The following is a 204,970-nucleotide window of genomic DNA, read 5'->3' as shown; positions in this document are numbered from 1 at the left end:
GCAGCAAGAAGAAGAATATAAACGGAAAGCATTTATCGAGGGCGCAGTGAAGATGCAGAAAACGAAGTTTACTCTCTCTTTCCTTTTTTCTTAAATGAGGTTCGTGAAGAAAATGCGCTTTACCTTGGCCACTGGTTTGTGCGAATGATGTAGATGAATGAGCTGACATTCAGAACTCAGCGGCCAATAACTCCAGGCAGCCCCCCTCCTCCACCGTTCCCACAAACAAGAGAGTCTCTAACCTGAAAATACTCCTGAAAATATACAACACAACAGCTACCGTTCATCACTACACTCTGATGTATTAACGTTTACTGTCAGGAAGTGCTGTACAATAGCTATCACTGATGTTTGTTTGTTTAAAAAACAAACAGAAAACAATCCCACAACACTCAGCTCTGTAAGAATGTTTTAAGATTATTCCAGTGTTCATGAACTTGTTCGATAGAACTTTTTAGAAATGAGTGACAGTATCAAACCTGCCTCTGAACTAGAATATATATTGAAAAACTACACTTCACTTTCAAAAAAAAATATTCTCGCTGGAACCAAGTAAGAAGTTTTACAGCAGACACTTGAGATTTTCTACATATCATACCCGATTTTAATCCAAGTCAATCCTAGCACTTATTCCATAATAGCCATTAAATGTAGTTACTTGTCACTCGTCTTATTTTTAGTAGCAAAAGCAGTTTATAATAGGACATTTTTTTATCACTCACTCTCATCTTCAGCTCAGTGTCTCATAAAGCTCCTCAAAATGCATTTTATTTAATTGTATTATGGTATTATTTGTTTGTTTTCCATGACAGGAACTTGGCGACTGCTTTAGGGCTGCCTGAACCCTTATGTGTGTTGTAACCACAAGACCCAGGGGAAGGAAACTCTGGTTCTTGTGACTGGTCCTCAAACACTTCAGTATGTGTCCCAACACGGGTTGGCCAAACTTAGATAGGACAAGATCGTTTTTCTGTCATCTTGGTGTCCTCATCCAGTAACAGCTGTCTCTCTAATCACCACCTTCAAAACATTTTCAGCATTACCAACCAATCACCAAATTCAGAACCAAAATCTGAAGAATTGACACAAGCCAATATTTTCCTTAGTTTTCAGAGAATCAAATTATGTATGTGAAAGACTTAGTGAAAGCGGGGCTGTAATGACCTTATACCTCAAAAGAAAACTGGGCCCACTACACATGACCAAAGGTCTAAATTTGTCAAATCTAAATTTGACAGATTCTGCTTGCTTTCATGAGGAAAAAACAAGGTTCAGAATCGGAAAAGTTGGTTGAGAATCTAAAAATAGGACCTGATGCACAAGGCATGGTGATCTCATTAGAGGGAAAATAATGGCAAAGGTCAGTGGGTTAAAGTAAAGAAAGAAAGAATGCAGTTTCTCTGGTTAAATAGTTCTGCTGCAAATTGGTGGAAATATGAGCTGGTTCGCAATATAGCACCGGGCTTTATCTGCTCTTGAGTGGAGTTTTTTTTTTTTAGAACCAGGGCAAAACAGGGCCTCAGAACTTACTTAAAAAGCATTTTCAATCTTAAAAATAGATTCAACAATTGCAATCAATGTTCTTTGTCAAATTTAGTGATTATTCCCTCATGGCCTGTTAGATGTCAATTCTGTTTCATCATTGATAAAAAAAAAAAAATCAGTGTTTGTTTGTAACAGTGAATCTGTAAATCTTAACCAAACAGAGTGACTTTATCCGATTCACACAACATTCCTGTCATGCATAACACTTGATGATAGAGGGCAGTGGAAGCACAGTAAGTTTAGGACTGGTTAAATATTTATATATTCTAACTGGATTATTATCAGCCATCTTTCCCCAGAAACATTTCCCCCACTCCATCTTTAACGTCCTCATTTCAGTTTATCCTCACGATCTAGTGGTTCATTTTACTGAACTGATGTGTAATCAAAGTACTGCATATGAATTGCTACACAGGTAACATGGGGTTATTAAGGATTCTAAGGGTTTAGTTTGTCCCAGAAGTTTTGGCTGGTTAGCAATTTAGTTTTGGAAAAACGGCAAAGGAAATGTCATCTTTTTATTCATTGATGTGATAATTTTGTCACTTATACAAAGTGCTTGTAGTGTCCTGGAGTAAAGTTGCATATTTCCATTTGTATGCAATAAGAACCAAAAAGTACTGTGTTTGTGTGTTGAAGTCCATGTGTCCATGTCTGCTCTCCAGACAAGGTGACTGAGGCCTGCTCAGACGCTGAGTGTGTGTTTCTAGGTTGGGGATTGATAGATAGGATCCTTTTTGTAGGTGAACAGACGGGGTGGGGAGGTGAGCAGAAAAGAAAAGACAGGAGGGCCACGCTTTAATAAATTGTCAGCAGTCTCATTGCTACACTATTGCAGTGGTCTGGCATTGTCACCATAACTCACCCAGTAGGGCTGATGGGATCCTGCTCTGAACGGCCCAGATAGCCTTCACAGGCCCTGCACGGCATGCTGTGGTAAAGCAGTCAGAGATAAATCACCAGGGCCATCTGACTTCCATTGTGTCTGTAATGAGGCACAATCTGGTCTACGGTAAAGTAAAGGGAGCATAATTCATGATTATATGCATTTGATTTATCAGAACTCTCCAATAGCACTGTTCTGCCTGGAGATTAGGTGATTCACCATATCAGTTGTTTTGTATATTTTGGTCTATTTGTTATGAATCATGAACCAATTCGCTGCTAGTTACTTTCAAAGTAAAGCATGGTTTAGTTGTTTTCCCACTTATCAGTTCCTCTCTATCAGTTAATCATGTTTTTACCTTGATATGTAATGACAGAAATTTAGCAATATCTAGGGTTGAAATAACATTAAGAAGTTTTATATTTGTGAGGCTATTTTGATTCCCTTCTTCAGTCATCCAGCTTGACATCATATTCATGCTAACAAATCTCTGCATGACAAGGATTCATTATTTGTTATTGTTTTCTCCAAACAAAACAGTAACAGGAAATGCATACATTAGCCGATGGTCATTGGATCTAATTTTCATACCATTTTGTACATCAAGGAATTGTTCATTTAAGAGACACATTTATTTATGCTTGCCACAACTTTTTAAAATTGCTTTTTTTTTTTTGGTATTTTCAATAAATATATCTTGGTAGGAGAATGGCATCCCATCTTCATCCAAGTAAACTCATGACTTATTTCTCCAAGCAAGCAAAATATCTGCCAGTGAACAAAACATCAGGCTCATTTTAAGCACTTAACAAATTGGTGATATGGACATGGTTCAAATGTCTGGTTCAATGTTAACGTTTTTGTTACCCTGGCCCCCGTGTGCTATTTTGTTTATTTAAACATTTATCTATTTAAACAGAGCATTTAAAACCACAGAATATGTGTAAAATCTTAATATCTGCATGAAAAATTTGAAAATGTTTCATAGTGGTTTGTAAGCAATAGGAAAGGCAGACTAGACAGCAGTTGGCACTTAAATATCTCTACTCCAAACAAAAACTCTAATAACACAATATAATGGCACAATAACACAAAAGTTCAGTGTTTCCTGGCTTTAAATGTACTCTGAACGAGAGGATTGATCTTCTGTTTGCTCACACATTACTTTAAGTTAACTACGCAGTCTTTAAAAGTGTATAAACCGGTACTATCACCAGATTAGAACACAGATACAGTATGATTATGTAAATTCCAAGACAGCCATGTTAGAACCACATTAGAACCATTGTTGTAAGTTTAAACTGTGGTATGGTGAAGTTTAGGGACACATTATGAAAATGGTGTTGGATTATTGTTACATGTGCAGCTTATGACGTTCACCATATGTGATTTTGTGCTTTCATACCCTACCAGTTCTGGCAACCACTGACAGGTTTCTTATTTACCTATTTTCAAATTCAGACTTTTTCAAAGTGAGTAAATGAAAGTCATTAGTGACTGACAGGACAGTCGTCATCTGGATTTAACTAAGTAAATAGGCAAGAGCCTTACATTGAATAATTACTGCAGTGATGAATATTCTTCAGCTAGCAACAATTTATTTAACCCTAGCTGATGCATTGAGTAGCTTCTAATTTCCTAAACAACTATGTTGGAAGACATATCCAGTGGCTGTAGAAAGGATGCTACTCTGTTTCAGAAGGGTGAAATTATTGGCCTGCTTCAAGCAAAAAAAAAAAAACAGCAAAGGAGAATGCTGAAACTACTGAAATCGGGTTAAGAACCATCCAACGCATTATTAAAACTTTAAGAATAGTGGTGAACCATCATCTTTGGTTGGTCATGTGGTCTGATGAGTCCAGATTTACCCTGTTCCAAAGTGATGGACGCATCACAGTAAGAAGAGAGGTGGATGAAGTGATGCTCTCATCATGTCTGGTGCCTATTGTCCAAGCCTGTGGGAGTTGGGGTTATGATCTTGGGTTGCTGCAGTGGGTCAGGTCCAGGTTCAGCAACATTATATGCCCAAAGAAAGAAGTCAGCTGATTACCCAAATATACTAAAAAATACCACGTCTTTTCATCAAGGGAATTTTTCTTCTGTGATGGCACAAGGATATTCCACAATGACAACACCAGGATTCATGGGGCTCACATTGAGAATGAGTGGTTCAGGGAGCATGAGATATCATTTTCACACATGGATTGACCTCCACAGAGTCCAGACTCAGCCCCACTGAGAATCTTTGGGATGTGCTGGAGAAGACTTTGAGCAGCAGTCCGACTCTCCCATCATCAATACAAGATCTTGGTAGAAAATGAATGCATATCTAGATAGGAATAAATGCTGTGACATTGCAGAAGCATATTGAAACAATGCCACAGTGAATGTGTTCCATACTCAAAGCTAAAGGCAATCAAATAAAATATTAGAGTGTACAACTTCTTTTTTTGAACAGGCAGTGTAGAAGACACATAGTATTTCATTTTAATAATTTGGACTTCCTATGAGTTAGACACATAGAACATTTAAGGTTGTGGTTAATTGTTTTAGTTTTTTGTGTGTTTATATATAAATTGGGACATACAGATTGGAATAATTTCTAAACTGGCACTGAATATCAATTGTGGCTGAAATTCAATAGGTACGTAATTACTCAATATCAGTATAATCAAATGAGTAACTAGTAAATTGTCTTACATCTCATGTCCACGTTTTGAGGTTAACAGAAGCCTGGCAAGGACTTGGAATGGTGTAAATATGCAAATTTATAATAGAAGTTGCGTTTCAGGATTGTGAAAATCTAATACTGGCTTGTGTAGACACAGAGCAAAAAGACACAACGTTCTGGTCCATAATGAAAAAGGGCTAATTAAAGTGAAGCACTGTGTTTTGACTAATTCTTTAGAAGGTGTTCCCAGACAGTAACATATACAGTCAGTGGGGACGTATGAGTTGCATTGCATTTCAAGAGCACAATAGAATAGAATAGAATAGAATAGAATAGAATAGCCACTTTGTCAACCAGAACGTACACTAGCTGTGCACATTATAACTGAAATTCTGATGCAACAAGCTTGCCATCAGACTGAAAAATACAAAAACAAAAAAAAATTCTAAATAAAAACTATTCCAATATATACATGTAAAATACACACACACACACGCACACACACACACACACACACACACACACACACACACACACACACACACACACACACACACACACACACACACCGGGGGATCAGGGGATGAAGTTGCTAATTTTCTAAGCGTACCTTTTGGTGTCGATTCAGTTCTGGGGAAAAATTACAGGGTAGCCTCTTCCTAATAGCTTATCACTGGGCTGCAAAGAGGAGGGGCAAGAGATAAAGACAAGAGAGGGGAAGAGGATGATTGCCCAGCTGAGTGACGCTGGCGTCCGGTGGCATGAATATGTTTGGCTGGCTTAGCTCCATCGCCAATTGTGAGGGCAGATGTTGCTGCGGGCCCTCAGGCGTGGCTGTGACGTGGTGGCAGCAGGTTTGCCGTGGCTGCTGCCCAACCAGCTGCCATTTAAAGTGCCACTCCACATCCGGAGCGATGGATAGGAGTCAAACTGGGCTTGACCAGAAAGACTAGGGGTGCACGTCACACCATGTGTGGTGACAAAAGGCCTGGTGGTTTTGCAGTCACGTTGAAGCTGCCAGCGCATTTCAAGATGATGAGGAGGGTGGGTGGTCTGAGGGGGAGCTGACAGAGACAAATAGCTGAGCAGAGCTTTGGTCACAGGATGCAGCTGCTGCACATCAATCGCTTCCTCATCGCAATTAGAATGACTGCTGGCTTCAGCTTTAAGAAGCAGGGAAGGAAACTCAAGTTTCAATTAGATTTCTTGAAGGGTTTGAATACAAATTTTCAAGTGGAAGACAGCCAAAGATTTGGAATTTATTTTTGACAAAAACATTCAGAACTTAACTTGAGTAGAGTGAAATGTCTCCTTTCTTAATGATGCTATAAATCATTAAAGAATCTACAATTGGGTCCTGAAAGTATTATTGAACACAGGGAGACAAAGCAGCTCTGCCTTCTTGAAATATGTTCTTATACAACTAAACTGCTTTTTCAATTACATTTTGAATGAATGATACACTGAACAAAAATAGAAACGCAAGATTTTTGTTTTTGCTCCCATTCTTCATGAGCTGAACTCAAAGATCTAAGACTTTTTCTTACAAAAGGTATTAGTGAGCATTTCTTCTTTACCAAGATAATTCATTTACCTTACAGGTGTGGCATATCGAGATGCTGATTAGACAGCATGATTATTGCACAGGTGTGCCTTAGGCTGGCCACAATAAAAGGCCCCTCTATAAAATGACCATTCCATTTGCTGCCTTCTCACAAACCCTTGTTACAGACAGAACACCACTTTCCTTTGATGTGGTGCTTTATTTTTATCAGAAGGCTAATAACAGTTAAAGGAGCCATCTTTTATTTTCAAGTACAATCAAAGAGAACTTCGAAAAAAGAGATGATCTTTTGTATTTGACCTAGTATACTTAATGACTTGTTTTTGTGCCACATTTTGATGTCTCTGAGGTTGCAGCAAAGTCACTCATTTGAAGTGGGTTTTACAACATGGTTTAATTGATTTAGGCAGCCTACAGGACTTCCTTTTCTTGGCTGAGGGAATTTAATTGGAAGACATAGACATGATTACGTGAAGTGCTGATTAAATGAGAGAACAAAAACCATGTAGCCTGTCTCTGTTTTACTTCCCAACATCTGATTATAATCTGGTGTTCTGGCAATTGCATTACTTCAACAAGCAAAGGGCAACATTTTAACCAATGAAGGAATAGAATAAGCAGGCATAATTGTCCGTCTACCTTACCGCACTCGAACAGAACCAGTGCTTTCGGGATCCATGTGTAGTCATAAACCCTGTGCAGAATAAGGCAGAATGTGAGTCCTCAACCTTCTAAGCCACTATAGAATGCTTGACCTCAGTGTGTGTCTCCAGTTTTTGTGTTTTCAGCAATGTTTCTCCATGACAGAGGTTAATTTGCTCTGACCCATTTGTCTACAGCTAAAGACTCTTCTTTTGTCTTTTATAGTAGCGAAAGTTTTACACAAGCTATGAGCTCAGTGAAATGGAGACTGAACAATGTTCCAAGGCTATAAAGGCCATCACTCATCTCAAACTAGTGATAAAAATGAGACACAATTGACTGAATGTTATTTTTGAAGTTTTATGCTGCTGCATATCTGAAGACAAGAATTAATAGTGGATGTGACAAAGACCTAAATCCTAGTTGAACTGAGAAGTCTGTGCACTTTAACTGTCATTTGCTGGCATCTAGTGGTGGAATATATTACAACTGCATGTTTGGACTAATATGGCCTTATTTTTAACACAATAATATAACATGTGATAATACTGTGAAATCTTTGTGAGCCTGTTACATTTCTCTAAGTTAAATCATTATGCTGGACTAGCCAACTGGTTAAATGAAGAAGGGAATCAGTCGCAAATAACAACTAAACTCTCTATGCCTATGTGTGAGTTAATATTGGTATTGCTGTAAGATATATTAAAATGTGAACATATCCTTCATTCACAAACGATGGATGGATGGATGGATGGATGGATGGATGGATGGATGGATGGATGGATGGATGGATGGATGGATAGATAGATAGATAGAGAGAGAGAGAGAGAGAGAGAGAGAGAGAGAGAGAGAGAGAGATTCGGTCTTGATACCGCAGTGGGGACATTTTAAGTGTTACAGCAGTAGATAGGAAAAAATACAGTACAAAGAAAAAGAGCACCACACAATGCACAACAGTAGATAGGACAGATACAAGTGGTTGAACTGAATTATTTGACTGCAGCAGGAAGGAAGGACCTGTCGGGTCTCTCCTTTGGACGCTGCAGATGAAGCAGTCTGTCACTGAAGGAGTTGCCCAGTGATTTTACTGTTTCCTGCAGGGGGTGGGAGGTATCCTCCACAATTGACAAAAGCTTTGTCATCATCCCTCTGTCTCCCACCACCCCCAAAGGATCAAGGGGGTAGCCCAGTACAGAGCTGGCTTTCTTAACCAATTTGTTCAATCTCTTCATGTCTGCAGCCATGATGCTGCTGCTCCAGCAGACCATTCCATACAGGATGGCTGATGCTACCACAAAATGGTTGAAGGTCCTTAGAAGTGATACGCACAAAATAAAAATAATGAAACTCATCAAAGGAAATTTGGAGGGACCCTCTTCAAAATGATGAGAAAATCCATTAATGATATTAAAAAACCATTTAAAAAATCAGATTCTGCACCAGAGCTTGAGCCAGCAAGTATACATACTATCTTGTGATGGATTCGGTGTTGCTCAGGAAAGGTCTGAGTCATCCTTGACGCATGGCTGTTTCAAGGCTAAGGTTTGGCAGGGGTGTGATCCGGGTCAGACCTATACTTTACCTGAAGCACAGTCTCATCACTTGTGACTGTGTTGTGCAGGCATATTTGGATTTGTTTCTTCTTTGGTTGGTAGTATTGCAATAGTGGGAACACTCTGTCAGAAGTGTCATTAGTCAGATTGCTATTCTGAGCAAAGAGGAGTTTTCTCAGCATTATGTGTAGTCTCAATGTTTGTAATGTGGAAGTGCATGGTATTTTGTGAGAACTGGAATAGCTGTGTTCAAAGCAGGATCAAGAAGACCAAAAGTGAGCACATCAGAAGATCAATATCTCAAATTTTTATGTTTTCGTGAAAAAGAATCACAGTGTCTCAGAGGATAAGTAGCATCTCTTTTAACTAAATTCCACCGCCCCTTACTCTCAGTTTTCTGAACTTTTTGTATTATGTGGCTAATGCCAAACTAAAAACATAACAAGAGCCACCATCAATACCACAATTATTATTTCACCATAATCATCTTCATTTTATCGGTTAATCCGATTCCACACATTCACAACACACATTATATTTTTCGCTGTCTATAGCTCAACTGTATTGTCTTACTAGAGTAGTTTATAAATGTTTTTTACATCGACCAGTTTGCAGCCTCATGCTTTCTTTGTGTGGGAATTGAGGTCAATTAAATCAGAATTTTAGACTTTCAAACAACAGACTGATCAAATTCATTTTAGTCAAAGTCTCTTTGAGACTTATTAATTTGTGAATTTCCTCAGGTAAACTGAGGATGGTGCCCCTAAATTAACCAGTGCAATATAGCTATATTAGTAGATACTCGACAATTGTATTAGAGATTTCTGGCAGTAATAAAAGGATGTATGTAAAGAGAGAGAATGGTGGTTAGGATATTCATGTAAGGGTTTGCTACTCTAGAGTTCAATATCTACGCAGACTCAATTCTATTTTATTTATATAGTGGCAATTACAATTCAGATTGTCTCAAGATGCTTTACAAAACCCATACGCCTGAACCCCCAGCACATGCCCTAAGGCAACAGTGGCAAGAAAAAATTCCCTTTTAACGGGAAGAAACTTTGAGCAGAATTCAGCTCATATGAGGTGACCCATCTGCCGCTGGCTGCCTGGGATCAACTCTACTAAGATGAAGAAGCACTCAAAGCACACAAGACACACTCCACCCTCTGGTTTGGTTTCATAGGATTCATATTGCAGCAGGATATTGCTGACTGTCACAAACTTTCATCCACAGTCACTCGACTTAATTCCCAATAAACATTTATTGAAAAACCAAACATTCCTGACCTGACAAAAAGCTCTCTGGACATTGTTACATCATGCTGAGATAATATGATCTATTGGCAGGGACAGCTGGTATAAATGGGCTAACAGGGCTAAGCCCTCCCAAGCAAATGTGGTGCACTCAAAATGTAAGATCACATTTGTGTTTATACATATTATTAAGCACTGTATTTTTTTGTTAATTTTGAGGGAGCAAACATTCCAGTAGTGAGATAGAACACTCACAATAATTAATTTCACAATAATTGGGGTCAAAACCCACGGTTCACTAGGAAGAGGGAGAGCGGAACCAATGTGCTCAGGTGTTGTTGCACCCAGGTTCTTTTGGGTGTGGGTTTCCGCCCATCTCCTCAGAGGAATTTTGGGAAGAGAAACAATCGGTTCTGTCTTCATGCCTGTGAACCTTTTGCCTGTGTTTTCCAGGTCAGTACACTTTGAAAATCACACAAAATGACAAGGGAAAGTGAGGTGTCTGGTCGTGCGAGTGAAACATGCTTCATGATTGTGTTTTGGCGTACTTTAATGAGTTAATGAGTGGAGTTTACACGTGGCAGCGCGAGTAAACGCGCGCACTGCGCCATTTTATAATACGGCAGATGCCGCGCTCTGAGTTTATGTGGCTGTTCCTGTGGCTTTGTGCACATGTTAATGACATGGTCTGTGACATTGTTCAACAGTATTTGAGATGTTGGGACTCTGAACACTTGACAAGTATTTAGAAAGATATGTTATTGTTGTGCTATTTTGATAACAGGTTACTGCTTCAGTTTATTGCAGGAATGCAGAGTAAAATTAAGGGGAATGAATGTTATGTTAATGTAGATTTGTATTTAAGCAATGTGTTGAGTTTGTTACTGTTTCCTATGCAGTGTGTGGATGTTTGAGACTAAAAGCAGATTTAAGACCACTAAACCACAGTATGTAAATGGATTAATTGTCAGGATTGCACTATATGTTACACTATGTAATAGTAGCCATGAAATCAGTACAGACACTGAAAAACACTTGAACAAATGCAATTGTTTAACTGATTTAACGTTTGGGATAGAAACTGATGAGTGAATGTGAAAAGAGCCATGCTGCTGTATTTTATGTGGATTAAATGCTGTGGACTAGACAAAAGGACACTGAAACAGGGGCATGAGTTAAGAGTTGAGACTGTTTATGATTTGATAATTGTGTTTAATAAAGTCAGAGGAATTTTGGGAAGAGAAACAATCGGTTCTGTCTTCATGCCTGTGAACCTTTTGCCTGTGTTTTCCAGGGAGACGTCAGACCAAAATCTTTTTGTTGCTGTGGTCGCAAGCTTTGAGGCCCGTAACACAAACACAAAAAAGATCAGAAAATTATTTTTTAAATAACTTACAACAGATTGCTTTAAGTTTAGGTGAAACCAAAGGTAGCAACAGCACCAATCAGTCAAAAGAAAAACATAAAATATCTCTAAATGAGCTTATTTTTTAACAGCCCCAGCAGATACCATCCGCTTTCATTCATTTCGTTTTTGTAAGTGATTGACAGGTATCATGTCACGCCTCCGTGATTTACTGATCATTTGGGCTAACTTCAGTCAGCCCACAGGCCACTGATTTTTGACCAATAACAGCGAGTTAACACAGTGGTGCTGCTATTTGTGCCAGAGTTGGGAAGGAGGGAGAAAAAGTTAAGCTATGACGGGTGTTAGCATGAACGAGGTGCATTATTTGATTTCTTGTCCATTTTCCTCAATGTCTTTGGAGGAAAAGCTGGAAGTTAAGAAACTGGGATCACATCAGCCAAACGATGTTCAAATAACTCAACGGGACAAATGACAAAATTGTAAGTTTTGCATTTCTTGGTTTGACAGAAAGGACTGGCTAACGGCAAGTGTAGCTAAGAATTCACTTTTCTGTTTCCCATGCTTACTTTTTGGAGGAGATACTGCATGGACTCAACAAGGAATTGTGGATTTGAAAAATTAGACAAAATTAGAAAACATGAATGCAGCACAAGTCACATCGGAACCAGCGTCAAGCTGCCCATGTTAGGAAAAGTTATCATCGCCTGTCAGCTGGATGAGGGCCACCGCATCGCTGTACAGAGGCACAACGAGCTGGTGAAAAAAATAGGCATTCACTATCAAGGATTGTGGACCGTATTCAATTTGTGGAGCACATGAGCTAGCTTTACGGGGGTCTGACGAATCCCCCACTTCAACCCAATGCGGTGTATTTCTGGACCTGGTTGATCAATTTTCTTTTTTAGACAGCCAGTTAGCAGATCACCTGTCAAACACACAAGTTGCAAAGTACATGTCCAAGACTAGCCAAAACAAGTTGCTTGATTGTATGTTAGCAGTTTATGAACAAAAATTGACTGATGAAATATCACAGACGGCATTTGTGGCTGTGCAAGCTGATGAGACAACCGATGTGGCATGTGTATCTGTATGTGTGTGTGTGAGAAAGAGAGAGAGAGAGCTAAAGTATAGTGTACCTGTAATTGATGTAACTGTGTGTATCATAGGTGATGTTAACTATTTAATCAGAATTATGCATTTGTTAGCCCACCTAACAAATTTTACCACCAGCTTACCACTGCTTATTAGTCAGAATAAACTGCTGGCTGAAAGCAGCTCAAGAGCTGCTGTCATTAAAGCAAAAACTGTTAAGATATTATCATTTGTAATTCAACACGTTGTATCGAATTTGACAGAAACTTAGGATAAAAGAATCTTCGCTCATGGTCTCAGACTTTTGGACCCAACTATATTTTAATCAAACATCACATCACCTTTTTTTCTTTGCGATTGGGTGACATTAACAAAAACTTTTTTAAGCATTAAGTATTTTGCAAGAGAAACTAAAAATGATGTTTTGCTTCAGTTTCCCAGTGGAGTTCACAGTTATTTTCAATCGTAAATAAACATTAGAAATATACCCTGAGCAAAAGAGCAAAATATATTCCTATCGTCAACTGCTGCAATATAATGTTTTCATACACAGTTATGTCACAAAGGACGCTGACTCAGGAGAGCCAATGGCAGTCATCTAGCAATCCCCACTGCACTGTAGTCCCCCTTTTGGAGGGGGAAGGCGTCAGGAGTAAACCTGGAGAAAAATGTGGAATCGGAGTCCCTAAGGCAATTTGACATTGCACTCAACCTTGTTCTGGCAACTCCTGCGACGTCACTGGTGCCAAACTGTAATGGGACTGCTATTCCTTTGGACCCATCACTGACGTGGAGAGGAGGGCCGTGCTGCATGGGCAACAGTTTTTCCTCCATTTAACACTGCCTAGGCTTACATCCAACACCAACACTAACGCTGATACCTGGATTGGACACTCCAGCATCGCTGGACAAAACATGGGAAGCAACAGTTACCGGTTTTAATCCACCGCTCGATTGGCGTGGAGCGCAGCGCCAGGGATTGCTCCCAACGGTGGGAGAGACGTTCGGATCTCACTGGATAGCTATCGCCTGCCTCAAGCTTGGCAGCCCCCAGCCAGTAGGGTGCCGTCCCACCACGGTCTGTCATCTCCATTGGGTGCATGGGATTAGGAAACCATCTGAAAAGCAGACTGCAACCTTTGCACCAAGCAAATACAAAAGAAGTCAGCTGGGATGTTGGAACGTTCGAACAATGATGACCGGCCTTTCTGTAAACCTGCAAGATATCAACGACTCCAGGAAGACAACCGTCATTAACAATGAGCTGAGAAGACTCAAAGTGGACATCGCTACCCTCCAGGAAACATGACTTGCAGTCCCGGGCACCCTGAAGGAGATGGACTACACATTCTTCTGGCAGGGGAAGGGCTCTGATGAGCCCAGAGAGTACGGTGTGGGCTTTGCAATGAGGAACAGCTTGCTGAGACTGGTTGAACCAGGCAGGTCCGAGCGCCTCCTGACTCTCCACCTTAACACCATCGCAGGCCCAGTCACTCTAGTCAGCGTGTACACCCCGACACTATCTGCCACACCAGCTGCAAAGGACGTGTTCTGCGAGAACCTTGCATCTGTTATTAGGAACATCCCAAGCAAGGAAGAAGTTGTTCTCCTATGCAACTTTAATGCCAAAGTGGGTGGAGATCATGACTCATGGCCCTCTTGCCTTGGTCAATTCAGAGTGGGCAGAATAAATGAGAACGGACAGCCACTATTGGAGCTGTGCACCTTTAACAACCTGTGTATCACCAACTCCTTCCTCCACACCAAGCCTCAACACAAAGTTTCTTGGAGACAAAGCAATGGCACCAACTGGATCTGATTCTGCTACCATCAAGAACATTCTCCACACACGTTCTTATCATAGCACGGACTGTGATACAGACCTTTCTTTGGTCTGCTGCAAGATCAGGCTGCAACCGAAGAAGTTCCATCGCACAAAGACAAAAGGAAACCCTCGAGTCTATGTCAGCAAGATGTCTCAACCGGACCTTACAGAGCAGTTTGCTCAAACTTTTGAGAAGGAATTTGGCACCTCGCAACCTGGTGACTCAGCCACAGAAAAGTGGGAAGCTCTGCATGACACCATGCACTGCACTGCCTTGACTATCTTTGGGAAGAAGACCTCAAAAATCACATGACTGGTTTGAAGCCAAGTCGAATGAGATGACCCCGTCATTGAAGCCAAGTGTGCTGCCCCCGCAGAGTACAATCAGCCACCTAGCGAGAGGAACCTACAGATTCTCAGGATTGCCAGGATTGCTCAGCAAACTGTTGAGCACTACACAAATGAGTACTGGACAGAGCTCAGTGAGAGCATCCAGACTGCCGCCATAGCCGGAAACATCAGGGGAATGTATAACCGCATCAAGAAGACACTAGAACCTACCTCGTGCAAGACAGCCAACCTCAAATCCACCACCAGTGAAGTAATCACAGATAAAGGCCAGCAGATGGAGAGATGGGTGGAATACTACTCTGACCTCTGCTCCAGAGAGAACATCATGTCTCCCTCAGCTCTTGATGCTGTTGAGTGCCTGTCGACCATGGAAGAGCTAGATGCAGAGCCAACTTTGGAGGAGCTCAGCAAGGCTATCAACAGCCTGGTCCCCGGCCAGGCCCCTGGTACTGATGGGATCCACCAGACCTTTTTCGATCTCAGCCACCTCAGAGCCAAGACAAAGGTTAGTAAAGTCATCATCAGAGACATGCTGTTCGCTGGCGATGCAGCATTGGCCTACCCACACCCAGCAGGAGCTACAGGCACTAATGGACCATTTCTCCAAGGCTTGCAAGGACTTCAGACTAACCATCAGTCTAAAGAAGGCCAATGTCCTGGGGCAGAAAACAGTGGATCCGCCAACCATCACAATCAACGACTTTGAGCTCGATGTAGTTCACCAGTTCACGTACCTTGGCTCCACCATTACTGACAACATCTCCTTGGATTGAGATCCACAAGAGGATCGGGAAAGCAACTACAACATTTGCCCACCTCACTTCACGAGTGTGGACCAACCCCAAGCTGACAGTAAAGACCAAGATGGCAGTGTACAATGCCTGTATGGCAGCGGTTCATCCCACAGCGCCAGTTCTGCTTACCAAAAGTGGCCCACTTGGCGGCTCGCATTCCACGCGACCACATATGCCAGACAGGAGAGAAGACTCAACACCTTCCATCTGAGAAGCATCCGCTGTATCTTGGGCATATCCTGGCAAAGCAGAGTGTCTAACTCTGAGGTCTTATCCCGAGCCAACCTTTTAACTTTGTTCACCCTGCTCAGACAGCATAGGCTGCGTTGAATAGGCCATGTCCACCACATGGAGGATGGTCGCATTCCAAAACACATCCTGTGTGGAGAGTTGATACCTGGGTGGAGAACCAAAGATTGCCTTCAGCTACGTTACAAGGATGTCTGCAAGAGAGACATGAAGACCCTCGACATCAACACCGAGTCCTGGGAGGACCTCGCAGTCAACTGTATGAGGTGGAGAAGCACTTTGAATCAACACCTCAACTCAGGGGAAGTGAAGCCGACTAACGCAGAAGCAGAAAAGAGGGCCCATAGAAAGCAGTGCAATAACCCTAACAGACCACATACAAATGCAAATTTTGTAACAGAGATTGTCATTCCCGCATTGGTCTCCTTAGCCACAAGCAACGCTGCAACAGCCAGACGGGACAACCAGGATGGACACCCATGATCAACTCTGATTGACGGAGGCATATTATGTCACAATAGGCCCTTAAGAAAGACACATAATATTTCAATTGTTTATTATCAGCAATTAGTCAAATACATGTAAACAAATGGTAAGAAAAGGACAGAGTTCATCATCAACTTTGTTTTTCACAAGTTTATCAGTATCGCTTTTAGCACATCCACATTCACACCTCCAGTTTTTTTTGTTTGTTTTTTGAGTAACGTGCCATAAAAAAGGAAACATAATATGACAAATGACATGTACACAGATATTAAATAATAAAAAAGAAATAGTTTGCACTTTATTTACAACTCATATTCCAAGAAATATAAATTAAACATTCCATTAACTTACGAGCCACAAATTCGACAGAATATTAAACTGCCATTCTCTGGCAATCATATGATGTGTCAGTACTAATAAATACACTATCCACTCTGGGTGACTGGACTTTTAGCTTACATTAGGCAGTTATTTCAGGCAGCATTGTATGGTCTCAGTTTTCATTTCACAATATTCTTACACAGTGGTAGTTCCTGAACTGTTTCTTCTTTTCCATTATGGCAGCTTTCCACTGCAGGTACTTGGGACAGGCACGAGGTAGCACAAATGTTTACCAGAATGGCCTCGTTATCAGCGCTTTCAGCCTCTCTGTTGCCATTATGAAGTAAGATCCAATAATTTTGAACACAATTATCAAGAGGGCAGAAAAAAAAATAGTGGTTTTTGTCCTCTCCAAACTGATCTAATTAGCATCGAGAACTGCACAACATTTCACAGCCACTCAGAAGTACCTTCTCTATAGTAGGCACTTTTTCTTCCCACAAAACGACCCTTAAAAAGGTTCTACAAGGGACATTCCATGCAGTTTCACCACACTCAAAGGTTCAGGTGATCCTAAAATGGCAGTGGAGACTGGTCTGATAGAAAAGCTTCTGAAAAGTATTATATGCCATTCGACAACACCAGCAGTGTGTAAGGGTTGAAAGAAAGCAACCAAAGTTCAGTGACAGGGATACTCTGAAATATATGACAAAAGTTATTTAGATGAAAACTTAATTATTAATGAATGCATGGATAAAACGTGAGAATAATTTCTTTCTTTCTTTTTCTTGACTGAGAAGAACTTACATCAGGAATATGTACCGGTGCATTACAGCATCCAACATTGGACTGCAATTAAGGACTAAGTCAGTTGATAGAGACAGAACATCTCAAATATTTGAAGATGTGTAAAGTCAAAATGAGTCAAGAATCAAACTTATCTAAAATTAGAAAAAAAAATGGACCACTTTCTAATAAGGTTTTTGTTGTTGTGTTGTTGTTAAAACAATGTCTTCATTAATGAAAGAAATAATTTCCTTACACTTTATATCATTTATAGGGCATTAACATGAACAGCTCCTAGGCTGACAGTGTAGGTAACTTAGGTTTTTAGCCCCCTAAAAACTGTCAACCTCCACTTGTAACTACTCATAGATAAACCATTTATTGGTTATTGATAAAGCCATTATTTAAAAGTTACATACCTTTGTTAAATTGTGCTTTAGTAGAAAGTCAAATATTCTGTGTTAAAAGCACCATGTAAGTTCTGGGACTTCTGTTGGCCGAATCTACAAAAATAAGTCTGTGTAACCTCACCTGGCATTGTAAATCTAAGTTTGGAGGAAATGAGAAGTACAAGAGGTGAAAATTGATGGTTCTTTTGAACATTCATCAGAAAGATAAGATAGAATAAAACTTCTTGATCCTTCGGGGAAATTTACAGAAATTTGTAGTGTTGCAAAGCTGCAAAATTGAGTTTAGTAGGTAGAAGCTGCGTTCATGACCAACGGTGTAAATAACCATAACAGTCTAAAAATGATGCACTAATATGGGAAATACATACATATATTGAACTGTATCACTTTCCTGTGGTGAACAGCATACCCATGTGGCTAAGATCAATAGTCTCATTCAGGCCTTCATGCTTACTAAATTTGCATGTCTAAGTTCTGCTACACAGGAACTAGTTCTTTCACTATGTTGTCTCAGTATCAGAAATAAGTGAATGTAGTTGTTCTGAAGTGGCCATACTTAAAGGCAGAGTGAAAAGTTGTCTTTGTGTAGAGGGAGAGCCTCCTGGAAGACAAATTGTTTAACACCTGAAAGATGACAATAATTTTGAGATTTAAGCCATAATATGACATTTTTGATATTAGATGTTTGAATGTCCAACAAGATTAAATTCAAATCTCAGATATCACAGGCCCTCATCATCTTTGTGTACTGAACCACCAGGAGTAAAGATGCACAATTAATTAACTAATCATCAGTGGTGAGATTTACATAGTCTCTTCTTTCTTTCCATGTCCCAGGCTAAGGCTTTTATAGAACACATAATTTCTACAGACTAAGCAAATGGATGTGATGTATATTTAGAATTTATGAAGTTAAAAATCATGATATTAAGTCACAGTCAAAAAATCATTACGATTAAATAAACTCTGGCAGAGTTTGGGACTTGTAGCTGTACAGACAAGAAAGGTTAAGTTGAGACTACACAAAAAAATCCTATTTACAATGAGTCTCATTGTTTCACATACAAGAGGTAAAAGAAGAAAAATATTAACATTGGTGAGTTCTGTTTGCAAAAAAAGTCTTTTTTTTTTTTTTTTACATTTCTAGCACAAGACTGTACATCATCTTGTATTGAAAGAGGCAGTTTTCTATGGCAAAGCTAGACATAAGTACATAACATGCTGCACTAATATAGTGCAAAATTATGCCTGAAAAAACAGAGACAGGACAGGCAGGCAGAAGTAATGTTACTCTGGGATTCATTAAACTTACTTTCGTTTTCTGGTTGTATTTTTTTCTTGTGAGGTACATCCAGGCCATAATTATACAGATGATTTGAATGTTTTTGTTGTTATGGGACAAAGACTGACAAGTGAAACAAACAATGCCACTCACCCGTGACAAAATTAACAAATCCCCAACAGAAATTTGTGCTTGCACAGCAAAATCTTTGTTTTGGAGCAAACCTCTTCAATGGTTTGAATATTACTGATTGTAGTAGATGGCAGAGAAGCAAAGGCAGACTTCCAGAAGAAGATAATTCATGAAGGCTCCTGTGAAAGAAACTACTAGAATGAAAATAAAAAAGAGGAGGGGATGTCAAGGCTGTCCATGAATGTGGATTCTGTGCCTTGATCTTTGAGGTTTCATTTTCTGTCAGAATCTTCATCTGCATGTTGGTTGATCAGCAGTGCCCCTGACTTGAAGGGATGCAACCCAGTGTGCCCTGAAGGAGGACAAATGTCTGAAAGTCAGTGTGGTAAGTAGGAAGGCTCCTACATATCAGCGTCTCCATCATAGGCCAAAGTCAGTGGCTTCAGTCTGTTGTTCATCTGCCGTCGCTGTGGTTTCTTTGGCTTTTTGCTGTAGAATAAGCAAACAGCAAGCAAAGACGTTTTAGACAATCTTGTAACAACTGATGAATGGTATTGTTGCTGTAATTTTTCTCAAAAAGACTCAGCAGGATTGGTCCATAATGGGAGAAACATAATGGTGTTGAAGCTTTTGTATTTGTTCATATTTCCACATCCCAGACTTGACTCTGCATTAGGTTGGCCCATATGTGTTAGAGCCTTGTGATGTGAATGGGAATGGATTATCTCATTCACTTCAGCATCAATCATTCAATCTATAGATGCTTTCGTCTTTGTCTCACACTTGCCAAATATTAGTCACACATTTTGCAGGGTTGGTAAACTCACTTCTCACCACATGGATACACTATTACTACCTGCTTTCAATGTCAAGTACTGCAATATGGGGAAACTGCCCACCTAATTTTCAATCTATACTTTTTATTATTTGTCAGCATGTATTGTAAATACCCATAGATATCAAATCTACTGTTCCATGTGTCAGCATCAAAAATTATAGCACGTCTCCTAAAGATGTTTAAGACTTTGGTACAATGTGTCAAGGAGGAGTCGCATGTAGCCACAGTGGTCATAATGTAGCTACTGTGGCTTTATGTAGCTGTAGAGGGGGATAGTGGAAAGGTAGCATGACCTGTAGAGCCATAAAAGCCAGATTATTGGCAAATGTGCCACTTTAAAATACACTAGAATTATCCTAGTACAGGGGAAAAAAAAACTATGTGGATGGGTTTGAGTTTGGGGTCAGCTGTTGTCATAGTAAAGGAAAGACAATATTAGTTTTCCAGGTTTTAGCCATTAGCTTTATTGACCCAGGGCTACAAGGTGACGCATTGTCTCACAGCTAGGAGATCCCCGTTTCTCGTCCCGGTTAGGGCGTCTGGGATCTTTCTGTGTGGAATTTGCATGTGGTTTCTCTCCGGGTTCTCCGGCTGCCTCCCACAGTCCAAAAACATGCTGAGGTTAATTGGTGATTCTAAATTGTCTGTATGTGTGAATGTGAGTGTGCCTGGTTGTTTGTCTCCAAGTGTAACCCTGTGATAGACTGGCGACTTGTCCAGGGTGTCCCCTGTCTTTGCCCTAAGTCAGATGCAACAGGGTCCAGCGTTGTTTGTGAGGATTAAGCGGTGTATACATAATGGATAGATGGATGCTTTGCTTACCCATCCAACCCTTTGTAATGACTACATCTTTGCTCTGTTTCCTAAAAAAAATAGTAAAACTTTGACCCCTAGAGGATCTAAAGATAAATGTAAAAATAAGTGGTTAAATCGGGATATGACAATGACAATGCATGCTGCATGTTTTGAGCTGTCGAGGGAATCTACAGTAACGGGGAGAAAATGCAATTTTGGATTCAAACCCATGATGTTTTTGCTGAGATATGACAGTACAAACTACTTTATCACTGTGTCACATCCACAAGGGAATTTCTTTTCTCTGCAGCTCCACACAACAACTTAGGATTTTAGAAGCAGAGTGGTCTAACCCACAAAAAATCGAAACTGAATTTTTTATCATTTTCATGGGACAGTGAACAACAGCAGGCCACTACGTGATCACTTGACAGCGCTTTCACCTTGACAGTCCTGCAGATGAGTCGGACAAACACAGCAGCCTTCCCTTTTATTTCGAAAACACTTCAGTGAAAAGTATTTCTGAAAGCATTTGAGGCAAGAAATAACCTGTGCAGTAGCTGAATCTGTCCTCGTTTTAGGTCACCGACGGCTAGTTTAGAAGGTTGAGGACAGTTTCACAATGCGTGTGATCTCCGCACGCCGCATCGAATTTGCATAAAGTAGTCCAGTCTACTTTATGCAAATGAGCTGTGCCCGCTCCAGGTAAACACACTAGATCAAAGCTGGAAACACATCGCAACTAAACCAGCATGCCACATGCGATGCGTGTCCAGCTGCGATCCGGTGTGTTTACCTGAAGCAGGCCACAGCTCATTTGCATAAAGCAGACTGACTTCTACTGTTCAAACATGAAAATGTTACCTTTCTACAGGTATTTGTTTCAAAAGCTTTATGTTGTAAAACACTGAGATTTGGACATTTGTGTTTCTTGTGTCTTAACTTGTCATTTTGTAAAGATGTTTTTTATGTTTGCTATTTTTATTTGATTATTTGGAAATACCATAATTTGCACATTATTTTATATTTTTGTCTGTATGATCACATTTCTAAAAAAATACATCGGACATTACAATCAAATTCAATAATCTTTTCACCAAATACTTTTTAACTCCTTGAGTGATTTTTTGGATGACTATTTTTTACTTCTACTTCAGTGATATTACTTTGAAGTAACGTTACTCTTACTTGGCCCACTGTTGCTTGTGCGCTGTCATGTGACAATGTTGTGGGCCGCTAGTGACAGCACACTGTCTGTGCGATTTTCAGATGCGGTGCGTTGCTTTGCGGGAAAATCGCATCTAGTAGACACGCACCTTTAGGATGTTGAGTGATGGATGGATTAACTGACCTACATAAGTTTCAGTTCTGTAAATGTTAATGAAATGTTCAGTCTCACAGGAAAGATTCCACACAGCTAGAGAATATAAAGAAATCACTGTGGCATTCTGTGTAAAATTGTTAGCATTAAGTTAAAGTAAATACGCAATTTAGGGTAAATGCAAAAACAGTGTTATGGTTCTCAGGACAAATCACAATATTTGCAGTCACTGTAGACAGGCAAAATCATTATCTTTAAATTAGATCAAAAGATATGAACAATATTCAGTGGCATGATGACAATATGAAGAGAATGAGTATGTGTTGAAATGACATGTAAATGGGCAACCACAATATGGCAGAAGTGAAACAAACAAAAAAAGTGGAAAGAGAGAGATGTATGCCAATTTTAAAGATGTGATTTTACAGACGCATGCTACGTATATCTTACATGGACAGAATTACCAATGAAGACATTTTAAAAACACTAAACACAAATTATACACTACTGAACAAAATTAGGGAACAGCAAGCAATATTTTTTGGACACATCTTAAGGAAGGAGACCCTGGAATACGTCATCACAACGAGAAAAACTGAGGGGAAGAGAGGACGAGGCAGACCGAGAATGAAAATGATAGATGGACAACAGTCACAATTCAGAAAGCAAAAGATTGGAGGAGCTGGAAAGAAATGATCGCCTATGCTGAATGGCATGGCACTTGATTGATTGATTGCATGCCACTTTGACCACTGGCCATTCACCTCTTGCATTCATGATCTGTGTATTGCTAAAATTTAAGCTGTCGGTCTTCAACAACATTTTAAAAAATGAGATCATTACGACTATAAAAACATTCCATTTTTCTCTTTTTCAGGGCTCACTGCTAGAAAGTGATAGCAGTAATAGGAGGTGTAGTACAGTGGTACTGTAAAACCAGTAACAATTGGTTTCAGTCAAAATCTAACAAAATCCAGGTAATGAGCAAGCTGTTGTAGATGTAGATGTTGTAGTTTTTATATTCAAACAAAGACTACAATTTTTGGGTAAACACTGATTATGTTATTTTTCTCATTCTTAATTGTTCAAGTGAATTTAATCATGTTTTTCTTCTTCAAATGAAGAAAAACATATCTTTTGTTAGTGATACTAAAAGAGCCAGGAATTATTTGCTTCAATGAAATAAATTCTTTGTTTTTTTTCCTAGATTTAACATACCTACAAAATATAAAACGTACAAAAATATGGAGAATGACTTTGCAGTGAAACCCTTCAGTCAGGTGGGGTGTGTAATTGATGCTAGACCGCTCACCTCCAGGAGGTGATCCACAGAAAACAGTGATCAGGCACTTTGGACGTTTGAGCATGTTACGATGTCAGGTGAATTGAGAATCGGAGGGTAGGTGACTAAGTGATGAGAGTTTCAAAGTGAGGTGGTGGTGGTGGCAGAGACTGCTGCAGCTGTGGTGGTTGTATCTGTGATGGTGGAGGCTGTTGGAGCCGTGCATCATATTGCTGTTGTTGGTTTTGGCTGTGTCGTTGTAACTCATCTTGCTCTAGTTTCTGGCAGGCAGGACAGGTGTAAGGCACTGTGTAGCTGTTTGGGTCCATCCAGTAATCCCCATCTGAGGGGGACTTGTAACTTGACTTGCAGCAAAGGCAACAATCACAAAAACTGAGCAGAGTGAGAGTCGAGGTGGAGAAAGAAAAACAAGAAATGAAAGGACAAATAAGAGAACTTAAAAAAAGATGAAAAATGAAATAAATGCAAAAACATGAGCAGTGATGCAATGGAGAATAAATCCCATTTTTCTACATTATAGAGTTGACCTGCAGAATTTCACCAAGTCAGACTGACACTGCACTCAAGACAAAAGTTAAGCCTCATCAGAGATGCGAAACAACACAGATAGAACTCACAGCAGTAATGACAAAATAAAACTAAGTAATTGAGAAATATTTGATGATTTGTATATTCATACACACGTGGACAAAATTGTTGGTACCCCTCAGTTAAAGAAGGAAAAACCCACAATCCTCACTGAAATCACTTGAAACTCACAAAAGTAACAATAAATAAAAATTTATTGAAAATTAAATAATCAAAATCAGCCATCACTTTTGAATTGTTGATTAACATAATTATTTAAAAAAACAAACTAATGAAATAGGGCTGGACAAAAATGATGGTACCCATAACTTAATATTTTGTTGCACAACCTTTTGAGGCAATCACTGCAATTAAATGATTTCTGTATTTGTCAATGAGCGTTCTGCAGCTGTCTACAGGTATTTTGGCCCACTCCTCATGAGCAAACAGCTCCAGTTGTCTCAGGTTTGATGGGTGTCTTCTCCAAATGGCATGTTTCAGCTCCTTCCACATATGTTCAATGGGATTCAGATCTGGGCTCATAGAAGACCACTTCAGAATAGTCCAACGCTTTTCTCTCAGCCATTCTTGGGTGTTTTTGGCTGTGTGTTTTGGATCGTTGTCCTGTTGGAAGACCCATGACCTGCGACTGAGACCAAGCTTTCTGACACTAGGCAGCACATTTCTCTCCAGAATGCCTTGATAGTCTTCAGATTTCATCGTACCTTGCACACTTTCAAGACACCCTGTGCCAGATGCAGCAAAGCAGCCCCAAAACATTACTGAGCCTCCTCCATGTTTCACCGTAGGGACAGTGTTCTTTTCTTCGTATGCTTGGTTTTTGAGTCTATGAACATAGAGTTGATGTGCCTTACCAAAAAGCTCCAGTTTGGTCTCATCTGTCCAAAGGACATTCTCCCAGAAGCTTTGTGGCTTGTCAACATGCATTTTTGCAAATTCCAGTCTGGCTTTATTATGAGTTTTTTTCAGCAGTGGTGTCCTCCTTGGTCGTCTCCCATGAAGTCCACTTTGGCTCAAACAACGACGAATGGTGCGATCTGACACTGATGTACCTTGGCCTTGGAGTTCACCTTTAATTTCTTTGGAGGTTGCTCTGGGCTCTTTGGATACAATTCCAACGATCCGTCTCTTCAATTTGTCATCAATTTTCCTCTTGCGGCCACGTCCAGGGAGGTTGGCTACTGTCCCGTGGGTCTTGAACTTCTGAATAATATGAGCCACTGTTGTCACAGGAACTTCAAGCTGTTTAGAGATGGTCTTATAGCCTTCACCTTTAAGATGTTTGTCTATAATTTTTTTTCGGATGTCCTGGGACAATTCTCTCCTTCGCTTTCTGTTGTCCATGTTCAGTGTGGTACACACCTTTTCACCAAACAGCAGGGTGACTACTTGTCTCCCTTTAAATAGGCAGACTGACTGATTATGAGTTTGGAAACACCTGTGATGTCAATTAAATGACACACCTGAGTTAATCATGTCACTCTGGTCAAATAGTTTCCAATCTTTTATAGAGGTACCATCATTTTTGTCCAGGCCTGTTTCATTAGTTTGTTTTTTTAAATAATTATGTTAATCAACAATTCAAAAGTGATGGCTGTTTTTGATTATTTAATTTTCAATAAATTTTTATTTATTGTTACTTTTGTGAGTTTCAAGTGATTTCAGTGAGAATTGTGGGTTTTTCCTTCTTTAACTGAGGGGTACCAACAATTTTGTCCACGTGTGTATATACATACATACATACATACATATATATGTATATATATATATATATATGTATATACAAATCATCAAATATTTCTCAATTACTTAGTTTTATTTTGTATTTCATATATATGTATATGTATATATATGTATATATATATATATATATATATATATATATATATGATGAAACTCTGAATATACGTAATGAACCGGAATGAAATATGGAATGAGATGGCAACCAAATAACCCATAATGCATTTTGTGTTGACCAGCGGCAAAGGCCAAGGAGAAAACTTTCAGAGGTAAAACAAATATTTTTGGGAATACTACTATTATTGTGACACAAAATGTAGTTTTGAGATTGTTTCAAGTGCAAAAGTAGTTGTATAAACATCAAATCTGTGGTAAATTTATCAAGATAAAGCCTGATTAAAAATATATACCTCACATTAAAGTGTAGTGATGTTTGTGCTTCCTCCAGACCATAAACCTCTGGATGTTGGAGGACAAACAGCATCTCTGTATGTAGAATGCAGATTAATGCATTATAGTAATGTTAATAATGAAACTGTCAACCCATCCATCCAGTTAATGAGGTGTATTCAGATAAAACACACGTGGTCCTATAAAAACAGTCCTGCATTAGGTGGTGTCCTCGTGAATGTTTACTATCTTTTCAGGCATCAGGTTCTGAAGTTTTTGTGGATGCACTGACAAAACTGAAAATGAGACGGTTCAGTCCAACTGCATCACAAACTACAGCTGTCAGTAAATCAACGCCTCAATAAAAACAATAAATAAACATTTCTAACAATCTTACAAGCCTGAATACATGTAACTGTTTTTATATTAAAACGTGAACATGCAGGGCTGTGTTGTTATATCTGATTCCATTTCATTGTTTTTCACGGCAAAGATTATCTGAGCAAATGAGCCAAGACGTCATCAAGTACGCTGGTGTTCCAATTGCACATGAACCGAGATGAGCTCTCCCATTCTCGGGAGTCTGTACTTTGGAGTCGTGCATGCAAGTACGACTTGCGTACTTGGAATTGAGAAACAGCATCAGAGTTTCATTCCATTCATCCATCCATTCTCTATACACCGCTTTATCCTCACTAAGGTCAAGGGAGGTACAGGGAGAACATGCAAACTCCATGCAGAAAGATCCCAGGGCCAGGCCGGGATTTAAACTGGGGATCTTCTAGCTGCAAGGCAAAAGTGCTAACCACTACGTCACTGTGCAGCCCCAGTTTCATTCCATGTATTCAGAATTCTAGATTCTCTCTCTCTAGCACCTATATAGCACCTTTTTAATCTAATCTAGATTCTACAAAGCACCTTACAATGTGTTTCTCATCCACACACTCACACACACTCACACACCATACCATCATTAGATGGTTGGCGCAAAGTTAGCCAACCTCTTTGTAATTATAGGGTTTCTGCCTATGACAGTATGGAGCTATGTATGGTGTTTTTTAAAGACAACTTGCCTTGGAGTTCAGGGGATTAAATTAAATACAAATCTAGGTAGATTTATTATGTTAGATTTACTTTCATCAATTGTTCCATGAAAAATCTTCTCACAACATTACAGGATAAAGATAAGGCTTAATATTATTATGGAGTCCATATCAGAGGCATAGATACTCTCCAGTCATTCTTGTTTGCAAATGCAGCTCGTTCTTTCAGGGTGATCCCCATCACATCACTGAAAGTAGATGAATCACACCATGAGTGATAACTGAATTGATGATGGTGAAATTAAAACACATTTAAGTCTTGGTACATTACCATGCTAAGTATGTCATGGAGATTATAAAGATGAGCAGCACGAACGCTCCTGCTGCTACTCCATATACCCAGGTCTTCAGCTTCCCATCTGCACAGAGAATCACAGAGACATACAATGTCTATTAGTACACTGTATAGCAGGTGTCAGCAAATTAGATTTAACCATAGACCAGTTTTTTTCAGCACTGTTCAATAGGTGACCAACATAACTGGATCAACAGACATGGTTATCTACTGTATGTTAGAAGTTTTTATCTGTTTGAGTATTTTCATTTCTCGTATTTTATTTCATTTAAGTTAGCTTGTATACTGCACTGAAAGAGCTGTAGTTAGTGTTGCTGTTGCAACAGTTTAAGTAGCGTGCTTTCTGTGTTAGACTGCCACCTATTTGTATTTGAAATGCAAAATATTGACTACTGACTATATTACTAGATCTTCCTCTGTGGAGTTTTGATGTTCTAATTGTACCTGTGTGGTTTCTCATCGGGTTCTCTGGCTTCTTCCCACTACAAAAGCATGCTGAGGTTAATAAGTGATTCTAAATTGTCCATATGTGTGAATGTGAGTGTGCTTGTTTGTTTCTCTCTCTGTGTGGCCCTGTGATAGACTGGTGACATGTCCAGGTGTCTTTTGCTTTCACCCCAAGTCAGCTGGGATAGACTCCAGCCCACCACAACCCTACAGAGGATTAAGCAGTGTATATATAGTGGAATGGATGAACTATATTATTGACTATCATTAGATGTCAGAATGTCATATATCTCAGGATTTACTCAGCCTTGCATTTGATTGTTATCTACATTACATTTCTTGCCAACCACAGCTGTTGGGATATGTTACACATTCATGTGTCAGATGCATGTCATTGCAGTTGCTGCATCAGTGTCTATTTTAAAAGACAGCTTTCTACATGGCTGTATTTTGGATGATATTTTGTGTTTGTCTGAGCTGATGGGGGCAGCAGAGTCCCACACATTGCAGTCTGTGGAATTTGTCCATATTTCATTGTTGTACTTCAGAGTAAAGAAACTGTTGGTCACTGAATCAGCAATGTAACACAAAGGTGCACAAGTCACCAACACAAAATCTTTATCACCATGTGGGGGAGAGAAGACTATAAATTTGTTATACACCAACACTTCCATCTCCAAATGAACTGTGATAATGACAACAAATATGCATATATGCAACGCACTGTCATGTCTAGGTTTATTCCAATATAAGTCGTCTTCTGCTCTCATTATCAGAATGCACCATTTCTCATCATGATTCTACAGTCTATGTTACAAATTAACAGTCATTTTGTTATTCAACATGACCAAAACAACAGATGTCACAGTACCTGGACCAAAGGGCTGCAGGAACCAAGTGCGTCCCACCCTGCCTGGTGTGCTGGCTGCAGGCTGGGTGGGATTAAAGGCTCGGATGGTCTTGACATCAGCCTTGTTGTCTCCTGCAGTGGGGATCTCTAGTACAGGGATGACAGTACACTGGTCCAGCACACCATCAGATGTCATCACCTCTGTGTAGCCTTCCTCGCAGCCACAAACACCGACCTGTCAGAAGAAGTAGCAGGTTTTAACACTGACATGGACAAACAAACCATTTACTACTTAAACTGTTCGATGTCATTAGAATGCCAAAACAAACGCGAGTAGATTCACCGTCAGATCTTGAAAGAGTGTTTCCTGTGGTCTGAAGAAGTAATCGTATATTATATTACACAGATAGATAGATGGATAGATCCTCCTAAAATGAACCTCCTAAAATGAAAATGATTTGAAAAATTGGTAGTTTTTTGTTCTTATTTCCTTTTGTTAACATTTTACAGCTCTTGTGATTTGCCCTGCGACCCCTCCAGGACGCCAACCTCCAGGATGGAAACTATCATGGAGATGTTGAGAGCACACAGGTCAAACTGGATAAATGAACACAATGGGGTATGTTAAAGAATAAAGGTGAAATGATTTTGAAGAAATTCTTAAATTACTTTCCTCAGCTGATTAATGTCTGCCAATTGCACTCACTTGAATACCATGCTACTGTAGTTTTATAGAGCATTGCTAGTAAACATGACATGAATGATAACCTTGTCTTTTCTTTCCTTTAGTGTTTCTTTGAATAACTTCCTTTATATTGTGTTTTGTTTTAACGATTTCTGATTGCTGACAGAACTCACAACAGAGTGACCCAGTGTGACCAGAGACTATAAGTATATAATGAATGTTGTTTAATATATGTTTAAACTGTATTTTGATAAATACAACTATTTAAGCTTAGGAAATTAAGCAGGATCTTTTAAATGTAGCCCCTGAATCTTTTGAGAAATCTTAAACTTCTCACACTCCTGTACACTTTTGCTTGCAACCTATGGAACTACAACCCCTCTCCTATAAGGTGAGTTGATTACATGATCATTTTACAGATGGAAATGTCTGTGACAGAATGAAACGGATGTAGTAACATAAATAGGAAAGAACTTCCTGGTTATGGGTCATCTTCCTCAAATCCCCTCTGAATCTTGCTTTTGAAATTGTTTAAACAACAACCATCTTCTAAAAGTGTCCATTACAAGGCCATGTCAATCTGGCCACTTATCTTTGCAGCAGAGGTTGTCGACAGTCCTCTTGACACCAAAACCGAGATCCAGACTTTGCTGGGTCCATATTATTTCCTGTGTAATTAGGTTAGATAGTTCCCTTTTGCAGGTCTTGGTTCTGTGAGTGAAAATGTCCGGTAGTTTGTCTAATATGTCTAACCAAATGGGTCATACAAGTGGCTCAGTGTGTCATACACTGAGTGTGTGAACTATGAAATGCCAGAAAAATAACATGTATTGCTGCTGTATCCATCAGTGGCTGCTTGTTAGTTAGTGGAGCATCACACCAGTGTTGGTGTTTATTCTTTAATTGGATCTTTTTCAAACAAGCCTGATTTTCCTTCTTTGGAAAATAAGGATGGATTTGGACTTCCACCAATTTGGTTTTCTACTGGTGGACTTCAAATCAGGGCAAAAAAAATGTGCATGTGTGGGGAAAGCTTTGTAAAAGGCTTGTACTCTGCATTAGCTAAGGGTGTTTAGAAACATGCTTAGAAGGCATTTATCCTAAAGGAGTGATTGGAAAAGAGTACCTGATCCCCTATACATCCATCCATCCATTCTCTATACACCGCTTAATCCTCATTAGGGTCGCGCGGGGTGCTGGAGCCTATCCCAGCTGACTCGGGCGAAGGCATTTCTGTCGCAGGGCTACATATACAGACAAACAATCACAGTCACACCCACGGGCAATTTAGAGTCATCAATTAACCTCAGCATATTTTTGGACTGTGGGAGGAAGCCGGAGTGTCTGGAGAAAACTCACGCATGCACAGGGAGAACATGCAAACTCCATGCAGAAAGATCCCATACCGGGACGCGAACCAGGGATTTTCTTGCTGCAAGGCGAAAGTGCTAACCACTACACACTGTGCAGCCCTCCCCTATACAGACAAATGTAAAATGTAATATAAATGCTTGCTTTAAAATTAGAATGAAATACATACAGAATTTTAAAAAAAATCATAGATCACCTTTGCTAAAATTTTAATTTAGCTGTTCAAACCCATGCTATATGCCAGGCAGTGCATTGGATTGTTTGGTGAATGCAAATGTGTGTGTGCACAGAAAAGCCACCCCTCCTCCACATCCCTATATCTCATCCCCGATTCTATTCATCACACTGCAGGGGTTCCCCAGCTCCCTGACAATCTCTGGAGGCTAATCAGCCTCAGAAATTCCCGTTGTGCAAATCGAAGCTGCATATATGTCCAACAGCAGACAGACGAAGAAATGAGGAATCATTTACATCTCCTTAGTTGCAAACAAAGGGAGAGAAGTGCAGTTTAGTACTGTGTTATCATTATGTACTAGTATATCTGGGTGTTCACTCTGGTAGGTGCTGCTACAACGTTCATACATATAGCAAATTGACATAGCCCTCATCCTCAACTCACATCTCAGAATTATACAACCACATTTTAAACAACCGAACTCATCTTCTGTTCTATGATGTACAATACAATAATTTTGCTCTTTGGAAATAAGTTAGTGATTGCTAACTTCTTCATTTTAAATGATTTGTATCACTGTTTTTCTGAATGCATTTTGCAATTAAAAAAATACTTTAACAGCTGAGCCTCGAAAGCTATATAAATATAACAATAATTCCTTGCATTTTATGCCTATTTGATAACAGAATTTGAATTGAAACTTGTATTACCAGTTGTGTGACAATGGCATTAAGAAATGAGACTGAAAACATCATCTTGGAAAAGTACATTTTTAGTTTAAAATGGTTGCTTTTATTAAATGTGATATGATTTATCTGATTTTAGAAATAAAATGGTTTGAGTTAAATCTCTTGCTTTGGTCAAATTATATTTATTTTCTAAAACTAAAAGCATGTCAATTAACTGTTTCAAGCTTTGTTTTTGCAGTACATTTAATTACTCATGCACTCTCAAGTCGCATCTATGCAAAAGGAAAGTTTTATTCTTACGAGGAAATGATTTCTTCTACCAGATGTCCATGACATTTGGCTTGAAGCTTTTTTCTTCATCCTTATGTCAAGTTGTTTGTATTGAGGCGATTATGTTGTGTAGGAATACCAGAGGAGAATTTAAAGTGGTATTCAGGAAGCATAGGAAAGTAATCAATAATATTTTGCTCAAATAGCTGTCACACTAACATATTCAGTTGACTAAGTCCTGCCAGTTACAGTATAAGACACAAGCTTTTCTTTGCAACCTGTAAACGGTATTCCATGTATGACTGTCAAAGCAGGGGTGTGTGAAACAGTCTAAGTCACTTCTCTCACCAGCCTTTCTATACTCATGATGGCTTGTATGCCACATTGCCTTTTGTTTTTTCTAAGCTTTTGCAGAACTTCCTTTATGGCTTTTCTTAGTTTCACTCCCTCCATGTATTCTCATTTTGAAGGGTTTCTCTGGTATTGTACTTCCTTAAAGTTGGGAACTCACAAGAGAGTAAATTTTTTAAAAATCACATTGAAGCTCTAGAGGCTATAATGTCTGTGTTTCAGTCCTTAGTAAGTGTGAAATGTCAAAACACTGGATTCTACTTTCCAATCTTATGACATCTTAGTGTTCAGATCTTATCTGTATTTGCCCACATGAAAATTTTTATACAAACAACAAGTTTGTATACAACAACATACTATTGCTCTAACACCATTGTCAGGGTTGTTTTTCAGATACAGACACAAAACATTGCACAGCTTTTTGCTCAGACACAACATCAAACCCACTGTCTGCAGAACTGACAGCACAACCAAATGTATGATCTGACAGCTGATTACTACTTAGAATTGCAATGACACTGTGATATTTTGGATGAGTTTTGTATGTTAGAATTTTTAAGAATCACTTTTTAAATTAATGTTATTTACTGCTGTGTGTTTCTCCTGTGATGCTCCAGTTCAGATGCGTTAAGAAAAGATAATGGGAAAAACTTACAGGTGGCAAAAAGAATCTATCAAGTTTTTGTGTTTTTTACTTTCTTATATTTTCTCCCGTTAACACAATTCATTATTTTTCCTTAAATGATGAGCAGCTTTCATCTCAACAGGGAGTCTCAAGCTCATTCAGGTCTTCAGCACACCATCTCACAGCCATATTATAGGGTCTCAAGACACAGCTTCGAAGCATTGAACTATGAATTAATTTTATGGAAATAAGACATTTGTGTGTTGTGTTTTGACTGAGAAATGTTTTAATGTACCAGTCACCATAATAGCTGCAATTACATATTGCTAGCCGTGGCTTATAGCTATATGCTTTGATTGTTTTGTCACCCTGAAGGCTCTCAGCTAGCAACCAAAGCAAAACCTGTTTTTTTTTTGTTCATAACATCTAAGCAGGCACTAACGGGTTTTAGTTTAGATACCTGTACAAAAAATAAACACTTTATGGTGTCTCGTTAACATTACTTGATGTTAATTAGATGACAGGAAACAGCAACAGATACAGAGACACTCAGCGACAAAAAGGTGTGAAAAGAAAACACCAGAGCATCCTGAAAGATACAGTGAGAAGTAAAAACATATGCAAAAAGACTGTTAAAAACACTAAAAGATGCAAGGAGGTAGCACCAAGAAAATAAAGGTCAAATTATAACAAAATGCAACTTGCGATCTGGGACTTTCCATCTTATTATTCAAGTTCACAATTGGCTCTAAGTTTGAGCATGACTGAATTACTCCTGTATTACAACTTGTTTGAGAAGAACTGTAGGTGAGCTGCTCGAATTGTAGCAAGAGGCTTAGTGGTGGGTAGAAAGACTAGATAAATCTGCACCTTTTAAAAAAGTTAGTGGTTACATCTAAGCCATTTTAAGGCATAAAAATATGATGATGAAAAATAACATTTCTAAATATGTTGCTTAAATAGAGAGATGAGTTTTTAAGAGTTTAATGGTCAGCATGGTGCTTGAAAAGATATTAGAAGATTAAAATAAAGAAGCCAAAAGATTCCACATGATATCTAAGTACACAAAGATAAAACAAAAAATGAAGATACAGAGAGCTGCCAAAGACACCAAGAGATAACAAAAAACACCAAATGTTGCTGAAAGATACCAAGAGATTATAAAGTATGTCAAAAAAAAACTTGGAGAGATGTGGATGGAAAGATGACAATAGAGAAATAATGAATGTGTTGAGTGGTGCTACATGACAGTTTTTCTCAGTCACTTTGGTACAGTTCCCAGATCAGAATTGAAATTCTCAAAACTACTTGTTCAGTCTTCACATCATTGTGCCACTTGTGCACATCAAAAAAGCAGTTTCTCATTTCTTTGAACAAGTTGCAAATGCTTTGGTATGTCCATGCAAAAGAATATGCACAATTCTCTGCTGTTTCCTACATTATCATTTGCTTTTGTCATGTTGATCAAAATGTATTGTAGTGGGTCTCTGTTGAATAGTCTCACTGCCAACAACATTTAGGCATTAGTTCATCGCACAAGTCTTTACAAGCAAAAGGTTGAATAAGTTGTCATAATATGTCAAGGATATTTCTATACATTTCCATTAGATGTTTTTTTCTAAAGGTGTCCTTAATTGATAAATTGGTTCCTGGTGAATCTTGAATTTTTCTACAAAGGGAAATGTGTGAAGAGTTAAGGTTTTCTGAAATCGCTCAAAAGCGCAAGAGAAGATATCTGTGATGTGGATGAGAATTTGTGGCCCAACAGACAGGAACGGCAGGAGGTGCAAGAAGACTGCACTGTAATTCCTACAGCACTGCATGTACAGTTTCCCCTAAGGAGATTGTCCTATGTTCAAATTTCCACTTTCCTTTTTTCTTTGTGCTATGAAGTGCTGTTTTCCTTTCTGTATTGAAATGACGTGGTCTGTCAACAAATTACACACAGTAAAAGCATAAATGTGAATCTTGTCCAGTCTCTTGCAATCATACACTAAGGTGTAACTTACAGTTTACAGTAATTGTCATCAAAACTTTAGCCATAGTTTACATCAGAACATCCCTCCAGAGTACACTGTTATAATGACAGCATGACGAAGCAATTTGACTGTCTTATCCATACACAATGACACAAGGACTTGTCCTTCTGATGGCACTGACAGGTTCATTGACACAGATACTTACTTTTGAGAGATGAACTAAGGATATTGAGCAAGAGACTGGCTCTTGAAGGTAGTCCATGGTGTTTTTGCTATTTGTACGAATTGTTTTGAAAAATGCACTTACTGTTTTGCATCGGGGATGATTCGAGAAATGTACCAAACTGACTGAGAAAAACTGTAAGAATTGTTGATTGTTGTTATTAAAAAGTGTTTGTTTGGTATTTGGGATTGTAACAGGTTGATACTTTTCAATTCAACTTTGAAACAACAAAATGAAATCTGACCGATCATACTGGGTTCATATAAATGCTTCTGGTTGAAATGCCTGCTACTGCACTTCTTAAAAGTTTATATAGGTGTATGGCTCAGTCACCTACTTCCCACTTCAAGCCAAAAAAAAACAGAACAAAGTTACAAGAAACTTGTTGATGTGTTTAGGCACATTATCTGAAACTGTGTCCAATCTAAGGCCAATTATTCAAGAGTAATAAATATATAACAAATGCAAATTGTACATACAAGTAGTCCCAAATCTGGTGCTAATAGCCCTACTGCTGTGACTATGTTTCACACAAAAAAATCAGGGAAAAACTCTGAGGTGTAACAAGATGTTTAATAGGATACAACGGAAAACCCACTACCCCACCAGTCTATGAAACTTGTGACAAAGGATCTCACAAGGGACTATACACAAAGCAAAATAGTAGCATTGTGGATAAAGAAGACTGGTTTTGACATAAGTATACTTTGTTTTCCACTATGCCATCCCAAACTTACCTCTGTGCATAGGGACCGGGGCTTGGTGCATGGTGGGTTACAGGATCGGTCTGCAATTGGCTTGGCTGTGACCAGGCATCCACCTACAGAGTAAAAACCAAAAGGTCAAACTCAGGTTCAGAAGCTGGTGGGTTTTTTTTGTTTTTTTTTATCATTGTAAGAAAACCAGAAACCAATGGTTACAGCCATCCAACAACAATATCACAGTCTAAGCATCATGTGATCTAGATTTCTAACTGTCTCAAGTATGTCAAACCGGAGGCAGTAAGTATTACAGCAGATCAAGGCCTCGATACTCCTGTTTTTCTCAAAGGCTTCAGCTCATTATCATGCACTGTGATACTGAAATAATTTTATAATTAGCAGAGTTTGAAAAGCACACAAAAATGCTTAAATCCTCAGACTAACTCAGCCACTTGCTTTTAAATTTGTACTTTGGCAGACACACCAAATTTAGGATAAAAGTGTACATCCATGCAGAAGAGGTTTAATACTCAAGGCAGGATATTTCTGTTCCTCCCTTGTGATGATTTACTGCTTTGAAATAGAAATCTGTCAGCTGTAGACACACCAGTTCATACCAAGGAAAACAAATCTGTTTTTAATTATATCACTTGAACTGTTGTTGAGCTTTTGACAACTGTGTCATTGCACAGCTGTGTGATTTCCTACAGGAAAATAGGAATCTTCACCCACAGCAATCAGGCCATAGTACAGTAACCGCATCAGCTGCTGTGGTAGATGACTTTGCTTACAGTTTGCATGAGAAAAGACAACCATGTGCAGCATTGAAAAAGTATAACACTGAATTACATTCTAATACATAAAGAAACAGGCCTTGTTTCACCAAACAAAGAAAACTTTACCCAACCTTCTTTAATGTCTATGCTAGCTTATGCTAATGCTGCAATTGCTACTCTAAAAGGAAAGAAAACTGTCAGTGGCATCAGAATTATTACTCAGGACAGTTCTTGCACTCACCCCTGAGTCATAATGAAATGCCTAAAGAAACTTCCACTTACCTCTAAAATGCATCAGTAGACCTGTGTACTGACGTCTTTTGACCATATTCCAAAGTGCTTTGTTTTGTTACTGTACTATTTCATGAATTTGTCAATGTGTTTTTTATGTCTGTGTATCATTGTTTTTTGGTATTGTTTCAATGAGTGTATAAGAGTTGGAGTCCCAGATGGATCCCACTCAAAACCATCAAATTCTACATATGCAACTGTAATAGGTACAATTAATTATTAGATATATGTTTGCAATGGGTATTAATTTAGAACGTCTCACATTATCAGGGGATAGGGACCAATTCATCCGCCATTTTGAAAGAGAGAGACACAGATGGATAAGACAAAAGTCCTCATGAGGACTCTAATTTCCATCAAGAGAGTGAGGGAAACACTGACTAAGCAAATGTTTGTCACTCCAGTCACATGCCAGTAGTTTCAGGCCCGAACACAGCAAGATCCCATGACTTTATTTATTTTTTTTCATTTTGTAGTCTGAGGCCCTTCTCCTGCCTAATATTGTGTAGGTCCTTCTCATGCTGCCTGTGGCTTGGTCTGGGATAATGTTTAGGTTGGTGGTGTGTGTCAAACCAACATCCACATAAATGCATGACTCAAGGTTTCCCAGCAGAACATTGCATTGTAACAAGTTGGTCAATGTTTTTCATATATTGTGGCCTATCAATGTAAATATGACACAAATGTTTACCTCCAATTACTGAAAACTAGATTATACGAAGGATGGCATAAAAGTCTTTCAGAACTGATGTAGCGTATACTTGGAGGAAATGCTTCAATTTGGCATTGCTTATATATCTAACAGTATTTTGAGAAGAACTATGATAAACTTCACATTTTACTATGGTAGTTGTTTCTTGAATTAGTTTATTTTTAGGGCTTCCAGGGACTCTAGTCAGCAGTCACTGTATGTAAATTATGTTGGTTGGCTAAGAATTAAATTGAATTTCTATCTGAGTTCGTACTGACTATTCATGACAATTAAACACAACATAGGATAGCTGGACAATACTGGTTCCCACGAAGCAGCATACTACTAGAATAAACACATGTACTTTTGGAAATTTCTCTTGTCTTGTCAATATGGAAAAAAGTGCCTGGAGGCAAAGGCATGTGTAGGAGTTTAATTTCTCACTGAGGATAAAATAAGCTGAATGATGTAGTCAGACACTACAAATAACAATGATCCAACCAGCAGGCAGTCAGAGAAAAAACATGTCTGCAAAAACATGGTAATCTGTCAGAGCTCTTGAATATTTATGAGGGTGGCACGCTTGGGAAGAGAGCTCTGTATGAATATTCATGAGGGGAATGCCACTGCCTGCAAGAAAAAATCTACATAAAGGAAAAAAGATGCAGTGTGCCGATCACAGCAACCACAGAGAGGCACACCATCTGGAGTAACGGGCGCACTGACACTTCATGTGCTCGTAAACTCAGAATTCATTATGGCCATTTTACCTAAAAATATGGCATGGCACCTTAAGCAAAGTAGAAGTTGTAAATAAAAGCTTTTGCAATTATTACAGGAGTTCACTATTTAAGATTCTTCAAAGAGTACACCAGCTGATTGATGAAGTAATGAACAATGCTGTAGTGCTGGACAATAGGATTAGACCTTGACTGTGGCACTGCTATAGATTAACACTAGAAAACTTAGGTTTTGCCATGGTTTTTTACTCCCAGAACTGTGCCAGATGGCTCCGGCTACTGTCTATTCATTTTGAAATGAGGACCATTTCTGAGGAATGTGAGCATTGCCCCTCCCAGAACTGTGCCAGATGGCTCTGGCTACTGTCTTCTTCTTCTTCTTTTCCTTTCGATGCAGTGGTGTAAAGCACATTGCCACTGGACTCTAGAGCAGTGGACACGCGTTCTCTGGAGTGACAAATCGCACTTCTCCATCTGGCAATCTGATGGACGAGTCTGGGTTTGGCGATTGGCAGGAGAACAATAATTGTGGGACTGCATTGTGCCAAGTGTAAAGTTTGGTGGAGAGGGGATTATGGTGTGGGGTTGTTTTTCGGGACCTGGGCTTGGCTCCTTTGTTCTAGTAAAAGGAACTCTGAATGCTTCAGCATACCAAGACATTTTGGACAATTCCGTGCTCCTAACTTTGTGGGAACAGTTTGGAGCTGGTCCCTTCCTCTTCCAACATGACTGTGCACCAGTGCACAAAGCAAGGTCCATAAAGACATGGATGACAGAGTCTGGTGTGGATCCACTTGACTGGCCTGCACAGAGTCCTGACCTCACCCCGAGAGAACACTTTTGGGATGAATTAGAGTGGAGACTGAGAGCCAGGCCTTCTGGTCCAACATCAGTGTGTGACCTCACAAATGCACTTCTGATAGAATGGTCAAAAATTTCCATAAACACACTCCTAAACCTTGTGGACAGCCTTCCCAGAAGAGTTGAAGCTGTTATGGGTGCAAAGGGTGGAACGACATCATATTGAACCCTATGGATTAGGAATGGGATGCCACTTAAGTTCATATGCGAGTCAAGGCAGGTGAGCGAATACTTTTGGCAATATAGTGTACATTTATGGATTTAGATATTGTCTCTTATACATAAATTGTATAAAATCTAAATTTTTGCAATCAAAAATGTCTTCTTTTACAGTTATAAAAGCATTTGATTGTGAAAATAGCAGTGCTAAGTCTCTGGACTACTAATCAGAAGGTCAGTGGTTCAAACCTCAATGTGGCCACTGTCGAGGCCTTGAGCAAGGCCCTCAACTTTTCCTGCTCCAGAGGCACTGTACTATGGCTGACTCTGTACTCTCACCCCAATTTTGATATGCGAAAAGCAACATTTAACAGTGTCATAATGTGTTTGTGACAAATAAAGGCAAATTATTATGATTAGCAGAGACATTAAACTGTGAAGAAGGAAAGTGCCAATGACACTTTGCTGACAATAAAAAGAGCCCTACAAGGTCACTTGAGTAAGCAGTGTTGTATATCTAATGTATATCTATGTTTTGTGTGTATTTTTGTGTGATGCTTTTATTAGACCAAGAAGACCTTTTATGTTAAAAAAAATTTGTTGCTTTTTCATTTGTCTCTACGTATCATCATTTACATTCATTTAGTATCCACAAGCTCAACCTAAAGACTGTCAGAAAGCACGAGTGCACAAGTCTTTATCAGTCTGTTTCGAAAATAAAAACTTAAATGTAACAAGATGAGTCAGTGTCACTGCAAGTGTCAAAAATGTAGGTATGTGAGACAACTGACTCACAGGTTCTAACGCAGCAAGCTATAGTGACCTGTAATTGATAAATAATACAGACCACCTAGTGTAGCTGGAGACCCATAGAGATGTCAGTCAGATGTACAATGCTTACCTGTAACATTGAGCCCATCTGAACGCTGACACCAGACTTGGCGAGATGAGCCTCTCCATGGTCCAGTCCTCCACTTGTATTCAAAACACTGTCCATCTGCAGAAAAGACACGGTCAGAGGGTTTTCTCTATTTTTTTTCTTTAAAAAAATATAATTATTTACATCATTTTTATTACTGGTGCATATTTACTGTTTGCATTTCAGTTATCTCATTATCAGCTGATCAGTCACTTTGAATTGCACTAACTGTACACAAAGTGCTGTAAGAAAAGGTTTGATTGATCATATACGACTAATCAAAATGCATGCAGGAAACACAAGTTTATCTCAATAGAACAAGATGAAATTGGTGAGGTAGTGTTTGCCTGCTGCAATTCACATGAAACAATTTACAATGTCAAACTGACCTGTACATGGCCGTGCCTCCAGCTCTTGTTCTGGACACTGAAGCAGATTCTCTGGATCTTGGGCCACCACAGCTCTGGATCGGACCTGGACTGAGCCAAAGCCCAGGTCATCCCCGCTCACGCAACTTAGCTGGCACGGACTCCAAACAGTCCAGTCAGTCAAATAACACTCCCCTACAGAACATACAGTGAGTTTAGCAACCAGAGTTAGCTTGGAAGATGATTGACCAACAAAATATTGGTTAGAACAACACACAGAATAATCAGAGCTGCAGTAGCTATCCAAAAAGATCACCATGGGTAGTGCAAGATTTGTACAGTTTATCTCTGAAAAACAGAGGTGTCTCTGACATAGCAGAGAAGATATCAGTCTAAACAACAGTTTCTGTGATAGCTCAGTGTGAAGGACATTGAAGAACACCAAAATCTAAGGATGCCATTAATGAAAAAAAGCTGTGCTACTCTTTGGAACAAAACTGCATCAATAAATGCAACAATAAAGATTGCTAAAGAACATGCAAATATTGTTGGGAACACATTTTTTGGTCAGATGGTCAGATCATCAAGACAAATTTGTTTGGCTCAAATAGTATTGCATACTGTAAATATTTTTTTAAATAATTTGAGTCAGGTGATTTATTTATTTTTTAAAACCAACCATTTGCCTGGAGTGGTTTGAGGACCTGTAATGGAGAGGAAGAATAGCACTTACTGATATCAGCTTAACAGCATTAAAAACAAAATCACTTAAAGTACTAGTGGTTAAACAAATTTTGGGAATCCAGCCTTTGCACTAAAAAGAGAAACGCAGAGTTATGGGCATGACATGTTTCTCTGCTGTTCTCATTGTACTAGTGATGTAGAAATGGACAGGTGAACATGGAGAATGTGTTGAATTTGCACTAGCCTTAAACAGGAAACAGCATTTTTAATGAAATATCATAGACTATACTTAAAAAAAATAGAAAACAATGAAACTCCTTGGAGTTGAGAACATTCCATATCTGAGCATTTGAAGTGGAACGCATCCAAACAGCACTTCAGTCAGCCACACAGAAAAATCTAAACAATGCTAGGTCTTTATAATTCATCCATTCTTCCTAAGCTGCTACAGTACTTGTGCAGGTATTCATACAGTCTGTCAAGACAGTAGCAGTGAGAAGAATGCAGGCACAAAACAGTGGCCATTCATTAATAATTACTTCAACAGTAATTACTCTATTTTTTGGTGTTCTCTCAGGTAGAGATACATTATGCTGATTACAAAGTAGTTGTGTCCTATAATGTAAAGTGTTACAATTTTGTGACAGTAATGTACACTGAAGTGATATCTGAGTTAAACTACTGCCTCTCGGATATTTTTCAACCAAATTCTGATGTACATTTTATTACAACTGTGTGCCCAGAAGCATGATTTTCTCAGCAAAGAAAATTCTTTATTAAATAGCTCTCACAGCAGTCTCAGTATTGGCACGGCTAATGTTGGAACACATTTCATTGATCGTGGAGTCATGAGGTAATTAAAGAGTAGAAATGCAAAATCACATCTTTCTGTCTGTCTGCCTCATATTAGAATGGCTTTTGTCAGAGTGTAAGGTTTTGTTTTCAAATGTCAGAAAGGAGATGAGCAGGAACCTGATCTGACAGATTACATTTTGCCCCTGTGGTCTTGCTAAACCAGTTAACTTGATTACAGGCTGATTACACCCACACACAGTTCAAGCTGGTGTAGTCAGCATATAGATAAGCACAGATGAGATTATGTACTCACACTGCAGCTGCTGTGGCCACAGATTTGGTCTGATTATTTCCTGCAACCTGGTAGCAACTGAAAGGCGACCGGATTGCCTAATAGTGCCTAATAGTGCTTGATTTACCTTGAAAATTCTGTGGCACATACAGCATCCATCATCCACTATCGGCTGTGTGGAAGCTTCCTGCATTGTCCTCAGCACCCTTCTGCCCACCTTTAAGCTTGAGTGTTGCATTGTGTGGCACACTCTTAGCATGTTTGATTGTAGGAGCTTCAAGAGCTTCTACAATCAAACACACTCATCATAAAGTGCTTCAACAGGCAGGCCTTTGCTATTTTAGAAGCTAAAGTAAGCGCAAATGATGGTAATAGGGGTCAACAGACTGAACAATGTCATGTTGTCATGTCATGTTGTCAGTTTAATGGTGAATGTCAAACCAGTACACAATACTGTCCAGACTGAGCCTAAATCAAACATTGTATTGGTCAACTAATTTTTGAACTGGGCAAAATTTCCACTAGATGTGTTGTTGTATGAAGCGAAGTTGGCAAGTGGTCGTGTTGGGCCGACAAGACTTAATCCCTTAATTGTCTGCAAAGCTTCTATGTGTTTAAGTGTTCATTACTCAAATGGGTTTGCAGGACATTCTTACACTACCTGCACAGATACAGATTATAATGCATTACAGATGAAAATGGCTTAAGTAGTACAAATACATATATAAGTGTAAAATGGTAAATGGTCTGGATTTATATAGCACTTTTACTATACGTGCAAGGTACCCAAAGCGCTTTACATGATACGTCACATTCACCAATTCACACACTGATTGCAGAAGCTGCCATGCAAGGCGCTAACCACAACCCATCAGGAGCAATTAGGGGTTTGGTGTCTTGCTCAGGGACACCTCGACATGAGCACAATGGGCCAAGGATCGAACCAGCAACCCTTCGGTTGTAAAACGGCCACTCTACCCACTGAGCCACGCCGCCCCTAAAGTGTGGAATATAAAGTGTAATATAAAGCAGTCCAATACTGCTGTTCTGTTGTAAAGATGTGATGAGATATCCACTGATCATAGACCTGTCACCAGCTACTGTGATGATTTTTTCACTGCAAAACAGTGATGTGGTTGTGTAACAACTGGTTGGATTTCTGGCAGGACAAAAAAAAAATATTGCTCTACTGTCAGATCTAGTGTTAGTGGAGTCACATTTTGTAACATGTGGCTTCTCTAGTCATCACTAGAAAGGGAAAATTCTTTACAGAGCAGACAGACCAGTGCCGGTGTTTCTTTTTCTTAGTAATATTTCAAAAAATAAATCTGCCTCTCTTTTTGTCAACATTACTGAGAATGCAATTTTCTTATCTGACTAAACTTTTTATTTATCTGTGCAGAAAGTTTGTTTATAACATGTAATGTGAGTGTATTGTAAGTCAGCAAAATTTACAAAACTTTTCATCAATCAACTAATTGATTGATTGATCAGTCAACAAATTTTTCCTTTTGTGGCTCACAGCTGTAAGATTCAATTTCCTCCATACTGAAACTGTGTGAGAGGTCTACCTGGGCAGGGTACAGTACAGAGCTCCTGCAAAACAATGCTTGTGTCTCCATCCACTGAAGGCTCCAGATCTCCACACAGCTCGTCATCCACCACACTGCTATCCTGCTGACTCGAGCCATCAGAGACAAAACATGACACATTTCTGAAACGTAGGCCTTCTCCACACCTTGCACCCTGACAGAAGAGAAAGTAAAAGTTTAATACAAATGCTGACATATTTCTTTGAACAGAGCCTACTGCGAATTTGTATTTTTCCCCAAATTTCAAATTCCCAAAATCCTACAGTTTTAATGATTTTAAATTTCACGTAAAAAAAAATCATTGACATACATTAAATACTTATTCTGATGAAGGGAAATATGTGTTGTAAGTATTCCAATACCATAGCAATGTTTCTCATATATTGACAAAACTTGTTGCAGATGGTCAAGAGGCAACCCAGTCTCATGGCCAAATGTGAAATACCTACGTTTGTCCACAGAACAAAACGTAACAGTCTCACAATAAAGGTCTGAAAATTGTAAAATGTTTACGTTTTTTTTCTCCCTATTATTTTCTATTGGTCTGACGACAGGTCACGTGACTGCTTGCTGCGGGCCTCTCAAAATGAAAACATGGCGGCCTTTCCTTTTATTCTTGGTGGAAAATGCATTATTTCAAGACAGTTTGGACTTAAAAAAGCATTTTGGTGACATTTCTAGCGAAAAATATACATTTTAATTTCACAATATTCGTTCAGTTCTTGTGTATGTATGTGTATGTATTTTTGGTTTGTTTGTTATTACGATGAATCTTTCACGTCTCGGAATGGAATTGTTACATTGTTACGTTTTCCACCATTGCTGTGGTGGTTGGTAAGGACGCGTCCATGGACTAAACCAAATGGCGTAGGCCTATATGTTATTGTATTTATTCGTTACATTGTGTCGTTATCTGAACTCTTAACATATTTGTGTAGTTACTGACGATATCTATTGTTAACCTTTCCTGCTGTCCGCTTCCTGACCGTGGTCGGGAAAACACAGGGGAGAACTGATAGGTTTAACTGCTTCTATTTAAATAAAATGTGCGGAGACGGTCGTTCAGACTTTCTTATTTACTGAAGAACGGTGCATTAAATTATTCCACTTATCACAGTTTCTTCTGCCGCGGTCTTTACCGGCTAACACATTCTTCTGAACGACAACATAACAACGTGCAGTGAGACTTGCACTTCCGGCACCTTTCTTCTTCGGTGGTGTCTGTGTAAAACAATGTCCAACATGCAAACAGCACACCTAGCGCCATGAAGCACAAAATGCAGGTGTAAATCAATGACATCTTACAATTACAATGTCCTATCTTTTAACTAATAAAGACACATTGCTCACATGTAAAGAACTTCACATCAGTGATGAAATAAAGATACAACAAGAACCGTCTTCTCCAGGGCCAATGAAATAATAATAATAATAATAATCTTTATTTATATAGCACTTTTCATACATCATTTGTAGCACAAAGTGCTTTACAAACAATAATTAAAATAAAATGAAAGAAATTAAGATCCAAATCCACCTCTCCCCCCCACCCCCCAGCCTCGAACCCACCCACCCCACAAGCCATACACTGTAATATTAAAAGCAACATAAATAAAAGACAAAAATAAATCAGGGACATTGTTATACCCAGTACATACTGAGGAAACACCATCTTAAAGGTTTAAAATGGGTAAACACTGGAGGTTAGTTTAAAGTGTAAAATAAATAAATAAATAAATAAAAATGAATACAATAAAATAAATCCATAAATAGATCAGTAAAAAAATAGATAAATAAGTAAATAAATTCAATTAAATATGTCATATAAAAAACAGAATAAAAGATAGATAAAATAAAATAATAATAAAGATAATAATAATAATAGTGATAATTATAAATTGGGAGTTGTAAAAAGAATAAAAACACTAAAAGGTAATTCAAGTTCAAGTAAAAGTAAAAGTAGCTTCCTTCGAGGCTAACTTCCAAGACTCGACTCCACACTTGTTGCGGCGGTGGCACAAACACCCAAAAGACAGAGGCCGTTTTGCCGAAGAGAGGGGCTCTATATTAACTAACTGCACTGTTATCAGCAACATGCCATTGCTCACGACCTGCCCCGGTCGCCGTCTCAGTCGTCTCTCCTCTACATCTCTCATACACACACCGGGCTGGCTTCTACCTGCTCGCCCCGCTCGTGCACCCGCAGCGCGGCTTGGCCACGCGCACACACTCACTCACATTCACACACTAAGCTGCCTGAGCTACACTTGACAACCAGACACATCTCACAACACTATTCAATAAATAAACAACCTCAGACGGATTTTAGTGGCCCGGGGATTACAAATATATTCGTCCTTGGAATTCGGCACCCCTGTTTTTGAGACAATCTGGATGTTATTGCTCGCTCCCGACAAAAGCATCAGTTTTTTTAATATTTTGGATTTCGATTAATTAGATAATCAACAAATTGATGTAATTTCCTGGTGGGTGTGTTTATGCAGCCTATTAAATACTTTTTTCCACATGAAATAAACTACAATCCATACATCATGGTCCGGTGTTCATTGTTTGTTTTGTCTATCTATCCATCCATCCATCCATCCATCCCACACAAAGTGCATTTTTTGAGTTCTCTATACTTCTATCCATGGTTGTGCTGTTTTCATAGAATCACACAACTTTATATTGCAGTAAAAACAATGAGCCCAGGGGGAGTTAAAATATGACTGGAGCAACTAGAAACTATTTCAGGGAGTTAATGACACACTAGCATAGCAACACAACTACAGCAACAACAAATACCACAACATCTGCAGATAAAAAATATCATTATTGCTCTCCTCATTATTATGAAATATACATACTCTTTATACATGAGGAACCATAAACACGCTAAAGACAAAATAAAGTAGGCATTTCATTTTATTCTAATTATTTGTCTGTTTGTAAAGCACTTTGTGCTACAAATGATGTATGAAAAGTGCTACATAAATAAAGATTATTATTATTATTATTATTACTTCGGCCCTGGAGAAGACGGTTCTTGTTGTATCTTTATTTCATCACTGATGTGAAGTTCTTTATATGTGGGCAATGTGTCTTTATTAGTTAAAAGATAGGACATTGTAATTGTAAGATGTCATTGATTTACACCTGCATTTTGTGCTTCATGGCGCTAGGTGTGCTGTTTGCATGTTGGACATTGTTTTACACAGACACCACCGAAGAAGAAAGGTGCCGGAAGTGCAAGTCTCACTACGCAATGTTATGTTGTTGTTCAGAAGAATGTGTTAGCCAGTAAAGACCGCGCCAGAAGAAACTGTGATAAGTGGAATAATTTAATGCACCGTTCTTCAGTAAATAAGAAAGACTGAACGATCGTCTCTGCACATTTTATTTAAATAGAAGCAGTTAAACCTTTCAGTTCGCCCCTGTGTTTTCCCGACCACGGTCAGGAAGCGGACAGCAGGAAAGGTTAACAATAGATATCGTCAGTAACTACACAAATATGTTAAGAGTTCAGATAACGACACAATGTAACGAATAAATACAATAACATATAGGCCTACGCCATTTGGTTTAGTCCGTGGACACGTCCTTAGCAACCACCACAGCAACGGTGGAAAACGTAACAGTGTAACAATTCCATTCCGAGACGTGAAAAATTCATCGTAATAACAAACAAACCAAAGATCATACACAAGAACTGAACGAATATTGTGAAATTAAAATGTATATTTTTCGCTAGAAATGTCACCAAAATGCTTTTTTAAGTCCAAACTGTCTTGAAATAATGCATTTTCCACCGAGAATAAAAGGAAAGGCCGCCATGTTTTCATTTTGAGAGGCCCGCAGCAAGTAGTCACGTGACCTGTCGTCAGGCCAATAGAAAATAATAGGGAGAAAAAAATGTAAACATTTTACAATTGTCAGACCTTTATTGTGAGACTGTTACGTTTTGTTCTGTGGACAAACGTAGGTATTTCACATTTGGCCATGGGACTGGGTTGCAAGAGGATGAAAGCTGACTGACCTCAGACTTGCATTCTGACCATGTGCTGTATCTCCAGCTGTAGCAGGGCTTCACCAGGCAGGGCTTCCACTGTTCCATCTGGGATGGACATGGCCTTCCATCACCCTGGGGAGCCTGGATCACTGTCCGTCTCCTCCACAGCTTGCCTGATGAACAGCAGATAAAAAGAAAAACAAAGGATTTTTTATTCATGAGGATGTTGACTGCAATTATGAAACCACTCTGCATATCTGAGTCTTGTTAAGATCAGGAAGTCAAAGTAACAGCTGGAAGAGTGTGGATGTTGAAAGCAACTGTCAAAGTGACTTCAGGACCTGTTGTTACTGGATGCGCAGTAGATACTTGAAATAAAGCAACTAATAAAACCACTAGGTAAGATGACATGACTCTGGATCATATGGTCAGTTTAGTCTAATGTTTTACAACAAAGTAATTTCCTATCTATTGTTAAAACAACAGCAAAATCATAATAATTATAAAGATGATCTCCCTAAATGCTATGTTGAATAATATTTCAAATCAGTTAAATTTAGCATTATTATTACAGTTCTACAATGTTTTTTGAGGCTCTGGAAAAATCACAAATTCATCCATATCAACTACTGTATGTCCTAGTGATTTCATTAAAGTTACATTGGCTTTTTTATAATTAATTTTTTATAATTTTTTTTACCAGAAAGCCTGTGTTGCAGTCTGAGGCATAAGGTTTGAAAGACATTGGCATCTGTCAAGGATGAAGGATCTGATGGAATCTGATATCAAGTCGCATTATGGGCAATCTAGGAGCATGTGTTTGGTACTTGGTCTATTGCATTAAAAGTAGTTTGTTGTTCTAATTGTGACCATTCTTGTTTGAATCTTGTCTTCAATTAGATCTCAGCTGTATGGAAGTGCGAGATTAAATCAACGTATGACCTTTTATTTCTTAAGTTTTACCCTTTGAATTGTCTAATTAGGCCCATAGAAATCTTAGAAGCCTTGCGCCACTGTCCAGCATAGGCTGGCGATGCGTCACCGCCCGCCATCTTGGAACGGGAGTGAAGTTGTAAACAAACAACGTCTGGTACATGCGAAACCATTACACAGCCACAGTTTTCCGGTCATAACTTTCCTTGTAATGCATAGATTTCGACATGGTATGGCTCATTTGAAAGCTTACGAGGTCATCTTTTGATTACACTCCCAAAGAGATGGTGTTAATCAGCACAACAAGTTTTAGGGACCTTTTTCCTGCAACTGTTTGTTGTGTTGACCTGTTGTGATGTCAGCTTTCTCTGATCACCATGATCAGCAGCTTCTAAGTTTTATTTATTTAGTCTACTGATTATTCCTTTTTTGTGCCACATTTACATATGGGATTAACATCTTTGAACAATTATCTTGAATTTACATTGAAGTTTAATATTAGGTTAATAAAAATTTTGAGGGTTTTTCTCTTTTCTCATTTTCAGTGCTTTAATACTAAAGAATTTTCAAAGCTGGCACAAAGTTGGAACCATGCCTAAATTCTTCAGTTTACTTGTGTTCCATGCGTGCATGAAAAAAAGCTAGATATAATATTGATAACTGAAAAACATGATGTTAACACACCCTATGCTGTATGAATAAAGAGAAATTGGTGTGAAATAGCAGTCATAACACCTGGCTAACTGTACATGATCATGGCATCATGGAAGTGACAGACTGACAACGTCTTGGTATCATACCATGGGTTTCTGCTACAATATCTGGTGAAATCTGTGAAAAGGTCAATGGAAAGGACATACTCACTTGTGGAATGTGATTCCTTGTGCCCTTGTGTTTGGGTTGCGTTGTATTGTACAGCCCCAGGCCGCACAAGACTGTGGCATTTTGAGATTTGTTGTCAATCGGTGTGTGATAAACACACTTATCTCTGGTTTGTTTACTCCCGCTCGCTCCCGTTCCAAGATGGCGGCGCACTGACGCATCGCTCATTGGCCGGCGAGGTATCTAGTTTCTATTTATATCTATGATTAGGCCCGAGCCCCTGGCAGCCCAGGGTGAAGGGCCTATTGTTTATGCAACACAAAAATGACAAGTCGACCACAGACATTCACACTCTCAAACACCTCACAGACGCGTCGGGCTTGTCGAGACCTTTCCGAAAATATATAATATGTTGGAGCCAAAATTTATGTAATTTGTGAAATCAGTAATCTGTGTATAATTTGATTTAGTAGTAAGTTAAGTAGAAAACTTTTATTCTGAGTTAATATCAATCGTATAGAATGCTTTTGTTTGTATCGTTATTTTGTTGTTTATGTGGCTATGTGTCCGCCCACTCATTATGTCCAGGTGACTGCAGCACCTGGATATAGGTGGGTGATTGCACGGGGTCGGGAAGCTTTTGTTCTAGGCAGCCACACAGTTTAAGACCGCTGGGGCTGATGTAGGTAAGCGTTGTTCTTTTTGCTATTTTGGCCGGTTTGGATTGCCGCTGCTGGTAAGAAGATCTATGTTTTTTGTCGTTTTGATTATGGAATAAATGGATTTATGGAAATGGAAATTCTGGACTGGAGCGTTTGGATTTGTGTGTATCATGGACAGCGCTGGGCGCGTCTGACTGAACCTTCCTGAACAAAAAGCCTGTGCATCTTTTTTATTGGAAAAAGATCGCGCTAATATAATATGTGGGCGAAATACGGGCGAAAAACAAATCGCATATTGTTTTTGCAAAAAATATTATTTATTTATTTATTTAATCTTTTTCTTCTTCTTCTTCTGCTCTTTAAACTGGAATTTGACCCCCTAAACATGCTCAAAAACTCACTAAATTTTGCACAAAATTCAGTTCCGGTGAAATTTTTTTTTTCAATATGTGTTTCAAAGTTGAAAAATTGGCTCGACATCAACTTTGTCGTACAGCCACCAAATTCGGTACACAAATGCGTCTTGTCGGGACAAACAAAAAATATTATTATGACCTGCCCTCAGACAAACAGGAAGGGAGCTATTTGGGATTGAAATTTCAAAATGCTCAATCAGCGTTTTCCAGGACGTCGTACAAAATGTTCGTTTTGATCGCACACTTCTCCAAATGAGCTGAAATTTGGTGGACACCATCTACACAAGTAGACAAAAGTTATCCAAATCCTAAAATTTCATTTCACGGTTTCCGTGTGGCAACGCCGCAAAGTTGATGTCAAATTTTGCTATTTTTTGTATGTGATAAATGGCTGCCATTCGTACATAACGACTCCAATCCCAACCAAATTTTAAACACTTATTGACCCCCCATTTTGACAGTCGGCGTTACAGCGCCCCCTACAAAATCAAAATAAAATCTGTATGGGGAGTAAAATTATTAGTTTGTCAGAAATGAATGAAATTTGGGTGACTATTCCTTCATGTGGTCCCGATCAAAAAAAGCAAACAGTAACCATGTTGTAAATTTAACGGTGTTGCTGTGGCGATGGCTGAAGTTCCCCATGTTATTCTAATGGGCCCAAGTGAAAAATCTCCCATTATATTAAATTTACCTGTTACCATGGAAATGTCCCAAATTTGACACATAAATTGTGACACCCATGCAGGTGAAAAACGTCAATGGTATCCATGCAGTATTTTGGACAGTGTTGCTGTGGCAATGGCCAACATGCCACATGTTGTCATAATGCAGCAATGAATGAGCATGGCTCCTGTTTGCTGCTGTTTGCACATTTGTAAATATTTTGATGAAATTTTGATGTACGCTCGCCAGAAAAAACGGGGCGGGTCAGGTCGGCAGCCGGCGAGGGCCTTTTGACGCCGCTTGCGATTTTAATTATTTCTTTATTTATTTCTTCTTCTTTCTTCTGCTCTTTAAACTGGAATTTGACCCCCTAAACACGCTCGAAAACTCACTAAATTTTGCACAAAATTCAGTTCCGGTGAAAATTTTTTTAAAATATGTGTTTCAAAATTGGGACTTAAAAATTGGCTCTACAGCATCACCTGCAAAAATCAAAATGCATTGCGTCAATGGGAGGGGCTCCGACATAAACTTTGTCGTACTGCCAACAAATTTGGCACACACATGCATCTTGTTGGGACAAACAAAAAATATTATTATTATGACCCCACCCTCAGACAAACAGGAAGGCAGCTATTTGGAATTGAAATTTCAAAAATGCTGAGTCACCATGTTCCAGGACGTCGTACAAAATGTTCATTTTAATCGCGCGCTTCTCCAAATGAGCTGAAATTTGGTGGACACCATCTACACAAGTAAACAAAAGTTATCCAAATCATAAAATTTCATTTCATGGTTTCCGCGTGGCAACGCCGCAAAGTTGATGTCAAATTTTGCCATTTTTTGTGCATGATAAATGGCTGCCATTCGTACATAACGACTCCAATCCCAACCAAATTTTAAACACTTATTGACCCTTCCTACTTCACTTGGTCTAATGGGCCCAAGTGAAAAATCTCCCATTATATTAAATTTACCTGTTACCATGGAAATGTCCCAAATTTGACACATAAATTGTGACACACATGCAGGTGAAAAACGTCAATGATATCCATGCAGTATTTTGGACAGTGTTGCTGTGGCGATGGCCATCATGTCACATATTGTCATAATACAGCAATGGGTGAGCACGGCTCCTGTTTGCTGCTGTTTGCACATTTGTAAATATTTTGATGAAATTTTGATGTACGCTCGCCAGAAAAAAACGGGGCAGGTCAGGTCAGCAGCCGGCGAGGGCCTTTTGACGCCGCTTGCGGCTTTAATATTAGATTTATTTTTTTCTGTTCAGTTTTTTTTAGGGAATACAGTTGTTTATTTTGTCTCAGTGCAAATGTTTTGTTGCGTTTTCATTCAGCTGATGTAGTCTATGGTGTCATTTTGATGCTTCATCACCATCTCTGTAGTAATTTTGAATAATCACAGTACCTTTGTTAAAAATTAAATTAATGACTGTCTTAAATTTGGGAGAGTGTGGAGGGAAAAGGAACGAAGTGCTTATTACCAAATTTACTGTGTATTTTACTGAGACTCAAGACGAGGATATGAAAAAAATTCTTCATTAGCTGCTGCCTCAAAGTAGAAGTACAGTGGTCCCTCGCCATATCGTGGTTCCCTTTCTGTGGTCTCACTGTATCGCGGGTTTTTTCGCTATATCGTGGGGATTTGTGATATACAGATAGTTTTATATATTTATTATTCTGGAAAGCTGTGTTGAAGTAATAGGCTGGACATTGACACACACAGAGAACAGTATTACAAACAATGTAGCAGGAAATCATCAAGCACTCTAAACTTCACACTCATGGTCCTGACAACATAATGCTTAACCAAACTAACTAGAGTGACTAAACCACAAAAACACAATTAAACACAAACACTAATTACACTGTAACACTAACATAAACCACAATAATGACCTTTAAACCCCCAACACCCCAAACTCCCATGGTGCATTGCAGTACAGCAATTCAGTCATAGCAACCGGCTCTGCGATTGCTACATTATTTTAATTATTTTTATGGTAAAATAATTTTCTAGCTTAAAAAATGAAAATATATAAAAATAATATTTAGTATGTTTTAAAAGAATAATTTAGTGAAATAAAATGCGTAGCACAAAGTTGGGCACTGATTGGCTCGGCGACCGTAGTATCAGTCTCCTCGTCTACTGTGTCTAGCAGCATTCAGCATCTTGCCTTGTCCATTTCACACAGACTTCCGATTGCTGTGCATAGTGTTGCTCTGCGATGTTGTGCGGTGTGTGGGGAGGATTTTAAAAGCCTTAAAATCTATATAAACAACAAAATAAATATGGTCACTACTTCGCGGATTTTCATCTATCGTGGGGGTCTGGAACGTAACCCCCGTGATAGACGAAGGACCACTGTACATGTGTTTTAGCCCAGTGAACCACATAAAACAAACAAAAAATTCAATAAAATGAAATTCTGCAATATTATTTAATGGAGGGGGGAAGCTCATCTGAAAAGGTACATAACGTTGTACATTCAAAAGTATCTTGTGAAGTATCTTAGGATCACTTCAGGTTAAATTGTGTCTTCTGTGTTTTGCTTCTACATGCAGATGATATATAATAGTGTTTGATTTACTTTGAAAATTTTGTTGCAGATGTCAGGACCTTGGGAACCAGAGTGAAGAGACACTAGCTTAATTTCACTGGAGGCAAGTGGGAATAGCAACATCCACCCTACAAAAACATGGAACCTCTTTTCCTTTTCTTCGTATTTTGTATTCTCTATTACTGTCTTTAAATTATCTTCTCATGTTAGTTCCAATCACCAGAGACATAAGAGGATGCAACGACTAAACATGAGCAAAGCGTTGAAGCAACAATTATTTAACAAAATGAGCACTGCACTGACCTGACCACTTTCAAATCCCTCCTCAAGACCCACCTGTTCAGAACTGCTTTTAATACATAACACTAACTCATGTTTATGATGTGTTTTATGACTTGTTTTATGATGCTCCTCTGTTTAAATGTTTGCTGATTTTATATGTAACTATGTAAAGTGTCTTTGAGTATTTTGAAAGGCACTATACAAATAAAATATATTATTATTATAATTATTATTAACAAGTCTCTACAAGTTGGCAACATAAAACCTTATGAGGTTGTTTTGCCCACATATCGATCAGATATGGACTATTATTAGTTTTTACTTTAGTATTTGCTGTTTCTACATTAAAAATGTGAGTCTGACCTTCAGACGTCCTCTAACTTTTGCTTGCCACCAATTCCAAAAAATAAATGAGGAACACCATGCCCAGTATGAAGGCCAGTTTTATCCAGTACTTATCTGGAATTATTTAGAGCTGAGTGTCATGAAGCAGCCTATTAATAAGGGATGGTGTTAGAGGATAAAAGCTCCCCTAACCAATGATAAAACAAAAACAGGGACCTTTTACTTTATTCACAAACTTTAAATGAATCTGGTCCAAAGAGTTTTAATCAAAGTTCATCAATTTGTTCATTGGTGTCTTTACAGAAGATGTTAATGCTTTTATCCCACAGAAACCAAGTGTGGTAGGATGGCCCAGTCCGTCTCCACAGGTGTGGTGTATTAGATCAGGCCTGCGCAGCTGGGAGTCATTATCCTGATGCACCTGTGGAGACGGACTGGGCCGTCCTACCACACAGGCATGACCCTCCATTTCAGTTCTCATGTTTCAGTGGTCTCCCTGTGATTGGCCATGGCAATTTGAGGTTGCACAGTGGGTGGGAGGAAGATTGCAGGGTGAAAGAAGGTGTGTGCCAGCTGTCACTATCAGTGTTTGGCTGGAGAACACACTATGCCATGATTATCTATGCACACAGGTTGGCCATGTCCAAGAAAATAACTGTGTTTTGACAATGCCTGATTGATAACAGCATCTTGCTGCTTCCAGGTATGTTCATTTGCTTGAAATAAATTCCGTTCATCACTGTTCCTGGCTCTGGAACAGAAATTAGCTCCTTCGGGGGAGTATGTCCTTACAGCCAGCCTAGAGATAAAAAGAAACACTTGAAGGAAAGCGAGGAAGCCCTCTCTTCCCGTGGCCTACCTTTTTTTAAAAAAATGTTCTGACCTGGGGACAGATTAATTTTACCACAGTAGCAAAAGCCTGTATTGGTTTCATATCTACGACTTGATCTTGTTGCTTCTTTGCTTCTAGCTGGTGCTCTTCTCAAGGACTTGTGGAGAGTAGAGTGCTCCCTGAGCCCCAAAGCACACACTCATGACCTGATCCTATGGGATCACATGCAAGGAATATATTATCCCTCTCTTAGCTGATATAGGCCTGTCACGTCACACAGCTGAGAGCACTGCTGGTCTAGCGTAGTGATGGATCATTTTCAGCTGAGAAAGTATTGTGTCATCAAAGTTGCTATATAAAGAAGCCAAAATGTTGAAAATGACTCCCTTGGTAATTCCAAGCAATTGCAGTCCAACTATCATACAGCATGGCCAAGAAAGCTTAGGCCAATTTAATAATTTAATTAAAGTTCTGCTCTTCACCTTCATGGACAGAATTTCTGTGCACACCAAGTGGCAGAGGATTAAATCAACTGTTCAAAGAACGTTTTATTTTGTTTTTGTTTTTTATTTATCATTTAAAATGATCAAATGATATTCACATCGGATTAAATATAAACAAAGACATTATGTATGTATAATATATGTAATATATGTAACATATGTGTGTATATATATATATATATATATATATATATATATATACTCAGCTCTGCACAGCAGTCTCTGCTCACGTTGTCTGCTCATCCCTGGCCTTTTTAGTGAGCTCTTCATCTTACTTAGGCCATGTTTAATTTAACGAATCCAACTTAGCATACCAAAGTAAGTATCTGTATCATTTTGTATACTTTTTAAATACGTGGGTTGATCCTAAAATGTTCCTGACTAAAGGACATTCATGCAATGCAAAGCAGAAATTGTGTATCCTACACACTTATCATATGTTTTGTTTTGAATATGTAACAAGCTTCAGTGGAGGAAAGAGAGGTAAGTGGTGAAGCTGTATATGTTCTGGTAACATTAGAAAGATTTTTTTTAATAGTTTATTGGTCTGTTGTGGTGAAGATGGAGAAAGACTGAATGGTAAAGCTGTCGATTTACTGATCAAGGAATCAAATTTTCAGTCTCAACTTTTCATCTTCTAACCGTGAGTACTGAGTGAGAACTATTTTATTATTTACACTTTTCGTCATCACAGATTGTTTTCACAGACTATACTAAGACTACAACAGGGGTACCTTCTGGTCAACAAACATAACAACATACATTTTCAAATTTCTATTTGGATGGTTGCGCTATAGGAGGGGCCCAAGTGTGGGATAGGATAATTTTTGTCTCTGAGAGTTTGTTCGTATGGTAGCATGACTAAAAGAGGCAATGATTAGTTAATCCATACTTATTGTAGAGTGTATGGGATACACAAATGTAACTGAAGACAACTGATATGACATGTAACTGTCAGGGCTCTCTCGTCACCCTCACCCAACTGGCATCCCAAAATACCCTTTTCCCATCTGTCTCCCCCCTGCGTCTCTCCCTCTTTCTCTTCTCTCCCTCACTCCTGCTCCTGTCTCTCTTCCTTCTCCTCTCTCACCTTTCCGCTCTCTCGCCCCAGCGCTGCACCGGGTGGAGCATGGCCACATGGCTGCATCCACTCAGTAATCAGCAGCCTCCCCGGGATCCGCACAGCTGTGGTTCGTTCCTGATTACTCCACACCAGCAATAAAAGACTGGTTCATCCTCTCACACCCTGCCAGATCGTAAACTCCTGCCACGCAGTTAGTTTCCCTCTCGCCGCTTCAGTTTATTCAATACCAGTTCTGTTTCTAACCCAGCCTGTCCTCCTTTCCTCACAGATCGACCCAGCTGCCCAGATCCTCTCCTGTCCTGTCCACCTTCTCGTGCTCCCCTCTGGACTCTCTCCTCGTCTTCCCCTCCTGGACCTCTGGACCCCCTCCGCAGCCTCACCATCCAGGACCTTCTGTGTCTGGCTCTCCCCTGGCTCCCCTGCTTTCCGCCTGCCTGCTGCAGTGAGCTCTTGTGCTCTCCTTGTCACCTTGCTCCGCTACGTCCAGACCGCTCACGGTCCACGGATCCCTGGCTCCCCCCCCCCCCCCCCCCCCCCCCCCATCTCACCCCGAACTCCTCTCTGACTCCACACCCCTCCACATTCTCCACATCTTCTCTCAATAAACCGGCGTTACATCCTGCCTCAGTCTCAGTGGTATGTTCTCTGCTCGGGTTCGTCAGTGAGAAACCGTGACAGTAACTTATCAACTGGATTGTTCCAAGCCCTGTTGTTCTGTATCATCAACACTACAAGGACCTCTTGCTGGAGTATAACTCAGAGGCTAACACCAAGTCCTGACCCACTTCTTAAAACAAGGTCTTACAACAAAGAAACACTTGTGTGTGGATACAATTGAGATTGTAATTGGGCTGAAAGGCCTGCTAGGACAAAGAAGAGCCCAATCCCAGCTGAAATTTTCAAATATTCATACAAACAGAGTTACTGTACAAACATACCTGCCAGCCCACAGGAACGAGTGCAGTCTGACCATGGTGACCAATCAGACAGCTGGCAGTTCACAGGACATTCTACAACACAGGAAGCATTCATCTGCCACTTCCTCTCTAGACCCAGCTGCAAAAGAACATCAGTGGTTTTTCATGACTTTGTTCAAAATAATTTCAAAAGACCTTGATAAAAGAAAACACATCTTACCTCTTTGCAAAATTTGAGGTCAACAGATTTACCATCACTACGGACACAGTCCAGCATGCGGGTTTTAATGCCATTTCCACACACTGCTCTTTCACTCAGTTGACAGGTACTCCAGTCTGTTGAAATGTCAGCAAAAGGTGAGTGAAACCCTCAGCCTAAACTTTATACCAGAACTGTATTTTGTATTAAGCTCTTTAAATGTTACCGGTGATATTGTAAGAGTAGTGAAAGCAGTTGCCGTTGAGTTTGCATGGCTCTGTTTCTTTTGCCGAAGGACACTCCATCTCCTCTCCTGGCTGGCGAAGCAGGTAAGCACTCCTCTCTCGGGTACCATTTTCACTACATGGCTAAGGAGCAGAGGAAAGAATTGTGACAGTTATATTTGTGCACACATGACAAGTAAAGAAGCTTATGAATAAATTCAGTAAGGAAGACCTGTTCCCTCATGTTCTATATTCTCGGTGAGTATAGTCTATTATTGCTGCTTTATTGACTTCATTACTTCCGTTTTCCCACATTGGTAACGTCCCCTCCTTCTTAATTTTAGCATCTGTCCTCCCGATTACCTCCACATCCAGGTTTGTCCAGAACATCTCATCTGAAATCTTCACTGGTCATGTGTTCACTCTGTTCCACTACCATTGTTTAGACTTGGGAAGGTCCTGTCTTTAACGTTTACCTTCATCTTGGACTCTACTTCAACTGACAAAATACCTTTTTTGCAGCTGTTGTTTCAGCAATATTATTTCCTCACTGCTCCATTGTTCTGCCTTTTTGTTAATGCTTTCTCCTGTGTAAAATTAAACACCTTGTCTAACATTATCCTCACCATACATGAAAGTAATAAAATATGTTTTCTGCTTTGTGCCCGCAAATACAGTTATGGGTTTGAAGCATATCATGAAATGAGCCCCAACTGCACATTTACCAAAAAACATGTCAGATAAATAAAGATGTTGTGTTAAAATGTTCAGTTTCCCCTAATAAATTACAGTTTGCTGTGCTACTAGTGATAATAATAATAATAATAATACATTTTATTTGTATAATGTTTTTCAAAACACTCAGACACTTTGCATCACAATTATCAGACAATAAAATAAAATAATAAAAACTGAGTCATAAAAACACATCATAATCATAAAACACATCATAAAAATATATTAATGTTATGTGTTAAAAGCAGTTCTGAACAGGTGGGTTTTGAGGAGTGATTTGAAAGTGGTCAGGTCTATGCAGTCACAGACATAGGTGTCAGTTTAGGGGGGACGGTGGGGACGTGTCCCCCCACTTTTTGTCAGGGATCATTTTGTCTCTAACACATTCAAATTCTTCACATGTAAGCCGTTGTAAACCCAGTTATTTTCAGTAGTATAGAAAATTCCGACGCTCCTGAACGCACCATCCGCACTCGGCCGAGAGTTGCACAGACACGCAGCACACCTTCGTGAGGTTAAAAAAAAACAAACAAAAAAACAAACGCCCAGATGCTAAATTTGCACCTGTGCCAAGTGGAAGCTCCGACCAGAGGTGTGCAGGGGCAAAATTTCGGCCCGGGAGAATTAGTACTATAGCGGCCCACAGACCCCTCTACCCGCATGTACCGATAGCTCAACAGCTTGAGTCTCTGCCTTTGGTGCGGTGGTTGTGAGTTCGAGCCCAGCTTGTGGCATTTTGCCGCCATTCGGTGCTTGGTTTTGAGCGGGGGAGAGAGAAGGTTTGCAGTAGATGATCGAAGGCTGCGGGAAGGAGTGTGACGCTGGAGCAGGTCTCTGAGGTATGGGGGGGCTTGGTTATGAAGGGCTTTGAAGGTCAGCAGGAGGACTTTGAACTGGATGTGTTATGGGACAACCCGGTCTCACAAGGATTCGTGAAACTATCACGTAAATTAATCTGTGGTTACGTGCGCACCAACACGATTTTCTCATGTTTTTCGTGTTGCTCACAACGAAATTCAAACCAATGTATTTCAAGCGGAGGACTTTTCATGCCACTCAGAACGTATTTCAAACGAATATTTTTAATGTAAACGCGTTGCGAATCAAAGCGGAGGACTTTTCATACCACTCAGAACGTATTTCAAACGAATATTTTCAATGTAAAAGCGTTGCGAATCCAACGCTATATTTTGCATTACATCGTCCCATACATATAATGTGATGCCTTTATTTTTGCTGCAGGATTTGGGTATTTGAGATTAAAAAACGTTAGTGTTTGTTTGTTTGCAAACGGGTTGGATTTTGTTTTCATATCTGAGTCTTAATCACACCTGAATAGAACGTTTAATTAATCAAATATTCCTCGTGTGTCATGTTTCTCCTCGGTCTGATTTAAGCGAGTTACGTAGGGCATTTTGAATCGGTATATTATATTTTTAATGTAAAAGCATTGCGAATCCAACGCTATATTTTGCATTCGCAGGGGCCGGCAATTAGATGTGGCTTCGGGCCAAAATTTGTGTAAACATTATTCGGCGGTTTGACCGACGGGCCGGTGCGCTGGTATTTATTAAATAATTTTGATGAGTGGGTATCCGATGCCCGTATAGCTCAGCACGTTAAGCAGGTGACTCATGTACAAGAGCTGGTCTCGGACGCGGGTTCGATTCCGGTTTGCTTTATTATAATATTTTGGAAGTTTTTCATACACAAATGCAGATTTCTAAACGGACTGCTGTAAAACTTTTTAACATGATTGAAGATATCAAACTCATGGACAACTCCTAACCCATTGGACATTCATGCGGACAGACTCCTGTTTCAATTAAAAAAACAAAAAAAAAACAAAACGTGCAGCACTTCGGCACCTTTCTTCTTCGGTGGTGTCTGTGTAAAACAATGTCCAACATGCAAACAGCACACCTAGCGCCATGAAGCACAAAATGCAGGTGTAAATCAATGGGGTGCTGAACATAGTAATATTCATAGCGGAAATAATAGATAATAATAATAATGATAGGTAATAGAATATTCTGAAATTAAGCTCGACTGTAGACAGGTATTTTGCAAACACTGTGAACACACACACACTAATATATGTTAGAGAAGCGGATAATGGCAGCAAAGTCAATTATTTTAATAATTTGAAGAGACAATATATGATTACGCTATATACACATATATAAACAAAATACTGACTAATGAACACATATTTTTATATAAAACAATAGACAGAAGTTATATATCAGAGAAAATTATTATATAAATCACATATAGACTATCAATATAATTCATACATATATATTAAAAAAGATATGTCAGAAAATGATATTTTATATATATATATATATATATATATATATAGTTTTATATAGAAATATGTGTTCATTAGTCAGTATTTTGTTTATATATGTATATATAGCGTAATCATATATTGTCTCTTCAAATTATTAAAATAATTGACTTTACTGCCATTATCTGCTTCTCTAACATATATTAGTGTGTGTGTGTGTGTTCACAGTGTTTGCAAAATACCTGTCTACAGTCGAGCTTAATTTCAGAATATTCTATTACCTATCATTATTATTATTATCTATTATTTCCGCTATGAATATTACTATGTTCAGCACCCCATTGATTTACACCTGCATTTTGTGCTTCATGGCGCTAGGTGTGCTGTTTGCATGTTGGACATTGTTTTACACAGACACCACCGAAGAAGAAAGGTGCCGAAGTGCTGCACGTTTTGTTTTGTTTTGTTTTTTTAAATTGAAACAGGAGTCTGTCCGCATGAATGTCCAATGGGTTAGGAGTTGTCCATGAGTTTGATATCTTCAATCATGTTAAAAAGTTTTACAGCAGTCCGTTTAGAAATCTGCATTTGTGTATGAAAAACTTCCAAAATATTATAATAAAGCAAACCGGAATCGAACCCGCGTCCGAGACCAGCTCTTGTACATGAGTCACCTGCTTAACGTGCTGAGCTATACGGGCATCGGATACCCACTCATCAAAATTATTTAATAAATACCAGCGCACCGGCCCGTCGGTCAAACCGCCGAATAATGTTTACACAAATTTTGGCCCGAAGCCACATCTAATTGCCGGCCCCTGCGAATGCAAAATATAGCGTTGGATTCGCAATGCTTTTACATTAAAAATATAATATACCGATTCAAAATGCCCTACGTAACTCGCTTAAATCAGACCGAGGAGAAACATGACACACGAGGAATATTTGATTAATTAAACGTTCTATTCAGGTGTGATTAAGACTCAGATATGAAAACAAAATCCAACCCGTTTGCAAACAAACAAACACTAACGTTTTTTAATCTCAAATACCCAAATCCTGCAGCAAAAATAAAGGCATCACATTATATGTATGGGACGATGTAATGCAAAATATAGCGTTGGATTCGCAACGCTTTTACATTGAAAATATTCGTTTGAAATACGTTCTGAGTGGTATGAAAAGTCCTCCGCTTTGATTCGCAACGCGTTTACATTAAAAATATTCGTTTGAAATACGTTCTGAGTGGCATGAAAAGTCCTCCGCTTGAAATACATTGGTTTGAATTTCGTTGTGAGCAACACGAAAAACATGAGAAAATCGTGTTGGTGCGCACGTAACCATAGATTAATTTACGTGATAGTTTCACGAATCCTTGTGAGACCGGGTTGTATGGGATGGGGAGCCAGTGGAGGTTTTGGAGGACAAGGGTGATGTGTTTGCAGGAGCGGGAGTGGGTGAGGAGGCGGGCAGCAGAGTTCTGGATATACTGAAGTTTATTGAGAACATTTGAGGACGAGCCATAAAGAGTGCTATTGCAGTAGTCAATTCGGGATATGATGAATGCATGGATGAGGGTTTCAGCAGCAGGAAAGGAGAGTGAGTTGCAGAGGCGTGCGATGTTTTGAGGTGGAAGGAGGCGCTCCGGGTGATCTGGTTGTTGTGTTGTTGGAAGGTGAGGTTGCTGTCAAGAAGGAGTCCCAGATTACGAATATGAGGTGATGGGGACAGAGTGCATTTGTCAATTGTCATAGTGAAGCTGACAGTGTTTTTTATGAGGGATTTGGGGCCAAAGATTATCATGTCTGATTTGTCATAGTTCAGTTGAAGAAAGTTATTTTGCATCCATATTTTAATTCCACTGAGGCAGTGTGGGGAATATTCATTTTACATATCTATTAAACTATCATGTTTTTATTGCTTTCTGCTTATTACTTATAATCATTTTAATTACTCTTTTGCTTATCAATTACAGTCATCATTTTATTACTTTTTAACTTATCACTTATAGTCATCATTTTAATTACTTTTTACTTATTGCTTATGATCATCATTTTATCACTTTTACTTACAATCATATTAATTACTTTTGCTTATTACTCATGATCATCATGTTATTACTTTTATTCATTACTTACAATCATCATTTAATTACTCTTTTACTTATTACTTATATTCATTATTAACCTTCGTTTGATCATATTATGTGTTAATCATATATTAATGTGCTTGCAACTTGTATTAACCCTATAATCAAATATATTAAAGTGCTTATGAATGCATGTTTGAGTTCTTGCTCGTAACCTGGAAAAGTGTTGATCTAAGCAGGTTGTGCAGGTTTCAACATCTGACCTAAGGAAAGTAAGTTTAAGATAAATGCTTCATGCTCTGCTTGACTAAAGGTTTGCGGTTACATCTGACCTTTCAAGAGTTGGGGGGAGAACTTTCCCCCTCGCTTCAAAACTGACAAACTGGAATAAGAATAGCATCTAGGATGGCAGTTTAGCGTGGACAGGTGACAGTTTTAAAATAAAAGTAAAGAACATCCGTTAAAACTATGCAATACCTGGAAGAAAGAGGGGGGTCTGCGGTTACAGAGATGTGCAACTTGTCATGTACTCACAGAGGACAGAGACAGGGCAAAAGGTTCAAACAACAGCTAGATGTTTAAACAAGAATAAAAGTTAAAGTGTTAAACCATAAAACAATATTGGGGAATTAAGATTAGAATATAATGTTCATAAGAAAAATACTTAAAAGAAAATGTAATCAACAATGTCTTAAATTAACAGTAAATTGGGGACAGGCATAGAAATCTTATATTAACCTATGAGGATCCTAGATTAAAATAGGGATAAAATCAGATTAATCTGCCTTATACAAATAATTAAATTATTGATATTGTTGTACTATTATTAAATATAAATTTAATAAGCTGAATTAATAAAACTCAAAGCTCAGCATAAATTGAGCAAGAAGCTCAGACCTGTTGTCTGCAGAGAGCTGAGTTGTAGTCTGTGCAAAGCTCACAGGAAGTCACACCTCAGGCAGGCACATACACACACATGCAAAGTACTCTCAATACAGGGTGAAGACGGCTGTGGTTGGACGAAGACTGAAGACATCCGGCAGTGTGAACCAATCAGAAGACAACAGCTTCTTAGTTAAAAACTCATGTAATAGTTTAGAATTCGCTCTTTGTTGTGAACAGCTGCATGCAGAGGAATATTGTCTTAGTTTTAAGTCAGATCTGATGTCAGCTAGATCAACATGGAGTCTGCATGCATGCATTTCTGTACTATCCAATGCGTTTTTACTAAATATTCTTAAATGAATATTTTGACTCTGGGTCATCCTTGTCTCCGAGTGTTTTTTCCCTCATTAACAGTACCAAAGAATCCGCTCTGACAGCAGTTGGTCAGGGTGGAGCAGGTTGTTGGGGTGATGGATTTTGTTGAGATATAGATCTGTATGTCATCAGCGTAGCAATGCAAGTGGAGACCATGTTTACAGATGATATTACCAAGTGGGACAATGTAGAGGATGAACCTGAGGGGACCAAGCACCGAACCCTGGAGAATGCCGTGCAGCAGAGAGCAACAGAGGAGGTGCAGTTATTGATGCTGATGAACTCGTGTCTGTTTGAGAAATTTGACTTGAGCCAGGGGAGGGTGGTACCGGTGATGTTGAGGGATTCCAGGCGGAAGAGGAGGATGGAGTGGTTGATGGTGTCAAAGGTTGTAGTGAGGTCAAGCATGATGAGGATGGTGAGGAGGCCAGAGTCTGTAGAGAGGAGGATGTCATTGGTGACTTTAAGAAGGGTTGTTTCAATGCTGTGTTGTGAGCGAAATCCAGATTGGAATGTTTCAAACAGGGCATTGGAGGTGAGATGGCTTTGGATTTGGGCAGCTACAACACGTTCCAGGATTTTTGATAGGAAAGGGAGGTTGGAAATGGGACAGAAGTTAGTCATGATATCAGGGCTGAGTCCGGGTTTTTTAAGGATGGAGTAACATCAGCAAGTTTGAGGGATTGTGGTACTGATCTGGAGCTGAGAGATGAATTAATTATTGTGGTAATGAGAGAGGAGATGGAAGGGAGGTAGGCCTTGGTGAGAGCGGATGGGATGGGATCAAGAGTGCAGGTGGAGCTGCTAATTCCTGTTGCAAATTTAGAGAGTTGTGTGGGAGATAGTTCAGAGAAATACGATAAGGGCTGACTGGTCAAAGCGGGGGAGGTGGGTGTGGGCATTGAGAGGGCAGCAGAGGTGGACAGGTTGCTGAAGATATTGTCAATTTTTGCTTGGAAAAATGTCAGGAATAAGTTGCACTTGTCTGGGTTTGAGAAGTTTGTCTATCGTGAAGAACAGGGTCTTTGGGTTGCTAGAGCCAGAGTGTATGAGGTGAGAGTAGACGATAGTCTGGGCTGTGTTCAGAGCATTCTTGTATTGTTGCAGGTAGTCGGAATAGGCCTGGAGGTGAACTGTTAAACTTGTTTTCTTGAAGAGTCTTTCAAGCTGACGCTTATGGGATTTCATGATGTGAAGTTGTGGAGTTTACCATGGGGCTGAGTGTGTGAAGGAGACAGATTTGGATTTAATAGGAGCCAGTTGGTCAAGACAGGCGGAGAGAGTGTGATTGTAGAAGTTGATAAGGCCAGTTGGATTATCAGTAAGTGGGGGAGGGAAGGCAGATATACGAGTGGTGAGGGAGGCTGAGAGGGGAGAGACTTGATATTTCTGAATGATATTTTGCGCTTATCTTTCCGGAGGGGGGAGGGAATGTCAATGTCCATGGTTATTGCCAGGTGGTCAGAGATATGGAGGTTGAGGCTGGAGAGTTGATGCAGAGTGAGACCAGTGGAGCAGACCAGATCCAGTGTGTGACCACGGCTATGGGTGCAGAGTTTGATGTGCTGTGTGAAGTTGAGACATTGTAAAAGTTCCAGAAATTCTGTCAGATTTACAGTTTATGTTGTCAATATGGACAGTGAAATCTCCAAGGATGAAAACGGCAGGCAATATGGCACAGAGCTGGGTTAGAAAATCAGAAAGGTCAGTGTGGAAGGATGGATGTGGCTTGGGGGGTCGGGAGATGATGGCAGTGACCAGGGGAGTAGGACCAGATAATTTATAGGAGAGATGTTCAAAGGAGCTAACTGCAGGGGTGGAGATGGTGGATAATTTATTGCCTTTCCTGTATATCCAGCCCGGTCTCACGGGAATTCGTGAAACTGTCACGTCAGTTTTTGTTTCGGTTTCGTGCGCACCAACACGACGTCGTCATGTTTTTCGTGCCGCTCACCACGAGCGAAACCCGCTGTGGTAATCACATCTGAAAGTGGTTTATACCGGCGGATTCATGACGATCTAAGCTGTCCATCGGCGTTTGCGGCAGCCGCTGCGGCCACCGCTTCGGCCGCCGGACATTCTTTAAATTCCTATGCAAATTCGGCGGATTCGTGACGATTTAAGCTGTCCATCGGCGTTTGCGGCCGCCAGACATCCAGCCACAGCCGCAGCCACGGCGGCGGCCGCAAACGCCGATGGACAGCTTAAATCGTCATGAATCCGCCGGTATAAACCACTTTCAGATGTGATTACCACAGCGGGTTTCGCTCGTGGTGAGCGGCACGAAAAACATGACGACATCGTGTTGGTGCGCACGAAACCGAAACAAAAACTGACGTGACAGTTTCACGAATCCCCGTGAGACCGTGTTGGTATATCACAGCAACACCACCACCCCGCCCCTCAGGGCGAGGCTTGTCCATGTATGTATATCCTGTAAGTGTGGTCTGGTTTAATGAGAAATAGTCCATAGGTTTCTGCCAGGCCAACACAGATTGCTTACGGACGGTGTCATTACAACCAACATGAACAATAATCCTGGTGACTGTGGAAGGCAGGGAATGCAGTTTTTTCAGGATGACGGCCACAGTAGCACCGAGAAAGCAGCGAGTGACTGTGTTGAAGTAGCGGACATTCCTGATGATGGAGTCCCCCACAATTAATGCAGTCGGAGGAAACAGGGGAGAAGGGGAGCCTGTTTTGCCTCATTTGGATCAGATGGTTACTGGATGTTCTCTGGATGTTGCGGCTTGGAAGCAGAGCATTGAAAAGAGGATCCCAGCGAGTGGCGGCGCACAGCGTCCCTCAGCAGCCTGTGCTACACCGATGAGCCAGCGGGGCGGGATGCTTTGTGCCCCGGCTCGGGGCACTCAGAGGTTGCAGAGATGGAGATGACCGCTGAAGCCGCGAGGGTGGAAACACCAGCTGGAACCGTAGTGAGAGAAGAGCCGGCCAGGGCAGGTGGGGAGGGGCCATCAGCCAGTTCCGCTGAAGAGGAAGCACCAGCCGGGAGAGCCCGCTTAGGAACAGCCACTGGGTCTGACTCTTTGGCCAGGGGCGGAAAGTCATCCAGAGTCATGGTCTTATACCGTTTGGAAAGTTGGAGGTCACAGGGGGATTGCCAGCTGGTTTTACAGGCCTTTCTGCTAGATACCAGGACTCATGCAGTGAAGTGGAGCTCAATGCTCCGTGCTTTGGGTTTGGAGTAGAAACCACTGTGGCAGGAGGCAAGAGCTTAGGCTTCGCACCAGCAACAGACAGCAGTCTTCGGCTTGGAGATGTGGCGATGGGGCCGAGGCAGCCAGCCTCGAAGCAGGAGCCCCTCTGGGACCGGGGGCAAGCGGGGAGACAGAGGCCGTGGCAGCACTTGTCGAGGGCGGCGGATCAACGTCGGTAGCTGGGATAGTGAGATCTAACTCGGCTGAGTTGGCAGGCGGACCTGCGCCCAGCTTGACTACTGAGTCCAGTAGTTTTTCCTCATTTCGGATCCAGTAGAGGTTGGAGATACGGCGTTGAAGATGAGCGATTGACCAGGATTTTTGGAGACAATCATTGCACCCATGTGGAGAGGTAAGTGGGGCCGCAGGGGAGACAGACATGGATATAGAGTATAAGAAGGTTCTTGGATTGTGATGATTGATTTGGCTACTAGTTTCAGGCTAAAATTACAGGGCTGATTAATCACAGTGGCTTGTAAAATGTGACAATAATTTAAACTCGTTCAAAATCATTTAAAACTCACTCAAAACTCTCCTGGCTGGGCTGAAACTTGCTAGCTAGGTGCTTGATGGTGACGGCAAATCACTGCACCACTTGCATGAGGAAGTCCGTCCGGTCAGATGACAGTCGTTCTATCAGAAGTCCTGTCTCTCTTACACATAAGAGATTAAGCCACTGAAGTTACTATGATCTGTGTGATCCTTCTATAGATATTAGCTGATTACAACACAAACAACAGGAGCATTTTAATTAGGCTTCCTTCAAAGAAGTAAGGAAAGGAGCAGTAGGCTACGGTGAAAGAAAGAAGACTATACCATTCTTACCAGTGAACATGGGCTCCAGACTCCCCAGTCTGATAACACACAGTCCTCTGGGCAGGGTAACCGGCTGTTACGAGCACCCAGGGGCATCTCCTCTGGGTCACACAGGTAGTCTTCTACCTGCTCAGAGGGCCCATCTACAGTGTTGAGCATACACCTGGTTCCAAATGAGTTAAAAACAGGGTTAGTCTGTTTTTTACGACACCTCAGCAAGTCTAAAACTGTTGAGCAGTAAGAATAGCTAACTAAAATCCAATTATTTAGGTGTAATTAACCTAGGTCTGAGGACATGAGTAATGCCTTACCACATCAGTATGTTGCTAATAAGCTTTAAAAACATGACTTTAAATGTTTTTAACCCTAACTTTAACTCTAAACCCATTTAACAGAAACAAAACTTCAACTCTAAAATAAAAACAAAAAATTGCAAAAGGTGTTTCTAACACTCAGAAAGCTCAGAGACATCTGAGACTTGACCAGAAGGCTGCTGAATTCACACTGAACAGTGGCCGACGAAGGGTCATCTCTGGACTTGCAACTACAAAAATATCCATATAAACATGAGCAGCAATTTGATTAGTTAATTTCTCATCTATGTGAAATATTTAAGGTTGCAAAGGAAAAATTACAACACTTGTGTCACACCCGCAGCTGCGGGTGCCAGGTAGCAACAATGCTCTCCCCCTCCCCTTTGTGTTTTGGTTTCTCTTTCTAATTAGGTATACTTGTGCACAGTGGCTGGCAGCAGGTGACTACAATCACTAATCAGCGAGAGCTGTGAACGAGCAGGTGGGATTAGTTAATCAGCCACTTCAACTCCTCCATAAAAGCTGACGCCACTCACTCCCAGACCATGAACATTCTCTAGTCAGTGCAGTGCACTGTTCAGTCTTAGTTCCTGGTTTCTTGTACTTTTTGTAATCCTGTGTTTGCTCCATTCCAGACTGGCTTCTGCCTGCTCGTGTTACCCTGGATTCCTGTTTTCTGTCTTCCTGAAAATCCCCTACAGAACCCCTGTGTGATCTACCCCTGGATATCTCTGGTTCATACACATCAGATTTGGTTCCCTCACTCCTACACCTCTGTCACCTGCTTGCCGCCTCTGTTGCCAAACTACAAACTCTGGCCACCTCCAACGCCAACCTCACAAAGCTGTCGCCTTTCAGCTGTAGGATTTCTGCCATGCCACCGCTGGTCCAGCCACAGCCACCCGCAGCCGCCACATCACCACCTCCCAGTGCACCAGTCTCCTCTGGAGACATCCAGACCAGGTAAGTTTTCCTACCCGAGCAATACCAGACTCTGATTTAATATTTTAGCTTGTGTTTTCTTTACTCTTTCTGTCTTGTATTTAGTCTGCCTCTTTGCCAGGAGGAATCTACCTGTCCTGAGATATAAAGGATATTTCCGCGTTATAGAATAGTTCTGGTTTCCAGTTGTAGTTCTTGTATCTTGTTCCTGCATTGTAAAATAAAGCTTTCTAAATTGCTCCCTGGTTTGAAGTCTCATTTCCTGAACTTAAGCCTCTGCTCACCATAACAACTTATGACTTATGTTTGTTTAGTTTTTTACTATTGCTTAAGCACAATTTTGAAAACAGGACTCAGAATTTCAAAATGTTACACAGTTAGCACAACCACACATACAATATGCAGAACACCTCAGATCCTGTGCACAATGAAACACTGTTCTAAAAACTATATTATATTACCACATGAAACAAATTTCATAATGCTTAATTCTGATTGAGCCAGTTACACACTGCCATGTCTAACTTAAAACACGTTTAGCAATTCTACCTCTCAGTGATTAGATTACTGTAAGTGAAGTACACAGAGTAGCTGCAGACTATTGAAAATATGATTTATTTCTCTTATAACCAAAATCAATCAGCATGGATAATCACAACAAAATATGTCCCAACACTGTAATCCTGGAAAATGGACAAAATACTGTACTAACAGTACAGGTTAAAAGTACTGTAAAGTAAAAGAAGAAACCGAACAGGAAATCTGAATAAAATAAATTAAATGCTACACATCTCTTCACCTAGCTAGATCTGGCCAGAGAATTTCATCAACATTGCAGGCAATATCTTCATTGGCAAGGCAACGCAGGAAGAACCGTCTTGAATGACGGATTCATCTTTGCAGCTGCGGCATCGATTTGGTCACAAGCTTCTTCCATGGCCTGAATGAGGGGCACATGAGCCTGGGGCCAGAGATCATAAACTTTCCACCGACATGCCAAGAAAAACTCTTCAATGGGGTTTAGAAATGGAGAATATGGTGGAAGGTACAGTACTATAAACTATGGATGGTGTTGAAACCAGTTCTGGACCAGAGCATTGGTTTGACACATTGTCCCAGATGACAATGTGTGGCATCTGGTGCATTTGGTTATTTACTGTGACAAGGTTGTGCAAACGGTCCAAAAATGTGAGAATGTGATCTGTGTTGTAAGGGCCCATATTGGCATGACGGTGGTTTTATACTGCTCAAACCTGATTGGTGTGTCTACAATAAAGTAATCATGTGTTTGCACACCTGATGTGTTTTTAGTCAACTGGCTGATGGGTGTAGTGATTTGTCACTCAGTGCTTTGGAACTGCAAAGAAGTGATATAATATACTTCTGTGTCTAATGTAGACAAGTGTGTTTAGTGTTTCGCAAATCACTGTGCATTGTTCTGCTAAAATTGTGAGGCTGACTTTGAGTTTATAGTAGTGAAAGTCTGGTCCAATGTTTTGCTCCTTGAGTGTAAGGTGTTGATAATTATGTCATTTTTTTGTTTTTAGTATTCATGCAGTCATAAAAAAACTGTAACTGGCTCAATGTAGATGACTTTTCAATAATCCATGAGACCACATTAATAGACAAGAATGCAGATGAAGAAAGCTAGCTTCAGTCTTTGCAACATTTGCTGGTTCCTTACCTGACTTTTCGAGTTTGGATACCTTCACCGCAGTTCTCCTTCAGGTCCACATTGCTGACTTTCCATACACTCCAAGGCTCTGCCACCCAGACATACTGTCCACAGTCACTGAGACAAGGCACCACCTCATACACCTAATTTATGCAAACACTACAGTTACCTGTCTGGTCTCCAACAGTAAATGTATAATTCAGCAATGAGAAAATAGTTGTTTGTGCATCATTTTCCTGGCATGTCTCATAGCAATTCCAGTACAAGGCAAAAACATGATTTAAGAAATAATTAAAGACAAAGGTTCAAAAATGTATAACTCAAAGATGTAAAAGATATTAAACAACCAACAAGAAGCAACAGTACACCTACCTGAGCCTGTGGATGGAATCCATTCACCAAAGGAAAAAAAAAAAAAAAAAAAACAGTAAAAAGGTTGTTCAGATTACTGTACTTACAAAGGCAAGCATTTAAGTGCAAGATTTTGCTCAAAATATAAATCCCACTATTCAAAGTCAGCCCTCCTTCACCTGGTTGATGTGGTCCAGTTTGGGACATGGTCTCCCACCATTGTAGGGCTTCTCTCTGAGCCATTTGGAGCGAACTTTGACCCCACTGCCACATGACTTGCTGCAACGCGACCAGTTAGACCATTCACTTAATTTGCAGTCAGATGGACAGGGGATGATGCAAGCTTCCTCAATATATCCTGTAACCAGTCACATAACAGAGAAGCAGAGATCACAATTACTAATAGCATGCTAATAAAGTGAGCTGCACAGTGGAGTGGTGGATAGCACTTTTGCCTTGCAGCTAGAAGATCCCTGGTTCACATCCCAGTCTTCCTGGGATCTTTTTTTTTTTTTTGCATGGAGTTTGCATGCTCTTCCTGTGCATGTGTGGATTTTCTCAGGGCACACTGGCTTTCTCCCACTGTCCAAAAATATGCTGAGGTTACCTGATTTTTCTAATTTGCTTGTAGGTGTGAGTGCTCTTCCTGACTCCTGCTTATATACACAATTGCATCAAAGTGTGCTGAACATAATGTTCACCTGAAGAAATAAAATTATTCTCAATACTATCACTTGTTAAACGTCTGCTTAAGAATAGACACTACAATTTCCAGATGTTCCCTAAACACTTGGCATACAGTAGAAACCAGCTAGGTGGCAATGCACAGAGTAGCTTCCAGTCCTTCCTTAGTTACTGCAGTGCAACAATGAAACAGGTATTTTATGGGAAGATGTACCAAAGTGGAAACCAAACTGTTTTATTGACATGGTACTGTTTCCGACAGGAAGACCATTTATCATCAAAGTTCAAAGTTCATTTATTGTCTCCCATGGAAGAAATTTGTCTTGGACAAAGGCAAAAAGCAAGCTGTACTGCAACACATATGACAGAACATATACTATTAAGAACATATAAAATAAAATTGGACATATAAATAAGATAAAATAATATTTAAAAAAAGAAAAATACACACATGCCCCAATACATACACTACCAGTCAAAAGTTTGGACACACCTTCTCATTTAATACCTGTTACCTGTTTCTTTTAGGATTGATTTTAAGGTTCTTTTATTTGTCTACAAAGCTTTTAATAATTTATCACCTGTTTATATCAGTGACTGCCTTTCTTCTTATGTCCCAACCAGCCAATTTGGCTTTTTATTCTGATTGATTTTATTGTCACGGCTATTGTTTTGTTTTTGCATTTTTTTTGTTTTATGTTTTTATTGTTGTATTCCTTGTTTTACTCTTTTTTTAACTGTTGTATTTTATATCACTTTGTTCAAGCACTTTGGCCTGCATTTTGTGCATGAAAGGTGCTCTATAAATAAAGTTTATTATTATTAATACTTTTTCTTCCATTCATGACATTGTAGATTCTCACTGAAGGCCTCAAAATTATGAATGAACACATATGGAAATATGAAGTAAACTAAAAAAATGTGAGAAAGGTCAAAACATGTTAATTTAGAAACTTCAAAATAGCCACCATTTACTTTGATTACTGCTTTGCACACTCTTGGCATTCTCTGGATGAGCTTTATGAGGTATTCACCTGAAATGGATTTCCAACAGTCTTGAAAGAGTTTCCAGAGATGCTAAGCACTTGTTGGCCTTTTGCTGTCACTCTGCAGTCCATCTCCTCTTAAACCATCTTGACTGGGTTTTGGGCAGGTGACTGTGGAGGCCAGCTCATCTGACACATCACCCCATCACCTCCTTTTTGGTCAAATAGCTGTTACACAGCCTGGAAGTGTGTTTGGCATCACTGCCCTGTTGAAAAATCAGCCTGTCCTCAAATCAAAAACAACCACATAGGTTGTCTGTACACGTCCGTATTACGACCGAGCGTTACGTTTTGACTATGCAACCTCTGGCGGTTGAGTAAATATCGACGCTCCGGTGTCGCAGGTGAAACGTCACCATGAACAAACTTTTATCTTAACACTATCCCTATCCCTTTCCCTCACCCTAACCCTAACACTAACCATAACCCTAAACCCGTGCTGTGAAAGTGAGGAAAAAGCCATTTCACGAGGGAAAAGCCGTTTCTCAAATTAAATCCCGTAATGCATTCCTTTTCCCTGTAGGGGCGCTAACATAAATACGCTCTCATGGGTCGTATTCCAGTGCACGTTACATACGACCGATGCGATCGTATGAATTTGAGGACTTGTTGTGAAAAATATATGATGGTCCAACTAAACGCAAACCAGATGGGGTGGCATGTCGCTGGAGGATGCTGTGGTCACAATGCTGGTTAAGTGCACCTTCAGTTTTGAATAAATCCCCAGCAGTGTCACCAACAAAGCACCCCCACACCATCACACCCACCATCACACCTCCTCCTCTATGCTTCATGGTGGGAACCATGCATGTAGAGACCATTCATTCACCTTTTGTGTGTCACACAAATACACGGCGAGTTGAATCAGAGATCTCAAATTTGGACTCAACTGTCCATAGCACAGAGTTTCACTGGTCCATTCCTGGTGCTTAAACAAATCTCTTCTGCGTGTTGCTTTTCAATAGTAGTGGTTTCTTAGCAGCAATTTGACCATCAAGGCCTGATTCACGCTGTCTCCTCAGAACAGCTGATGTAGAGATGTGTCTGTTACTAAAACTCTGAGTGCCATTTATCTGGGCCCTAATCTGAGGTGCTGTTAACTTGTGATTTCTGAGGCCAGTGACTCAAATGAACTTATCCTCAGCAGCAGAGATGAATCTGGGTCTTTCTTTCCTGGAGTGGTCCTCCTGTGAGCCAGTATTGTTGTAGCACTTGATGGTTTTTGAGACTGCACTTGGGGATACATTCAAAGTTTTTGCAATTTTCCAGACTGACTGACCTTCAGTTCTTATAGTTTTGATAGGCTGTCGTTTCTCTTTACTCAGCTTATTGGTTTTTGCCATAATATAGATTCTAACAGTTGTCAAATAGGGCTGTCAACTGTGCACCAATTTGACTTCTGCACAACACAACTGATGGTCACAGCCCCATTAGGAAGGCAAGAAATTCCACAAATTAACCTTGACAAGTCACGCCTGTGAAGTGAAAACCATTGCAGGTGACTACCTCATGAAGTACAATGAGAGCATGCCGAGAGTGTGCAAAGCAGTAATCAAAGCAAAGAGTAGTTATTTTTAACTAAGCTTTATTGCTTACTACATAATTCTATGTGTTCATCATATTTCTGATGCCTTCAGTGAGAATCTGCAATGTAAATAGTGATGAAAATAAAGAAAAAACAATAAATGAGGTGTGTCCAAACATACGTCCATATGTACACAACATGTAATTGCCTCCTTTTGGTAGCTACACCTAACTGGTCATTACCGAGCCATCAATACCATAACCATGTTAATTTAATTGTGATAATACAAAATTGTGATGATCTTTTCAATTTGCAACCAAATCCTTTTTTATGTGTTGTGTTAATTTGCCTTACTTCACATTGCACTTCCTGAGATGACTATTGCACATGTGCACACCACAATGAAAGTGGTGAAATGGTATGTAAATTATATATTGTGCATATCTACTCCTACCATTGAAAACAAACAAACAAAAAAGAAATGCATCACTGATTCCCAGTTATTGCCTGAGGAGCAGACATTTTCCAGGTTACGCTCACTAGACTCCCTGGCATGAGAAAGTAAATCAAACATCAAATCAAATCCAATAGAAACTAGAAAAGTACTCAGAGAGCCCATGCCATTTGTCTGTCTGTCCGTCTGTCTGTCCGTCTGTTTGTCCGTCTGTGTGTGTGTGTGTGTGTGTGTGTGTGTGTGTGTGTGTGTGTGTGTGTGTGTGTGTGTGTGTGTGTGTGTGTCTGTCTGTCTGTCTGTCTGTCTGTCTGTCTGTTTGTCTGTTAACAGCATAACTCAAAATGTCGTGGACGGATTTTCACCAAATTTTTACAGGATGTCCGGAAGAGCAAGAGTAAGAATCGATTAGATTTTGGAGGTGATCCGAATCACCGTCTGGATCCAGGAATTTTTTGAAGGTCGAAGGACAATTGAGAGATGGCCGCCAATCCTTCGACCTTCAAAAAATTCCTGGATCCAGACGGTGATTCGGATCACCTCCAAAATCTAATCGATTCTTACTCTTGCTCTTCCGGACATCCCGTAAAAATTTGGTGAAAATCCGTCCACGACTTTTTGAGTTATGCTGTTAACAGACAAACAGACAGACAGACACACACACACAGACGGACAGACAGACAAACAAACTCCGGTGATTACATAACCTCCTGGCGGAGGTAAAAACTCCGGTGATTACATAACCTCCTGGCGGAGGTAATTAAGCAGCAGCTGCAGCAGGACTCTGAGCCCAATATCTTATTACAGTTACAGATAGTTACCATCAAACAGCACCATACTGGGAGAAAAGCTTGTAGTCACAATGAGACAGGTTTCTCCATGAGCAAACAGACAAGCTCATTCCCCCAAATGCTTTAATGTGTTCTGTGTATTCCCAGAGTTAAAATGCAGAATATAGTGGCTCTGTGATTCATAATTCCCTGTTTCGCCCGTGCTGAAATATACTGTAAAATGTTAATACAGTTCATCACAAATTGGACTGATACATGTAGGCTGCTGACAGCAGACACGTTCCCAAGTTTCCATGATTGATTGTTTATACACTGGTGGCTTGACAAAAAGACATACTGGTAACTGACACTGAGCGGAGTCAAGTTGTTGCAGAATAACGGTACTCCACTTAATTCTTTTGAGTAAATCAAGGCCTTCTAGAGTCACAATTTCCAGCCAACTAACTGGTAGTTTCCTTCAGCCATGCCAACATAGTTTACGTAGTGAATCAAAAACAACTTACAATGTTGAGCAATGTTGAAAATATATACTATCTATGTAAATCATATGGGTCAAATTTTCCTCTTTGGTACCAGTGTTCTGTTGCACAGCTTGACAACATTGTCAGTACTGCCCATGTCACAGAGTGGCTAATTGTTAGTGCCCCGGCTGTGCTCACTGGACTGGTTGATTTTTAAAATGGCAACTCACTGTTCCATGTCATGCTGTCAAGCAAATTAATCTAATTATGAGAGTGGGCTCATTCAAAGGTCTGTATCCAGACAAGTGTTCCACAAAGATTGTTCACTGTTAAGGATAAAACACTTGATTTCCCTAGAAACAGAACAAAGTTTGTCTCCTTTTTATGATGTATATCGTGGTTCACTTTTCGTGGTTTCACTGCATTGTAGATTTTTAAATTGCATTTGGTATCGCGGATTTTTCACTATATCGCAGAATTTTGCAGTATAAACATTTTTCTACACTTATTGTGGCAAGTTGCATTGATAAATGATGCTGGAAAAAGAATATCTGCCTTTCATGCACTATGCAACTGCCAGATGCTTTTAATTGACACAGAGACAACAGTAGCATTAAAAATGTGGCAGGAAGTCATCAAACACTCATGGTCCTGACAACATAACACTTAACCAAACTAACTAGGCTGATTAAACCACAACACAATAAAACACAAACTTTAATAACACTGTAACACTAGCATAACAACAATAATGACCTTTAAACCCCCAACACCCCGAACTCCCATGGTGTATTGCAGCACAACAGTTCAATCATAGCAACCGGCTCTATGATTGCTCCATTATTTTAATTATTTTTGTGATAAAATAAGCATTTTCTAGCTTAAAAAATTCAACATTCTCTACACACTGCTTTATCCTCACTAGGGTTGGGAGGGGGGGGCTGCAACCTATCTCAGGTGACTCGGATGAAGGCAGTGGACACCCTGAACAGTTCGCCAGTCTGTCGCAGGGCCACATATAGACGAACAATCACATTCACATTCACACCTACGGGCAATTTAGAGTAACCAGTTAACCTCAGCATATTTTTGGACTGTGGGAGGAAGGCAGAGTGCCCGGAGAAACCCACGCATGCACAGGGAGAACATGCAAACTCCAGCCTAAAAAATTGAAGAAAACAATATATAATAGAATAATTGAAACATATTAAAATAATATTTAATCAAAATAAAATGTGTAGCGTATCGCACTGGGTGCTGATTGGCTTAGTGATCGTAATATCAGTCTTTTCTGTCTCCTATGTGTAGCAACATTCAGCATCTGTCCATTTTATATAGATGTCTGACTGCTGCACATAGTGATGCGCTGCGGTGATGTGCAGTGTGTGGGGACGGTTTATAGAAGGACTCAGAGAGTGCAGTACTCCGCCAAGACTGTTCATTCCAAGACCTTTTGCTGAACACAGGCATGTGTTATGTATGTGTATGTTATGTATGGATACCGAATTGCCTGATCGAAATATGTAGCGAGTGGCAGGAATTGATAGGACTTGGAAGCACCCCCACAATTTAATCAATTGTTCCTTGTATCATTTCTGATAAGTCCACAATGGTGGATTTGTAGTAGGATTGCAATCATGTGATCATCAGGAGGCAACTGACACAGCATTCACTTGTTGTCATGGTTACAGTGATGCCGAGCTGGCCACTACATCCTGCAATGGGAAATCCTTAACAAATCCGTGGATCCAGACAATAAGCTGCATCTCTGGCAAAATCTAATCACTTGGTCCTTGTTACATTTCGCGCTTTCCTGAAAATTTCTTCCAAATCCAGTTGTCCCTTTTTGAGTAATGTTGCACAGGACAGATTCACAGAAAAACATATGCCGATCATCACATAACTCTGCCATGTTCCTTGGCAGAGTAATAATAAATATTGTAGCATTGGATTTGTGTATGATTGTGTTCATTCGCATTTACTTTTTTTGTGTTTATTATTTGGGTATTTATTGATGTTTTGCCTTGGATCTTATTTAGTTGATTATTTGGTCAGATATTTTATTGATCTGAGTTTGCTTATTGCCCTGTTCAGTGTCCCAGTATTCTTATTGTTTTTGGTACAGCTGATTTAATTGTGGTACCGTGGGAGAGTCGGTAAGAGCATGGTCCATGTTTGTTGTGCTGAGTGGTGAATAAAACCTACAGAAAACTGTCCTGTCCTGCTGGGGATGTTTAGCATGCTAAAGATATGACAACAAAAGATATGAGGATAAAAATACAAGATAATTGTAACCTGCCTGACCTACAGCCCTGGAGATGAGTGAGTCGATCAATATTTAGGAGTTACAATATGGTCGCTACTTCCCGGATTTTTGTCTATCACATGGGGGTCTGAAACGTAACCGCTGTGATAGATAGCTGAGGGACCACAGTACGTATATTTTAATGACAGCTTTGTGACTCAATCCTCCAGAACCAAGACACTAACTTCACATAAATTCACTGGTTAACTCAGAAGTATATTGTGTCTTCAGAGAAATCTATTTTCAGTTACACAACAATATTGGAAGATGTTGGATCATTCACATCATAGAACAGAGAGCAGAGGCAACAAGGTAAGGCGTTCAAATCACAGTAGACATTGGACATATTGTATTCAATGCATCTCTTATACACAGAACTACTAACTTTGTTAATATGTTTTGTTTAAACCGTCAATACATGCAGGTAATTTCATGAAGTCACAAATGAGATAAAACCCAATTAAAGGCAATTAAAGGTTTATGTAGTCAAAATTTACAACCAGTCACATAGTGAGTGCAAGCTAATAAACATAGTTCAACCAGTGTTGGACATGTTACCTTTAAAAAGTAATTAGTTATAGCTACCAGTTACTTCTTCCAAAAAGTAACTGAGTTAGTAACTCAATTACTCCACTACAAAAGTAACAATCTTGCAAACTGGTTTGGTTGCAGTGCATTTCGAGCGGGCCACAGCTCATTTGCATAAAATAGGCTTGACTTCTACTTCATGCAAATTCAATGCGCCATGCGAAGATCTGACACATCATAAAATTTTAGTCAAACATCTAAACTAGCCGTCGGGAAACTAAACAAGGACAGATTTAGCTACTGCAGAGCTTTCTTCTTGCCTCAAGTGCTTTCAGAAATACTTTTCAATGAAGTGTTTTCGAAATAAAAGAGAAAGTTTGCGGCCAAGCCCCTTTGTTTTTCCGATGCATCTGTCAGACTGTCAAGCTGAAAGCGCTGCCATGTGACCACGTAGTGGTCCATTGAGGCTCAAGCACTGTCGCGCAGCAATGTTGTAGCCCACAGGTGACCACCCACCATGCATACAATTTTCAGATACGGCGCATTTACATGCAGGAAAAATGCATCTAGTGGGCACGTACCTTGAGAGCCAAGTCTGATAACAAGAGTTTCAATGAGTAGCTTTAGTTTATGGTAGTTGCTAGAGGTACGGACTCGTACTTTCCATTTGCCAATCAGATACGCGAGATCTGGTCATGTGACTCCCAGTAGACGCTGGAGGTACGGACCCGTAGCATCGGTACTACAGGTAGGGACCCTAAACCTGACCCTAACACTAACCCTAACCTTAACCTTTGCTTACCTTTCAACAGTTTGCAGTGGTTAGCAGCTTCTTGACTCGCGAGACTCACGTATGGGTCCATATTTGTCTGGCAAATGGAAAGTGCCGTATCCATAGCCCACAGGCTACGGGTACGGGTCCGTATCTGTAGACACTACCTTAGTTTATAACACGCAACTGCTATTTGTAGGTAATGGTAACAGCGTTGTAACGATAGAAATAGTAAATCGTTAGATTACCCTTTACTGAAAAAAATAACACCATTAGTAACTCTGTTTATTATTCTATTCCCATCACTGGGTTTAACTAATATTAATTCATTAAACTGGATTTACCTCAAAGGTGGTTTGGCAGAAACATGAGTAAAAGTACCTGGTTCTAAATGAAATCTGTATGAATTGTTTTTTGAGCTGACATTGAATTCAGTGAAGAAGGGTCAGGGTGACAGAGTTATTTGACTCACCATGACTGTTGCAGCGAGAAGTCTCAACTATGCGGTTGTCCTGATCATAGCACACCATGGCCTGGTAGCGGTATCCTTGGCCGCACTCCCTGATGTCACCTTGGACTTTCATGCCCAGGTGACCCTCCATGCGAGCGCCCTCAGGTAGGATACAGTCTGACCAGTTGCCCACAGGTTGGGCATTGTATTTGTTACAGGGGCAATACTGGGTTTCACTCAAGGGATACATCTGGCTGTTTTTACACTGATCACGTTTTTTACTCTTCCCTGTGGGAGGGAAAATGAAAAACAGTAAACATAGACAAAATGAGGATTTTGCTACATCATGATTACTCATGATGTATTGAACAGGACTTTAAAATGCCAGCTGGGATTGCCCAGTGGCTTGATGTGAGCAGTTCAGAAATTTAAATATAGAAATTAACATGAAGGTTTGGAGTCCTCTCAGTCAACCTGACACAGAAAAAGTTAAAACTGGAAAACATATTTACATCACATATGAGGGTAAATTAAAAAGTTCATGGCTTCTATAGAAAATGTCCCAGTAGAAAGATTGTTCTTGCATTATTTTTCAACAGTGGCCCCTTTAACTTTAATGCACTGATGTTCAAGCTTCACTATCCCTTTGAAGAAGCAGGTCACATCTTGAGCCTCCAGGTACCCTTCAACAGCGTGGATGACTTCATCATCACAATTAAAATTGTGATCAAGCATGTGGGATTTCCGTTTGTGAAACAGAAGTCAGATGGTGCCAGTTCAAATAAGTAAGGTTCATGGGGCCACGGTTCAAAGTCACATTTTGCTGCTTCTGCCACGTGTACAGAACGTTGTCCTGTAAAAACAGTACCCATGTTTGAAGCTTTCCTCTCCTTTTTTCTTTGATTGCTTCAAATATTAGAGCTTTTGTGGAAAATAGTGTAAGACTTTATAGTGCACAGTTATGCCCAAAAATGGGAGTTATGCCCCTTGATTCTGGGTGAGACTGAGAACTTTTTGAAGTAGCCTTGTACATCAGTTAATTTTACTCCAAAGGCAGACTCACCCACTAGCATTCTCTTTCGGGTCCTTACCCCCACACAGTCAGCTGCGCAGGAGGAGAACTTGGACCAGGTGCTGAGTTGACAGTCTTCCTGGCATGGCAGTTGGCAGGGCTGGGTGAGAGGCAGCATGGGGCTAGCAAACTTAAGACAAGCTTCAACATCTGCTTGTCCACCATCCTGTTTCCGACATGAAACAGCTAAAAAAAATATACACAAATAAAATAATGGATTTTTAAAAGGATCTCATTTTTGCAGGTAAAAGTGTCTGTATAAAAAACCAACATGAGTCATCAGTTTGTATGTTCACAGTAGATGGTGATGGATCTGATGCTCATGTGCACAACAACACAGTAAGTCAACAGCACGACCAAAACGCTGGCCTAATATAAAGATGTTGCATGTAGAAAATCAGGCCTTTAAAGGCAGCAGTTTTCTACATAAACCACTTATCAATGTAATGACTTAAAAGTGGCACCCAACTGCCACACTTCAAAGAAAACATGGATAATGATATGAAAATAGAATATAACATTGATAAGGTTTGCAATATTTTTGTTAGTATTTTTTCTGTCTTATATCCACAAGGTTTAAAGCAAACTTAGAGACCTACACATACAGACACACAGTCATGAGAAATATAAGAGCTAAAAGCTATAAAATGGGTTTGGCTTTCTGCATATTGCATTGAGTGAGTGGGATAATAAAAGGCTTGTATCAAATTGTCTCTCTTTAGCTCAGAGTATACTATAACAGATAATGGTACATAATGACAAGAGCCTCCCAAAATGAAGAAGGCGGAAGCAAATCATGTGAATCAGATAATGTGCTCTGTCTCTGAGACTGTAATAGGCATCTGAGTGTATGCACTGACAAGTCAACTGTCAGCCTGCATTCTCACTCAGATCACAGGCTGCACAAAATATCCTAAATAGTGGGACCTAAATTATTTATCACAATAAACCATTGTTAGTCTATCTGGCAGCACTGAATTAATAAGCACAAATGGTAAACTGTTACATATACTTTAAATTTCCGATGACGAATAAATGCACGTTTAAAGGTCACATATGATGATGGTCTGTGTTTTCTATGTCTTTACAACCTAGAGTTAAAAAGTGGCATGTGATACTGCTATTCTTGTGCACCCTCTCACATAGCTTCTCAATTTATTTATCAGTTTTGATGCAGAGACTGACTGTCTGCTGTAGTCTGTACAATAGGAAATCCTTTGTGTTACCTTCTAAAGAGCAGCTAATGAGGCTAATGCTACCATTAGCTCTCATTGTATTCCTGCAGATGAAGTATTAGATGCGGAGAAAATGTTAGACGCAGAGAAAGTTTTCATCCTGAAGGGGTTGTGAACAGTAGCTCAGCTCTGTTTAATAATATCAAATGTGTCAAAAAATAATCGAAGACTTGACAAGAAAAATACAGATTTGTGCTATAGAAAATTGTTCATCTTTATTTTCCCAGTTGTGATTCCTCTGATTTAACTTGTGTCCTTGTGTATGGGCTTGATCTTTTCGCTGGGAGCCATTGGACTGAACTTTCTGTGTGTAAAACGTTTAAAACTTTATAATAATACATCTACAATAGATCAGTCAAAGTATCTAATTTAGTATGTACTTTTGTTATTTTGAGTAAATTGAGCTGACATTGTTTTTGTGTTTTAACTTAGGTAGGATTTTGAATTTGGGACCTAATTTCACAGGTATTTGACTTGTAGGTGTTTCCACACAATACACAATACAATATAAATAGCAATGATGACATAGAACAGCTAAAATGAGAGGGGGAGGGTACTCAGACACTGTTTGGCATTTGGTGTTTAATGGATGTTGAAAATGTTTTTTGATGGGATAAGAACCAATGGAGAAATAGTAGTGCTTCTGATTTCAGAGCAGCATTTGATAAAGAGGCAGCATTTATTCTAAATCAAGTTTAGCTGCAGTCTGATTGGGGCAGTTTGTGGGTCTTGCTGGCTTTGTCTGTATTTTTTGAAGAATCTCAACAAATCATAAACCAGCCACTAAAATAACTGTATACCTCAGCTTGTAAACATATGAGCCAATCAATTCCATTGTTGTTGTGAATTTGAGAAGGTACCATTGGAGACAAGTATGCTTTAGCAGTAACACTCGCATTCCTCTGCTTAGTAGGATTTAATTTACAACAATAATAAACTTGTATTAAACCCCCAGGTGCTGCTTCAGTGTGAACACTCATGTCCCTGGCTTTTGCAGAGCAAAAAGTGATCCCAGATCTCCAGTAAAACCATGTCTCAGCTCAGTCTGTTGTCCCTTCTGATAAGTACTCATGATCACACTTTTCGTTTGCTCTGTGTAACTAATATGTAGATAGAGTGAGAAAAAAAGATATGAATGTTTGTGTAGTTTGTGCATGTATGGTTGTCCTCACCTCGAACTTGAAGACCTGGCCCACAGATCTCCTGAGCTCCAGGACTGTCCTGTCGAACTGACCATGGAACCAGCTGACATCTGCGCCACTTGTGGGTCTTCCATCTGTCAGAGAACACAGACAAATTACAGATATCTAGGGCACCCCAGTGGCGCAACTGGGAGTGGGCAACCCAGGAACAGGGGTTATAGTCCCCGACACAGCGGCCATGGGTTCAAATCTGGCCCATGGCCATTTGCTGCAGCTCCATCCCCCACACAATATATATTTATACATACACACACACACACACACACACACACACACACACACACACACACACACACACACATATATATACACAGTGGGTATGGAAAGTATTCAGACCCCTTGAAATTTTTCACTCTCTGTGTCATTGCAGCCATTGGCCAAAATCAAAAATGTTCATTTTATTTCTCATTAATGTACACTCAGCACCCCATCTTGACAGATCCCAGATAGCAAACTATGAGTGAATCAATGTTGAATCTATGTTGAGACCGAACATCGAAATTATACAGAAAGCGCAAGGTTGATAAAATGTTGAGTCAACGTTTGCTTACATAGATTACATGTTTGCAAACATAGATTCAACATTAATTAAACATTGACCTGTCAAACATTTTAATTAAACCAAAATACAATGTAGATTCAATGGTATCTTTTAAACACAAACTTCAATGTTGAAAAAATGTTGTTGAATCAACGTTGATCCAACCATCAGTCTTCAACCGTAACTACAATTCAACCTTCTTAACCCTAATTCAACATTGATTTAACATCTTTTGCTATCTGGGTAAAGTGTGATTTATGGTTGAAAAGCAAACGTTGACTCAACATTTTATCAACCTTGCGCTTTCTGTATAATTTCGACGTTAGGTCTCAACAGAGATTCAACATTGATTCACCCATAGTTTGCTATCTGGGATAAAAACAGAAATGTAGAAATTTTTTGCAAATTTATTAAAAAAGAAAAACTGAAATATCACATGGTCATAAGTATTCAGACCCTGTGCTCAGTATTGAGGAGAAGCACCCTTTTCAGATAGTACAGCCATGAGTCTTCTTGGGAATGATGCAACAAGTTTTTCACACCTGGATTTGGGGATCCTCTGCCATTCTTCCTTGCAGATCTTCTCCAGTTCTGTCAGGTTGGATGGTGAACAGTGGTGGACAGCCATTATGAGGTCTCTCCAGAGATGCTCAATTGGGTTTAGGTCAGGTTGTTCTGAAGTCACTCCTTTGTTATTTTAGCTGTGTCATTGTCCTGTTGAAAGGTCAACCTTCGGCCCAGTCTGAGGTCCTGAGCACTCTGGAAGAGGTTTTCCTCCAGGATATCCCTGTACTTGGCCGCATTCATCCTTCCTTCAATTGCAACCAGTCGTCCTGTCCCTGCAGCTGAAAAATACCCCCACAACATGATACTCACACCACCATGTTTCACTGTAGGGATTGTATTGGGCAGGTGATGAGCAGTGCCTGGTTTTCTCCACACATACTGCTTAGAATTAACACCAAAAAGTTCGATCTTGGTCTCATCAGACCAGAGAATCTTATTTCTCATAGTCTGGGAATCCTTCATGTGTTTTTTGGCAAACTCTATGCGGGCTTTCAAGTGTCTTGCACTGAGGAGAGGCTTCCGTCGGGCCACTCTGCCATAAAGCCCCAACTGGTGGAGGGCTGCAGTGATAGTTGACTTTGTGGAACTTTCTCCTATCTCCCGACTGCATCTCTGGAGCTCAGCCACAGTGAGCTTTGGGTTCTTCTTTACCTCTCTCACCAAGGCTCTTCTCCCACCATTGCTCAGTTTGGCTGGATGACCAGGTCTAGGAAGAGTTGTGGTCATCCCAAACTTCTTCCATTTGGGGATTATGGAGGCCACTGTGCTCTTAGGAACCTTGAGTGCTACAGAAATTCTTTTGTAACCTTGGCCAGATCTGTGCCTTGCCACAATACTGTCTCTGAGCTCCTTGGGCAGTTCCTTCAACCTCATGATTCTCTGACATGCACTGTGAGCTGTAAGGTCTTATATAGACAGGTGTGTGCTTTTCCTAATCAAGTCCAATCAGTTTAATTAAACACAGCTGGACTCCAATAAAGAAGCAGAACCATCTCGAGGAGGATCAGAAGAAATGGACAGCATGTGAGTTAAATATGAATGTTGCTGCAAAGGGTCTGAATACTTATGACCATGTGATATTTTAGCTTTTCTGTTTTAATAAATTTGCAAAAAAATTCTACTTTTTTGGTTTTTTTCTGTCAAGATGGGGTGCTGATTGTACATTAACGAGAAATAAAATTAACTTTTTTGATTTTGGCAAATTGCTGCAATGACACAAAGACTGAAAAATTTCAAGGGGTCTGAACACTTTCCGTCCCCACTGTGTATGTGTATGTATATATATATATATATATATATATATATATATATATAGAGAGAGAGAGAGAGAGAGAGAGATACACATATAAATAGATATAGATATATACAATAGAATAGAATCACTTTATTCATCCCCGAAGGGAACTTCAGTTGTCAGGGTTCTTATCTGTTTAATTTTGAATTGAATAGCCTGACTGCTGATGGCAAAAAAGATTTCCTAAATCGACGGTCATTCAGTCTTTCTTATTTACTGAAGAACAGTGCATTAAATTATTCCACTTATCACAGTTTCTTCTGGCGCGGTCTTTACCGGCTAACACATTCTTCTGAACAACAACATAACAAGGTGCAGTGAGACCTGCACTTCCGGCACCTTTCTTCTTCGGTGGTGTCTGTGTAAAACAATGTCCAACATGCAAACAGCACACCTAGCGCCATGAAGCACAAAATGCAGGTGTAAATCAATGACATCTCACAATTACAATGTCCTGTCTTTTAACTAATAAAGACACATTGCCCAGGTGTGATGTGTGATAGAAGAGTTTCAGCTAAAATGAAAGGAAAGGTTTACAAAAGGAAAGGTTCACATCAGTGATGAAAAAAGATACAACAAGAACCGTCTTCTCCAGGGCCGCCACAGCAACGGTGGAAAACGTAACAATGTAACAATTCCATTTCGAGACGTGAACGATTCATCGTAATAACAAACAAACCAAAGATCATACACAAGAACTGAACGAATACTGTGAAATTAAAATGCATATTTTTCGCTAGAAATGTCACTAAAATACTTTTTTAAGTCCAAACTGTCTTGAAATAATGCATTTTCCACCGAGAATGAAAGAAAAGGCCGCCATGTTTTCATTTTGAGAGGCCCGCAGCAAGCAGTCACGTGACCTGTTGTCAGGCCAATAGAAAATAATAGGGAGAAAAAAACATAAACATTTTACAATTTTCAGACCTTTATTGTGAGACTGTTACATTTTGTTCTGTGGACAAACATAGGTATTTCACATTTGACCATAGGACACTTGCTACCACAGGCTGATGAAACATCTGCAGCATCTTACTGCAGATGTTTAGTGATCGAAGTCTTCTGAGGCAATAAAGTCGGCTCTGGCCCTTTTTGTAGATGAAGTCTATGCTTGTAGACCAGTGCAACTTATTATCAGCATATATTCAGCATACTTTTGCAACGCAAACATGCCAAAGTACCTTCTTGCTTCTGCATTCCTGAACTAACTTATCCAGCAGATCATCACAGTTTCACATCCTGCAGCGGCCTCACTCTCACTACTATAAAAGCTATACAAGTATCTTTTCCTTCGGCTGAATGGGTGAATTTAGAAATTACAGTTGCTTTTCCAATTTTAGAGTGATTCTAAATTCATCACCTTTCTACCAACTCCTTCTTGTGACAATCATTATGAATTAGTTTGTTTTTCTGCATTTATTCATTTATTTATTCACTGTTGTTTTTAAGTCATTGTTGTTTATGGTTTGTTTGTGGTATTAGTTTATAAATGTTTGGGTATAATTATTGTTAGTTCTACTGTTTATTTCTTTGTTTTGGAACTGGAAGTCAAAGAACTCAGAGTTTAAGATTTTTGATTATGAGACTGATTAGTACAAGTACATTTGACTAATTAATGATTACTGAATCTGAAATATTCTTGAAAAAGGTCTCTGGGGTGGTCTAGTTTAAATATCTAATTGGTGCCCCCTTTGGCCTGCGAAAATTTACACAAATCCGATATGATGCCCAAAAGCTCAAAAGAAAGATGGATCCCGCCCTGGCGGCTAAAGTGAACATGCAGAGGCAGTCGGTCATCCTGGAGGAGGAGTACGAGAAGTTAAAGGAGTTGAATTTACGAGTGCAATTTTAATCATAAAGTGTAGTTTCTCCAATTATGCGGTGCACTCGCATTAGGCTACACATTTTTGCTAAATATAGTTATATTTCCATGTATGAGACTTTTTCTGTTATCTGCATACTAATATTATTACAGCTGATTCAAATCATGTTTACCATATTTAAAATAATACATTCCAGTTCATGACAACAAAGATTCTTCCACAAACACAAAAGTTAGTCATGGAGCTCTCTGATGTTCTGTGTGAATTGATGCTGCGGAACCAGTTCCCAGCTTGGCTTTGGGAACCACACTCTCAAGTACCTTGAAATGACAAATGTTTGTTGCTATATAAATACAGCTGAAATTGAATTTCATATGTGGATCTGTCCAGGTATATGTCTTCATTCAAATTTTACAGTAACCTCAGTTATATGACTAATATGTGCAAGTGTTATTGTTGCAGTTACCTGTATCCCTGACAGACAGATGGAGCGTCACACTCTCTTTCCTGGTTCAGAACCTCAGGACAGTCCTGTCCCCCATTGGCTGGTAACTGGATGATGATACGTTTCCTAGATTGCTTCTTCTTAGTGTTACCACCTAAGGGAAGCCATAAGAGAACATATTTATATGCAGACGAAGGGTTTAGTTCAGGCAACTGGACTTATTCTTGTGATCTTGAAGATGTTTCGCCTCTCATCCTAGCAGCTTCTTCAGTTCAAAAAACTAGTTTGGAGAGTCTCAGGTATTTAACCACTAGAGGTGAAGGTGGGGCTCAGGCTGATGGCATCTATTGAAAGACAAAAGAAGCATTAACACCACCTTCACCTCTAGTGGTCACCTTAAGATGACCTGGACGACTGAGAACCTTCACAGACATATTTATATGCAGTAGTTCTAGCATTTGTTTCAGAAATGTGTACCAAAATACAAAGTACAGCAGAGCAAACCTTTGAATTTAGGCAAAGAAAAGAGAGTGCCTTTAAACCTTTAAAAAGGTTCCCTGAAAGAAGAGATGTCTTTTTGTGTGCTCTGTCCTCTATTTTATTGAAATTGTCAGTGTTGAACACATGTAAAGAAGCACGGCTCATCTTCAGTTTTCTGTAATGCATCTATCTGTTCACTGTCTGCTGTAAGTGACCACTTCAGGGGATGGCTAATCCTATCACATGAAATCTAGAATGCCATTCCTGCTACCTACTCTGTGGTATAGAGTATATCTCCACATTGACTTTACAGGAAGTCTAGGTCTATAATAGGACTATCATATCAAATTGCTGTCCATTCACTGCCATGTCCAGTAAGTCATTTTAAAAGTGAACTTATTCAGGATTGAGACAATTTATAGGATGAGTGCAGCTCCAACATACTGAACAGAGCTCTCAGATGGAAAAGGGATGTAAGTGTGTGATGTAGAAAATACCACACCTTTTGCTACAGATACGTTCTGGTGTCACGTGTCACTCTTTTATTCCATTTCCCACGGTTATCTACAATTCTTTTATCTTTAGCTATTTGTTACTGTCAGTCAGACCCCCACTTACCTTTTGTTGTCACACCTTTCTATTTGCATCTGTTTCCCAGACCCCTTGATTTTGTTCTTTGTTGTATTACCCTCTGTTACTGATTAGCAGCCATATGCAAATTAATCACTATTCACCCTTGTATTTACATACGTCCTCCTTCCTACCCTATGATGCACTCGCTGACCATCCCTATAAAATATGGACTCTGGAAATGCTCTGGGTTGACTCACCTTCAAAGATTCACGCTCAGTGTTGGTAAGCCCACCGTATGCCAGAATACCAATAAACAACCCACTACTGGAAACTTGGAAGGGCTAAGAGTGAAGTTTCCTTAATGTGTGTGTGTGTGTGTGTGTGTGTGTGTGTACGTGTTTATCTATACCGGTGGGGACTTCAACCTGACTATTGCTATATAGGTGGGGACTCGTCTCACGGTGGGGACCTAAAATGAGGTCCCCACGGGGGGCAACAACATTTTCTTGGCCATGTTGTTGTTACTAAAAATGTAAAAGTGCAAAAATGTTTCTTTAGGGTTAGTCATTGTTTTGGTGAAGGATAAGGTTAGGGTAAGGGTTAGTGGTTAGATATGAATGGGAGTCAATGGTAGATCCCCACAAGGATAGGAAAACACAGTGTGTGTGTGTGTGTGTGTGTGTGTGTGTGTGTGTGTGTGTGTGTGTGTGTGTAGAGGGGGTGGGGGTGGGGGTGTCTGTGAAACTGTATCAATTGCAGGGTTCCGACGCATCCTGGAAATCCTGGAAAACTTGGAAAATGAGTGTCCAATTTTCCAGTCATGGAAAACATATGGAAAAAGAAAAAAAAGGTCAAATGTCCTGGAAATGGTTAACTTGTCCTGGAAAATATTTATCCTCCCCCTGTCAATGCAAACGGGTTACAAGTTATGCCCATGCATGTCTGTTGTCACCGTATTTTCTGGGCAACATTAAGGCATATAATATATATAAAATAGCACTTCTCTGCTTTGAGCTGGCATAGCGCCCCATGTGACACTACCAGCCAATCAAATTTGCATTCCCCTGAGTTGGCTGTAACTTGCGAGATGAAACACAACTCTGATATCGGCATAGCGACGGCTTAACAGGTATGGGCCACGTTTCACTCAGTAGTTCACAGTTGTTTTATTGTCTGATAAAAATATGGGAATGAAAACAACATTAGGAATTCTGTTGTGTGGATGGTGTGGGTGTTGCGACACCCACACTTTTACTGAAACATCATTTCATCCCCTTCGCTGCCGAGGTGTGTGGTGGCATCCGCATAAACTACAGTGGGTACGTAAAGTATTCAGACCCCTTGAAATTTTTCACTCTTTGTGTCATTGCAGCCATTTGCCAAAATCAAAAAAGTTAATTTTATTTCTCATTAATGTACACTCAGCACCCCATCTTGACAGAAAAAAAAAACAGAAATGTAGAAATTTTTGCAAATTTATTAAAAAAGAAAAACTGAAATATCACATGGTCATAAGTATTCAGACACTTTGCAGCGACATTCATATTTAACTCACATGCTGTCCATTTCTTCTGATCCTCCTCGAGATGGTTCTGCTTCTTTATTGGAGTCTAGCTGTGTTTAATTAAACTGATTGGACTTGACTGGGAAAGGCACACACCTGTCTATATAAGACCTTACAGCTCACAGTGCATGTCAGAGCAAATGAGAATCATGAGGTGGAAGGAACTGCCCAAGGAGCTCAGAGACAGAACTGTGGTAAGGCACAGATCTGGCCAAGGTTACGAAAGAATTTCTGCAGAACTCACGGTTCCTAAGAGCACAGTGGCCTCCATAATCCCCAAATGGAAGAAGTTTGGGACGACCACAACTCTTCCTAGACCTGGCCGTCCAGCCAAACTGAGCAATGGTGGGAGAAGAGCCTTGGTGAGAGAGGTAAAGAAGAACCCAAAGATTACTGTGGCTGAGCTCCAGAGATGCAGTCGGGAGATAGGAGAAAGTTCCACAAAGTCAACTGTCACTGCAGCCCTCCACCAGTCGGGGCTTTATGGCAGAGTGGCCCGACGGAAGCCTCTCCTCAGTGCAAGACACATGAAAGCCCACATAGAGTTTGCCAAAAAAACACATGAAGGATTCCCAGACGATGAGAAATAAGATTCTCTGGTCTGATGAGACCAAGATCGAACTTTTTTGGTGTTACTTCTAAGCGGTATGTGTGGAGAAAACCAGGCACTGCTCAGTTTTTCTTTTTTAATATATTTGCAAAAATTTCTACATTTCTGTTTTTATCTGGGTGCTGAGTGTACATTAATGAGAAATAAAATGAACTTTTTTGATTTTGGCAAATGGCTGCAATGACACAGAGAGTGAAAAATTTCAAGGGGTCTGAATACTTTCCATACACACTGTAAATCTTCCCACAACAGTTGAGGGTGCAGCTGAGCGTTTCATGTCTGAAATCAAACTTTCAGTCGATGACGCCGGTCAACACCATAGAATACACTCTATGGTCAACACAGATAAAGTCTCTGTCACGAAAAGTCCGCCTGCGTATGATGGTGACGTCACGGTGACATCGCTTACTTCACCTCCTACATCTCAATCAGTGGTTGAGTTACAGACACTGGAATGCGAATTTAGCATGCACACGCTAATAAGCAAGAATGTCCAATTACTACAGAGTAAACAATCAACATGTCAGTCTGCAAACGCAACACAGAATATCAGAGGGCAGAGGTTCTCAATAAACGAGGTTATAAATGATGGAACTAGGAGAGACCAGACCAGATGAGCACGAGGGTGAACTGTCCTGGCTACTGTTTACATGTCATTGTGCACATTTTTTCCTCACTGAACCAAACTTTACATTTGGGCATATTCTGGATATGGCATATTTTGGGCTGTCTTTTGGAACACTAGGTGGCATATTTTTGGGTAATTTGTTTTACAATCTGATCACATTTTTTCAGGTGTATACTGGCATACCAAGAGCACATTTTGTATTTTTCAGGTTCGTATTAAGGTCACATTTTGGCTTTGTTCTGTCATTTTCTGGGCACATTTTGTTACAGTTGAAGCACATTGTGACATTTTTGTCCACATTTTTGCATTAAATTGTCCAGTAGGCCAGCAGAGCCATATTAGGCTCCATATGGGCTTAAGAGGGTGAAGAAAAACACATTATCTTCATGAGAAATGCAGGTGCCAGATGTGCAGAAAATCTGAGTTAAGCAATAAACTGATATGAAACAAAGGAAATTGGTCAGTGATTTATTGAAAATATCCTAATATTTTAAAATCAATTGCAACAGAGAAAGTCGGAGAAGAGAAAGTAGAGTTGGGAATTACCCAGTTGAACACTGTAACTCCAGTTTGTCATGCTAGTGAACTGTTACGCTGTCATCTGTGGTTGTGTTTGTATTATTCTATGATACATCAGCCAGAATTATTTTTCATAGATAAATTATAGCCATAGATGCGCATCAAATGTCTGAGTAATAAATGTAGAAACAATCTGGGTAAATGCAAGTTACAGCTGTAGTAAAGAATGCTTCCACAGAATGAGGGGGAGGGGAACGTATTAGTGGATGATGTTACAACGTGTGTCTGTACCGACTGGAAATGTCCTGGAAAAGTCCTGGAAAATCATTTCGGGGAAAGAGTGGGAACCCTGAACTGTGATTGCTCATCAATACATGCTTATATATCTCACAAGCCTGAGGCACACTTGAAAGGAAACAGTACACACATCCAAGATAATGAACTGATTAAAAGATTTGTTCTGCTTGTAGAGTTGTGAGGATTCTTTATTATTTGCTTGGCAAATATGTCACAAATTACCAAATTAACCAACACATAATCTCCAGCAGCTGTTTAGTGCAGAAACAGTGCCTCCCAATAGCCACTATCATAATATGAACCTTTAACCTAGCCTAGCCGTGCTAGACCCAGGTCTGAAGACGCAAGGGTCTAGGAACTCTCGACAGGGAGGGAGGCGATCTAAAAGGTTGTCTTTCAAATCACTCTGCAGCAATTGGGTAGGTATACAACCAATCAGCACAACGAATAGGCTGACATAGTTCCTAGAGCGCCGGAAATCAGAGGATGCGGGAGTTCGGTGAAGCCTTATTTATACAGTCAGTGGGTGAAGCTCAAGTATATTACAGACATGTTAACAGAAAGATTATTCAGAGTCGGTGCTAATGGAGCTCAACGACTGTTGTTGTTTTTGTTGTCGACCCTTGCTGTGGGTTGTCTAGCGTGGCTAGGCTAGCTGTTTCTGTCAGAATCGTCGCGCCTCTGTCGTCACTTAGTTACGCCCGCCTTCTGACTCTACACTTCATGGTGATTCGTCAGCCAGTTTTAGGAGCATCCAACCTCGAGGCTTACCGAGGGTAACTAGACCCACCCTGACAGAGAATTAAATTCGTTGCCGTGGGTTGTCTAGGCTAGGCTACCTTTAACCATTTATTTAAAAAATTATTTAAGATCCGATCCTTAATTTAAAAAGATAGCCTGTGTGGGAACCTGCAAAGCATTACTGGGTGGACTGAAGGTACCTGATTGACATGTTGATGGACAGGGGCTCCAGTCACTGTATGGGGTAATGATACAGTCTCTCTTGCAGGGAAGTAAACACGGTCTGACGGTGTCTGGGCGAACACTCTCTGGACACCTGAAAGTACATCACTGACACACTCAGCCACACTCATAGTACCTTTGACAGTCTGATAGTGATGTGATGGATCAAAGCCAAAGTAAACATGCTGGGAGTTTTACTTGCAGGCTCCAAATGTGCCTGACTTCAGCACTGGATTGTTTTGCAACACACATACATGTGCACACGTGTAGACAGTCATAGAAAAAATTATTAGACCACCCTTGTTTTCTTCAGTTTCTTGTTCATTTTAATGCCTGGTACAACTAAAGGTGTATTTGTTTGGACAAATATAATGTTAACAACAAAAATAGGTCAGAAGAGTTTAATTTCAGATCTGATATCAAGCCATCTTCCATTGCTTTCTTAAAAATAACCAAAATCATTTAAGTTCTTATGTCAATAGATATGGCATTGTTGGATATGTTGGGGTAGGGAGTTCCAGAGTGTGGACCCAGATAGACAGCCATACCCAATAACTATTCTTCTATTCTTCATTTAAGGCATCATTCTACTGCATTAGAATTTTCTAACACCCCTTTATATTCACTGATAGAAGGCCTCTCATTTTAAACACAGTTGATGTTGATGGTGAAAGCGGGTGTCCATCTCTCCATTGATGTGGAAGTGTGTCCCAAGGCAGTGGGCTCACTGCTCAGCATGTAACAGTAGATTTAGAAGTAAGCACAGGAACAAATAGTAAGATTAATTTCCATAAACAGCATGGGAGCCGGCAGACTTTACTTGTGTAGTGCTCCTCTGCGGCCATAATAATGGTCCCATTCTGTTGAATAAATAGATAAATCATGTTCCCAGCAGATGCCTCCAGGGAGGCAAAGAGACCCAGATGCTTAAAACCGTTGGCTAGCAGCTCATCAGCCTACCAGCTAACACCTCTGCCAGACACCAGCAACAGCATGCTAACCAGGAGACTAAATGGCACAATGAGCCATGTGCAAATAATGTCTGCAAGCAAAACAAAGGCTGCCTTTCACTTATACAAATGAAAGCATTAGTATTGAAGCACTGTTAATTACGTCAGCATTTGAGGAGTTATCAGCAAGGGTGAAGAAAAACAATGCTCAGATAGCAAACTATGGGTGAATCAATGTTGAATCTATGTTGAGACCTAACGTCGAAATTATACAGAAAGCGCAAGGTTGATAAAATGTTGAGTCAACGTTTGCTTACATAGATTACATGTTTGCAAACATAGATTCAACATTAATTAAACATTGACCTGTCAAACATTTTAATTAAACCAAAATACAATGTAGATTCAATGGTATCTTTTAAACACAAACTTCAATGTTGAAAAAATGTTGTTGAATCAACGTTGATCCAACCATCAGTCTTCAACCGTAACTACAATTCAACCTTCTTAACCCTCATTCAACATTGATTTAACATCTTTTGCTATCTGGGTAAAGTGTGATTTATGGTTGAAAAGCAAACGTTGACTCAACATTTTATCAACCTTGCGCTTTCTGTATGATTTCGACGTTAGGTCTCAACATAGATTCAACATTGATTCACCCATAGTTTGCTATCTGGGTGTGCTGATGCTGTGTTTGTAATAGTTCTTACAAACTGAGTTTGTTTAGACTATAAACAAACAGTACTATTGTTTTGAAGAGAAACTGCTAAGAGCCTGCCTGAGTTTCCCTTTATCAGCCTAGTCTAATATTGCTAATAGCAACTTCAAACTGACATTTTTCATGGGTAGAATAGAACAGTTTACAGAATACTAGAAAAAGTCACTGATTTTCAACCCAATATAAATCTCTAAACAAGTTGGAGATGTTGATAATATTACTGACATTGGGAACCATGCCATGAATAAACAATAACATTTTATTAAGTGTGTGCAAAATTCATCTTTGAAAATTTGTGAATACAGTGATATTTATTTTTATTTTTTGCTTTGTTTGCAGTTCAGCAGTATTTTACTATCAGGATTCTACTTTCTCATTTAATCAACAGTTCAATTGGTCATTAAAACAGTAGTTATTGCTGAGATCTCTGAATACTGTCTGACATTGTTTTGTGCAAACAGACATGTAGCACAGTTCAGCCAGTTTGGCTTAACCACTTTGTCTGGAGGTAAAACTGGAAGCGTGTCCAATCAAAATGTAATTAGAGGGTTCACCAATGCAATGTCATCATTCCTGATAGAGCTAACATTTACAGTTATTACAATCAATGTAAGGTGTTTATGTCCACAGGAACATAAACCTTTTATGAAAGTACAACATAATCCCTATATTTCACTGTAATTTTAACAAGGAGAGTTTAATGCCTATCCAGGCTTCTTGTGTCATGTCCAGCATTTATTCACACATGATCTCCATGTGAAATAATTAGTGGGAAATCTTACTTTTTGGGAGGAACTTGGCCCACGTTGACCCGGACACAGATAACTTTGCGGGTTTGCATCCCTACTGAGCAGGAAACATCACTGCCACGTGTTCGGCGCACAGACGTGTTGGTAGATGGAATTGAGGAGTCCTCAATGCACTGCCCCCATGGACCTGTTTGCCAGTGGTACACAGTGCAGGGATGGTCATTGCAGCTCCTCACCTCCTGCAGGGCACTGATGTTGGGACATGGGATTCCCCCTGATGAACAATGAAACAGTGTAGTACTAGTGTAAATGTTGTGGCTATATAACTGATGAAAACAAATTCCCTGAGCACTTACAGGAAGTTGAAAGGTTGCAGCATTTGTATAGAATGGAAGGTAAGGAGACATCCAAGGAGAGTCAGTAAACATGCATTTTTACTGGTGTATTTTACTGGTATATTTTTATTAGGACTACTGTACTGCAGTTTCAGTGTTAGTCTTAATACAATTTTAGGATTACGTTGAGCTTGTTTTGATTTCAGTAGGGTTGGTTGGTGCTGAATCACATCTCAAAATTGCTCCAATCTAAACTTGCCATGGACTTGACTTTGATGTTTATGATTACAGCCCTGAATTTTGGTCTGAATTGTAAAGTGAAAATATAAAGTCTGTCTAAAGTCATTGATTAATCCCCCTAAAATCTCATCTCTATTATGCTGTTTGTTACATAGCAAGATTTTTTTTCCATGGAAATAATCCCTTCCTGGCCTTAAAATGATTTACATGTAACTGTACACCGTTGCTTCTTTTAGAATGTGCAGATCTATAAAGTCCATGCCTCTTTCATTTCAACCACTCTTATGACATTCACTGCAACTTGAGCTGCTTGCTCATCTTCCACTCTGCTAACACTGTAAACCTGCTCTGTGCTTAACAATTGCAATACTGAACTTATTCAGCCACATTTGTATGTCTTCTTCAGAAACAGATTCTGAAGAAGATTAATGACATGGAAAACCCCATGCTAAAAGTAGATGGGACTGATTCAACTTTGTTACTCCACAGCAGAAATATGTTATTTCATAAAAAAAGGCATCTGTTACAGGGACTTTTCTTGTTGCAAGATTTGTGACCATAGTAGACTAGAAAAAACAGAGCTTAGCAGTTACTGTTTGCTGTTGTTGTATTGTTCGAGAGGTCTTTACGTAAAAGTACTGTGATTTGGTCCCGTTAACTTTAATCACAATTTACATCCTTGGATCTCTCATGAGCTATAATCAACTATGAAGGTAGCTACAATAAAGAGGCACAAAAGTTCAGTTACCACCACAACTATCCACACTGCAGCTGAAAAAAAATGCCAGCATGTTCTGTAAATGAAAGATGAGAAAACTCATAAGTTCAATGACTTCTTCACTTTTAAAGTTTTTGGTTTAGTTATACCAATATAATATGTACAAGATATTCTTTATATTGAAGTTTATCATATCTGTATGCTGTGTCCACTTACATTTTTTTATAATCTACAAAAGTTTTTGTAGTAGTAATTTTTTATTTGTTTGTCATATGTTAAACTTTAAGGATACATTTTAATTTACGATTATTTAAGGTTCCATTGCCTAAGTACTTGGATTTATTGTTTATCTCAATAATATACTTTTCAGTTTTTAGTGTGTACTGCTTGAGTTTAATCTTGCAATGATTTTAACATAGTATATTGTTGTATTTCCAGAAATTGATCTAAAAACTGATTGCAAACCTGTGTCAAAAAAACATACAAACATCCCTTACCAACTAGAACATATTACGGTATCCCTGACAGTGTTTCTCTAATTCTTGGTTTGCACTCACTGACAGTAAAGAAAATTGCACCATTCCCAAAAATGAATTGCTGTGGATTTTCACCAAGAAATTCAAGCACTACTGTATGTACACTGGTTAATGCCAACGTGCCATTTGGTGTGCTACTTCTTGCCAAACTGTAGTGGTTTGCTTTAGCAGTGAGTCAAAGCCCTAAACAGCCTGCAATCATGTCTATGATTTTATGTTCCATATATACTCTGTGTTGGTTTTCTAGCAGAATATGTCCCTTATCATGCCATGGTGAAAATGGAGATGCAGCTATTGTACTGTTATCACTTATGTATGTGTAAGAGGAACTATTTGAAAAGCTGGATTACTGCATACAGAATACGATTTAACTCTTTGTTCCCTATGATACATTTTGCGTATTTATTAGGTTCAAATTGTCTTTCTTCTGTATACAGATGAGTACAGACAAAAATAACGTATGTACAGCCTAACTGTGTGAAGATGATTAATTTACAGCATTCCCTCCAACCCCCCATCACTTCCCTGGGAGTAGGGAAGTGATGCCATAGACTAACGTCTCTCCCAAAAGAGACTACTCGGGGTCAGAGAGGGAATGTTCAGATACAGATGTGGCTATGGAAGCCAAGGCAGAACAAAATACACAGACGGAGCAGACAGTGCTCAGGTCTCCTTATCCATGATGGGCCACCAGAATCTATGACACAGGACTTCTCATAGAGGACTCTTGGCATCCAGGAAGTTACTGGGTGGCAGGTCAGCTGCAAGAAGTAGGGCCACTGGAGAACTTGAGAATTGACAGAGTCAGGGAGAAACAAGCAGTTTGGTGGTCTGTCACCTGAATTGGGTGGATCAGTCTGGGCCCGGCAGACCTGGGATTCCACCTCACCGGTGAAGGAGGAAAAGAAGCACGACTTCTTCAGGATAGACTCTGGCTCCCCCGTCAAATCTTATTTTGAATGCTGTCTGAATATTGCATCTTGGGCGACTGTGACCGCATTGGTGAGGCCAAAGGCCATAACAAGGTATTCAAAGTAACCCAGTGGTATGTTAAAAGCAGTCTTCCACTCATCTCTGTGACAGATTCTGATGAGGTGATAAGCATTGTGGAAGTTCAGTTTTGTAAAGATGGTTGCGCCTTGCAGAGGAGTGAAGACAGAACTGATCAACAGAAGCGGATACTTGTTTTTCATGGTGATGTTGTTGAGTCCTCGGAAGTCAAAGCAGGGGCACAGCGATCTATCCTTCTTGTCCACAAAGGAGAATCCAGCACCGACAGGTGAGGAAGAGGGACAAATAATACCAGCAGCAAGGGAATCCTGAAAATAAGTCTCTATGTCCATCTGTTTGGGTTTGGAGAAGTTATATTGTTGACTGGTCACAGTACAGGAGGAGTGGTGAACTCAAAATGAGAGACACACAGAGCAAGCAGATCACAATTTAAACAGGTTTATTTACAAATAATAATTATTTTAACAATTTAACTGGGCCAGAACTCACTACAACAGGAGCTGCTGGGGGTCAGGGCAGAATGGAAACAACATGCATGACAATTGGTACTCCAGGAGATTACCTTTTCTTGGGACCGGTCAATGTGTGGGTTATGTTTCTGAAGCCATTGCTATCCAAGGACCAGGGAGTTGTTGGAGTGGTCATTGAGTTGGAAGATGATTGACTCCTGGTGGTTGCTGCTTAGGATCAGGAAAATGGGGACACCTGAGCTAGGTGTAACCCGTTTAGGGCTTCAGTAGTGAGGACAGGGGCACAGTTGGAATCTGCTAGGAGTCTGTCAATAAAGTTTTCTTTGGCTTTCTACTAGGGCGGTCAATGCAGGGTCTGGATCTTCCAGCATATAGAGGCAGTTAATTCATGGTTGTTCAACTCACAATATAATAATAATAATAATAATATAATAATGGATTAGATTTATATAGCGCTTTTCAAGGCACTCAAAGTGCTTCACAATGGATCCATTATTCATTCACTCACACATTCTCACTCTGGTGGTGGTAAGCTACATTTGTAGCCACAGCTGCCCTGGGGCAGACTGACAGAAGCGTGGCTGCCAATCCGCGCCTACGGCCCCTCCGACGACCACCTTGGCTATGGAAGCCAAGGCAGAACAAAATACACAGACGGAGCAGACAGTGCTCAGGTCTCATTATCCATGATGGGCCACCAGAATCTATGACAGAGGACTTCTCATAGAAGACTCTTAGCATCCAGGAAGTTACTGGGTGGCAGGTCCACCCGGTTAAGGGTGGGTGGTGATAAAATGGCCCAGCTATGGCTCTGCAGTGGTCCTTGGGGTCATCCAGTTTGCATGGGTTCCCGTAGATGGTTTTTCTACTGAATGGTTAGAGATGAGTTGATCCAGGCTGGAAATGTTGCCCGTAGTGACTAACTCTTTCTTCAGAATAGCTTGTAGGAACTTTGTAGAGCATGCCCTAGAGCAGGGGTGCACACACTTTTTGAGTTACTTAGAAAATGACCAAGCCAAAATGATCTACCTACTATAAAATTACGAAACATATATTTCTTCATAAATATATTGAGAACTCTTTATATGAACCATATATGTTGGTATACCTTGCATTACTATGTGAATCCATATTGCTCAATACAACTCTGTACATTTTTTTGTCATTACCTTATTCTGATGACTTGCACTGAATGGAATTAGCCAGGGAAGCATAATCCAGACAGCAGCTGCTGACAGCCAGCCTCAAGCAAACTTTCAAATGATCATCCGTTATGGTGGAACAGTACTTGGACTTAATGATCTTCATATGGGAAAAGGCTGACTCATATAAATATGTGGAGCCAAACAATGGAGCCAAGGAGGTTGCACATTTCCTCATGTTGGGGTACTTTTCTTGTGTAAGTTCCAGAGCTGTCCATGAGCTCTGGACTTCAGCTCAGTGTCGGCTTGCAGTGTCAAAATCCCATCTTCCACTCCAGAAGAGTTCAGGTGAAACAGTGTTGCAATTTTTGACACGAGTGAAACAACCTCAGCATCTTCCTGAAAAGGGTAACACATGAATATAGCGATAGGCTTGAGTAAAGCAGAGTCTTGAAATCATCAAACTCTGACAGACAATTGTCAATCTGTTTTGTGTAGTGTACAGTGTCAAGCTGCACACATGACTTCCTTTGCGTCTCCAATTCTGAAGTGAGATTGTGGAAGTTTGCCAAATCATGGTGCTGGAGCTTTGAAGAGAGATGTTGCATTTTTCGTTTGAAAGCATTAACTGAGCTTATCATATTGATCACAGTTTTGTCTTTTCCTTGCAGCTCTAGATTAAGGTCATTCAACATGTTGGTCAGATCGGTTATAAATGCCAAGTCTAGCAGCCACTGGTCGTCATTTATTTGATTATACAGTGAACCCTCATTCATCGCGGGGGTTACATTCCAAAAAGAACCCGCAATAGGTGAAATCCGTGAAGTAGTCAGCTTTATTTTTTACAGTTATTATACAATACTGCACTTAGGGGAGCGCTGCAGCTGCAGCCAGGTGGACGCCGCGGCGGTACTCTTGCCTCAGAGAGCGGGCCGGCTGAATCAATTGGAGCAGTCGGGGGTGGGGAAGGCTCGCGCACGCGCTCTTCTCCTGGGGAGCGTGGCTGCGGTGGCCAGAGACGGCGGGCGAAAAGAATAAAAGGCTGCTCCGTCGGCTCCGTCTTTCAGGGTGTCTCACTACATGGAGACCAAGGAGAGAAATGATCCAGCGCTCCACAGCAGGCAGCGCTGGCCTGTATGGCAGAGGAGACGAGGCGCGGAGACTGTTCACGTTGGTCAGTCCCTTAGCCAATCAGGATGCAGAACACAATGAACTGTTTAAAAAAAGCATTAAAAAACTGCACTAAAAAAATCCGTGAAACAGCGAAGCCGTGAAAGGTGAACCGCGTTATAGCGAGGGTTCACTGTATTGCAGCTTTCAATATTGGAGTTGCTGCTCCTCTTCTTCTCATTCTTCTGTGAAGCATGTTTAGCTTCACGGAAAAAATCTTAATATCCAGACAGAGGTCTTGAAATATTTGCAGGAAGTTCCCTTGACTAAGCCATCTGAGATCAGTGTGCAACAATAACTCAGAGTGGTCATTGTCAGCGTTATCTAGATGTGCACGGAATAGCGGTCTTTGAAGAGATCTGGCGCGAATAGAGCAGGCGATCTTCGTTGCCACATCCATTATTTCATTCTTGTTGAGCATTTTTGCGCATGCTTGTTGTTGTATTATGTAGTGGTAATTAAGGAAGTCTGGGAAAGCACTGTCCTCCCTGCACTTGGCAATAAACCCATTCGAGAGGCCAACCATCGCGGGCACTCTATCCATGGTGATGGACACCATTTTGTACACTGGGAACTGGGTTTTCTCAATAAAGTTTTTAAAGGACTGAAATATGTCTTCTCCTCGCATGTGTTCTTTCATGGGCAGGATTGTAAACAGCTCCTCTTTTGTGCTCATATCAGTAAGCACCATCCGAATAAAATGCACAACTGGGCTGTGTCACTCATGTCTGTAGACTCATCCAGTTGCAGAGAGAAACACTCGCAATCTGTGATGTCCTTCCAAGTGGCTTAGTCAAATCCTTGGCCATGGCTTCACTGTGTCGTGTAACTGTAGTTCTTGATAGCTGGAGACCTCTGATTGAAGATGGCATTTCTGCTTTGTTTTTAAAGTCTTAGAACAATGAGTCAGCTGCTTCAACAAATGCCTCTTTTACCATCTCAGGATTTTGGAAGGATTTCTTGTTCTTAATGTCAGGCATATGGGTTCTGTAAAGCGTCTTGAGACGATTTGACTGTAATTGACGCTATATAAATAAAATTGAATTGAATTGAATTGAATTAATGATTAAGTGACTCACTCAGAACAAAGCTTCGGTGGCCACCTTTGCTTTTGAAGTTAGCTGTGAGAAAAATGACTGCTGTCCGGACAACTGGGATATTAATTCCTTCACCTTTCTCCTTCTCAGCTTGCTTTTCGGAGGGAAGTCAGTGGCGTAGTTTTTATGAACAGTCCACATTTCCCTTTTTCGGTATAGCAGTGACAGACTGGCAGATGAGGCAAACAAACTTTGAAAATGATGAAGTGAAAAAAAAAGTCCACCTCCCATTCAGTATGGAAGTGGTATGCTTTTGCCCTTTTACTTGGTCCAGCTCCCCCACTCATTTTTCACCTTCCTCATCCCACTGGTGACAACCACTTAAGAGTTAAAAACCGCCAACCTACTCTCCCACACTGCAGCTCCCCACTCTCTTGCAGGACTTTTCAACAGACTAATTACACAGGCAATACGGGCATGATTGCTGGAGTAAGAGAGGGGTTGCAGATCAAAAACCAGATACACTTGTGTGAGATTTAAAGATTCAGGAAATCTTTCCTACCATCAGTAATTAGATTATTTAATTCAAAAGTAAACAGACGAGACCCCAGACAATTGAATTTCCCTTCGGGGATGAATAAAGCTATTGTATTCTAAGAAAAGGCAGCCTCTAAGCAGAGCTAGGGAAGGACAGCATAACAGGTTTTGCTTCTTAAATGCAATAAAAGCTGCAAAAAAGGCTCACCGAAATTCTCACAGAAATACAAAAATGGCATTTCTGTGAGGATGGAACTTATCTGTTGTCGAAATAATCTGTTCTGATCAGTATAAAGTCACAGTGGATGCTTTAGTGAAATGATTGCAAATATAGACTACCACTAATAATAATAATAACGATAAAAAGAAGAACAGAACTGAACAATCTGTGTCTACAAAACACCTGTACAGTATTCACTGGAACTAGTTTTTGTAGAGCGATCTGTGAGTCTATGTTATCCCCATGTTAACTTTTTATGTTTTGGAGGGCAAGTCATTTGAAAAAGACATTAAAAACTATTGCATTATTTCAAAGGCAAAGTCCAAAATCAATATTTAATCCTCGGGAGATTTTAATGAATTTAGCATCTTATGGTGTGACACCACACACACACACTTTTAGAGAGGTTTATTTGCTCATGTATGGACCTTTTAACCTTTTAAGCCGGGTCGGCCCATGGGTGGGCCGAAGAAATCCCGGAAGTAATACACGCAGTAAAAAAAGTAGTAAAACAGGACAACGGTGTTTACTTTCAATTGTTGATCAAAGTTTATATTCTAATGGTCACAAAATAAGCTCGGATGTGCATTTTAGTGCAAACGTTAGTATTTACAGATGATTTTAAATCTTGATGGAGTGAAATCCACGCCAACTATGCCAACAATCATAGTGTTATCCTCTGTCAAATAGGGGGGAAATCGGGCGAGGATAGAAATTTCACTTTTCTCCTCTGGTTTATTACAATTTACTCAGGCATAGTGACAGACACAACATTATTTACACCAGGAATACAATGTCTGAAGTCCCTAGATGTCCAAGGACACCAAGAACATGCATATGAACTTTTTTATAGTGGAGTAATTCTTCATTTACTTTGAGTATGTCTTTTTAGGCATTTTTTTCTGAAAATATGGCCAGGGCTTAAGAGGTTAAACTGGACACGAGAAAGCAAATCAAACAGAATATTTGCTTGGCCTCACAGGGGTCATTTCTTGCACTGGGTAATTTATAAAAGATATTATTGGATTCCATCAGGGTGCTCATTTATCAGGCCTGGAGCTCATTAACACACAGAAGGTCACACCGTTATTGGTACATAAGTTAATTAAATAGTTAATTGGTAAATATTTCAGGGCTACCAATTGAACTCAACATGTCCTGAAATATGCTCAGCTCAAATGGCTGAAAATGTGCTGTTACTTTTCCAGTTCTTTAGCAGTCTGCTGTATATCACCATCCTTGTTTTCACATATCATTTGTCAAGGCTTATTTACTCAACACCATCTTCTGTCAGAGACGAGCTGCACTCGTCATGGCATGGGAGATGTTTCTTGGAAACGTAGTACGTATTCATCATTTCCTTTCACAATGTCAGTGCTACAACAAGAAGATTATCGGTTGGATTTTATTGCCCACTCTACCATTATAGTACGTAAGTAATAGATTTAGTATGTTCCACTACATAAAATGTGCCTCATTTTGCAGTAGTCTCCATGCTTTTCTGGTCATTCTGACCCAGAATTCTCACCACAACAGAAGAATATCAGTATTGTCTGCACCAGTATGCCAAATACAGGGTGACCCAAAAATTTGGAAACAAATGAAAAGTCTATAATCCAAATAATATAATGTTATTTCAATAAATCAGTAAAACAGATATATTCAGAAGAGTAACAGATTAGTGTAAAACAAACATATTTCGACATGTTCATCTTTGTTTCTTATACAAAGTTGTGAACGTTTCCACCAACTGGTTACATTGGTATCTTCTGGAATGTATCTTCATTCATGCTTATGAAGGTTCCTCAAACTGGCCAGTAAATGTTGTCTCATAGTACTTTTGGATGTTTAAAAAAATTAAAACTGTCAGATACTTTACCATCAAGCGTTTTGAAATCTGACACTGATGGCCTGCATTTTGAAGTTATGCTCCAGCATACCTGTACCTTATGGTTCTATTAATTTTCTTCCGAGTTATTGCACTCGGCAAATACTATGCTTTTAAATTATTTTATTATGCTATAACAAAAATAGGTAAATTAAGGGTGAATTCATGCACCCCCAACTCAAATAGACACTGCAGTTAACCTTTGTTTCCAAACTTTTGGGTCACCCTGTATGTTTTCAGACAAAGTGAAGTTACAGAACATGCTTCACAGAAGCACCAAGTGAATGGATGCGCTGCTGTTCATCAAGAAATCGTTCTGTGCATCCGTTTGCCAGTACTTCTAGCCTTGATGCAATTACTTTCTCACTCCAATTTTGTGTTTTTGGAAGTACACAAATGAAATTGTCTGAGCTGCTTTCACATCTATTTGTATTCAACAATGCTGTGATACTGTCAGAAAGTCTTCATTTCTAAAGGTTTACTTCATTTCGTCTAAAAGTAGCACCAGTTTTTCCAATTTTTTATTGAAATTCAAGTAGCTCAAGTCCAATGAACAGCTTTAAATGGGGCCAAGGTAAATGGAAACTTCCAGAAATTGAATTAAAGGTAAAGTTACCCAAAACTGAAAAATAACGTGCATTTCAGAATTATGCAAAAAGGTCTTTTCCAGGAAACAAGAAATGGTTCAACTTTAACCTGTTCTGCAGCAATGAAGGTTGATCAAGCCTTGAAAGTTGGTGCAACCAAATTCTACAAGTGTCTCAACTTTTCTTGATGAATTACAACCCCCTCTGTCTGCATAAAAGTAGTGCTGGAGCACTATCCTCTAGAGCATTGTTTGAAGAATACTGTACTGCAGAAAGTGGTGAGTCGCTATAAAAACAGAGAGGAAAAGGTAATTAACAATAGAAGAGAGACAGACCATCATAACACTTGAAATACAGGTCTTTCCTACAGAGAAACTGTGAAGAAAATAAAGATATCCACGAGTACACTTTTCTTCACCATCAAAATGGCACTCAGAACCTGGAGTAATCTCTGACAGGAAGAGTTATGGAAGACCTAAAGCCACAACAGAATCAGAAGACAAGTTTCTGAGTCAACAGCTTGTGTGATAGGCGACTCACAGGACAACAGCTTCAAGCACAGCTTAATAGTGGCTGTAGTAGGCAAGCCTCAGTTTCAACTGTGAAGAGAAGACTTGGAGTTGCAGGTTTGACAGATCAAGTTGCAGCAAAAATGCCATTGCTAAGATGTCAGAATAAGAAAAAAGTGGTTTCCCTGGGTCATGAAACACTGCCAATGAACTACCGAAGACTGGAAGAATCAAAATTTGAAATCTTTGGTTCATCAAGCAGAATTTTTGTTTGTCATAGGCGAAAGGACGGTTCCTCAGAGTGTGATGTCATCTTTCAAACATGAAAGAGGAGGTGTGATGATCTGGGGCTGTTTTGCTGGATCCATGGTCGGTGACTGTTACAGAATGAGAGGTACCCTGAAACAAAACGGCTACCACAGCTTTCTGCAGCAATATGCAGTACCCTCTGGGCTGCGCCTAGTTGGTCAGGGGTTCATCCTACAGCAAGATAATGACACAAAATATAAGTCCAAGCTATGCCAAAACTACCTGAGGAAAAAAAAAACAAGATAGTAAGCTTGAAAACAGGCAGTGGCCAGCACAGTCTCCAAACTTAAACCCCATCAAACTGATTAGGGATGAACTGGACAGAAGAGTGAAAGTAAAGCAACTTACAGATGCCACACATTTATGTGATCCTCTGTAACAGAGTTGGGAAGAACTTTCCAAAGAAAATTTGATGTCCATTGTTGAAAGAATGCCACAAGTCTGTTCAACTGTTATATCTGAAGGTGGCTATTTCGATGCGTCAAAATTTTAGAATACATTTTGATTTCTAAATTGATATTTTTTTTAACTTCATTTGTTTATATATTCATTTCAGGGTACACTGAGACACGCATAATTTCCAATTTAAAAAATGGAAAAATTGGGGTGTTTTACAACTTTTGACCGGTTGTGTATGGATATTAGTGTTTGGGAACGATTACAATTTAATATGATTATTCACATTATTATACAAAAATTAGATAATGAATTTAAAAGTAGTGTATTCCGCACTTTTCTTTTTTTCTACTGCTATTATTTTATGTACTGCGATATGAATAAAATACAGTAACATTGTTTCTGTTTCTGAACAGGTACCACCAGAAGCATATATTTTTTTATCAGGGAGCAGCATAAACAGCCTATGCGTTGGGGACTATTGCCTCTGTGTATGGGTCACCCACTAGTGATGCAGGTTGATTCTCATACTAGTCCAAGAGCCAAGTGGCTAAAATTGGGGTCATCGGTACCACTTTGGGGGGCATTTTTGTTAAGGACAATATCCCTAGTAATTAATCCTGTATGATAGACAAGCACAAGTGGCAGCTTTATGTGAGATATCCATGGGTTTTTAATAGGTACGTCAATACAATTTTCGAGCCTCCGATATGGTAAATGCAAGCATATACATTGATTTAAATACTAACTACACTCATAAAAGACATTCAAAATCATTGAAAACTATAATGAGTTTCTTATTGATATGCTGTGATACAAAGAATTTAAAGGAATGTTTTTATCTACACATTTTAACTGAGAAATCTAAATTTAAGCAGAGTGTTTAACACTATTTTTGTCATTATCCTTCTAGTAGACTGTAACACATTCATCTTTTATGTAATACATCTTTATTGTGACATAGAGCAAGGGAAAATGTGTCCTTACAACTTTTAACATCCTTACCACCTCTGTGGTTGGGCTTTGACCTTTACAAGGAAGTATTAAGGGTCACCATAAGGGTTATCCATGCAAGACAGCTGATAAGATGGGAACTTTCCACTGTGGTTCTGCAGGTGATCAAGATACTCTCCAAAATGGCCAACTAAATGTGTATATGATAGATGGTTCAATGTTTCTTGAAGTGTTTGTTGTCTCACATTCTCACACAGCTCTTCCATAGACAATGAAATGTTGTCTAGATGTACGTCCTTGTTGCTTCCAGTGTTCTGATTCCAAGAAAGAAATCCTTTCTATATAAGGCTTAGCAAAGCTTCATACAGTAGTTTGCGTAGTTGGATGGCCCTGTTGGAGTTTGTCCTTCCATAACACTATCAACCGATACCTCTGCAATCGCGCCAAAACCCCGGTGGAGGCAAACAGCTGTTTCCTCCACCGGTGTTTTGGCGCGAGCTATCGCGCGATTTCGGAATGAGATTTGCTTTCTAGCGTCCCGAGATTTGGATACAGACCACAACAAATAGCGATCGCCAAGTAATGTGAAGGTTTTCGTTCACTTCTCATCTCTAGTATGTTGTGGGACACTCGTTGAGACTATCCGAGCCGGTCAAGTGTGGGAAAAAAAGCACGTTAGGGCGGACTTTGACGCGGGGGGGGCAAGTTGCCCCATACTTTTCGCTAGCTGAGCTGCGAAGCTGCCTGCCTGGCTAAATACTGGAGCTATGTCAAAAATTCATTTCTCCATCACTCACATGTATGAAATGACATATGAAAACAAACCCCAGGTTGAAAAAAAAACGAAGTTCCCCTTTAAGACCCAGTGTTGAATTTTTGAACCATTGAAGGAAATCCCTAAAAATCACATGTATTATACTTTTTAAACTAATTATTTGAGTTGTCTATCACTAAGCATCTTTAGGATGAAGAAAAAAATACCACAAGTCCAAATACTTACTTGGAAAATTGTTGAAATTGTTCCTCGAGAGAGCTGGGGGGTCAGTGGAAGACATGTTGTTTGAACTTGGAATGTGGTATATCTTATAGTATTAATATTTTCCTGCCAAAAATGTTGCGGTTTTGCAGTTCAGAGCATGGGGTGCTGGGATATGTAGTGTTTGTCTACATTCAGGAAGAAAGAGGTACAGCTAGACAGCCTTAAAAAATGTTGCAGTTTTCCAACTGTGGGCCATAGAGGGTTAAAGGAATTGTGCAAAACCACGGTTATGGCAAAAAATCACAAATAAGTGATAAAGCTGGCAGTGTGGAAAAGCTGTCCCATCTTAATGTATTCAGGGCCGGATTGGGAGTCAAATTCGGCCCGGGACTTTTTGGACCAGACCAGCCCACCTGTGCAATACTTGTCCCACCCATTCTCTTTTTAACTTAGCGTGTTCTTCTTCATTTAGATGAGTCTCCTGCAGTAGCCCAGTTGAACATTTTAATCTTTATAATTGAGTCAAAATTTTCTTCCTCTTTAAAACATGGTTTAAACCATTTATGTTGTAACTAATAATACTCAAAGTTGTCATGGTTAAATAGAGAGAGGGTTAACAGTTTGCCGAGAAAACAAAAACATAAACAACATGAACATACACAAACTTCCAATACAATGTGTTGCCCTCCTGACAGTAAAAACCGATGAACCCACGATAGGCAACACACTCTCGATGTAAAATGGGCAGGGAAACTTTGTTCCCTGGAAAAGGTACACAAAATGTGTGAGCAGCAGTCCACATAGTCTCCACCCTCTGCTACTTCAAATGCCCAGTTGTAAAAGTAAAGGAACACTATCTCCATCTAGCTTCTGGGCCAATGGGTTCTGAAAACTCGTAATACTATTATGCCTGCATGCTTTTGTGACTCATGTAAGATATACTCCACTCTTGTCATATTGACCAAATAGGAAGTAGGTGATCTGGCTTTGTCTTTCAGCCCTCCTCATTTTGCTCCTCCATATTTATGATGGCTCTAATTTCCTTAGGGGTCAGCATTTGTCCATCTTTCTTCCATCTGCCCTGGGTTTGCCATTTTGCATGCAGCAGCTCTTTCTCCAAAATATCTCGCTCATCCACCGTAACATTCGCTCCCAGGTCCCTGAGAGTAGATTGGGCCTCCACAAGAGAGGGGAAGATTTTGACACCTGTGCTCAGGAATATTTTAAGTTGGGCTGGGTATAGTGACTGAGCTTTGATGTTGCACTCCTTAAGTTTTTTAATCACTTCACGCACTTGCTTCCTTCTTCTTTGAACATCAGGGGAGTAGTCCTGGTCGAAATAAACTCTCTTCCCTCAGAACTCCAAATCCCACTGCTTCCATGCCTGTTGCAGCACCACTTGTTTAACGTTAAAGTCCAAAAAAACGAACTATCATGGATCTCAGCGGTGCTGTTATTTTTGACTTGGGCATAGCTGCTCTGTGGGCTCTCTCAATACGAATGTCTAGATCTTCAGGCAACTTCAGAGTTGATTTGAGAAACTCAGTGACAAACAGAATCACCTCTCTTCCTTCCACATCCTCTTCTATGCCACAGATTGTGATGTTATTTCTGCGCATCCTATTTTCCAAATCATCTTGTTTAGCCATAAGCATAGCATCTCTTCTGAGCAAGTAAGCAAGCCCTCTTTCCTGCCGTATGCCCCGATGTTTGGTTTTACTCACTCTGTTTTCGGCAGTGGTCAGTCTGTCCTCCAGTATGTCAAGTCTTCTTTTAATTTCTCCAATCGAAGCCTCCATACGTGTCTGAGAGTCTATAATATCACGTTGTGCGTTTCCAGATTCTTCTCGGAATTTGCGGAGCTCCGTTAGCATTAGTATTTCACTGCTACCGGTGTCGTTCTGAGCTAAGCTAGCATCTAGCGTTAGCTGCTTTTGAGTAGCCTTCGCGTCATCGCCTTTGCCCATTTTAGAGTCTTTTCTGTTCGTCCTTTGGGTGGAACTCATTGTCGTAATCTTTCCTTGTTAAACTTCGCTTTTGTGAGTGGAGCTTTATGGTTAAAGCAGGCTATTAAATATATACATTGGTCGGAGCTCGCGGAACATACGTCTTTACTCGGGCATACCGGATGCGGAAGTCCGCATGAGTACTCTTAATAATAGGAAAGTCCTAAAAGTTTGAAGACAGACAAGTAACTATAAATAAATAAAATTAAGTAATCACTGACACTGAACAGGAGCTACTGTAACAGGCTGACACTCCACACCGCATCACAGGTTCTGTTCTTTCTTGTGATATTAGTTCCGTGAATACAACTTTTGTTTGAATTATGAACAGTTCAAACAAGAGTAACCGGTGATGTCTCATTGACATCTTGTTACACAGAAGCAGCCAGCATCATTGGAAAGGTCAAGTCATTCAGTTTCATTTCATTTGCAGTACATCACTGCAATTAATTCTTCATGGCCAATTTAACAAGAAGAAGGGATGTGAATCTGGATGCAAATTGTATTCTGCTGAAAGATTAAATCATAACAAGATGCACTATAAACAGTTCTTGCATTTCTTTACTGTACTGTTTTCTGTGTTACTGTGATTTTCTTTTGCTGGTGGCAGGGAGAGGTCTACGTATGTGACTTGATACCTCATTCAACACATACCACATCAATCTTTCTTGTTCCATGTGCTGTTGCTCATCATCTGCAGCTTGTCATAGGTGAGATATTGTAGTACTGTTTCCCACCAAAATGCTACAAAGGCAAACAAAAAAAGTACTCAGAGAGCTTAGAATTCTGCCCAGGCTACTCGGTCATTGTATGATTTTCAACATGTAAGTCCGCAATGGTGGATTTGTGGTGGAATCGCAATCATGTAATTATCAGCACACATCAGATGTAGGATTCATTTGTTGTCATAGTTACAGTGACACCGTGCCGCTATTTTGCAATGATACAGAAATCTTTAACAAATCTGTGGATCCAGACTATAAGCCGTATCACTGCCAAAATCTAATCAGGTGGTCTTTGTGTCATTTCTGACCTTGCCTGAAAATTTGGTCCAAATCCATTATTCTGTTTTTGAGTAATATTGTGCACAGAAAGAAAAGTAACAGAAAAACATACTCTGTTCCTCACATAACTCCGCCACATTCCTTGGTGGAGTAACAAATATGCTGCAGTCTGTCTCGTGTTACAGCATGGGAATCCAAGCCAAGCACGAATGATGGAACAGGAGCATCCATTCTCACAGATATTAGTTATTTATGTCGCCTTATTCCAGCATGGATGGTGGAGAAAGAAAATCTGATCACATTATTTTTGTCTCCCTCTTCCTGCATGGATGATGAGTTGTTGTTAATATGCCAAAGATAGCATGCTACGCAATGTGTTCCAGAAGTCATCAGACAAGAGCTGTTAAAATGATGGTGAGGAATTGGAAGAAAAAGATGACATTTGGATCTGCTGCCACGCCAGACACTAACCATCTTTGCATTTTCCAGTTATTTTTCACACAACAAGATTTGGTGAGCATTGTTTGGTTCTGACATTGTGATTAGCAGCTCGGAGGGCTGTATTTAGAACAGAATTACTCACAGGTGCAATTTAGATATGTGCTGCTCACTTTAGGGTTTGAAACTATTCAAGCTAAGGAACACTCAAAGCTACTACGAGTGTGTAAGATTTTTTTCTATTCTAAAAGCACAGGAATTTTGCTGGGACAACAGTTTGACTAGACAAGATCATATCAATGTAGTCCCAATTCCATTTTGCTATTTAAACATATGCAAACTACAGCATATCAGCAAAAATCCCTTGCTGTAGTCTTAGAACAACACACATTAATGTACCAAAAATTGGACGGACCAGTGACAGCAGAGAGGGACCTTGAACAGAAATAAAGACAAAATCCATGTAAATTTTTCAAAGGCAAGAACATTTGTACAGTAAAGTTTGACAGTGGAGGCATAAACAATAGTATTCAGTCTTGGAAGAGATCTGCAAGCTTGTTTTTCTTCCAGTAACTTCTTACCCTGCATCACAGTAACCCATGCCACAACCTTAGCAGTTGCTGTGGAGGAACACAGAATAATTTGTTGTGGTTTATAAGTAGGAGATGCAAATGAGATGTTGCAATATGTACTTCAGTAATAGTGCAACTGTGGTATATGACCAACACAAAGTATGTTTGTGAAGGCAGATACTGATCCTTATTGATAGTTTTGTTGGGGTAAGCCGGGATCACACTACAAGGGTTTCAGGCCAGTTTACTGAATTGATGTTGGGTCCAGATTATTAAGACAACCTGGATGATAGCAAATATGTTTGACATTTGCACTATAAAATCAGATGGTTACAATTATCGCATGACCCCCAAAAGCAGTGGAGACTGTTGACAAGCAACTCTAAACGTTCTAGTCCTTAAGGTTACCATTGGCTCTTTCAAGATCTAGATATTAAAACTAATAATTCAAATCTCACCTGCAGTTCTTACTAAGGAAGAAAGAACCCGGCTGATGTTACAGAAAGTTGTTGCACCACAGTCTCCATTTAGTTTCAATCTGCTTCTCAATGAGGTCTCTAGAGGAGGTGCTCTGCTCCCTGACTGATCCCTTTGGCAGCATAATTTTAAAAATATTCTGTTAAGTGTGAAATGCTGTAATGTGTGATATATCTTTAAATGTTGTGGTGTGTGTATCTCTGAGAGTGACAAGAAGAACATCAGTGATGTTTCACCTTATCTGTGTAATGCAACTCAGTTTAAAAATTTGTTAGGTTCTGAACACTCTTGTAGTGTGAGTCCAGCATTAGGGTCAACCTTGTCCACTGATTTCCTAGTCAATTCAATGGTCCATATGAAAATTTCTAACTCAACTTATCATGTCTCTCCATCTTCGCCAAGATGATGCTGCTTTCTTCTTGTGGTGCAGGACACAGGATTCCTTACCTTCTCCTGCATTATAGGCAAGGATAGAACGAGCTCTGGTCTGTTTTCCCTCTGTGTTTTTTCCAGAGCATGTATGGGAACAGAGTGACCAGGGGGTCCAGGGGCTCAGGGCACAATCCCTGGAGCAAGGCACCTCACAGATGGCAGGCATAGGAAGGATGGCATCACGGCAGAGCTGCCTCTCCATGTATTCACCTGGGTAGACACAAACGCATGGTATTACCATCAACTTCAAAAGGACACCCATATCAGAGCTATAATATACTGCAGACTTTAAAAGTGGACAGTAGACAGTGTATGCAGTTTTATTCTTACCACACTAGTTAGTTTGTATGATGCTATGCAGAAAAAAGCATTGTCCCTCATATTGAACACAGACAAAAAAACAAAACAAAAAACATTAGGGCTCCAGTGAATGTTTCTAATTGATTGTAATGTTTCACTTTTTATAGGATTTAGCTGCTACTTACAGGCTGGGCCGTAACATCATATCAGTGATTTTTCCTGAGGTGTGCTGAGCACTGTGAGTAAAACTTCCTGGGCAATTTAGAACTTCCAACTGGGTTTTGAAATGCATGTACAAATTAAACATAAAACAACAAAATGATCAATCTCTTTATAGAGCACATCCTATTTCATGGTGACCCATCCACCAGGTGGCGCTATCACTTTGATTGTCTATTTGTCTACGGATGTCATCAGGCCTTGAGTCTGATCACACATGTAAAGTCTGAGGGAGACTGAAGCAAGTACAGTTTACTTAAACAGCATTTCCTGTTTCATGGTGAAATGTCAAAATTCCAAGGGCTGACATTTACATGTCCTCAGACTTTTGCAGAGCATTGTGATACATTTTAATCACCTATGCCTGGTGTATATCCTGTAAAAAATCTGAGGTCTCTCTGGTACCCCTGGAAGTCTAGAGCTTTTGAAAAAGTCCAACAATGGCCCAAAATTGGCCAAAATGTGACACGATTCAAAATGGCCGACTTCCTGTTGGGTTTTGGGTAATTGTGCAAGAGGCTGGTTTTTTTTTTTTGTACGTCTTGATGTGTTACATATGCCGACCAAATCTTGTAGAAGTAGGTGTAACCTGGTTTAGGGGCTTAATTATTTTATAATATTGCAGGGGTGCTATTGAGCCATTTTGCCACATACATGCAATTCCCATAAAAGATAAAACATTTTGCCAGTTCTGATGTGTGTGCAAATTTTGATGCATTTTCGAGTATGTTTAGGGCTTCAAAAAGGCTTTTCTTTCGTCCGAAGAAGAAAGTATAGTAATGATAATTCTTTTTTAAAAATGCATTCCAAGAGGCTTCTCGCACCGTTGTACCCTAATGATAGATTATAAAGGTGTGGATAAAAGAGTTTATCCTCGGAACAAGCATTTTTTTTGAAACACCATTTGTTTTCCTGGCACTTGTGCAGTAAGCATGCTATCATAGTTCATAATTCAGTAATGCAGTGAAGACAGTCCACACGGTCATAAATTTGGGCCATGCAGACATGATTATGAATTGTCATTAGAGGAGTGAGCTTATTTGAAACAGGTAACTGACAGCTACACTGAAGAGAAACATGTTCACTTCAAATTGAATGTGTCTATGCAGACTCTGGCGGCAAAACGGTACTGTACATGGCAATTCGTCATTGGAAAATAGAGTGCAAGGCACAGTTTTTCCACATTGCAGCAACTGAAAATGGATATATTCATACTGTATTTCTTAAAAAGTAGAGAAAGTCTAAGCAATTTTTCGCAATACAGTGTCAGTCTGGTTCAAACTGTGTTTGCAGGCTTTTTTAACACTTCAATTAATAAATTATATAGTTCAGACTTACATGAGAATCATGCAAGTGAACACATTTACATTATCTCTATAGCTATGCATGAAAAGAATATTTCACTATTTTGGAAGGCTATCAGGTTTACATTTGCACAGAGAGGCATGGTCATAGTTTTGATGTATTGCTAGGACTGGTCCGAATAGCAATTCTGGGCTAGTAAAATAAAAATGTGAATATTCGAATATTCATGTCCAACCCTATGTATTCATTCAATATTCATGTCCAGCTCAGCTTTTCATTTCATCATCCCGGACATACTGGTCAACAAACTCTCTCTCCTTGGACTGCCCACATCCATCTGCAGATGGATAAAATATTTTTTAACAGACCGCCCACAAACTGTCAGACTCGGCCCACATCCCTCCCCCACCATAACACTCGGCACCAGCTCCCCACAAGGTTGTGTACTTAGTCCTTTATTGTACTCACTGTACACACACAACTGCACACCAACCCATCTCTTCAACTCCATCATCTCAGGAGATGAGTCAGCCTACAGAGATGAGGTTGGGAGAGGTGTGGCGGTTGTGGTGTTCAGAGAACAATCTCACACTAAAGACAACAAAAACAAAAGAACTCATCCTAGACTTCTGCAAATGCAGCATGGGCCCGGCCCCACTCCTCATCAACGGGGTCCGCGTTGAAAGGGTCCACTCATTCAAACTTTTGGGTGTTCACATCTCTGATGACTTCTCCTGGACTGTTAACACCGCGGCGGTGGGGAAGAAGGCCCAGCATCGACTCCACTTCCTGAGAGTGCTCAGGAAAAACCACCTGGAGGAGAAGCTGCTGTTGACCTTCTACCGAGCCACCATTGAGAGCATTCTGGCATACTGCATCACAGTGTGGTATGCTGGGTGCACTGCAGCCAACAGGAGAGCGCTGCAGAGCATGATCAATGCCATCCAGAAGATCACTGGTTACCTCCTCCCCTCCCTGGACGATATTGCCAGCTCTCGCTATCTCAGCAGAGCAACAAACATTATCAAGGACCCATCCCATCCCAGTCACAATCTGTTCAACCTTCTGCCCTCTGGTTGGCGCTACGAGAGCACATAAAACAAGAACAAATAGACTCAGGGACAGTTTCTTCCCCAGAGCCATCAGTGCTCTGAACAACAGGAAAACATGAACACAATAACAATAACATCACTGGGAACACGCACTACACGTGCAATCTTGTGCAATATTCATTCCACACTGAATCTCCACTCACCTCCAAGAACAATATATAATGTCACTTTATCAGTATGTGCAATTTAAAGCTCCTGTTTTTCTATAATTGCCGTTCTTTCTATTTGTATTTCATTGCATTTTTATTGTATTTATTCTATTTTTATTTATTTATTTATTTATTTATTGTATTTTTTATTGTATATATTTTTCTAAGCACCAAATGGAGCAGTGCTCCCATCTTCATTGTATACCCATTATACAATGACAATAAAGGCTTTCTATTCTATTCTATTCTACTCTACTCTATTCTATTCTATTCTATGTATTACTGAAGTCTTGAGTTACAGAATCATTTCGATATGAATCTGAGAAGGCCTACTGATTTGTACTCAATTAGAGGTCTCTTCAAGGATTTGTTGTTGCAGGGGTAAGACTGCTGAGTTGCTGATTTGTTCTGTATTGATCTAGATCTGATCCTTACTCTAACTACCATCATCCCATTTCAGCCCAAGCCAAGTGCCATCCAAGATCTATATCTGCGAATATCTTATTTTGAAGGTCTGGAAGAATGGCAACCAGTGAGTTCAATGACATGTCTGGGACCCTGGGGAAAAAACAGATCCATTCTCATCAGAAAGAGACAACAAGAGATCAATAAGAGGCCAGTCAAGAGCAGCTCTGGGGAATACACCAGAGCTGTGGGGGTGGAGTGGTGTTAGCAATGGAAGACATACGGAACCCTGACAGGGATAATAAAAGATTTCCATGTGATAGATGCTGGAGGAAATCATTAAAATATCTGTATGACACTGATGGCTTTCATGATGTCTTTTGTTATGGCACACTGCATGCTTCCACTATTTCTTGATAATCAAACAAGCATTAAATTCTACATGGGTCAACACATATCAATAAACGACAATAAGAGAATTCTAACATCCAGTTAGAAAAAAGAACCATTAACACATCTTTAGCTGTTTGGTCTAAGGTCTTTGCACAGCTGGTCAGTGATTACAGAGGATACACATACCCTACTGTCGATGTTTCATAATGTCACAGGTGACCACCGACTGTTCCTTTAGCACCTTCATTGGGCAAATTGCTCCAGTTGTGCATGAACAAAAACACCATACTCAATGGTGAACTGCCATGGAATTTACTGACACATTCATACTCTTCAAAGGACAGAACCTGTCTTTGCCCCAGTCATTCATGACAACCATACATTTTCACAACTGTTAAGGATCATTGCAGCATCTAGTATGATTGGTGTTAATTCATGGATAGATAATTATGAGACAACCAATCAAATTCTGCATTATTAAACAGAGTTGTTGATCAAAAGAAGGCTGTACTTGACTAATGACTTTTTGTAGTCATACAAGTTGGGACTGATGTATCTGCACACATAAATACCATGATGCTGTTACAGCAACACACAAAGGCCGAGCTTGGGATAGACAGTTCTGTTTGCCAGACGGCCGATTCAACAAAGCGTCTGACGCTAGGGACTGCTGTCTATAGTCCATCTCCTACCAGTTGTTAACTTTTGCTTCTTTAAACAGAAAGAGCATACAGACATTCAAGCACTATTATTGTTTGAAGAATTTTTGCTGTGGTCACATGGAAGGATTTGGAAAAGATCTTCCCACTAACCATCGAGGAAAAAATGTAAGAAAGTCAGATGCATTCCGGGAACAACCTGAATGGCAGACATCCACTGTTACACCCAGCCTAGGGGTGCTCGAACGTAACATGAAATGCCATCTTTCATTGGTCCCAAGCAGTCACCAACACACATTTTCTCGAAGAACTGAAGTGTTTATTTACAATAAAAATGTTGTTTAAACAAAGGATGTGATTTAAAACAAAACAAAGCAGTGGTAATGTTTAACTAAAATCCGGAGTGAGAAAAACAAAACAAAAAAAAACAACATGGGTAAAAGAAAACACAGAGGTTTACCTTCCTTTCTAAGTTAAAGATGAGAAAAGAGCCAAGTCACTCCTACATTCACTTTGCTACTATGCATTACCACAAACTATGCTTTACAATACAAAGTACAAATTGAGCTGACTGCGTGTGCTGTTTGGAAGCAGTGGAGGATGGATGGCACGCGCTCTGACATGGAGACGGCGTTATCCCTCCACCTTTAATACCGGCCTTCACGGTTGCCCGACCAATCCTGTGTTGACCCAGCATCCTGGTGTCCAGTCCTGGCAGTGGGACCGCACAGTTCTATTTGCATACTGGATTGGCAAACCAAAGGAGACACACATGCACAGAAAGGCACTACACTTATCTATACGACCACAGTTGTAACACCCACACAAAATATTGAAAATGAATCCTTTTTAAGGAAATTAATGATTTCAGTATAACTGAAAATATTTTTAAAAATTTCTTGCAGCAAGGCCATCTACTCTCAGATGTACGTTGCTTTGGATAAAAGCAACTGCTGAATGAAATTGCTGGAAGAGTTTGAGAGAAAGCACCTCCCTTCGTTGCCGCTCACATGCAATTTTCTTTTTAACATTGCACACATCAGACAAGTCAAACCTCTGTCTGAACTTCTGTTGATAGAAATGTACCAGACCTAGGCTCTCCCCTATTCATTTCTGCTACATCTGAGGGAGATTGCCTCTTACACAGTCACAGTGAATGGGGAAGAAAGGCAGACTAAATCCAAGCTGACTGTGTGGAGCAGGCTGTACTAATCTAATTTGCCAAAAAGTGTGAGGGTGCCATGAAAGGAACCCCTACCTCTTTAACTGAGAGCCCTTCGCAAGATGGAAATAAAGAAAGAATGACAGAAAGATGAAGATGAGGTCACCTTGAAAATTTTTTCTTTTATTCTTGAGATTGAAATTACTTACCTGGATGTATTCATAAGCCATTTAAATGATTCCAAATAGTAAGAAGTGCCCTGAGGAATGCAGGGACAGGAAAGAAGTGAAAATTATCTGAAAATATTTTGTCTCACAACCTCCTACACTCTAATTGAAAGACAAGTCTGTCTTATTCAGTACTAAAAAATTTCCTTCATTTTTGTTTAATGTATTTTTAAGTGATACTAAGCAAATATTGTCTGAATTTATTCATTATTTCTATTACATTAGATGCTGTAAAATAATGTACTGCTAAGGATTCAGTTGTCATTTAACCATTGCTGTTGCCATCAGTGTTACACCCAAATTAATATTTTCCAAGTAAATACTGAATTGCAAATTTTCACAAAATTATGAGAAACATTAACCACAACACTCACCCATTTTCACCAAAAGACAGTGTAGCTACAGAGCAGCCAGCCCACACTGAACTGTATACATTTCTACAAGTCTCAAGTCGTATGTAAGACTTAAATGTGTATGCGTATAAATACTTCATGTTCTGTAATGTCAAAGAATCCCTGTCATTGCCAAACTTTTGACACCAGTGAATTTTGGGCCAGTGTTTGGTTCAAACTTGAGAGACAGAGGGCAGTTGCCTGTGTTGATTTCTGTGTTGATTTTTCCTCCATTTTCAATGACCAACTTCATTTATCTGCAATCTGTAACAAGACTCACTTTATAAAAGCTTACAAATGACAGTTGAATATTAAGATGAACTTCATGTCCTTTTGGGGAAATTTTCTTTGGATATGTTACCAGACTGAGGACAGAAGACACAGCATGACATCATTCCAACATAACAAAAACACAAATACACATAAAAAAATGTGCATTAGTAACCACTATCTGAAGATTAGTAAAATAATGCACAGCTCTTATCACCTCTATCCTGCTGTGCTCATTTAATTTTTTGCAGATATAGGTACATAGGATTTCTTAAATCTGTTCATTGTATTGTCTCACATATGGTAACTTACACTGAGACTGTAAAATAGAAGAAAGATAATGAGGGGTTCTTTTAGCCTGGCTTATGACACATTCCTCATCAACATACTGAACATGTGGATGTATGTCTTCCTGTAACATTTTACACTCTTTATGATAGCCTGGTAAAACAGAAGTCATCCCAAGTTATGTTCTTTAAATGAATGCAGATGGGGAAAAAAAGATTGCATGCTAGGAAGCTCCCACTACTTTTTCTTTGTTTACCATAATTAATAATGATAAAAATAGAGCCCTGCTGCAGCATTATCGCCTCCAAGTATAATATTCCGTCATTTCTTTAGTTGTTCTCTACTTATATGAAGATGAAAGAATAGCACACTCAACAAATATGACATTCTTGTCTAAAGATCTCCAAAAGATCTGAACTTTAGAAAACTAAAAAATAAATAAATAAATAAAACAATGAAAGAAGCAGGACTTGACAGCGTTTCCTTGAAAGAATTGTCTTTCAAGGACATTTATCTTTTATTTGTTCTGCGGAGCAAGATTATGATAACCAGCTGTGGCTGTAGCTGTCACATCCCACTTTCGGATGAAAAGGGTAATCACTGCCACTGCAAGAACTTGGTGCACAGCAGCCAATGGGCACCTTTATTCTAATATGGAAAGTGAAGTGCAACTTCATGCCTCTCTCTCTTCTCTCGTTCTCCCCAGAGCCCTCATTAGCAGCTACTGTATTATGGTTCAGGAATCTACCAATAATTGCTACTACACATCTGCACCAGCATGTGTTTACACACATCGCGCACACTAGACCCACAAAAACGATTGAATATAAATACTAAATTCAGGTCATGATCGATTCAATAATTAAAGTGAATTTTTACATATTTCAGTTCCCCAACTTAAAAAATGATGCAGAAACAAAGCTGCTCATCCACCTACCCATCTGCTGTTTCAGCTTATAATTTTACCAGTGAGTTTTTAGAGCATTCTGTCCTATTTTCTCATTTTTTTCTATGGTCTCACTTCAAATTACTAAGAAATTTTCCATGCCTTCTCCACTTGCCAATGAATTGCACGGTTCCGGGGGACTAGATATTTGAAATCTTATATAAGATTCCCCAAAAATATTATCTAAATAATAATGTTTCTCTCAAACTGTTCTGTTTCATGCATTTCACCGCAACAAATGTTTCCTTTTCCAGAAGCTGCCTCAGAGAATACATGAGCATGATGGAAGTCTGTATTTACCATGTCCTTGATTAAATGGAGTTAGGTGCCAATGAACATAAATGCAACAGGAAAATATTTTCCTCAATCTCAGTTGTTTTCTGTCTACACCTTTCCCGAAAAACTAGAAACATGTTGAGCATTTTTTCAATGACACACTATTCCCTTCATTCATTTTAGCATAGTCTCTGACAATTGAGCACCATTCAAGCTGCAAGTACAAAAGATCAGCAAAGTTTATCTTTTAATTCACTTGGCTCATGGTCAATGTTCTGAAACTCAGCCAAAGCCCTTTCTACACATGGGATAGGTAACATTGCTACTTTATCAGTCTATTTGTCATTCAGACATACTGTAGATCACTTTAAAGTTAATGTTGTTAAGCCTGGAAAGATAGCTTAATGACTTTTTAAAAAAAAATACACTTTATAGAACAAGAATTGCTTTTTATTTATCTCTAATATAGGAAAACAAGAACAATCCCAGGTTTCTCTTAAGGACTACCCAGGCTAAGAAAGAGTCACAGCCCTGTGGAGCCTTGTGTTCCTTTAACTCTTAGTACTAATGACTTTATGACCTTTTTTACCATTAAAGTTTATACTATCAGAGAAAAATTCATGTATATGTCTTTAGGTGCACTGGCTCTTGGGGCGTCCATAGAACCAGACTTGTATTTCGAATACTTCTCTGCTGTAAAATCTCTCAGAGCATACATCCATAGTACACCCTTCTTCTAAACCAGTAACATGTCTGTTAGATCCCATCCCAGCCTGACTCTCTTCCCTTTAATTAACACTGCAGGATTAAACATCATCAACTTCTCTTTACATACAAGCTATATATCCATCCATCCATTCTCTATACACCGCTTTATCCCCACTAGGGTCGCGGGGGGTGCTGGAGCATATCCCAGCTGACTCGGGCGAAGGCAGGGGAAACCCTGGACAGGTCGCCAGTCTGTCGCAGGGCTACATATACAGACAAACAATCACACTCGCATTCACACCTACGGGCAATTTAGAGTAACCAATTAACCTCATCATATTTTTGGACTGTTGGAGGAAGCCAGAGTGACCAGAGAAAACCCACGCATGCACAGGGAGAACATGCAAACTCCATGCAGAAAGATCCCAGGCTCAGGCCGGGATTTGAACCAGGGATCTTCTTGCTGCTAGGCGAAAGTGCTAACCACTACCTCACTGTGCAGCCTCAGGCTATATATGCAGGCTTTAAAAGTTGCTATTATGAAACCACTAATTTCTATGGCAGCTTTTTATTTTGAATTACATCTTCCATTTCCACAGGACCCTGAAAAGCACATCACGTGGTATTAAAAAATAAAAGTATTTAGATGTCTGACAAAACTGTTGCCACAATTTCTAATGGAGCTTTAAAGTTTTCAATCATAGCTGAAGTCCCATGTCTCATTATTTCTTATTTCATAGTTTTATTGGATTTCACATTTTTCTTTCCATTTGTGACATAGAGCTGAAAGTCCTGAGTTTCTACCTGCTGGCAGAATGAATCCTGAAATAAAACTTGGCGGACTGTTAGTTAGCCTCTGTGTTACATGATATGGTCCGTCTTTTTCTCAAGAAAGCAATACCCTCTATACACCAATCAGCCACAACATTATGAACACTGACAGGTGAAGTGAGTAACATCAGTCATCTTGTTATAATCCAATGTTCTGCTGGGAAGCCTACAGTCCTGACATTCATGTGGATGCCTAACATCCACATTAAACTTGGCGGACACCACTGTTCCGCAATGGTAAAATAAAGAAATAAAAGGATCTGTCTTGCTGTTTAGTTCAAGTCACTGTGCGTGGGTGCGTGCGTGTGTGCGAGTGAGTGAAAGAGAGAGAAAGGCAGTAAGGTCCCTCAGGCACTGTTGTTCGTATAGCTCATATTCTCTTCCAGCACAGTTTTCACCAGTCACCTGTGATGGAACCCAGGGAAAAGCAGCTACGTGTGTATAAGAACACAATGAAATTGCTTAGAATTGCACAAACAATAGAGAAATACAGCAAATACAGCAATTACAAGCCTACTAGGCCCACAGAGTAATAGCTCAAAAGGAGCCAGGTGTGTGTGCAGCAATCAGTGCTGAATAAACTGACCCACATCCCACTGAACACGGTCTCCAAACAGAGCAGAAACATCTCCACTTATTTGGTAATTAGCGAATGGGTTCAGCAGAACCACATCATTACTGCTGTTCCATGTATTTTCTCATCGCCAAAGAATTTTTATCCTTAAAATTTCTCACACAGGCACTGCTACAAATAAGTAGAACTGTAGAACAGAAGAGCCCGACATCCGTTTTGACTAATGCATTCAACTAATATTAAATATTAATATTAAAATACTTCATGGTGATACAGATATCATCTAAGAATCCAAGATGATAGCAAATAGTCCTGATCTTGATTTGGAATATTGTCTTAAAAGTTTGATGTGCCCAGAGATGCAAATGGAGTCAAACAGTACAAACAGGAAAGCAAAACATGTGATGAATGCTGTATTTTGCTAATGAAACCGATAAAAAGCTTTGCAATTTTCAGTAGTAACATCAAAGAGAATATGCAGCGCAGTCGACACTGTTAGGATCGGCACATGCTTTCAATGTATGATACATGCCACACACCTGCTCTTCTCTTTATATAAGCTGGATCCCCAGCTCCGACTAGATATGCAACAGCAAAAGTTGATGTCCCTCAACAGATAAGTCATTATGCAGTTTTACAGCTTCAAGATAAATATACTCTTCAAAAAAGCAGCAGGGCTGCAGAGTGGGTAGTGGTTAGCACTTTCGCCTTGCAGCAAGAAGATCCCTGGTTCGAGTCCCGGCCTGAACCTGGGATCTTTCTGCATGGAGTTTGCATGTTCTCCCTGTGCATGCGTGGGTTTTCTCCAGGTACTCCGGTTTCTTCCCACAGTCCAAAAATATGCTGAGGTTAATTGATGACTCTAAATTGCCCGTGGGTGTGAATGTGAGTGCGGTTGTTTGTCTGTGTGTGTGGCCCTGCGATAGACTGGCGACCTGTCCGGGGTGTCCCCTGCCCGAGTCAGCTGGGATATGCTCCGGCGACCCCCGCGACCCTAATGAGGATGGTGCGGTGTATAGAGAATGGATGGATGGAAAAAAGCAGCAGTTTTGTCATATTTCACTGTTATTCTGCTTATATCTGTGTAACATACCTGGTGAGTGCTGTTCACTGCAATTTAAATGATGTAACAGTAGGATCAGGCAAGTGCATCAGACCCAAGATTTTAACATTATATTACAATGTACGCTTGATCAGAAGACTTACTTGGAGTGGCGTGACAGACAATGAGTTGAGATACTGAGATTAAAGGGACAGATAGAAGCCAGTGCTGTGTGACAAATTGCATCAAACATTATCCTCAGGATCATATCTTTTATTCCAATCTGAGCACACTAACATATTTTGACTTACATTTTCTGAGAGCATGATTTTCTTATTTTCTTTATGTCCATTGTGAATAAGTGTGCAGTGACCTATTTAGAAATCACAGAAAAAAGATGCACATCATGATGCCAGAACTTACTCACTTTCTTACTTAATCATCTGTTTTTGAAGTACAATCTGTAATATTTCTCATTCAAATGTCTAAAAACAACTATGCTGATTTCATACTGTATAGTTTGTTTCCCTGCCTACTTACATGATCCAAAAGGTTTTCAATAATAATCACACCTAGAGAAATGTGTAATTTTATTCAATGTAACAGTGTGTTTTACTTTGATGACCTGTCGATGGCCCAATATTCCCTGTAGCTGAGGAAATGCTTGTAAACACCAGATAATGGTCAAAGAGAGTGGAAGGAAGAAGTCTGCAAGCCTGCTAGTCACTGCTGTTTTTTGTTTCTGTTGTTTATACTGATCCCTTGTGACAGATCACAGTTATCTTAGTATGATTGTGATCAAACGTTAGCTGAAGTAGCTGTATGGCTAGTAAACTTATTAAATGGTAAGTAAACAATCAACATTGCATTACTTGTGATGACCTTAAAAGCAGTTTTAAGCATATGTGTACTCACCATCACTGTTGACACACTGGACTTGAGGGATTTGGGTTCCTGGTCCACATTTCTTCTCATTGTCAGGGATACACTCCTCCAGTTTAACCACCAGCCAGTCAAAGCAGCTGGGGTCTTCACACGGTATTGCCTCCACTAGGTGGGGGCAGTTCCCTGTCCCACCTGTCGGCTCATTGACTATCCTCCTCTTTCTCAGTTTGAAGCCTGTTGGGGAACAACAAAGGCCCAATAAAGTGAATTAAAGTAAACCAGTCCAACGCTAATAAAACACAGCAGCCACTCTTTCATCTGCTGAACAAAATATCCTGCAATTACTAAAATAACTATGTGCATTTGCAAGAACATTAACTTCACTCTGTGGTCATAGTGTGCTTCTGATGATACCATAATATTGCATTTATTGTGATAGTCCATAAATGCTGAAGTTGACCAAATTCAAAGAAGAATTTTACTTAATGACTGTCATAACTCACCTTTCATTAAATTATATTTTATACGGTGACTTTGCTTGCAAGAATCCATTCCATTAATTCAGTGTGTGTGTATGTGTGTGTGTGTGGGGGGGGGGGCGGGGGGCGCGGGGGGGGGGGGGGGGTTGTTCTCACATGTGTGCCATTTCCTCTGCTGAAGGGCAAGAGATTCCATGACCCAAGTCCTGAAGAGGGGGATGTTAACTGCAACTCAGCCAAGGTCACCAACCCTCTAATCCACACTTCTGCTCCAGCCTGATAAGGAAGCTGAGCCCCAGAGTGCCTAGAGCATTCAGGTAGAGGCAGCAGAATCTTCCCTTTCCACATAATTTTTGCCTCTCTTTTTCTCTCAAAAACCTTTATTTAATCAGGCAGGTCAGCTGAACATGTATCACCATGTGTCTCGTCCCACTGAAGGAGGTTTTATCTGTGAGGGCAGGGGGTTGTGGGGTTTGTATGAAGGAAGATTAGGCTTGGGGTGCAAGGAATTCAATTCTATCAGGCATCACTCACTTGTTATCTGGAGGGTGTATCATGAATGGCATAGCTGAAAGATAGAGGGGCAGCACAGGCTGCTGTCAGAGCTAGAGGCTTCATTTTGACTGAACACATATATTGAAACAATCGAATGATATGATCTATCCTTCAAATGACAGCTCTGGATGGGCTGTACAAACACTCCCAAGTATTGGTGACTGCACAGGGTAAAAAAAAATGAGACAAATCTTATACTAAATCATAAATACCATTTGGGTGAAATAAGTAATCCCTTTTAAATTAAATTTTCACAACAAGAATGAAGGAAATTTTTTTAATTTTTTATCTCTGGATACATACTTCTTATCTTGCATCATCTACTGTGTCCTAATAAAGTGAACTAAACTATTTCACACGCTTAATTTGCAAGTGCCACCCAGTGGATTCAGTCAGCTATGGCTTTTACATCAATTCCATGAATTAGCCAAACTAGAGCATGAAAACTTCTAGAACTTTTTTTTAAAAAAAAGGACTCTTTAAAATACTGGTGTCAGTACTATTTATGTTGAAATTCAAAATCCACATTCACCAAAGCATGGTCACATTGCAAATTATTATATTAAAGATATTGTGTGAGCTGACTTATCCATCCATCAATTCTCTATACACCGCTTTATCCTCACTAGGGTCACGGGGGGGGGGGGGGGGGGGGGGGGGACTGGAGCCTATCCCAGCTGACTCGGGCAAAGGCAGGGGACACCCTCGACAGGTCGCCAGTCTGTCGCAGGGCTTGAGCTGAATTATGTAAATTTAAAATAGACAAGTGTTCAACTATTTATTCAACATTGTCAGTGGTGGCCTGTATCCTATATACACATATGTCCTACTATTATACTTGCCTAGTTCAAACAACCAGGATCGCAACTTGGCTTACAATGCATTGTAAAACATCAGGACTCTTGAGGGTTTGGAGCAGCTGAGTATGTCAGTCTGCAGTAATATTTATCAGCTACAGTGTAGAGCAGCCAACAGTGTGACAAACTTCGTATCATCAGATTTAACACAAATTGACACCTTTGTAGCTGCTATTGATAAATATATGTACTATTACACAGTATATATCCATTTGAATGTCATTTAATTAATAGTATAAATTTGCTCTTTGTGATATCTTAAGCAAATCAGTTTGTCTCAAATCCAAGGATAATCACAAACTGTATCACTGCTCGGGGAATATGTTTTGTCATGTAGAAACACGATGATGTGTGTATATATGTGTATGTGTATATATCCAGTTTATATTTAATATAAACTGGAAAGGTGTGTTCCACTGCACCCAGATTACAGATGGTAAACTGTCTCTCATTCATATGGTCAGCAACAGATGATATAAAGCCAGGAGAATCCATTCTGACTATGTTATTGGATTATGAAAGTCAAAGTACACATAGTTAAGGAAGTGAGTTTTCTGTACACAATGTACAGTACACAAAACAAGTGCAGAAGTGGGGTTGTGAGCAAATTAGCAAGTAGGAGTGGATCAATCACTAAGATGCATGGAGAAGAATTTACAGCCATCCCTTTCATTTGAGATGCTTCATTAGGGCAGAGTCAACATACATTAGTCATGGCGGACACCACAGTTTCAGGGATAATTAGGGTTGAAACAGCGACCACATCAACCCCACTGATGGACTAGCACAACCTGCCACAACAGCAAGATGAGGTGACAATACATTGGTCATTCTTTAGACCTTCCTTTAAAGATATTTTAGTGCAAAATTACATCTTGAAATAATACACAATACCATTTCTAAATAATTAGAGGCAAGGTGAGGACTTCATAAATCTGCACATTCTGGAGGAGGCAACAGCCTTTTAAATATTGACCATTAATACAGTGAAAAGTATCCATCCATCCATCCATTCTCAATACACCGCTTTATCCTCACTAGGGTCGCGGGGGGTGCTGGAGCCTATCCCAGCTGACAGTGAAAAGTATTTAGGGGTTAAATCAATGACCATAGAATGACATTAGGGATAACACATTATGTACATTGTATATGCCGACAAGCTGTACCAACAAAATAGGAAACTACAAAATTTATGATCACGTGAATCACTTGCAGTACTGCCGTACATCTGTAGGATCCACCAGCCATTATCAACAGTGAAACAGAACCAGGACAGAGTTTTGTTTATTCCCCCACCTAAAGCTCTGGGCCCTAATTTATGAAGCTTGCGTACACACAAAACAGGGCTAGAAAGTTACGTACGCCACTTTCTATGCAAAGGTTGTGATTTATAAAAGCAAACTTGGCATGAGAATATGAGCACCGGTGCGCCAACCTTGATGCTTGCTTACACACATTTTGGAGACAGAGGGAACGGCAGTGCCGGAGTAACCTTGCCAGCAAGTTGATTTCTCGTGATATTTGTGAGTTCACAAATCTGTCAAGAAACCGTCTTGCTCTGCTCCCGCATTCACTGTTCGTACAGAACCAAGTTGGTTCGGGCCAATCACGCAGCAGTATTCGTGTGTGGGGCGGGATATCCGGGTGTGAAGACGACACCAAGCGCCAGTAGATCAAAACAAACATGGCAACGGAGGACAACGATCATGTAGATGCTGCTATTAAGTCAGTTTTAGCTGAATCTCCTATTGCTTCTTTGAAGGAAGAACAACGAGAGGTGCTTTGCGCATTTCTGGATGGTAAAGATGTTTGTGCTTTTTTACCTACGGGTTTTGGTAAGAGTTTAATCTACCAATTGGCTCCGCTCGTTGTGAAGATCCCGCGATTGGCTAAAAACAAACCTGTCAGAGGCGGGACATACTGTTGCATTGTCCAATCCGTGCCTCTTTCCTCCGAACGGATTTACATGGAGCGGTCCCAGATTGATATTGTGGAGTACTATCAAGTACTACACAATTATTAATCTGGCTATTGCCAGGTTAGTGCCGGAGGGTGAAGTGGTGAATTGAAGCCGGATTGATCTCAAACCTTTATTGTCATCACATGTTAGACTTGTTGCGCTGGATAATCATAAACCCTCATTGTTGTAGATGTTCCTATAGTGTGCCATTCGGCCTACGACTGTATTTGCAGAACTTCATATACCAAACATCCATCTTCAAATGATATAGGGCTGTGGATGACACTGATTGATTACTAATCGGGAAAAGGCATGTGACAATCAGTCCAATCACTGATCAAGCGGATAAATAGTGGGTGACAGCCATGCGTAATGTGGCACAATGGATGTGCTGGCATTGCTGGAAGTCACATAAATGGTAGGTTAAGAATGGAGAGAGATTTCAGGGATCACGGAGATTTCCTGGCCCATGATGATGACTGGCTAATAAGCCGATTTAGATTCCCCAGAGCAGTGCTCTTGGATCTATGTGCTGAACTGGGCCCTGTCTTAGACCGACCCACCCACCGAAACCACGCCATCCCGGTACAGACACAGGAGCTGACCACTCTGGGGTTTCTGGCGACCGGCTCCTTCCAGTGGGAATTGGCCGACAGGTATGTGTTTTATATGACGAATATATGAGGTTACATTTGTTGTCTAAATCCCATTTGGGTCTGATATACAGTTAAATGATGTCCTTTAAGTCTGTGATATCACAACCATCCCTCAGCGCAATAATGCCAGCTGTTTTGGATGGCATTATAAACATGACCAGTCAATACATCAGGCTTCCTTACACTGTGGGTGAGCAGGCCAACATTAAATGGCAATTTGCAGCAATGTCCGGTTTCCCAAATGTAATCGGCGTAACTGACTGCACTCATGTTGCTGTAAGGGCTCCAAAGATGAATTTTTCTAAGTGAACCGTAAAAATGTACATTCAATTCGTGTACAAATTATTTGTACATTGGACATGATTGGAACAAATTTAGTGGCAGGGTGGCCTGGGTCGACACATGACTCATTCATCCTGATGCACAGCAGTGTAGGGAAAAGACTGCAGGCCGGCGCTGCGTAAAATGCCGTGGATCACCAGCTTATTTATATGCAGATACATTCATGAGTTACTTTGCATTGACCATTCACGGTAAAATCTGGGTGTGCTGTGGGCGGGATGTGAGGTGGATCCACCTACACAAACTTCCAGCTGGTGTGTGATTTATAAAGGGGAAATTGCGTGCAGCTGTGTGTACGCACAGTTTTATATATCAGAATTTTTTGGCATACGCCTATTTCAGATTTTCGGCGTACGCAAACTTTTAGTATGGATCCTACGCAATGTTTTATAAATGAGGCCCCTGGAGTCCTAGCACCTCTGCAGCCATAGGATGGAGACGGGCTCCCCTTTTGTTCAGTGAAGCAAGAGGTACACAAGGATACCACGCCAGATATGGGAAATGTCTGTAATGGGGGTGCGAAGCACCGAGTCAGCAGGAAGCGAGGCCGAGAGCCGATGTTAAAGGATTTTCCCCAATACAGACCTCCAGGCTGTGTATTGGACATAGACTGTATATATAGTGGACGAAGCATCTGGCTCCACAATTGAAGCCAACCCGGAAGTGTCAAAAACTTGCAATATCACGCTGTCCGCTAGGGTTGGCTCCAAAAAGCTTTTGCTCCATAGACCCCAATTCATTTTTGGAAAAAATAAAATTTGATAGACTGATTTTCTACAGCTCAGGATTTTTTTCCTGTTAGTTTTCATGGTCAAAATGAGAGATCAGGTGGCCGATCTTAAAATAAATCAATACTGAATTTTAAATAAATTGTTAAAGTTGGCGGAGCCAGGGGGCATGGCTATACTTGATAGACAGCAACAGAAGCCTCTGCGGTAAAATGTGGGCGGGATAAGAGAGTCCTCAGCCAATCCTGCCCCTAGTTGCTCTCCGGTCCAGTCTGTTTGATGACGCTTTTTATGTCACTGGCTCCAAAAAATCCAAAACGGCGACCAGGAAGTAGCAAAATCCGGGCTTCATTTTCTCGGCGTTGAAACCAATGGGTGACGTCACGGTTAGTTTACACCTGGTATTGGACTTGTCTTAGCAAGAGACTGGCTCAAAACCCCAAGTACCACCAAGTCTCCAAGGAACCAAATTGATGGCAATAAAAATTCTGACTGATTCCTGAACCATCGAAGGGAACAAGTTCAGAAACCTGGAGGAACACTTCAAATACATTCCATTTACAAACAAAAGAACTCTGGACTCACCTAAAACCTAACAAAGACAATCGTCTCCCAATTCTGGACAAAACTCCTTTTATGTACATCCATTTCACTGAACAAGTGAACCTTTCAATGACTTCAGGATTAATCTACCTTTTGCCTTACTCTTAATATTTTATTCCTCCTGATTAGTATCAATGTCATAATTTTAACATGTCTGCCAATTACATATGAGCATGTCTGGTATCATTTTAATCAGCTATCTATCAGTAATGCTCCTAGATAAACCATGCCCACCAAATTTCAATATTTTGGAAAGTTACAGAAATTACCTGAAAATGTAACTCTGTGAGGGACATCTGGACATCAGCCCTCCCTGACGGAGGATGTACCAGACCCCTGCTGAGTTAATGATATGCAAAGGCCCACTTTAAAAGACCACATCTGAAAGCACCATTTTGAGTTCTCCAGAATTTTGAAGTCAACTTGCTATCCATCACTCTGAGGCTCCACTCTGTCCACCGTTGTTCCGACCCGCTTTCACAGGCCGACCGGACCGCACGCATCATCGTCACCTTCATCATCATCATCACGGGCACGCAAGTACCTTTCAATCACTGAATACTTGGTGCATTCATTCTGGAACCTGCGCCTGTGAAAGTGGCTGCAAAGTTTGGTGTCTCTTAACTGTTTTCAGTTTTTGCTGTATTTTTGCTATATTTTTTTAAATATTTTGTTGTGTTTTATCGACTGCTGATGGAGGTTTCTGCTGGGAGAAGAATTTATTTAAGAGAGGAGCTTTTTTCATTGAGACAGAACAAATCTGGACAGCAACATCCAATTCCAGTGGACATCTTGAGGTGTTTTCGTGGTTGCCATGCTGGTGCAAAGGTGAAGGCTAGGAAATGGAGATACAAGCCCTTTCTTCCATCAATCATCATGGGAAACGTCAACTCTTTGCCAAACAAAAGTGACAAGCTGGAGACGTTGGTGAAGGACAAAACATACCGTGAATGCAGTCTCCTGTGTTTTACTGAAAGCTGGCTGAATCAGAACATCTCAGACTCAACTGTGGATCTGGCTTCACCCTCATAAGGTCAGACAGAGTTGCTAAAGCTAGTGGCAAGAAGAAAGGAGGCGGTCTGGCTTTATTTGTTAACCAGAGATGGTGTAACTCCTCACACATAACGGTTAAGGAGAAGTTGTGTTGTCCAGATATTGAACTGTTGGCAGTTGGACTTCGGCCATATAATGTTCCAAGGGAGTTCAGTCACATCATAACAATACTTGTAAACATTCCACCCAAAGCAACTGACTTGGTTCCATGTGATGTTTTGCATGATACTGTAGCTAGAATACAGACTCAACATCCTGAGGCACTTGTAATAATATCAGGAGATTTCAATCATATCAGCCTCTCTTCTCATCTGACTGGATTTACACAGTTTGTTAACTGCCCTACCAGAGAGAATAAAACCCTAGACCTGCTGTATGCCAATGTCAAAGAAGCTTACAGAGCTACTGCCTTACCACCACTGGGCAGGTCAGATCATAACCTTGTTTATCTGCAGACCTGTTACAAACCTTGTGTGCTGAGACAGCTTGCAACTAAAGTGCAGATCAGAAGATGGATTCCTCCAGCTAGTAAAGCTCTAAGGGATTGCTTTGACTCAACAAACTGGAATGTGCTTCTGGAAACAGATGAGGACAGTATGAAGATTGACAGACAGGTTGATTGCTATACTGAATACATCAGCTTCTGCAGAGACACAGTCATACCTGCAAAGACTGTTCGCTGTTTCCCCAATAACAATCCATGGATCACAAGCGACATAAAGGCAATCCTCAACCAGAAAAAACAAGCTTTTAGAGATGGTGACAAAGAACCATCTCTAAGAAGTGCAACATGAGTTGAAGAGGAGACTGAAAGTGTCAAAGATGGAATACAAAAAGAAGATGGAGAGGAATTTTCAACACAGTAACATCCGTGATGTGTGAAGAGGAATCAATACCATCTCTGGACACAACAATAAAAAGAGGAGGGAAATACTCTGATGACACTGCTATCGTGGCATGTATCAGAAATGGACATGAAGCTGAATACAGAGATCTGACAAGTGTCTTCAGTAAATGGACTCACAAAAACTACCTGCTACTCAACGTCTCAAAGACAAAGGAAATGATCATAGATTTCCGCAGATCCAAACCCCCTCTTCAGCCAGTGAACACCTGTGGCGTGGACATCGAGATGGTGACATCATATAAATATTTAGGTGTCCACCTTGATAATAAGTTGAACTGGTCTACAAACGTGGACTTCATCTACAAAAAGGGCCAGAGCTGACTTTATTGCCTCAGAAGATTTCAATCTTTTGACATCTGCAGCAAGATGTTGCAGATGTTTTATCAGTCTGTGGTAGCAAGTGTCCTGTTTTATGCTGCAGTCTGCTGGGGAGGCAGCATAAAACACAAGGATGCGTCTGAACAAACTGATTAAAAAAGTGGGCTCTGTGATTGGAATCATATTGAACACACTGGAGGATGAGGTGGAGAGACGGGCACTGAGCAAGATGGAGGCCATTCTTACAAACATGGATCATCCACTTCACATCTGCCTCAATGAACAACGAAACATCAGTGGACGGCTCCTATCCCTGCGCTGCAGGACCGAAAGATTTAGGAAATCTTTCCTGCTATCAGCAGTCAGGCTATTCAATTCAAAATTAAACAGATAAGAACCCTGACAACTGAATTTCCCTTCGGGGATGAATAAAGTGATTCCATTCTATTCTAATCTATTCTATTCTATTCATTCCTCTAAATTCTTAGATTTCCTAAAACCATTCATTTGGCAAACTTTCACATTGGCATTTCCCAAAAGTTATGGCTCCTTTGAGGTGTGGTCTTCTAATTCCTTCCTCCCAGAGCGCCATATTATAACGTAATATTCTCCCAATATTGCGTTGTAATATAGCACTCTATTCCTTCCCTTCCCTGTCATTCACATTCTGCTTATTGTTTGTTTTGTGTTAGTGTTTTGTGTTGTATGTGTGTTGATCTGATCACCAGATTAATTTGTTCTGTTTGACTGAAACCTGGTTGCAGCAGGAAGAATTTGTTAGCCTAAACGAATCAACTCCCCCTAGTCATATTAACTGTCATATTCCTCAAATCACAGGCCGAGGAGGAGGAGTAGCAGCAATCTACCATTCTAGTTTAAAATTGAACCAGTGGCCTAAACCTGATTACAGCTCATTTGAAAATCTCACTGTTAGTCTCTCTCATCCAAATTTGAAAGCTCAGAAACCAGTTTTATTTGTTGTTATATATCGTCCTCCTGCTCCTTATTCTGAGTTTTTATCTCAATTCTCAGACTTTTTATCTGAATTAGTGCTCATTTCAGACAAAGTTATAATTGTGGGTGACTTTAACATTCATGTTGACATAGACAGCCTTGGGGCCTTACAAGAGCTTTTAATTCATTATTAGACTCAATTGGGTTTTCTCAACATGTAAATAAACCAACTCATAGTTTTAATCACACTCTTGACCTTGTCCTGACTTATGGCATAGAAATTGAAGAGTTAACAGTATTTCCCCAGAACCCTCTTCTTTCTGACCATTTTATGATAACGTTTCAATTTAAAGTAAAGGATTGTTTAGCAGCTGAGAACAAATATCATTACAGTAGGTGTCTGTCTGACAATTCAGTATCTAAATTTAAGGAAATAATACCCTCACTGTTTACTTCAGCAACATCTACTGATAAATCAGAAGGCAAATATTATTATTTTACCCCCACAGAAGTGGATTATTATGTTAATAATACTTCAGCCTCACTGCGTACAACTCTTGATAGTGTTGCACCTGTAAAAAAGAAAGTTATAACTCAGAGAAGACTTGCTCCTTGGTATAATTCCCAGCTGCGGACTTTAAAGCAGGCATCCCGAAAGCTGGAAAGAAAGTGGTATTCCACTAATTCAGAGGTAGTGTATGTGGCTTGGAAAAATAGTCTAGTAATCTATAAAAAAAGCTCTTCGTAATGCCAGGACAACTTATTATTCATCTTTAATAGATGAGAACAAGAACAACCCTAGGTTTCTCTTTAGCACTGTAGCCAGGCTGACAAAGAGTCAGAGCTCTGTTGAACCTTGTATTCCTTTAGCTTTAACCAGTAACGACTTCATGAGCTTCTTTACACATAAAATAGTTCTGATTAGAGATAAAATTAATCTGACCCTTCCTACAAATGTCACAGATGCTTTTGAATTGGCTGTTAGACCTGATGAATCTTTAGAATTCTTCACTCCTATATGTCTCTCTGAACTAATTTCAACAGTTTCTACATCCAAACCATCAACATGTCTTTTAGATCCTATCCCAACTAGACTCTTCAAGCAGATTTTACCTTTAATTAATTCTTCAATGTTAGATCTGATTAATCTCTCTCTAGTAACAGGCTATGTACCACAGGCTTTTAAGGTTGCCGTCATCAAACCTTTGCTTAAAAAGCCCACTTTAGATCCAGATGTGTTAGCTAACTATAGACCAATATCCAACCTACCATTTCTCTCTAAAATTCTGGAAAGAACAGTTGCAAATCAATTATGTGAACACTTACAAAGGAATAATTTGTTTGAAATGTTTCAGTCAGGCTTCAGAGTGCATCATAGCACAGAAACAGCTCTAGTGAAAGTTACTTATGACCTTCTCATAGCATCAGATAATGGACTAGTCTCTATACTTGTTTTGTTAGATCTTAGTGCAGCGTTTGACACAATCGACCACAAAACTTTATTACAGGGTCTAGAACATTCAATTGGCATTAAAGGGACAGCACTGGATTGGTTTAAATCCTACTTATCAGATAGGTTCCAGTTTGTGCATGTCAACAATAACTCTTCTGAGCATACTAAAGTAAATCATGGAGTTCCTCAGGGTTCTGTCTTAGGACCGATACTTTTCACATTATACATGCTTCCTTTAGGCAATATTATTAGGAAGCATTGTATTAACTTCCACTGTTATGCAGATGACACACAATTGTATTTATCTATGAAGCCAGATGAAACTGATCAGTTAGCTAGACTGCAAGATTGTCTTAAGGACATTAAAACCTGGATGACTTTTAACTTCCTACTGCTAAATTCAGACAAAACTGAAGTCATTGTATTTGGCCCCAAACATCTTAGAAACTCACTTTCAAAGCAAATAGTTACTCTCTGGATGGCATCAAATTGGCCTCCAGTACTACTGTGAGGAATCTTGGAGTTATTTTTGACCAGGACATGTCCTTTAACTCACACATAAAGCAAGTCTGTAGGACTTCCTTTTTTCACCTGCGTAATATTGTAAAAATCAGGAACATTCTGTCTCAGAGTGATGCAGAAAAATTAGTTCATGCTTTTGTTACTTCCAGGCTTGACTATTGCAATTCCTTATTATCGGGTTGTCCAAATAGCTCTCTCAAACATCTACAGTTGATCCAAAACGCTGCTGCGAGAGTACTGACAGGAATTAGCAAAAGAGATCATATTTCCCCTATACTTGCTTCTCTTCACTGGCTTCCTGTTAAATCCAGAATAGAATTTAAAATTCTTCTTCTGACATATAAAGCTCTTAATAACCAATCTCCATCATATCTTAAAGATCTGATAGTACCTTATTATCCTAGTAGAACTCTTCGCTCTCAAGCTGCAGGCTTACTTGTTGTTCCTAGAATTTCTAAAAGTAGAATGGGAGGCAGGGCCTTCAGTTATCAGGCGCCTCTCCTGTGGAACCTGCTCCCAGTTTGGGTTCGGGAGGCAGACACCCTCTCTATTTTTAAGACCAGGCTTAAAACGTTCCTTTTTGACAAATCTTATAGTTGGGGCTGACTGGGTGACCCACAGGGGTTCGGCTTGTGTCTTCATTTGCACAGCTGACTCCCTCTTGGACGTCCCTTCGTTCTGCCTCTAGTCATGCTGCTATAGGCCGAGGCTGCTGGGGGACTTTTCTTGACGCACTGAGCCCTTCTCTATCTACCTTTACATTTAATATGTATACCGTTATTGCAGTACATTCACTCTGTTTCCCCCTGTGCTATTTCTCCGAGTGTCCCTGGTCCCAGAGCTGGATGCTTCAGATCTGCGGTCAATGTTCCACCAGCTGGTCCAGTCTCCATCATGTCCACTGTGGGATGCTGCTGCTGACCTTCCTCCAGCCCTCTGCTTCCAACTCCCCTTTTCCACCAGTCAACTCTGCATTGCCTTCAATATACTGTTATGCTAACTTACATACTGTTTGAATTTTACTGCTAGCTATATATGGAGTATGTTTAATGTCAGAGCCATACATCATAAGAGTAAATTATGAGTCAGTTTTCAATGTTAGCTTATACTTTGTCTGTGTCACATATCCTGTCATGCATGTATCCAAATGTGTGTTGTGTTTTCCTTGCTTTCTCACCCCTCCCTCTTCTCCCATCCCTCCCCCTTGCCCTCTTCTGTCCTTCTCAACCCGCCCGGCCAGCAGGCAGATGGGTCCCCCCTATATAGAGCTGGGTTCTGCTCGAGGTTTCTTCCCTGTTAAAAGGGTGTTTTTCCTTGCTACTGTCGCCTTTGGGCTTGCTCTGGGGGTCAGGCATATGGGTTTTGTAAAGCGTCTTGAGACGATTTGACTGTAATTGACGCTATATAAATAAAATTGAATTGAATTGAAAAATTGAATTGAATTGTTGTGCTCTTAGTTGATAGACGTCATTAATCATAGTTAGTTGTTGTTTTCCTGTTGCTGTTAGTAAATAAATGTTTTAGTAACTAAATCCAGTTGACTCAGTTGTTTATTGTTCACATTTTGGTCCCTAACTTGTATTTGATTCCAGCTACCGAAATTCTACTCATAATCTTATTGAGCTAACATAATTCCCTTGATTACTTTATGAGGTTTTTCTTGTCTGCAGCAAGAGATGTTTCAGATGCTGCATTATTAATTTTAGCCTAACTCAAATATTTCGCTGGCCAAAAACTAGTTAGACTACTTAATAATTCTGAATAAAGTAATCTTAACCTCATTTACCAAAACATTTCATTATTTGGTGGAGAAAACAATTGAAACCCTTACAAAGATATATTAAGAAATCCTACACATCAAAATGCCAATATGATGCAGAACTTTTTTTTTCTTTAATTATTTGTGTCACAGCTGCAACTCTGGGCCCCAGTTAGTGGCAGTACTCTCCCCCTCCATTCCCTGAGTTAATCAGCAGGTGCAGCTGAGCTGAGGTGGTTCAAATCTGCAATCAGCTGACCAGGAGTGGGCTGGTGGGATTGGCCCAATCATCTACACCCTGTGCCATTAAAGGAGACCTCACTCACCACTCTACACCGGACCATGAACAAGCAACAGTCAGTTGTGCTTCTTGTTTAGTTCCGCTCGTTGTGTTTTTTTTTCACCTTGGCTAATTATTCTCTCTGTGTATTTCCCAGCTGAGACCTCACCTGCTTCCACTCCCTCCTGGATCCATTCCCCACAAGCCGCATTCGTCCATAGACACCCCAACCCCTGGATTCCTCCCTGTCTCGGACCATCCACGCCACACCGGATTCTGGCCATCACGTGCCACCTACGCCGTCCCTTGTTACACTCCACGCCACACCATCTGCACCTGCCGACTGCAGCCCAGCAACCACTTGCCTCTCCGGTCAGCAAAGTTCCTCAATCCTGAGCCAGGCTGGTAGCTATTGTCAGTATTTGTTTGTTGTATTAGCTTGTAAATATTTTGCATTCGTGTGTAGTTCACCGCTGCTTTACAGCCTCAGTTTCCCTGTATATTTCCAGGCTAGTATTCACTAGCTGTTTTGTCTGCTAACCCTAACCCTAGCTGCTCTGTTTAGCGGAGTACTTGCAGTTCTGGTTTACTTCTACGTAGTGTAGATGCTGTCATTGTGTTCCTTTATCGTATTGTCCTGTGTACCTTGCTCTCCTGCCTAGGTATTACTATCATGGGTTAGTGATTCTGTGTGTATTTATATCTTGCTGTTGCGGTTCAGCCCATAGGGGCTCTGTTTTCCATAGCCTTATCGGTTATCATGTCGCATCTGTCACTTCCGGTTGTACTCCTAGATTCCAAAATTGTATATCTAATATTGTAAGTAAATTCCTTAAAACTATACCTGAAGTTGTCGTTTCTCGTTCCGTGCACCTGAGCCCCCATGAGAATCATAGCAATTTCCTTTAGTTTTGGTCAGTGTCATTGCATTCTCTTGTGTGTGTGTGTGTGTGTGTGTGTGTGTGTGTGTGTGTGTGTGTGTGTGTGTGTGTGTGTGTGTGTGTGTGTGTGTGTGTGTGTGTGTGTGTGTGTGTTCTTGTACTTGCTGCATTGTGAGGACCATTTTCTGCATTTAACTATCAAAGTGAGGACATTTTTACAAAGTGAGGACATTTTGGCTAGTCCTCACTTTGAAACAGCCATGTTTGAGGGTGAAGACTAGTTTTTAGAGAACAGGTATGAATTGAGGTTTGGTTAGGGTAAGGATTAAGTTTAGGCAATCAGTTGTGATAGTTAAGGTTAGGGTAAGGCTCTAGGAAATGCATTACGCTTATGGATGTCCTCACTAAGATAGAAGTACAAACGTGTGTGTGTGTGACTTTCACAGACTGAAGTGTCACTTCATGAACTTGTGTAGGTTGTTCTGGTGCTCAGTTTGGGTTTCTTACCTTTCTGGCCATTTTCAAGAAAAGACGTCATCATTCTGAGATCTATACACCTGTATTACTCAATTAAATTGGAATCCATTGGTAGTGCAACTCTGTCAGTTTTTACCTTTCTTGGCTGTCTGGTCCTGGCAGTTTTCATAGGTGCAGGGTCCCCAAGCACTCCACAAAGAAACCTCACACTCAACAGGGCAGCTGATATGGCAGAGCTGGATAGTGTCTGGAGGAATGCCCAGACATAGATCACTGTCCACCGGTCGCAGTGCTATAGAAACACAGACAAGATTGATGAGTCATTCTCCATATTAAATCCAACAAGAGGGCTTCTTTTTGCACCACCAGCTGGAAATACACAATTTTAACTTATTAGGACATTACATTCATTTACAAAGCGGCACATAAGATTTCATGAAGTGTAGATAAAAGCTCCAGTACTCCAAGTTTTATGAGATTTCAAATGTATAGTTAAACCACAAAGAGGGGCGGGCGGGGGCATGTTGGTCTTTGCCAATACCACTGCCTTCAGAATCCCACATTCACAGAGAAACGCGTCCTTTCAGCAATAACTCAAAGTCAAAAAATGCAAGCACTTTCTAAATGGAACACGCATTTACATCATCCTCAAACACCCATATCTTCGAAAACCAGACAACTTTGAAACTGAGCTTTTTTTCTTCCCCAGCCAGTTTTCCATTCTGCCTGATACTTGGTGGACCTCAGCTCCAAACAACTGAAGGTAACTCTCTGCAAAAGCATCAGGCTGAATCATTCCGACTGTGCCAGAACAGGACTTGGGCTCATTCACATGCAAATTTTCTCTGCATGGGCAAAGATGCATCTTTTATTAGTGCCGCTAAGTGTGTGTGCATGTCACCTGCCTTTGAGAGCCATTCAAACACAAGAACAGGTGATACATCAAATGGCAAGACATGATTTGGTGCTATTTCAACATTTAAAATCAATGTATTTTACATATTTTGTCTGTTCTTTACAGTTGCTCAACACATGTACTTATGTAAACTTAAATTGGCTAATAAATGGAAATGCTTCCATTGGATCAAGCTATCCATCGCGAATTCAGTGACATTCAGGGATCTGTAAGAAGCATTTGTACAACACTTGTAAATTAGGGCAGTATAGTTTCTAGTTTAATCAATAATTCAGAAATATACACAATGCTAGCAGAATAATCTGTGTATGGTTCGCTCATTCGTTTTTTCATTTCAAAATAAAATGAGAAATAACAAATCGGTTTGTTTTTTTCGTTTAAAAATGAAATTCGAGAAACTAAAAGCAGAGAGAGGGGGAAAATGCTTCATTTTTTACAAATTTTAAGGTTCAAACAAAAAAATCCTTTTCCCATTTGGAAGCTACTGGCAAAACTGCAAGTCAAAGTGAGAATTTGTGGCAAATTGACTTCACTTCCCTGTTTCAAACTCCGCACCACGTACTGTGAAAACAAGACCTGTATGTCTTATTTAGATCGAGTAGACGCATCATTCTGAGAACTCATAATCTCAGTGTGAACAAAATTGCTTTAATGGTCCAAGTAAGTATTTTTAAGTATTAAAATGTCAAGAATTCTGGTGACCGCTGTTCTAGTTTAACTGACAATCAGGTTAATTGGCGATAGTTTCTGTCTCCAGATGTTTCGTTGCAGGTTTGTCCCGACCAGACCTGGTTGTGTGTCAAATAAAGACACTAGACCAGGGGTCGGCAACCCGCGGCTCTGGAGCCGCATGCGGCTCTTTCAGCCCTCTGTTATGGCTCCCTGTCACTTTGGAAAATAAATTGTTCTGCCTTTCAGGTGCGTTTCAATGCATTTTAATATAGAGTTTTATTGTGAAATTATCGCTCTTATTTTTACGTGTCACTCCACCGGATGTGCTGCGGTTTTACCCTGGGACATGAGAGCGCAAAATTGATGCAGAGAAGATGGAGAAGCAACGCCTGTAGTTTCACATCGTTTTGTACTCAAGAATGGCAAGCTTGTATATTAAAGCTTCATTACAAGAAAGACACGTATTGTCTTTGAGTCAAAAGTACTCATGAGTACTAAGGTAAACTACGGATAATTGTCTTGCTCAGTATCTACTCTTTGATAGGGTAATACACGTTACTCGCAAGAACAAGTCCAGCATCCAGGCAGCAGGTCAGAGAGTCAGAGGAGGGTCGTCTTGGAAAATAGGGCAGCGACTTACCGGAGAAAAGTTATTAGCTTAAGATAAATTGATTTTACAAGCTAAATAGACATTCGCAAAATATTGATTTCCAGCTAACATTACGTAAAGAGGTCCAGGAGCAAAAATGACAATAACCAAGTAAGATAAATATTAGTGGTAGGACACAATTCAAAAAAATGAATCTATCTAATAAGAGGCTTTGTAATTAATTAATCACGACTGATTAACAAGGGCATAGAGGTAAAAAGCGATATATGCAGTGTTGTCTTCATTTTAAATGCCAAAAGGATTTTGCGGCTCCCGGTGTTTTCTTTTCTGTGGGAAACGGGTCGAAATGGCTCTTTAAATGTGAAAGGTTGCCGACCCCGGCACTAGACAAAGAAAACTTCCCCGAAAAACGTCAGCATCATTACCTAATAAAGTCTATATCCATGTAAACATCACCTATAGACAGTAAAAAGAAATGTCTCTAATTTTATTTCTGGGTTCCATCATTTCCTCTCACCGTTCATAAAAATATGTGTTTTTTATTTTGCCAGCACATTTCCTTTTACTGTCTGTAGGTGTCAGCAGTGATGCCGATGTTTTTCGGTGAGCTCTTCTTTATCTAGTATCTTAATTTCACACACAGCCAGGTCTGGTCTGGTCAAATCTGCTACGAAACATCTGAAGACGGAAACTATCACGGGTTAACCTGATCACAAGTTAAACTGCACCAATAGATGACAAAAACCTTCGTCCATATGACGGGCCTGTCTGTAAAACACACAAACGTGAAACATAAGATTCTACAGTTATCCTCCTCCTCCTCCTCCTCCTTCTCCTGCCTTCTGCCCTCCCCCTGGGGGGTGGGGCGGGGGATGGGAGGGCGGGTGTGGGATGGGGTGGGGGGTTGGGGCGCTGAGGGGGAGGAGGGTGGGGGGGGACCGGGTGCGGTGCGCGGGGGTGTTCTGGCCTGGCCCACGCCGTCTACCCGCTGGGGCGCCGGGGCTGGGGGGGGTGGGGGGGTGTATGGGGGGGCGCTGGGCGCGCGTGCACCTCCCTCCGCCTGGCTGGGTGGGGCCCCGTTGATCACTCCTCTTAAATCACTTCACTAGCTTCGCACTGGAGAAGTACTATTTCTACTCCACAATTCCCCTCCAATTTTAATGCACCACACTACCTGGGGGGTGGGTGGTTATGGGGTGGGACGACATTAGACGGGATAGGCCCCAGTGCAGTGTTGTACTGTGGCCCCCCGTCTAGGCCCCCACCCTGACACTTCTTCCCCCAATTTTAACGCACCACATACACATTCACATTTTGGGCTTGCGGGGAGACTGAGGGGGGGGGTTCGTTACCCTCTGCTCTGCCTCACCGACCCCCAATCTTAAGGCACCACACATACTTGTATATACACTTGGGTGGGTCACATTCACGGTGCAGGGCTCGTGTTCACCAGTCGGGGAACTGGTGAACTCAGTAACAGGGTAAATCACAATAGGTTTACTGGCGTGATCTCCGGGGCTTCTCCCTGCCGGGCCAGAGGGCCCGGGTTGTTGCGCCTCCCCTGGTGTTCCTTCCTTTCCCTCCCTCCCTCAGAGTCGCGTCTCTCTGGGCTCGTTTGCCCTTGCAGTGCTGTTGCCCGGTCCCTTGGTGCTGTTTTCCGGTGAGCGGGTGGCCTCCCGGATTTGGGGGTGGGAGGGGTGGTAGGGGTGGCGTGGGTGGTGTGGGTGGTGTGGCTGGATGGGGTGGGGTGGCTGGGCGAGGGGTGGGGGGGTGGCCTGGTGGGGGGCGGAGGGGGCATGTTGGGGGTGGGTTGTGAGGGGGCAGCATGGTGGGGGAGGGGGGGTGGTGTGGGTGGGTGGCGGGGGGGGGGGGGGGGGCGGGGATTTGGGGTCTGGGGGGCGGGGGGGGGTCGGGTTGTGGGGCGCCGTGGGGGTCTGCTATGGCCCGTTCTGCTGCGCGGGCCTTGGGGCTCTGGCTGTGTTGGCGGGGATCGCTCCGGGCTCCTGGGCTGGGTCTCCGCTTGGTGGCTCCTGCGGGGGGGCTGTGTGGACCTCCTTGGGCTGGAGGAGACAGCTCCCTCTTTTTGGTGGAGGTTTTCATGCATGACAGACTCACCACACCGGCACCTACCAAAACTCAATAGAGCTTGTTCCTCCGGTCGCTGAGTCAGTGGAGGTTGCTGGGTTAGTGTCTGTGGATCTCACTCTGCTTTATCTATCCTTCTTGTGGCCTCCTGACGTCTTCATGATTGATCCAGTTGGGATTTTGTCGTATTAGGTGTTTGTGAAGGGTTTTAGATTTGTAAATGGTTTTAAGGTGTGAATTAAAGAGCACAAACAAATAAAATGCACCTTTTCTCTTAGAACACTGTCTATGCCTCACCTTTCTGTCTGTCCTGTGTTTGTTTTATGTTTCACTTGGGTGTGCACAGCCCTCAATGGCATAATGCAGGAAACAGCTTGAAATAAACATGATAGGTTAATTTGCCATGAGGGCAGGTGATGGTCACAGTCACAAAGAAGAAGAAAAATTGCACATGAAGCTTAAGCAATGACACCATGGGTGGTTGGTGTCATTTTTGAGTGCGCAATGTGGAGCTCCATGATTTCTGTGTGGGTTTTGTCACTCTCAAAGCGAATGAAATTGGAAAAGCGCTCCAGTACAGCCATTCTAGATGTGTTCACAAGCCAGACAGCTTTAAACTGTTTTTAATCAACGAGTTCTGGTGTTGCAACAAATTAAAACAACAGCCGTATTTTGTATTTCGGGTTAAAAAGCAAGAGCAAAAATCCAACATTGTGGTTTTTCCATTAGTTAAATGATACGTTTCTACATTTAGGTTTTAAAAACTGAAAAACAAAAAAACAACATGGTTTATTGTTTTTTTTTTAGATTTTATTTTGAAACGGAAAAATGAATGAGCGAACCAATCCATGTATAATCTGTGTATGGTTCGTTCATTTGTTTTTCCGTTTCAAAATAAAATGAGAAAAAACAAATAATTGGCTTGTTTTTTTGTTTTTTCGTTTTAAAATGAAATTTGAAAAACAAAGAGCAGAGATAGAAAAAAACACTTTGTTTTTACAAATTTTAAGGTTTAAACGAGCAAAAAAAAAAGCCTTTTCCCATTTAGAAGCTACCAGCAGAACCAGAAGTCAAAGATTGAATTCCTGGCGAATTGACTTCGCTTCTCTGTCAAACTCCGCACCACGTACTGTGAACACAGGAGGTGTTTGTCTTATTTAGATTGAGTAGACGCATCACTCTGAGAACTCATGATTTCAGTGTGAACAAAATTGTTTTAATGGTTCAAGTAAGTATTTTTAAGTATTAAAATGTCAAGAACGCTGGCGATTCTGACCGCTGTTCCAGTTTAACTGACAATCAGGTTAACTAGTGATAGTTTCCGTCTACAGATGTTTCGTTGCAGGTTTGTCCCGACCAGACCTGGTTGTGCGTCAAATAAACACACTAGACAAAGAAAACTTCCCTGAAAAACGTCGGCATCAGTAGCCTGCTTAATAAAGTCTATATCCATGTAAACATCACCTATAGACGGTAAAAAGAAATGTCTCTAATTTTATTTCTGGACTCCATCGTTTCCTCTCACCGTTCATAAAAATACGTGTTTTTTTTATTTCGCCAGAACATTTCCTTGTAATGTCTGTAGGGGATATTTACACGGATATTGACTTTATTCAGTAGTGATGCCGACATTTATCAGCAAGCTCTTCTTTATTTAGTATCTTAATTTCACACACAGCCAGGTCTGGTCTGGTCAAATCTGCTACGAAACATCTGGAGACGGAAACTATCACCAGTTAACCTGATCACCAGTTAAACTGGAACAGCAGCACAAATAGATGACAAAAACTTTTGTCCATACGTCGGGCCTGTCTGTAAAACACAAAAGTGAAACATAAGATTCTACAGTTAATAAAGTATGGCACTGAAATTAGCATATGTCGTTAATATGGAACAAATGACAGCTCTCTCAAAATCAGCAGCTGACACATAACTGCATCTTAAATTGTTCTCCATGCAGAACCTCCTGATAATATAACATAATCTCTTTAATATAGAGCAATGTGAACTCCATGATTTCTGCATGGGTTTTGTCACTCTCAAAGAGAATAAAATTGGAAAAGTGCTCCATTAAAGCCATTCTAGATGTGTTCACGATCCAGACCAGCTCTTAACAGTTCTTCCTCAGCGACTTCCGGTGTTGCAACAAACTAAAACAACAGCCGTATTTTGTATTTTGGGTTAAAAAGCAAGAGCAAAAATCCAACACTGTGGTTTTTCCATTAGTTAAATAATACGTTTCTACATTCAGGTTTTAAAAACTGAAAAACAAAAAAACAACGTGGTTTATTGTTTTTTTTTTTAGATTTTATTTTGAAATGGAAAAACGAATGAGCGAACCATACTCAGATTAATCTGTCACTTTTTTATTTTTTCATTTTTGATTGCCAATTGAAAATAGAAAGAAAGAATGATACACGGATTGTTAAATAATACATTTCTACATTTAGGTTTTAAAAACTGAAAAACAAAAAAACACCGTGGTTTGTTTTTTTTAGATTTTATTTTGAAATGGAAAAACAAATGAGCGAACCATACACGGATTTAGCAGCTTTGCATAATACAGAAATGTTTACACTACAGTAAGCACGCTAATTGTCCTGCAATCACACTACCCTATGTTAGCATGTTTGTAAACAAGTATTTTAGTAAAAATTTGACTTACGCAGGTAAATAAATTCACCGTTTTTGTCTTCATTTTGAAATGTTGCCCAATTTTGGAGAATGTGTAATGTAGAACAATTGGCATATAAGAATTGTCCCTGGCTTCCTTTTGCTCCACTGCCACCATTTGTGTTTTGTGCAAGTATCCTGCCAAAAATAATACTGTTAATACCTGATAATATCTGGTTTCTTGTTTTGTGTTAGAAAGTGGCACTTCTTTTATCACAGGAATTTTCACTACATGAACACAATACTAGATTAATACAGATAAATATAGATAGAAAAACTATATCTGGAGCTATATGTTGACACAGGGGGCCTCCGTAAAACACAAGAAATATTGCAAGGCCCGTATAGCTGCAATTGCACTTTATATACATAGTGGTACAAATTCCCACACTAACTGTTTGTCTGAGGGTCCTCATAAACTGCCACTTCAGGAACTTGATGCAGCCACAAGATAGTGTGAATGTTAACAAAAAGGTCTCATCATTCTAACCAGCTATAACTTGCTACTGGTAGATTTCAAACTCATTTCAAACTGGGATGGTTATTTAGTTGCCTCAAGTTTTCATTCCATATATTCAGACTTTAATTCCATATATCTATCTATCTATATATATATATATCATGGTAGAGACAGTGATTTGGTAGAATTGGAGTTTCTACCAGTAGAGATTGCAATCGCAATCTCTACCAGTAGAAACTCCAATCCTACCAGTAGAGATTTGTCAGGGCTAAGGTTAGACTTTTAAGGTTAGGGTCAGGGCAGGGGTTAGATTAAAAGGTCAGGGTTAGTTAAGGTTAGGGTCAGGAGTCAGGGCAGGGGTCAGATTTAAAGTTCCATCTCAACTGGTAGAGATTACAATCGCAATCTCTACTGGTAGAGACTCCAATCGCAATCTCTACTGGTAGAAACTCCAATTCTACCAAATCGCTACCCTGACATATATATATATATATATATATATATTAGGGCTGCACGATATTGGAAATATGTGCAATATGCGATATGGGTGTCAAGAACTGCGATATCTATATATATTGCGATATTGGATATTAGTGCCGTTGTCCGTTGTGATAGCCACTTGTTTCTCTTCTTGCAACCCCCAGTTCGTCAACACATCTGACAGGGCAGCCACTATATTTTCACCAGTGTGGGAGTCGGGAAAGTAGGAAACTTAAAGGCAGTGTGTTTTGAGTTCGAAGTCGTTTGTGAGAAAGTGAACAGTAAATCTCATGTAGGGCTCAGTAGTACAACGAGACCATAAATCTGTGGTGCTTGCAAAGAAATCCAAATTATTAAGCTCCGCTTTTACAGACCCCAAACATGCCTCGTACATCTGCGGGATGGCGACTTGGGAAAAATAGTTCTGTGATCACACTTGGTATCTGCGATCGAATTCTTTCAGCGTATCCAAAAAACCTTCTTTGCACACAACATTAACGGAGAGTGTGCATTTCATGATATAACGTGTAATGGCCGCGGTTAAACCTTGATGGCGCTTGGAAGCTTTTTCATATGGCGTAACAGAAGACAAACTTTCACCAGTTGTCTGTGTGCTTGCCTTTCGTTTGTCTGCCTTCATCGGAGTAGCTCATGGTGTTGTAGATTGTAAGAAAACAGCATACAGTTCTTTTTGGTTGTGTTTGAGGTGGCTGTGCAGATTTGTAGTGTTTCCTCGTGACGTAGCCACAATTTTTCAGCATGACTTGCGAAATACTTGCGTCTGTGATTCGTTCTGTCTCTAAAAGCCATAGTAGGTCCCAAATTTCGGAGGTGCGGTGTTTTTTAGGCACAAGTTGTTCGTTACAGTCATCTTGTTCGTGTCCTGCCATGTTGTGTTGTGGCGCTTTCCCTTTCCACTGGGAGCACGAGGCTCACTCTAGCCAATAGCAAAAGTGCTATTCGGGGTGGGGGGAGGGGGGTTTAAGGTCGCGCTCAATTGGTCACAAGAAAACGTCTATGCATGCAAAAAGTGTGATTTATACATCTAAATAATCATAAAATTATCTCGCAACTTTGCGATAATAACGATATTTTTTCGATATATCATGCAGCCCTAATACACACACACACACACACACACACACACACACACACACACACACACACACATAATTTTGTTTGTTACCATTTTTAATGATACATTTTGCTTTTCTCTCATGTTAAAAACTGCTTCTAAACACATTGGTACAGGAGTGTTATGAATGTTATTCAATATCAAAAAGAATCTTTATTACTGAATGTAATCTTCAGATTTGTAGAATCATTCAAATTTAAGTCAAGTCATGTAATAATTTCATTATCCACCAAAGCTTTCCAAAATCAGGTCAGGCAGGTGGCCAGCAAAGCAAAGTAGCTTTAAGATGTTCCCAGGCCAGAAGGTAAATATAATCTCTCCTGTGTAATCTCAATCTGTCCTGTGGTCTAGTACCAGTTGGATGCACTTGGAACATCTCTGCAGGGAGGTGTTCAGGTGGTATCCTGGTCAACAGTCCAAATTAACTTGGGTGGTTTGCAAAGTACCAACAATTAAATTTTACACTCCCTACTCTCAACCTATGTTTGTGATCTCTTTCTGTCGTGAGTCAGAGTTCATGGCTGCAGGCGAGGATGGGGACTATAGACCAGCTTGTAGCGTGACAACTGCTGTTGATCAAATGCATTCTCGTTAAAAAGGGGCACCAGCCAGGTAAAAGCCAAATATTAATGTTCAGATGAGTAGCATTTATCAGTGGCATATGTTGTGGTCCTGTGTATTCATCACAGGAAAGTATTTAATTTTAGATCCTGCATGTCAATTGACTCTTCCAGTGTATGAAATGCATATAAGAATCAAATCACATTTTAATATAATGACTAATTCAGTGTAAATATGCTTTTCACAATAATAATAAATGAAAAAAGTTCCAAAGTGAAATTTTAGTTATATTATTCAGAAACAATATCTTACATCTGTAAGTACCGTCTGCAAGTATGTGTAAGTACAAAAGTAACCTAACTATCCTTGTTCACAACTGGCACAGACGAGGTCCATTTCACAAAGCAGGTTTAGTGAAAACTCTAAGTCTATTAACCCTGAAATGAGGGAAACTCAGAGTTTTCTGTTTCAAAAAAGGAGGTTAGTCAAACCACAGAAAGAGGAGTAACTCTAGCATGTTTTAGAGAGAGAGGTGACTTAAGTCCACTGTAGGACATTTGTTATTCCATGAGTTTCATTTTCAATCGCTAGTGTATGCTATTCTCTCACTGTTGCTCTCTGGCTTCCTCCCACAGGCCAAAAACATCCGTCCATTCTCTATACACCGCTTTATCCTTACTAGGGTGGGGGGTGGGCTGGAGCCTATTCCAGCTGACTCGGGCGAAGGCAGGGGACACCCTAGGCAGGTCGCCAGTCTGTCGCAGGGCTACATATATAGACAAACTGTTAAAGGGGCTAAGCCAAAGCTTTAAGCCACTGAGAGCGCCCAACCGGGAATCATAAAAACGTAATTGACGCGCTTAATGACCGTACTAATAAATGAATGTCCAACTCGTTTTAACTTGCCTTCCACACAGTGTCTTTATTGGCTTTCCAAAAAACTCCAAAGTGCACAAGCTCCCATTCATAAGTTGTCTTTCACGGTTCGGCATTCAGTGTACAGCATTCCAAATACAGCATTCCGCGGTCAAAAACTGATTTGTCCCTTTCCGGCTGGAAACTCTACCAAGCCACAAAGGTTCATACCTTTTATAGGCAAAATTGACAATCAATTACAAGTACTGACACCACTATAATTACAATAATTCCAAATCTGCTCCTACACACCAGCCCCTAATTGTCATGGCAGGTAGACAAGACAATTCAATACAAAGAAAGCAACCATAGGAGCAAGATGTAAACCCTCAATTGACACATGTAATGTCTCTGTTCACACTTCTTGAACGAAACAAAGTTTAGTCACTGGTCTCTCAAGAATACTATTTTTAGTTTGCAGTTTAACAGAACGCACTAAACCCTTTTTATCAGGAAAGACCTCTAACACTTTGCCAAGAGACCAGGAATCCCGGGGAGCTGAGGAATCCATGATAACAACAATATCCCCGACAGTTAAACTTTGTTTTCTTTGGTTCCACTTCTGTCTTTCTTGTAACAATGGTAGATATTCACGAATCCATCGCTTCCAAAACAAGTCTGAAATGTACTGAACTTGTCTCCAACGACGCTTCACATACATGTCAGAGGATTTGAAGAGTCCAGGTGGTAAGGCTGGTTTTCCCTTTAAAAGGAGGAGGTGGTTTGGAGTAAGAGGTTCTAGGTCATTTGGGTCATCAGACAACTGAGTAATTGGACGACCATTGAGTATAGCTTCTGCCTCACACATAACAGTCTGGAGTCCATCATCATCCAGTCTCTGCTGGTGCAAAACTGAGCTTAGCACATGCTTTACTGCGCGTATCATACGCTCCCAAGCTCCACCATGATGAGATCCTGCTGGTGTGTTGAATCTCCACTCGACTCCTTTTGAAATCAAAGTGCCTTGAATGCGCTCATGATTCCATTCAGCAAGAGCCTTTCTAAGTTCTCTTTCTGCTCCAATGAAATTTGTTCCATTGTCTGATCTTATACTGACCACCTGCCCTCTCCTGCTGATAAAACGTTGTATTGCATTTATGCAGGCATCTGTTTCTAATGAGTTTGCCACCTCCAGATGGACTGCTCGACTGACCATGCAGGTAAATATTACTCCATACCGTTTACAGATTGTCCTGCCTCTCTGTATCTCCACAGGTCCAAAATAGTCCACTCCAACATTAGTGAATGGAGGCAAGTCCGGCACGATTCTTTCTCTCGGAAGATCTGCCATCTTTTGTTCCATAGCCCTTCCATTCAGGCGTCTGCAATAACTGCATTGAGAAATCATCTTTCTAACAGCCGCATTGGAGTTGGTAATCCAATACTTTCTCCTGAGTACTGATAGTGTGTGATTTTGACCACTGTGCGCCAATAGTTGGTGAATGTCTTTGATAATGAGCTTGGAGATGTACTGATCCTTGGAAAGGATGAGTGGATGCTTTTCCTCCAAAGGCATTGCTCCTTTACTTAACCTCCCTCCAACTCTAAGAAGTCCATCTTCCAGAATAGGATCAAGCTTGTAGATGGAACTCTGTTTACTTACTGTCCTCTTCTCAGACAGCAGAGATGCGATTTCATCCACAAACCTTTGTTGCTGACAGTAGCGAATTATAGCTAATTCTGCTTCCAACAGATCCTGTAGCGTCAAACTGCGATCTTTCTGTTCACCAGTTTGTGGTTCAGAGCACTTCAAACCCTGTTTCTGGTAACTGAGCTCCAACAGATGATTTTTCAGTCGGAGAAACCAGGCTACTGATACCTTCAGTTTTCTCCAATCTGAGAAATACAACATGAGATGGTCAGTGGCATTCAGTGAACCATGTCTAATAGAATTTACAGAGATGTCTTTTCTGACCTCTGGATCATCACAATCCACCTTATCATGCTCATTTAATGGCCAATCTGCCATGGGCTTCCATAGAAAACTAGGACCGTTAAGCCAGCTTGTATTTTTCAGAAAATCTGGCACCTTCATCCCTCTTGATGCAGCATCTGCTGGATTCTCTTTAGAGCCAACGTGTCTCCACTGAGAAGGACTTGAGACTTCTCGGATTGTGGAAATCCTATTTGCCACAAATGTATGGAAACGTTTATCCTCATTATTAATGTATTTCAAGACTGACATGCTATCTGTCCAAAACACAGACTCTGCCAGCTGAACCTGTAACTCTGCCTTTAGCATGACGTCCACTCTGGCGGCCAGGACAGCAGCAGTCAGTTCCAATCGTGGGATCGTCACAGATTTCAAAGGTGTGACTCTAGCTTTACCCAACAGGAAAGCAACATGAACATAATCGCTGTTGTTTGTCAGCCTGATGTAGCTCACAGTACCATAGCCATCTTTGCTGGCATCTGCAAAATGATGCAATTGACTATGTATGATGTTTCCAAACTTCTCAGGCTTCAAGCATCGTTCTATTTTGAATGAAGACAGCATCTTGACCTCCTGTAGCCACATTTCCCATTGACGTAAGATATCTGGTGGTATAGCATCATCCCACCCACATCTTCTCCTGCAAAGCTGTTGTTGGAGCATCTTAGCAGACAAAGTGACTGGTGACAAAAATCCCAAAGGGTCATAAATGGAACTGGTTGTAGACAACATTCCGCGTCTGGTCAGAGGCTGCTGTCTTATTTCTAACTTAAACTCAAAGGAGTCTGACTCGACACACCAGAGCAGACCTAAAGCCCTTTCCATGGGAAGTTCATTTTTATCCAGATCAAGGTCTTTAATATTCTTTGCCCACTGATCTTCTCCAATTGCCTGCAGCACTGCCCGACTGCTGCTCACCCACTTTTCCAAAACAAATCCACCTCTCTTGCAGAGAGTAACAAGTTCCTTGATTTGTTGCATCGCTGTTTCCTCAGAGCTCAGGCTCATTAAGCAGTCATCCACATAAAAATTTTGTTTGACAGCTTGAACAGTTTGGGTGGAAAAATCAGTGCTGTTGTCATCAGCAGTTCTTCTGAGCGCATAACTAGCACAACTAGGAGAAGAAACGGCGCCAAACAGGTGCACCGTCATCCTGTAGTCAACTAGTTCTTTATTGAGGTCACCATCTGGCCACCAAAAAAAGCGCAGATAGTCTCTGTCTTGTTTTGCAACCTTCACCTGGTGAAACATTGCCTGAATGTCACCCATGATTGCCACAGGCTCTCGTCTGAATCGAGTGAGAACCCCAAGCAGTGAGCTGGTAAGATTTGGCCCTTGTAACAGTTCATTGTTCAGTGACGTGCCTTGATAGGTGGCTCCACAATCAAATACCACTCGCAGAGAGCCCTTCCTGCAATGGCGAACACCATGGTGAGGTATATACCATACTTTTCCTGGTATTCCATGCAACTGCCCCTCAGGCACTCTTTCTGCATAGCCCTTTTCAATGACATCATTTAGACCACATGTATATTCCTTATGAAATTCTGGGTTGCTTATAAACCTCCTTTTTAATCCCAGTATTCTTTGCTTCGCCACTGTGAAGCTGTTTGGCATGTGAACATTTGGTCTCTTAAATGGCAACTTAAGGTAATACCTCCCATCCTGTAAAGTTGCAGATTCCATAGCCTCCATAAACCTAATGTCCTCCCTGGACATTTCCCTGTGCTCTGAAGGTTGCTCATTAAAATCATGCTTATACTGACTTTTCAACATGACTTCCAAGTTAGATACAGAAATTCTATTCACCACAACAGAAGGAAGCTCCATTTCACCAGTGCTTCCATTTCCATTTAAAGGACCATTGACAACCCAACCCAACACTGTTCGTATAGCATATGGACCATTTCCACAGCTATTCACCACTTCCCATGGTTCCAATAACCTGGGAGCATTGGTTCCTATCAAAAGGTCGACGTTAGCGTCTATAAAAGGGATGTGAACCTTTGACAAATAAGGCCACTTTCCCAAATCAGCAGCAGTGGGAATGTCATCTAAAGAGACTGGCATCTCCTTCTGTGTGAGAACTTCAGGCAAGGGAAAAAAGCACTTTCCTTCAAGATTTGAAACTTCCATTCCAGACAAGGAATAAGTGGGAACAACCTTTTCCTGTCCCATTGTTTTCAAGCAAATATGGGTTCTTTTTCCAACAATGTTCAATTGTCGCATAAGATACGCTGAACAAAATGTAGCCGTGTTACCGGGATCTAAAAATGCATATGTTTGAATGATTACATTTCCTTTGGTGGATTTAACTTGCACGGGTACGATGCTGAGAATGCTGCGATCTTTTCCAGCCCCTATATGTCCACATGTCTGGGAAGCTGTTGAAAGGCTACCTGCTGGTAACTGGCCTGTTCGCTTTGGTTCAGCTTCGACCTTTGTGATGTGAAGAACTGTAGGATGCTGTCGATCACAAACCTCACACATCAAGCGTTTGTCACATTCACTGCTTACATGTCCAGGTCTTAAACATCCAAAACATATTCTCTTTTCCTTTAACAGTTGAATCTTTTCTCTGTGCTTTTTACTCCGGAACTGTTGGCACTTCTCCAAAGAATTAGCACGTGAACAGCAATGACAATACAAGATGTCCTGTTTCATTGTATTGTTTGTGTTTGTCTTTTCTTCAGGGGAATGAACTGCTGTCACCATAGCAGCAAAACTGCTTTCCTTTCCTTTGAATGTCTTTGATTGCATTTTAAATTTGTTACCAGGTCTTAAGATGGCTGTACTTTGTGGTACATGTGTTTCAATATCTCCAAAGATTGGATCAGTCAGGATCCTCACGCATTTCTCCAGAAATACCACCACATCAACAAAGTGAGCTCTCCGATCACAAGTCTCCATAATGTCATGAGCAACGGCTCTCCATTTTTCCCGCAGCTTATATGGCAATTTAGAAACTATTGTCCTCATATTACTTGGCATATCCAATTCCTGCAAATGATGAAGCTCCTCCATCACATTGCAGCACCCACGTAAGAACAAAGCATAGGCTTGTAATGATTTGGCATCCTCTGATTTTATTGTTGGCCAAGCTATAGCCTTTTTAATATATGCCATAGCAATTTTGTAGTTGTTACCAAAATGTTCTTGGAGAAGAGCTTTGGCCACAATATAACCACGTTCAGGGTCCATATGCTGGCAACTTTGCACTAGTTCCTTTGGCTGCCCTTTTGTGAACTGCTCCAGATAGTAAAGGCAGTCAGCTTTACTTGCCTTTTCCTCAACACTTTGCTCAAACACCTTAACAAATGCTTTGAACTGGAATGGATCACCTTCGAATGCTGGAATGTCTCTTACTGGCAGAGAAAGCAAGCACTGTTGGTGTACTAAGGCAGCTGTTATTTCATTTTGTTTGTGCATAATACTAACAACGTCACCAGATGAAAACTGATCCTTATGTTGATTATCCATGTTTTGCTTCCTGTTTGGAATTATGCCATCACCTGTTGTGGCAGGCGGTAAACGCTTTGATGTTTCCAAAGGTTGTGTTTCCATTGCTGGTTGTTTAAACGGTGGCAATGACCAATCCTTTTGCTCCTGTGTTTTGTCCAATGCAGGCTCATACTCCTTTGCCATTGGGTTGAGTGCATTTTGTACCAGCTTCCTTTTTTCTCTTTCAAAGTAAGAGTTCATGCCATCTATTGATGCTTCAGAACGTCCCTGTCCCTCAGAAGCCTGCAAAACTGCCAACTTAGCTTCTGATGCAGCCAGTTCTGTCTTTAATTCAAGGTGTTCCTTTTTCCTTTTAATTTGCTGCTCCTGTTCTTCCAGTGCATGTCGTTCCTTTAAAGCAGCCATTCTGGCCAAAAGTGCAGCTCTTTCCGCTGCTACTTTTATTCTTACCGAGGAAGCAGTACTTGACCTGTTACTTTTGTAACTTTTGTTTGAATCTTTACCCGTATTAGAGACACTGTCATTGGGTTCAATATCATCATGGTCACCACCAACATCATAATTGTTTCCCTTTTCAGACACACGGTTTTCATTAGATTTTACCCACTCTCCAACACTGTGAACAAATTCATCATTAACCATCATTTTTGCCCTCATCCATATTTCATGTCTTTCTTTTTCTTCTGTTGGTAACAACCCCATTAAAGAATCATGCATACACTTTGCTTCATCGCATAGCTCACAAAATTCATTCAAAGATTTTTGTACCTCATCCCTTTTACCCCTTTGCATAAAATCCTTTATCGTGTTTCTTAAAGCAGTTGCTTTGTTTAACTTAGTTTTTCTACCACCTTGGAGTCGGTCTATCTTGTCAGCAAGCCCTTTAGCAGACAGTTTAATCACCCGCTTGCTCGTCAGTGTCTCACCACAGCCGGCCTCAGAGTCCCCTTTGCCAGACGCAGCTGGCAAACTGACGTCCGGCTGTGTGTCCTCCAACGCGCAATCCTCCATTTAAATCCGACAGTTCAATCAATACACAGTCAAAATATTTTTCCACTTCAGCAACCAATGCATTGGAATTACGCCATATTGTGCACACTATTTTAGTTTTAGATGGCCATCATTACTTATGGTAGCGCTACACATACCTATTTCAGAAGACTGAACATGCAAAGCCGCTACTGTGAAGCTCCTCCGTGTCCTCACCGGCGTCTCTCCACGCAGCTGGGTCCAGGAACGCAGGTAAACAGGTGACGATCCGACCGTGCCTCCTCGAAGTCTCCGCCACCGCCATGAATCCCTTGTCCTCGCGTCCTCGCCAGCAAACACGATGAAAAAATCCTTGCAACCGCTGCCGAACTTTCCACATCAGTTTTTGACTTGTGTTAAAGGGGCTAAGCCAAAGCTTTAAGCCACTGAGAGCGCCCAACCGGGAATCATAAAAACGTAATTGACGCGCTTAATGACCGTACTAATAAATGAATGTCCAACTCGTTTTAACTTGCCTTCCACACAGTGTCTTTATTGGCTTTCCAAAAAACTCCAAAGTGCACAAGCTCCCATTCATAAGTTGTCTTTCACGGTTCGGCATTCAGTGTACAGCATTCCAAATACAGCATTCCGCGGTCAAAAACTGATTTGTCCCTTTCCGGCTGGAAACTCTACCAAGCCACAAAGGTTCATACCTTTTATAGGCAAAATTGACAATCAATTACAAGTACTGACACCACTATAATTACAATAATTCCAAATCTGCTCCTACACAAACAATCCAACCCGGTCTCACAAGGATTCGTGAAACTGTCACGTAAATTAATCTATGGTTTCGTGCGCACCAACACGATTTTCTCATGTTTTTCGTGGTGCACACAACGAAATTCAAACCAATGTGTTTCAAGCGGAGGATATTTTGTGCCACTCAGAACGTATTTAAAACTACTGCAACTAGGGGTTTGATTTTTTTTTTCATATCTGAATCTTAATCACACCTGAATAGAACGTTTAATTAATCAAATATTCCTCGTGTGTCATATTTCTCCTCAGTCAGATTTAAGCAAGTTAGGGCATTTTGAATGGGTATATTATATTTTTAATGTAAAAGCATTGCGAATCCAACACTATATTTTGCATTACATCGTCCCATATTTATAATGTAATGCAGGGGTTGGCAATTAGATGTGGCTTCGGGCCAAAATTTGAGGAAACATCATTCGGTCGTTGGACCGAAGGGCCGGTGTGCTGGTATCTATTAAATAATTTTGTTTACTGGGTATCTGATGCCCGTATAGCTCAGCAGGTTAAGCAGGCGACTCATGTATAGGACCTGGGGCCTCATTTATAAAACATTGCGTAGGATTCATACTAAAGTTTGCGTATGCCGAAAATCCGAAATGGGCGTATGCCCATTAAATCACACACCAGCTGGAAGATTGCACAGGTGGATCCACCTCACATTCCGCCCACAACACACCCACATTTTACCATGAATCGTCAATGCAAAGTAACTCATGAATGTATCTGTATATAAATAAGCTGCGGGATCCACGGCATTTCACGCAGCGCCGGCCGGCAGTCTTGTCACTGCTGTGCGTCAGGATGAATGAATCATGTGTTGACCCAGGCCACCCTGCCACTAAATTTGTTATGATCATGTCCGATGTACAAATAATTTGTAAAGTGATTGAATGTACATTTTTTCGGTTCACATAGACAAATTCATTTTCACTCGGGGGTTGTGGTGTGAAGCATGTGTGCCTGCGTGCCTGTACAGGGCTGATTAATGGTTGGACGCTCATCCCATTCGGCCGCATATGGATAAATAAACAAAATTCTTTACTTTTTTTGCCTTTTTACTGTGATAGTTGCAGTGAAGAGTGACAGGAAATGGTGAGAAGAGTAGGGGGAAGACATGCATAAAGGTGCTGCGGGCAGGAATCGAACCCGGGCCACTGCGTCGGAGACCACCCCTGCAAATGGGTCTTCTGCTTTCCCCGATGAGCCATACAAGTGCCGGGTGATCAGTAAACAAAATTATTTAATAAAGATCACCGCACCGGCACCAGATGTGGACCGGCCCTTCGGTCAAACGACCGAATGAAATAACGTTCAATCCGCCCCTGTTGATATATGAACATAGTTCTGCAAATACAGTCGTCGGCCGAATGACGCACTATATGAACATCTCCAACAATGAGGGTTTATGATTATCCGGCTCTACAAGTCTAATATGTGATAACAATAAAGGTTTGAGATCAATCTGGTTTCAATTCGCCACTTCACCCTCCAGCACTGCCGTTCCCTCTGTCTCCAAAATGTGCTTAAGCAAGCATCAAAGTTGTCGCACCGGTGCGCACATTCTCACGCCAAGTTTGTTTATAGAAATCACAACGTACACAGCGTACGCCACTTTCTACGCAAAGTTTGTGATATACACCCTGTTTTGTGCGTAAGCAAGCATCAAGAATCAAGGTTGGCGCACCGGTGCGCACATTCTCACGCCAAGTTTGTTTTTATAAATCACAACCTTTGCGTAGAAAGTGGCATACGCCAATTTCTAGCCCTGTTTTGTCCATACGCAAGCTTTATAAATGAGGCCCCTGGTCTCTGACGCAGCGGCCTGGGTTCGATTCCGGTCCGCAGCCCTTTGCTGCATGTCTTCCCCCTATTTTTCTCCCCTTGTTTTCCACTGAGTGACAGTAATGACTGGAATATTTATCCCTCTAAACCCGGACGTCTTGTATGAATAAAACTGCAGCAATATGAGTTAAAGTTGGACACCTGCTGCTCAGAACAAGCGTCTGGAGAAGGCCGTTATCTATTATTCATACTGGAAGTCTTGAGAAGTAATATACAGTTTGAGGGACGCCTTTGGTGTTGTTCGTATTGCTTTCTCACAATTTGCTAATCTATTGAGGGGATGTAAATCTTTTATTTTGCCTTATTGTGTTTTATTGCTTCCTGTGTAAGTTTGTTTTCTGAGCAATATCTAGGAAAAGAATCTACTTTAAGTCTAATAACATTTTCACTGATCTCATCTTATAAATTCATGATTAATCATTCTTTTTATTTTGTAAATAATTAGATGATGATTGGCTGTGACAGAAGGAAGGGTTGTGGGGTGTCGGTTTGTTCAGCAAACATTAACAAACACGTGTTGAATGGGACATCGGCACAGTTTATGGCTAAGCTGTGAAAAAAGAAAATAATGTGTTAAAAAAAGTGAAAATGTGGCATCAAAGGTGCCTGAAAAAATATGTTAAAAAAAATGAAAAGCAGTGAACAAAACAGCAAATATATGTTAGAAAAAAATCTATTTATATATTTTGCTAATTTACAGTGAAAAATACAGTTAAGTTGTGGTTATACACTGTAAAAAGAGAATGGTTTTGAGATTGACATTATTCACAGTTTTGGCCTGTTTTTTGGTTTGTTTGTTTGTTCTTTTACAGTCAACAGTCATTTAAAACCTTCTGTAAATTAACTAGTTATTAACTGTAATAAATGGGTAAAATAAAATAAATAAAACATTGAAAATCTGCATGTTTTTAGTTATTAACATACATGAATTTCCTTTCAAATAGTGGCAAATATCTGTAAAATAATAATATTTTTGCTCATTTAAATACAAAAAATGACAAACAATGTAAAAAAAAAAAAGCTATAAAACTTGTAGAACCTCGTCCAGATTAAAAAGGAGCTATATAAGTGTGGACCATTTCATATTTAAACAGTTTAATTAATGCTGATTAATTATATCTGCATGGAGTTTGCATGTTCTCCCTGTGCATGTGTGGGTTTTCAGGCTTCCTCCTGCAGTCCAAAAACAATCTGAGGTTAACTGATGATTCTAAATGGTGTAATAGGTGTGAATGCGTGTGCTTGTTTGTCTCTATATGTAGCCCTGCTGTAGACCTCTGCCTTCGTCCTAAGTCAGCTGAGATAAACTGACTGTCCCATACGTTTTTATAGTCTGTGTTGTGACCTCCAATACTTGACACACATGTATTAAGGAGTCCAAATCACAGCACTGCAGCCGAGGATTTTTCGGTGAAGACAATAATTCATCACTGAAATCACAAGAGGAAGCAGTAATGAATCACCGAATTACGTTTTTTCCCTACAGATATCTTTGGAGTCACAGGAGTGCCACATCAAAATATAAATATAAATAAATAAATAAATAAATGTGGAAATATAAAGGAAAATAAATAAATAAATAAATGTGGAAATATAAAGAGAAATAAATAAATAAATGTGGAAATATAAAGCGAAATAAATAAATAAATAAATAAGTAAATAAATAAATGTGGAAACAAAGAGAAATAAAGAAGTAAATAAATAAAAGGAAAAAACAGAAAAGGTAAAAGCAAAGAAAAAAATTTTCCTTTTTATTTAATTAATTAATTTATTTATTTCTCTTTATATTTCCACATTTATTTATTTATTTATATTTTTGATGTGGCACTCCTGTGACTTCACAGATATCGAAATGTCTGTGGATAAACATGAGAAATGTGCAATGAAATGCTTTGTGGCAAAACGAAGAAGCTATCTGACTATTATGGCACCGATACCCCTGTGTTCTTTCAATTAAAAATAATAAATCAAAATGTAACAAATCAAATATTACGTTTCTATACTAAGCTATTAATCTGTATTTTTAAAAATCTTTAACTAGTGCTTCTTTTAAATGTCAACTTCTACTCTCTCGAACCCTCTCCTACACCAGCTCGGCTCTTTGATATTCTGCTGTGTTTTCTGACGTGTTTCTCTCTCCGTTGTGGAGTTTTCTAGTTGGTATTAGAGAGCATGTTCATCAGTTTGTAATGGTACCAGATGGTACCATGTTGAAGTTTGGAGAATGGAGAACACATCTACTCAGTCAAATGTTAGGCACCATCTGGCCCCCTGTTGACCTAGGAGGCTGAAATTGTATATGCCGACTCACCGGGGGCCCTAGTACTTGTGGTTAAGATTTTGTCCCGTTCGGGTAAAAAATGAGGGTGAGGGTCTAATTCCACTGGCAGAAGGCTCTCAGGGTTTAACAGTCTGACAAGACCGGATTTTCCAACGTGAACACTTGGTCAGATTTTTCTACTGGGACCCTGGGGCTGATCTTTTGGTATGTTAAACTAGGCTGTATTTGGAGCTGAACTGTGGTGGTTTGGTGTCTCTATGACCTTCCTGTGACCCCTGGCTCAGGGTCAAAATGTCACATTTTTGGACTATGAAGCACCATAAATTGGTAATTTTTGCATCAAATGAGCTGAAACTTTTAGGGGTGATTTAGGTGACCTTGGTGAACAATTGATTTGAAGCACAAGTCTCTAGGTCGTTCCTAGAGCTACTTCCGGGTTGGGAGGGGCTAGCAAAACAGTTCCAGTGGATTTACATTTTAGATGTTTCAGAGGTACCAGATCCCAGGTATCAGCTCTCTGAGTATTACAGAAGTGAAATGAGAGCAAAAGAGGGACATTTTTGAAAAAACGTGTTTTTTGGCCCTCATTCCTTCTTCAGGGCCCCTGGAGGTCTGAAAACGTGCATGAGCATTCACATTAGCCTCTATATATAGAACCTGTGCAGTTTGGTCCAAATTGGTTAAGGAATGTGTGAGATTTTGACCTTTTTAGCCCATTTTGAAGCATTTGGACATTAAAGGGTTAATCGTCGAGTGAAAAACCTGGCCGTGCTCGGGCCCCTTTTGAGCCAACTCTCTGAAAAAAAATATGCAAGGTCAGGGGGTGGTCTAGTAGGAGTGTGTCCGATTTGGTGTCACTAGACCCAAAAATGACCGAGCAGGAATTTTTTTTTACATGTTTGAAGGCCTCAGGCTTCATCACTACGAGTAGGCCTCACAGCTGAAAAAAGCGGGTTCCCATGGGGCTAGACCCTTGAAAACAGATACAGTGCTTCATGTGATTGCTCTGATTAGTCCCACACAATATCAGACTTGAATTCCACTGGGAATGACTTTTATGATACTTGATATGTTGCACAAAATGTCTCCTTCTTTTGAAGTCTTCTTCCCCGAAGACGTCAGGCTACTGAACAGGTCTCTGTAGATTCTGTTTTCATATCATCACCACCTCTCCCCCGCAAATACACATGCATGCACACATACACACATACACACACAAGCATACACACATGCATACACACGCACACATACATGCTCAGACGCAAACAGGCACGCACATTCATACACACACTGCACTACTGCACTAGGCTCTTTATTCATTTACCTACTAAATATTGCACAAACTGTTGGTTCACTGCACATATATCTATGTTGCAGATTTGTATATATTAGTGTGTCTCTTTATACTTATATTGTCTTTATGAGAGTGTTTTTATATTTTTTTGATGGCTGAAACCGGGACCAGGGTCAAATTTCGTTTCATGTGCAAATGTGAAATGATATGACAATAAAGTGAACCTTTGAACCTTTGAACCTTGATTTAGTGACCCATGACCCCTTCAAAGCTGTTTTCACTGCAGACTTGCTCCCAGAGCATTCAGCACCATAGACATAATAAAGAGTAGACGCCGCATCGACCGCTACTGCCTATTGTGGCTGACGAGCGGTGAGGCCACCATCTTGGTCCGGTCAGCCAACTCTGATTATTAAACTGATTTTCACGCGTTTTTTATTTTTATTTTTTTGCTGCAAACGTCATACATGTAGCTATGATACAGGACAAATGGTTCGGCGTATTTTAATATTCATAGCGGGAATAATAGATAATAATAATAATAATAGGTGATAGAATATTCTGATATTAAGCTCGACTGTAGACAGGTATTTTGCAAACGTAAACACACACACACTAATATATGTTAGAGAAGCAGATAATGGCAGTAAATTCAATAATTTTAATAATTTGAAGAGAGAATATATGATTACGCTATATATACATACATATACACAAAATACTGACTAATGAACATATATTTTTATATAAAACAATAGATAGAAGTGATATAAATCATAGATGGACTATCAACATCATTCATATATATATATATATATATATAATAGATAAAAGTTATATATCAGAGAAAATTATTATATAAATCACATATAGACTATCAATATAACTCATACATATGTATTAAAAAAGATATGTCAGAAAATGATATTATATATATATATATTGTTTTATATAGAAATATGTGTTCATTAGTCAGTATTTTGATTTCAAAAATCACAGCCCACCTGTGCAATCACCCCCCCCCCCCCCCCCAAAAAAAAAATGATGTTTCCACAAATTTTGGCCCGAAGCCCCATCTAATTGCTGACCCCTGCATTACATTATAAATATGGGACGATGTAATGCAAAATATAGTGTTGGATTCGCAATGCTTTTACATTAAAAATATAATATACCCATTCAAAATGCCCTAACTTACTTAAATCTGACCGAGGAGAAATATGACACACGAGGAATATTTGATTAATTAAACGTTCTATTCAGGTGTGATTAAGATTCAGACATGAAAATAAAATCAAACCCGTAGTTGCAGTAGTTTTAAATACGTTCTGAGTGGCACGAAATATCCTCCGCTTGAAATACATTGGTTTGAATTTCGTTGTGTGCACCACGAAAAACATGAGAAAATCACGTTGGTGCGCACGAAACCATAGATTAATTTACGTGACAGTTTCACGAATCCTTGTGAGACCGGGTTGAACAATCACACTCGCATTCACGCCTACGGGCAATTTAGAGTAATCAATTAACCTCAGCATATTTTTGGACTGTGGGAGGAAGCCGGAGTACCCAGAGAAAACCCATGCATGCACAGGGAGAACATGCATACCCCATGCAGAAAGATCCCAGGCCGGGATTTGAACCAGGGATCTTCTTGCTGCAAGGCAAAAGTGCTAACCACTACTCCACTGTACAGCCCAGCCAAAAACAGGTTGAAGTTAATTGGTAACTCTAAATTATTCATAGGTATGAATGAGCATGTGGTTGTTTGTATGTGTAGTCTTGCGACATACTGGGGACCTGTCCAGGGTGTCCCTTGCCTTCGCCCCAAGTCAGCTGAAATAGGCTCCAGCACCCCTGTGACCCTAATGAGGATTAAGTGATATATAGATAATGGGTGGATGTTTCTTGGACTGTAGGAGGAAGCTGGAGAACCCACACTGCACTGAGAGAATGTGCAAACTCCACACAAACATCTCGGGAAGGCAGGGACACACACCAGGGATCTTCTAGCTGTGAGGTGACAGTGCTAACCACCAAGCCTCGTAAAGGCCTGTTTGTTGACATCCAAACACAAAATTGATCAGATGCTTTACCCAAATCAACTGTGTGCTGTGAGACTCCAGTGAAACATAAACACAGAAAGAAAGCTGAAAGAAAATCTCAATGAATATCAAGAACAGATAAAATCATACATGGCATGATGGCATAAAACCTGTGTGAGAGCAAGGACAGGTGTGGACTGAAAGGAGAGAGGAGGATGGAGTTCTGCAGCTGGGCTGGTACTGCTTCTAATAATGTGTTACTCTTATTTCTGTCTTCTTGACTTTCTCCTTTGCCACCTTCGTTACTGACAACTTAAAGCCTAAACTGGCCACCTTTCACATGTTGTAATATTAAATTCAGTTTTATTTATATAGTGCCAATTACAATTCAGATTATCTCAAGACGCTTTACAGAGTTCATACACCTGAACCCCCAGAGCAAGTTATAGTGTCAGCAATGTCTTCCTGCTTCCACCCAAATACACAGTAACATACCATGCGACTTGGCTGAAGGTAAGAAAGAGTTTAAAGTGTGAGTCTCACCTCTGTGGATAAAACTGGCAGTGTGGAATCCTGACGGTGAAAGATGATAGCATGTGGCTGGTTTTGAGCATCTGATCTGAATAATTTCTAGCAACAGACGCCAGTTCAGCCGTGCCAGCCAGATGGACTGAGACGAATTGTGTCAATGCAGGATAAGCATGGGCATTTTACCACACCACTTCCAGCTCTGTGCTCTCAGTAACGCCACCAGTTTAAGAGAAAACTCGTATTTAACCACACCTGACGTACGTCAGAGGGGCTACTGCATTCGCTTCGGTATGTGGCTGGCTGGCTGGGTAAGTATGTATGTATGTGGGTGGGTCTGTCCAGTCAGATATCTCTGCAAGTGCTGAAGTCAGGATAATCAAACTTGGCACTGAAGATCAGTCTCAGGTCCCCTGCTCAGTTGTGGAGTTAGAGGTCAGCAGATCAAGTAGGAAGGGATATACGTAGGACGATCAAAATTGAAAGCTTCATGTGTGACGGTAGGGGCTGCACAGTGGCAGCCAGTAGATGGTGTGGTTCTGCCATCTACTGAGGGCTTGTCTAGTTTATCTATCCTCTCTGTGTGGCTTTTACACATACATTAGCATATTCAAATAACTCAGTCCCAGATTTAATATGAGAGGAAAGCCACTTTAATTCTCCTGTCTTGGCTGGTTAAGTGTGTGAAATGCAATCCCAAGCAGATGATTTCAAAGCTTGTTGCCGCATGATTTTAACAGATGTAACCTGAATCTGGTTTTAACTAAAGTCAAAACAGTGGTATTCAAAATTATATAATTTAATCTTTAGCTAGCACATTGCTACTTGCACACCAGCTCTTGCTTGTTATTTGCTGTTCAAATCGACAACAGTTATTGATGAAAGATGTAAATTCTATTTAATGTGATGATTGCTATGCACTTGCATGCATAAAGCAACTGTGCCAGTATTCTCCAATGAACAACACTGGTGGAGTAAAACTTTATTTTCCTGCCAAATGTATGCTGGCAAAGAATATAACTGATATTGCCTAATGACATTTTATGTTATGGTCTTTAGCCATGACAATACCCTAAAAAAAATACTTTTGCATTCAGTAAAATGGTTGGAGGGCTTTTGCCTCAGTTTATTTCTTTACAACCTGGAAATTCATACAAAAGTGACAGATAGTGTATCAAGTAGGACAGAGGAGGAGAGAGTTTGCATTATGGCTTCTGCATTTTATTACGTCAGAGCTACAAAAACAACAAGCTAAGGTTCGGTTTAATAGCAAAAATATCTGTCAGTGTAGCCTTTTTAATAATTTAGCAGCACCGTCTTCTTTTGCTAAACTTAAAGTGCTTGGGGTATATCGTGGCAAATGACTTTTTTTTTCCAATGGAAAACATTGCAGAGATGTTGAATTAATATGTAATTTACAAATAAAATTATCCCAGTTATAATAATGCTGTCATTATCAGTGGTGCCAATTTGTGTGCTGCCTATAGCTAAATGATGAAAATAACAAAGTCAGTTTTCTTATACTTGTGTAGACATTTCTTTACATTTTTTTATTTGATACTGGTATAATCTACACTGTCCCTTCTAAAAATCATATATCTGAAGATTCATACAACATAGTTCTTAAAATAAAATAACTAATTTACCATTTAATAAACTGATTATAAGTCAGAGTTTACTAAGTAAAAAAATACTTAAATAAATATGAATGAAAGTAGACATTAATCCAAGATCAAAATTCCACCAATAAAGTCCCTATTAATGTAGTAAATTAATTAAGTAGGTCAAGGTAGTAGACTTTCTGATTAATTAAAATGCTTACAAGTCAAAACAAACAATACTGAAGGAAGATAAACAGCAGCCTGAGAGACTGTTCACAATAATGCAGAGTAGAAATTATTCTTTAAAAGGCTTACAACTGATTTATAAAGAAAAATATGTTCATAACCACATCATCACTTTAAATACAGGAGTACCAGCACCATGCCCCAGTTGTATGTGTTCTTAAGATGCTCAAAGGTTTATGGGAGTGGTGCATTTAGTGATGATGCTAATACTAATATGACTAACATAGATATACTATTGTTGTGCTTCTTTTCAGTTGCATCACACTTGGTAGAGTTGTCATTGAGAATTTATAGAACAGATTCAGAACAGTAAAAAAGTGTGTCATTGACCCCTAGTTATGTCTTTTATTTACTCTTTAATATTCGGTTCTTAAAAATTGTAATGTATTTTTGTTTGCGTCCTACTGTGTCCAGGTAATAGGGAAACAAAAACTCAATGGATTTCAAATCCTCCTAAGTGTCTCTTATCAATTGTTCACTTTGACTTACAAATTGGACCTATTGCTGACTGAATTTGCTTCTTTTAAGATAAACCTTTCCAAAAAATAGCAAAGTAAACACTTACACAATGTAACCTGAAGCTCTGATGTGATAAAATTTGAAGTGGTTGGTGTTATAATATCCTTCACGTTCAAATCAACAGCATCTGTATTAATTAAAGTACACAGTATATTTGGCCAGCAACTAAGCAAAAATGTCGAAAATAAAACATTGCCATGGTGGCCAGTAGTATATCTGTGTTGATTAACAGATAGTGTGGGACATGTGCATTGCAGGCACAACAGTATAACTCACAATTTTCCTGTCAAAAAGACAGAGTAACTTTGGTAGTTGAACACATGAACCTAGTGACCAAGGAAATTGCATACAGATGGTATCGATTCACAGCCAAAGCTTCACCATTTGGGACTCTTTTCTCTGGCAAAGAGAGGGCTGAGCAGAAGTCCCACATAATTACATTTATCAAGGTATGCAGAAGCCTATACACGTTGAATGCTGAATATGTTGTTTCTAAACATTTTTTTATGGTGTGAAATGTGTTAAAATGGCTCCATACATTATTAGTAACAATATGTTTTGTGTCAAGTGGGGCCTAGTTATTTGAGATCCCAGGAGCAACCACCACCTAAATAAAAGCTTTAAGCAAACCAATGAAAAGTTAAAATGAGAAACATTATAAGTTAACCACATGATTATGCTTATGCTTGATGCAAGAATGATTTTAATAGGCTGATATATATTCTGAAAATGATGATTGCTATAGAAGAGAATGATTTAAAATGAGTTATTTGATCATGCTAAGAAGAATGATTTAAAAAGTGATTCAATGTAACTGATTGTGTCTTTAAGCTGTGATATTAAGTGACAGTTCTGAGTTTACACAGGATGGGAAAAGCAGAAGTCTCCTCAGAAATAAGGAACTTGGAGTTTCCACAGGATGACAGGATGGGCTCAGGCCTACATTGTCATGACAACTGAAGTGTGTGTAACAAGTGGATGTGTTAACAGAAAAGATTGAAAGAATGATGTATGTGTAATAGGAAGAAGGTTGTGTCTTAAACCTATGAATTAATCACCTGGGCGTACCTACTAGTTAGAATTGTGTGTAGAAATGTGTATGTGCTAAGCTGAAGTCGAGCTAGGGTATAAAACCCAGAGTCAGAGACACTGAATTCGGAGTTCTCCCCCGGAGGGGAGAGATACTGCTCGCCGGAGCTGCAAGAGATGCTGCTTGCCGGAGCTGCCAGAGAGCATTGCCAGAGTTCTGAAGAATCTTCACCGCATCTATTGCCCTAGAGACGGGAAGACAACGCAGGACTTAGGCTCCAGAGATCGCTGAGAACATCGTTGGAGGCAAAGTCTTTTTCTGACTTTGTTCAACAAGCGAAGACCACACTCTGCCAGACGGAGAGTCCTGAGAGGTCTGCAGTTATCCAAAGAGATGAAGAGAGGCAAGCACCCATGGCATCCAGAGAGGCACAGGAGGCAGCAGCAGAGGGCTGCTCCACTCCAGGGGCTGGAGAACCCAGTGACCCACCACAGCCTGGTGAGACGGGGGCTTTCCACCACCACCACCCAACTGAGAAGACAGCTGAGACGCCCGCACTTGTGTTCCAGCTGCTACAAAAGATAACTGCCAGACCAACGATTGGCTTTCGGGACCTCTCCACTCCCTCTGCCTATGAAGAACACCCTCTGCCCACAAAGGAGACTTCGTACCGAGTCTGCTGGTCCACGGAGGAGTTCAACTAGATGCAGGTCAAGACCGGGCGTGGCAGCTAAGGCCTGGCTGTCCGTCCTCTCTCTCCTAAATTTACTAATTAGAGAAGATTCTTAGGTACGCTCAACTTAGTTTAGTTTAGGTTGAAATAATCAGAAATAATTAAATTGTTTAATCATGAATTAATGCTGTGCCCCTGCTAATAATTGCTTAATAAAACGCCATATTGCATTTAAAGAGAAGTCTAATGAAATGATTATGATTCACCTATTCTGCATAGTGGTAAAAAGTTAAGTTGACTGTGTGCATTAAATCTAATGGTTATTAAAGGTTACTTTAATCCAACTAGTTATTTAAACATTACCCCTGAGATTAGTTTTCCAAACCTCTAAAACGAACCTAGGAATATCAACAAGTGCCACAGTTTTAAGAGGAAAGCTGTCGTTAACAAACGTGGTCAATAAATCAATTCTACTACTTAGGAGGGCTGCTTAGTGAGAGAGTATTTATTGGAGTAAGAGGGGTAAGACGTTTGGAAGAAGACAGTTAGGACCCAGGTGAGTATTCCTCGACACCAGCTTAATTATTCTGCTGAAACCTGTTAGGTGGAATACTAATAGGCAGATAGAATCTAACCCTTTAAACGGAGAGCTGGTCCTGATTTAACCTGAGGCAAGGGTTAAAGAAGGCTATACTGACCGACATTTGTTTTATTAAAAAGCAGAGATGCAATCTCTTCACCAGACTTGATGCTGTCTACTCATTCTTTCCATTAAAACCACAAATTGATTTCGCAACAACCAAGACTCATGCTCTTAGTTTTCAGTCAGTCACCATTTGATTGCCTATGTGATTTTCAGGTACAATCAGAGAAGCTAAACCAGTGCTGGTAATGCTTTTAGGTAAATTTCACAAAAGTCTAGTGTAACAAGAAACATTACTAGCCCAAGACTGTATTAAGCTATATAACAAATATCATAAAAAAAACATTGAATGTGATGAATGCTGAAAAAGCACATATGCAACGGATAAAATCAAGGCAAGAGAACGACAGAGACAATAGAAAAATGGGATTCTGGGAACTTAACCTTCTTTGCTCCTGAGCAAGTTGAGGGTGGGTGGTGTATCAGCAGGGGACTGCACACAGTAGACCTCCCGAGTCTGAGTCCCGCCTCCGCACAAACCTGTCTGGTTTCCACGCCGACGGTCCTGCTGGCTCAGCAGCACATCCACCCTGCACTCTGTCCACTCTGTGGTTTTCCAACTGTAACTAAAGACAGACAGGGCCACAGGACAAGTCAGGCTGAGGCAGTACATTAGCTCCAAACATAAATGGCTTTATAGATTAAAACTGTAACAAGAAAATGTCCAATCATCAATTTTCAACAAGGAGAAGTAGGTTTATTTGGATCACTCTGTTAGTGATTTGCAGTCATAAAGACTATTGACTGTTCTGGTACAAAGGTCATAGATATTTGGATTCATTTTCTGTGACAGACCCTGCATCGCTTAGGTTTTCCAAATCAATCATTACATTTCACACAGGGTAAAAAATAAACATTGAAATATCACGTATTTGTCTTGATCACCACAAAAAAATGTTTTCATTATATTACACATTACGGCTTTAACTGAAATGCATGCAAAATAAAATTTCTAAAACTACTGAAGTAATTTCAATTTACGAATTTACTAATTGTTAATTTATCATCTGTTGTGAGCTTACATACATCGATAGTGTCATTATGTACAGTTCCATAGAATGCGGTTTGATATGTGTGTAGAAAAGAGAAAGGCAGAGGAAAATCATATTTATAAACACATTCACTAAATAGGCATACATGGCCTGAAGATGTGCAAATCTAGAAAGCACAGCCTCCCTACCGTGTAAAAGCCCATCTGTGTAAATATCAGAATATAGAAAGTAGAATCTTTCAGTCGAAAGAATGATTCTTTTTGGCAAAAACCTTCAGCATGACATGAAAGCATCACAGGAATGAATTAAGTTTACTGCATTGATACTTATTAGTGGGGCTGGACTCCATATGGTGTGGTCATGTTATCCTGCAAATAAATAAATTATATATGCTGCAAAAGACACCCGTTCAGTGCTACAGTGGGTACGGAAAGTATTCAGACCCCTTGAAATTTTTTCACTCTCTGTGTCATTGCAGCCATTTACCAAAATCAAAAAAGTTCATTTTATTTCTCATTAATGTACACTCAGCACCACATCTTGACAGAAATTAAAAAAGAAAAACTGAAATATCACATGGTCATAAGTATTTAGACCCTTTGCAGCGACATTCATATTTAACTCACATGCTGTCCATTTATTCTGATCCTCCTCAAGATGGTTCTGCTTCTTTATTGGAGTCCAGCTGTGTTTAATTAAACTGATTGGACTTGATTAGAAAAGGCACACACCTGTCGATATAAGACCTTACAGCTCACAGTGCATGTCAGAGCAAATGACAATCATGAGGTGGAAGGAACTGCCCAAGGAGCTCAGAGACAGAACTGTGGCAAGGCACAGATCTGGCCAAGGTTACAAAAGAATTTCTGTAGAACTCAAGGTTCCTAAGAGCACAGTGGCCTCCATAATCCTCAAATGGAAGAAGTTTGGGACGACCACAACTCTTCCTAGACCTGGTCATCCAGCCAAACTGAGCAATGGTGGGAGAAGAGCCTTGGTGAGAGAGGTAAAGAAGAACCCAAAGATCACTGTGGCTGAGCTCCAGAGATGCAGTCGGGAGATAGGAGAAAGTTCCACAAAGTCAACTGTCACTGCAGCCCTCCACCAGTCGAGGCTTTATGGCAGGGTGGCCCGACGGAAGCCTCTCCTCAGTGCAAGACACGTAAAAGCCCGCATAGAGTTTGCCAACAAACACATGAAGGACTCCCAGACTATGAGAAACAAGATTTTCTGGTCTGATGAGACCAAGATTGAACTTTTTGGTGTTACTTCTAAGCGGTATGTGTGGAGAAAACCAGGCACTGCTCATCACCTGCCCAATACAATCCCTACAGTGAAACATGGTGGTGTGAGTATCATGTTGTGGGGGTATTTTTCAGCTGCAGGGACAGGACGACTGGTTGCAATTGAAGGAAGGATGAATGTGGCCAAGTACAGAGATGTGCTGGAGGAAAACCTCTTCCAGAGTGCTCAGGACCTCAGACTGGGCCGAAGGTTCACCTTTCAACAGGACAATGACCCTAAGCACACAGCTGAAATAACAAAGGAGTGGCTTCAGAACAACTCTGTGACCGTTCTTGACTGGCCCAGCCAGAGCCCTGACCTAAACCCAATTGAGCATCTCTGGAGAGACATCAAAATGGCTGTCCACCAACGTTCACCATCCAACCTGACAGAACTGGAGAGGATCTGCAAGGAAGAATGGCAGAGGATCCCCAAATCCAGGTGTGAAAAACTTGTGTCATTCCCAAGAAGACTCATGGCTGTACTAGCTGAAAAGTGTGCTTCTACTCAATACTGAGCACAGGGTCTGAATACTTCTGACCATGTGATATTTCAGTTTTTCTTTTTTAATATATTTGCAAAAATTTCTACATTTCTGTTTTTATCTGTCAAGATGGGGTGCTGAGTGTACATTAATGAGAAATAAAATTAACTTTTTTGATTTTGGCAAATGGCTGCAATGACACAGAGAGTGAAAAAATTCAAGGGGTCTGAATACTTTCCATACCCACTGTACACTTGAACTCAAGAATGCAACAACATTGTTCAATCTCATGATCATAAAGGTCCGCCCTTTGTTGGTGTTTCGATAACTAAAACATGGTAAAAAACAAAAACAAAAAAAAAAGCAAAAAAACCCCCAGACTTTCGCATATAGCCGAGTGAAAATGAACCCAAAAAAAAGAAACAAAAAACATTGCATTGCTTCAAGCTGCCTTCAAGTTAATACCTGGTCTAGTCATATAATCACCTATTTTGTCCAGTTGAAATTGTATTTTGAAATGTGATTTTAAAAAAATAAACATACTCAAACTGCTCATCTTCCTGTGTCATAGAATTGTAGTTAAAGTTTTGTTGTTTTTCCTGCTAATTTGCATTACTCCCATTCAGTTACATGCATCCTGATAGATAATTTCTTTGTTTTTTAGTTCTTGTCCTCCTTTGTTTTTTTTTCTTCAGTTTTTAGCAAATTTTCCATTTTTTTTCTCCTTTGTTTTTGGTGTTGACTTTTTTAGATGCATGGTTTAGAAACTTGTATATATAAATTTGTTTTCTTCAGCAAATCACGTGACCGTATTAAATTACTTTAAACATTTGACATGAATGAATGAAAACAAAGACTCACATTATTTATATGGCACATCCTGCCTGTTTACTGATCAATTACCATTTAAAATATTTTTTATTAGAATTTTAAAAAGAAATTACTGTGATAATTTAGTGATCACTATTTATCCTCATAATTATATCATTCATTGTCCCAAAGACAGTGGTCATGAAAAGAAAATGTCATTGTATGAATGTTTATTTTGTCTTTGTCTTTTGTGTTGGATAGCTTTTTCCAGCCACTGAACTGCATTTTTTGAGTAAGCTACAGTGGTGAGCATCTCTCCAGCAATGGTAGAAGATTTTTTATGTCCTCGACCTTTGATCTCTGTTTACAATACCGCTCAGAATTTTCTATTCACCAAGGGCTTTCCAAGAAAGCTGAAAGGAGGTTGTTAATTGCAGCAGCTATTTATACATGGGTTTGTGTCTGGTTATTGAATTGACAGCAGTCTGCTTCAGCAATAATGAATTGTGGTTTGTACCCTGAGGTCAGAAAATGTAAATCCTCCTCCATCTCTGCTGATAATGGAATTCATTTGAGTTTGCCAATGAAAGACTCCATATTCATGAGCATGGTTTCTCTCTCTCTCTCTCTCTCTTTCTCAGTACTGCTGTGGTACACAACAAGGCCCTTGGGAAAGCACTGCATCTTGGGACTTTAAATTGTCCAGATGGGGACAATCCAACAGAGCAGTTCTTCAGCATCATGGGCAGAGCTGCTGCCTCTCCTTGTGCTATCTGTCAAACAAAGGGCAGCTGCTGTTCACAGATATTGATTTACTCTTTCACGCTATGGCTGATTTGACTATAGACAAATAAAATAAGCACATGACTTCTTGCATTAAATAAATATCTTACAGAGAGATGAAGTGAATCTGAAACTTTCATGAAGAGTTTTAATCACATATTCTTGCTCGTAGGTGCTCATGCAGTTTATCTGATTTTAAAAAGATAGCTATTAAAAAAAACAATATAAAAAAGAGTTTTTGTATTAATTTTGTTTAAATTGTTCATGGAATTTCCCAGAAGCCCAAGAATATCACTGATTAACTGCCGCCAGCTTGGCAGACTCAAGGTGGTATATGAGATCCATAAAAACACTTGCGTCTATGTATCAGACCATACAGCAGTGGGTTCTTGGCATTTCATTTCTGATCTTGGAATGCTTTAACGTCATATACACACAAATTTTACAGATTCAGAATCAATGACACAATGGAAAATAAACAAAAAAAATTCAGACTGCAGTACTTCCATGCCTGGAAGTAGCACTGATGCACACTCCAGCCCAGTAGGTAATGGGGTGGCAGTAATGCAGCTAAAGTTTGCCAGGCACAAAGAAGATACACAATAAGTACTGAGTGTAGCAGCGCCATACAGTCTATGATCAGCGCATTAGAAAGTTTGGCGAACAGTGAAGGAAGATGAAGACTACATTGAGCTTGTTGGGCGGAAAGTTTTCTTCCAAAAACTTCCTAATGGCAGCTTGAATAAAAGCGTGGTTGTGTGCAAATTGTGCAACAATAAGTTTTGATATCACCGCAGCACTTCAAGTCGACGGTATCACCACAATGTAAAACACGTTGCTGTTAGCATCAGAGCTAATGTCCTGGAACCAGCAAACAGTGTAGCCATCCCATAATAGACCATTTTTCAAGACACTGAAAGTTTACAAAAGTCTTAAAATGTTGGATATAATAACTATAATTGGACTTTGACTTTTCAGTAATCTGTGAACATAGTACACAGATGAAAAATGTACAGATAAATATATATCAAACAAACATTTTTGTTGTTTAAAGCTGCTGTCCAGAGTTTCCGTTTGTTTTCAATTTATGTATCATTTTTTAACAAAGCTTAAATGTGTTAGTCTAGATCGATACTATAATATAATGTTAGTATAACGCGATATGAAAATTTATTCCTGAGCTCCGCCTTCCTCTCATAGACCTCCATGTTATTCCAAAAAGCGCCGGTCGCTGCCGACCAATCAAGTTCGAGCTTCAGCTTTGTCATGCTGTCAATCAACGGTTACGCGCACAGCAAGCAAGCCCATGCAGAGGTGGGCGAGCTACGCACTACGCAACCGCGCGCACATTTGTTTTGCTTGTGGAGGAGAGAGCATCAGGGCTCAGCAACTTCCAGAAAAGTTATCAATCCCACGGCTTGTCAGGCCAAGAGACTGCAGGACGTTTTTTGGCTCGGGGTGCTCGCGTCGCTCCCCGACCACGGCCTCCATAGCCCGCCTGACGGCTTCGTGTAGATGCCCGACCTCTGGAGGAAGATGTTGGGACGTCTGGGACATACTCTTCGTCAGAGGAGTCATGCAATTCTGAACTCTAGATAGAAATAAATAAACAATGTAACACATATACACGCGTAAATGCACTAAGTTTGATAAACAACATCATCGAGAGGGATACACGAGTGTAATCACATATTGAAACTTTACTCGTTCGTCCTAGCAGATTCATGTTATTTTGGTATCAGGACAAGTTAGACTCAATACAGCATTCTAACGTAATTCCTTTATTATTTACTAAATGTACTAAATGTAGAGGAGTGGAAAACAGCAAAACAGGCAAGATGCTGCAGCACTCCGGGCACTCCTCTCATGTACTGCGCGCGTGCACAAATAAAGGGGCGAAATCAGAGGGAGGGAGGGTGGGACCAACAGTGTTTTGGGAGACGGACAGCAGCTTTAAGGTGAAGTACACGATTGTTCAGAAGAGTGGGGTCCCCCAGGCAATTTAATGTTTTCCATGAAAACTCACACTTTATTCATGTGCTAACAAAATTGCACAAGGGTTTTCTCATCAGAAGTTGTCACTTCTGATTCCAGAAAACTGTTTCTGGCGTTCAGCTCCTTGCTTTCTCCTCCAGCTGCTCAGCCATCCACTGAGCTGACTCCAGACATGTTTGCCTCCTTTTTCACTGAAAAGGTGGCTGCAATCAGCAACCAGTTCTCTGAGCCTGACCAGGCCAGTCAGCTCAAATCCACTACTGCTCCTTCACTCTGCTCTTTTGCTCCTCTGAGCGAGGATGAGGTTTCCAGACTTCTTCTAAGCTCAAAACCTACAACATGCCCTCTTGATCCAATATCCACCAGCATCCTGCAGACCATCTTGCCCACAATCAAACCTGCAGGCACGCACATTGTCAACTCCTCCTTGGAAACTGGCATTTTTCCTGCTACTTTTAAACAAGCCCGCGTCACCCCACTGCTTGAAAAGCCTCATCTCAACCCAGCCCAGGTTGAAAACTACAGGCCAGTCTCACTTCTACCATTCTTGTCGAAAATACTGGAGCGCTTAGTATTTAACCAGGTCTCTGAACATCTGCGGAACAACAACCCACTTGACCCTTTTCAGTCAGGCTTCAGGTGCTTTTCAGCTAGGCTATGCTGTGACTCTCGCGAGACTGCCAGTGAGATTTCGGAATACAACATGGCGGCGCCCTGCTGCTGAAATAGAATTCACTAGTCTTAGCTCTTTCTCGAAACAAAATTAAATTTAATCACCGCATTACTTGCATTTAATTATTGATATTTCCTTACTCGAACTGCGGATTTGGAGCACCACCCACTGTGGAGGACCTCGAGCGATTTATCGACGGATATTTTTACAACTGCGTCATGGAAGACCCGAACCGTGACAATCCGTCTAAAAAGAGGAAAAACTTTTCCTCGACTGATACTGACGACCTAGCTACAACGGACGTCCTGGTTGATGTCCTGGAGTCCATAAATAAAAAGTTAGATGTTCTCAGCGTCCTCCGCGACGAAATTCGAGACCTGAAGGTAAGTTTGGAGAACGCCTATCAACAGGTAAGTGAGCTTCAACTGGACAACGCGGAACTACGTTCTAACTTTTCCGCAGTTACAACCGAGCTGGAAACGATTAAAAGGGAGAATAAAGCGCTTAAAGAAACTGTACTGGATGTCCAATCCCGTAGTATGCGGGACAATTTAATATTTTCAGGAATCTCTGAAAGCACCACAGATAATCCGGAGACAGAAATTAAGAAATTTATGACAACGGCTTTAAAAATTCCCCAGGAAACGGTGAATAATATTTCCTTTCACCGCGTTCACAGACTTGGAGCCCGTAGAGGCAATAAATCCCGTCCTATTATCGCTAAATTCGAACATTTTAAGCAGAAAGAATTAGTTAAAAGTAAAGGACGGGAGCTTAAAGGGACCTCTTTCGGAATGAACGATCAATTCCCGAGAGAGATCAACGAGAGGCGGAAGGTATTGTTTCCCATACTGAAGCAGAACAGGCAGAAGGGTAAACGGTCTACTTTGGTTGTAGATAAACTTTATATCGACGGCCAACTGTACCGGGACCCCAATACCACTCCCTGGCTGTTCTGATCAGTATGGTGAAACGAAAGAGCTTTGTTTATTTACTATAAAATAATGTATATATTGTGTGTATGTATATATATATATATATATATATATGTATATATATATATATATATATGAAGGTATGTATATATGTATATGTATTTAATCTCACTTTGGCTACTTATAATAATGGCTTACTGTTTTATGTTTGACCCCCTTCTGTTCACCTTTTTGTCTACCTCCCCTCCCTCTGCTTCCCCTAACCACCTAAACTCACACCTCCCCTCTCCCCCCACACAAACTCCCTATGTAAATCTTTTGTGTGTTATATATGTCGAGGCACCAGTGTTCTTTGTTTTTTTGTGCTCACGTTTGACATGTTTTACAGTCTTGTTATCCACACCCATCATAGATTTAAACCCTGCTATACACTCATCCAACGTTATCAGTAGACTGAGTTTATTTCATAACATGCCAATATTAGTAAGCTGCTCACATAGCTATACATCCAAGGCTGAATTTAAACAGTCTATATGCATAAACTAACTCTGGTCTCCGAGAATGTGTGTGGCACTCGCTCACAGGCAAAAAGAATAAAAATCTTAGACCATTTTTCAAAATTAAAAGCAGACATTTGTCTCCTACAAGAAACCCATCTACAAAAATCTGAAGAAAAATTACTTACTGGCATGAATTTCAATCAGGTTTATTCTGCCTCTTATAACAGTAGACAAAGAGGAGTCTCTATACTTATTCATAAGAGACTACTTTTTACTTTAAATGACATAATAGTTGACTCAGAAGGCAGATACATTATTATCCAGGCAACTATATTCAATAAAGAATATACGATTGGAAATTTGTACGCCCCTAATAATGATGATCCGGCCTTTTTTCATTCATTTTTCTCTCAACTATCTGACTTAACAGCAAATTCAACTGTTATCATTGGAGGAGACTTCAACACAGTCCTAAATCCATCAGTAGATCGCTCCAATAACACAACACGTACAAGGCAATCTCAATCTGCTAAAGTAATAGAGGAATATATGGATGATTTTGGCCTTGGCGACAGCTGGAGACTAAAAAATCCAACAAAGAAGGAATTCACCTTCCATTCCTCGGTGCATCGATCATTTTCAAGAATTGATTTTTTTCTTACAAATAATTCTATTACTGAGAAAACTTCTACAAGAATACACCCCATTATTATCAGTGACCATGCACCAGTCTCCCTCTCCTTACAAACTGACCTCACCTTTAAACCACCTCCGACATGGCGTTTTAACATCTCACTGTTAAAAGATGAAGAGTTCGATAAGATCATAAGGAGAGAGTGGGCAGACTATCTGGAAATGAATGACTCCCCAAACTCATCTCCATCTTTACTCTGGGAAGCAGGGAAAGCAGTACTGAGAGGTAAAATTATATCATATTCATCGTATAAAAAGAAACAAGATCAAAAATTAGAAAAAGATCTGGAAGATAAAATTAAACAACTAACTGATGAATATACAACAAACTCAAATAATCAAATATGGACTGAATTACAAAATACAAAAATACAGCTAGATGAGATGTTATCCAAAAGGACTGAGTTCATAATACAACAATTGCGATACAACAACTTTGAGCATAATAACAAATCAGGTAAATTTCTTGCAAACCAACTCCAACGCAATCGGGAAAAATCTCTCATAACAGCGATAAAAGGGACAACTGGTGAGCATACGCAATCGCCAGAAGAAATTAATCATATTTTCTACAATTATTATTCGAATCTGTATTCAGAAAATAACAAACCCAACCCTGAGCATATTGAGGCATTTCTCAGTAGTTTAAATATGTCTCAGTTATCTACTGAACATAAAAATATCCTAGATGCTCCATTGTCCATAAATGAGCTGTCCAGTGCTCGAGACAGTATGCCTAATGGTAAGGCACCAGGTCCAGACGGTTTTCCGGCCGAATTTCTGAAGCACTTCTGGTCAGCGCTGGCTCCACTGTTTTTTAGATTAGTAACAGAAATTAAAACCAGTGGTCACATACTGTCACAGTTCCGCTCCTCTGTCCTGTCTGTCTGTCTGGTTGTCTCCCATCCTCTCCTCTGCCCTGTCTCTGTCTGGTTGTCTCCCGTCCGCTCCTCTGCCCTGGTTGTCTCCCGTCCGCTCCTCTGCCCTGGTTGTCTCCCATCCGCTCCTCTGCCCTGTCTCTTCCCCTACAGCTCGGTGCCTGAGTGGAGTCTAGCTTCTCAGCTGACTCCACTCAGGTAATCAACTACCTGCACGGCTCCCGGACAGCTGACGATCATTCACTAACGACTCACCTCTGCAATAAAGACCGGCTCAGCCTTCCACTCCCTGCCAGAGTATTGAACCTGAAACCATGCAGTTCGGTTTGCTCTCTAGCCTTTGACATTTTCTGTTTGAGTTCCTGCCTTATTTTAACCTTGTTTTTCTCCTGCCTTCACGCAGCCAGCTGTCCGGGAACCCCACTCCTGCCTGGTCCCCCACTCTTGCCTGGTCCCCCACTCTTGCCTGGAACCCCCACTCCTGCCTGGAACCCCTACTCCTGCCTGGAACCCCTACTCCTGCCTGGAACCCCTACTCCTGCCTGGAACCCCTACTCCTGCCTGGATTCCCCACTCCTGCCTGGATTCCCCACTCCTGCCTGGATTCCCCACTCCTGCCTGGATTCCCCACTCCTGCCTGGATTCCCCACTCTTGCCTGGATTCCCCACTCTTGCCTGGATTCCCCACTCTTGCCTGGATTCCCCACTCTTGCCTGGATTCCCCATTCCTGCCTGGATTCCCCACTCCTGCCTGGACCCCCCCACTCTTGCCTGGACCCCCACTCCTGCCCAGAACCCCCGCTCCTACACCCTGGCTTTCTCCATCCGCCATTATTCATCCCCTCCAATAAAATCATTCTGCATCTCCTCAGGTCTTGGATGAGTGGCTCTCTGCTCGGGTCCACCAACTCAGATATGTGACAGAATACTCTGGCCAAACATGGACCCGGAGAACTCACCGCCAAGGCCGGACCGGCCCACGCCATTCGACATCAGGCAACTTCACCAAACCTTCCGTCTGCTTACAACCGGTTATCAGAAGATGTGCTCCCAACTCGCCGTCTTAGCCAGCCAGATCTCCCAGGAAGCCCCCGACCCGACCCGGATACTTCAATACAGCCAAACCTTACAGGATGTTGCCGCCACAAAGGCACAATTAAACCACTTCGTCACCCTGCTCAACCAAGTTTGCTCGTCTCCAGCCCAGCCCGAACCATTTTCCCTTCCACCTGTGCCACCAGCCCCGGACCCTGCCGACACCCAGTCCCTAACCCAAGACACGCCCATAGACTTCTTCTCCTCCTGCGAGGAGCACAGCATTTTTTTCAACGTGCTATACGAGTTGTGGGAAAAGTGGAGGGAAGACCCCCAAGACTCAAGCATAATCCTGGGCCGGAAACTAGCAGGCCAGCGACCCGGATTAGCCGACCACTTACCTGCTTACATGCAGGAATTCTTGAGTGCTCCTCTGAGTGACCCGCCTGCTGACTCCCCTAGCAGCCAACCGGGCCCTGGCTCTCTGCCGCCCATGGAACCACCTGTCAAGCGGCCTGGCCGTCAAAGACGCAAAGCCAGGAGGCACCATGACCCCCCGGCTTCCGCTCCGGCCCCGGAGGAGTTCCCGGCTCCGCCTCCAGTCCCCGAGGAGTTCCCGGCTCCGCCTCCAGTCCCCGCGGAGTTCCACGCTGCTCCGCCTCCAGTCCCCGCGGAGTTCCACGCTGCTCCGCCTCCAGTCCCCGCGGAGGTCGACGACGCTCCGCCTCCAGTCCCCGCGGAGGTCGACGACGCTCCGCCTCCAGTCCCCGCGACCTCAGCGGCCTTAGAAGGCCATAAAGCCTTCCCTGAGCCCCTTAGGAGGCTCTGCGCCTTCCCTTCTGCGCCGCCCCCGGAGGGGCCCCTGGATCCTGCGCCGCCTCCGCTCCCTGAGGAGGCCGTCGACGCCCCGCCTCCGCTCCCTGAGGAGGCCGTCAACGCCCCGCCTCCGCTCCCTGGAGCCTCGGCGGTTTTGGAGGGGCCTGGGGTCTCCCCCAAGTCCATGAAGAGGCCTTGCGCTTCCCATCCTGTTCCGCCCCCGGAGGGCCCACCGGACCCGGCTCCGCCCCCGGAGGGCCCACCGGACCCGGCTCCGCCCCCGGAGGGCCCACCGGACCCGGCTCCGCCCCCGGAGGGCCCACCGGACCCGGCTCCGCCCCCGGAGGGCCCACCGGACCCGGCTCCGCCCCCGGAGGACCCACCTCCAACCCAGTTGTTTGTCCGGCCCCCGGGCCGCCCGCCGGAGCGGTCCCTCTGCCCTGTCCGGCCCCCGGGCCGTCCCCCTGAACGATCCACCCTGTCTGTCAAGTCCTGGCCCGTCCGGCCGCCAGGCCACCCTCTGAAGCGGGCCCTCCGCCCGGTCCGGTCTCGGCCTGTCCTGCCTTCAGGCCGTCCCCAAGAACGGGTCCTCCGGCTTGCCCTGCCTCGACCAGTCCGGTCCACGAAGTGGATTTCTAGGCCGGTCCGGCCTCGACCTGTCCCGCCTTCGGGCCGTTCCCCGAAACGGACCCTCCGGCTTGCCCAGCCTCGACCGGGCCGCCCACCGGAACGGACTCTCTGCCCTGCTCATCCACGTCCAGTCCGACCCCCAGGCCGCCCACCGGAACGGACTCTCTGCCCTGCTCATCCACGTCCAGTCCGACCCCCAGGCCGCCCACCGGAACGGACTCTCCGCCCTGCCCATCCCTGGCCAGTCCGACCCCCAGGCCACCTACCGGAACGGACTCTCCGTCCTGCCCATCCCTGGCCAGTCCGACCCCCAGGCCACCTACCGGAACGGACTCTCCGTCCTGCCCATCCCTGGCCAGTCCGACCCCCAGGCCGCCCACCGGAACGGACTCTCCGTCCTGCCCATCCCTGGCCAGTCCGGCCCACGGTCCGTCCGCCGGAACGGATCCTCCGCCCACCGGAACGGACCCTCAGGCCCACTCATCCCCAGCCAGTCCGACCTACGGTCCGCCCGCCGGAACGGACTCTCCGCTTACCGGAACGGACTCACCGGCCCACTCATCCCCAGCCAGTCCGACCGACGGTCCGCCCGCCGGAACGGACCCTCCGCCCTATCCATCCTCGGCCAGTTGAGCCTTCGGGCCGACCCCCAGAGCTACTGCCCTTCCCTTCACTCAGTTCAGTTCAGTCCTGTTCAGTCCTGCTCTCAGTTCAGTCCTGCTCTCAGTTCAGTTCAGTCCTGTCCAGTCCAGTCCAGTCCTGCTCTCAGTTCAGTTCAGTCCTGTCCAGTCCAGTCCAGTCCTGCTCTCAGTTCAGTTCAGTCCTGTCCAGTCCAGTCCAGTCCTGCTCTCAGTTCAGTCCTGTCCAGTTCAGTCCTGTCCAGTCCAGTCCAGTCCAGTTCAGCCCTGTCCAGTCCAGTCCAGTCCTGCTCTCAGTTCAGTTCAGCCCTGTCCAGTCCAGTCCAGTCCTGCTCTCAGTTCAGTTCAGCCCTGTCCAGTCCAGTCCAGTCCTGCTCTCAGTTCAGTTCAGCCCTGTCCAGTCCAGTCCAGTCCTGCTCTCAGTTCAGTCCAGTCCTGCTCTCAGTTCAGTCCAGTCCTGCTCTCAGTTCAGTCCAGTCCTGCTCTCAGTTCAGTCCAGTCCTGCTCTCAGTTCAGTCCAGTCCTGCTCTCAGTTCAGTCCTGTCCTGTCCAGTCCAGTCCTGCTCTCAGTCCGGCCCGGCCCAGTCCTGTCCCTAGCTCCGCTCAGTCCGGCCCGGCCCAGTCCTGTCCCTAGCTCCGCTCAGTCCGGCCCGGCCCAGTCCTGTCCCTAGCTCCGCTCAGTCCGGCCCGGCCCAGTCCTGTCCCTAGCTCCGCTCAGTCCGGCCCTTTCCTTCACTCCAGTCCAGTCCTGTCCTTTCCTTCACTCCAGTCCAGTCCTGTCCTTTCCTTCACTCCAGTCCAGTCCTGTCCTTTCCTTCACTCCAGTCCAGTCCTGTCCTTTCCTTCACTCCAGTCCAGTCCTGTCCTTTCCTTCACTCCAGTCCAGTCCTGTCCTTTCCTTCACTCCAGTCCAGTCCTGTCCTTCCCTTCACTCCAGTCCAGTCCTGTCCTTCCCTTCACTCCCTCTCCCGTTCTGCCCTTCCTGTCCTTTTGGTTCCTTCCGCTCTGTCTGGTCCCTGTGTTTGTCTGTGTGTCTGTCTACTCCCTGGTTGCCCCAGTGGGCCCCTCTTTGGTTTGGTCCATGGGGCGCCGGGAGGCGCCCGTTGAGGGGGGGGTACTGTCACAGTTCCGCTCCTCTGTCCTGTCTGTCTGGTTGTCTCCCATCCTCTCCTCTGCCCTGTCTCTGTCTGGTTGTCTCCCGTCCGCTCCTCTGCCCTGGTTGTCTCCCGTCCGCTCCTCTGCCCTGGTTGTCTCCCGTCCGCTCCTCTGCCCTGGTTGTCTCCCGTCCGCTCCTCTGCCCTGGTTGTCTCCCGTCCGCTCCTCTGCCCTGTCTCTTCCCCTACAGCTCGGTGCCTGAGTGGAGTCTAGCTTCTCAGCTGACTCCACTCAGGTAATCAACTACCTGCACGGCTCCCGGACAGCTGACGATCATTCACTAACGACTCACCTCTGCAATAAAGACCGGCTCAGCCTTCCACTCCCTGCCAGAGTATTGAACCTGAAACCATGCAGTTCGGTTTGCTCTCTAGCCTTTGACATTTTCTGTTTGAGTTCCTGCCTTATTTTAACCTTGTTTTTCTCCTGCCTTCACGCAGCCAGCTGTCCGGGAACCCCACTCCTGCCTGGAACCCCCACTCCTGCCTGGAACCCCACTCCTGCCTGGAACCCCCACTCCTGCCTGGAACCCCCACTCCTGCCTGGAACCCCTACTCCTGCCTGGAACCCCCACTCCTGCCTGGATTCCCCCCACTCGTGCCTGGACCCCCACTCCTGCCCGAACCCCCGCTCCTACACCCTGGCTTTCTCCATCCGCCATTATTCATCCCCTCCAATAAAATCATTCTGCATCTCCTCAGGTCTTGGATGAGTGGCTCTCTGCTCAGGTCCACCAACTCAGATACGTGACACATACGGCCTCACATGAACACAGCAGCAATTAAACTTTTATTAAAACCAGATAAAGACTCGACCCTTCCATCAAGTTATCGCCCGATATCACTAATTAACACCGACATTAAAATTATTGCAAAGGCCTTGGCATCTAGACTAGAGACAGTAATTTCAACAATTATTCATAATGATCAAACCGGCTTTATTAAAGGTCGACACTCTACCAACAACGTAAGAAGGCTCTTAAATTTGATTAACATGTCACAGCGGCAGGACAAAAAGGCAGTTATCATATCGTTGGATGCAGAAAAAGCCTTTGACAAAGTTAACTGGTCCTTCCTCTTTGCTGTTTTAAATAAGCTTGGCTTTGGAGAGTCATTTATTCACTGGGTATCAGCACTATATGATTCTCCCAAAGCTACTGTCACCACTAATGGAATCGCCTCAAAGACTTTCACCTTACAGAGAGGCACCAGACAGGGCTGTCCACTCTCTCCTTTGTTATTTGTGATATTCATTGAGCCGTTGGCAACAGCTGTGCGCCAGGATGTCAGGATCCAAGGAATCCGCTCTGGGGCAACAGAACACAAAATTAATTTATACGCAGATGATATATTACTTTATTTAGAAGAACCGGCTACTTCATTAAGGGAAGTATTTAATTTAATAACTAAATTTTCAGAGTTATCAGATTATTCCATAAATTGGACAAAATCAACATTACTTCCGATCACAGAAAATTCATGGAGTCCTGCAGACCAGGACCCTCACAAACCTTTCCCTACAGGCAACTTAAAATACTTAGGCATAAAAATTTCACCTAAATTATCTGAATTAGCTCACTTAAATTTTTCCCCATTACTGGATAACATCACCAATGACCTACAGCGCTGGAACAATCTCCCTATATCTCTTATGGGACGAATAGCTACTATCAAAATGAAAATCCTACCAAAAATAAATTACTTCTTTGCAATGATTCCATTCAAACCAACGTCCAACTGGTTCCAGTCGCTGGACTCGGCTATCACAAAATTTTACTGGAATAATAAAAAAGCAAAAATCAGTCTATCTACTCTTCAGAAAAGTAAAGCCGAAGGAGGTCTAGAAGCACCAAATTTTATGCATTATTATTTAGCTAACCAGCTACAATATCTTATTCTATGGACACAACCTACCGTAGATGCCAACTGTTGGTTAGAATTAGAACAGAAGGATTGCAATAGCATCAAACTTTCAGACATACTCTTTATTACAACATCCATCAAACGACATAACTGTTTTAAAAACCCAATGATTTCCTCCACCTTGACCGCTTGGTGGAAGGCATTAGAAATTGCAAACTCTAAATTGGAGCCCTGTAAGTTTTCTCCCATTTGGTACAACCCTGATTTTCAAGTTAACAATCAGCCGCTCCATTTAGCTGTTTGGGAGCAGAATGGTATCACACATCTCCACCACCTCTTTTCAGATAATACGTTCATGTCATATACAAACTTGCTTCAAAAATACAAAATAAAAAACGGGAATTTTTTACATTATCTTCAAGTTAAAAATATTATTAAGAAAAGAATCCCAACACTTCAAAGCACGCTCCGGCCGCCGGCATTAGCTGAAGCAATCATAAAGCTTTCTCCAACAACAACTAAAACCCTCTCTAAAATATATAAGTTACTCTTAAGCACTGATACAATACATTTACCTATCTCTAAATGGGAGTTAGATCTATCTATATCTCCGGAACCAGACTTCTGGACTCAAATCTGCGATAATGCATTTAAAATGACAAAATACACAAACTTACAACTCATCCAATACAAAATCCTCCATAGAACACATATTACTCAATATATGATGAACAAAATGAGATTCTCCGACTCCGACATCTGTCTCCAGTGCTCCCAGAACACTGCTGATACTTATTTTCATGCTCTATGGCTGTGCACCCCCGTAAAAAAATTTCTGGACCAACGTCTCAGAAAAACTTTCCGCTATCTTAAACTGCAGGATTCCTCTATCTCCAAGTCTGTGTTTACTCGGCGACTTAACAACAACGGACCTACCACGCAAACAATCTCAATCCTTACTTGTAGCCCTCGCCATTGCCAAAAAAACAATCCTTGTTAACTGGAAAAATAAGCAATCTCTGAACATTAATCTCTGGTTGAACCTCCTAATAAATCACATTTCAATGGAGAAAATCTCTGCTTCAAATAAAAATCAGTTGTTAAATTTTATACAAACATGGTCACCGTATGTTAACTCCCTTAACTTAAACCTGGTAACCTGACTCTGCCTGTTAGCGAGAACCACCACATTACCCCAATATATGTTGCTGCTTATGTATGTTGGCATTGTGTAACTAATGATTGTCTTCAGTTAGGAACCCAGTCGCTGTCAGCAGGATCGAGCGGGCCGTATCGACGACAACTTACAGTCAACAACTCCCCAGGATCCTCTGTCTATATGCATGAATGGCTAGCTTGGTGTTACTGCATGCTTGGCTAATCTTCCAGGTGCTGTCCCCTGTGGCTCGACGTGGTTGGCCTTGTTCCCCGGGCGGCGCTCGGTTTGGGCGGGCGCCGGGTCGCCTCGGGGGCCGGGAGTCGTGGGGGGCTGGTGGCGTCCTGCAGGGTGGCTGCTTCTGTGGGGGGGCATGGTGGGCGGTTCGGCTCGGTCGGGTGCCTGGTTTGGGCACCCGCCGGGTCGCCATCTGCGACTAAAAATGTCGTGGGTGGCGGCCCGGCGGTCGTCTGGGTCTGGCGCCCGGTCGGGCTGGGTTGCCTGTCGTGTTCTCTTCATGGGGGTGGCCGCTTTGTGTGGTGTCGTTGGCCTCCCATGGTTCCCTTGGCGCTTGCGGTGGCCTGGTTGGATGGGGTGGGGTGGGGTGGCTGGGCGAGGGGTGGGGTGGCTGGGCGAGGGGTGGGGGGTGGCCTGGTGGGGGGGGGCGGTGTTGGGGGGGTTGTGGGTGGGCGGCATGGTGGGGGAGGGGGGGTGGCGTGGGTGGGGGGCGGGGGGTGGGACGGTGGGGGGCGGGGGTTTGGGGTCTGGGGGCGGGGAGGGCCGGGTTGCGGGGGGGATGGGGGGGCGGGTGGTCGTGGGGGAAGTGGGGCTGTGGGCCGGTGGGGCACCGTGGGGGTCCGCTATGGCCCGTCCTGCTGCGCGGGCCTTGGGGCTCTGGCTGTGTCGGGGGGGTCGCTCCGGGCTCCTGGGCTGGGTCTCCGCTTGGTGGCTCCTGCGGGGGGGCTGGGTGGACCTCCTTGCGCTGGAGGGGACAGCTCCCTCCTTTTGGTGGAGGTTTTCATGCATGCCAGACCCACCACACCGGCACCTACCAAAACTCAATAGAGTGTGTTCCTCCGGTTGCTGAGTCAATGGAGGTTGCTGGGTTAGTGTCTGTGGATCTCACTCTGCTCTATCTATCCTTCTTGTGGCCTCCTGACATCTTCATGATTGATCCAGTTGGGACTTTGTCGTATTAGGTGTTTGTGAAAGGTTTTAGATTTGTAAATGGTTTTAAGGTGTGAATTAAAGAGTACAAACAAATAAAATGCACCTTTTCTCTTAGAACACTGTCTATGCCTCACCTTTCTGTCTGTCCTGTGTTTGTTTTATGTTTCACTTGGGTGTGCACAGCCCTCAATGGCATAATGTAGGAAACAGCTTGAAATAAACATGATAGGTTAATTTGCCCTGAGGGCCGGTGATGGTCACAGTCACAAAGAAGAAAAAAAAAATTGCACATGAAGCTTAAGCAATGGCACCATGAGTGGTTGGTGTCATTTTTGAGCGGACTTGCAGACAAAAAAAAGAAAAAAAAAAAAAAGGCTTCAGGTGCGACCACTCCACTGAGACTGCACTCCTATCAGTCACAGAATCTCTGCGGCTGGCGAGAGCTGCTGGTCAGTCCTCTGTCCTACTGCTGCTGGACTTGTCTGCTGTCTTTGACACCATCAAATCCTCCTCGCCACACTCTCTGAGCTCGGCATCTCAGGCTCTGTCCTGTTGTGGTTCAAGTCCTACCTCACAGGCAGATCCTTCAGAGTGTCATGGTGAGGGGAGGTGTCAAGGTCACATGGCCTATCAACTGGGGTCCCTCAGGGGTCAGTGCTTGGTCCCTTACTCTTCTCTCTGTACACCACCTCACTTGGTGCAGTGATCCGCTCCCATGGCTTCTCCTACCACTGTTATGCTGACGACACTCAGCTTTTCCTCTCTTTTCCACCTGACGACACAACAGTTTCAGCTCGGATATCAGCATGTCTGGCTGATATCTCAACATGGATGAAGGAACGGCACCTTCAGCTAAATCTGTCTAAGACTGAACTCATGGTCTTTCCAGCTTGTCCATCTGTTCAGCCTTAGATCAGTGTCCAACTTCACTTGAGCCTACTTGTGCCCACAAACTCAGCCAGAAACCTGGGTGTCATGACTGATGACCAGACCTTTAAGGTTCACGTGGCCTCAGTTTCTCGATCTTGTCGTTATGCCCTCTACAACATCAGGAAGATCAGACCCTTCCTGACCCAACAGGCCACACAACTTCTGGTTCAGGCTCTTGTGATGTCACGCATTGACTACTGCAACTCTCTTCTGGCAGTTCTCTCTGCATGTACAGTCAAACCTCTACAGATGATCCAGAATGCAGCAGCACGTCTGGTCTTCAACCAGCCCAAAAGAGCTCATGTCACTCCCCTGTTCATCTCTCTTCACTGGCTTCCAGTTGCAGCCAGAAACAAATTCAAAACTCTCCTCCTGACTTACAAAACATTTACAGGAACGGCCCCAGCCTACCTGGATTCCCTGATCCAGGTCTACTCCCCTTCACGCCCACTTCGCTCTGCATGTGAGAGACGCCTGGTGCTTCCAGCCCAGCACAGCTCGAAATCTCTAGCCAGACTCTTCTCCTCTGTTGTTCCCAAATGGTGGAACAAACTACCAAACTCTGTGCGTTCTACTGAGTCCCTTTCTACTTTTAAGAGACAATTGAAGACTCAATTGTTCAGAGAACACCTAGGCACTTAATCCGACTCCACCTTAGGGGTAGAATAAGTCAGGTGGTCCAAAACCCAGCACCTATTTAGCGCTGACAAAGTTGAAAAAAACCAAACAAGAAAAAAAAAAAAAAAAAAAAAAAAAAAGGTGGTGTGTGTGTGTGTGTGGGGGGGGGGGGGGGGCAATTCTTCTGCAACTTGATGGCAACACCTTTGACCAATCGCACTCGAAGCATTTTTACACTTACTACAGGTTTTTCCTTATGTCTCAATTCTTGCTTGTGTTGTACGTCACTTTGGACAAAAGCGTCTGCTAAATGAAATTGTAGAATTGTAGAATCATCAATTAGCCTTTCAACATGATTAGCTAACACAGTGTACCATTAGAACACAGGACTGACGGTTGCTGAAAATGGGCCTCTGTACCCCATGTAGCTATTCCATTAAAAGTCTGCAGTTTCCAGCTGGGATAGTCTTTTACCACATTAACAATGCCTCAATTGTATGTCTGATTAATTTAATGTTATCTTCATTGAAAAAATAAATTGTTTTTCTTTAAGAAATAAGGACAGCAGAAAAGTTGGATATATGCACTACTTGTCAAAAGTTGAGATATACCTTCTCATGCAATGTTTTTTCTTTATTTTTACTACTTCCTACATTGTAGATACATTCTGAGAACATCAAAACTATGAAGCAAGATATATGGAATTATGTGGCAAACAAATAATTATGAACTTCATGAGGTAGTCACCTGAAATGGTTTTCACTTCACAGGTGTGCCTTGTCAAGTTTAATTTGTGGAATTTCTTGCCTTCTTAATGGGGTTGTGACCATCAGTTGTGTTGTGCAGATGACAGGTTGATACATAGCCCTATTTGACAACTGTTAGAATCCACTTTATGGCAAGAACCAATCAATTAAGTAAAGTGAAATGACAATCCATCACTACTTAAAGAACTGAAGGTCAGTCAGTCTGGAAAATTGCAAAAACTTTGAATGTATCCCCAAGCACTGTTGCAAAAACCATCAAGCGCAACAACAAAACTGGTTCACATGAGGATCACTCCATGAATGAAAGAGTCACCTCTGCTGCTGAGAATAAGTTCATCCAAGTCACCAGCGTCAGAAATGGCAAGTTACCAGCTTCTCAGATTAGAGCCAACATAAATGCCACACAGAGTTCTAGTAGCACACACATCAACTGTTCAGAGGAGACTGGCCTTTGTGGTGAAATAGCTGCTAAGAAACCACTATTATTTGAAAGCAACAAGCAGAAGAGATTTGTTCAAGCAGAAACACAAGAAATGAACATTAGAGCAGTGGAGATGTGCGCTTTGGCCAAATGAGTCCAAATTTGAGATCTTTGGTTCCACCCATCTTTCTGAGATGCAGAAAAGGTTAACGGATGGTCTCTACATACATGGTTCCCACCGTGAAACATGGAGGAGGAGGTGTGATGGTGTAGGGTTGCATTTTTGGTGACACTGTTGGGGATTTATTCAAAACTGAAGGCACACTGAACCAGCATGGCTACCACAGTATTGTGCAGCAGTATACCATCCCATCTGGTTTGTGTTTAGTTGGACCATCATTTGTTTTTCAACAAGACAATGACCCCAAACACACCTCCAGGCTGTGAAAGGGCTGCTTGACCAAAGAGAATGATGGAGTGCTGAGTTAGATGACCTGGCACCCACAGTCGCCTGCCCTAAACCGTCAGCCCAAGACAGCCCAAGACAGCCCGAGACAGATTGTTGCAGTCTCACTGTGTTTTGTGTTCTTGAATTCGCCAGTCAGAGCTGGCCAGCTCTGCTGGCCAGCGGAGCTGGCGAGACCCTATTGTATTTGCTCGGTTTCTTATTATTATTATTAGGGTCCGAGCACCGAGGTGCCGAGGACAGGCGGTGCAAGGGCACCGGCTGTCCAAGGCACCAACGGTGCCGTAGGACCCTATTGAAACCCTACGGTTTATTAGGGTCCGAGCACCGAGGGTGCGAAGGACAGGCGGTGCCAGGGCACCGACTGTCCAAGGCACCAGCGGTGCCAAGGACCCTATTGAAACCCTAGGGTTTATTAGGGTCCGAGGGCACCGACTGTCCAAGGCACCAGTCCAAGGACCCTATTGAAACCCTAGGGTTTATTATTATTATTATTAGGGTCCGAGCACCGAGGGTGCGAAGGACAGGCGGTGCCAGGGCACCGACTGTCCAAGGCATCAGCGGTGCCAAGGACCCTATTGAAACCCTAGGGTTTATTATTATTATTATTATTATTATTTTATTTATTTATTTTTTTCTCCCGTAAAGTAAATTGGCTTTTTGGCGGCCTTATCATACTCCAAAACGCGTGAAATTTGGCATGCACATCAGGACTGGCGAAAAATTTGATATTTTATGGGAGTTGCGCATGTGCGTGGCAAAATGGCTCTATAGCGCCACCTGCAAACTTGAAAAAGTAGTCATTAGGCCAACTGCCACAATGTTTCATGTACAGCTACAATATTTGGTGGGCATATGCAGAACATCTGGACACACCAAAAAGTCAATTACAGCCACGCCCTAAACCCAACAGGAAGTCGGCCATCTTCAATTTGCTGTAAATTTTTCAAACTTAATCGCTCCTCGGGAAATGACTTGCCTTTTTGGCGGCCTTATCATGAACCAAACGCGTGAAATTTGGCGTGCACATCAGGACTGGTGAAAAATTTGACATTTTATGGGAGTTGCGCATATGTGTGGAAAAATGGCTCTATAGCGCCACCTGCAAAATTGAAAAAGTGGTCATTAGGCCAACTTCCACAATGTTTTATTTACAGCTACAATATTTGGTGGGCATATGCACCACATCAGGACACACCAAAAAGTCAATCACAGCCACACCCTAAACCCAACAGGAAGTCGGCCATCTTGAATTTGCTGTACATTTGTCAAAATTTATAGCTCCTAGTGGATAAGTCTGAGAGAACTGAAATTTGGCCAGTACATGCACCAGACCTTTCTGATGAAAAGTTATCAAAAACTCAACCAGAAGCCAAAAGGTGTGGCCATGGCGGAGCCTCAAACAACTGATCCTTCGCCATGAAACAGGAAGTGGTGTCTAATTCTTCTCAACATGCTCCAATCTGCCTGAAACTTTACATGTATGATGACAGTCCTGTCCTGATGTCATCCACATAGGGATATTCATTGACAGTCATAGCGCCACCTTGTGGTTTCAGGAAATAGACATCTTTTACACTTTCATGCCCTATTGTTACCTGGTTGATCATATTCACTTCAAATGCAGTGACAACAGCCTAAACACATTGATGATGCATCCCAGTGAAAATGGTGACTTGTCATCAAAGGGCGTGTCTGTGGCGGCCAAACCAATTTCGATGTTTCGCCATGAAAATTTAACGATTCATATCTCAGCTGAACAAGATCCTATCTGCCCCAAACTTCACATGATGGACACCAGGTCCAGTCTGAACACATCCACACTCATAAATTCTGAAAAAGTCATAGCGCCACCTGTTGGTAATAGTAAGTTTAAGGCCTTATATTTTCAGGTACAATGGCCCCAAACTTGGTGATATCATGCTGGAAATTGGTCAGTCGAGTCTTCACCTCTTGACAATCACACACTGTGAAGGGTGTGACATTTCATGCAACGCTGTTGCCGTAGCAACCAAATATCGCCATGAAAAACAAAGCCCTTTCTGACAGGTTAGGAATACTCCAATGCTCACAAAAATTACCACACACATCACCATTGACCCAAGGAACAACACTGTATGCATCTCGGCACTGCACATGCTATAGCGCCCCCTACAGTATTTTTAACAAACAGCCCCCCCAGCACGTTTCACCTATATCCATGAAATTTGGGAGGCTTATAGAGCACATCAGGACGCACAAAAAAGCCTCTTGGAGCCATGTCCTAAACCCAACAGGAAGTCGGCCATCTTGGATTAATTGTGAGATTTTTGATGATTTTTCTCATTTTTGAGAGTTAATACCTCCTAGGGGATAATTCCAGGAGACCTGAAATTTTGTCAGTCCACACAGCAGGACTTGGTTTGGAAAAGTTATCAAAAGTTTAACCAGAAGCCAAATGGCGTGGCCATGGCGACCATTAGAGTTTTGATGCTTCGCCATGAAACAACAACTGCTGTATAACTCTCCTCTGCATGCTCCAATCTGCCTCAAACTTTCCATGTGTGATCACAATCCAATCCTGATCACATCTACAGGCCAACAGACACTCTCAGTTGCAGCGCCACCTGTTGGAGGGACAATAAATGCTGTATAACTGGCCTCTACATGATCAAATCAGCCTGAAACTTTTCATGAGTGATCAGAGTCCAGCCCTCATCACATCCACTGTTTGAAATACACTCTGAGTTACAGCGCCACCTGGTGGTGGATGGGCAGGAAATGCTGTATAACTAGTCTGAACATGCTCCAATCTGGCTGAAATTTTACGTGTCATTAAACTCTGGTCCAGATGTGATTCAGAGGCCAGCACACACTCTCAGTCACAGTGCCACCTGGTGGACGTGCATGGATTCGCCGACCAGCGTGGATGCGAGGACCCGTCCATCGCTGCTTGCAGCTTTAATTATTATTATTATTTGTCTCTCAGAACAATTGCATTTTTGAGGGCCTAAACATGCTCAAAAACTCATGAAAATTTGTACACACATCAGGACTGGTGAAAAATTTCATATTTTAAAGGAATTGTAGAGGTGTGTGGCAAAATGGCTCCATAGCGCCCCCTACACTTTCCCACGGCCATCATGTTTCACCTACAGCTACCAAATTTGATACACATATGCAGCACATCAGACTGAACAAAAAAGTCAGTGACAGCCATATTCCAAACCCAACAGGAAGTGAGCTATTTTAAGTTGAATGTGAGATTTTGCCATTTTTCATTTTTTTCCAGAGCGAACTCCTCCCAGGGGGAAACTCCAATTCACCTCAAATTCAACCAGTACATACAGGAGGCCTTAATGAGCAAAAGTTATTAAAATCTTTTTCAAAAGTCAAAGGGCGTGTCCGTGGCGGTCTGTGGAATTTTGATCCTTCGCCATGAAATTTCAAGTGTGTGTAAATGCCCTGAACATGCTCCAATCTGCCTGAAACTTTATATGTATGATCAGATTCCTGCCCTGATCACATCCATATGATGAAATCCATTCACAGTCAGAGCGCCACCTGCTGGCAACAGAAAATGTCATTTTTTACACTTTGATGTATTATTCTTTGTCTCTTGCTCAGATTCACCTCAAATGTGGTGAAATAAACCTTAACATGTTGATGATTATTCACAGTGAAAATGGTGACGTGTCATAAAAAAGTGCGTCTGTGGCGGCGCGGCGAATTTAGATGTCTCGCCATGACGACTAAAATGTTTATATCTCAGCAAATCCTAATCGTATCTGCCCCAAACTTCATGTGCTGGACACCATTCCCAGTGTGAGGTCATCCACGGTGAAAATTTTGGAAAAAGTCATCGCGCCACCTATTGGTAACAAGAAGTTAGAAATTACATTTGCACACACCATTGCTCCAAACTTTTTCATATCATTCTGAAAATTGGTCAGGCTGATTCTTCACCCCCAGACAATACCACAGTGTGAAGAGTTTGATATTTGATGAAATGCTGTTGCCGTGCCAACGCGTTGTTTTTGTGACAAACAAAGTACTTTTTGACAGGCTTAGAATGCTCAACAGCTCACTAAAATTTACACACACATCACTGTCCCCTCAAGGAATAACACTGTATGCATCTCTGCAGGGCATGTGCTATAGCGCCCCCTGCAGTATGTTTAATAAACAGCCCCGGCAGCATGTTCACCTCCATCCACAAAATTTGGGGAGGCCGAGTAGAGCACATCACGATGCACAAAAAAAGCCTCTTGGAGCCATCCCCTAAACTCAACAGGAAGTCCGCCCATTTTGAATTATGTGGATAAATTTTCTCTATTTTTTTAATTTTTGAGAGCGAAACTCCTCCTCGGGGTTAAGGTCTAGAGAGCTGAAATTTTGCCAGGAATACAACACGATGTTATGATCAAAAGTTATTAAAAGATTCTTGCAGAGTCAAAGGGTGTGGACATGGCGACCTCCAGAATTTTGATGGTTCGCCATGAAACATCAAGTGCTACCTAACTATCCTCTGCATGCTCCAATCTACCTCAGACCTCACATGATTAAACACAGTCCTGTCCTGATCACATTTATTGGCCAAAATACATTCACAGCAATCTACCAATAGCGCCCCCTAAAAGAATTTAAAAAATAGCCTCCACACAGACTTTCACCTATGACTATGAAATTTGGCATGCATATGTAGCACATCAGTGCAAGCAAAAAAGTCTCTTGGAGTCATTCTCTAAACACAACAGAAACTCAGCCATTTTGAATTAAATGTCAAGATTTTTGGTGTTTTTGGTCATTTTCAACAATTCATTTGTCACTGGCAATAACTCCAAAACACCTGAATTTGGGAAAATATATAAGAAACGCCTTCAGGTTGCATATTTGGGAAAATTGTTCACAAAACTCAAAGGGCATGGCCATGGCGGCCAACTGAACTTTAATGTTACGCCATGAAGCAGGACGTCTTGTGTAAATCCCCTGTACATGCTGTAATCTACTTCAAACTTACATGTTTGATCAGAGTCCAGGCCTGATGAGTTTCATAGACCACTATACAGTCACAGACATAGTGCCACCTGGTGGATGGACACAAAGGTGCTGCAAAAATAGTCTGTACATGCTCCATCTGTCTGAAATTTGACCTGAGTGCTCAAATCCAGCCTTTGTGACATCCATGGCCTAAATACACTTTGTCGCAGCATTGCCTGGTGGACATGCTTGGGTCGCCGACCAGCAAGGATGCGAGGACCCGTTCAACGCTGCTTGCAGCTTTAATTAGGGTCCGAGCACCGAGGTGCCGAGGACAGGCGGTGCAAGGGCACCGGCTGTCCAAGGCACCAACGGTGCCGTAGGACCCTATTGAACCCTACGGTTTATTTATTAGGGTCCGAGCACCGAGGTGCCGAGGACAGGCGGTGCAAGGGCACCGGCTGTCCAAGGCACCAACGGTGCCGGACCCTATTGGAACCCTACGGTTTATTATTATTATATTATGCCGAGGACCCTATTGGAACCTAGGTTTATTATTATTATTATTATTATTTATTTGTCTCTCAGAACAACTGCATTTTTGAGGGCCTAAACATGCTCAAAAGTCATGAAAATTTGTACACACACAGAACTGGTGAAAAATTTTATATTAAAGGATTGTGGTAGTGTATGACAAAATGGCTCCATAGCGCCCCCTACAAAATTTTAAAAAGTGGTATTAGGCCAACTCGGAGGGAATTTGGCCGAGAGCTAAAAAATTTGGGAGGCATATGCAGCACATCAGGAAACACAAAAAAGTCAATCACAGCCATGCTCTACACCCAACAGGAAGTGCGCCATCATGCGTTAACTGTACAAAATCTATGATGAACTCCTCCTAGGGGAAAAGTCTGAGCGATCTGAAATTTTGCCAGTACATACAGCAGACCTTCCTGAGAAAAAGTTATCAAAATCTTCCTCCATAGTTAAAGGGTGTGGTCGTGGCGGCCTGTCGAAATTTGATCCTTCGCCATGAAACAGGAAATGCTGTCTAACTCTCCTGAACATGCTCCGATCTGAATGAAACTTTACATGTATGATCACAGACCTGCCTCGATGACATCCATACAGCAAGATTCATTCACAGTCACAGCGCCACCTTGTGGTATCAAGAATTTGACATTTTTTAGACTTTCATGTACTATTCTTAGCCTGTTGCTCAGATTCACCTCAGATGTTGTGACATAAGCCTGAACACATTGATGATGAAGCACAGAAAAAATGGTGACGTGTGATGAAAAGGCGTGTCTGTGGCGGGACGGCAAAGTTTGATGTTTCGCCATGAAAATTGAAGTGTTCATATCTCAGCTGCAAAGGATCCTATCTGCCCCAAACTTCATGTGCTGGACACCAGAACCAGTTTGAGGACATCCACACTGAAAAATTTAGAAAAAGTCATAGCGCCACCTCTTGGTAACAAGCAGTTTAGAAATTACATTTGCACACATCATTGCTCCAAACTTTGTCATATCATTCTGAAAATTGGTCAGCTATTCTTCACCCCCAGACAATACCACAGTGTGAAGATTTTGATATTTGATGAAATGCTGTTGCCGTGGCAACGCGTTGTTTTTGTGACAAACAAAGTACTTTTTGACAGGCTTAGAATGTTCAACAGCTCACCAAAATTTACACACACATCACAGTCGTCTCAAGGAATAACCACTGTATGCATCTCTGCAGGGCATGTGCTATAGCGCCCCTGCAGTATGTTTAATAAACAGCCCCGCAGCATGTTTCACCTGACATCCCACAAATTTGGAGGCCTATAGAGCACACCAGGACACACAAAAAAGCCTCTGGAGCCATCCCCTAAACTCAACAGGAAGTCCGCCATTTTGAATTAAGTGGATAAAATTTCTGTATTTTTTTTCATTTTGAGAGCGAACTCCTCCTCGGGGTTAAGGTCTGAGAGCTGAAATTTTGCCAGGATTATACAACACGATGTTATGATCAAAAGTTATAAAGGATTCTTGCAGAGTCCAAAGGGTGTGGGACATGGCGACCTCCAGAATTTTGATGGTTCGCCATGAACATCAAGTGCTACCTAACTATCCTCTGCATGCTCCAATCTACCTCAGAACCTCACATGATTAAACACAGTCCTGTCCTGATCACATTTATTGGCCAAAATACATTCACAGTATGTGTCCATAGGCGCCCCCTAAAGAATTTTTAAAAATAGCCTCCACCACAGAACTTTCCACCGAGGACTATGAAATTGGCATGCATATATAGCAATCAGTGCAAGCCAAAAAAGTCTCTTCGGAGTCATTCTCTAAACACAACAGGAAGTCACCATTTTTGAATTAATGTCAGATTTTTTGGTGTTTTTGGTCATTTTCAACAATTCATTTGTCACTGGCAATAACTCCAAAACACCTGAATTTGGGAAATATATTAAGAAACGCCTTCAGGTTGCATTATTTGCGAAAATGTTCACAAAACTCAAAGGGCATGGCCATGGCGGCCAACTGAACTTTAATGTTACGCCATGAAGCAGGACGTCTTGTGTAAATCCCCTGTACATGCTGTAATCTACCTCAAACTTTACATGTTTGATCAGAGTTCAGTCCTGATGAGTTTCATAGACCACTATACAGTCACAGACATAGTGCCACCTGGTGGATGGACACAAAGTGCTGCAAAAATAGTCTGTACAGCTCCAATCTGTCTGAAATTTGACCTGAGTGCTCAGAATCCAGTCCTCGTTACATCCATGAGCCTAAATACACTTTGTCGCAGCATTGCCTGGTTGGACATGCTTGGGGTCGCGACCAGCAAGGATGCGAGGACCCGTCCAACGCTGCTCGCAGCTTTAATTATTATTTATTATTATTTGTCTCTCAGAACAATTGCATTTTTGAGGCCTAACATGCTCAAAAACTCATGAAAATTTGTACACACATCAGGACTGGTGAAAAATTTCATATTTTAAAGGAATTGTAGAGGTGTGGCAAAATGGCTCCATAGCGCCCCCTACACTTTCCCACGGCCATCATGTTTCACCTACAGCTACCAAATTGGTACACATATGCAGCACATCAGACTGAACAAAAAAGTCCAGTGACAGCCATATTCCAAACCCAACAGGAAGTGGAGCTATTTAAGTTGAATGTGAGATTTTGCCCATTTTTCATTTTTTTCCAGAGCGAACTCCTCCCAGGGGGAAACTCCAATTCGCCTCAAATTCAAACCAGTACATACAGGAGGCCTTAATGAGCAAAAGTATTAAAATCTTTTTCAAAAGTTCAAAGGGCGTGTCCGTGGCGGTCTGTGGAATTTGATCCTTCGCCATGAAATTTCAAGTGTGTGTAAATGCCCTGAACATGCTCCAATCTGCCTGAAACTTTATATGTATGATCAGATTCCTGCCCTGATCACATCCATATGATGAAATCCATTCACAGTCAGAGCGCCACCTGCTGGCAACAGAAAATGTCATTTTTTACACTTTGATGTATTATTCTTTGGTCTTTGCTCAGATTCACCTCAAATGTGGTGAAATAAACCTTAACATGTTGATGATTATTCACAGTGAAAATGGTGACGTGTCATAAAAAGGTGTGTCTGTGGCGGCGCGGCGAATTTAGATGTCTCGCCATGACGACTAAAATGTTTATATCTCAGCAAATCCTAATCGTATCTGCCCCAAACTTCATGTGCTGGACACCATTCCCAGTGTGAGGTCATCCACGGTGAAAATTTTGGAAAAAGTCATAGCGCCACCTATTGGTAACAAGAAGTTTAGAAATTACATTTGCACACACCATTGCTCCAAACTTTTTCATATCATTCTGAAAATTGGTCAGCTGATTCTTCACCCCCAGACAATACCACAGTGTGAAGATTTTGATATTTGATGAAATGCTGTTGCCGTGCCAACGCGTTGTTTTTGTGACAAACAAAGTACTTTTTGACAGGCTTAGAATGCTCAACAGCTCACTAAAATTTACACACACATCACTGTCCCTCAAGGAATAACACTGTATGCATCTCTGCAGGGCATGTGCTATAGCGCCCCCTACAGTATGTTTAATAAACAGCCCCGGCAGCATGTTTCACTACATCCACAAAATTGGGAGGCCGATAGAGCACATCACGATGCACAAAAAAGCCTCTTGGAGCCATCCCCTAAACTCAACAGGAAGTCCGCCATTTTTGAATTATGTGGATAAATTTCTCTTTTTTTAATTTTGAGAGCGAACTCCTCCTAGGGGTAACTCCCAGAGACCTCAAATTTACCAGGGTATACAACACGATGTTATGATCAAAAGTTATTTAAAGATTCTTCCAGAGTCAAAGGTGTGGACATGGCGACCTCCAGAATTTTGATGGTTCGCCATGAAACATCAAGTGGGTATCTTACTATCCTCTGCATGCTCCAATCTACCTCAGACCTCACATGATTAAACACAGTCCTGTCCTGATCACATTTATAGACTAAAATACATTCACAGCATGTACCATAGCGCCCCCTACAGCATTTAAAAAATAGCCTCCACAGAGACTTTCACCTAGGACTATGAAATTTGGCATGCAAATGTAGCATGTCAGTGCAAACAAAAAAGTCTCTTGGAGTCATTCTCTAAAACCAACAGGAAGTCGGCCATTTTTAATTAAATGTCAGATTTTTGGTGTTTTGGTCATTTTCAACAATTCATTTCTCACAGGCAATAACTCCAAAACATCTGAATTTGGGAAAATATATAAGACACGTTCTTCAGGTTGCATATTTGCGAAATTGTTCATAAAACTCAAAGGGCGTGGCCATGGCGGCAGCTGAAGTTTAATGTTACGCCATGAAGCAGGACGTCTTGTGTAAATCCCCTGTACACGCTGAATCCGCCTCAAACTTTACATGTTTGATCAGAGTCCAGTCCTGATGAGTTTCATAGACCACTATACAGTCACAAGAGATAGCGCCACCTGGTGGATGGACACAAAGTGCTGCAAAAATAGCCTGTACATGCTCCAATCTGCCTGAAATTTGACCTGTGTGCTCAGAATCCAGCCTTTGTGACATTCATGGGCCTAAATACACTCTCAGTCGTAGCATTGCCTGGTGGAATGCTTGGGGTCGCCGACCAGCAAGATGCGAGGACCCGTTCAACGCTGCTCGCAGCTTTAATTATTATTATTATTATTTGTCTTCAGAACAACTGCATTTTTGAAGGGCCCTAAACATGCTCAAAAACTCATGAAATTTGTACACACACAGAACTGGTGAAAAATTTTACATTTCTTAAAGGAATTGTGTAGTGTATGACAAAATGGCTCCATGCGCCCCCTACAAAAATTTTAAAAAGTGGTATTAGGCCAACTCGGAGGGAATTTGGCGAGAGCTAAAAAATTGGGAGGCATATGCAGCACA

At 41.0% G+C, this 204,970-nt stretch overlaps 1 protein-coding gene and 1 long non-coding RNA gene across 2 annotated transcripts; one reads left to right on the top strand and one right to left on the bottom strand.

Moving 5' to 3' along the window:
• Positions 1 to 16,337: 16,337 nt before the first annotated feature.
• LOC110960248 (thrombospondin type-1 domain-containing protein 7A-like) lies at positions 16,338 to 173,499 on the bottom strand. Its single transcript, XM_051955557.1, has 25 exons — positions 173,271 to 173,499; positions 142,565 to 142,720; positions 127,675 to 127,878; positions 115,517 to 115,711; positions 97,568 to 97,808; positions 95,093 to 95,208; positions 89,502 to 89,634; positions 84,781 to 84,884; positions 82,365 to 82,559; positions 81,323 to 81,589; positions 72,467 to 72,645; positions 72,309 to 72,314; positions 71,946 to 72,079; positions 69,015 to 69,168; positions 58,597 to 58,738; positions 58,392 to 58,507; positions 58,193 to 58,310; positions 48,159 to 48,304; positions 44,102 to 44,276; positions 40,781 to 40,954; positions 40,374 to 40,469; positions 35,991 to 36,073; positions 28,907 to 29,120; positions 27,565 to 27,652; positions 16,338 to 19,704 (listed from the first exon to the last, which is right to left on the bottom strand). Exons 1-25 carry the CDS (start codon positions 173,497 to 173,499, stop codon positions 19,617 to 19,619), a joined length of 3,753 nt encoding a protein of 1,250 aa, XP_051811517.1. The 3' UTR covers positions 16,338 to 19,616.
• LOC127536013 (uncharacterized) lies at positions 69,872 to 70,499 on the top strand. Its single transcript, XR_007944994.1, has 2 exons — positions 69,872 to 70,282; positions 70,367 to 70,499. It is a non-coding gene; the product is annotated as an uncharacterized LOC127536013 (long non-coding RNA).
• Positions 173,500 to 204,970: the final 31,471 nt, after the last annotated feature.

This window comes from Acanthochromis polyacanthus, chromosome 11 (genome assembly GCF_021347895.1).
Source record: "Acanthochromis polyacanthus isolate Apoly-LR-REF ecotype Palm Island chromosome 11, KAUST_Apoly_ChrSc, whole genome shotgun sequence".
Lineage (NCBI taxonomy): Eukaryota > Metazoa > Chordata > Actinopteri > Pomacentridae > Acanthochromis > Acanthochromis polyacanthus.
Note: the sequence above shows the minus strand (reverse complement) of the source record. Positions and strands in the feature narration are given on the sequence as shown.

Bases quoted from the DNA above. Each gene is read 5' to 3' on its own strand.
- LOC110960248 (XM_051955557.1), bottom strand. From the start codon at position 173,499: ATGTACTGCCTCAGCCTGACTTGTCCTGTGGCCCTGTCTGTCTTTAGT. The intron at 48,305-58,192 runs GTATGTTTGTAC...GCTGTTCATCAG, and splicing joins TCGTTCCTGTGGGCTGGCAG to GCAAGCTGTGGAGGAGACGG. The intron at 40,470-40,780 runs GTCAGTTTGACA...TCTTTTCTGCAG, and splicing joins GGAGGCACGGCCATGTACAG to ATGGACAGTGTTTTGAATAC.